This window comes from Labeo rohita, chromosome 23 (genome assembly GCF_022985175.1).
Source record: "Labeo rohita strain BAU-BD-2019 chromosome 23, IGBB_LRoh.1.0, whole genome shotgun sequence".
Lineage (NCBI taxonomy): Eukaryota > Metazoa > Chordata > Actinopteri > Cypriniformes > Cyprinidae > Labeo > Labeo rohita.
Window position 1 is genome coordinate 19,587,030 of NC_066891.1, and position 284,037 is coordinate 19,871,066.

General features: G+C 36.7%; 14 protein-coding genes across 27 annotated transcripts in view; 10 read left to right on the top strand and 4 right to left on the bottom strand.

The window, feature by feature from the left end:
- nsfl1c (NSFL1 (p97) cofactor (p47)) overlaps positions 1-3,852 on the top strand; it is a 7,314-nt gene extending 3,462 nt beyond the window's left edge. For both annotated transcript variants that reach the window (XM_051096961.1, XM_051096962.1), the window contains exons 8-9: positions 3,148-3,315; positions 3,396-3,852. In XM_051096961.1, coding sequence (XP_050952918.1) covers positions 3,148-3,315; positions 3,396-3,558 — 331 coding nt within the window. In that variant the 3' untranslated portion in view covers positions 3,559-3,852. The remainder of the gene's footprint in view (positions 1-3,147; positions 3,316-3,395) is intronic.
- A 2,716-nt stretch (positions 3,853-6,568) lies between these two features.
- On the bottom strand, positions 6,569-12,068 carry emp3b (epithelial membrane protein 3b). The gene is made up of 5 exons (XM_051096966.1): positions 11,886-12,068; positions 11,118-11,210; positions 10,895-10,997; positions 9,783-9,923; positions 6,569-9,658 (listed from the first exon to the last, which is right to left on the bottom strand). The coding sequence occupies exons 2-5, from the start codon at positions 11,193-11,195 to the stop codon at positions 9,483-9,485; spliced, it is 498 nt and encodes a 165-aa protein (XP_050952923.1). The 5' UTR covers positions 11,196-11,210; positions 11,886-12,068; the 3' UTR covers positions 6,569-9,482.
- Positions 12,069-14,158: 2,090 nt separating this feature from the next.
- trpc4apb (transient receptor potential cation channel, subfamily C, member 4 associated protein b) lies at positions 14,159-25,543 on the top strand. The gene is made up of 19 exons (XM_051097092.1): positions 14,159-14,312; positions 14,569-14,697; positions 14,800-14,916; positions 16,090-16,147; positions 16,266-16,321; positions 16,417-16,545; positions 16,923-17,124; positions 17,227-17,412; positions 17,498-17,640; positions 19,639-19,767; positions 19,856-19,914; positions 20,002-20,103; positions 20,194-20,277; positions 20,399-20,489; positions 21,072-21,212; positions 21,303-21,414; positions 21,500-21,612; positions 24,485-24,691; positions 24,782-25,543. Exons 1-19 carry the CDS (start codon positions 14,190-14,192, stop codon positions 24,917-24,919), a joined length of 2,319 nt encoding a protein of 772 aa, XP_050953049.1. The 5' UTR covers positions 14,159-14,189; the 3' UTR covers positions 24,920-25,543.
- A 2,354-nt stretch (positions 25,544-27,897) lies between these two features.
- myh7bb (myosin, heavy chain 7B, cardiac muscle, beta b) lies at positions 27,898-49,505 on the bottom strand. 3 transcript variants are annotated; one of them, XM_051096361.1, is made up of 43 exons: positions 49,481-49,505; positions 49,120-49,256; positions 48,650-48,753; positions 47,704-47,847; positions 47,412-47,568; positions 47,235-47,262; positions 46,923-47,019; positions 46,324-46,416; positions 46,184-46,247; positions 45,995-46,093; positions 45,779-45,882; positions 45,534-45,672; positions 45,335-45,453; positions 45,097-45,246; positions 43,404-43,574; positions 43,122-43,301; positions 42,750-42,882; positions 42,594-42,664; positions 42,202-42,289; positions 41,990-42,107; positions 40,050-40,173; positions 39,812-39,948; positions 37,796-38,051; positions 37,442-37,684; positions 37,182-37,358; positions 36,894-37,039; positions 36,723-36,813; positions 36,037-36,426; positions 35,809-35,935; positions 34,327-34,445; positions 33,582-33,778; positions 33,289-33,472; positions 32,133-32,298; positions 31,877-32,001; positions 31,667-31,782; positions 31,396-31,588; positions 30,597-30,800; positions 30,391-30,516; positions 29,944-30,114; positions 29,746-29,850; positions 29,562-29,657; positions 28,362-28,499; positions 27,898-28,251 (listed from the first exon to the last, which is right to left on the bottom strand). In XM_051096361.1, exons 2-43 carry the CDS (start codon positions 49,217-49,219, stop codon positions 28,240-28,242), a joined length of 5,802 nt encoding a protein of 1,933 aa, XP_050952318.1. In that variant the 5' UTR covers positions 49,220-49,256; positions 49,481-49,505; the 3' UTR covers positions 27,898-28,239. The 3 variants fall into 3 exon arrangements, with proteins under 3 accessions (XP_050952318.1, XP_050952317.1, XP_050952319.1); XM_051096360.1 differs by having other exon boundaries at positions 42,594-42,670; XM_051096362.1 differs by lacking the exons at positions 46,923-47,019; positions 47,704-47,847; positions 48,650-48,753; positions 49,120-49,256; positions 49,481-49,505 and having other exon boundaries at positions 42,594-42,670; positions 47,412-47,520.
- Positions 49,506-59,035: 9,530 nt separating this feature from the next.
- Positions 59,036-60,292, top strand: zgc:103759 (U8 snoRNA-decapping enzyme). Of its 2 annotated transcripts, none has more exons than XM_051095681.1 (4): positions 59,036-59,298; positions 59,445-59,500; positions 59,600-59,825; positions 59,912-60,292. In XM_051095681.1, exons 1-4 carry the CDS (start codon positions 59,170-59,172, stop codon positions 60,116-60,118), a joined length of 618 nt encoding a protein of 205 aa, XP_050951638.1. In that variant the 5' UTR covers positions 59,036-59,169; the 3' UTR covers positions 60,119-60,292. The 2 variants fall into 2 exon arrangements, with proteins under 2 accessions (XP_050951638.1, XP_050951639.1); XM_051095682.1 differs by having other exon boundaries at positions 59,460-59,500.
- A 6,032-nt stretch (positions 60,293-66,324) lies between these two features.
- Positions 66,325-106,712, top strand: arhgap4b (Rho GTPase activating protein 4b). 3 transcript variants are annotated; one of them, XM_051096111.1, is made up of 24 exons: positions 66,325-66,592; positions 76,191-76,723; positions 76,961-77,132; positions 80,426-80,588; positions 80,742-80,804; positions 82,687-82,860; positions 82,996-83,124; positions 83,865-84,086; positions 86,430-86,531; positions 86,692-86,877; positions 87,601-87,685; positions 89,517-89,544; positions 89,947-90,043; positions 96,167-96,227; positions 96,853-96,930; positions 97,323-97,451; positions 98,590-98,695; positions 98,775-99,005; positions 101,186-101,241; positions 101,477-101,648; positions 101,841-101,936; positions 102,033-102,212; positions 103,029-103,110; positions 105,287-106,712. In XM_051096111.1, exons 2-24 carry the CDS (start codon positions 76,657-76,659, stop codon positions 105,482-105,484), a joined length of 2,877 nt encoding a protein of 958 aa, XP_050952068.1. In that variant the 5' UTR covers positions 66,325-66,592; positions 76,191-76,656; the 3' UTR covers positions 105,485-106,712. The 3 variants fall into 3 exon arrangements, with proteins under 3 accessions (XP_050952068.1, XP_050952069.1, XP_050952070.1); XM_051096112.1 differs by having other exon boundaries at positions 101,522-101,648; XM_051096113.1 differs by lacking the exon at positions 89,947-90,043 and adding an exon at positions 95,960-95,987.
- A 687-nt stretch (positions 106,713-107,399) lies between these two features.
- Positions 107,400-111,197, top strand: cav4b (caveolin 4b). Its single transcript, XM_051096871.1, has 4 exons — positions 107,400-107,689; positions 109,761-109,963; positions 110,074-110,261; positions 110,370-111,197. The coding sequence occupies exons 2-4, from the start codon at positions 109,766-109,768 to the stop codon at positions 110,518-110,520; spliced, it is 537 nt and encodes a 178-aa protein (XP_050952828.1). The 5' UTR covers positions 107,400-107,689; positions 109,761-109,765; the 3' UTR covers positions 110,521-111,197.
- A 1,020-nt stretch (positions 111,198-112,217) lies between these two features.
- Positions 112,218-122,383, top strand: ikbkg (inhibitor of nuclear factor kappa B kinase regulatory subunit gamma). 4 transcript variants are annotated; one of them, XM_051097086.1, is made up of 15 exons: positions 112,218-112,480; positions 113,441-113,628; positions 113,715-114,007; positions 114,086-114,157; positions 114,367-114,546; positions 115,309-115,370; positions 115,560-115,607; positions 117,128-117,230; positions 117,338-117,453; positions 117,537-117,689; positions 117,793-117,883; positions 118,849-118,992; positions 119,124-119,260; positions 121,442-121,515; positions 121,705-122,383. In XM_051097086.1, exons 2-15 carry the CDS (start codon positions 113,445-113,447, stop codon positions 121,866-121,868), a joined length of 1,821 nt encoding a protein of 606 aa, XP_050953043.1. In that variant the 5' UTR covers positions 112,218-112,480; positions 113,441-113,444; the 3' UTR covers positions 121,869-122,383. The 4 variants fall into 4 exon arrangements, with proteins under 4 accessions (XP_050953043.1, XP_050953044.1, XP_050953045.1 ...); XM_051097087.1 differs by having other exon boundaries at positions 117,341-117,453; XM_051097088.1 differs by lacking the exon at positions 115,560-115,607.
- Positions 122,384-123,769: 1,386 nt separating this feature from the next.
- ssr4 (signal sequence receptor, delta) lies at positions 123,770-125,875 on the top strand. The gene is made up of 6 exons (XM_051095701.1): positions 123,770-123,935; positions 124,191-124,309; positions 124,392-124,466; positions 124,770-124,859; positions 125,182-125,247; positions 125,398-125,875. The coding sequence occupies exons 1-6, from the start codon at positions 123,884-123,886 to the stop codon at positions 125,500-125,502; spliced, it is 507 nt and encodes a 168-aa protein (XP_050951658.1). The 5' UTR covers positions 123,770-123,883; the 3' UTR covers positions 125,503-125,875.
- A 1,268-nt stretch (positions 125,876-127,143) lies between these two features.
- On the top strand, positions 127,144-134,289 carry sephs3 (selenophosphate synthetase 3). Its single transcript, XM_051096711.1, has 8 exons — positions 127,144-127,605; positions 128,644-128,747; positions 128,828-128,935; positions 129,050-129,204; positions 129,344-129,434; positions 129,611-129,710; positions 130,681-130,893; positions 131,947-134,289. Exons 1-8 carry the CDS (start codon positions 127,302-127,304, stop codon positions 132,219-132,221), a joined length of 1,350 nt encoding a protein of 449 aa, XP_050952668.1. The 5' UTR covers positions 127,144-127,301; the 3' UTR covers positions 132,222-134,289.
- Positions 134,290-142,324: 8,035 nt separating this feature from the next.
- On the bottom strand, positions 142,325-169,415 carry avpr2ab (arginine vasopressin receptor 2a, duplicate b). Of its 2 annotated transcripts, none has more exons than XM_051096969.1 (6): positions 169,070-169,415; positions 153,457-153,843; positions 152,502-152,747; positions 150,086-150,223; positions 147,170-147,773; positions 142,325-144,546 (listed from the first exon to the last, which is right to left on the bottom strand). In XM_051096969.1, exons 2-6 carry the CDS (start codon positions 153,838-153,840, stop codon positions 144,344-144,346), a joined length of 1,575 nt encoding a protein of 524 aa, XP_050952926.1. In that variant the 5' UTR covers positions 153,841-153,843; positions 169,070-169,415; the 3' UTR covers positions 142,325-144,343. The 2 variants fall into 2 exon arrangements, with proteins under 2 accessions (XP_050952926.1, XP_050952925.1); XM_051096968.1 differs by having other exon boundaries at positions 150,077-150,223.
- A 9,107-nt stretch (positions 169,416-178,522) lies between these two features.
- On the bottom strand, positions 178,523-209,271 carry LOC127155329 (isocitrate dehydrogenase [NAD] subunit gamma, mitochondrial). Of its 4 annotated transcripts, XR_007825579.1 has the most exons (14): positions 209,041-209,270; positions 208,676-208,723; positions 207,924-208,021; positions 207,719-207,834; positions 205,212-205,272; positions 204,982-205,114; positions 204,770-204,903; positions 204,500-204,602; positions 203,053-203,199; positions 202,864-202,958; positions 200,701-200,761; positions 200,461-200,580; positions 180,071-180,140; positions 178,526-179,973 (listed from the first exon to the last, which is right to left on the bottom strand). XR_007825579.1 is itself a non-coding variant. In XM_051097488.1 (13 exons), the coding sequence occupies exons 1-12, from the start codon at positions 209,125-209,127 to the stop codon at positions 200,476-200,478; spliced, it is 1,188 nt and encodes a 395-aa protein (XP_050953445.1). In that variant the 5' UTR covers positions 209,128-209,270; the 3' UTR covers positions 178,523-180,140; positions 200,461-200,475. The 4 variants fall into 4 exon arrangements, 2 of the variants coding, with proteins under 2 accessions (XP_050953445.1, XP_050953444.1); XM_051097488.1 differs by having other exon boundaries at positions 178,523-180,140; XR_007825580.1 differs by lacking the exons at positions 178,526-179,973; positions 180,071-180,140 and adding an exon at positions 200,949-201,157 and having other exon boundaries at positions 200,504-200,580; positions 209,041-209,271.
- A 1,534-nt stretch (positions 209,272-210,805) lies between these two features.
- On the top strand, positions 210,806-230,018 carry fam120c (family with sequence similarity 120C). The gene is made up of 16 exons (XM_051095997.1): positions 210,806-212,117; positions 213,763-214,009; positions 214,100-214,182; positions 214,339-214,467; positions 214,574-214,676; positions 215,138-215,211; positions 215,322-215,608; positions 215,701-215,947; positions 216,239-216,410; positions 217,722-217,971; positions 218,648-218,762; positions 220,187-220,396; positions 220,491-220,716; positions 220,805-220,931; positions 224,892-224,955; positions 225,050-230,018. The coding sequence occupies exons 1-16, from the start codon at positions 211,596-211,598 to the stop codon at positions 225,329-225,331; spliced, it is 3,138 nt and encodes a 1,045-aa protein (XP_050951954.1). The 5' UTR covers positions 210,806-211,595; the 3' UTR covers positions 225,332-230,018.
- Positions 230,019-231,851: 1,833 nt separating this feature from the next.
- hsd17b10 (hydroxysteroid (17-beta) dehydrogenase 10) lies at positions 231,852-239,353 on the top strand. Its single transcript, XM_051097387.1, has 7 exons — positions 231,852-231,938; positions 235,751-235,841; positions 236,336-236,500; positions 236,641-236,805; positions 237,002-237,130; positions 238,090-238,198; positions 238,351-239,353. The coding sequence occupies exons 1-7, from the start codon at positions 231,886-231,888 to the stop codon at positions 238,539-238,541; spliced, it is 903 nt and encodes a 300-aa protein (XP_050953344.1). The 5' UTR covers positions 231,852-231,885; the 3' UTR covers positions 238,542-239,353.
- The last annotated feature ends 44,684 nt before the right edge of the window (positions 239,354-284,037 follow it).

The window sequence follows — 284,037 nt, forward strand, 5'->3', positions numbered from 1 at the left end:
GTTAATTTGTTTTTGGTTAACAGTGATAAGAGATGTCTGTTTACACCATCAGTAGTGTAACTGTTCTATAATATTTTTCTTTATTCCTGACAAAGACATTATTATATGTCAACTCAACCAATGTTCCTCAGCTTAAATGTGATGATTTTGTCAATATTTTTTTCTGAAGAATGATAAACGTATAAATTAAGAAAAGCCAAAAAATTAAATGCCATGGTTATGTATTAACTGAGTAATCCATGTTTTTTTAGAGGAGGGTCAAGGTGACAATTTCCCCCTGAGATTCTGAGCCAAATTACAGGGAATTAAAATGTCTTTAGAAAAATGGCAGCACACAGATTGGTAGCTCTATTAGTAAAATCTGTTGACTTCGTTGCAAATATATGCCAGTGGCACCAGTTCAAAAATGGGAAAAAGCCCTTTTCAAGTTTTTTTTTTTTTTTTTTGTTCTCCAAATTTTGCATGCCTTCAACTCAGGAAGTATTGAAGATATCCTAATGCTCTTTTAGATTTTACATCTTAACAAACTTTCCTTTTGCCGTTTTCTTTTTTTTAAGGCCCTATATGATTCCGTTCAAGAGATATTGGAATATCAGTATGGCTCCAGAAGTTCATGTACTTTTACATTTTTAGTGGTCACAAACCAAATGTGAGTCACTTTGCAATATAGATGATAGTTTCTTTATTTTGAAGTGGAATGTCTAAAGAACAATTAATGTTAAAACTAGAAATGTTACTTGCTTCTCTCTATCAAATCAATTGCATAGAATATACATGTTCTTACCATAATTGCAATAATCGAAATAAATAAATGAAAATGTTAAACCTAAAAGCAAAATAATCAAAACACTGACTTGTTGGCTTTTATTTGACTTTAACTGGTTGTTAATTAGTTGATCAGGGTCCATCTCAAGTTTGAACATGATATGCACTTTTTAAGCCATGTTTTCTAGATACAGTGTATCTCATTCACCACAAGGGGGCGATAGCCTATTGCGTATAATCCATACACCCTTTTAGTCACTTGTTTTTGGTTCTGGGTATTTGCTGTTGGGAAACACGGGCAGGGAGGAAAAATAGTCGGGATTCACATTTTTGTGAAAGAATTGTGATTGCAATTTAATATACATTTTTTAAAAAAGCTCCAGGTTTGATGTGCTTGTTTGTAGGGCTGCAGAATATGACCCAAATTTTATTTACTTTAAATTTTATTTCCATAACTATAGTAATAGTAAGTAATATTATTACTTTAGTTTTAAAGTAGAAATATTACTATTGTAATTCACTGTAAAACAAAAATATGGTGTAAAAAAAGTTACATTTATTTTTAAATTATTACAAAAAAAGATATATTACTAATATTATGTCTTAATTTTTTAAAAGTTAAACTAATCCAGCTTTATTTTAACAGAAAACCGCAGGGTTTATAAAGGCTTCTCGTTACAGGTTTTAGAGGATGCATCTATTTTTTAAAATAAGAGCCTCTGTAATTTAGTAATCTCAATAAACCATATTGCGGTTTTGTTATCTTTCTTTTAAATCAAGTAGCACTAGGTAAATAGCAGATTTTTTAGATTGATTGGCTACTTTGCATTTCCAGCAATTCATTATACATTGTTATCTTCATATTGCTTTATCATTATAAATGAAATATTTGCATGTGGCCAAACTTATTTCACACTAGGGTTGTGGCTGTGAGAAAATTTTCCTACCAGTTTATCGACGTGTTAACACCGGTAATACCAGTATCACCATGGGTCGTTTGAGTTTTTAGCAGCAATTCAGCATCTAGCAACTGTTTGTTTTAGGTTCTTTTGAGTTTTCCATCTTTTCTTTGCCTTCGTTCGGTAAAAGAGCCGTGCGTATTTTACTTTCACTTTCAAATTAGTGTCAATTTGGTGTCAAGCAGTGGTTTGTTTTTAGTTCTTCTGAGTTGTCTGTCTTTTCCTCACTGTCCTTTGCTTTTAAATAGTTTGTAAAAGTGCCATGCACATTTTTTTTTTACAAGGGCAGTCATGGCCTAATGGTTAGAGAGTCGGACTTGTAACGCAAAGGTCGCTGGTTTGATTCCCGCACCAGCAGGAATTGAAGGTGAGGATTGTGAATAAATGGTGCTTTTTCCACCTTCAATACCATGACTGAAGTGCCTTTGAGCAAGGCACTGAACCCCCAATTGATCCCCGGGCGCTGGAGCAATGGCTGCCCACTGCTCCGGGTGTGTGTGTGCGTTTGTGTTCACTTCTCACTGCTGTGTGTGCACTCGTGATGGGTTAAATTTCGAGTATGGGTCACGATACTTGACAATACGTTGTCACTTTCACTTTCATTTTGCTTTCACTTTCAGGCAATTAGTTTTAGATTAGTTTTCTCTTTCTCTTTTCCTCACTTTCTTCGGTTTTATATAGCTTGTAAAGCATCGTGCGCATTTCACTTTCACTTCTAAATTAGCAGCATGCTGTAACGTAACAAACTTTTATTAACGAACTGAATAAAAGTACATCATGTTATATGCCTAATATAAAATGACAAATAACTTACACAAAGTTTAAATAGGTATACAAAACTGAAAATCAGTAAACACTGAGGAACCAAATAAATAAGAAACGTAGAACGTTTATTAGCAAACGAATAAGAAAGCTTGGAGGCACGGCATACACCTTGATGTAATATAAAAATTATAAAAAAGATATAAATATAAATAAATAAAAAATCAGCGAACACTGTGGAACCAAATAAATAGGAAACTTCCACTATCACCTTAGATACATGGCAGAAGTCAACAGGCTTTTCAAAATCCGAAATATTTTTAAAACGGGCACTTTTGCATTTCCTTTTCGAAACTCTCCAGCCATCGTCTTGTCTTTCTCACCTCTCTCTTCTTGTCAGTCAGCTCGACTCACTCTCTTCACATGATAAATGAAATCTGATCTGTGATGTGACTGTCCTTTGGCACACTGCACTGAGCATCAGTTTTAAATGTGTTGTCTGATCTCTAACTGAGCTAAATGACTTTTACTACTATAAAAAATCCAAACAACGGTGGGGGTGGGGCCGCAGTGGTTTTGCGAACTCACACCAGTATCACCGTCAACACTATCGCAGCAAGCATATTTCACACTTACCTTATTTCACACTAATCTCCTTTAGCGCCACTCCAGAGTTGGTGTCGCTCCAGAGAAGCCCGCAGGACCAGGCTGCCAGCGAAGCTGAGGCTAGTGCTTCCATCAGTGTGGACAGCTCTCAACCTGTCACTAGCATCCAGATCAGACTGGCCGACGGAGGCCGGCTGGTGCAGAAGTTCAACCACACCCATAGGTAAAAACATTAGGAAAATGCTTTGAAAAAATCCCTACAGCATAAAAGTCTTTCTCATAACTGACTTGTCTCCATCACAGGGTGTCTGACGTGCGTCAGTTTGTGGCGAGCGCTCGCCCCGCTTTAGCTGCCACCGAATTCGTTCTCATGACCACCTTCCCCAACAAGGAGCTGACGGACGAGAGCCAGACACTGAAGGAAGCCAACCTGCTGAACGCAGTCATCGTCCAGCGGCTAAAGTGATAGCGTCACCCGGTGACTGGCTTTAATAAAGCACTCTGGAGTTGGAGATACCGGGACTGAAAGGACTTCTAATTACTTAATTTTGTTTTCTTTAGTGATATGTTATTCCTCTGTGACAGTTTTGGGGTGGTGGGTGAGTTTCAGATAAAGCAAAATGGAGATGAAGGGGAAGCAATCACACTGTGATACAGTTAAAGGGACGGAGGGAGGAACCGACGAGAAGAGCTAACAAGTTTTACGGTTTTAGAATAACTGCTGAACATATTCAGACTGAAATAAAGAGCTTTCTGAAGAGTTTTGACATCCTTTTACCTCAGTGTCTATCTTGCAGCTGAAACGCTGCTTTGCTTTACCTCCTCCGTTTATTCCTCGTTCTGTGATTCATCTCTTTAACATTTCTCAGAACTGTCATTAAACTAAAGTAGCCTTATATTCTAGCCCCATACAGACCAAGTTCAACCTCAACTGTCAATGATCAAAACTTTTTTTCTTTTTTTTTTTTTACAAAACAATCTTTCTTTTATGATATTCGAAGCTTTATTTTGTTATTTAGGTTGTCACACTATATAATTTTTTTAAATTAATATTATTATATTTTGCCTGGTTATAAAATAAAGAAATTAAGAATTGGTTGATTAAGAGCCAACTTCAATTTTGGACATTGCTGCTGGTGAACATATCAGTGGCCTTCTTGTATTCTATGCAGAAACTGACTATAATTCTGGAGATATTGTGTGATTGTGAGCTGTGGTGAACCTAATATTAAACCCCTTTGTCTGGCATTAAAGAGCACTTTATTTTTTGGAGTGTTTGAGAGCATGACACCACCAGGTGCTGATATCCTAGTCATTTTTTCTTTTCGGCTCATAAAAGAGACCTTTGCATGTCATGAAGCAGCTTGTTTTTGAAAGCTTTGTTTGTAGTAGGATCATCTAGACGGCGTGATGGAAGCTATTAGTTCAGAAACTGGAGTCATGAGATTGTCATGCACTTCCAAGGTCTGTGGAGTACACCGTCTTGCAGTGTATTTGTAAAGAATATTTTCACACAGTAATGAAATTGAAATCAGACATTAATTGAATTTATTTATAAAAAATACATCTTAAAAAGTGAGTTCAGCCAAAATCGAAAATTCTCTCATTAATTACTCGCCCTGATGTCGTTCCAAACCCGTAAGACCTTCGTTCATCTGCAGAACACAAATTAAGATATTTTTGATTAAATCCAAGAGCTTTCTGACCCAGCACAGACAGCAACACAACTGACACGTTCATGGCTCAGAAAGGTAGTAAGGACATCAATAAAATAGTCCATGTGACATCAGTGGTTCAACCGTAACATGAAGCTATGAGAATACTTTCTGAAACTTATTTCACCACCCTATGTAGACCTGAGAGGAGGAAATATATTGAGAAACTAAATTTTATTGGTCTATGTCAGTGCTTTTTTTTCCTTACCTTCCTTTTAAGCCCTTTTACTGAATGGCTCATGGTGAAATACCCTGACATTCACAGTGATCTGTGTTCTTAAACGCTCTTTTTTTTGGTCGACAGCTTATTAAAAAGTAGTTCTGGATTTTTTTTTAAACTTGTTTATTGTACACATTGTCACATAGCAGCTTTTAGACATTGTTCTGTTCTTTTTGTTATGAGTCAGGAATGACAAAGAGGCAGCTTCCCACAATACAAAGTCAATGGAGAGCGTTGGACTGTTTCGCCGGTGTGGGCGTGGCCTGAATGCACTCTGTTTCTATGCTGCGCCTTGTTTACAAGCAGAAAACAACTCACACCCTACAAAAAACTTGTAAACATGTCTGAGGATGACTTGCATTTTTTTTTTTTTGCCCAGCCCATTTATTTGAATCAGAATAGTTCACAGATGATGAACTATGAGGAATAGATGTTCTCTGTCAGAACGCTGACTCTTAAGGTCTGCCTGCAGACATGCTCTTGCACTTTTTATTTTATTTTATTTATTTATTTTTTAACTGAATCTCTCAACATTTTACAGCAGTAGCCAGGTGGTGAAGACAAGAAAAAGAAATTAAATTACAATGTCACTCGCAATGGCCATTTCCACACAAATCATGCATGTTGCCAGTGGAGACTCTGGTTAAGCGTTTTCCTCCCGTAGAAAACCATTAACAATATGGCTTAATGTATTAAGATAGTGCTATTAAAAGATCACATTCAATATACAGCTTATTAATATAATGTATATGCAGGCTATAGTGTTTTCCTCCCCAAAACATGGCATAATGTGGCATAACGGATTAAGATGATAAAGACTAAACTCAATATGCTTCTATTCATTATTAAAACAACTACAGACAAGCCTATGAGCCCAGAATAAACACAACACCACGTATATTCGCGTTTTCACATATAGAATAATCTCTACATACTTTTTATATCATTGCGTTTTATTTTTTACTGGAGGAAAACGTCTATTTAATGCATTGTGTTCTGGGCTCGTCCGCTTGACTGTACGGAGTTAGTCCTTTTAATATCACTTAATGGAGTCATCTGATGCCCATTTTCCACAAGTTGATATGATTCTTTAGGGTCTTAATGAAAAGTCTATAATATACTTTGGTTAAAAATTCTCAATGGTTGTGTAAAACAACATCCTTTTTACCTTGTCAAAATCAGCTCTGCAAAAATCACCCCATTCTAAGGGATTGGTCCTTTAAATGCAAATGAGCTCTGCTGGCGCCGCCCCTCTCTTCTCACTGTGAGGAGCTGCTCTGAGAGATTGTTTACTTTAGCCGCATTTAGGGCATTTAGCCGCGAAACTTGCCAATTAGCACGTTATTAGGGAAGGTGATTGCAGAGATTCACAAACAACCTTATACTAACTTCTGCTGTATAGGTGAAGCTGGATCACAAATGACTTGTGCGAATATAGACTCATTTATGTAGATCGGGAGGCGGTTTCCTTTCACAAACGAAATCCACTGCATCTTCAGCAGCTCAGATGTCGGGAGCAAGCGGCAACCTCCCGGTCTCCCTCTTGAAGCCAACACGGAAGTGACTAAAACTGCAGTTCATTGACTGGCCGCTAGAGACGCTGCAAAAGGGAGTCAATCCCATAGACTCCCCATGTTAAAATGCCCAACTTCACAGCAGAAAAAAAATATGTTTACAGCCTGGTTCAAAAAGTGGTTTTGGTCTATATCGCTAATTTTGCCCTTCGACTGTGAGGGGGGTGAATTTTTTTTTATAACTCATCCATTTAATTTATATGAGGCCTTAAAGTTCTGCATAATTTAGGGCGTGGCCACTCGAATGACAGGTGGATTACCACCGTCGCGCTAGGTGGGCGTGGTTTCAGCAACCAGCTCAACCCACGTCCCACCTATTTGCCCATTTTCAATTATCCAGGAGTGACATGCAATGACGCGATTCCAAGATGGCGACAGCTGACTCCCGCCCACTAAGAGCTTTAAAAATGCTCTTCAGAAACCTACGGGTGACGTCACAGACACTACGTCCATGTTCTTTACAGTCTATGTTCATTATTACATCCAGCAACACAACACACCAATCGCTCAATCTGAGATATTCTTGTCTAACTTACATCCCTGCTCTGGTATCAAAACAATGGAGGTTGGACTGTTGATCTGCAGCTGAGGTAAGATGTCAATCAACTATCGTGCTAGTGGCCACTGTCGGTGTGACACACCGAGCTGGATATTATTTTTACAGATTAATTAAAAACCACTGCATGGATTTTTGTCATAGGGTAGATGTGTACATAGACTGCCAACACACATTAATGTTTAAACAACATGTAAAAGTGAAGTTTGCATCCGATGACCCCTTGAATGCATTTCTTATTGCATGTTCATATCTGCTGGTATCCACAAGTTTCCCACGCCCCATGAGGCCTTGCCTCAAAAGTGGGAGCGTCTTCCGGTTCAAAGTAAACAAGCGCGACATGACACTTATTCATTCAACAGTTGACAGTAGTGATGGGCAAATAAAGCCTAGTGAAGAACTGACATTTTCCTCTGACCGTTTTGGGAAAAGATTCAAAGCTTCAAGTGTCTAAAACAGCGAGATCTGGTGGTTAGTAAAAAATAAAGCAGCCAAAAGCCTGTAAAAGAAATTCCATCGGACATAACATTCACAGATCGTTTCATGTTACCTGCACAAATAAAAATCTAACAGTGTGTGTGTGTTTGTTTGTTGAATTTCTGCCTCTGATAAATTCATTTACCCATAAAAACTGTGGCATTAAATGCTAGTACGAATATCTATATGATGTAATAGAATAACAATGTACACATATGAACTGCAATGGCAAATATTACAGTTTTCCTGAAATAATCTGTATTTTTCATATTACTTGTATGACAGGGTATTTAAAAATATAAATAAATAAGTAATATGTCAAGGTTCAAACCGACACATAAAATGAGTCGCGCACGGGACTGGAGAGAAAGTGAGGCCCACACCCGGTTAAGACTAGAAGGGATACAGCTCTAGCTACTGGGCATGGGCAACACAAGCTCCGAAGCCTCGGTTCAAATGTCTCATCACCAGTTAACGGTCATTCATGATTTAGCGATCCAAACTTGCTAACGATGTGGGAGCACAGCTTCAAACAGCACATGTTGTCCCTGAGCACCGTAACGACATCTCTCATAAAGGTTTGCAACTTTACAAAGTAACGTTAAACAATGATCCGAAAAACACTTAATTAGCACACAAAATACTATTGTTATACTACTACCACCACCTCACCGGAAGTTGTACCCACGTTCTTTTTTACAGTAGTGCCCCTCGGAAACAGGTGGATATAGTTTGTCAACAATAAGGTTTATACTAAATTTGATCTTTATCAGTACTTTTGCCACATTAAGCATTTACTGGGCAAGTATAAAAGTTTTTGCATTGTGTTCATTGCCATATGCTTTCCTTGAAGTACATTAAATTAATAAACTATATAACAATTTTGATCTTTTAATGGCACTTAATGTATCTTAATATATTAAGCCAAGTGTTAATGGTTTTCTATGGAAGGAAAACGCTTAATAGAGACAGATTCTGCTGTTCTGTGGCCACGGATTTGCGGGTCTTGTCCTACAGATGACTTGCAGGACCCTGTACGTTATGCTGTTAAATTAGTTTTAATCGTTTAACCATCACAGTGTCTTGTCTTCATTGGCAACACGCACAATTTGTGTAATTGCAGGTAGCAGAGTGCAAGTGGCGATTGCGAGTGGCGATTGACATTGTACTCAGTTTTTTTTTCTTGTTTTCACCACCTGACTACTGAAATTCAATTAAAAAAAATAATAATAAAATAAAAATAAAATAGCCTGCAAGTGACGTCATTTGCGGAAGTGCAGTTGTCTGTGAGCGCATGTCTGAAAATTCAAGTGCATGTCTGCAGCTAGACATGCATATGTTGTGGTATTCTTGTAAACGCGCGGGGGAGACTGAGACAGAAGAAAGCACTCGGATTTCATCAAAAATATCTTAATTCGTGTTCTGAAGATGAACGGTCTTACAGGTTTGGAACAACATGAGGGTGAATCATTAATGACAGAATTTTCATTGTTTGTTGAACTTCAAAATTTTAGCATATGGATACCGCTATAATGTTTACAACAAGTATCCCTTTCAGTATGAAATAAGATTAAGTTACATGGCCCCTTTTATTATTAAATTAGATACAATTCAGCTAATCAGATAGATTAGTCGTGGTTGCCCTTTAAGAGTTAACTAAGCTGTGGTCATCTTGGGCTGCGTTGTGACCATATTTCATTTGTGTATATGTATATATGGCTAAATACAGTCTAAATAAGCAAAAAATAAATGTCTCGTAAGCTATCATAAAGTATATAATCAATCAGTGGAGTATGTCAACAGCTCACATTCTTCGCATGGCTTGCCTTTTTTTAAAGAGACCTGTTTCTATTCCCTTTTGCGCAGATGGATGTACATGATTCCGCTACACAGAAGCAAAGGTACGCAAACCCACGCCAAGTAAAAGCAGTAACCGAAGCGTCCCGAGCTCAGCTCCCGCGGGTCCTGAAGGATTTCTCTATTGTGCAGAGTGTAAATGAGCACGGCGGTGAAGGTGTTGAGGCCTGAGAAGACAGAACATTTCAGAACATTATTTTTCTGAGCATCTGAAATGTGTGTTTATGTATTTTGGCTTTGGGTGAAGACGGTGACCTCGAGTAGTCAAGGAAGTTAGGTTGAAGCACTTACCGGCAAAGGCCTGGCAGACGCCAGTGAGGTAAAAGAGTCCTCCTTTAGACATGGTAAAAAGTTGCCCAAGGAATATCAGGAATGAAATGGCGGAGAAAACCACAGACAGGACCATCAGAACCTGGACAGCCTGAAGCCACTCTGGTGGAAACCAAACATAGAGACTATCCTGCTTGACTTTGAACAGTGGGGATGTACACTACCAGTCAAAAGTTTTTGAACAGTAAGATTTTTAATGTTTTTTAAAGAAGTCTCTTCTGCTCACCAAGCCTGCATTTATTGATCCAAAATACAGCAAAATCAGTAATATTGTGAAATGTTTTTACTATCTAAAAAACTAAAAATATGTTTGAAATTGTAATTTATTTCTGTGATCAAAGCTAAATTTTCAGCATCATTACTTCAGTCTTCAGTGACACATGATTCTTCGGAAATCATTCTAATATGCTGATTTGCTATTCAAGAAATGTTTATTATTATTAATATTTAAAACAGTTGAGTACTTTCTTTGATGAACACAAAGATCAGCATTTATCTGAAATAAAAAGCTTTTGTAACATTATACACTATACCATTCAAAAGCTTGGAGTCAGTATAATTTTTATATTTTATTTTATTTTTTGGAAAAGAAATTATAGAAAATAATACTTTTATTTATGCTTTAAATTAAAGTGATGATAAAGATATCAGTTATAATGTTACAAAAGATTTCTATTTCAGATGAATGCTGTTCATCTGAACTTTCTATTCATCAAAGAAACCTAAAAAATAATCTTCTCAGCCGTTTTCAACATATTAATAATGTTTTTGAGCAGCAAATCAAAGTAATATTGATTTCTGAAATATGATGTGACTGGAGTAATGATGCCAAAAATTCAGCTTTGAAATCACAGGAATAAATTACATTTTAAAAATACATTAAAATAGAAAGCGGTTTTTTAAATAGTAAAAACATTTGAAACATTGAATCAAATAAATGCAGGCTTTGTGAGCAGAAGTGACTTCTTTAAAAAGCATTTAAAATCTTACTGTTCAAAAACTTTTGACTGGTATGTGTTAGAGTAAATTCACATATTTCAAAACCATTGGAGTGCTCAAATGTGTTATTTTACCTGTCTCTTCTGATGATGCACAGAACCATGCCTCTGTTTCATTGTCAAATCGACAGTTGTACCAAAGGTCTGAGTGTTCAGTGCCGTCCCAAACCCACCAGGACTGAATTAAATCACAGAAGATCAAATATGCATCAGTGATTTCAGAGATATGCACACTATTCTAATGATCTGTCAAATAGATTTGAAAGGTGATCTGCTGTAAAGAGTCTCAAATACTTACCTTCTCCATGGTGGCGATAAACAGAACCGCCAGCGTGATGAGATGAAGCAGTGTGACAAACACCAGAAGGGAGGCCATGGTAAAAAACAGCACCTGTCAACATCTGAAACGTTCTCATCTGAATTTTTGGACACATATTTTACTTTGTGAAAATACGTAAAATATTTTGTGTATGATTTTTTTAATATAAACATGTCACATAACATGTTTTAAATAATTGTTCAAATGTTATTTAATTTGTATTATGTATTATTTTGTTTGATGTTCAATGGAGGGTTCAAGATACAACTGCATTATTGTACAATTGCCCTCGGGTTTTTTGTGAACACAAGAGGTTTAACAAATCGGCTTTTTCCAAAACTTAAAGATGGAAAAGGGCAGGAAGTAAAAATACTGAGTAAATGACTATGGCTGAAGTCCAGAGCTGAGAAATGAAGGCACACATTCACACAAGTCTTGAGACACATGCTTTCCCTCAGGGCAAAACTAGAGAACAAAAGTCTTGGAAAAAGTCATGTTCCCATAACCGGTCTTGTAATATTCCGTGAGATTGTTACAGTACCACATTTCTAAAATGATTTTTTACACTTCTGACTGTGATAAAATTATATGATGTTGTTAAAATCATGTTATATTCACAGCAGAGTTTGATGTGGTAAAGTGTTATGCTGTTGTATTTTATGGTTCAGGTTTTGTTTTTATGATTTATTCTACCATTTGAAACTATAAACTATAGTAAAAGCAGAGCAGAATAAAAGGTAAACTCACCAAATGTGATCCAAGTCCAGCAAAGGCAAGTATACTATGTATTAAAGCACCGTGCCGTGTTTATTCTGGTCTGCTGCTACTCTCCGCCCTTTTCGGCTCACCAGTAAATTGGACGATTTTTTGGGGTCAACTTCAGCAAACGCCCATTTCCTCGTCGCTGAGTTAGTGCTGTTGTCCTGCACACAGTCCCATCAGATCCTCCTTGTGTGTTCAGGAAACGCATGAGCATGGGCACACGTCTCTCATTCCTTACTGGACGTTTATCATCTCAGAGGGTGTGCGCTGGGTTCCTATGGGTTTCTATCAAAACTTCAATCTCCTTTGATGATGTTGATTATATGTGTGTGGGTTTCATTCATCATCGCCCAAGAGATGGAGTTATGGTCATTTAACAGGGAAGGGAAAGCCACCTAAATTGGGAAAAGTACAGGAACCTCAAATGTTTATTTGTCATGCTGTGTACAGTAAATGTAGGTGGAACTAGGGAAAATCATCATTTCTATATGTTATGTTATCTATACATCTGTATTATTTATACAGATGTTACAGATACATTCACTACAATACAATCTTTACATAACTGAAAATACATATGTCCGTTGTATCGGATACCATTAGTTAAAAACTATGTTTTCACTGGGGATTAAAATAAAGTATACAAAGTAATTTATTAAATAATCTAAAGAGTTATTTTATGTTATTTTTAAGTTCATATAACAAGTTCATAACAACTGCAGTAGGGTGATGATATAAAAATAAATAGCCTAAGCATATTTTGCTTTAAAAATACTCATTGGCTTACATCACTGTACAATAAAACCCTAAATGCTTGCTGTTCACTAGTTTAAAAACATTTAAAATCTATAATAATAATAATAATAATTTAAAAAAATAATAAAAAAAAAATATTTAAAATTATTAAAAAAAATAATTTTAAAATTTAAGTTTTCTATTTGAATATATTTGGAAATTTATTCCTGTGATTTCAAAGCTGAATTTTTAGCATCATTACTCCAGTCACATGATCCTTTTAATATTCTGATTTGCTGCTCAAAAAAACCATTTTTATTATTATTATGTTGAAAACAGCTGAGTAGACTTTTTTCAGGTTTCTTTGATGAGTAGAAGGAAATAGAAATAGAAATCCTTTGTAACATTATAAATGTCTTTATCATCACTTTTGATCAATTTAAAGCATCCTTGCTAAATTAAAATTAAATATATTTTAAAATATATTCTAATATAAAACAGTTATTTTAAATAGTAAAAATATTTCACAGTATTACTGCTTTTGTTGTATTTTGAATCAAATAAATCCATTAAAAATCTTACTGTGCAAAAACTTTTCTGGAAGTATATATAGTTAATAATTATTATTTGAAGTAAAAAATAAACAACTTTGATTTAATAGTATATGCTGTAAAAGATGATAATAAGACAACATTTACAACAAGTTTTAAATAAGTTAAGCAGTTTTCAACTTTATGAGTAGTACAAACTTATTATTATTAAAAATCATTGAATGTAATTTGTTGAAATGACTTAGTTGATTGCACTTAAAAATTATTATTACAATGTCATTGTTTTTGTTTCTAAGTAAGAATGTACTTTTTAAAATTTTCTGATTAAATGGTACGCATCAGGTTTAAAAACCATAAGGAAGGGATGTTTATGAAAATGTGGTTTACCCCATAATAAGCATGATTTTTTGTCTTTATGACTTTTCAAGAGACCAAATAATATTAATCAACACGGAAGTTGAACTGGAGACTTCAACGAGAATAACAACATGCAGTAAACATCCCTGCTGAAAAAAAACAGCTAAAACCAGCCTAGATGACCAGATAAAACCAGCCAACCAGCAGTAAACCCGTTTGCACTACAAACTAGTGTGCTCATAATAAAGATAATACATTAACACCAATTTGCAATATCAAGCAGCAAAACAAACTGTTTTGTACAACTAAAAATAGCTGGATGCAATGAGACCGGATGCCACACCCATAAAATTTACAAATGGCCATGCCCGCTCTTACGGAAAAATAAGGTAGATATTTATTTTTTTTATCATTTGAACGTATAAATATAAAATCACATGTGTTTTGACAATAACGTCTCAGAAATAGGCACCAAACGGACAGCATCAGAGGGTCGTCTATGAGTTGTACAGCTGTAATTCAGTCAGTAACACGTTATTCCGCTGCTTGTAGTTTCCACGCCAGTCCAGTAGGGAGCAGAATTAACTCTGTCTTCCCCGCTGGGTTCGTGGAAACTTCTCAACGTCACAACGTCAGAGGAACAGCAATGGCGACAAGGAGCTCTGGGTTTTCACGAACCCAAACAAGCAGAGGAAATACATGCAAAAACGTTTTTAATAAAATCCGACAAGGGCAAATCACGGGTGTTGGGTTGACTAGAGGGTCTCAGGTGAGATCGTAAATCATATGAAGCTCTAAACTACCTCCAAAGCGTTTCTGAGACACTGTTTACATACGAGGCCCCGAAGAGCCATAAATATAAAATAGCTCTCAAACAAAAATATATAGCGTTTAATCGAGACACTCTTACTTAGTGCTAAAATAATCAATTATGACAATGTGCAGAATAATATAGTGTCTGTTTGTCTTATTTGAAGTTTGTTTGTTGTATTTGACAAGTGTTGTGATTGTGTTGTCAAATGCAGTTACCTGTAGCTCTTCTGGAGGAAAGAGATAAAAGAGCTCAATGGCAGGGGATACCAGTGTTATTGAGGCGACTTCACGAAAGCAGCCATCCTAACAGCGATCTCTCCAAGATTCACAGCATGGTTATGGTATTCAAGATTTCCTTGTTTGTTCACACACAATGCATGGCCTGAAACCCATTTGTAATATCTGCGATTAGATGTTAACTGAGTTGTTTTGTGATTGTACAGGAGCTGTCATCATTGCTGTCTATGGAGGCTATGTCATTTGTCACAGAGGAGCGCAAAACACCACAGGAGTCAGTTTCACCCAATACATATACATTTGACCTGTTTGGAGGAGTTGATGTGAGTTTTTCATAATTAAATATTGCGCCTGACTTGATAAATAATAATAGGGCAAATCTAGCATTGTGGATGTGACGTATAAATGCTTAGAGAAGGTATGTTTTACCAATATACCATCTGTTTATATTTTAATAAACCCTTGTTGATAGAGTCTAAACATCAGAACAATATCAGTCCTTGCCTGAGTTTTCTATGTTAAAAAAGGGAAATCACAATAATAAGGACGTTTTTGAGAGAATACGTACTTTGTAGGATTTCTGCTAATTAAAATGCACAAACCAGACTCAATAATACCCAACAAATAGAGAAGCAGTGGCTCTTCACAGAACATATAATTGTTACTTTATTTTAATTTTGATGTCTATTTATGAGGAATATGAATTGTTATAGATGTCACAAGCCTGAAAATAGCACTTACCAGACAATGGAAAATCAGGCATTAAAAAAATGCTTTAAAAAGTTTAAGAGAGACTTCACATGGATATTTGAATCACCAAATGTTGACATCTGTGCTATCAGTATAGTAAAAGCTATTTATGGTAAGGTTGACATTTGCATGGAATTATCTTATAATAACAATAATAATTCATTAAAGAATCCTGAAAAAATATATATTACAGTTCCTATGAAAATATTAAACAGCTCAGCTGTTTTCAGCATTGATAATAATAAGAAAATGCCTCTTGAGTACCAAATCAGCATATTAGAATGATTTTGAATGTAAATGCATTCATTTTCTGATAATAAACAGCTCAGTATGTATATTTATAAATGAATGCTCTGAAAATCGCAACCAGATTTGTGCTACAAATAATTAACTTTAATATACTCAGATTCCCATTGTTCCATCATGGTGTATTTTTATCTGTCAATAAAATATTGTAACACTTGATATTTTATTATAACATTGATACTCACAAGAACTTAAGTGGCAAGAGCTTCTCACCGAGTACTGTGTTACATGTTCTCAGCTTTGTCCTCTTATTCCACTCTTGCAGTGTAGAAAAGACAGCAGAAAGTGAACTCATACAAAATAATACATCCAGTGCTGTACCTGCTTGGAATCATAATGTTTTAATTTACTAGAAACCAGTTTGGCTGATACCATAATTATCATAATTGCAGAATGCAGATTTGTTAGTTACTCAGTATGCTTTTGTCATTGGTCCGCAGTTATTTGTAGAGATTCTGATGCGGCCGACGCTCACAGTACAGGGAGACCTACCCATACGTAAGCTTATTTAAATAATAAATCCAAGCTCCTTTAATTCTATAATTTAGTAGCAGAAATATAATTCGTTTATAGTGATTCTACCCCAGTCATTAAAGGTTTGCTTTATGATTTTTAGTGAGTGATGATCTCATCAAGGATTGTCTAAGTGTCCTGTACAACTGCTGTATATGTGTAAGTGTAAAAAAATGTGCATGACGCTGAATTAATAATTCTGAGTTACTTAGCTTGTTTCCTTATGAGTAACAGCCTTTGATTTTGTGTGACAGACAGAGGGCGTTACAAAAAGCCTTGCAGCGAGGGAGGATTTCGTCATGTTTCTGTTTACTCTCATGTCCAATAAAAAGGTTTTCCTACAAACTGCCACTCTTATCGAGGACATTTTGAGCGTTCGGAAGGTAAAAGCCAATGAATGTGCACTGTTATTCAAATGTTTGCATTTTTTATAATTATCTTTTGAAAGAAATTAATGCTTTTATTCAGCAAGGATGCATTAAATTGATCAAAAGTGATAGAACTTTTATTTTACATACGATTTTTATTTGAAATATCAATATCATGTATATGTGTTACAAAAACAGAGCATAAAATCAGCATATTAGAATGATTTTTGAAGAATCATGTGACACTGAAACCAGAGTAATGATGCTGAAGATTCAGATTTGCATTATAGAACTAAATTGCATTTAAAAAAGTGTATTTTGTATGATTTTTACAACTGTAATCTCCACCTTAGCTATGTAGCAAATCTCTTTTTTTGCTGTTTAAACTTTAGGAAATTATCCAGCTTGAAGAAATTCCCAACTTGGCCAGTCTGGTCCAGAGCTTCAACCAGCAGCAGCTGGCCAACTTCTGTCGTATCCTCTCAGTCACGATATCGGAGCCAGATGTGGGTGTAGATGACAAACACACCCTTCTAGCCCGAAGTACCCAGCAAAAGACCAGCACATGTCCATCACGTGCTGAGAGCAACCAGGGTTAGAAAACTTTGCAGTTAATCCACACAAAATGTTGACACAGATGATGACAGGGTTATAAATGTGTCATGCAATCACACACACATTTTGATCTTTCTGCAGTGGCTCTGTTGAATATCCCAGGCTTCATTGAGCGTCTTTGTAAACTCGCCACACGGAAAGTTACAGAGGCGACAGGTGCCTCTGCCCGGCTGGAGCTGGAGGACTGGCACAGTTGGCTTGACAATGCACTGGTGCTGGACGCTCTCATGCAGTTAGCAATTGAAGAGGCAGAGCAGAGCAGTACAGGTGAGATCTTCCTCTCTTTCACGCTCTGTTTATTTCCATTAGCTGCATTATTTGGTCTCACCCACTCTTACTGACTATCTTTCAGAGTCATCTGATGAGAGCTCCCTGTCCTCTAGCCCGCTCAGACACAGGCTGCCCCAGTCTATGAAGATTGTGCACGAGATCATGTATAAAGTCGAAGTTCTCTACGTGCTGTGTGTGATGCTTATGGGCCGACAGCGAAATCAGGTAACGTGATGTGTGCGGATTAATAATATTATTAATTTCATTTATTAGTACTAACAAATGGAATGAGTCAGGATGATCTACTAGTCACTTAATAAGGTTGACTAGTAGGTGTAGTAACCATTAAAGGATAAGTTCACATCCAGAATAAAAATTTCCTGATAATTTACTCACCCCTATGTCATCCAAGAGGTTCATGTCTTTCTTTCTTCAGCTGAAAAGAAGTTAAGGGTTTTGAAGAAAACATTCAAGGATTTTTCTCCATATGGTGAACTTTAATGATGGCCAATGGGTTGAAGGTCCAAACTGCAGTTTCAATGCAGCTTCAAAAGGCTCTACACAATTCCAGCCGAGGAATAAAGGTCTTATCTAGCAAAATGATCTGTCATTTTCTAAAAAAAAAAATAAAAATGTATATACTTTTTTAACCACAAATGCTCATCTTGCACTAGCACGTAATCATGCACACGTGACATAGGAAAACTACCGACCCAGTGTTTACAAAGCGAACGTGCAAAGAAAATCAAACACACTTTACAAAAAAAAGTGTGTCAGATGATTTTGAAGTTGGAGGAGAAAATGAGATGGAGGTTTTTTTTTCTCTACTTTACCTTTTTAAACTGAAGTGCACAGACGAACTAACCGGGCATGATTATGCAATGCTTGAAGATGAGCATGCACATCGCAGAGTTAGTGCAAGGTAAGCATTTGTGGTTAAAAAGTATATATTTAATTCATTTTTTTTTTTAGAAAATGACCTGTTGTTTTGCTAAATAAGATGCTTATTGTCATTATGTAGACCTGTCACTTTTTTAGTGCTGCGTTTGCTGTCTTCTGTCTTTCGGATGTATTTCCACAGTAATCTGACAGATTTAAGAATGAACCGCTCATTTTAAAATCTTCCTGGTCTACTAGCACTGGGTGATATGGCAAAAAATTAAAAATCTCGATTTTTTTTTTTTTTTTTTCATAACTGACCCATTCTCTTTTTTTTTTTTTTTTTTTTTTTTTTTTTAATGATTTTTAACTAGTCAGTATGAAAATGTAACTACAACATGATTCAAGTAACTTTTTCATGATGCAAACATGAAACATAAGACTTACATTAGTAGTTCTTCACAGGTTTGTGCTGCTTTTCCATTGTTTTTATGGACGCGTTTCACTCTTTCAGCGTCTCAAGCATGAAATGGCATAAAAACACAGTCACACACTCCCACCTTTTTGCATATTTTTCTTATTCCACTGCCCACATCACACCTTTGTCAACACAAAAGCACATTGTGTATGAATGTCACCTAGCAATATGAGCGTGTCACACGAGCAGTTAATCACGTGAGCCGACATCCAATTGAATTGTACTTTTTTTTTCACTGTTATCATTGGCATATTGTCAAAGTGACTAATTCTAACATTTGGTAATATTTCTATTCAAAATCGTGATTCCTCAATTTCCAAAAAATAAAATCCTGGCAAAACATTAAAATACAAATTAATCGATAAAATCTGAAAAATTGCCCAGCCCTATGGTGTACTGACATTTGTTAAGACATTTGCTTATAATGCCCACAATACCTTTTGTTAATTCTACAATACATAAATCCATTTTTTCAGCTAAGTTACTTATAGACAGTGATGCCATAGAAAAATACAGAGCTACCGCACAAACGGAAGTTCAGAGACAATATTCTAAAGATGGTGGTGTGCTTGTTTACTCTGGAGAATAACTGCAATAACTGCAGTTTGGACCTTCAACCAGTTTGCCACCATTGAAGTCCAATATATGGAGAAAAATCCTGGAATGTTTTCCTCAAAAACCTTAATTTTCTTTTCGACTGAAGAAAGAAAGACATGAACATCTTGGATGCACTGGGGGTGAGTAAATTATTAGGAAATTTTTAATCTGAAAGTGAACTAATCCTTTATTTTTTTCCACACTTTAGAATGGTAGTGTATTTTAAAGCTTTATTTTTTCTCCTTTGTGTTTTTCCACTCTTGTGACAGGTTCACAGAATGTTGGCGGAGTTCAAGTTAATTCCGGGACTCAATAACCTGTTTGATAAGCTGATCTGGAGAAGGCAGCCTTCTGGTCACGTCCTACATCGGCAGAACCAGAACTGTGATTGCAGTCCAGTAAGAAGCAGCCCTTTTATTATTTCATTGACTCTTACATATGGATGGTTACAGTGTGAGAATACACCTCTTTTCCTCTCTTCTTTAGGAGATCTCTTTCAAGATCCAGTTCCTCAGACTGCTGCAGAGCTTCAGTGACCACCATGAGTGAGTATCACAAAGAGATGCAAAGAAATGCTAAAACAGAAAAAAAAATCCACTGGTCTGATAGTAAACATACTGTGTTGTTCACAGGAATAAATACCTTCTTCTAAGTGGACAGGAGCTGAATGAACTGAGTGACATCTACCTGAATGCGAACATCTTTGAAATGGAGGCACTGAATAACACGGACAGGCATGTCTCATTACTAAAGTTCTTCCTTATTTTCAAGTTTTGAATTTCTCGTTAATCGGTTTATGTTAACTTTGGTTTATTGGTTTACAGGAATCTTGTCTGTGATGGTAAAAAGGGTCTTCTTACACGGTTAATCTCAGTCATGAAGAAAGAGCCAATTGATTCTTCATTCAGGTGAGATCTTTAGTTACATTTTGTGATGTTTTCTTCCATTTACTGACCTCTTCATTTCATGATAGACATCTTGTGTCTTGAATTTGACATTTCTCCATATTATTTACACAACTCGCTTCAGGTTCTGGCAGGCAAGAGCAGTGGAGAGTTTTTTAAGAGGAACGCCATCATATGCAGATCAAGTGTTCCTTCTCAGAAGAGGCTTGTTAGAGGTGAGCAAAGTTTGTGTGTAATGCATTTCATTGTCTGTGTGAACATACACTACCTGGGTTCAATAAATTTTTTTGTTTTCTTCAAAGTAACTACTATTTTTTATTTAACAAGGATACATTAAATTGTTCAAGAGTGACATCGAAGACATCTATAATGTTACAAAATATTGCTATTTCTAATAAATTGATATTTTTAAATTTCTATTGACCAGAGAATTCTGAAATAAAAAGTGTATCACTGTTTCCACAAAAGTATTAAGCAGGATAACTGTTTTCTACATTGATAATAAGAAGTGTTTCTTGAGCAGCAAATCAGCATATGAGGATGATTTCTGAAGGACCATGTGACTCTGTAGACTGGAGTAATGGCTGCTGAAAATAAATTACATTTTAAAATATATTAAAATAGAAAACAGCCATATCAAATTGTACTAATATTTCAGATATTGCTGTATTTTTGATCAAATAAATGCAGCAGAACATTTTTCAATACTTCTTAAAAACCTTAACCGACCCCAAACTTTTGAAATGTAGTGTACAATCATAGGACTATTAAGTAATCTCATAATTTTCTTCTTTCAGCATATTTTATATTGCATCATTGACAGTGGCTGCAAGTCACATGACGTCCTTCAGAGCTACTTTGACCTACTTGGTGAGCTTATGAAGTTCAACATCGATGCCTTCAAAAGATTTAATAAATATGTCAACACTGAGGAGAAGGTGGGTTTACTGTCAGACCTTTTGTGGTTTATCATATGGCTGACACACTGAAATAATCCAGTAGATCTCAAATGTGTCTTTCTCCCTCAGTTTCAGATGTTCCTGACTCAGATCAACAGCTCTCTGGTGGACTCTAACATGCTGGTGAGATGTATCGTCCTGTCTCTGGACCGCTTTGAGAGCCAGACGAAAGATATGAAAGGTTTGACTCAAGTGATTGAACGATTAATTGAAAGACTGATGAAAGATGAGTTTTAAAAATGTGTTTCTTTGTCTCTTTTACTTAGTGGTTGAAGTGTTTTCAGAGTGTCGCCTCTTGTCCTACATGGCTCAAGTGGAAAACAGGTTGTCCTTCCTTTTCAGACTGACCAGCATCATCAATGTCCAAACCCTCACTCAGGTAAGTTTTAAAATTTTATGTTTCGTGTCAGAGGTCGGTAACCTATGGCATGAGGAGGGATAATAACATGCACATGAGCAATAGCAAGAGAGATGCGTTTCATTTAGCTGAAGTTCTTCACACCTGCATGATGATCTGCATTTCGAAGTAATCGTTCCTGTGCGATTTAGTGGCTGACAGTTCACAGTTCTGCTGTATTTCAGAGCAGATGAAGTTACTGGCAGCAATATAGGAGTTTTTCAACTCCACACACAATTTAATGATGGTGGTGTGCTACTTTATTAATATTACAGTTTGGAGAAACGATCACACGCATATACAGTAAGGTTTAGTAGGTTCACACTGTAAATTTGTTATATAAATTTTTTTGATTTTAAGATGTAAAGCTCTGAAATTTAATTTTTCAATTGTTTTATGAATTTATACTTTTAAAAATGGCCAGTATAATAAATTACAAATACAACACATGAATTAGGAATATCATAAATGGCTGTTCATGATAAAAAGGTTGCTGACCAAAATAATACACCGAATCATCTCATTTAAAGGAATAGCTCACACAAAAATGAAAATTCTGTCATTAATTACTCTCATGTCGTTCCAAACCCCTGAGACCTTCGTTCATCTTCTGAATGTAAATTAAGACATTTTTGATGAAATCCAAGAGCTTTCTAAACCTGCATAGACGGCAATGCAACTACCACATTTAAGGCCCAGAAAGGTTGTAAAAACATTGTTAAAATAGTCCATGTGACATCAGTGGTTCATCCATAATGTTATGAATAAGAATACTTTTCGTGTGCAAAGAAACCAAAAATAACAACTTTATTCAACAATTTCTTCATTTCTGTGTTAGTCTTGGGCCTTGAACGTGGTAGTTGTGTTGCTGTCCATGTAAGGTCAGAAAGCTCTCAGATTTCATTAAAAAATATCTTAATTTGCGTTCTGAAGATGAATGAAGGTCTTACGAGTTTGAAACAACATACTGAATTTTTTCCCTATTTTTAATAGTATGAAAACCTACTTTTTCAAATTTGTCCTAGACGGTTTGTCTGATTTTCACCAAAATTGGCTCAGATCATCTTTAGACCATGCTGACAAAAATTTATAGAATTCAAGTTGATTAGTCAAACAGTTCCTGAATAATGTGCAAACAAATTTGACGAAGAATATGCAAAAATAGATGTGAGGCTATATCTCTGAAACGGTTTGGCATATTGAGACCAAACTTGGTGTGTGTTATAACAACCATGACCTGAGGCTACTTGCACAGTTTCGGTGCTGCGCCACTTGGTGGTCAGGACATAAGAAAAATGGCTATTTTTGCTTATAACTTCTAAATGATTTGGCCAAAATCACAAAACTGGTCTCTATAGATTCGGAATTGGGCTATTGTAATCAAACTCGTCTCGGTATATGCTGCCCTCCAAAAGTTTGGAAACACCCCTGGCAAAGTGTGGTTTTGGATGATATCAGCATAAATCCTTATCACTTTTGGGTGCAAATACATTGAAGTAAATTGACATTATTATTGAAGACCAGCAATAATAATTTTCATTTTGATTACATAATAATGGCAATATATACATGTCAAAGTCAGACATGGCCCTTTGCCAGCTGGGATGCCTGGTTACAGGTTTAAACTTGCCCCAGGTTTTTAAAAGATTTTTGGGTCAACACACCTTAATAGCTTCAACAATTGATTGCCAATTAAGTTTAGAATACAATGAATTTAGGCCCAGATTATGCAGAGCTGTAATAGCTGCTAACGGTGGATATTTTGATGAATCGAAAATGTAAGTTTTTTCTATGTATAAACTGTTCATGTAATAAAATATGTTTTCGTAGTTTGTGTTGTCCCTTATCAGTGCAAAATGAAAAAAAAAAGGATTCATGCCAATATTGTCCAAAACCCCACTTTTCTAGGGCGTTTCCAAACTTTTGGAGGGCAGTGTATTCTTTTGGGTCATGTCGAGAACATAGATACAAATTTTGCCATAGTCCGCCGCTTTCATTTATGTTGAAAACCTACTTTGTCAAACTCCTCCTAGAGCGTTGGTCCGATTTTCACCAGATTTGATTTAGATCATCTTCAGACCATGCTGGCAAAAAGTTATGGATTCCATTTTGATATGGAATGGCTATCGCTTAACACATCAACAAATGCGTTGCTGGAATAATGCCAAACTGCATCTGAGGCTGTGTCTCAGCAAAACATTGACATATTGACACCAAACATTGTATGTGCCATTGTCACCTCACACTGACCTAGCCACATTTTTTGGTAACAGTGCCACCTATTGGTCAAAATTGCTAAACCATTCAGTAACCATTAAGAATGAAATTTTCAAAAATGCTTGTAAATTTTTGTTACAAAATTACCAATTTCGCCACAGTCGGCCAAACTTCCTGTCCACCATTTTGATTTTTGTTGAAAACCTACTTTTTCGAACTCCTCCTCGACCAATGGCCTGAGGCTGTATATCTCTGCAAAGCTTTTGACATATTGACACCAAACTTTGTGTGTCACGTTGTCAGCTCACACACAACACACTGATAACAGCACCACCTATTGGTCAACAGTGATAATATATTAAATCATATTACTAGTGGCTGTATTTATGATTTTTCAACCATTTTGACTAAAATTATCCTAAAATTACTCATTGTTTCAGTTTTTCTGATTCTCCATGCCATGCTTAGCTCCTCATTAGTTAGATGCATGTAATTATGCAAAATGTATTTGTTATTACTATAGTAAGTACATGTAACATGTAACAAAGACACCGTAAAATAAAGTGTTACTGATTTTCTTTTTTATTATATGTTATTGACCGTTAAAACCGATTGCCATGATTTTGATCAATCACAGGAGAACGTGAGCTGTCTGAACACCAGTCTGGTGATTCTGATGCTGGCACGGAGACGGGGCAAGTTGCCTTTCTACCTGAGCGCTCTGCGAGAGAAGGAATATGCAGAGAAATACCCCGGCTGCCTGCTCAACAACTTCCACAACCTGCTGCGCTTCTGGCAGCACCACTACCTCAACAAGGACAAGGACAGCACCTGCCTGGAAAACGTGAGCTCGGCTCAATTGATCAAACACACAAATTCTGTCATGGCTTTGAGCTGTTAAGGCATAAAAAATTCTATCTCTTTCCAAAAACAGAGTTCTTGTATTCCCTTCACATACTGGAAGGAGACGGTCTCGGTGCTGCTGGGCTCTGGAAGAAGCTCACACTGTGCTATTGCCACCTACATTGATGAAGCCTACAGGGACCTGGACAGAGACTTCCTGGAGCTGTGACTATAGACACTGAGAGGACTCTCTTTACATCAGAATTACATCATGCCTAAGTTTATAAGACCTAGTCTGTTCAGATGCATTACAGAATAGGTGTGTGTGTGTGTGAGTGAGTGGTTGCAAGTGTGTCTGGGTATTCATGGCGCTGAGGGTATTGATTTGCTCTTGTTCAATAGCATGAATGTGTGTTGGCTCAAAGTATTAAATGTGAAATGATTGTGCTTGGGAATACATAATGCCACTGTAGGTGTGTTTGTGTTTGCAGTGGCACTAGAGTCTGGATGTTTTTCAGTTGGTCTGTAGAATTACAGCTGCCTTGTTCTCTAGTGCTGAGTTCTCTCGCCTCCTGTAGGTTGGCTTGTCATTTACACAACCAGACATGACAAACTCCTGGAAGTAGTCAGGAAGAGCCTCACTGCCCACTGTCCCTTACTGCAAAAAAGCCTGTTTAATTCAGTGACATTCTAATGTCTAATATTGGTGATCGGCTTAGTTTACATACTGCTTGTATATTTATGTTATTATGTATGTAGTTCTCACTTTATCTAAAAATTTAACTTTTCAGCCCCAAACTCACAGAGTGACAACACAAAAGCAACAGAAGAAAATAAAGACGTTTTATCACAAGCACGGTTCAACTACATTTGTTAGATTATAAAGTGATATTAAGTAAGAGATAATGCGCGTTTAGCAGTAAGAGCACATTTATTTGAATGAATGAGAGAGAGATGACAGTCGCATATGTGAATTACTGTACCTGTCTCTGTGCGTCTCTCTCTACAAACAATGAAGCTGAGTTTGGTAACTTAAAAAACAGCGTTTTTATTCCTCGTTGTTGAGTAATATAGTGTAGCGATCCAATATCTAATCTATTTTATTAGTAAAAGTTCATTCAGTTAAATGCTTGAATCTGATTGGCTGGGAAAGCACAGTTAAAGTAGTCCCAGGCAGGTATTGACCGCATTACATGTCCATATCACTTCGCCAAATGATTTCAGTTGTTTCAAAGGTTCTTACAGCCTACAACAGCAAAAGAACCAAAACCCACAACACTGACCAAGCAAATAAATATAGTGAACAATAGGATAAAAACGGCAAATAACTTCTCTGGTTTTGCCACAAAATTATTAAGTTTTTAATTAAGTTTTATTATGTACGGAAATTATACTCGATTTCTCCCGCTCCCTCTCCATTACAAACGCACACTCTACACAGGAATACATACACGTGCACAGAAACGTCTTGTCGGCACTGCTCTGACGATTTTAAAAGCTACATGAGATTTCTTAGTAGTGAGGTAATAACGACGAAGTTTTGGGAGCAGATGAACTTGACTAAGTAATTCACACACACTTAATGTCTTTTGGCCGTAGCATCACCTCTGGTGTGCGTTATTTTTTAATAATTCAACGGCTCGTCGTCAATTATTCCTTAAAGGAGAAGTCCACTTCCAGAACAAAAATTTACAGATAATGTACTCACCCCCTTGTCATCCAAGAGCTTCATGTCTGTCTTTCTTCAGTCGTAAAGAAATTGTGTTTTTGAGGAAAACATTTTAGGATTTTTCTCCATATAATGGACTTCTATGGTGCCCCGAGTTTGAACTTCCAAAATGCAGTTTAAATGTTGCTTCAAACGATCCCAAATGCGGTTGTAAATGATCCCAGGTGAGAAAGAAGGGTCTTATCTAGCAAAACGATCGGTTATTTTAATTTAAAAAATACAATTTAAATACTTTTTAATCTCAAACGGTCGTCTTGTCTTTCTCTCCCTGAACTCTGTGTGTTCTGGCTCAAGACAGTTAGGGTATGTTGCAAAACTCTGATCGTATTTTCTCCCTCAACTTAAAAAATCATTTCAAAATCATCCTACATCGCTGCAGAAGTTTCGACCCAGTCTTTGCAAAGTGAACACGCAAAGAAGATCAAACACCCTTAACAAAAAAAGGTAAAAGCGATATAGGACGATTTTGAAGATGAGAGTTGGAGTTTTTCGACAGACCCTAACTGTTATGAACCGGATAAAAACAGAGTTCGGGAAGAGCAAGACAAGACGAGTGTTTGATGTTAAAAAGTATATAAATTGTATTATTTTTATGAAAATAACCGATCGTTTCGCTAAATAAGACCCTTCTACCTCGGCTGGGATCGTTTACAACCGCATTTGGGATCATTTGAAGCCGCATTCAAACTGCATTTTGGAAGTTCAAACTCTGGGCACCATAGCAGTCCATTTTATGGAGAAAAATCCTGAAATGTTTTTCTCAAAAAACATAATTTCTTTATGACTGAAGAAAGAAAGACATGAACATCTTGTATGACAAAGGGGTAAGTACATTATCTGTAAATAGTTGTTCTGGAAGTGAACTTCTCTTTTAATGCATACCAGCACCAGCCAGTCAGCATCGAGTCTTATACCATGGTCTGTCTGAATACTCAATATACATTGGCACCAACAAAACCTAGGCCTATTAAATATCACATTCAGTATGTATGCAAGTTTATACTGTATGTAACTAACTGGCAGATAGATTCATATCATTTATAAAAAATATTGTTTTCTTATATAATCTCTATGCATCAAGTTCATATTATTTACCTTTTTTAGGTAAAATTATAGTTACAATTTATAAGATTCCTGCTGACGACAACATGAAAGCTGGTGAAATAAAAACCGGCTAAACTCTCAACTTTGACCTTCTTTGGTTTTCATCCTTGGAAGGAGCATAAAGTGATCAATTAACCCACTTTGTTGAAATTGGAAGCACGGGTTTGGTTTATTATTTGCTGACGCAGGTTGTGCTGGACCAGAAAATCAAGGGCAACACATTCTTAGCATTTTTATTCCAAATGAATTTCTGTGCAACTTGACATGATCATGCAAACATTTCCATTTAGGCGCTGTTTATTTATCATGTTCAAATAGCTTTTCAAATACCCTGTGGGTCCTTAAATTTTGTCCAGTTTTAAATCAGCTGTTTTCTTGTGCTGTTCTTCAGCTGTACTGTAATGACAGTGATTTTCCAAAACACTGCAAATTATGAGCTCTGCAGCCTGAGAGCTTTCCAAGAAAGACACATGAACAAACACTTAAAAAAAACTTTTCAGGACTACTGTTTTGACATCTCAAAATCAGCATTTTATCTTTGAAGGCTTCAATCACAACAAAAAAAAATCAGTTTGCGTTGACCTTCAGTAAGCATTAAACATTAAACATTTCCAAAACCTTTGTGCCTTGCAGCATTTTACAAAGACCAAAAAGAAAGGAAAGGTACTTGTCACACAATACATGACTCTTAAAAGTCATCTAGCTTAAGTCAGTCTTCACTCCACGATCTGTGAAAAAAAAAAGTTTGTTATGACTCAGAAAGAGGGTGAGTAAACGATGACACAAATCTTATTTTTGGGTGATCTACTTATGTGAAGATGAGTTTATTGTATGCTACCTTTACGACGTGAGTCTCTCGGGTGCGCACACGCAGCTTGTTGACCTGAGATTCGGCTATATCTGCCCTCTCCTCGGCTTCATCCAGCTCATGCTGGATCTTCTTGAACCGAGACATATTGCAGTTGGCCTGCTCCTCCTGCCATACAACAGTTAAATACAGAGCTCTGAAATCTGTGCGCCTTAAAGGAGAAGCTCACTTCCAGAATAAAAATTTCCTCATAATTTACTCACCCCTATGTCATCCAAGATGTTCATGTCTTTCTTTCTTCAGTCGCAAAGAAATTGAGTTTTTTGAGGAAAACATTCCAGGATTTTTCTCCATATAGTGGACATTAATGAGGATCAACACGTTGAAGGTCCAAATTGCAGTTTAAATGCAGCTTCAACAGACTCTACATGATCCCAGAAGGGGAATAAGGGTCTTGTCTAGTGAAAGACTGGTCATTTTCTTAAAAAAAATTAAAATGTATATACTTTTTAACCTAAAATGCTTGTCTTGCAGTAGGTCCACTTCACACATTACATAATCAAATTGAAAAGGTCACACGTGATGTAGTTGGAAGTACCGACCCAGTGTTTACAAAGCGAACGTGCAAAGAAAGTCAAACGCCCTTTAAAAAAAAATGTAGAACAAAATTGTGACAATTTTAAAGTTGCAAGAGAAAATGAAATGGAGTTTTTTGCCTACACTACCTTTTTGAAATGAAGTACACAGACGATGAATTAACCGCGTGACCTTTCCAACATGATTACATAATGGGTGAAGACACAGAGCATTGCAGAGCTAGTGCAAGATGAGCATTTGTGGTTAAAAAGTATATAAGTTTAATTTTTTGTAGAAAAAGACAAATCGTTTTGCTAGATAAGACCCATATTTCTCGGCTGGGATTGTGTGGATCCCTTTGAAACTGCAATTTGGATCTTCAAAACGTTGACTCCTATTGAAGTCCACTATATGGAGAAAAATCCTGGAATGTTTTCCTCAAAAATTTTTTTTAATTCTTTGTGACGTGAACATTTTGGATGACATAGGGGTGAGTATATGTGAACTTATCTATTAAAATGGGTCTTAGAATGGACAACGCCATATTGTTTACCAGGTCATGTGATGTGTTTTATTTTCAAACACCATTTTGGCCCAATTATAAACTGAACGAATTTACTGAGTTGATATCGCAAATGATCAGGAGATACGTACCGCATCCTCAGCTTGTCTCTTAAAGCTCTTTACTTTTGCCTGTAGTTTGTCAATCAGGTCTTGCATCCTTAGGAGAGTTTTCCTGTCCTCCTCTGTCTACAGACAGAACAGTTTTTTATTAAACGCACTGGAGATTTCACATGTAGCATTTCATGTAGTGACACATGTGTCCTGTGAGAAATACCTGGTAAGTGAGCTCTTTAATCCTCCTCTCATATTTTCGTATTCCTTTCTGAAATTCTCCGCACTTCTTCTGCTCACACTCCAGCTCTCCCTCTAGCTCTCGCACCTGAGGATTGAAATGTCCCCACAGATGCAGGTTAATCCATAAAGTATGTTATATCCATGTTTCGACCTAAGCTGAAGTAGATTTTTTGCTTACCCGAACTTCCAGTTTCTGAATCTGTTTCTTTCCTCCCTTGAGCGCAGTCTGCTCAGCCTCATCCAGACGTATCTGCAGGTCTTTGATGGTCTGCTCCATGTTTCTCTTCATCCTCTCCAGGTGGCTGCTGGTGTCCTGCTCCTTCTTCAGTTCTTCCGCCATCATGGATGCCTAATGAGGGGTAAATTCGGTTAAAAGATGTACTTACTACCTTTCTGAACCTTAAACATTGTAGTTGCTTTACTGTCTATATGCAGGGTCAGAAAGCTCTTGGATTTCATCAAAAATATCTTAATTTGTTTTTTCGAAGATGAACAAAGGTCTTACAGGTTTGGAACGACATGAAGGTGAGTAATTACCTATAGAATTTTCATTTTTGGGTGAACTAACCCTTTAAACAAAGACTTTTTAAAAATCTCTATGGGGAAAGTGAATGGAAAAACGCACATCAGTTATTGCCTTCTTCGCCTTCTCTTCAGCATTGCGACACTCCTGCAGAGCATCATCCACCTCGCCGGACAGTGAGGAGAGATCACTCTCTAACTTCTTCTTGTGGTTCAACACTACCGTGTTCTGTACAGATCAATGGATTGTGAGGTTAGATCATGACTTTTAATTATCGCTCAGCTGCTACATTAATGACTGAGTTTTACCTGAGCGTGCAGCAGGTTCACTCTCTCAGTGGACTCCATAAGCTCCTGCTCAGCGACTTTACGCATACGGTCCGTTTGCTCCACCACTCCACGCAGCTCCTCCAACTCTGCAGCTAGCAGGGTGTTTCTTCTTTCTGTGACCGTCACTTGCTCCTTTAGGTCCTCACATTGATGTATAGACTCGTCTAACTCTAATTGCAGGTCCTGAGAAGACAAACCAATTGCAGTTGATAAAATTTGCACTTTTCTACAAGCTTTTTACTGTATATAATACAAACCGATTGGCATGCATTGATATTAAAATTCGAAAGCTTTCCGAGAAAGCTTTGTGACCCTGCATAGACAGCAATGCAACTACTAAGTTCAAAGCCTAAAAAGGTAAGGACATTGAATTGACAAATAGTCCATGTGACATCTGTGGTTGCAATTTTTTGGGCAGCCTTACTTATTTGAATCAGAAGATACAAATTATGAACTAAGAGAGATGGATGTTCTATGGCGGAATGAAGAAATAAATATTTTAACAATGTCTTTACTACCTTTCTGGGCCTTGAATGTGGTAGTTGTGTTGCTGTCTATGCAGGGTCAGAAAGCACTCAGATTTCATCAAAAATATCTTAATTTGTCTTCTGAAGATGAATGAAGATCTTACAGGTTTGGAACGACATGTGGGTGAGTAACTATTGACAGAATTTTCATTTTTGGGTCAACTATCCCTTTAATTCCAGTTCAGGTTGTTAAAGATTATTCAGTTTTTCCATATAGTTGATTACTGATGCAATCAGTCGTTTTGTCTCACCTTGATTTGAAGCTGTAGGTTGCGCACCATTTTCTGAGACTCCACAGCTTGTCTGTTTGCGTGGTTCAGATGAATCTCCATCTCATTCATATCTCCCTCCATCTTTTTCTTAACCCTGACTGCCTCATTGCGTGCCCTGATCTCTGCATCCAGTGTGGTCTGCATTGTGTCCAGAGTCCGCTGATTGTTTCGACTGCATTGGTAAATAGTTTAATGTGGTTTAGTTATATGCTGGAATTTTAATGTATGTTTTCTTGTCTTTCTCCCTTACCGGAGATTGTCAATCTCTTCATCTTTCTCTGCAATTTTCTTTTCAACTTCAGTTCTGATCTGGCTCAGCTCCAGCTGGATGCGTAAGGTCTTACTCTCCTCGTGCTCCAGAGTGCCCTAAATCAGAGCCTGCATTAGCATTTTACCCAAGTACATAATTATAAATATCTGCGGATGAGCATTGGCTGGTATCTCAGGTAATAGTCATCACCTCAACCTCCTCCAGTGCTGCTTGAATGTCACACTTCTCATGGTCCAGCACCTTCTTCATCTGTTCAAGCTCATGGATGGTCTTGTTGCCATTACTGATCTGATCAGTCAAGTCAGAAATTTCCTCTGCAAAAGGAACATATTGGTTGGGCTCATTTTGAAAATCATAGACCAAAATAAAATTTCCTTTGCTTATTATAAATGTATGCAATTTCACAGATATGCCCTGTCCTGAAGTCTAAGTACAGTCTTTGTACCCTGCAGGTTCTTGTTCTCCCTTTTGATTGTCTCCAGCTGGTCAAGGGCTTCTTCATAGGAGTTTTTGAGCTTGAAGAGCTCTGTGCTGAGACTACGGGACTCTTTCTGAGAGCTTTCCAGCTCGGCCTGTGTCTCCTCAAACTTCTGCCTCCATTCACACAGCACCTGGACATAATAATAGATGTTAGTAGAAAATACAGTTGAAGTCAAAAGTTTACATACACCTTGCAGAATCTGCAAAATCGTAATTATTTAACCAAAATAAGAGGGATCATACAAAATGAATGTTATTTTTATTTAGTACTGACCTGAATAAGATATTTCACATAAAAGATGTTTACATGTAGTTTACAAGAGAAAATAATAGTTTTATTTATAAAAAATGACCCTGTTCAAAGTTTACATACACTTGATTCTTAATACTGTGTTGTTACCTGAATGATCCACAGCTGTGTGTTTTTTGTTTAGTGATAGTTGTTCATGAGTCCCTTGTTTGACCTGAACAGTTAAAGTGCCCGCTGTTCTTCAGAAAAATCTTTCAGGTCCCACAAATTCTTTGGTTTTTCAGCATTTTTGTGTATTTGAAGCTTTTCCAACAATGACTGTATGATTTTGAGATCCATCTTTTCACACTGAGGACAACTGAGGGACTCATATGCAACTAATACAGTAGGTTTAAAAGCGTTTGAAGCTTCTGTAATAGTTGCATATGAGTCCCTCAGTTGTCCTCGGTGTGAAAAGATGGATCTCGAAATCGTCAGGGTTCAAATACACAAAAATGCTGAAAAACCAAAGAATTTGTGGACCTGAGGGATTTTTCTGAAAAACAGTGGTTTTTGAACAACTATCGCTAAACAAAAAAACAGCTGTGGATCATTCAGGTAACAACACAGTAAGAATGGACATCATTTTTATAAATTCAACTATTATTTTCTCTTGTGGACTATATGTAAATGTTTTTTTTTTTAAGTGAAATATCTTATTCAGGTCAGTACTAAATAAAAAAATAACATGCATTTTGTATGATCCTTCTTATTTTGGTAAAATAATTAACATTTTGCAGATATGTAATGTAAAGTTTTGACCTCAACTCATGAACAATGATCTATGCTACTTCTGGTCAAATTAAATATTTAAATATACTTTTATTCTGACCTTATCAAAATTGCGCTGCTTTTTGTCCAATGCAACAGCCACAGCATTAGAGCGTTCCAAATCAACCATCAGGTCCTCAATCTCAGTCTGCAGACGGTGCTTGGTCTTCTCCAGCGAGGCACATTTGGCATTGGAGGCTTCCACTGCCTCCTCAGAACTTTGGAGCCGTGCAACCAGCTTCTTCCTAAAGGAAGATAAATCAGTTTTATAAAATAAAGCAGCAATTCTGTTTGACTAGTCACAATGTTTGAAGACACAATGTTACACCAACTGACAACAGAGTGATCTCTTACTTAGCGTCCTCAAGTTCATCAGTCCTCTGAATCGCGTCAGTCTCATACTTTGTTCTCCACTGTGCAATCTCGGCGTTGGCTTTAGACAGAGCACGCTGCAACTCGGATTTGGCCTCTTGCTCCTCCTCAAACTGCTCTCTCAAAAGCTCACAATCATGCCTGGATGACTGTACCGCATGAGCTAAACTGTTCTTTGCCTGGCACGTAAACACAAACCCAGTATAATATTAAATACGATGAGATGAATATACTGAATATTTAAACATTATTGTTTGGAGTAATAAACATTATTATTATTAAGTTTGGAATCAGTAGAATTTTTTATATTCCTGAACGAAGTCTCTTACGTTCACTAAAGCTGCATTTATTTAATCAAATTCACGGTTAAACAGTAATATTGTGAAATAATATTAATATTTTCATATGATCCTTCAGAAATCATTCTAATATGCTGATTTGGTTGTCAAGAAACATTGTAAAAATCTTTGTAAAAGTCTTTACTGTTCTGGCTGAATCAAAATATTAATTTCTTACCCCAAACCAAAAAAATCTTGTGGATCCCAAACATTTGAATGGTAATGTACAATACATCAATTCTTTTTTTTGTCTGCCACAGTATTGTTATATTTCATGTCTTTCTTCAGCAAACACTGATATGTGAATAATTGTGGTTAGAAATTTTAATCAGTTGATGGCCCTAAGTGATATGGCACAAATGCATTTCATTTATCTAAAATCTGCTCACTTTGCATTCCTCTTCTAGCTGTTTCTTCAGCTCTTCCGTTGTCTGGGTGAGAGCACTTTTTGTCCGTTGCAGCTGCATAACCAGAACCTCTCTCTCTTCCAGTCTGCGACTGACTTCGGCTGTTGTTAGTAAGACAAGAAAAGAGAAAACAAAGCTTTTACCAAGTGCCAGTGACCTTTTCTTACATTATTTCAGCTGTGTTTTGCCACTTGTTTCTAAGACAAATGTAAATCTAAATTTCTATTGGAGACCTCCAAAAATAATGTGCAATATAGCTGCAAGCAGCCATTACCTGGGTTCAAACGCTGTAAGACATTTAAGCACATATGTAAAAAGACACTACATGTTATTTAGCAAGCCTGTAACCACCTAAATCAAAGATTTTTGGCAAATCCTAGTAATTTACCATAGAAATATGACTGTTATAGTGCCAGCTGTGGTCTGCCTAAACTTTGCACGCTTGTTTAGAATCACTTGTGGCATGTGCTCACCAGGTTTTGAGTTTCTGTTTAGGCTTTATAGGCTTTTGGGCATGTTTGGACAGGCCCCTTTTCTAAACGACCCTGTCACAGATTCTCAAAGGGTAAATTTCAATGTTTTTTTTGATAATTATTTATCTAGAGAGTCCAGAGAATTGTACTTTTCTTTCAAATTTCTCACAGACCTTTAGGGTTGTGAGTGAAACAGGCACACTGAGTTTTGATCAGCCTCTGTTAACTTTGTCTAATAGGTGCTCAAATTTCATCGGTCTGTGTTTTTTGAGATACACAAATGTCCTTATAGACGCTTGTGGCACTTTGGATCAAGACGTCACGTCGATAGGACCAACAGTTGCATAGTTATGGCCGTTTTTAGTGGCCAAGCTCCACAACGTTTTTCATGTTACCTCAGATTGAGCTCTTACATACGCAATGTGAGTTTGGCAAAGATATCTCATTCCGTTCAAAAGTTATAGCCTGTTCAGTAAAGGAGGCTATCCCCCTTTCAAATGTTTTGGCATCCCTTTTCGACAAAGAGTCAAAAGTTCAAAAATGTTTTGATGATTATTGATATTCACTCTCCAGAGAATCTTCCTGCACTGGTTTGGTTCCGATTGGGTGAAAAACCTCGGACTAGTTCGAAAAAAACGTTTTTTCAAAATACTCAAAAATTTTGTCCGGTGTGAGGATTCCAACAACATAAGGCACTTTAGCCTGCGACAAATGGTGTTACAAGTGTGTTACAAAGGAATTACAAACGATTTCGTACTTTTGATTGCTGTAGTGCCCCAGGCAGGCCAGTTGGGGCGAGTCTTGGTGATGTTGTAGACGGTGTGAGTACTACCATCCCTCCAAGTTTCAAGTCTCTACAACTTACGGTTTGGTCTACATGATTAGTTTTACATGAAGAATGCTGACCCTTGGCCTCAAGCCATGCGCTTGTACCCATAAATATATTTCAAGCACCTGATCTTTATTCTGTTTCAAAGTGCAGGACACTGACCACTCTCTGTCTGAGCCCGTGCTTTTTGAGAGGTGACATCCATTAGCTGCCTCTGGAGTTCCTCCACCTTGGTTTTAGACTCATTCAGCTGGTCTTCATACATCCTGCACATTTTCTCTGTTGTCGTCTGCAAAAAACAGTCTCTTGTTTTACCATAAGCTCCATGGATAATAATACAATGGCATTATGAGTGTCAGAAACCATGTTAAGCACATTGTGATAACTTACTTTGGCTCTGGAGAGATGTTCAATGTTAGAAGCCAGATCTTCAGACTCCATTCTGATTTCTGCTTTTTCCTTCTCCAGCTTCTGTTTGACCCTCTGCAGGTTGTCCAACTGCTCCCCCAACTCAGTGACAGTGTCGGCATGCTTTCTCCTTAACATGGCCATAGTAGTTTCATGATGCAGTGAGGCTTCTTCGAGATCTCTCCGGAGCTTTAAGAAGTCAGCTTCCCGCTTCTTGTTCATCTCAATCTGGGCAGCGGTAGCACCTCCTGCTTCCTCCAGACGTTCGCTTAGCTCTTCCAGTTCCCTTGACACATCAGCGCGTTGCTTGTCAGATTTTGACCGAGCTGCTCTTTCAGCCTCGAGTTCCTCCTCAAGCTCTTCTATACGTGTCTGTCAAGACCCATACCATAATAACATTATAGTAGTAACTCATTATGCAAATGTGTAATTTTCGATCATTAATAGGGCTGTGCAAATTGGAGTTCACTGACAAGACTTCACTGACAAGCTTCGCAATATTGCATAGCTTGTCAGTGAACTACGGCTCTGTGTAGTAAATGCTGCTCCATCTGACAGCAAGTGATGGAGATTTACGTCTAATCACAGAACCGGCATTACTGACGAGATGCGCATGATAATCGGATCCGATTTTTTTGCACAGCCCTAATCGTTAGCCAGATAACTACCTGTAATTCTTTTATTTTCTTCTGCAGTTGCATAACCAGAGCTTGCTCCTCTTCAATCTTTGCACCAATGTGAACCATTTCAAGGTCTTTCCTACAGAAAGACAGTGTACAGATTTCATTAGAGCTCATTTGATAATACATCATAAAAAATCGGTGTCTGCAAAAGCTCACTTCTTCAGTCTTTCCTCTAGCTGCTGTTTGTTGTTCTCCAAATCCATGGATGATTCCATGGAAATCTTTAGATCTCCTTCAAGCTTCCGCTTCACTCGCTCCAGATCCATACGCACTTTCTTCTCTTGCTCCAAAGACCCCTCTAACTGTTGCAGTTAGGAAATAAGAATAAATAATCACATCTAAGCATTTTATTTCCAATTTAACCTACCATGCAGTAAATCTGTGTTGCGAATAAGGAGTTATGGATAGTTATAGACTATTTAACTGAATCCACTTCATACTCACATCATCCACCTGCTGCTCAAGTTTGATCTTGGCCTTGGACAGCATGTTCACTTTGTTTTCCTCATTCTGCAGGTCTTCCAGAGCCTGCTGATGAGCATCCTGGAGGGCTTTCTTCTCTTTTGTCAGCCTGAGGATGGATTCATCCAATGTAGCCATTTCCTCCAACAAGTTTTTCACCTGAGATTCAAGTAAAAAGGGAGTTCTTGCTAAACTCTAGTTCTAATGCAGACCACATTGTCCCACCCATGAACGTATGTTACCTTGTTCTCAGTGGCATGTTTTTCCTTTTCCACCTTGGCCAAAGTGATCTCTAGGTCATCCAGGTCTTTCTTCAGCTCAATACACTCATCCTCAAGTTTGCGTTTCTTGGCCAGGATGGTGGCATTAACCTCCTCTTCGTCTTCAAGCCTCTCCATCAGCTCTTTAATTTTCCCCTCCATCTGGATCTTAGCCCTGATCAGCAGGTTACAGCGCTCCTCAGCATCGGCCAGGTTATCCTGCTCCTGGGGTCAGAAAGTAAAAAAAATTCTTTCCGTCTTGTCTTTGACTCACTGTATGATGCATGTTAGAAACTATGTGATTCTGATTAGTAATGAATCCACTCGGACACTAACCGCTTGAAGCTGTAGTGAGAGGTCATTTTTCTCTTGCACCAAAGAGATCTGTCTTTCCTCAAACTCCTTCCTCTTTACTTCAGACCTCTCGAGAGCTTCTTTTAGCTTCTGGAACTCCTCCTTCAGTGTAGCCAGCTCCTTCTCTGTAGCTGCGCTCCTCAGCAAAGGTTTAATCTTGAAGAACAGACACATCCATGGCCAGTTCTTGACGGCGTAGAAGGCACGGATGTTCCACTGAATGACCATCAGAGCTTCCCTGAGTGAAGATAATCAGATGGTGGATTAATGACATAATGTATATGACTTTAAAACATATGCCTAGTTTTCAGAAATGTACACTAGCAGTCAAAAGTTTTTGAACAGTAAGATTTTTAATGTTTTTTAAAGAAGTCTCTTCTGCTCACCAACCCTGTATTAATTTGATCCAAAGTACAGCAAAACCAATCAAATTTAAAATATTTTTACGATTTAAAATAACTGTTTTCTATTTTATTATATTTTAAAATGTAACTTATTCCTGTGATTTCAAAGTTTTTAGCACCATTACTCCAGTCACATGATCCTTCAGAAATCATTCTAATATTCTGATTTACTATCAAAAAACATTTACTGTTATGATTTTAAAAACAGCTGAGCAGAATTTCTTCAGGTTTCTTTGATTAATAGAAAGTCCAGAAGAACAGCATTTATCTAAAATAGAAATCTTTTGTAACATTATAAATGTCTTTATCTTCACTTTTAATCAATATAAAGCATCCTTGCTAAATAAAAGTATCAATTTCTATAATAAAAAAATATATATACTGACTCCAAGCTTTTGAACGGTATAGTGTATAATGTTACAAAAGCTTTTTATTTCTTTGGATCTTTCTGTTTATTAAAGAATCCTGAAAATTTCTTGAACAGCAAATCAGCATATTAGACTGATTTCTGAAGGATCGTGTGAGACTGGAGTAATGATGCAAAAAATGTAGCTTTGATCACAGAATAAATTACATTTTAAAATATATTTAAATAGAAAGCAGTTATTTTAAATAGTAAAAATATTTCACAGTATTACTGCTTTTGCTGTATTTTGGATCAAATAAATGCAGGCTTGGTGAGCAGAAGACAATTCTTTAAAAAAAAAAAAACATCAAAAATCTTACTGTTCAAAAACTTTTGACTCGTAGTGTACTCTTTATATTCATTTTGGATTCTAATTGTTTTGAAAATCTTTAACTTTTAAATTACTCTAAAAATGTCATGTGGTGTAACCATCAAGTAAACCCCATCCATTTTGTGTCCTGCACCTTACACTCCCTGCCCCTGTTGTTCTAAATTAGCTCAGTATGTCTAGCACCAAATAGGGCCAGGCTGCCACAAGCCATTGTTTCGTGTGTTCTATATCAGTAATCCCTCAGTGATACTGAACATGCCTAAAGAGTAAATCAATTCCGCATTGCTGAAGCGGCGACACAATCAGGGACAGTCAAAGGTCAGGCAGAGGTTGTTGATTATCTAAAGCTGAACCATTTGAAGAAACAAGAGGACTTAATCCCCTGTCACCTGGGATGGCATTTCAGCAATTTTCTGCCTGCTCCCAGCCATGTCTATTCTGGACAAAAGAGGGTTATTTATAATAAAGACAGGAGGGGGGACTCTGGTAAGGAACCATCAACAGCTGGTATGCGCTCTGTTTGCGGGATATATGACCCACCTCCACACCTGCTTTTGGAAATGCCATTTGGGGCGGAGGGGGTTTAACCGGCTTTTTCTGTAGCGACTGCACACACACGTACAAAACATACAGACGCACGCCGGACACACGCCACAACATAGTCCGCATGCACTTCGGACATTCCTCTCATAGATTTGCAGGCTCACAGGCCTGTGCACACCCTCAACAGTTTATCGCAGTGCTTACAACAGGCTCAGGTTAGCGAGATCTGCAATCTGACGCTTTCTTTAGTTAGTGAGTAATAGTAACTATTTGCATTTATTTAGTCATGGTTTGGACATCCAAACAACACATACTTCTCTATCATCATCCTCCTGCGCTCCATCCGCATGAGCTTGCCCCTGCAGAAGGCCTGCAGCATGGTGAGGATCTCAGAGAGACGTTCATCCCTCATGTCCTCCAGCTGGCCAAGAAGTCCAGCCTTAAAGAAAACCTGAAGGCGTATAGATTCATAGGTCAGCGTAGCCTAGGGTGAGTTTTGAGGGACTGAAAATGGTAAGTATGAAAAGAGTAAGAGAAGATAAATTCATTCACCTTGCTATGGCCAAACTTGTACTGCGTATGGTCGATATCTAGAGACCCAAGCAACTTTTCTACAGCTTTCCTGCTGTCCACATATGTGTCCTCTGGGATGGCCAATGGGTTCAGGATACGGTAGCTGGTAAATCATTAAAGTAGAAGTTCACTTCCAGAACAAAATTTACAGATAATTTTCTCACCCCCTTGTCATCCAAGATGTTCATGTCTTTCTTCAGTTGATAAGAAATTTTGTTTCTTGAGGAAAACATTTCAGGAATGTTCTCCATATAGTGGACTTCTATGGTGCCCCTAAGTTTGAACTTCCAGGATGTAGTTTAAATGCAGCTTCAAAGGGCTCTAAACGATCCCAGCCGAGGAAGAAGAGTCGTATCTAGCTAAACTATCTGTAATTTTTTAAACAAATTGACAATTTATACACTTTTTAACCTCAAATGCTCATCTTGTCTCGTCTCTGCGATGCACATGTATAGTCTGTGTAATCCGGGTCAATACAGTTAGGATATGTTGAAAAACTCTTGTCTCGTTTTCTTTTTCAACATCAAAATCGCCCTACATCGCTGTTTTACGCTTTTTTTTGGAAAGGGCATATGATTTCTTTGCATGGTCACTTTGTAAACACTGGATCGGTACTTCTGCAGTGATGTAGGACGGTTTGGAAGAAAACCAGACATAGACAAGACGAGCGTATGAGGTTAAAAAGTATATAAACTGTCAATTTGTTTAAAAAATGAGCAATTGTTTTGCTAAGACCCTTCTTCCTCGGCTGGAATCATATAGATCCCTTTGAAGCTGTGGTTAAACTGTTGTGGAAAAGTGGTTAAACTGTGGAAGTTCAAACTTGGGGGCACCACAGAAGTCCAGTACATGGAAATAATTCCTGAATTTGTTTACTCAAGAAAAATAATTTCTTTACAACTGGAAGTGAACTTGTCCTTTAAGGTTTAGTTATTCATCTTTCTATCATCGTTGTGTGCCATTCAGAATTAACTTGGGGCTTTTAAATTTGAACTGAGCTAGTGAAGTAGTTCACTTCCAGAATAAAAATTTCCTGATAATTTTCTCACCCCCATGTCATCCAAGATGTTTATGTCTGTCTTCAGTCTAAAAGAAATGGTTTTTGAGGAAAACATTCTAGGATTTTTCTCCATATAGTGTACTTCAATGGGGTCCAAATTACAGTTTCATTGCAGCTTCAAAGGATTCTACAAGATCCCAGCCTAAGAATAAGGGTCTTGTCTAGCAAAACAATCAGCCATTTAAAAAAAAAAAAAATGTAACCACAAATGCGATATTGCACTAGCTCTTCACACATTACGTAATCGCATTGGAAAGGTCACGAGTAGTTAGTTCATCATCAGCATGCTTCGGTTCAAAAAAGTATTTTCTCATTTTCTCCTCCAACTTTAAAATCATCCGGCTTTTAACCTTTTTTGTAGAGGGCGTTTGACTTTCTTTGCATGTTTGCTTTGTAAACACTGGGTCGGTACTTCCAACTACGTCACGCTTGACCTTTCCAACGTGACTACGTGATGTGTGAGGTCAAGTTAGTGCAAAACAAGCATTTGTGGTTAAAAATTATATACCTTTTTATTTTTTTTTACAAAATGGCCGATCGTTTCGCTAGATAAGAGCCTTATTCCTTGGCTGGGATTGTGTAGAGCCCTTTGAAGCCGCATTGAAACTGCAATTTGGATATTGAACATGTTGATCCCCATTGGAGAAAAATCCTGGAATGTTTTCCTCAAAAACCTAAAAAATTTAAATTCTGACTGAAGAATGAAAGACATGAACATCTAGGGTGACACGGAGGTGAGTAAATTATCAAGAAATTTTTATTCTGGAAGTGAACTAATCTTTTAAGTGAAAATAAAAGATTCATCCAGTTTAATGTGTGCTAATTAAATTACAAATGTAAACCATGAAGAAAAACTCACCGCTGTTTGAACTCTGCATAGAGAATCCGGTTGGGAAATCCCTTCCTGCAAATGCGGATCCCTTCCAGAACTCCATTGCAGCGAAGCTGGTGCAGAACCAGAAATGGCTCCATTACCCCTATCAGAAACAAGAAGGAAAACTGAAGCCTGATGGTGTTTTTATGGTAGGTTTATGGAGATCTTGTTGTACAACACTGTGAATTAGTTTGTACCTGGGTTCTTAGTCTCATTGGGGATAATGCATCGCACAAAATGAGGCTGAGTGCTTCTCAAATTAGTCATCAACTTGTTTAGATTCTCCTAGAGTGATAGAGAAGGAAAGATCATCCAACATCCAGTCCATTTTACAACATCTTCAGTCTTTACACTGGTTCTTCTAACTACTGAGTCAGATCTTACCTGCATCTTTCAATCTGTAGCTGGTGAAAGCTGAGCCAGCACAGACTTAAAGTGATGTTCATGGGTCAGATTACCTAAACATCACTGCAAGTCTTAACTGGCTCACTCTCCAACACAATTTTCAATATCTATTTAGTTTGCAGATATTTAAAGAAGTGAAAAGTGGCTCTTGTGGTGCATTTAGATATAACATAATTTGACCCACCTTATGCAGCTGGGATACGGTTTGAAATGATGCACCTTTCTTCCTCTTCTCTTTGCTCCCTGGCTTCGCTTCTGTAACTTAAGCATACGTTAAACACCTTAGTAAAATCCTGTCAGTTGGAATCAACTCTTGAATATCAATTATAATAATACGCACCTGAATCTAAGCTGATGAAGTTCTCGAAGAGGGTTGCCATTAACTTGTTAGACGACCTCTGGAAGATTGCCACCACTGTTTCATTCAGAGGATCTCTGTTTTTGTCAAGCCATCCGCTGATGTTATATGGCACCTGACAACATACATGTATGTGAATTGATATTTTAAGTGAATTGAGCTATCACTTCACCTCAGCTTGCTCCAGACTATCCCTGTTACTTAAATGGTGCCATTCTATGGCGGCAATGCATACTGTAAATTGCTTAACAAATTCCACTGGCTCTAGTTATGTAGCTTATAAAGACTCTATTGTATGCTATGGTAAAAATAGCCTTGAAATATGTGTGTAAATATTAAGTTATTTCCACTCACCACTCCGGCGTAGTGCACCAGCTCAAAGTGAGTCTCATATTTGCGTTTTTTGTCCAGCCTCGGTTTTAGGAAGTTGGGAGACTTGCCCAGGTGATTATCATATAGTTTAGCTTTGAAGCTGCTCTCCGTGGCTTTAGGGAACATGCACTCCTCCTCCAGAATAGAGAGTATACCCAATGGCTGCAAACAACGCAAGATGGATGTAACAGCTAGTGTACTTATACAGTATCTTATACAGACATACACATGCTTTTATAGAATTATATGTAATTCTATATCAACCTTCTCAATGAGATCAATGCAGGCCTGCAGGTCTAATCCGAAGTCTATGAAAGTCCATTCTATGCCCTCTGTTTTGTACTCCTCCTGCTCTAGGATGAACATGTGATGGTTGAAAAACTGTTGCAGTTTCTCATTTGTGAAGTTGATGCACATTTGCTCAAAGTTGTTGAACTGTTCAGGAAAAAAGAAGAGAAATAGTACATTAAATACTGAATAATGTATAGGGTTGGGTACATATTTCCTGATTCAAATTCGATCAACAAGTTCAATTTGATCTGACTTTGATTCAGTTTGATGTCAGTTCATTTAAGTATGTATTAGTTTGCAATGTCCATTTTGCTTATATAAATATGTTTTTCTTTTAGCTGTTGCTATAAATCATATAAGAATTTATTGCAAAAATATTTTGGTAAATTAACCAAAGGACCCGAACTATGTACTTCAGTAATAATAATTACTTGTTGATCAGTAACCACAAATTCAAAGAGCACATTTAGTGAATAATTTGTCAGACTGAGTTTATGAGTGTTTTTAAATGATTCATAAAAAGTTCATGAGTGTTTTTAAATGATTAATTAAAAGTTCATGAGTGTTTTTAAATTATTCATTAAAAGGACTGACTCAAACAAGTCATTTGTTGTGTAATTAGACTACACTGTTTGCAATGCAAATTTTTGGTTCACTAGCAATAACCAGTTTAAAAGAGTCATTTTTAGTGAATCACTGAAAAGTGGTGCAGATAACATTGTTATAGGATAAAAAAAATGACTTCACCCAAAAATAAAAATTCCCCCGTGATTTTACTCTCCCTCAAGCTATCCTTCAGTAGGTGTGTATGACTTTCTTCCTTCAGACGAAGATGAAGATTTTTCTTATTTTGCCTAGATGTCATATTTTTGTTAATTTAGTACTGCCCTACAAAAGCTACAAAAAATACTTACATGTTTCCAAGAAGACAAATTAAGTTAAATTTATCCTGATCTTCAAATTCAAAAAGTTTTCACCCCCCAGCTCTTAATGCATCGTTTGCCTTCTGAATAATCAGTGAGTGTAATAGTTGCATATGAGTCCCTCAGTTAGTGTGAAAAGACAGATCTCAAAATCATACAGTCATTGTTGGAAAGGGTTCAAATACACAAAAATGCTGAAAAACCAAAGAATTTGTGGGACCTAAAAGATTTTTCTGAAGAACAGTGGGCAGTTTAACTGTTCAGGACAAACAAGGGACTCATGAACAACTATCACTAAAAAACACAGCTGTGGATCATTCAGATAACAACACAGTATTTAGAATCAAGCCTATGTAAACTTTTGAACGGGGTCATTTTTATAAATTCAACAATTATTTTGTCTTGTGGACTATATGTAAACATATTTTATGGGAAATATCTTATTCAGGTCAGTACTAAATAAAAAATTATTCTGCAAGGTGTATGTAAACTTTTGACCTCAACTGTAACTCTGATTGTATTCATCTGAAAGAAGAAAGTCATAAACACCTAGGATGTCTTGATGGTGAGTAAATCATTTGGTAATTTTCATTTTTGGGTTAACTATTCCTTTAAGAATCCAAACCGTGACAATCAGTTTGCAATTAATGAATAAGTTAATGGTATCTTTAAGATCCACATGTTATGTGCAGAGACTGGTAATAAGTGATGCTTAGCAATTTGATCAACACTAATCAACTTACCTCAAAGATCTCGAAGCCTGCTATGTCCAGCACTCCTATGAAGAACTGACGGGGCAGGGCCGTGTACAGAGTTTTATTGATTCTGCTCACCATCCATTTAAACATACGATCATATGTGGCTTTGGCCAAAGCACCAACTGCGTAGGTCACCTGCCATGACAAAAAAGCCCAAATACTCTCACTACAAAACGAATTTATACAGCAGTGACACAAATTCATCATTACGGTCCAAACTGACCTGTTCAACTGTCTGTCCTCTGACAATATACTCATTGCCCACTTTCACTCTAGGGTGAAGCAGTCCCTTTATGAGGTCAGCTGAACTGATCCCCATGAGATAGGAGGCTTTGTCCGCACCTGGGAAACAAAATCACAGCGGTTAGCCAAACCAAAACACTAACTGAAAACACTGACCTTGCTAACAGAATCTCTCGTACTTTCAGTGCCGTCCGCCTCTGCTTGCTCCTCTCTCTGCCTCACTTTGAACTTCATGTTGCCGAAGTGCATGATGGCACCAACTATCTTATAACAGCCATACTTCTCCTCAGGGGTGAAGCCAAGGGTGTCCATTGCATGCTAGAGAGCACGGTAAGCAAGTTTCCTTATAGGTAAGTGGTTATTCAGTTTAATGTGGAATAATTAGTGTCTTTACAGGGATCTCCATCATACAAGCAGTACTTACATCAGTTGCAAGCAGCTCATCTCCATCATCCAGGTGGTCCACAGTTGTAACGCCCTGCGAGCAGAAGTGGTAGTCATAGGGATTTGATGACACCAGCAGCATGTCTGTGATGGAAGATAGAAGAGGTTTGGTTTTTAAGTCACACAGCACACTGTGGACTGTGGATGGAATATCGTAGGCATGTTAACGTATATACTAGGTGTTTCCTCCGAATACCTTGGAGTTCTGGTTTTCTTTGCGAGAGGATCTGGTAGTAGATGTGGTAGCTTCTCTCTCCAGGTTGCTGAAAAATCACTCTGGATTTTTCCAGAAGATCTAAACAGAGAATGTGAAAAGGAACAGGGTTTGAAGGAAAAACAATACGTTTAATCTATCAACACAGTAATATTTTTCAGATCAGCTTACAGATGTCAATGTCAGCAGATGCTAGTTTCCCTGTTGGACCAAAATGGATTCGAATGAACTTCCCCTGTTAAAGAAAAGAAAGAAAGTGAAACGGAGAACAATACTGGAAGAAAATTAGATGCTGTGAAATGATCACTCACAAAGCGAGATGAGTTGTCGTTCCTTAGGGTTTTTGCATTGCCGAAAGCTTCCATAGCTGGGTTGGCCTCAATGATCTGATCCTCTAATGTACCCTATTTACATTGAAACCAGAAAAATGTGTTAGTTTTTAATCCAACACCAATATTATATCTATGAGTAGGATGGAACAAACTAATGGAAATGAAAATGAAATATTATCCGTCATGATTGAGGGGAAAATAGATGAAGTCAGGGTTTTTTTTTTTTTTTCAAAAAGACAAAGAATGAAAAAGGAGCATAAAATGTTAAAAACAAGAGACAATAATGAGAGACATTGCAAGAAGGGAAAAGGGCAATGTAAAGAGTGGTATAAAAAAGGGTTTGTAAAAACATACTGGAACGGGAATACAAAACTTAGGGTATCGTAACTCTGAGGGTCACTCCTTATCGGTTAAAAGGATGTCTGTGAATCCAAAAGGAATAGATAAACATTCAGACATGATTAAAAATCCCCAAAAACAAGATGTAGAGGAACAAAAAAAGACTTGTAGGGAAACAAAAAACAAGGGATAAGGATGGGTGATGACAAAAAAGACAGAAGTGAAGTTTCTGCCCTTACTCCTTTTTTGCCCCCAGCATCGCCAAGAGCAGCTATAATGGCAAAATACTGAATTACACGTTTCGTGTTGACAGTTTTGCCAGCACCGGATTCTCCGCTAGGCATGGACAAAATTTATGTGAAATATACATGAAACAATATTAAATCCAAGAAGTGAAGATTGAAGAAGAAAAAAAGAAAACTTTTCAAAATGGTAAAAACCCATTTTTTTATACCGCTTCATGATTAAATAATGAGCAAAAAGGATTTCAGATCATTTTGACTGAATAGTTGTAGAATAGAGATGTGATGGGATAGTGGAGGGTCACTTACGTGATAAGCATTGACTGGTTTTCACGATCTACAGGGAAAAAAACAGCTTGCATCACTTTAAAAGTATATGCTATGAAAAAAAGTCAATTAAATTTACCAGTTATGTTTTGACCTACGGCAAGTGCTATTCAGAATCAAATCCAGCATATCAGAAGTTAAATGTGTTTCATAACGTACTTTTTAGCATGTCATTGTAGGCATTGTCTGCTATGGCATAGATGTGAGGTGGAACATCTGTGCGACGCTTTCCCTTATATGCTGCAACCACTTCAGGAGAATAGACGGGAAGCCATTTATACGGGTTAACTGTCACACAAAACAGTCCTGAATATGTCTGCGGATAGACAAAAGAACATGCATGAAGACTTGAGACAGCCCTGAAATTATCCAGAAGTCATAAATAACATTAAAGAATCAGATAACTTGACTCGACAGCCATTTAGTAGTAAATGATAATTTGGTGTCTCACGTAGATCATCCAGAAACTGTAGCGACGGCTGAGGTTGAAAAGAACAGAGGCCTCGTTGAGGTGCGTAAGCATGGCCATGTCTTCAATCATGTCAAACTTCGGGGGATTCATCTGCTGAATGTCTTCCTCTTTCACCGTTAACATCTGTCAGTATTAGATTAAAGAATTTAATCACCACCTTGTGATATGTTCTCTTTTTCTGTTGCAGATCAAATGTAACAAAAATATGCAAAACTGAGAAAATGCATTTTTTCCTCACTGAAGACTGTTGAACTTAAATAGTCACTTAATACAATATAATACAGCACTGTTTTGATGTACACTGCAATAAAATATAATTTCTTGGTAAGACTTACTAAGTTCATTAGTTAACATTAGCTACATGAACTAAGAATAAACAATACTTTTACAGTATTTATTAATAGTTAATGTTAACTTCAACTAATGCATTACAGTGACAAGTTGTGCTTGTTAACATTAGTTAATGCACTGTAAACTAATATAAACTAACAATTAACAACTGTATTTTCATGAACTAACATTAACAAAGATGAATAAATAAATGTAGTGTTCATTGTTCGTTCATGTTAGCTAATAAATTAACTAATTTTAACCAATGACAAACTTTATTGCAAAGTGTTACCAGTTTCTTTATATTTTTTCTATAGTAAAAAAAATTTAATTCTTTTTTATTTGTTTTTGCATGAACAAATAGATTTTGTTTGTTTTTGTTTATATTAGTAAATCAAATAATTATTAAATATTTGCCAATGAGATAAAAAAAAGATAAATTCAAGACTTTTAAAGCAAGTCTTACGCAGTTTCTTCTTCTAAAATAAATGTATCTTATGTTATAACAATTATATAATTAATGAAAAATAAGACCGTAAGATTTTTTTCCATTGTTGTCACAGAAAAAAACAAAGGCAATGGAAGCTTCACTGACCATTCCATCTTTGGTCTCCACCATGACTTTATCTCCATCTGTATCTTTGATTTCCACCTCAATGTAGGCTTCTTTTTCATCTGGAATCCAAACACGCTTCTTCCCTGCACACAGAAGTAGACGGTACTTCTGAAATGAATTTCCAGGTAACTAATAACATTACATACCATGGTAGATTTCCTCTTATGCATATGCTACATAATTAAAAATCTTATAATTATTGTTGTTGTTACGTTATGTAGGATATGATATAAATGCATTGATTTGCATGTAAAAATAGCTAGAAGGAATATGAAAATGCCAGTATTCTAGGAGTGTTTACATGCACAATACATGCTCATTTCAATGTGTAACCCATACATGTATAATCAGATATGATTTAAAATCAATTATTTACATTTTTTGATAGGCTTGTGCACCAATAAAAATGTCGTTTTCACACAGGACACAAACAGGATGTGTGACAGTACCATCAAACGCATGGGACTGCGCAGCGAGTTGTTCCAGGTTGGTTTTACGCAGAAACGTGGCCGCATCTCCGAATTCCCTCAATTCCACAAAGCGGGACATGATTAACGCTTCTGGTCCCGGACCTGCGCTCAAACACCTGTAACGTCGTAGAAACTTCGTTAGAAGAGCGTTTTCTCCACTTTGTTGTGTTTGTCATAGGCATTTGTTGGGAAAAATCTCTAATCCACAATCTTGGTAAGTATTTGTGTAAAAAAAAACAACCAAACAAACATTAAATTCTTCAAATTACACGTTTCGTCACATGCAAGTCACGGCGTCCTATCCAAACTGCTGTGGAAACACATGCATTTGAATACTAACCTCAGTAATGTCTAAACGGGTTGGCCTCGAACGAAGTGGCCTGGTCCTCTTTTATTGTTTCCCTCAAGGTCAGAGTTGGGGAGATATGTCACATATCCCCATGTGTCCGTGTGTGTTCCGTTGCTCATTGGCTGCGTGGCCGTGCGGTCCGTCCCTTAGCGTTCACAAAAGGCAAACAGGTTTGACAGAACCGTACTGTAAGCGGTTATTTTTAAAACGACATTGTTGTTGGTTGTGATTTATACACTGCTGTCCAGAGGTTAAATACCTGACCTCTTTATTTCTTTAAAGACTTAAGTGATGTTATAATTGGTAAAAAGTGATTATTACAACATAACTGCGAATCTAGAGTGCGAATTGTGATGGGCTTTGGAGGGGTTTGGCCCTAATTAAGACTTGAACCGCCATGAGGGAATAAAAACAAAAGATTTGGGGCGGGGAAGGGGGTTACTTTGTGCATACAACGGCGTTTTTAGATAATATTTCTGTCACCACAGAAGTTTGATTATCTAAATTGACCCTGGAAAAGAGATGCAATAGCAACAGTATCTAACCAAGCACGTATTAAGTATTTATATTTTATTAGATATAAAATACACGTTTTATATGCAAATCTAATGTTTAGATATTTTATATAGTTTATTTACAATTATACTACGATTACTAAATGTAAACACTAACTGCATACCATGAGTATGAGTCAATTAGCTCAGGCAATTCAAAGAACTATCAGGGGATTTTTAAGAGTAGGCTTAAACTGTTATGACTGGATGAAATGTGGTATTTGAAAGGGATGAAATCAGTGCTTATGAAATATGGTTATTGAAAACTGAGGGCTGAGAAAGTAGTTTCTGAGATGAGGATCTTAGGATTTTTATTTATCAACTCATTGCATGTCCGTGTGTGTATTAGAAGGGAATCTGTGTTTGCTTCATGTGACGGACTAGTTGAAAGACAGTGGTATGTTCAATATAACACACAAGAGCTGCATAACGTTCATACTTGGTTACTGATACAATCAGATCCTCCTCAGCAAATAGGCGCCTCAGAAGCTGTCGACCTTGAGGGCTAAAGCTAAGATAAGTGTCCTCTAGCAGAGCCCACTATGTAGTCCGAAAATAGATGAGAATACAACTCCTGTTCGCAATAGCCGGCATTCCGTGCAGAGATAGCCGTGCTGTCTGGCATGGGTTTGTGGTTAAAGAGGCGGTGCTCTGTTTTGTTTCCCTTAGAAATTACTGAGAGTGATCCGCCAGTGATCAAACACTGAAAGAGCGCCCACACTATAAATACTGTCAGAGGTACACAGATGACACCATCTCTGATCCCTAAGTGACTTTTTATAAGTACACATTGTTTTTTATATTTTGTTTTTGTTTTTTGTTTGTAGTGACATCAGGGATGATGCAATTAATTAGGCTACTATTATTAGAGTTGAGGAAAATTCTTTTTGAAAACATAATTAGCTTCACTACGAACAAAGAATATCTAGGGTAACTATACTGGAGTTACTTAAGGGTGCAAAATGTTTTTAGAGAAGAATGAGACTATTCAGTGATTTAATTTAGAATTTAGCCTAGAAGCTTACACCAAAACAATGAGGTCTTTTAAATGGATGAACAGTTACAGAGGCAGTATTATATTGAACGGACCGATTTATATCTATCCTACTACAATCGTATCCTAATTGAAGTATAGATAGAATACATGGTGCAAGGATATAAATCTGTAAATCGTTTTGTAATCTGTTTGTTTGGAATATATATCATTGGACCTTCCAATGATATGTAGGACAGAGAGAACTGTTAAAGTTGAACCGATTCATTAAAAAGAATCAAACTTTCCAATGGTACATAGGACAGAGAAAAGATGAAACAATTCATTAGAATGAATTAGACTTTCCAACACAACAAAGTACAAAGAAAACCAGTTAAGATGAACCAATTCACTAGAATTAACCAAATGATAAAGTGATTCATTAGAAAGAATCAAACTTTCCAGTGGTGAATAGCACAGGGAGAACAGTTTAAGATTAAATGATTCATAAGAATGAATCAGACTTTCTAGCACTACATAAGATGAGAACCGTTTAAAATAAACTGATTCATTAGAATGAATCAGACTTATCAACGCTACATAGGACAGAGAGAACCATTAAGATGAACTGATTCACTAGAATGAATCAGACTTTCCAGTGCCACATAAAACAGTTTAACAGAAAACAGTTTAAGATGAAGCAGTTCATTAAAATGAATCAGAATTTGCAATGCTGCATAGGACAGAGAGAACCGTTAATGGTGAACTGATTCATTAGAATGAAAATGACTTCCAGTGCCACATATGACAGAGAAATTTTTAAGATGAAGCGATTCATTAAAATGAGCCAGACTTTCCAATGCTGCATAGGATAGAGAGAACTGTTAAATATGAACTGATTCACTAGAATGAATCAGATTTTCCAGTGCCACATAGGACAAAGAACATAAAGCGATTCATTAAAATGAATCAGACTTCCAATAGGACTGAGAACTGTTTAAGATGAAGTGATTCATTAAAATGAATTGGACTTTCTGATGCTACATTAAAATGAATCAGACTTTCCAACATTACATAAGATGAGAACCTTTAAAGATGAACTGAGTCATTACAATGAATCAGGCTTCCAATTAGAATGAATCAGACTTTCCACTGCCACATAGGACAGAGCACTGTTTAAGATAAAGTGATTAATTAAAATGAATCTGGAAACCATTAAGGAAGAACTGACTCATTAGAAAGACTTGATCAGACTTGCCAATGTTGCATAGTAGAGAGAAAATCACTTAAGACTAACAGATTCATTAAAATGAATCAGACTTTTCAACGATACATAGGATGTACAGAATCGTTCAAGATGAACAGAGTCAGTAGAATGAATCAGACTTACCATAGCCACATAGGACAAAGAACTTTTTAAGATAAAGTGATTCATTAAAATGAATCAGAGTTTCCCACGGTACACAGGAAAGTGAAAAGAGTTTAAAATGAAAAGATTCATTAGAATGAATCAGATTTCCAGTGCCACATAGGAAAGAAAATGGTTTAGGATGAACTTATTTATTAAAATGAATCAGACCTGCAGTGGCACATAGGACAAAGAACTGTTTAAGATAAAGCGATTCATTAAAATGAATCAGAGTTTCCAATGTTACGTAAGATGTAGAGAACCGTGTAAGATGAACAGAGTCACTAGAATGAATCAGACTTTCCAATGCCACATAGGGCAAAGACCTTTTTAAGATAAAGTGATTTATTAAAATGAATCAGAGTTTCAAGCGGTACATAGGACAGCAAGAAGAGTTTAAGATAAAAAGATTCATTAGAATGAATCAGACTTCCAATGCCACATAGAAAAGAAAATGGTTTAAGAGGAAGCGATTGAAAGACAAAGAACTGTTAAAGATAAAGCGATTCATTAAAATGAATCAGAGTTTCCAATGTTACATAGGACTGTGAGAAGAGTTTAAGATAAAAAGATTCATTAGAATGAATCAGACTTGCAGTGCCACATAGAACAAAGAACTGTTTAAGATTAAGCGATTCATTAAAATGAATCAGACTTTTCAACACTACATGGGACAGAGAGAAGAGTTTGAGATAAAAAGATTTGTTAGAGTGAATCAGACTGTCCAAAACCAGATAAAAAAAGAGAACCTTTTAGGATGAACTGATTTATTACAATGAAATACACTTTTTCAAAACTTATTATCAGAGAGAGAGGACCATTTAGGTGAACACATTTGATTATTTCTTCAGTTCAGTGTTAGTAGCTTATAGTTAGTTTCTCTCCAACATTATACAATTCATTACAATGTCATTTGCCATAAAAGAGTGGCTGACATGGCACACCTGAACACAGCTTCCAGGAACCAGCATTTGAAGTTCTACACATGGTGAGCAGTTGTTACAGATTATCAGCTCTCATCCAATGGCACAAGCCTCTAACACAGAGGCTAAAAGGTCATTGGTGGAGGAGGGTGGTCGCATTCTGTATACCCACACCTAATGGGGGCAAGAAAAATACCCATAAACTGCTCTTAATAAATGTTTTCCTCTTGCCAATCATAATACAGTATCTCCTGGTCTTCTAAATCCTATGTGTGATCTACCCACCAGGCGCAGAATTGTGAAGCAGATCCCACCTGACTCGCCCACGATTCAGGATTCTACATTAATTTTTCCCACTGATCTGCCGCTGACAGTGGCGTAAGACCCTGGCACACAGCAAGCCCCCTGCACCTGTGTGCGATTGAGAGCGAGAATGAAGAGAAGGAGAGTTTGGGAAACCCTAGATGTCCTAATCTCAGGATAACCAGCCAGTGCGTCCCCGCAAATCGGCATTAATGTAAGCTAATCAGTCTTTTAGCAAGTGACTCATTGGATGGAGACAACCAGTGCCATTCTCCCCCATCTGGCTCCGTCTGCATTGTGTTAGGTCTCCATTGCAACCCCGTCAGCCTCACACACACTCAAACACATAACCTAGATATGAGCACCCACAGCTGTCTGCCTATTTTAGTCTGGATTTTGACAGCACTATATCTCTCCCCCCAAGATCCCCCATAACAATCCCTGACGCCTTCACCAGAACAATAGCCAGCAGCTCACATAAACCTTTTAAACTTAGAAAGCGCTCAGGCTCTAGAATAGCGCAGCCATTCTGGCGCAATCCCCTGCCACACGGTAAGCCCAGAGAGGACGGACAGAGTTAACAAGGCCTTGAGTCACCACTGACTTCAACAATCCTAGATGCCTGATTCAAGTCTGTGTGCGTGGATGCTTAAAGTTTCACTTACATATTATAAAACGGATAGATTCAGCTTTGAAATTTGATTGGATGAACTGTTTAAAGCCATTTTAAAGCTTGCTTATACACACACACACACCTGTGGCTGCAAATCAGTTGAATTCTATATTGAAGCACAAAGTTGCTTTGTTGCTTGAGCAACATCCTACAGTGAGGCTAATGACCCTCACCCTTATAACCTTATTTTATCTCTTCATCTGTTTCATCGTCTCTTAACATTCCCAGTATAGGCTTACACTATCACCATTACTATTTAAATATTACATATAACCTCCAATTAAAATTCTCAGCCCCACTTACGTACACCTGCACATCTCCACATTCACTTACTATCTTCTACCATGGGACAATGGGAACCTTGACAGATTGGATTGGGAAGTGAATATAGGTTAATTCAGTCAGTCTCCCATAGATATTGCTATGTCAAATGTCTCTTAACAATTCAAAGGCTCAGGGATTTATGGAAACATTCACACGGCTGACTCAGAAAACCCACATTAGCCGTATCCAACATTGTAACAACTGCTGGAGAACACACACACACACACACAAGAGTACCATTTATACCCACAGTTCTCATCCTTCACCTTGTAGTTAGTGAATCTGTAACTGTTAACTACTTTATTTACGTTTACTACACCATTTCTCACTAATGCTGAATGAATGTAGCTATTTTGATGTTTTAGTGGTTTAAAAATGTTTACATGTATATGGGCCATTTTACAGGATTGGTTCAAAGTCAGAGTTGGAAACGTCTTGAAAAAAGGTCTCTTTTTTCACAAATTTTGTATGTATACAAATTGTATAAAATCCAAGGTACACATTTCTAGTAAGTTAATTCTCATATTGTATTTTCAGAAAGTTTTGGAATATTTGTTCTCTCCTCAAATTTGTCACTACTGAAACACAGTAATATATAATTTAATTAGAAGGGTTATATTGACCTGTTAAGATTTTGTTTTTTATTTTTCTATTTTATTAAAACGTTTTCAGAGGTAAATCAATAATAATTACAATTTTAACAATATTTCAAGTGTGATTTATGAGATTTGTTGTATTTTGAATCCAGTTTTTATTAGTAAAATTGATCATACTGATTTAACCTTAAGGATTCATTAGTTTGAATACACATTGAACCAAACACTATCATAACATCTTAACTGATAATTTAGTATACTTTATATTTGACAAAACATCCCATGTTTCGGTTGTGACAGTAATGTTTTGGTGATTACATTACATTACAGCATTTTAATCCACAAACTAAAACATTACTAAAACATACTAAAATACTAAAAATGTGTATAACTGTACTAAAATTTTAATTATGTGTTCCCTTTTGTCACTACGGTCGTGACTGTTACGGTACTAACAATTTTATAGTATAACACCCAAAAATGTCATTACCGAAACTTTACCAAATGTTTCAGTAGTGACAATTTTAGATACTTTTAAAGCTAGCTCAAATATGTTAATCAGCCCATGGTTAGCTAGCACAGTTCTGAACAGTTGTACACATAGAAAAACTAAATGTTATGGAGTAACTCCCCAAAAAGTATTTAATTATAGAAAAATGGTGTTCGGCAGTGACATTCTTTGTAGTTACACACAGATTTTTCATACTTTTGAACACATTTACCTCAAAATGATGAGGCCTGTCTACTCATCATGTAGCTATGAGAGAGAGAGACACATAAATATTTTCTGATCGTAAATGTAGGGGTGTAGTTGAAATCAGTCTCAGCCAAAGGATTAAAACATACATTGTTTCAGTAGTGACATGAAAATGCAGGTGATAAAGAAAACATAAAACACACACACACACATTTGTGGTTTACACTCTCCATATAATGGTTTTTATATATATAAATATTTTCTACACCTACCCTACACCTAAACCTAGCCCTCCAGGAGACTTAAAAAACAATATTTTAAAAACAACAATGGAATAAAATGCAAAAATTGTTGCAGTATCATTTTCACAAGTTGAAATTTAGGGGTTAGGGTTCGGGACAGCCACCTCCCAATTGCAAGTACCCACTAAATGATGATTTTATATACATTAAGCTTGCTGATATTTTAAATATTATTGTGGGTTTCAATAGATAATAATAGAATCTTAGTAAACATCTAAGATTTGGATACTCAACTGCATTTTAAATGTGTTCTTTGGTTGTGGGACAACAGTTTGCACCAATTCTGTAGAATGGCCCATATATGTAATTATATCGTCCTGTATCATTTGCTAAGGCATCGTGCTTGAATGTTCTGTGTCCAGCTGGCACCGGAGTTGAGAAGACAAATGATATTTGTTGAAAAAGAAGAAGGGAGTGGTTATGAAACACAATATTTCCTCCAGTCATCGCCTTGCAATGCACAAGGTCAGAGAGACGGTAGTAGCATCATGGTTTAACTTGTAAAGCTCCTGTAAGGCTGCTGAAGAATCCTGTCAAGTGTTGTTTGGCATGGAAGCAGTGTAGTCTTACACCCTTGAAATGTCCAAGGCACGTTCCCTCTGGGCTGCTACAACACTCAGATATTTAGTAGTTTGTTTATGAAATAAATTACTAAAGGTTTCTTGCGGTAAGAACTTTCATACTGGTATGCATACACTGATAACATTTTATGAGCAGGAATGTTAACACTATTATTCTACAGTAATCATATTCAGTTTAACCATGTGAATGTACACTGTAAGATCTGTAAAAAAAATTTCAATGTAGGTACAATGAGGATAACTTAGATTAGTTTTATTTGTCTGATATCTACAATGTTACGTGAGGCCCACAGCAGTTCACTGGCTCGTTGCAAACTAATTGGGCAGTATGAAACTAGAGTCGTTGCATGCGTGTGGAATTAACAGTTATGACTGTGGAATCGGCTTTGCTTTTGAAGCCACACTGCATTTAGATATAAGAGGTTATTTCTAGTGCTATGCACAGGTGGCATAGATTCGGAGTGACATAAAAGAGAAGGGGGAAGCACTGTATCCACTTTGTATTTCTCCTCTGGCTTCTTCTTTCAACAGGAAGACTTCTTCCATGTCCTTTCTTTTGTTTTTTCTTTATCTTCTTTGCTTTCTTTCTTTCTTTCTTCCTTTACTGAGTGAATGTTAACATCTTCAGGAGCACAGTTTAGTTGCTACTGCCATCTATAGGACAACAGACGTACGTACGTTGTCCAGGAATGCCAGGTCTGTGTAACAAAACTAGCCCAATGACCATATTCCAAATATCAAAAATCAAAATATGCAATTCTTATACTTAAAATACTTCATTGGTAAAATATAAAATATTTCAATATATGCATTTTAGTCAAATATGTGACCACAAAACCAGTCATAGGTAGCAAGGGTATATTATTAGCAATAGCCAACAATACATTGTATAGGTCAAAATGGTCAATTTTTCTTTTATGCCAAAAATCATTAAGATATAAAGTAAAGATCATGTTCCATGAAGATCTTTTGTAAATCTCCTACCGTAAATTGATCAAAACTTAGTTTCTGATTAGTAATATGCATTGCTAAGAACTTCATTTGGACAACTTTAAAGGTGATTTTCTCAATATTTTGATTTTTTTGCACCCTCAGATTCCGATTTTAGGTGTATTTTGGCCAAATATTGTCCTAACCATTAACCCGTGAGGGCGAAAATTAACTCCCAGCAACAGTTTAAAAAAAGTAGCCCCATTTCGTGGGAAAAGCGTGGACTTGGCAACTGCCTACCAGTGGCCCTCCTTAAAAAAACTAAAAATCTAGAAGTTTTATCATTGGTAGAATATAAAATATTTCAATATATGCATTTCAGTCAAATATGTGACCCTGGGCCACAAAACCAATCATAAGTAGCATGGGTATATTTGTAGCAATACATTGTATGTGTCAAAATGATTGATTTTTCTTTTGGGCCAAGAATTATTAGGATATTAAGTAAAGATCATGTTCCATGAAGATATTTTGTAAATTTCCTACCGTAATTGATCAAAAAATAATTTTTGATTAGTAATATGAACTTCATTTGGACAACTTTAAAGGAGATTTTCTCAATTTTTTTTTTTTTTTTGCACCCTCAGATTCAATTTTCAAAATCTCGACCAATATTGTACTATCCTAACCATACATCAGTAGAAAGCATATTTATTCAGCTTTTAGATGATGTATACATCTCAATTTTAAAAAATGGACCTTTATGACTGGTTTCGTGGTCCTGGCAACAGTTTAAAAGTATCCTTATTCCGCGGGAAAAGCGTGGACTTGACAACTCTGAGAAGTTAATAAAAACTACGTAATGGATTCTTAACGTGCACAACTTTTAACTATTAGGCAATATTGTTATAAATTATAGAACTATAAATATTACCAATAAACATTTGTTTAAGCCTATCGTTCTCATTAGTTATGTAGGACTATATAAAATAAATAACTGTGTCCAACCTTACAAAAATTGTTAGTTTTGGCCAAGACACTATCCTTAAAACAATTACGTTATTGTTGCTTCTTCAAAATAATTATAGATCAATTTAGGGGCTCTTTCGAATATTTTGAATAGGTTTCAGGATTTTTATTTATTTTAATTGTAATATTTTTTATTTGACAGATGTGGTAAATACAACGTTTGCGCAGTTTTGTTGTGTTAACTATCGGGTTTTTATAAATTAGAGTAAAAAAAGCTGCGTTCTCAATGGACTATTATTTTGAAATAGTGAACGTCAGGTGATTATAGTGGCTTGCAGTAGCAACAAACACCCACATTTGTGTTATTCCTTACTTATCAACACGCGTTGTAAAATTTACAATTGACTGATTTATTTATTTAGTTATTTGTTTATCGCTCGTCCTGTAATGGAGCAACAGATCACAAGAGAAGATGCGTTAACACGGAAAGGCTACAAACATGCGTGTCATATTATGCTGTACGGAGACTCCAGTGCCAAACTCTTCGGGAAAATCCCAATCAAACACATAGTACTGGTAAGGAAGAGTGCACTCACTGTGACCTGACCTGCACTTCACAACTTTTTAACTTTATTTGAAGAGTGCGACTACGACAGGTGCACTACACTAAAGCAGGAATCTCAAAATAATATGTAAATGAACGCCCTTGAACCTGAATTCAGATTACTGTCATTCAGATGCAGATGCGTTTTGATGGCTTGCTGGGTTTCCCAGGGGGGTGAGTTCATCTTTCTGCACGAATAAATAAACTTAAAATGAAGTTTACAAATGAGTAGGCATTTTTCATAGAGGCTGTATTTTATTTTGTCATCTGTAGATTGGTGAACCCGTCTAATGAGACGCTGGAGGCGGGGCTTAGCAGAGAACTACACGAGGAGGTGGGCGTGGCTGTGCCTGTGGGCGTGGACAATCATGTGTCCACCTGCCTTTCTTCATCCTGCCCTGGGCTCATCACGCACTTCTACATCAAAAAGATGGCAGAGTCAGAGCTGAAAGAGCTTGAGACAGCAGCTGTAGCTAAAGCCACAGACCATGGTTTAGAGGTTAAAGCTCTATTTTTTTCACGTGTGTGTGTGTGTGTGTGTGTAATTACAAAATCTTATTATGCAACTTTCTTTTCTGTCTCCAGGTGTTAGGTATGGTCAGAGTGCCGCTTTACTTTCTGAGGAATGGAGGTGGTCTCCCCTATTTCCTGTCCCACTCGTTCATCAGTAACTCTCGGGCCCAGCTGCTCTCTGCCCTGCAGCGCTGTAGGCTGCTGTCCCAGGGGGAGATAGAGAAGGCTGTGAGTCAGGCTGAGCAGATGAGACGCACACGCAGTGGTGATCCGCACTGACATCAGTTTACACAGCGGTGCCTTTTCACCCCTGGGCCACAGCTACATCACAGAAGCCCAACCCCCCTAGTGCCAGTAGAAACTCCCTCTTGTCCTCACCCTACCCTCAGTTCCTGATTGAACCATGTACAGCATGTACTCTCTGTAGATACCCTGTGTCTCATTATACCTGTTTAACAGGGCCTTAATTGGTAACAATATTTTACCTTCATGTCAGTATTTTCTGTAGTAGTGCATCATTAGAGCAAATAAATACAACTCCAGGATGTTGCAATAATTATTCCTCATAACAATTTAATTTATTATTAATATGAACACATATAATTTACATATGCAAATGAATAATATATTATTTATGTACAAGTGCATAAGAGCTCTTATCAGATTTGTTTATAAGAGAAATTGTGCATGCTAGTTTGACTAATAAACAGCAGTCTACATATAATGCATTTTTTATTTTAACAAATTTGCATCAGCTGAGATTTTCATCACATCACACTTGCAGTACTTAAGAATGGCCACAGAGTTGCGCTACCATGCTGCACCATTTACAAGCAAGTCCTTATCTTTGGCTGTAGTTTAAAGCTGCAGTGTATCATTTCTGGGCCACTTGCTTCTCTGAATAGAATTGTAAAAATAATGTTTTTTTTAAACATTCCTCCATTTGCCATTGATTAGCAAACAGACAGTCCCACCTCAAACTCACGACATTGGTTGCACAAGTGCAACAAACATTTAGTACATTGTTTACACTTTTTGGATATATTTATGAATGGCTTACTTATAGTCTTGTCACCTTTAAATTAGTGTTACATGAGAGAAAACTTTGCACAACACTCAACAATAATTAAATGAGAGTGCAGTTTCTTTTTCAACTTCCCCTTTCTTGTAGGAAACAGTTCCAGAGAATTCATTACTTACAGAAATTCCATTACTCAGAGGTCTGCGACATGTCTAGCTCATATTAAGGAAGAGGCATTTTCGGTAATTCACTATTGTACTAAATAATTCTGTGAAGATGTAGCAGTTTCTGCTCCCTGTTTTGTTTGAAATAATACCTTAACGCTGACGAGATGTGGTTTTAGTAAAAGCTGACTGTCTATTCTGTAGAAATGCAATTTAAAAATGTATATATAAATGGACATCTAATGTGTATATATAAAAAAATATATACTACTGACACTGTAAAATATAAAGCTGGTTGAAAATTGGTAAATGTTTCCTTTAAGCATTTTTATTCATTTTTAATTGATAATGTACCACCTTAATTTTCCCATAATACTGGGCACTGCCATTTGTAAGTTTTATGGGTCTGTCTTCTGGACTCATCCGTGTCCAGCTATTTTTATCTGTACAAAACAGCTCATTTTGCTGCTTAATATTGCAAATTAGTGTGTTTACCGTATTATTTTAATGTATTATCTTAATTATAAACTCACCGGTTTGTAGTGCAAACGTACTATTTACTGCACGTTGTTATTCTTTTCATCCCTATAGCGGCTAATGAACTGGAAGTCTTGCCCATAGGCTTACTCGTGCGTTTAAGAATAAGGTGGATACCAGGGTCTGCCTGAATACTTGATTCTGATTGGCTGGCAGGTATGCATTAAAACGGTTTAATACACAGGTAGTTCTAAGTCAGTTTAATAACCATTCTATATTAATACATTGCCAAAAAGGGGATAAAACAGCTGTTTTTGAAGTAACTAAACTTATAGCTTCAATGTTGATAGAGAGATAATTCACACACAAAACTGTCATCTCTATCTCTCTCTAATAATTAATTCAAATAAATGCTATAATTCGTTCAATTAATTGTGATTTACCACACTATTTCATCTCTGCCTGATTGAAAGGGGCAGAATGTCAGAACTAATGAGCTGTAACTGATGAAAATAACCGTTATTTTTACCCTTCCAGCCAAATATTGTGCTGCAAACATGAACAGGTTAAACTTGTCAGTGCTGGCCAATGGCCATGGTACAAGCGGCATAATGCACGGCTAGCTGGAACCACTTTACATAAGATTGTTCAATATGTATTTAAAAAGCCACTAGAGGGCGAATATTCCAAACAAACAAAGAACCAAAGGCGTAGTTTGATGGCACTGTGACTGAGTGTGGAATCAATGGAGTTTTAGACTTATTAAAGACTTATTAAGCTCACTATAGTATGAAGCACGGTGGGGCTGAAAGTCGTGGAAGCGAAAAAAGGAGGCTGGAGCGATAAACGGCTGGAACAGTTGACAGCTTCGGCTCCTTCCCGTCATGCGTATGTGAGGTAAAACAGCGCTGTTTTTAATCATACTTATCAAGTATGAAATGTACTGAAAGTTCTGTTATAATGTTATAGTGTGCTCGTCACTTGTCTAATAAAATGCATAATATATTAAAGTGTCTTTGGAGTTTTGTTTCCTACAAAGTACAGAAGTCAGCAAAATATATAACACTGTTCTAGTGTTTTTTTAATATTTTAATAAGAAAATCTTACACATTCTGCCTTAAATACACATCTAGCTGATGTTCTGCATTTTTCCCATTTAATTGTAGTGAACTAAAAGATAATCCTAGTATTCAATTTGTTCCTCTTTTGCTTTGATGGCAGCAGCACTCAAATTTCATGAGCTCTACAGGTTAGTGTGAAACATGATCATCCTGTTCTCTAGCATGATTTGAAAATAATTCAAAGAGCATTGTGAGCTTCAGTGGAAGCAAAAACATTTGTACAAAGAGTCACATGCTGCAATTTGCTTAAACATTAATTTAAATATTTCTTATTCATTCACTTTTGTGGTTTTACAGTTTTTTAACAAACATCTTCTGGATTTTCAGGCTAAACAATTGATTTGGAATCTCAGCTTTTACTGTGTGGTTTCAGACTTTGAACCCCATGATCGATGCACACGTGTCTATGTGGTCTGTTTATGTCACTGCTGCATTCTGCAGTCCATCAGCATCTCTGAACAGCAGCTTTGTTGATGTGTTCATCAGACCACAGCAGGTAAAATCAGCTTTGTAATCACCACTCAGTGTTCATTTGCATCGCTGCATGTGCAGTTTTGAGTGTGTGAGCTTATGAGTACGCGTATGAAGCCAGAGACATGAAGTAGGTCAAAGCTGTGAGGACTGACTGACCAAGTGGAAACTGAACTGTCCCTAGGGAGGACAGGCCGGGGTAGTAAGGGTTGATGCGGGAAGAGGGGCAAGTGTAGAACCAATGGTATCAGCGGCAGCGCAGACAATGTTAAACTGCTTATATGTTTGCTACCTGCCGGGCCCTGTAAATCATTTCTCAAGTCGTACAAATCTGACAACCTGCTATATTGTTGACGTCACATTGATGTCCAAGTAACATCATGGTTCCCCCCAGCCACCCCCACAGTGGAGTCGCCTTTCCAAGCACTCATGGGTGGGGTGATGATTCCCGTAGACCATTCGTTTGCCACAAGGGAACTGGAGCATGTGCAACAATCCTAGTCACAGCTATTATATCCATGATGTTGTAAGTCCTTACTGAGCAACTACACACACATATATATTGTTTATGCTCACTGGACGCATATACGGTTTCATTATATGTGCACTCTGTTTAATAGTGCTGCCGCTGCAGTGAATTTCTCTTCAGGGATCAATAATCATCAATCTTTTTATATCTGGTGGTATTGGGCGGCACTGCAGCTGGACGTGTTTTGTTCAGCTGTGTGTGTTTCTGTCTGGTTTTATGTGTAAATATATATTGTGTGTGTGTTTGTTTCACATTATAGGATTTAAGGGGCTTAATTTCACTTTATTTGTCACATCCTGAGGATTTTACAGTGAGAGAAAGAGAGCGAACACAAGGCTTAACGTGAGAGAGGAAGGAAACAAGCACAGGAAAGATGGGGGAGGTGAAGGGCTTGAACTTCTGTTTGCACCTTACAAAACTCAGGACAGGAATCTTACTGTACGGTCGGCTAGAAATATTATACTATTTAGTAAATATTCAAGGACAAAATGTGAACTATTACACTGCTACATTCATGTTTCATTACACTGTTTATTTTAGATGTTAAAGGGATAGTTTACCTAAAAATAGAAATTCTGTCATAGTTTATTCACCCTCATGTCATTCCAAAACTATGACTTTCTATCTGTGTCTTTCTTTTTCATCTGTTGAACACAAAAGAAGATATTCTAAGAAATACCTCAGCGTTTTTTGTCCATATGGTCAAAGTCAATCCCCAGAGAGCACATGTATGTCTGCAAAATGTCTGTTAATGATCTCTTGATCTGGAAATCATCTGCTGTGTACAAACGTCTGACAGACATTGTTTAGATGTCAGTTTTACATTCATTCTAAATCATAATCATCTTAAAGACATCTAATAGATGTCTATTTGACATCTGACAGGAATCGTCCAAGACGTATTGCAGATGAGCAAACACTAAAAAATATGTCTTGCAGATGTAAATGCAGACGTCAAATAGACGTCTCCATGATGTATGTGTGCTATCAAGGAACTATCTGATTACCAAGACTCTTTCAATTGTGTTCTTTGTGTTCAAAGCCATACCCAGATAGAACACATACATCTGTAAGATGTCTGTTAAAGATCACTTGTTCTGGAAAGCATCTGCTGTGACGTCTATTTGATGTCTGCGTTTACATCTGCAAGACCTGTTTTTTAGAGTGTTTGCTCATCTGCAATACGTCTATAGGAAGTTTCCAATTAGATGTCTTTAAGATGTTAATGATTTACAATGTATGCAAAACTGACATCTTAGAGACGTCTGTCAGATGTTTGTACAGATGCTTTCCAGATCAAGTGAAATTTAACAGACATCTTGCAGACGAATGTTGCAGATGCTTTCCAGATCAAGTGATCTTTAACAGACATCTTGCAGATGTACGTGTGCTATCTAGGCTAATAGACATCTGTAAGATGTCAGTTTTACATACATTCTAAATCATACAAATCTTAAAGACTTCTAATAGACATCTACTTGATATCTGATAGTAAATGTCCTGAATGTCCTATTGCAGATGAGCAAACAATCCATCTTCCATCAAAAAATACATCTAGATGTAAATGCAGACATCAAATACACATCTCTGTGATGTGCATGTGCCATCAGGGATATTAGTTTGCAACAACAGGAGGGTGAGTAAATGATGACAGATTTTTTATTTTTTTTTTTTTTTTTGGGTGAACTATCCCATTAAGGTCTTCTCATTTAGCTAATCAAATTTGTTCTCACGCATATGCAAATAACGCCTGTATTTTTACTGAGCGATTCAAAATTAAAACTGCCTCTTCTATATTCATTAGCCAATCATATTTATGTTTCAAGAACAAATGTAATAATTCTGGCACATGCATAAGTCACGACCCACACACAAACACTTCTCAGTGTCATTTTAGCATCATAAGCTGTTGAGCTCAGCCAGTATGAGACTGAGTAAATTGGCGGTTTTGTGGGCACCATTTCCTGTGAGGCGAGAACTCTTCTGAAAACTTGTTATGCCCTGCTCTTATTGTATGCATAACAATAATCAATCTAATGAGCTACACAAATATTTGCACATGCAACGCATACTAGATGTGACAGATAAGTGGTGTAAGTAGCAACAGTCCCTTAAAACAGAACGTGTTGCCTTTGATGTGCAGTACAGTGGAACTGAAAACGTTTGTAGAAGTAGAACTTCGACGTGGCGTAACGTTCAACGGTCCGTCTGTGTAAACGGTCCCTGCTTGCACAGAAAAAAACAAAACGCGTTCTGTGTAAACCGGCCATTACAGTGCCAGCAGGTGCGTGTGTGTGTGTGCAGAAGCGTCGGCCATTGTTTGTTTATCACCCAGCTATTGCTATTACCCATTCAGTTTCTTTTGGATTGGCATCAGTATCAGTTTTATAGCTCATCTGCAAGAACATTAAATAGATTCATGACTGTACATTAATCCTGAACGCGTGTGTGCAGAGAAAGGGGGGCTGGTAGTCCGAGAGCACAATGCAAGGTCATAAGAGAAGCATTTCATGGCCACAGAGAGGGAGAGCGAGGGAATATTAGGAATGAGAGATGGAGCAAAACGGGAGGGGGGGAAAGTCTAAGAGAACAAGACAGCATATTCATATCCATCCTTGTATTTATAGTAAGCCTGCGGGGAGGGGGGCGAAGGGGGCGTGGTTTCGGTTATGACATTCTCTCTGATTGCCTGAGAGCTGAGGAGACAGAGAGAGGAGGCTGTGTTTCAGCATGCGAGAGTGGTGTGTGTGAACCAAAGAAGGGGAGCTGTTTTCTAGCATGCATGCTTGTGTGTATGTGTGTGTGTTTCCACCTTATTTTGAATGCGCTCCCTGAGAGAGAGAGAGTCATGTGTGTAGAATGTGTCAGAGGGGGTGAAATCAAACTGGCTGCATGAAATCTGTGTGACTCAAGCACAGTGTTCTCTGTGTCCAGCGAGAGGGAAAGAGAGACAGAACCTAGGAGAATGAGGTAAGACTTGTTTTTTTATTATTTATGACTATAAATCCACTGTGCAGTCCTCTCAGCATGACCGGTTGTATGTTTATGTGTTCTCACTCCACCTCCTCACACACGCACTGACATGTTTGTGCGCGTATGACAGCGAGCGTTTCTTAGATGCATGCATTATCCTTTTAATAGGGTGAGTGTGTGTGCTTGTTTTTGGCAGATGCGTCCATCGCGTCCAAGCATAGGCTGCGTGCTTTTGCATACATGACTGATTGTGCGCATGAATGCCACACAAGCCGCTTCCTCTTTCTGTGTGTCTCAGCATTGATTGTTATCAGGGTGTCCGTCCCACCTCTTCTTTCTTCCACCTCACCACCTCCCCTCTCACCTCCTCTACCACTGTGGTGTTGTCATTTGGCGGAGGGTTTCCCTCTATCTCTCTCTTCCTCTTACACAATCTCTTGCCTTTCATTTTCACACTTCTGATCACCCTTAAAGAAATAGTACACGTTGAAATGCATTTTTTGTCTTTGTTTACTCTTCCTCATGACCTGTATGAGTTCTATGTAACATAAACAGAGGTTTGGTAGAGTGTTCATGCTGCTCTTTTCCATACAGTGAAAATGAATGGTTGTCATGCTTTAAGTATAAGAAAAAGCCTCATAGAAGTAGTCAATTCGCATAATATTCCTAGTCGTGTAACTCGGATGTAAACAACAGCAAATTGTTCTGCTAATTTATGCTGTTGAAAATGCATGGAAGCAGCTAAATCATATAGAAAAGGACTTAGTATGCATGAAAAGGCACAGTATTTTGACAAACTGAAGTTAATATGTGGTAAGATCTTAGCCTAATATTTCACCTACCTGACTGGAAATGATAATAACAAACACGAATGTTGTCAAGATTCTTGCCCTGGAAATCCTGGTTCAGTTTGGCCAACCACGAACACATTTTGTTTCTCAGACAGATTTTCTCCATGATTTGTTATAAATTTTGGCAGTCGTTAGTACTCTAAATGTTTTTCCCAGTCTGAGTGATTAGTACAGCCCAAAAGATGACAATAATTGACCATTTTTAGCAGCAATAATCAGCAAAACGTGCAAGTTTTGTTCGGTTCAGTGGCATTGTTTGCGTTCAGTGCTGCCAATATGACCGACTGATGTGAAAACACTCTATGATAGGAATAAACTTGTGTTTATTTTGATCTTTGAAAAAAATCTTCCCTTCTATCTCTAAAATCTCTGTATTGGGATTTAAATATTTAAATGAAATATATATTCAGATAATAAACGCTCAAGTAAGATTTTCAGTTTTACATATTCAAGTTTATTATGTCACAAGTGGTTATAAGACAAGCTAGATCCAAATACATTTATATCACTGGCTTCAAACCTACATGAACATGAATGAGATTTAGTAGGAAAAATTAACCCAAAAATGAAAATTTGATCATCGTTTAATCACTATCAACTCATTTCAGACCTGTATGTCTTTCACAAAAGAAGATATTTTTATCATTGTCAGTTGTCAATGCAATGAAAGTCAATGGGGTCCAAACCAAGACTGGACCTCACTGATTTTAATTATATGGGCAAAATAAGACAATTTTCGAAATATTTCATTTTGTGTTCCACATAATACAGTCATCATACAGGTTTGGAATGACATGAGGGTTGAGTAAATGGGAGAAGTTAATTTTTTTTTTTTTTCAGTTTGAGCGCTAAATAATTACTTACATTTCAGTCTGTGGCTCACAAAAAAGGGAATGTGTGGCTTAGAGCACTAGAAATGATAGTTGGACTGCTTGTGGCATCATTTTTGCAGATTGGCTGTCTCTGGTCATTATTAACTTTCATTTTATGGAAAAGAGAAGTATCATCATTCTGCAAAACTTCCCATTTGTGTTCCAGAAAAAAAAAAAAATAAATCAGAGCAATGTGTCTATGGGTAAACAATGATGGGGTGAACTAACGCTTGAAAAGGCGGATAGCTGGCAGCTGGGATAGATGCTCCCTTGAAAGCAGTATTGAAGAATAGATGTGTGAGTCTTCAGAGACAAAACTTGGCAGATAAGCAGAGATGAAACGCAGGAGAGGAGAGATGTGCTCCCTGTGCCCACAAAGCACGTCACGATGTCAGACTTCACGGGAAGTGCAGGAAAGACTACAGTGACTCAAGCTGCTTAATATGGGATTAGAGAGTGTGTGTGTGAGAGAGAGTGTGTCCGTGTGTATCTTCATGCAGAAAAAGAGCGACAAGTGCAGGAAAGAGAATCGTGATTGTCAGATAAGCAGTCTCATCTCAGCATGACCTCTACTTAGCTCCTATTTATTGCTCTGAACTGTCCCTCAAAGCTCTCGCTATCTCTTAAAAAATGTTATTGCTCAGAAGTTGCTCTTTCATAGCTTACGTGAGTTAAGGAAAATCTAAGTAATGTTAGTAAAGACATTTTAGAATGATTTCTGAAGGATCGTGTGACACTGAAGACTGGATTAATGATGCTGAAAATTCAGCTTAAAATATAAAATGTTAAAGGGTCATGAAACCCCCCTGTTTCAGCACTGGTTAGTTCTCACCATAGTTTTGAAAAATGCTTCAAAAGTGGGCGTGGTGCGCTGCGGAGTGGAGAGAGTCAACTTCGGGTTCAGTCAACTGACAGTTTCATTTCGCTCCCATTGAGTTAACAACACAAATAAATGCACAGCCATTTGCACTCTGCATCGAAAACATATATGTGACCCTGGACCACAAAACCAGTCTTAAGTCACTGGGGTATATTTGTAGCAATAGCCAAAAATACATTGCATGGGTCAAAATTATTGATTTTTCTTTTATGCCAAAAATCATTAGGAAATTATGTAAAGATCATGTTTCATGAAGATATTTAGTAAAATTTCTACTGTAAATATATTAAAACTTAATTTTTGATTAGTAATATGCATTAGTTAGAGCTTCATTTGGACAATTTTAAAGGTGATTTTCTCAATATTTAGATTTTTTTGCACCCTCAGATTCCAGATATTCAAATATTGCAAATATTACACTCGGTCCTATCAGTGGAAAACTTGTTTATTCAGCTTTCAGATGATATATAAAGCTCAATTTCGAAAAATTGACCGTTATGACTGGTTTTGTGGTCCAGGGTCACATATATGAACGTGCTGTTGCACCTCTATTAACGTTTAAGGCTTATTTTGCGCCATTTATAATCCTTTTGATACGTTGCGTTAATGAGTTGTTAATGAGAACGCTATAATTATAAGACACCGATGCGTCATCGATGTACTATGGTCCATTGCTGCGTCACAAACTGTGACGTCAGCATAATGTAGATTTTACACCCGGAAGATGAACATAGAGCAAAAAAGCTCAAAATTAACCAGTTTTCTCCAACAATTAAAATTAATGGATCCTAACATTGTCATATATGATGTGCAACACAAACACCTCTGCTTAAATCTCAGAAAAAGTAGTCTGGGGTTTCATGAACCTTTAAAATATAATCAAATAGAAAACAGCTATTTTGAATTGTAATAATATTTAAAAATATTGGTGTTCTTACCCTGGTGAAAAAAAGCATATGCTGATGCTGGTTTAAGCTGGTCCTTAGCTGGTTTATGCTGGTCATGTTGCTGGTCAAGGACCAGCATAAACCAGCAAAGGACCAGCTTAAACCAGCATCAAAACCTACCTAACCAGCATCCCAGCATCAAAACATACCTACCAGCATATGCTGTTTTTTTCACCAGGGTAGTGTATCTTTAATTACATAAATGCAGCCTTCATGAGCGTAAGAGACTTACGGTTCCCCAGCATTTGAATGGTAGTATATGAGTTTCGTTGGGATCTCTTCTGTATCTCTTAGTGACATTACTGTATCCATACCTCAAGAGCAAAATCTGAGACGCAGGAGACTTAATCACATTGCTGACTAGGAAAAACCATTGAGATGCATCAAAGATCTCATTTGCGATATTTCGTTTCTATTGGCAGCCATCAGAGCAAGGCATATTTTAATTAACAACTTAGTCTCAGGCAGTATTTGCTAATTGCTTTTGCAGAAATTCATTTTTTCATAGTCCATAACATGCATGTTCAGAATTATGCTCACTTTAATGGCCTTTGGTGCAATTGTGGTGTCACGTCATTGTGTTTTGTAGATAATGAAAGTTAGCAGCAAATATTGTGGACAGACACACGTCTGAAGATTTCTTTAAAAATTAGATCAGGGTTGAGGAGTAACTGTGTCACGGATGTGGTATGCAGTATCAATGGTCACATCACATGAGTTTCTGTACTGTTGTGTAGGTAGCGATGTTGTGGTTTACTGTTGTGTAATTAGACAAGTTGGTTTGTTTCCATTCTGAAAGGCATTAAATGTTTGGGTATGCTGCATTTCATAGTGTGACTTCAGTATTGTATTGACATTGGCAGGAAAGAGTGTGTGGGTGCTGGTGGGAAATATATGTTGTGCGTTTTAGCTGTGATTTGCATCTCCATTTAAAAGTTCATGGTGAATAAGTTTTTTCAAAGATGTTAATACTTTTATTCAGCAAAGATGCATTAAATTGAACAAAAGTGACTGTAAAGACTTACAATTGGTATTTAAAGAGAGAATTCACCTCAAAAATGAACATTTGTGAACCTGAACCACAAAACCAGTCAAAAGTAGCATGAGTATATTTGTAGCAATAGCCAACAATACATTGCATGGGTCAAAATGATCGATTTTTCTTTTATGCCAAAAATCATTAGAATATTAAATAAAGATCATGTTCCATGAAGATATTTTGTAAATTTCCTACCGTTAATACCATAAACCCTTATGACTGGTTTTGTGGTCTAGGGTCATATTTGGTTGTCATTCTGTCTCATTGACATGTTGTTTCAAACCCATATGACTTTCTTTTTTCCTTGAAATATAAAAAAAGTATTAGATAGAATGTTCAAGCTGCAATTTTCCAAGCAGTCAAAGTTACTACTATAACTTTGTGTGAGGATCAGACTGAAATTTCAAGGGATAGTTCACCCAAAAATGAAAATTCAGTCATTAATTACTCACCCTCTATCATTCCAAACCAGTAAGACCTTTGTTCATCTTCGAACACAAATGATGATATTTTTAATGAAATTTGAGAGCTTTCTGACACTGCATAGACAGGAACAAAACAGACACATTCAAGGCCTAGTAAGGTTGTAAGGACATCATTAAAATAGTCTGTGAAAGCTCAGAAAGCTCTCGGATTTCATCAGAAATATCTTAATTTGAGTTCTGAAGATGAACAAAGATCTTACAGGTTTGGAACGACATGAGGGTTAGTGGGTCACATGACAGAATGACAGAATTTTCATTTTTGGGTGAACTGTCCCTTTAAGTGATTATTAACTGAAAATGGTGCCTTGAAAATCATATTTGACAGCCATGGTTACATTTATTTTAAAAAAGTGCAGCTTAGCCATTCAGCCTATTATTGTCTGTTTTGTTCCACTGAAGAAAGAAGACCATATGGGTTTGGAATGACATGAGTGTGAATATGTGAACTTGAACTTTCATGGTGGGGTTAGCTATACCCTTAAATAAGCATTTTGTGATGCGTCATGTTCAGCCTTTAATATTTGTGCCTTTGTCTGTGCGGCGGGAGCATCAATCCATGGCAATGAGAGAACACAGCAGAGGTCTCAGCGGTGGTGGCTATAAGTGTGTGTGTGTGTGAGGGTCCCTGTGGTCCTCTGCTCTGAGAGATAAGACCAGAGCTCAGCTTCTTTCCAGCCTCCACTGGGAGCGTAAAACAGGATTGATCCCATGGATCTCCAATTCCCCTCAGTTTCTTTAACTCAATACAGCAGACAGATCAAGTTTAAACAGGCACATTCACTCAGTCAGGACACCGGAGTGGTTTCACGCAGGCATTCCAGTGGTGGATCAATATATGTGCTTTGCTTGCTTATGTGTACCCGACAGTATATGTATATTTAACATTAGAATTCACCACCAGCATTATGCTGATTTGTGAATTGCTAAATGGATTATGCAATTAGATGAGTGGACACCATGTAAGGATTTATTTATAGAAATGCAGTGTTGCATTTTTTTTTTCGTCTGAAGTAGATTAGAGTTCAAATGGTTCAATCTTTTCTATAAAATAGAGAAACTACTGCCAAGAGTATCAAAAACGCACTGACGTTCAGGCATACACTAATGCAATAGAATTCAACCCCATTGTGCACAAATCCGATTCAACTCTTGTGAATCAATAATAGCATTATCATAATGAAGTCTCTGCTGAGTTCTGATTGGCTGGCTGAGGCTTTTGACCTCTAAACCGTGAGATGGAGGAAGTGAAGAGCAGACTGTCATGAGTGCTCAATGACTGAGAGTGCATGATGTGCCTTTTACATGGAATCAGGTGACAGGAAAATGTGTTGCTTAAAAAAAAGTCTATACTATTAGTATTATGGGTAAACTGCAATAATTAGGCCTGTTTATTTATTTGATGCCATGGTTACATGAAAAGCTTTGTGCTCATGTGATAGGGTTAAAAAAAACCTACCTTCAAACAGTTTCACTCAGAAATTGTTAGTAAATTTCAAAAATAATTACAAAGAAACAGCAAGTAAATTACATTTTGAAGTAGAAAGACAGGAAATGTATTTTCTTGTAAAATGTACCACAATAGTCTTAAAAAAAAGTGAAGTATTTTATTTGTTTACTTTTATTTAGGGCTGGGCGATTTTTCCGATTATATCGGTTAATTCGATTTAAAGGAGAAGTCCACTTCCAAAACAACAATTTACAAATAATGTACTCACCCCCTTGTCATCCAAGATGTTCATGTCTTTCTTTCTTCAGTCGTAAAGAAATTGTTTTTTGAGGAAAACATTTCAGCATTTTTCTTTGTATAATGGACTATGGTTTTGAACTTCCAAAAGGCAATTTAAACTTCAAACAGTCCCAAATGTGATTGTAAACGATCCCAGCCAAGGAAAAAGGGTCTTATCTAGCGAAACAATCTGTTATTTTCATTTTAAAAAATACAGTTTATGTACTTTTAATGCCAAACGCTCGTCTTGTCTTACTCTGCTTGGACTGTTTTTGTTCCTGTTCATGACAGTTAGGATATGTCGAAAAACTCCCATCTCATGTTCTCCCTCAACTTCAAAATCGTCCTATATCGCTGTTTTACTTTTTTTGTTAAGGGTGTTTGGTTATCTTTGCATGTTCACGTTGCAAAGACTGGGTCAGTACTTCTGCAGTGATGTAGGATGATTTTGAAATGATTTTTGAAGTTGAGGGAGAAAATACGGTCTGAGTTTTTCGACATACCCTAACTGTCTTGAGCCAGAGTACACAGAGTTCAAGAACTGCAAGGCAAGACAAGCATTTGAGAATAAAAAGTATTTAAATTGTATTTTTTTTGTAAATAACCGATCGTTTCACTAGATAAGACCCTTCTTTCTCGGCTGGGATTGTTTACAACCGCATTTGGAATCGTTTGAAGCTGCATTTAAACTGTCTTTTGGAAATTCAAACTTGGGCACCATATCAGTCCATTATATGGAGAAAAATGCTGAAATGTTTTGCTCAAAAAACATAGTTTCTTTACGACTGAAGAAAGAAAGACATGAACATCGTGGAAGACAAGGGGGTGAGTACATTATTCGTAAATTGTTGTTCTGGAAGAGGACTTCTCCTTTAACTACTACTGTATGTCTGATATTTCATGTTTGCATCATGGTGACAGGCTAAAAGCCCCTGTTCATTGTTTCTACACAACATTTATAGTTAATAGTCTACTGGTGTTATTCCTTCAGTCGTTTTGAATTTGAATTACCTTGATTTTTGAGAATTTTGAAAAGCATTTTCCTTGTATTATTTCTGAACATATAATATATATAAGACAAGTTTGTACAAGATGTGTTGTACTTTATGCATCTTTTCTGCAAAGATATTTAGTGATTTGTTTAACATTTACATCATGTTGACAACTTCATGTGTGCTGCACTTGGAATAGACTATTCTTTAACTAGAGTGTTAATAAAGAACAAGTTACTTGATCATGTTGTAGGTACGTTTTCAAGTTGACTAGTTAAAAATCATAAAAAATCAAAAATCGAAGTTTAGATTTTTTGCCAGATCGCTCAGCCCTACTTTCATTTCATGTAAGCATGCACACTGTACATAAAAACACGTCTGAAGATTTCGACAGAGACGATGACTTGCAATTTTTATGCCTAACCTTACTTATTTGAACCAGTACATACAAACATTGAAATAAGAGAGATGGACGTTCTACGTCAGAATGCCAGCTCCTGCGTCAGCAGCACTACATGCATTTCTTTTCGTGAAAGCACATCTGATACGGAAGAGAAGAAATTGTTTGAAAAAGTCATTATTTTTGTTTCTTTGCACATAAAAAGTAGCTTCATAAAATTAAGGTTGAACAACTAATATCACGTGGGCTATTTTAACGATGACCTTACTACCTTTCTGGGCCTTGAATGTGAGTTGCGTTGCTGTCTATGCAGGGTTAAAAAGCTTGGATTTCATCAAAAATATCTTAATTTGTGTTCTGAAGATGAACAAAGGTATTACGTGTTTGGAACAACATGAGGGTGAGTAATTAAGGACAAGATTTTTATTTTTAGTTGAACTATCACTTTAACTCGGATTTATTGCTCTCTATACATGTGTGGTACCCTAAATTCTTCATGCACAGTGCTAGAGCAGCACTCTGTGATCTGACTATGAGTGTGTGTGTTTGTGCCGAAAGCCGTGATGACTCAGGTCCCTCCACCCTCTCATAAGACCAACGGCCATCACTGGCGCAACTCACAGGAACTCAAGCACAGTTCAGTCTAACGTCCTACAACAAACAATCAGTCACGTAGACATAGTCAGAGCTTCTAAAAATTCCTCCCTTCCCTGTCTGTCGTGTTTAAGGCCTTTAATTTGAGTTATTAGCTCATGCTTTAGAGCAGTGGTTTTCATCTGGTGGGTTGCGAGTAAAAATTGGGTCACAGCTTTGTCTGATTGGATTGTAGGCAGAATTGAAGATGTTAAATGCAAATAATAAAATGTTAGGATAGCAAAAGAAGACAAAAACAGTTCCTATATCGTTTGGTGTTGATATCAAAGACTGTGTGTCCAATTAGACTCTATTTTTGCAGATTGGTGGAAGCAGCCAAACTTGGCAGATGCCAACATGGACAGGTTGCATTGTGCAAAAATAAATACAGTTTTGGTATTGTGTTGGGTTGCCTCGTGACGTTCAATCTTCTTGAGAACTAGAGAGGTTTGTTTTTAGAAGTTGTAAAAAATGTGTGGATACTTAATTTAGGATTGACAGGATGTCTTGATGTGAGACTCTTTCTGAATCACACACATAGAAGACAAACAGGATGTGGGCAGGTGCGCTCTGTTCGCTTAACCGTTTTCGTCTTCTGGAAGTGCCAGAGACACGTCATACTAAAGTAATTTTTTTGCATCTCTCTTCCTCTCCTGTCTCTCTGAACTCGTATTACTTCCATATGCCATTTATGGTTTGCTTCTGTCTTGTACTTGGTCTTCGTCACAACTCTTACCAAAATTCTCTTCTTGTGTCTGTGTCTTTTCCAGGCAAGGACAATCACATTTAACCACAGTCTCAGGAAACAGAAGTAGAAAACTTATCAGGCCCCTGCAACCTTCTCTTCTCTGAAAACGAACCTTTAAATGCACAGACTTAGTGCTGAGAGAGAATTGCTTGGATTGGAACTCCCTCTGTGTTCACAAACACACACACACACACACACACACACACAAACATACACGTGCATACAGAGACTTCCCTGTTCCGTTTCTGCTGAGGGCACAGATTGAACGACTGAAAAGAGTGAAAAGGTTTTTATTTACGAGCTCCAGACCTAAAGTGGAATGCCTTTCTGCACTGTAATGGAAATATAACTCACTTTGCAAAATAAAAACACCAATACATTGAAACTGGAATTAGAATAGTTTATTTGTGAAGAGGAACAACCCTTTGCGTGATCATCTCAGTCACTGTGAACAAGTCAACAGGAGTGCTACACCAACGAAGGAGAAAATGACATCACATGGAAAACTTAGAAAGGAAAAGGGGAGTCTGGCGGAGTATGAGACGCAAATCAAAGGTAAAAAAGCCTAATGTACTGCTCTATATGTAACGTTTGTTCTATGTGTGAGATGTAGGCCTACACTGTGATGTATTTATAGGCAGTATTAGGGATGCTGTCTTCCCTCATCCAATCAGCTCCCAGCCCCAGGCCAGGGACACTAGTGCAGGGGGATACACAGTCATTAGTTCATGTCGCTTTTTGTACTGAAAGCCATCTATATGTGATCTCTTTCCCTTGTATTTCTTTGCTCAGAGGTGCGGGGTCAGCTCTCAGAGCAGCTAAAAATCCTAGATGCACAGCTGGAGGTCAAGACACAGCAGCTGCAGGATCTAAGCGAGTACCTGCGCAGACGCGGGGAGATCGAGGCAGAGTATGCCCGCTCTCTGGAGAAACTCAGCGAGAGGTTCACTGTGAAGACCAAGAGGTACTCATCCTGCTTTTAGCACTCAAGTTAAACTGAGATGTGGCCTTGTGATGTATGCCTACATATCAATCAGTAGATTGATAGCTCTATACAGTAGATTGACAGATCTATCGATTTATGCATAGATTGTTTGTATGAGTGAGCCAATGAATCATTCACTCAACCGATTCATTTGAACACACTGGCTCTTTCAGTAAAAAAGTGCAGTAAATGACTGTCTGTGTCCGAAATTGCATATTAGTATGAATGTAATCCGGACATACTACAGTTGGCATGTTTTCATCATGAGCGTCAGTTCCATTTCTAGGCTCAGTTGTTTCCAGACCTGGATGCAGTTTTCAGAATTTCCCCAAAAATGTTAATTAATTTTAGGACATTTTGGGTCAGATTTACGAAACGGGGCAAACTGGCGTTAGAGTGCATTTCCATAAAAGAATGGGAGGGGAAAATTCCGCATGTGATTTACTGACAATGCGCACATTAACGAACACAGAGGCAGCCAGATCGTTTCCATAATGAAAAGCGCAATCTACCAAGAGCAGTGCAAATTACCACCTGCTTTAAGACATGCTTTTTTGGGCATTAAATAATGGCGCAAATACCAGTAATTTGACGAGCACAGAGTTAAATCGCTTTGCGTGATTCATTTTAATACTCTCCCCCCCATATATTTTGGATCTGAAAGGGAAACTCCTACAAATGCAAATTCAGTAAGGTCAGGTGCAAAAATAACTGTGTCCATGGCTTTTCAACACTATTTCTTACTTGTGCGATTTTAGTAAATCCTGACAGTACTGTTTTAATGCGAAAAGATGGTTTGCGCTGACGCAAGCTGTTAGCAATTCATACCCTTCATTTTTTTCACGTTTTGTTATGTTGCTACCTTGTGGTAAATTGTTTTAAATTACTTTTTTCTACATCAGTTTACACTCCATTCGCCATAATGACAAAGCAAAAACAGAATTGTCAACTTCATAAATTTATATATAAAAAAAACTGAAATAAATACGTTGCATAAGTATTCATACTCTTAACTCAGTACTTAAGTTAAGGAATCTTTTTCAGCCTCAAGTCTTTTTGGGTATGATGCAACAAGCTTTGCACATCTGCATTTGGCAATTATCTGCCATTCTTCGCTTCACCTTTTCGCCTCTCAAGCTCTGTCATCTTGGATGGCGGCTGGCAGACATTTTCAGGTTTCTTCAGAAATGTTTGATTGGGTTCAAGCTCTGGCTGGGCCACTCAAGGACATTCACAGAGTTGTCTATAACCCACTCTTGATGTGTGATTGAGATCATCAGCTCATTAGTTCAGTTCATGGATCTCTCTCCTAATGAGTTGATGATCTCAATCAGGTGTGTGAAATAAGGGAGACATGCAAAATGTGCAGAGCAGGGGGCCCCCAGGACCAGGATTGAGAACCACTGCCCTATAATGATAAAAATCCATGCAGTGGTTTTTAATTAATCTGTAAAAATAATATCCCCTTTTTCAAATCGAGCCATTCTCAGATGTGGCGTCACACCGACAGAGGCCGCTCCCATGATAGTTGATTGACATGAGCGTCTTACCTCAGATCAGCTGTCACAGTCCACCCTCTTTGTTTCGATGTCGGAGCAGGGATGTAAGTTAGAAAAGAATATCTCCGATTGAGCGATTGAGGTGTTGTGTTGCTGGATGTAATAATGAACGTAGTGGTTGTCATTTACTCCCGGCATCTGAGCCGCTGAAGATGCAGTGGATTACGTTTGTTTCTGAAGGGAATGCACCTCCTGATCTACATATATCCGTCTGTGTTCGCGCGAATCATTCATGATCCAGCTTCACTTAGTAGTAGTATAAGTATAAGGGTTTTTTAATGAATCTTTGCGATCGCCTTTCCTAATAATGTGCTAGTTAGCAAGTGTAGTGGCTATATGTGGCTAAAGTAAACAGGCTCGTCTTTCCACAGAGAGAAGAGAGGGGTGAGCAGAGCTCATTTGCATTTAAAGCAGCCTCGACCAGAATGAGATGATTTTTGCAGAGCTTATTTTGGCAAGGTAAAAAGGGTGTTGTTTTACACAACCATTGAGAATTTTTAACCAAAGTATATTATAGACTTTTCATTAAGACCCTGAAGAATCATATCAACTTGTGGAAAATGGGCATCCGATGACCCCTTTAAGGCTATCTTAATATTTTGGTGCATTGAGCTTTCTTTCTACTCTGACAAGTCCCTCAGTCCCTGCCACTGAAAAACAGCCCCACAACGTGAGGCTTCTACCAGCACACTTTACGTTTGGGGTAGTACTCTGCGGGTGATGAGCAGTGATTGGTTTCCTTCAAACATTATACTTGAAATTGAGTTTAATCAGACCAGAGAATCTTGTTTCTCAAAGTCTGAAGGTGCTTTTTTTGCAAATTCCAAGTGTGTTTTCATGTGTCTTCACTGAGGAGAGGATTGAGTCTTGCCACTCCACCATAAAGCCCAGATCGGTAAAGTGTTGCAGTGATGTTTGTCATTCTGTAAGTTTCTCCCATCTGCATTTATGATCATAGAGCTCAACTACAGTGACCATCACGTTCTTGGTCACCACTCTAACCAAAGCCCTTCTCCATCTATTGCTCAGTTTGACCAGGAGGCCAGCTCTAGGAAGAGTCATGGTTGTTTTAAACTTCTTCCATTAAGGGTAATGGAGGCTACATGCTTCTGTGGACTTTCAGTGCAGAATTTTTTTCTGAACTCTTCCCCAGATGTGTGGCTTGATGCAGCCCTGTCTCTGAGCTCTACATGGAGTTTTTATTTTTACCTCAGGGCTTGGTTTTTGCTCTAATGTGCATTTTCAGCTGTTAGATTTTTTATAAAGATGTGTGTGCCTTTCCAAATCATACCCATTCAATTAAATTTGCCACAGGTTAACTCCACTAGAAGTGTAGTAACATCTACAAGTGATATGAATGCTGCTGAGCTAAATTTCACCTTTCTCAGAAAAGTGTATGAATACTTATGCAATGGGATCATTTAAGGTTTTTATTTTTAATAAATTTGCAAAAAACAGTTTTTGCTTTGCTGTTATGGTTTATTGAGTGTAAATTAATGTAAAAACATAAGACAGCAACATTACAAAATGTGAAAAAAAATGAAGGGGTATGTACACTTTCGCAAGGCACTGTAATAGCAAGCTCACATTCAGATTTTTTCACTTGAAGTTGTCACAATGCAGAAGAAAAGGTGTCACTACACTGTCACTATTTCTTTAAAATTCTATTTCACAATTTTAACCTTCTTTTTTATTCTCTGTGCTCCTCTTTAGGAAGGAGCAGTTGGACCTGTCGGTGGCTCAGTGCTGGTCTGTTCTGCTGACCCAGACCAGGCAGGAGAGCCGAGATCACAGTTCACTGAGTGAGCTTTGCTGCAACACACTCACGCAGCGGCTCTCGCACTGCATAGAGGACACACACCGCCTGGCAAAACGGGTACAGAAATCTCTCTCTTCCACTCTATTACCAGATCCGACATCTAAATCCCCCTCCTTCTCTTCCTCTCTTATTTACAGAAATAACACTCCCACACAAAACACAGGCAAACCGTCTTCCTTATTTCATACTGACTCTTATTCTCTGTTTCAGAGCAAGGAGGTGGGACTCCAGATGCAGGATGAACTCTTGAAAGTCACCACAGAGCTGCAGACGGTAGGTTGGAGGCTGTTTTGCTGTGAAAATGCTAAATTTACATGGAGGAACACGCTCTAGTGAACTGAAATACAGTCCAAATGGCATCAGCTTTGAATTACATCATCTCGCTGCGGCCAGAGACTGCGTGATTAAACTTGACTAAACACCACATGATGCACATATCTGCTCATGCATTTATGATTGACTGTGTATGCATGTCTTTCTGTAGACCCTTGAGTTTCAGTGCATTTTGGTACATCCTGTAGCACAAAAAGCCCACGTGCCCCCCTGCTTTCCAGAGCTCATTTCTAGCTGTGCTCGGGTCAGAGCTGCAAGATCAAGCCCGCTGACCCCAGCTGACAGCAGCTGTGTGCTCTGTATACCCTCCAGTAGACAGACAGCTTGCCTACCACAAGTGTCTTGGCTCAAGGCTCAGTGATTTTTTTTTTGTGTTTGCGTATATGTTCTTTTTGCAGTCATACAAGGTATTTAATGTCACTGAAAATAAATGTTTCAAGCTTGATCATAAAAAAATTAAAATAGAACTTGTAGTTGAGTGTGTCACAATGTAAATGTTGTTTTATTTATACATCAAACAATAAGATTATCTCAATAATTGTAAAAAAAAAAATGCCCATGAAAAAAATGATTAAAAATATAATAATAATAATAATAATAATAATAATAATAATTATTATTATTATTATTATTATTATTGTTTTATTTGTAAATAGGCTTAAAATATCTGGCTTATTATGTTAAAAAACAATTTAAAAAAATATATGCATATGTAGTAAAAAGAAAACGTATTTGTAATATCTTGTTTTATTTTTAAAAAGGCTTAAAATTACCTGGCTTATTACGTTAAAACAATAAAAAAAAAGATATGCCTATGGAGTAAAAATACTTGTAAAAAACTTGTTTATAATAATAATTACATATATAATAATGATAATTTTAAATAATATAAACAATTATTATTATTAATATTATTATTATTATTGCTAGTAGTAGTATAGTTTTTTGTTTAGTTTTATTTGTAAATCTTAACAACAAGCTTAAAGTATCTGGCGTAGTATGTTAAAAACAATGGAAAGAAATGTGCCTATGAAGTAAAACTAAACATATTTATAATAATAATAATAATAAATGTATTATTATTTTTTTATTTTATTTCATTTTTTAATCTTTTCTTGTTTTTTAAATAGGCTTAAAATTACCTGGCTCTTATGTTAAAAACAATTTAAAAAAATGTCTATGGAATAAAAATAAGCGTAAAATATATATTATAATTCTAAATATAATAATACTTAAATGTGCTTAATAATAATTTTAAATAACTTTAAATAATATAAACAATTAGTAGTAGTAGTTGTAGTAGTAGTAGTAGAAGTAGAAGTATAGTTTTTTTTATTTGTTTTTAGTTTATTTTGTAGTTTTGTCATTTTTTTCTTAATCGTTTTTATCTTTTTATTTATAGGTTTCTTTTATTTGTAAATCAAACAATAAGCTTAAAGTATCTGGCATATTAAGTTATAAAACTATTTTTTTAAAAAAGATATGCCCAGGGGAATAAAAAATAAACACATTTATAAGATAAATAATACTTATATAAAACAATAATAAGAAGAATTATTATTATTATTATTATTATTATTATAGTTTTTTAATACGGTTTATTTATGAATCTATTAATAAGCCTAACATTATCTGTCCCATTATGTTACAATAAAAATTAGTAAAAAATTATTTGCCCATGGAGTAAAAAAAATAAAGTTTACCGTGTTTTAAGGATGTTTAGATTTTACTGGAAAACCATTAATGAATATGAATTAAGTTTTTTTTGTGTTGTTTTTTTTTTTTTGCTGTGCATGTTGTAATAGTGTTTGATTTCTTACAGGCTTTGAAAACTTACCATCAGTATCACATCGACTCTCTGGCTGCTGAAGGTAAGCTCAAAGAGGCCACACGTCTGGAGGAGAAACAGACGGGCAAGTCAGCTGATCTCGGGCTCAGCCAATCAGGAGGGCAAAGGCGCAGCTCTGTGAAAAAAATGGAGAGACTGATGGAGAAGGTAACAGCCGGTGGTTTGTAAGAATGAAAGATTGTGACATCCGGAGCATAGCTCTGTGAATATGGCACAGGAAGAGCAAGATCTCACTTTATCTGTAACCCCCCAGTTTCAACTGCACTTGTGTTTTCTCTACAGAGACAAGGCAAAGTACAGGAAACTCAGCTGAAGTGCACTAAAGCTCGTAACGACTACTTGCTCAACTTGGCAGCAGCTAATGCCTCTATGAATAAGTACTATCTGCAGGACATTTGCACTCTGATTGATGTGAGTCTAAAACACTGCTGTCCCGTTACCATCTGTCTAGACACTCTTTAGGATGTCATTAGGTTTTAGTTCCCTTTTCATTTTGAATTGACCCCTGACCAAAACACAGCACAGAGCATTTTATCTAATGTATTTACTATATGTAGAGTCCATTGAGGGTGCTCCAGAGAAAACCTTTACACTACCATTGAAAATACAAACACATTTGACTGATTTATGTTTCTCATGGTCTTTAGAACTTTTGATCTCAAGATTTATTCTTAAATGCTTGAAATTATATTTACAGACAAATATGAATGGTGCATATGTTCACAAAACCATTTTCAATGAATGAGTTGGAGAAGAAATGTGCGGGAAAAGAGCTGACACATGTCTAGCATACATATAAACCCCCTTAGTACAGTTTAAAAGAATCCCAGGATGCATCTCACAAAGTCACTAGATCATTTCCATACTCGTGTCATTTCATAGTTTCAATGACTCCACTATTGTTCTACTTTTTGACTGGTACTGTACGTCTTCTGTGGCATTGATATCTAAAGCTCTCGAGTGAGCTTTCAAAAGTGTCTGCTGGTTTGTTATTCCCACTGCCTGAGGCACATTGTAAAACATGTCAAGTCAAGAACATCACAGCAGGTTTAGTCAGTGAGCGTGAATCAGAACAGTCATGTTCGCTCAAACAATGACTGTATTTTTCTGTTTTTGTCTTTGTCTTGCCATCTGGCTAATGTTGAATGCAGTGCACGGATCTGGGGTACCACCTGTCTGTGTCTCGGGTTATACGCGGTTACCTCTCCAACAGAAACCGAACCGTCCAGAATATGAAAAATGGCCTTCAGCAGCTGGACACAGCGGTGACTGGACTCAACCAGGGCCAGGATAGAGATGCTCTGCTCCAGGCCCACAACACTGCTTTCTGCCTGCCCTTCCGCTTTCAGTACCAGCCCCATGAAGGAGACCAGGTAACGCATGAGAATGGCCACGTGCATTTAGTAGGCCTTTTAGCTTTTGAGGGATAGATAACGTTAGTTCACCCAAAAATTTAAATTCTGTCATTACTCACCCTCATGTCATTTCAAACCCTTCAAGGGGTCATGTGATGAGATTTCATGTTTTCCTTTGTCTTTAGTGTTACAAGCTGTTTGTGCATATATAAGATTCGTAAAGTTACAAAGATTACAGTCTCAAACCCAAAGAGACATTCTTTATAAAAGTTAAGACTCTGCCACGCCTTCCTGAAACAGCTCATTCAAACATCCCGCAAATGTACGTCACAGTGTGGGAAGATTTGCATAACAACGCCCAAATGTATACGCAAAGAAAGAAGGTGTAACTTTTATTCTCGTTGTAGTATTGTTGTCGCCGCCGCCATGTTGTGGAGACGTTGTGTGTTTCGTTGCGAAAGCGAAACTACTTTGCTTGACTTTCCAAATGATTACACAACTAGAAATCAGTGGTTAAGTTATATTTACAACACTTCCAGAACAGTACAATGCAAATATTCAATTGTGTGCAACATTTTATGGATGATTGTTTCCTGAACCTGGGAGAGTAGCCTATAACGCCTGCTGTGCCCAAAGGCTGTTTCTGTAAGGAGAGGAAATTACAACTTTGCAAGGATAATCTGGCGCTTCTGACTCACAGCCTGTAAGTACGTTTTCTTATTTAAAGAATTTGCTACTGGCTATTCAAACGTGTGTTTTGAACAGTGTGGAGTAGTGGTTGTTGTTTGTCATTTCCACGATCACAAATGCAGACATTGTTTACATAGTTTAATGTTTACGCAGCGCGATGTGACGCAACGCAAGGTGTAAGAAGAGTCATTATAATCAGTAATTATGTCCCCACTGGATGCAACAAATGCCTCATTTATAACAGGTTTTATTGATTTTGTCTTGTCGCACCGGGACACAGCATCACGACATGGTAAGGGCGTAACATTTCCATCACACGCTTGAGGTATTTGGCCAATCACAACGCACTGGATAGCTGGCTAATCAGAGGACACGCGCTCAGAACGATGAACTTTGTAAAAAGTGTTTCAGAAAGGCATGGCAGAGAGGAAAATAATGTGTTTTTTCAACCTTAAACCACGTAAACACATTGCATTACACCAAATACACAAAATAATGTTCTTTTTAGCAACATTGTGTGACCCCTTTAAAACCCCTTCGTTCATCAACACAAATTTTGATATTTTTGAAGAAATTTGAGAGCTTTCTGATCCTGCATATACAGCAATGCAGCTGACATATTCAAGGCCCAGAAATGTAGTAAGGACCTCGATAAAATAGTCCATGTGACATCAGTGGTTCAACTGTAATTTTATGAAGCTACAAGAATACTTTTTGTGCACAAAGAAAACAAAAACAATGACTTTATTTTAATTTCAGCAATTGCTGTCTCTGCAGGGTCAGAAAGCTTCTGGATTTAATGAAAAATATCCTGTTAAAATATCCACAATAAATCATTTTTTCCCCACTTGTCTTGGAATTTATTTACCAATTGTCACCTATGATCATTTTTTGCCAACTTAGGATTAGTTCATTTCCAGAATGAAAATTTCCATTTCCATGTCCATGTCTTTCTTTCTTTAGTCGAAAACAAGTGAAGGTTTTTGAGGAAAACATTCCAGGATTTTTCTCCATATAGCGGACTTCAATGGGGATCAATGGGTTGAAGGTTCAAATTGCAGTTTCAGTGCACCTTCAAACGGCTCTACATGATCCCAGCCAAGGAATTAGGGTCAAACCTAGCAAAATAATTATATTTTCTAAAAAAAAAAAAATGTATGTACTTTTAACCACAAATGCTCATCTTGCACTAACTCAATTTCACGCATTACGTAATTACATCGGATGATTTTGAAGTTGGAGGGGAAAATTAGATGGAGTTTTTTGCCTTTCCCTACCTTTTTGAACTTATCTTTTGCTAGATAAGACCTAGACCCAGCTGTTCCTCAGCTGGGATAGTGTATAGCCTTTTGCATTTTGCATTTTGATACTTCAGTTGGCTGATCCCCCTTGAAGTCTACTTTATGGAGAAAAATCCCAGAATGTTTTCCTCAAAAACCTTAATTTCATTTTGACTGTAGAAAGAAAGAAATGAACATCTTGGATGACCTGGGGATGAGTAAATTATCAAGATTTTTTTATCCTGGAAATGAACTCATCCTTAAAGGGTTTGATATTAAGGTGTTACCAAGTGAAAAAGTGTAGTATTCAGCTGGTCATGTCGTCTTAACACAGTGGCCATCATGAGGGACCATTATTATGCATAATAAAAACATCTGTTGTATGTGACAGGTGTGCGAGGTGAGCGCAGAGGGTCAGGTGAGGTATGAGCTCGAGACCAGATTCCAGCAGCTTCAGTCCAGACTGGCATCTGTTACCTTGGAAACTGAGGAGGTAAAATCTGTGCCACACTCTTTATTTTTGAGCTCTCCTTCAGAGATGCTCATAGCAGCACTATGCGTCTCTCTGACACTCTTATTACGGTTTTTCAAGCGGATTTGTGAACAAACCCTTTTTGCTACTTATATATCTCAAACCTGTGAAATTCCTTCAGATCTGTAAGACACTTAAGACAACACTCTCAAACCTTCTGGAGAGCGTTTGTGATGATGACTGCAACCCCGCCCCTGATGCCTCCGCCACCCCGTCAGCGGAGAGCACAGGTGACAGTGCAGGAACCAAACCCAGCCTCGCCAAACGCAGAGCCAATCAACAGGACACTGAGACCTTCTACTTCACAGTAAGATCTAATTCAAATATGTAACCCTTGACCACAAAACCAGTCTTAAGTAGCATAGGTATATATGTAGCAATAGTCAAAAATACATTGTAGGGGTCAAAACTATTGTTTACTTTAAAGGCGTTATTTTGTACCCTCAGATTCCAGATTTTCAAATAGTTGTATCTCGGCCAAATATTGTCCTATTCTAACAAACCATACATCAGTGGAAAGCTTATTTATTCAACTTTACATGTTGTCACTTTCAAAATCCAGTGTGGTTCAGTGTCACATATATTGCTATTGGGAATTTTCTATTCAACAAATTTATTATGGTTCCCACAGAAGTATTAAGCAGCAAAACTGTTTTCAACATTAATAATAAGAAAAAATATTTCTGAGCAGCAAATCAGCATATTATAATGATTTCTGAAAGATCATGTGACACTGAAGACTGGAGTGATGATGCTGAAAATTCAGCTTTGCATCACAGGAATAAATTATATTTTAAAATATATTCTAATAGACAACAGGTATTTTAAACTGTAATAATATTTCACTATTTTACTGTATTTTTAATCAAATAAATGCAGCCTTGGTAAGCATAGAAGACTTCTTTCAAAAACATTAAAAATCTTAACAACCTCAAACATAATGTTCTTGCAAATCTTATGGAAGAAAAGTAAATACCTTGATGACTAACAAAAACAATCATTCATGTATTCAATGCATTTTTCTTTTTAGAAAGTGAAGGAGCATGTAAGTGGCAGCTCTCTGATCTCAAAACTCCAAGCCAAGCATGACCTAGTTAAAGAGGCCATACAGAAAGGTAACTAACCACAACTAACCAACTCTTCAACTTAGAATAAAAACAAAGAAGGTAACTATGAAATGGAAAAAAATGCATGTGTGAAAGAAGTTTGTCGCAAAATAAAGGGTATGATTTAGCAGACTTGGCAGGTTTAAGACTGCTGCTTTTTATATTCTTCATATTATGTGAAAGTTTAAATTGATTTTTAACTTTTTATTGGCATTTTATTGGTCTGTATATAATTAAATGTATGCATCATCTTCTGGGTCAAATTCTTGAATTTAATCAGTAAATTCAAACAGTAAGACACAATAGGGCTGTTGCCAGTCAAAATGAATCAGTATCAACACAATTTGCGTTTGCAATGCAGAGGTGGCACAGAATCTGCAACTGAAGTGGCATTTAGATGCATTTACACAGACTGTTTAATGCAGGACATAAATGCATTTAACCTGCAGTTGAGCAAATTGATTAATAATGTTTAAAAAGTTCAATAGTGATATTTGAAATGATTTGGGAGGAAAAAATAAAAAAATATACTTTTAAATACAAGCTGAAAGTCGCCAGTAGGTGGTCAAATAATTGAGTCATTGAGTGATTCATTCAACTGATTCCTTTAAACAGCTGATTGATTTAGTAACGAAACACATAAGAGATGTAAAACAATTTTGATGTGGCTTTGTTTGAAACTATTTTCGTTGTCAAAATACAGCAAAAGCAAGAACTGTTGTGTGTAAAATGTAAGTCACTCAATATAACCATTGTTTATTGAACTATTCATCAAATCAATATCACATTTGCAGTCATTCTGGAAGTTCACTTCCAGAACAAAAATTTACAGATCACGTACTCACCCTCTTGTCATCCAAAATGTAAGATGAAAACATTTCAGCATTTTTCTTCATATAATGGACTTCTATGGTGCTCCAGGTTTGAACGATCTCAGCCGAGGAAGAAGAATCTTATCTAGTGAAACGATTGGTTATTTTCATTTTTTTTAAAAAATACAATTTAAACACTTTTTAACCTCAAACGCTCGTCTTGTCTTGCTCTCCCTGAACTCTGTGTATTCTGACTCAAGACAGTTAGGGTATGTCGAAAAACTCCAATCGTATTTTCTCCCTCAAATTCAAAAATCATTTCAAAATCATCCTACATTGCTGTAGAAGTACCGACCCAGTCTTTGCAAAGTGAACATGCAAACAAGAACAAATACCCTTAACAAAAAAGGTAAAACAGCGATATGGGATGATTTTGAAGTTGAGGGAGAACATAAGATGGGAGTTTTTCGACATACCCTAACTGTCATGAACCGGAAAAAAACAGAGTTCAGGCACAGCAAGAAAAATTTCATTATGACTGAAGAAAGAAAGACATGAATATCTTGGATGACAAGGGGGTGAGTACATTATCTGTAATTTTTGGTTCTGGAAGTGGACTTCTCCTTTAACTATATCAGATGATGTGAATTTAAAGGACATATAAATGTCAGTTTTGGCCCCTTATCTTGAATTTTTAGGGAATTCTAAATGTATTTTAATAGATTAAATCACACAGTGAAAGTGTGAACTCTAAATGTGTTACATCTCATAGTTTGTTTTTGCGATATACTTGATAATGTCAGGTCTCATATCGTTTACAAAACAATTATGATATCTCCATAGATGATGTATATATCTCACACCCCTAGTACGAAGGTGTTAGATGCCTTATCACAATAAAAGTTGCAACTGCTTTATTGTTGGGACAGTGACTTTAGTAACTACAGTATTTTGGTGGAAACTATGCAATGGAAAAACTGTCAACTGTATTTTTTTGTCCTTATTTTCCCTCTCTGTCTCTTTTGCAGCTGAGGCCATAGATAGTGATCCCTCCAGGTACGTCTTCTATCCCATCTGTCTCTCTCTGGCTATGTGCTGTTCACACAGTCATGTGCTGAAAACATTGGCCGCAATCCAGCAAACATCTGCTCGTGTTTCCTGGCTGACGGTCTTTGCGTGTTCAGCGGAAATTAAGATGGCTCCATTTAGAAATTTAACAATCAGTTTAAACGACTCGAGTGATCGAGCAAATCACAATCAATTTCATAATGAGGCTAAAACATCTCATTGTGGGATAAATAGAGTATGTATTGACCCAAAACTGTGTGCATGCTCTAGAGTACGTTTCCGTTGTGCTGTTGTGTCTGTTCTGTGTGAATTACTGTTATGTTAGCATGTTTGCATGAGTACACTGATGCCATAGTGTCACAGTGGAGTGCCGGTGTATATATTTCCCAGAATGCAGCCTGGTAGGGCAGTGCGTGTGCGGAAAGCCAGGCCCTGCTCCCAGTACAACCACAAACTCTTCTCTGGAGATATGCTCTCCTTCATCCAGGTATAGCCATGTGGCTGACAGCCCTCTGATCTGTTACAGATAGAGCTCTGTAATGTTCTTGCTGTGTTCCCTTTAACCTCATTCCCTCCATGGCTTCCTTAACACTGATTAATTGTTCTCATTGTGCTTCTTGTCATGCGTGTGTTGCATTTGTACACTTCTGGTATGGCTTTAAGCATGGCCCACCCTTTGTCTGATTATGGCTTGTGACACAATAACGCATCTGGTTTCTTAATGTGGCCTGTTATTGATTATTTGCGAATCATGACCTTTTGGTTTAACCGTTCAGGTTGTAAATCTACAAGGTGAATGTTAGATAATAGGAACATATTTTGGAGATAATGTGATCACTTCATGCTCTCCTAGTAAGATTAGCGACACGGTTTGCATGATTGTGTTACCGAATCTTATTTGAAATGACATGCTATGTTATTTCCATAAAGTGACATGGCTGCTTATTAAATCGGGTGAGACAGACGCGCTCACAGTTTCCTCTCCAGGCATCTGCGCAGCCTAATAATCCATGTGCTAGCCAACGAAAATGTGTGTTCACCTGTGTGTGTGAGTGGAGGCATGCATATTTTTGTGCATGTTTGTGCTCATAAGAAGCACTGTGCTGTTCTCTGAATACTGCGCCAGCGTTTGTGTCCTTTTCCAAGCCTCTTCCTCTGAAATGCTTTGTGATGCTCATATTTATCGCATTTTCCATAATATAGTCTGTGAATACAATGCATCTTGCTTCTCATTGAAGCTACAGCCAAAAGAGCCCAACAGTGACTGTCCAGATTTTCAAAAGCCGTGGTTGTGGAATTTTCTCTATTGGGATTGAAAAAACAGTTAATGGAATGAACTACATTCCAGTTTAACTGTGATTGGTTCATGTGATAAATCCCGCCTCTTGTGTTTATGTACGTTCACAAATCAGTCTGAATAAACAATACAGTGGCATTAATGGAAGGACTAATTTTTAAAAGTAAGTTAATAACTCAAACCACTTTGTTATGTCAAAATAAGACTTAAAATGGCATGAAAACATGATCTGTGGGCGTTTTAGTGAATAATCAGCTTGGTGAAATTAAAAGAAAGTCTCTGTGTTTGTGATTAATATTTACAGAGCTTTGACTGATGATCCGAAACATTCAAAAATAGTTAAAAGTTAACTATTTAAAAGAATAGCTGAACATTAGTCACAGTTGAGGTCAAAAGTTTACATCCCCCTTTCAGAATCCACAAAATTATTTAACCAAAATAAGAGGGATCATACAAAATGTGTGTTATTTTTGATTTTGTACTGACCTGAATAAGATGAGATGTTTACTTTTAGTCTACGAGAGAAAATAGTTGTTGCATTTATAAAAATGACCCCATTCAAAAGTTTACATCCCTTTGATTCTTAACACTGTGTTGTTGCATGAATGATCCACAGCTGTGTTTTTTGTTTAGTGATAGTTGTTCATGAATCCCTTGTTTGTCCTGAACAGCTAAACTGCCTGCTGCTCTTCAGAGAAATCTATCAGGTCCCACAAATTATTTGGTTTTCCAGCATTTTTGTGTATTTGAACCCTTTCCAACAATGGCTGTAAGCTTTTGAGATCCATCTTTTACACTGAGGACAACTGAGGGACTCATGCAACTATTACAGAAGGTTCAAACGCTCACTGATGCTCCTAAAGGAAAAACCATGCATTAAGAGCCGGGGGGTGAAAACTTTTGAATTTGAAGGTCAGGGTAAATTGAACTTATTTTGTCTTCTGGGAAACATATAACTACGTTCTGTAGAGACTGAAGGGCAGTACTAAATGGAAACAAAAAATGATATTTAGGCAAAATAAGAAAAATGTACTCATCCCCATTTTGTTCAAAAGTTTTCACCCCCGGCAGGTCAGTACTAAATAACAATAACATGCATTTTGTATGATTCCTCTTATTTCCATAAATAATTAACATTTTGAAGAATCTGAAAGGGGGATGTAAACTTTTGACTTCAACTGTAAGTGTTTAAATTGTTGCTGCCTTGAGTTATTTTGGAATAAATGTAAAATGCTTAAAAACACTAGCTTGATGAGACTCATACTTGGCTTTAATAAATAGAATATTGATTACACTAATGAAAAATGTAAAACAGAATTTTTTTTTTTTTGTCTTTTTCTGATAGTTTAAGTAATATTTAACCAAGCTAATATGTTAGTCTATTAGAAATTAAGATATGAATTTTATACTATAAATGGGATGATGGGAGTTTATTGTTGCTTTTGTGCTCTTTTGCCACAATTTCTGTTTCTGTGTGACTGGTGGAGCTCCCTGTATTTACAAGTAATATAGTTCTTCCCTGGGAGGTTTCCCTGCTAAACACATTTTCTCTTAAAAATGAATTTAAAATTAAACTTGTGGCTCCTAGAGAGGCATATGATATTTTATTAGCATCATATGATGTATCCTTTGGTTAACTCTCATTTGCTCTGCTGGCGAAGCGTTTTACAAACTTATTAAGACTCAGAGCGGTTTCAAGATGAGGCCCTCTGATAGTGCTGGGGAACTCCAGACTTCACACTTTCAATTTTTTTGACTGTATACCATAGCTGTTGAAGCATAGAGGTCATAACAGCTTGTGCATAATACCTGCTAAATTCTGCACCATCTAAGAGATGTAGCTCTTGCTGTCTTGCTTATCTGCACATCATGTCCTTGTCTAATTAGCAGTGTCCTTAAAAGACAACCAACACCAGTCCACCCTGCTGAAAAGACCAGCTGTAGATCAGCATGCATTCGGGTAGTTGACAAATAATGTGCATAAACTAGTTTTAACAAGAAACTTACAAAATGCACTACTGGACAAGTTTGGACTAATTAAGATTTTTTTCATGCTCAACAATGCTGCATTTATTTGGTCAAAGATAAAGTAAAAACAGTAATATTGTTTTAAAATAACTGTCCAAATAACTGTTTTCTATTTTCATATAGTGTAATATGTAATTTTTTAATCCGATGGCAAAGCTGAATTTTCAGCATCATTACTCCAGTCTTCAGTATCACGTGATCCTTCAGAAATCATTCTAAAATGCTGATTTGCTGATCAATTAATATTAATAATAATTATTTTTTAATGTTGAAAACAGTTTTTCTTGCTTAATATTTTTGTGAAAATCATGTTTTTTTTTTCAGGATTCTTTGATTAATAGAGCAGCTTCATTTGAAATAGACTGCAACATTATAATGTCTTTACTGTCTCTGTTTATCAATTTAATGTGTCTAATAATAATGTGAATAATAATAATAATAACAATAATAATAATACATTACTCAGTAATAATAATAATAATAATAATACACCACTCAACCACAGGAATGAACTGTATCTTAAAATATATTAAAAGAGAAAATGGTCATTTTAATTTTAATTAGAATACTGTTTTCACTGGAATTTTGATCAAATAAATGCAGCCTTGGTGAGCATAAGATACCTCTTTTAAAACCATTTTAAGATAGAGTTATTTTTGACCAAAAGTTTACATTTTAGACATTTTTATGTACATTTTTCACCATTTAAATCAACATTTCATCTTTTTGTCATTTGCTTAAATAGTCCTGCAATGTGACAAGTGAATTTATAAACACAACAATTCTATCTAGTCTCTCAGTTAATATGAGGCCATAAAAACTGCATAATATAAAAAAGCATTTACAAATCAATTTAACATGCCACACTCAAGACACTATTATCACTGTTTGAACTCTTATGTCAACTTTCCATTTAATGTCAAGGGTGATTAATGATGGTTTAAGTATAGCAAACATCTAAGGTCAAACTGGTCAACCAGCATGGTCTCTCTTGTGAAGCTGATCAATGATGGTAATCTCACTGGTTAAGCTATTTAAGACTCCTTTTGGGGAAGCCAGCGTCCACCAGACAGCATATGCTGGTGAGCCGTCATGCTAGTGGTTTCAGCAGGGTGCTCTCTATTCTTTGAGATTCCCACCGTGTCTCTCTCTGTCCCGCTCTATTCCTGGGAGCTCAGGCCTGTAGAGCACTGCTCTGCCATCTGGCTCTCTGCACCATGAGAAACGACTTCCTTCTCCTCTCGTCCTCTCACTTCCAACCTCATTCTCTCACACTTTTCTTCTATTGTGGTGGAGTGTCTAACAGTGTCTGCTACATCCTGCATTAGCAATGCCTGGTGTATCTCTTCATCTTAAGTGGACAGTAAATCTATGAGATGTGCACTCTCGTTACACCACTAATAATCGGATAATGCAGTCAGAGCCACAGACCTGCTTTGCCAACAACACTTTTTTTGTCTCGATTAGTTGATCAATGGGTGCAGCTCAGTAAAATGGACATTTTTCTGGCTAAGTGGATTGAAATCTGATTTAAGAACATGCATGGCATCGATCTATGCTAACATGTTGTTTCTGACACTAAAAGATGTTACATTTCGTAATGAGTGTAGTTTTGTGTCCTATATTGACATATTTCCTATTGAAGCAGGATGTTTGTGTGAGATAAGTTCAAGTAATTGTTCCTTTAAAAAAAAATTAACATAGGCTTCAGTTCCAAAACAGGAATGAAACATGATTTGCTAATCAGTGACATGTGCTTTTGGGGGAGGGGCATTCTCATTCTAGAGAGCATTTGATTGGACAAAAATCTGTGTAGTGCAGGATCATGTAGTGAGTCATCAATCTGTTTCCTGTAAGAAAAAGCCCTCAAAATTTTGGGGTTGGATTTTGGATTTTTTTTTACAAATTTCTCTTATGCTTACCAAGGATGCCTTTATTTGACCAAAATACAGTAAAACAGTAATGTTGTGAAATATTATTAATGTTATAATAATGTTATTAATGTAATGTTATAAAATTATTATTACTCTACTAATATTATTACTCTGGACTTCATTGCTACTTGACCTTTCAGAAATTATTCTAATATGCTGATTTGCTCACAAACATTTTTATTATTGTAAATGTTGAAAACAGTTTATAAACAACTGCTTGATTTCTGTCACTTTTAATCAATTTAATGCATCCATGCTTAAAAAATTTCTCAAAAAAAAAAAACTTTCTGACTCCAAAATTTTGAACAGTAGCTTATTTATCTACTAAAAGTGTATTTTGTCAACGTTCAAGAGTACGTTAGCATATAAATAAGAATACATGGACTAAAAGCCACATCTAATTTTGATTTAATGCAGTCTGTAAGCACATTATACCTATCTAGCCAGATCTAAATTAAAGGAGAAGTCCACTTCCAGAACAAAAATTGACAGATAATGTACTCACCCCCTTGTCATCCAAGATGTTCATGTCTTTCTTTTTTCAGTCGTAAAGAAATTATGTTTTTTGAGGGAAACATTTCAGGTTTTTTCTCCATATAATGTTTAATGGTTTAAAATTAAAAAGTATTTAAATTGTATTTTTTTTTATGAAAATAACCGATCGTTTCACTAGATAAGACCCTTCTTCCTCGGCTGGCATCGTTTACATCCGCGTTTGGGATCGTTTGAAGCCGCATTTAAACTGCATTTTGGAAGTTCAAAATCGGGGCACCATATCAGTCCATTATATGGAGAAAAATCCTGAAATGTTTCCGTCAAAAAACATAATTTCTTTACGACTGAAGAAAGACAGAAATGAACATTACAGTACATTATCTGTAAATTTTTGTTCTGGAAGTGGACTTCTCCTTTAAAACAGAGCACCCCTGACATATTGCTTTTCATCTAAACTCCTTGTTCTCTGCTTTTGTCTTTTTCCCTCACCCTGATTTTTCTCCCCCTTTTCTAACTGCTTTTGCTTTTGTTTGCTATTCTCTCCCCATTTATCATGTTACACTCCTTCTGATCATGCCACACAATCTACTCCTCCTTTATACATCCCTCCTGTCTCTTTCTTTCCTTGCTTGGCTGCCTGTGACTGTAGAAGGAGGAGGCGGATGTCGAGGACTCAGGTACAGCTGTTTCCCCTGTCATGCATGCATCTGTGTGCATCTGTTTATGTGGCTAAATGTATTTCTGCGCTCTCTGCACTATATGTCTCTCTATATATTTTCTTAATTTCTATACAAATTTAGATGTGTATTCAGATATGTATAATTTTTTCCCAATTTCCCTGTTCTTTTTCTGTCAGAGCTCTGGGCAACAGATCCCCCTGGTGGTGGAGAGCTGCATTCGTTTCATCAACCTGCACGGTAAAACTGTTAATTGCAAGACAATCCCTTATTATAGTTGAACTCAGTCTTTTTTCACTCATTTGTAAGGTTTTACACATAATGAAACATAATACTTAAAAAAGTACTCATATCAGTAGCCTAATAAAAGTGCAAATTAATCAGTTAGAACTTGCTGCTTAAACAGTTCACCCAAAAAAATGAAAAATTATGTCAGTAATTATTCACCTTCATGTTGTTCCAAACCCTTAAAACCTTCATTCATCTTCAGAAGACAAATTAAGATATTTTTGATCAAATCCAAAAGTTTTCTGACCCTGCATAGGCAGTGATCGTTCAAGACCCATAAAGATAGTAAGGACATTGTTAAAATTGTCCATATGACTTGTGCACAAAAAGTATTCTTGTAGCTTAAAATTATGGCTGAACCACTGATGTCACATGGACTACTTTACCACCTTTCTGGGTCTTGAACGTGGTAGTTGCATTGCTGTCTTTGGAGGGTCAGAAAGCTAATTTGTGTTCCGAAGATGAACAAGGTTTAAGGGTTTGGAACGACATGAGGATGACATGAGGGTAACCCTTTAATATAAAGAACTGAGTTTTTATGTGTGTGAATATAAATGTGATGCTCTTTTTTAAACAGGTCTGCATCATGAAGGTGTTTTTAGAGTTCCTGGATCACAGACTGAAGTCAATCATATCAGGGATGCCTTTGAACGAGGTATGCTCATGTTCAAATGAATAAATACACGTGTATTGACATAAGATTTTATCAAGAAGTATAATTTACATTTGCAAATCAGCACATTTGAATGATTTCTGAAGGATCATGTGACATTAAAGAATGGAGTAATGATCAAAAATTTTAAATGTTTATTTTAAATTGTAATAATATTTCACATAAACCATATCACTGGTTTACTGCATTTATAAATGCAAATAAATACAGCCTTGGTGAGCATAAGAGACTTTAAAATATTGTATATTATTATGTATTATGTGTATATTATCATACAGTAAAATATATTAATATTATTTGTATTTATATCCAAATATGCATTTTCTTTTTGTTTTCTCTTCTCTCTGACTGTTCTTTGTTTTTTGGTTTTGCAGGAGAGGACCCGCTCACTGACAGTGAGAGTGACATTGATTCAGTGGCAGGGGTTCTGAAGCTCTATTTCAGAGGTCTGGAGAAACCTCTGTTCCCTGAGGAGAGCTTTAGCCAGCTCATGGAGTGTGTCCGTAAGATGCCTTTCATGTGTTCTCTCTGATTCTGTCTGATTGTGTGCACATTCAGTCACCAAAAAAGGATTTGGACATTTAATTTGCATTAGATGACAACATATCAAATAGTGTTGTCAAAAGTACCGACTGTGGTACCAGTCGATTTGGTACCATTTCCCGCTCACATTTGAGCGCTGTTGAGCTGATTCTTAAACATGCTGACTGGCCATAGTGTTCACACGCTCAACAGATATGACTGTGATTGGACATTTAACATTAACATTTTGCAGATTATGCAAGGTGTATGTAATCTTTTGACTTCAACATTATATGATCAATATAGAAAAAATAGTAAAATTGGGAAATGATTGGTGCTACAATGACCAGGGCTTCACACTCCTCACCAAACACTCACACAGAAGCACGTCTGTGTGAGCGTTTGGTGAGGAGCGTGAAGCACTGATCACTACAGAACACTCACTGATGCTTCAGAAGGTAACACAATGAATTAAGCCTGGGGGTGAAAACTTTTAAAATTTGAAAATCATGGTAAATTTAACTTGTTTTGTCTTCTGGGAAACATGCAGGTATCTTCTGTAGCTTCTAAAGGGCAGCACTAAATGAAAATGATATGATATTTTGGCAAAATAAGAAAAATGTACACACTTTCATTCTGTTCAAAAGTTTTCACCCCCGGCTCTTAACACATCGTTTTTCTTTCTGAAGCATCAGTGAGCGTTTGAACCTTAATAGTTGTAATAGTTTGCTTATGAGTCCCTCAGTTGTCCTCAATGTGAAAAGATGGATCTCAAAATCATACAGTCATTGTTGGAAAGGGTTCAAATACACAAAAATGCTGAAAAACCAAAGAAATTGTGGGACCTGAAGGATTTTACTGAAGAACAGCAGGCAGTATAACTGTTCAGGACTAACAAGGGACTCATGAACAACTATCACTAAACAAAAAAAAAAAAACACAGCTGTGAATCTTTCAGGTAACAACAGTATTAAGAATCAAGTTTATGTAAACTTACCTCAAACTTTTGAATGGTATAGTGTAGATTTTTTTAACATAGTTCATTTAATGAGTTACTGTTTTGGAAAGTCTTGCTTCCAGTGTGTTGAGCAAATTCTGTTTACTCTGTGTCTTTCTCAGAAATGGAAAACATGACAGAAAAAGTAGCGCAGATAAAGACTGTAGTGTCATCCTTCGCCAGACCCATTGCCATAGTGATGCGATATCTCTTTGCCTTCCTTCATCAGTGAGTCCTGCTCTCTTTGTTTAAAAAGCCCTCTTAATCATGATGCAGTCCATAACCTGTTTTGTTGGCGTCTGTTCAGTGTCTCTCAGTACAGTGATGAGAACATGATGCAGCCGTATAACCTGGCCGTGTGCTTCGGCCCCAGTCTGCTCAGAGGGGTAGAGATGGGTGGAGATGAAGTGACACTGGCACCTCAGATCAATGACCTTGTTAAGACTATGATCATCCATCATGAGAACATTTTCCCTGGGCCGTCCGAACTCCCAGGCCCGGTCTATGAGAAATGCATGACCCTAGAGCAGGAGTACTGGTGAGTCTTAAAGGAATTGTTCAGCTAAAATGACAATTCTGTCATCAGAATGTGCTCATTTGCTCAAAATTGACTCCATTCAAGAGTTTGTTTCTTTATCAGAACAGATTTGTAGAAATTTAGCATTACAGTGCCTTGCGAAAGTATTCATACCCCTTCATTTTTTCCATGTTTTGTTATGTTAAACTGCTCTTTAAATTACTTTTTTCCACTTCAGTCTACACTCTATACATCGTGATCTCGAAGCCAAAAAAAAGAAACAGAACTGTACTTTAAAAAAGTACATTGCATAAGTATTCATACCCTTAACACAGTACTTATCTAAAGCACCTTTAGACCTCAAGTCTTTTTGGGTGTTGTGACTAGCTTTGCGCATCTGCATTTGGCAATTATCTGCCATTCTTCTTCTCACCTCTTCACCTCTCAAGCTCTGTCAGCTTGGATGAAGGCTAGCAGACATTTTCAGGTTTCTCCAGAAATATTTGATTGGATTCATGCCTAGGATGTGGCTGGGCCACTCAAGGACATTCACAGAGTTGTCTGTAAACCACTCTTGCTGTGTGCTTAGGGTCATTGTCCTGTTGGAAGGTCAATATTTTGCTGTGTTGAACTTTCCTTCTACTTTGAGGAGTCCCTAAATCCCTGCCGCTGAAAAACAGCCCCACCGCATGAGGCTGCTACCAGCACACTTTACTGATGGGATACTACTGTGCAGGTGATGAGCAGTGCCTGGTTTCCTCCAAACATGATGCTTGGATTTGAGGTTCATCAGACCAGAGAATCTTGTTTCTCACAGTCTGGGAGTTCTTTAGGTGCTTTGTTGCAAATTCCAAGTGTATTTTCATATGTCTTCACTGAGGAGGGGATTGAGTTTGGCCCAATAGCATAAAGACCGGATTGGTGGAGTGTTGCAGTGATATTTGGCCTTCTGTAAGTTTCTCCCATCTACATATTTGATCACTGAGTTCAACTAGAGTGACCATCAGCTTCTTGTTCACCAGTCTATCTAAAGCCCTTCTTCATCAATTCAGCTCTAGATAGAGTCCTGGTTGTTCCAAACTTCTTCCATCATGCATAATGAAGACTACATGCTTCTGTGAAGATGTGTGACTTTTTGTGAGCTCTACAGGCAGTTTTTTCACCTCAGGACTTGGTTTTTGCTCTGATATGCATTTTCACCTGTAGACCTTTTATTGGGAGGTGTGTGCCTTTCCAAATCACACCCATACAATTGAATTTGCCACAGTTTAATGTGTAGTAACATCTACAAGTGATATGAGTGCTCCTAAGCTAAATTTCAAGTGTCCCAGAAAAGGGTATGAATACTTATGCAATGAAATCATTTCAGTTTTTATTTCTAATAAATTTGCAGTTGTTACAGCCCTGTTTTTTGCTTTGCTTTGTCATTATGGTGAATGGAGTGTAGATTGATGTGGGAAAAAAACATTTAAAGCAGTTTAACGTAAGGATGCAACATAACAAAACGTGAAAAAAATGAAAACATTCGCAAGGTACTCTACATCATTAGCCAATGAGTCCTCTGCAGTGAATGGGTGCCATCAGAATGAGAGAGTTCAAACAACTGATAAAAACATTACAATAATCCACAAGTAATCCACACAAATCCAGTCCATCAATTAACATCTTTTGAAGTGAAAGATGTTTTTAAAAGACGAATCCATCAATGCGTTAAAATTTTAATCCATAATTTCTCGCCGAAACACAAGTGCATAATTCACAATTACCCTTCCTCCAGTGAAAAAGTCCATGCTCTGTTGTCCTCACTGGAAACAACATTATGGAGAAATGACTCAAGCAGCAGTTTAAAGTTAAAATGTGTTAATAATGGATGTTTCTTACAAACATGCCGCTTTTCAGTTCACAAGACGGTAATTGATGGACTGGAGTCATGTGGATTGCTTGTGGATTATTGTGATGTTTTTATCAGCTGTTTGGACTTTCTGATGGCACCCATTCACTGCAGAGGATCCACTGGTGAGCAAGTTACGTAATGCTAAATTTATCCAAATCTGTTCTGATTAAGAAAGAAAATCTTCTACATCTTGGATGGCATGAATGTGAGTCAATTTTTCAGCATTTGCTTTCCAGCAAACTATTCCTATAAACAGTTCTTACCAGAATTTTTTCACTTTTATGTAACACCAACCTCTTGTTTCCAGTGAACCCATCACAGAGGAGGGCGAAGGAGACACTGAACATCTTCCCAGTGAAGATGGTAAGAAAACACAACACATACATAACGCCAATTTATTTTTTAAACCTTCGAAGTTCTAATTAATTGCTTATCTAAATGTGTCCATGTCTGTTCCATGTTGGGTTTTGGTGTCCTGTTGTTACACTGTGGCCATTCCATGTTGGATTTTGGGACATATGGCATTTTTGTTGCCATGCTTTGTGTTGTGTGTGTATTTTGTGCCGTGTGTTTGTGTGTGTGCGCATCATATGTGCAGAGTGGGAGGCTGTGGCTATGTTTGATTATGTTGCACGCTCTGCAGCCGAGCTGTCATTCAAGCAGGGTGACCACCTCCTACTACACAGCAAGGCCTCTGCTGATTGGTGGAGAGGGGAAATAGGAGGAGTTAAAGGCCTGATCCCCCATAAATACATCAGTGTGGTAGAGGGGTGAGACCAAAAGATTTCTATTTTAAATAAATGCTGTTCTTTTGAACTTTCTGTTTATTAATGAATCCTGAAAAGAAATGTATCACCAACACTGATAAACATATTGCTTTACTTCTTAAAGAGTATATTGATAGTCATAACCTGACCACTAGCTTTGGTGACCTCATCTTGTTGTCTTCTCTTCATCCTCAGGGCAGAGCGTAAAGAACGAGGGAAGAAGGAGGACAGCAGAGGAGGCAGCACAGGAAACCTATCAGATGAGCAGCAGCTGCCTGAACACAGCACTCGGTACATTCTCTCAGACCGCTGATAGCAATGCACCTTGCATGTTCGTCACAGGCCCAGTGAGATCTTAACTGTACCGTGTTTGCTGTCATTCCCCAGTATGAGAGTGAACAGTGACAGCGCATCTTTGCCCGGCCGGCAGAGGACTGGCAGCGGAGGTAGCGGTATAGTTGGAGGCAACAGTGGGAGTGGAAGCCCCATACGGAAGATCCTGCAGGTGCCCGAGGGACGACTCGTCCTTCCTCCTCAGACAACTGCAGTTGCACGCCAATTCTCAGGGTAGGAGAACAGAAGATGTTGTTTTGATGGTACCAGCTGCTGAAAGACGTGTATGAGAAGTTAACTGAGTGTATGACCAGCTGTAAACCTCTTTACAGAATTATTCTGTATAAGCTGCATTTGTACATAATCAAAAGTTTGGGGTCAGTAAGATATTTTGTTGAAAGAAACTATTTTTTTATTCAGCAGGAATGCATTAAATTGATCAAAAGAGACATTTACAAGATTACAAAATGTCCATTTTTTTAAAAAATGCTGTGCTTTTGAAGTTTCGATTAATCAAAGGATCCTAAAAAAAAATTATACCATGGTTGCCACTATTAGTATCATTTTTAACATTGACAATAAAAATGTATGTTTTATAAGTATCAAATGAGCATATTATACTGATTTCTGAAGGATCATGTGACACTGAAGACTGGATTAATGATGCTGAAAATTCAGCTTTGCATCACATGAATGAATTACACTGTAACATTTATTCAAATATTGTTTTTGCTGTATTTTTAATCAAAAGGTACTAAAAATCTGCACTCTAAAATATATTACGTTTAAAGCAGGGGATAAACAAACATTTCAGCTATCTGCTTTCTTCAGTGTTCACTGTTTCTCAGGAATTTGAAATGAAATGTTAAGCTGAAGGCAGGAAAAATATATAATAATGAAGTGCAGCCTTGGTAAGCATAAACATCTTTAAACAACGTCTTACCAAGCACAAACTTTTGAACTGTAGTGTATGTTGTTATAAGCAATTGAACATCTTTATTTGTTTACATCATCTTTCCCTTCTTTGTCTATGTCTTCTTTTCTCTTCAGTCATCAGGAGCGCAGACACACTTTAGACACCCTGAGGCCAGTAGGAGGACCAGCAGACAGACAGACAGTACATATTGACAAGGTCTGATTCTTTTACTGATATTTCCACTAAAGGAAAATTTTCTGAGATTGAGGAGTCTTGAACTCTTTCTTGTACAGTGAAAGCATACAAATGAACAAGGTCCATCAAGCTTGACAAATAACTAAAAGAACCATAGAATAACCATTAAGCCCTAGAAAAATAGGCAATATGACTCGTGGTCTAGCTACCTTATTTTTGCTGTAAGAACGGGTGAAGCCATTTGTACATTTTATGGGTCTGCCTTCCGGTCTCATCCGTGTCCAGCTATTTTTAACTGTACAAAACAGCTTGTTTTGCTGCTTCATATTGCAAATTGGTGTGTCATACCAAATTATTTTAATGTATCTTAATTACGAGCACACTGGTTTGTAGTGCAAACAGTTTTACCGTTTACTGCACATTGTTATTCTTCTACGTTATTTCCCCATACCGACTAGTGAACCGGAAGTCTCGCCCATAGGCTTACTTCCATGTTGAAGAATAAGGTTGATATTCTTGTGTTATTTCGTCATATGGTAGCTTTATGAGATGAACAGAACCGATCAACTGAATTTAAATCATTATTCACTGACAGTCTTGCCCTCTTGTTGTAGCTCTCAATGTTCATTTGTATATGTTTAAGCAAATTAGGCACATCAGTCAAATACAAGATGCATAATAAATGGCATTTTGTATCATTGACATCAAAGCTGACCTGGCCATTCCATATTTGAATACATACCAGGGTTTCCACGCTTTTGGAAAATCTGGATGTACTAGGAAATTGCAAAATGATTTTTTTTTCAGGCCTTGGAAGGTCATTGAAATGTTAACAGTCACGGCAATTTATATAATTAATCTTAATTGTTCTGTATGAATGCTTAGAAAGCTAAATTGTCCACTGAACCATATTCAAATGTCAGGACATGTCTCTTTTGCCACATTTCTACACTAATAGGTATATTCGTTTAAATAAGTCATTCTCAACCAGGAGACCACAACCTACTAGGGGGGCTCAGCACAATTCCATGGGGGCAGCAAGATGGTTTTAAAAGATTTAAATTAAGACAAAATATGCATTAAAGGGGAACCTTGGGTATTATTAAGACTTGTATGGCTTAATATAATGTAAATTATGTCTCTTACTGAAATATGTAGTAGAAAACGCATGAATATGCATGACAATACATGACATATGCATGACAATGCACGACAGATGGAGGTGCCGATGCGGTCACTTGCTCTTAAAATAACTCATTTTTGGTCATACAAATAAAAGTAATACATCTTTCGAATCTGTAAAGAGACTACGTTTATTTGTGGGCACTCACAATAACAGCGAAACATTGCGCTTTTGTAAAATAATTAAAGCAAACAGGATGCGCTTTCTGCCGTCTTGGTTCTGTGAACTTGAGTGCAAAAATTCAAAGCTCACTGTAGACATGAAAAATATATCTATAGACAGTGAAATGTCTACTTTCAAATGAACCAATTAAAATAGAAAGCAAATATATGTAGTCTGTATTAAACATGCATACAGGTGCATCACTACTGCGGAGACGATGAGTCAGTGTTGCAGACTTCATCTCTTAAGCCGAAAACAAAACGCTACTTTATCAATAAATTATTAAAACTTTAATGCAGTCTCCTTGCTGTTTTTTCCTCAGACACATTCATAATTATTATAACTTGCCACAGCACACTGGCAGATTTTTTTTTTTGCATGCGCTTGAGCCCTAATTAGGCTATGAAGCCAAATAAAAGGCTCATTATTATGATTTATACTAAAACTAATTATTATAATTTATACTTATTACCAATCGACTAATGCTTAAAATAAACAACTACAAGTTGACCAGAAAAATCTCTGGTCGAGGGCAGCCCTATTATTTTCCGTGTTGTGTTGCGTTAAAAATAGCAACAGGTAGCACCAGTAGCTCACCGAGTGCAACTATTCGAGATAATCGAAATAATGGCACCGCCATAACCCAAAATATGTATAAAACAAAGTGGATTTTTTAAATAACGTAAGTCTTTCATGGATTTTCTACTACATATTTCAGTAAGAGACATCATTTATGTTATATTAGGCCTTACAAGTTAACACCCTTGATTCCCTTTAAATCCATGAATTTGAAGAGCTAGCACCCAAATGGCTATCATTATGTATTAATGAATGATTCTCTCTTTCTCACAGGAGGTCAGTCGCCAGATGAATTCAGTGTTTAAGGAGCTGTTGTCCCGTAATCCTCCTATGGAAGCCTTGGGTTCGAACGCTCCTCCCTCTTCTCCTCCCGCATCTGTTCCTACGGTACCCACTGCTGCTGCTCGACCTCCAGTGAAGAAAGGAGGCTTCGGCCTGCGTCTCTTCAAACCCCAAGACCAACAGGACTGAGGGAGACAAAGCGATGATAGTTAAGTGAATCTGAGTCTGAGTGTTGAGGGAACGGCAAACTCATCACAGATATGAATATATTTTTCCAAACATACAATATATGGTACTCTTTACGCCTTATTAACAAGTGTATTCAAAAGATTTCAATATGGTTTTGTTTCACGTGAGACCAAGTCATTGATCCTGTTATTGGTTGTATTTGTGTTTTAGCTTTGACAACAGGTCCTCACTCAACAGAATCTCCCACTTTCTATCTAATCATTCATTGCAGTGATGTCCAATGTGTCTGATGTTTTTGACTGTAGTGTAGACTGTGTTCATTTGGAGAAACATAAGTATCTGCTGATTGAGTACCAGAAAACAAGTGTTGAGTCCCTCAAAGCACATAGATTCAGATGGACAAAAGTGAATTGTGGGAATGACGTCCATGGCAGACAGACTCCACATTGTTACTTTAGATATAGATGTGTCACCCTGAATGTAGCAAGAGATTTATGAAGGCTGTTACCCTCAGATGTTTGCCAACCAAGATTCTACTTAATTATATTTAGTTTATCTTTTTCAGTTTTAAATGCTTTTTTCTTGCTTTTTTATATTAGGTATTGCTTAAATAGTTCAAGGTACGATGAGATAAATATGAAAATGCTACAGTTGTTTTTTGTTTGTTTGTTTGTTTTAGATGACTCATTGAGGTTTTTTTGTATCATTTGCTATTTAATTTTTCTTTTTCTTTTCTTTTTTTTTTTTTTTTTTTTTACATCTAATTGCATTATTTTTACTATTGTTTGCATTCTTTGAAAACCATCCTAATGGAACCAGCACACATGCATGCAAACACACTGACGCGGATGGTCTATGGCGTGGGAACAGGTGGAGCGGCCAAAATAAGCACAGCTCTGTAGCCACTATTCTATTTTCTCTCTGTCATATACGAAAACTGGAAAGACAACTGTGAAGACAAGTGCCACTCAGAGCAGCTCAGGAACTGTCCAACAGAGAAGCCAGAGAACTGACTGAAGAAAAGATCAAACTGTGAAACCGCACAGGAAGTACAATGGCACTCACTTCCTTTTTGCTGCACATTAACGCCCCTGGTCACTGATCTCCCTCGAAGTCCACCCCGTCACCCATGCATTCCCTTTAGCAGTGTGTGTCTCTGGTAGATGATGTCATCATTGATGTGTGGATTACAATATTATCAAAATAAATTATATAGATTCTAAAATTCTGTCGGCTTGCTGCGTATTTTATCATGCATAATAATAACTCTTGAAATGCTAGTTGGTTTGATTTTGTGTGTGTGTGTGTGTGTGTATAACCAGTGGTATTTGTTTATACACTTTTACAGTATTTATGAAAATTTAGAATTGAATTATACTATATGTATTTTCAGTTTTCTTATTTTCCGCTAAAAAACCGGAAGTCTCGCCGATAGGATTACTTCCGCGTTGAAAATTAAGGTGGATATATATTTTCTTTTTAGCTGTAATCGTCATTTCAGATTTAGTTATTGTAGTACTTAAATATATTTATATCTAATTAATTTGTATAGTTTTTCATCTAATACTTATTTTATTTCAGCTTTATTTCTTTTTCTTTCAGTTTTTTTTTTGTGCATTATTAGTTTTTAACACTGATTTATGAAATGCTGAATATGATTTATCAAATTTAACTCATCACTTCTCAGTCAGACGTGCAAGTAGTATTACAGTATGATTAAAGTAAAATATAATAAACAATATCAACACTGTAACACAATGACAGACGTTTTACGTGTCTGAATATTTTTTAATTAGTAATTATTTTAAATATCAGATGATATGAGGAAAATGGCTGTGTGTGAAGAGGGTTAGCCTGTCCAGTAACCTGATCAGTGGTGCTCTCTCCATTCCTCGCCCCCAAAATAACTCTACGCTCAGCCTGCTAATTCTTCACTGGGTACAGACATTTCCACACGCTAGACTATGGCAAAGAACACAGGGCTGAGAGAGTGAGGTCACACCTACATACTGAAAGACGGTCCCCTCCTGTTTCCCAGTAATAGTCTGATACAGGCCACAAATTCATCTGTTGCATGTGGACAACGAGACAGTTTATGGAGATTGGCAGTGTTTGTCAGATAGATCAAAACTTGCTTTTTCTGAGGCTGCTTTTTTGACCTATAAAGGATTACAGTTTATTTTTGGACCTGGACTATTGAATAGGGTGAGTAATAAATAATTGCATAAATTGTTTTGCATTGCAATTACAGGTATTTCTAAATTGAATAATATATACTTGTAACATATATTTGACACTAATAATCATATTTTAATTACTGTTAAAATTTAATTAGTGTTTCTGCTTTTTCCTGCACATTGTTTGAAAATACTAAATACATTTTTTTTTAACAAACTGATTTATGAAATGTCAGATGTTGACATTTACATCCATACAGTATTGATGTGTTCATCTCATCACTTCTCAGTCAAGCATGTAGTATTACAGTTGTATAATGTGTAAATATAGTAAGCAGGAGTTGCCAGGGCGTGTCTTGTCTGATTTGAGTTAGTTCAATGGGGCTTGGACCCACTAGGGGCCTCATCACACTTCTAAAGGGGATGCAAATGCTCAAAATGATTAAAAAATAAGACAAAATATGGTTAAAAATAAGCAAAATGTACGCTGAAATCATTTTTCTTATTTAAAATTGTTCACTTAACAACTGCCATTTCACTTAAAGAGGTCATCGGATGCAAATTTTCCACAGGTTGATATGATTCTTTAGGGTCTTCATGAAAAGTCTATAATATACTTTGGTTAAAAATTCTCAATGGTTGTGTAAAACAACACCCTTTTTACCTTGCCAAAATCAGCTCTGCAAAAATCATCCTGTTCTGGTCGAGGTTGCTTTAAATGTTAATGAGTTCTACTCGCCCCGCCCCTCTCTTCTCTCTGTGAAGTGACGAGCCTGTTTACTTTAGCCGCATTTAGCCGCTAAACTTTCTAACTAGCATGTTATTGGGAAAGGCGATCGCAAAGATTTATATAAAAAAAAAAACCTTATACTCACTTCTGCTGTAAGTGAAGCTGAATCACGAATGATTAGTGCGAACATAGACGGATATATGTAGATCGGGAGGCACATTCCCTTCACAAACAAATGTAATTTACTGCATCTTCAGCGGCTCAGATGTCGGGAGTAAATGACGACCACTACGTTCATTATTACATCTGGCAACACAACACCTCAATCCCTCAATCTGAGATATTCTTGTCTAATTTACATCCCTGCTCCGGCATTGAAACAACAGAGGTCGGACTGTTACAGCTGATTTAAGGCGGGTCTGAGGTAAGACGCTCATGTCAATCAACCATCATGGGAGCGGCCTCTGTGGGTGTGACGCCACACCCACAGGCATCTGAGAATGGCTCAATTTGAAAAAGGGGATATTATTTTTACAGATTAATTTAAAAACCACTGCATGGATTTGTATCATTATAGGGTAGATTTGTACATACACTGCCAACACACATTAATGTTCAAACAACATGTAAAAGTGAACTTTGCATCCAATGACCCCTTTAAGAAACAGGTTCTCACAATCTCAGACAATCTGACATATTTCAAAGTGTTATTTCTAAACCTGGAAAAGTCATAGAATTCAAATATTCTTAAGTCATTTAATTGATTTATTATGAATTTATATCATGCACTTTCATATCATATTTTATTGCCAGTGTATTTACAAACTAGAAAAGTCATGTAAATTCATTGGTAATAAATGTAAACCATGAAGAACTCAGTTATTGGGAATATAGATTGAATTATTTGAATCAGCAATTTATAATTATTTTGTTTTATTTTGGCAATCCAGGTTTCTGTAAATAAAAAAGTTTTAAAATTAGCGTTAATTTGACATTTGTTATTATTACATAAGTCCCTGCTGAAAAAAATCAGCTAAAACCAGCCTGGTTGGCTGGTTTAGCTGGTCATAATTGGTCAGCAGGCTGGTTTTAGAAGGGTTTTGTCCACTTCCTTAGCTGGTCAGGCTGGGAGACCAGCTGGAACAACCAGTTAAAACCAGCCTGACCAGCCTAGCCAGCTTAGTTTTTTTCAGCAGGGGTATCAGAAATACATTGGGGTGTCTTGCAAATATCTTGTAGTCAAAAATGTTGAGAACCACTGCTGTAGTGTCTTTATTGATAACTAAATAATTGAACCAACATTTATGCTAAAAACCTCATTAAAATTTATGAGGATGCTTATGAGCTGACATTGTGATCTGCTTTGCAGTCAATATGATGTCAGACGAGTATTTGGTGGAGTGTAATATTGATGATGATGATGATGATGATGATAAAGACGACGATGATGATGATGATTATTATGTGAGGAAGATCCACCCGACTCCACCTCCACCCCCACAGTTCTCCTCCACGCCGTCCCTCACTCAGGCTGATATCAGGGATCCCTGTGGCGTTAACAAACACTTGAAGGTGAGCACAACCGTCACTTCTACCCCGAGGACTAACATGTTTAGGTTATAAGTAATATAAACATGACCAGCACTAACATGTCACTAACTTTCCACTCACTGTGACACCAGATAGAGTTTAGCGACGTTTTGGCAGAGCCCGCGTCCACACACAGCTACGACCGCGTGTGGGTGTACAGCGGCATCGCCTTCGAGTCCATGCGGCTGTGGGGTTACCGCTGCCTGACAGCGCTGTGTGCGGTTCCCCTCTCTTGTATCTGTGGTTGTCTCTTTGCCCTACTGGCCTGTATGCACATCTGGTACGCTAATTTTGGCAGTTATATATCAAATCTGTTTCATATATAAAATTAAAGGGTTTTAAATCAAAAGTCAAAAATTTAATCAAAATGTCACTGTCTCTTCCCTAGGTGTGTGATGCCCTGTGTTCAGGTGTTTCATACCTGCCTGCCCTGTGTGAGGTCGCTGTGGATGAGTGTGGTTAATATCTTCATCACCCCATTCTGCACATCTGTGGCTCGCTGTTGCAGTGGCATATATGTGGTGTTCTCCAAAGAGTGATGAAACACAAGGAGGAATTTGAAGAAGCTCGTCACACTTCTTTTTTTATTTACAAAACAAAACATGAATCCTTGGAATACTGAATGGATTATTTGCAGCTTAAAGCTGTGTTGAAATAACCATGAGACATTCAAAGAAGAGGATAACATGTTATTAAATTGATTTTTATTTAATAACCTATTATAATTCTTGACGTAACAATTTCTGCATAGATTTGTCATATACGAAATTACAATATAAGCTTTTTTTTCATAGAATCTGTTGATATGGTTTTTTTTTTTCTGATATTTGATATAAGGAACAACTGTCATGTTGTCTGTTTTGACAGTTGCCGTGTCATACATGTATTTGATTAAAGAAAACACGTAGTCTGCATCTTTATACATCCAAGCTGTAAGTTCTCATAATTACAGTCTTCAGTGTCACATGATCCTTCAGAAATCATTCTAATATGCTGATTTGGTGCTCAAGAAACATTTCTTAAACATCAGTTGTGCTGCTTAATATTTTTCTGGAATTTATAACATTTTCTTTTCAGGAATTGATTTTTTTTTTTAATATATGTAAAAGTCTTTACTGTCATTCTGAATTAATTTAACGAGTCCTTGCTGAATAAAAGTATTTAAAAAATAAATAAATAACTGACCCCAAACCTGCATATTTAACAAATAAATTATTGTTATGGAACACTCAATTTTCCCATCCACTGCAATAAATATATTTATTTTAAAAGGATGCATAGCAGGATGAAATCTTAATGATGAGAGGGTATAATCAGTTTAATATATATATATATATATATTTTTTTTTTTTTTTCTGACCACAAAACCTGTCGCAAGTAGCATGGTAGCAATACAGTGTATGGGTCAAAATGATAGATTTTTCTTTTATGCCAAAAATCATTAGGATATTAAGTACAGATCATGTTCCATGAAGATATTTTGTAAATTTACTACTGTAAATATATCAAAACTTTTTAAATTTTTGATTAGTAATATGCATTGCTAAAAACTTCATTTGGATAACTTTAAAGGTGATTTTATCAATATTTCTTTATTTCTTCTTCTTTTTTTTTTTTTTTTTTTTTTGCACTGTCAGATTCCAGATTTTCAAATAGTTGTGTCTCGGCCAAATATTGTCCTATCCTAACAAACCATACATCAATGGAAAGCTTATTTATTCAACTTTAATGATGATGTATAAATCTCGATTACAAAAAAAATATGACTTATGACTGGTTTTGTGGTCCAGGGTGACATATCAGGACTATCAATAAATAGCCCCGTTTAGTGGATCTCTAGAGAACAACACCAAATGGACAAAGGACAACTGTTAGTATAACAGACAACAGCAGTGTTCACAGGTAAAGTAAACCCAATAATCTAATCTAGAGGTTGAATAATAATATTAGTATTAATAATACTAGTAATAATAGTCGTAATGCATATAAGCCCCTATTTTTTAATTGTTATAGTCTACATAGTTATTATTGTGTCAAAACAGAAATAATCTGCACTAGTATTGGTCGTAAATTTTTTTAAAAAACAACAACATTGGTGGGATCTCTAATGTATTCTTAAAATGTCAACAATGACTTTAAGACATTAAGAGTTTTGTACTGGTAATAACGAAACCACCGAAGTTCCTTGTGACTTTTTATTCTAATTTGCCTTCCCATAATTCCACTACCCGGAAACTGCGCAGACTGTGATGAAGGGCGGAAGTATCGCGGGGGAATTCCTCGACAGTGTGTACCTGTCCGAGCTTTTCTGGACGTTTTTATCTGATTCACTTTATCAAACTCGATTCTGACTTTCCAGTTCGGTGAAGCGGAAGATGTTTGCCGACCTTAGCGTCTATGGTTGACTATAAACCGGACCGTGTTTCCTTGGCGGAAGACCGACAGACAGTGGATCTGTGTTAGCGCAGTTAGTTAAACACTGTGAACGGCTTAATAAAGGTAGTAATTACCTTCCTATTACATCATACGATATATTTATTACACACTTTATGTATGTCTTATGAATTTGACTTGTGTTAGTGTGTGGGTTTGAATGTTTTAAGGGTTTAAATGCTAGTCTGATGCTAGTCGTGTCGTTAGCTGAGTTACGTCTGTCAGAAACCTGTAAACAAAACATTGAATCTTGCTTTTCGAAAGATGTGAGTTGTTGTTTAACATAAACGTGTCGTTAAGAACTAAATATTAGCACAATATTAGATTTAACAGTGTTTTTGAAGTGTGTGTTTGTCTTTGGAATCAACACCGCATTGAGAAACGGTTAACTATTTTTATTTAAGGGAAAATAATCATGAAACTGCATAGACTATGTTTTTGTCAACAATAATATGATTGAAGTGATTATTTTATTTTCATATAGCGTTGTTAAGGGCAGAAATGCCAGTGAATCGCTTCATTTATACCTTGTTGTGAAGTGAAACCGGAATTCATCGGTGACATTTTAAAATAATATAACTAATGATAAAATATAATCCAGCCCTGAAAAAGCCATAGAAATTAGTATTGTTAAAAATAATTATGGAAAAAAATAAGCAAGTAATTGTTATTGGTAACGCTTTACAATAGGGTTCATTAGTTAACATTAGTTAGCTACATTGGTTAACATAATGAACAATTCTTATATGGTTGTGTTTATTAACATTGGTTAATACACTGTGAAATAACATGAACAAACAATGAACGAGTGTATGTTTATTACCTAACATTATTAAAGATTAACAATGAGTGTATGTTTATTACCTAACATTATTAAAGATTAATAAATAGTGTAATAAATGTTCATTGTTCATTCATGTTAGTTAATACATTAACTAATGTTAACAAACAACACCTTATTGTAAAGTGTTACCAGAGTTTGTTAACATTAGTAAACTAATTATTGGCTGGTCTTCTCTCTCTCAGAATCATGGTTCAGCCACAGCCGTCAGGTGGTTGCACTCTGCAGTGGGAGCTGACTGGAGAGGAGACTGTGGGTGCTGGGGGTCAAGGGTCATTGATGGCCAGTTCACAGGGTTCTATGAGGGTCCCTCCTGAATTAGCTGGAAATGAAGTGGTCCATAGACTCATAACAGATAATCACCAGCTACGAGGTGAGGCTTAAGAGATTCTCTATCCCTGACTTGTTGCGTATTGATAACAAAAACGATGCATAAGCAACTTTCTAAATGTTTCACAGAGGCTCTGAAGCGAAGCAATGATGCCCTCAAAGAGAGATGTGAAGAGATGGAGGGGTGGCAGAGGAGGTCGAGAGAGGAGCGCGAGTTCCTGAGCTGTAGATTTCGTGAGGCCAGAGCTTTAGTGCAACGACTGGCACAGGAAAACCAGAGCTTGTTGGGACAGCTCAACCACAGCATCAGTCAAACAGGGAGTCCAAGTGTCGGCATCTCTAAAGAGACTGGAAATCAGGGCCAGGAGCAAGAGCTAAAGTGCACTAATGTAGAGAAGAATGTCCTTATGGACTCACCAGAAGTAGGTTCTTTTGTAAAGCATTTGAAACTTGTCATTTTGTTGAATTAAAATTAACATTTTTATTGTTTCATTATGCAGGTATTAAATGAAGCTGTACTGACAGACCGAGCTGAAGGAGATGCTGACAGACACACAATGCCTCAAAGTTTGGTAATTTACCATAAATGTCAGTCTTTGAAATTTAACAGTGCATTATTCTGTACAACAAAGCTTTACCAGCATTGCTAATCTGCTTTGACTTTTGGGTGTGGTGTGTTTTATCCTCTTCATTCACTGTGTTAAAGTACAATCCAAACATGGCTAAAGATCAAGTTGTTTCTTTTTAATGCTTTCATCTTTACAAATCTTCTTCACTTTAGCCTGCTGAGGGCTCTAATGAATTTCTAAAACTGCTGAAAAGCCACAAAGAGAAGCTGGAAGAAGGGATGAGGGCACTGAGGAGGAAGAATGAGGAGCTGGAGAAGGAAAAGGCAGAGAATGAGAAAGAGAGAGAAAATCTCCTCGCCACTGTGGAGCAGTTACGCTCCAAACTCAATCAGGTAGAGCATCTATTTTATTTGTTTATTTATTTATGTTTGTTTACTGATACAATTAGACATGTCATATTGGTCGTTCACAAATAAAATTTCCAACATCTTTTCACTTTGAGCATGTTTTACATTTTTAAAATTCATCTGAAAGGTTTTTTTTTTTAAATCCTACAGTATACAAGGTCATAACTGCATTTATTATAATTACACAAAATTATTATTAAGATCAATTCTAAATGATATACACTACTGTTTGGGTTTAGTAAGATTTGTTTAACGTTTTGAAAGACATCTCATGTTCGCCAAGGCTGTGTTTACTTACTCACAGATACAGTAAAAACAGTAATATTATTATAATTCAAAATAAGACTTGTATGGCCTAATATAAATGATTTGTTTCAGTATTTTATTTTTGTTGTGTTGTGGTAAAAATAGCAACAGGTAGCGCCAGTAGCTGATCGAGTGCAACCGTTTTACATAATTGAAATAATAGCACCCCATTGTCCAAAATATGTACAAAACAATGTGAATTTTTTAAATGTAAATCTTTCATGGGTTTTCCAATACATGGTTTAGTGAGAGACATAATTTACCTTACATTAAGCCGTACAAGTCTTAATACCCTTTTAATATTATTAACAGTTGTGCTGTTGATAATATTTTACTGGAAACCATGATACATTTGTTTCAGGATTCTTTAAATGGAAATGTCAAAAGAGTATTTATATATCTATCTAACTTCTGCTAATTAATGAATCCTCTCTTTATTAGAATGGTGGTGTTACTGAAGAGTCAGTCCAGCAGGCATGCGGTTTCACCGTTCCTGCAGAAAGGTACTCTCAGATGTTTAGTTTACACTGCTCTCTCTCCCTGCAGGCTCTGAAGACCTGATAGTGATCCTTTCCTTAACTCTGCATGCTTGGATTGTATTGTTATAAATCTGCTTTGCTTCCTTTCTTTGAAAGTGAATGGTCTGCAATCTCTCTTTTCTGTCTACTCTTTTGATCCATGTGTCTGCTTAGCTCTCACTTGGCTAAACTAACTGAGCAGCTTCAGGCTACGCAAGGCAGGTGAGGGGAACTAAATCTCACTGTGTGTGTGTGTGTGCTCAAATGTCCATCCCCTCATTGGTGTTGCAAGAACATGGTGTCTGTGACTGGAATGAGACCGACGCACTGGCAGTCAAATGTTTTGACATTTGCCATTTCTCATTTAGACTACTGTTCAGAAGTTTGAATTTGTTTAACATGAGTTTTGTTTTGTTTTTGGTCATTACGTATTCCCCACACTTTTGTTTTTTGTGACTTTGACTTTTTTCCCCCCGATGATTTGCTTAAAGGAGAAGTCCACTTTTAGAACAACAATTTAATAACAATAATTTACTCACCCCCTTGTCATCCAAGATGTTCATGTCTTTCTGTCTTCAGTCGTAAAGAAATTATGGTTTTTGAAAAAAGTGTTTCAGGATTTTTCTTCATATAATGGACTTCAGTTGTGCCCCTGATTTTGAACTTTCAAAATGTAGTTTAAATGCAGCTTCAAAGGGCTCTAAATGATCCCAGTCAAGGAAGAAGGGTCTTTTTTTTTCAGAAAAAAATGTGTATACTTTCTAAGCACAAAAGCTCGTGTAGCACAGACTTTGGCATGCGCGTTCACGACACTACGTACTGTTGAATCAGGTTGAAAGGTCAGGCCGAACGTAGGCAGAACCTCAGACCAAGTGTTTACAAAGCGAACGCGCAAAGACTAAGAAAGTGCAAGTAAGTCAAACGCTGTTTACAATCAAAAGGTACAACGTGTCGGATGATTCTGAAGTTGTAGGAGAAAATTAAATGGAGTTTTTCGCCATACTCTACCTTTTTTAGCTGGAGTACACAGACAATGAACTTAGACATAATTCATAGTAGTGATGGGAAGTTCAGATCATTTTACTGACTTTGACCTTTGAGTCTCGTTCAGCAAAATGAATGAATCTTTTTTTTAGTAATTTCGTTCATTTTAGCAAAATCAGCATCACGTGACAGCCCCGTAAGATGAACGAACGACTCGAAAAACCTGAAGACTCAAAACAGGTGAACTAATTCCAGTACAGAACCTAATAGGATGTTGCGTATGCGTGACTGAACAAATCACTCCGCGAGACAACTCGTTCTTCGCGAGTCACATTAAAGAAAATGAACGAATCGCTCAAGAACGACCCGTGGATGCACATCCAAGAGCCTGTGTTACATGAGCTTTTGTGCTTAAAAAATATAACAAATTTTCGAAAAAAATTACCAGTTGTTTCGCTAGATAACATCCTTCTTCCTCGGCTGGGGTCCTTTGAAGCTGCATTTAAACTATTTTTGGAAGCTCAAAATCGGGGGCACAATTGAAGTCCATTATATGCAGAAAAATCCTGAAATGCTTTCCTCAAAAGCCATAATGTCTTTACGACTGAAGACAGAAAACATCTTGGATGTCAAGGGGGTGAGTAAATTATTTGTAAATTGTTGTTCTGGAAGTGGACTTTAAATGTAGAAAACACTGATAATGGTGAATTTCAGAAGGATGGACAGTTAATCCTGTTTGTGTCTCTGCTGTGATTTAGGTACAGGGAGCTCCAGGAGAAGCTGGACTGTCTTCAGAAGAGCTCTGTTCAGAGAGACCGAACTGAGGCTCTACTCAAACAAAAGGAGAAGGACTTTGTTCAGGTACATAAATGCAGATACAACCTGGCAAATACCACTACTTTCTGTGCCGAGCTGTGGCAGCATTTGCAGTAGTGGCAGATGAGTGATCATCATCTTTGTGTTTGTAGCAGACAAAGGATAGTGAAGCTCTGAAAGCTCAGGTCACGTCCCTTCTGGGTGAGTTGAATGAACGACAAAACTGGCTGGAGAAAAGCGAAGCAGAGAGACGAATTTTAGAGGATAAGTGAGTGAATCTCTTGGTCTTTGTGCATGTGTTTATGTATGAGAATCGGCAGCTGTGTGTTCAAGACCTGTTTGATCTCCCAGGTTGGGCAAAAAGAGCGAACGCCTGCAGACTTTAGAGAGAGACATGGAGCAGCAGAAGAAGCATCACAGTGTGACAGTGGACAATCTTTTACTACAGACACAGAACCTAGAGACTGCACTGAAGAATGAGAGGCTCATCATAGTGGAGGAGAGGTGAGTGTAGCTGGATGGAGAGGCGTGTTTAAGCGTAGCTTCCTTTTTTCATTGTTATGGTTGCAACAGTAACCCACAATTCCTGTTGCTCTTTCTCATGTAGGAGGAAGCTGGCCCAGCTCCAGCATGCGTACACATGTTTGTTTCAGGATTACGACAAAAAACTCAAAAGTGAAAAGCAAGCCAATCACAGGGTACGTAGCTGCTGTTTGAGATTGATTGATTGATTTATTGATTGATTTATTTATTGGGTTATTTAAACAGAATTTTTAACATTACCATGTGTGGGTCAGTAATAATCACACAACTGTCCTAATATCATGTTAACGAAAAATAAGACTCTTTAAAATCTTAAATAGTTCTTTAATAGTTAATAGTAAAAGTAAATGTACATATAACACAGTTGTTTATTAATATTTAATAAGCTTATGCTAAACCAAAGTCGTGTCGTGAGATATTAATTTTGTATTATCTGTTTAATACAAGTTTAGTGCTTTTTTTGTAATTTTGTTATGTGCTATCATAGTTTTTTAAAACTTTTTTTGGGTGATTTTTTTTTTTTTTTTTTTTTTTTTTTTGAATATTTTGCTTTATTTTTAATATTGTTTTTTTATAACTAAATAAACACTAACTGTAACTTAATTTCAGTTAGACGACAGGGCAACATTTAAAATTTTTAATGTACGTTTTTCATATAATTATTTTTATTTACTTATTTATCAGATTTGTAATAGTTTTAGTTTCAGTTAACGATACATAAAATAATAAATTTATGTAAATAAAACTCATGCAGACCCTTGTGATTGTGTGTGAAGACCAAAAAGCCTAAAAAACAATTATTAATAATACATTATATTTGTAAGCAATACTTTAAACAAAAAATCTAAAACATTTTTTTTGATTATTTATTTATTTATTTTTTTTAGATATAACATTTTTAAACTAGATTTTTAAACTAGATTTTAAAAGATTTTTTCTTTTCTTTATGGTTGACACATGGTTCTTTAGTCATTGACCCACAACTTTAATTTAAATGCTACAAAACTAAAAAAACTGTCTGTTTGATGTTTGTGGTAAGCACTTTTGAAAATAGGTCAGTGCATGATTCGCACTATAAATTTGTTAACGGAAAGGGTACATGTGGTAATTTCCATTTCAGAGTGGAGAGGCGGATACTCTAGCTAACAGATTAGGAGAGGCTGAGAAAGCGCTGGCCCTGAAACAGGATCTCATCGATAAACTCAAGGAGGAAACGGAGAAGCTGAGAGCTGCGTTAGAGACTATACCAGTGCTGAATGCTCAGGTGAAGATAACACTTGCACACTCATCTTACAGAGATCTGCTCACTTACTTTGTATTAGGCTGTTATAAATACTTATTCAACATGCATGTTGCATATAATAACAAACACAATCATGCATGTTATTTTTACAGGCAGAGATCTATAAGATGGACTTTCTGGCTGAGAGGGAAGCCAGAGAGAAACTTAATCAAAAGAAGGAAGAGTTGCAGGAGGAGCTGAATAAGGCAATAGCCGAGATAGACAGACTCAAGCAAGAAGGAACCTCACGGTATGAACAGAGATGGACACAGTGACTTCTACAGGATATACAGTGGTGGCCAAAATTATTAGAGCACTAGTATTTTCACCAGCTAAAAAATGGCTTGAAGTCAGTTATTTCTATCTTTTGCTGTAGTGTGTCAGAAAATATCAGTTTACATTCTAAAACATTCATTTTACCATTAATTGTAATAATCCAATGATTTTTGTTTACACAAGGAGTCTGACAACAGCCAGTGCTCCACACAGAGATCTGATCTCATCATCATCCGGTCTGTCTGGAATGACATGAAGAAACAGAACAAACTGAGACAGACTAAATCCAGAAGAACAGTGGCGATGTCTCCAAAATGCTTCAAGAAACATACCTGCAAAGCTGCAGCACTGTTAAAAGTTTTAGGTACTTGTGTAAACATGCTTTAAAATAAGGATACTGTCAAAAATAATGTCATAAATAGATTTTCTTTATCAATTAACTTCTATTAACTAAATTAAAGCAACATTTGCTGTGACCATCCTTTAGCTTTTGCCCTAGGTGCACTTGTGCATAGTTTTTCGTGTTGCTTTGCAGCTAGGTTTCTTGAAGCATCACAGTTCTTCTGGATTTAGTCGGTCTCAGTTTGTTCTGTTTTTCATGTCATTCCAGACAGACTGGATGATGATTAGATCAGATCTCTGTGTGGAGCACTGGCTCCTTGTGCAAACAAAAATCTCACAGGATTACAACTAATGGCAAAATGAATGTTTGGAAATGTAAACTGATATTTCCTACTGACACACCTCATTAAAAGATAAAATTATTGACTTAAAACCGTTGAGTTGCCAGATGACTCAAAATCAGAGCCCTGCACAGGGCTGTTTTCTTAAACCCCCACACGCCCTCTCCCGCTGAATTTCTGACCAGGACCGCCTGCTCCCGCAACCTGCGTGTTCCACTCCCGCCCGCTCCTGCGGACATTCTCTCAGAGCTTAAAATGCATTAAAAATTAAAAAAAACATTAAAAATGCACGCAAATACTCAGACTAAATATTAGTTCAAGTTAATGTCTAGAATAAGACAAGTCGAGCTTTTTTGTCATTCTGCTACATGTGTGGACATATAGTGGAACAAGATGTCGTATCTCACAGGACCACGATGCTACATACTAGTTAAGCATAATATAAACATACAACAGTACACGAATAAGAAAAGCAATTATAGACTTACACAACGGTTAACCATCTGACTGTACATATACTATAAATACTATAACTATAATAAATAGTTGACTACACATACAAAACTGAAACAACAAAAACATTACATAAGTACTGTACATGACGTTTTACAAAAGAGACATTTGTACATGAAATTGTGCAAAAGAGATATTTTGTGCATTAAATTGTGCAGAAGAGAGATTTTGAGGGAAGCAGCACATAGTGCAATGCACAAATAAACATATATAATCCTATTGAGTCTTTGTAGCAGCAAGTGTTTATAGAAAGTGTCTAGGACATAAGTGTGTTACTACAAGTGGTTTGTATAGCCCACTCACCTGTGTGTAACACACTCAGAATTGCACTTTCAAAGATTGTCAGCAAGTTTTAATGAGTTGGAGGGAGGAGGCTGAGGTTTTCATGGTTTCAGAGGGGGACAGGGAGATTGGAGTTAAGGGCTCTCGCAGCCTGGGGGGAAAAAGCTGTTGAGAAATCTGACAGAGCGAGCTTTGATACCTGATGAATAGCAGGCTTTAAACATGATTGAGTTTAAATAAGATTAAGTAATGCTAAACCAAAGCACCAATTGTGACTGAAACACTGGATATTTTAGTGTTATAAAACATTAACTGCTTGGCGTTTCCCGGCCTAAAAAGATAACAGTTTGTGTGGAGCAGCTGTGAACGGAGTGAACGGAGATGCATGTGAATAATTAAAGCACATATATTAAACCTCCGTCGCACATTTATTTAAATGAATCGTAGCGTTTGTGAATTCACAATAGCATTATGCTTTATTATGATTTTTAAACGGGTTTAATACATCATGCAGCCTAATGCAATTCATGGATTCTTGTCCGTGGAGTATTTCGGTATTTTGGCGGTTACTCGACACTGGCAAATTGTAGTCAAGGATTTTTTAAATCAAGTACTCAAAATGAATTGAGGAATCTCCAGATATCCAAGATTTACATGTAAATTTTGTTTCCTCACAGAGCTCGCATTGAGGAGATGCAACAGAGACATTTGGAGGACTACAGGCCTCGTCCACACCCGCCTCCTCCAGCCGGTAAAACACTTTGTTCAGAGTCTGCATCAACTAAAACATGCACTTTCCTTCTTTTACTTTCTTTCTTGTTGTTAGTTTCACTGACTACATGAAAAATGCAACAGTTATGTCTTATTATGGCTTATAATTATTATAATTATCTTTACTGAACATGTTTGGGGTCTCAATGTGAAATTTCTGCTTTTGAAGCACCTTTTGCAGGAGCAGCCATGTTTAACCCAGCCCAACCTCCATCTGCACGCAGAAGAGATGATGAGCAGGATGGGCTTCCGGATTACTGTTGTCCCAAATGTATGTATAAGGCACCAGACATGGACACCCTGCAGATACACGTCATGGACTGTATCCAATGAGAGGAAGAGATCTCTTGGCACCTGAGTGAACTATAACAACAAAACAAAAACAAAACAAAACAAAAAACAAGAAGTGAAAGTCAATAACATATTAGAGATAAGAACTAAGGACTTTGAACATTTAATCCTGCTGGAGATTTGACTTGAAGTAGACAGATAGCAAATGTTTAGCAGATGTTTTTATCGTGTGGCTATAGAGCAGCCACTGTTTCTGTACACTTGGTGTGTGTATCTCTTTACAAAAACGCTTATCTGTATTGCCTTTCTGTGACAGCATAGTGTAATGTACTGCACGTGTGAATGTTTGTGTCTGCTTTACGTCTGCACACATCTGACAGTGACAATGTTTCCTTTATACCTGTGGTATTTGTTTCTCTGGATGTACGGACTCTTGAGGATTCATGCCCGCCTGTATTAATATTGTGTATTATCAGCCAAAGTGAATATGGAAAAAACACAACTTTGTACAGACTATTGTTATGGAGAGATTTAATGAAATAAAATTATGAATATGATGAGGATCTACTCTAACTTTTTTGCCAAATACATACTGTGTGTACCCCAGAAGACTTTCAGATTACTTAAATTTATGAGAAACTCCTTTTAGAGAAGAAAGAGTTATAGGAGGTGCTGTACGGGGTCTCAATAAATAAATAAATAAATAAATATTTATGTATATGTATGTGTATATATAAGCATTGTATAGGCATTTTTAAATGTATACATTAATGCTGTCAAATCAATTAATCACAATTAATTGCATCCAAAACAAAGGTTTGTGTTTACACGTGTGTACTGTGTATATTTATATATACATAAACACACACACACACACACACTATATATATATATATATGTGTGTGTGTGTGTGTGTTTATATTTATAAATATGAATATATACATGTAAATATTTCTTACTTGTATGTGTGTGTATTTATATATACATATAAATATACACAGTACACACATATATTATGTAAACACTTTTTGGCTGCAATTGTGATTTGACAGCACTATTATACATGTGTGTATTCATTTATACATATAAATATACACAGTACACACATGTAAACAAACTTTTTTTTTTTGGATGCAATTAATTGATAGCACTAAACAATCACTAAACACGTGAGTTAATCTAAACAGTAACTTTACTAATTGTGGTCTTTAGCAAATCTCAAAATATTAATTTTAATACAGCATGTTATAATGTGATGCCTAAATTCACTGCCTAGTATCACTTGTAGCATTTAAAATTACTGATTTTTTTTTTTTTATTCAGACCAAATAGTATATAATTTAATAGTCTTATGTTCAAATATTAATATTAGCACTGTTAGTTAAAAAATGTAGTTTAATCATATGCCAATTTATTGCTAAAATAAAATCTAATTTAATCACATATACTAATATTTAATATATTATTATAGCTAAATCAATATTTAATTAATCTATCCACCTTATTCTTCAACGCGGAACTAAACGTATGGGCAAGACTTCTTCTTCTCAAAGGAAAATAACAAGAAGAATAACAACGGTAAACAGTAAAACTGCACTACAAACCAGTGAGTTCATAATTAAGATAATACATTAAAATAATATGGTAAGACGCACCAATTTGCAATATCAAGCAGCAAATGGAGCTGTTTTGTACAGCTAAAAATAGCTGGATTGCGGATGAGACCGGAAGCCACGCCCATAAAATGTAAAAATGGTCGCGCCAGGTCAGATACTAATATTTATTAATCACTCTTGGAACTTAGAAGCTTGCTAAGGCCCCCTAGTGGTTTCTGTCGTCCTGGTTGTCAACCTCATAGACATAATGGTCAGCCTCTCAAAGTAGACAACAATGCTGCAATACCGGCGGCTTTCACAAGAGGCCGCACTCGTTATCATACACGTCATTCTTCCGTTGAGGTGACGTGTCTGTCTGTGTTTCATTGGGTGAACGCTAGTGCTGGTCTTTTTCCTCAGGTTTGAGTGAGTAGAGGTGATTTCGACTGCCCAGGGATCAACATGATGCGAATTGTAACAGCTATTTTGGCTCTTTCTCTGAGCCTTTGTGCAGGTAACTTGCCATTTTCTTTAAAATAATGTTCGACATATAGCTGCATTCATTTACGGCTTTTAATCTTTTCGCCGAACGTCAGACAGGCTAACGACGAGATGTCTCAAGCTACATTGAACTGGTTCCGTTTTTATCAAAGTTATCTATTACAGTCCTTTATAGTTTAGTTTAATTAAATAAACGACCAACGTTTAGGTGTAGCGTGTTATTCGTACGGATTGTAACGTTAGTGTGACCGGACTTTTTTCTCCTCAGCTGAGACTTGCACAGACCCAGTCATTTCTCCGTCTTCATACACGACGACAGACGCGCTGATCTCCTCCGAGACCGTGTTCATCGTTGAGTTGAGTTTGGCGTGTGCAAACGGAGCTCAGGTGAGCGGACTAACGGTTACATATATGCACGTTTTATTGGACTTCATTTAGTGGACTGACCAGACTTGTGTGTTGTGTTTAGAGTGTTGCCCTGTACGCAGACGTCAATGGGAAACAGTTTCCTGTGACCAGAGGCCAAGATGTTGGCAAATACCAGGTAAGGTTACTGAGAATTTAAAGGGATAGTCATCATTTACCACCTGTTTTAAACCTTGTAAGAGTTTACTTCGTCTGCTGAACACATTAAATGATATTTTGAAGAATGTTGGTAATCAAACAGTTGATGGTAGCCACTGACTTCCATAGTTTTTTTTTTTTTTTTCCATACTACCATGCCATACATGGCTACCAGCATTCTTCAGAATATTTAATGAAATGTATACAGTTTTGAAACAGCTTGAGGGATAATTCATGTAAAATTCATGTACACAAATTTATTCATTTATTTATTTTTGTCCAGGTCTCATGGAGTGTTCCTCATAAGCAGGCCAGCTCAGGCACATACCAGGTCAAATTCTTTGATGAGGAGTCTTACAGTACTCTAAGAAAGGTTGGTAAAATTAAGGAATGAGTTAAATTAAAGTTGGCAAATTTCCTCACCCTAATGTCAAACCAAACCTGTGTGGCTTACTTGCTTCTGTGGAGCATAAAAGAAGATATTATGAAGAATGTCTTTTAACTCGGTGAGCACCAGTTCCAGCGTCTCAAAAAAATATATTTTTTGTGTTCTACATAAAGAAATGAGTAAATGTTTGGAATGACTTGAGGGTGAGTAAATAATGCCAGTTTTGTTTTTTGAGTTAATTGTCCCTTTAACATAGTTGATAAGACTGTATATTCAGTTGTGCTGATGAAAATGTTAATGCTTTTAGGCTCAGAGGAACAATGAAGATGTTGATTCCATCAAGCCTTTGTTCTCTGTCAACGTGGATCACAGGGTAAATCTTCTTTGTCAACAATCACCTTGTCTGTGTAATGATTAGGGAAAAAAAAAACAAAAAACAAACAAAATATACATCCACACAGGATTGTGTTGCTACTGCTTGTTTACTTTCTATGATTTGTCTAAATGTATTTCTGAATTGCAGGGTGCATGGAGTGGTCCGTGGGTGTCCACGGAGGTCTTGGCTGCTCTGATTGGCATTGTGGTCTACTACCTGGCCTACAGCACCAAAAGTGCAATCCAGGCTTGAGAGGAGAAGAACAGTTCATTGTCCACCATACTGTTCAAACTGGTCTTTAGGCATTCCCTTTTCTGACATTTAATATGCAGATTTTAGTGCCATGGACATCTTGGCTAAAACTGGCTTAGACTGGTTTGTTGTAGAGCTTGAGTAAAATATCAGTACGGACGTTATGACAGCCAAAGTTGGTGTTGTGTTTGTTTTTTAACAGAAACTCAAATTTAAGAATTGCAATTTTTCATTTGTGCTATTAATATTAAACCTCAACAAAGAGTGAGGTGATTTATCTGTGACTTATCATCATAGTCCAGTTCTGTATTGTGAAATGTCCCAAATATCGATGAAATTCATTGAATGTGGGAATAAACAACTTTTCAAAGTTTTCCTGACTCTTTTTATTATTATTATTATTATTATTCCTGCCATTCAAAAGTTTGAGATCAATAAGATTTTTTTATGTTTTTTTTTTTTTTTTAAGAAGTACTTTCTGCTGATCAAGGCTGTGATATAGAAATATAGAAAAACATACAGAAAAAAATATAGGAAAAAAACTAACACATTTTTTTAAACATTAAAAATATCGTTTTTTTGTTTTACTATACTTTAAAATATAATTTATTCCAGTGATGCAAAGCTGAATTTCCAGCATCACTACTCCAGTTGCAGTGTCACATGGTCCTTCAGAAATCATTATAATATGCTAAATTATCAATGTTGGAAACTGCTTGGTATATATTCGTGTATACATATATATATATATACATATACATATATACATATACATGTGTATGTATATATATATATATATAATTTTTTTTTTTTTGGAATCTGTGAAAATAAACACTACCGATCAAAGTTTGGGGTCAGTAATTTTTTTTCTTTGTTTAAAAGAAATTGATACTTTTTTCAGCAAGGATGTGTTAAATGTTAAATTGTTAAAAAGTGATAGTAAAGACTTACATTGTTAAAAGAATTGTTAAAAAAGTATCACAGTTTCTAAAAAAAAACAAAAAAACATCTGTGTTCAACATTTATAATAAATTAGCACATTAAAATGATATCTGAAGGATCATGTGACACTGAAGACGAGTAATGGCTGATGAAAATTCAGTCAGGTTTGCATCACAGAAACAAATATTATTTTAAAGCATATGAAAATAGAAAACTCTTATTTTAAATGGAACTTTAATGAGCATAAGAGACATCTTTAAAAAAAACACATTCATATATACATAAAATTGTGGCAATATATATATCACATTTCACTCACTATTTGCATTAATATATATATATATATATGTTTGAGGAAGTAAACGTAAAAAAAAGGAATTTGCTTCAAGTATATCTGGGATTTTCAGTATATTTGCATGAACACGAACATCTGATACACCTTTATGGCAGAACCACAATAGGCGGAGCTCAGGATAGCAGACTATGCGATGTTTATTTTTGAGGGGTTTTTTGTGTGACCAGTCAAATGCAAAACATGCTACACGTAGTTCAGTTTGGTGCGAGATTGTTTTTTTTACACGCTCTCAAACAGTTTGTTTGTATTCTGGCAGTAATCTGTCTGTTAGCGATAAAGTCTCTATCTTGTGTTATATGGTGACTCGCAGCTCCCCTCTGCAAGGTGAGATGGTTCAGTCCGCGAGCGCGCCGCGTCCATACTCGCTTCTATGACCAGGCGTGTAGATAAAACACGCTCTCTGGTTCTGTCAGCCATTTATCCTGTGAAACGACTCACCTTTCTCCTTCACTTTCCCGTGTTTCACTATTTGAATGAGGAGTAAATAAAATTCAGTGTAGCCATGTCAGTTTCCGAGCCACCGTCGGTGGACTCTAGCGGAGCGGGAGGGTATGGAGTCTTTTACCCAGCTGGATACCAGGCATTGAACCCGGAGGAGCACGGCCTAGACCGCGGCTTCCGACTCACGGCCTTTTCCGATCTGAAAGGATGAGGGTGTAAAGTCCCGCAGGAGACTCTGCTCAAACTCCTGCAGGGACTAGAGCCTGACCGTCCGCCCGGAGAGGACGGCGGTTCGGGAACGGGTGTTGGAGACGAGACCAATGAATTCGGGCAACTTGTTTCAGTTGCTCATGGTCCTCGACTAGGTAAAGTATGAGCCGCGCGCTGACCTGTCACACCATGGCTGTCAAACAGCGAGCACTGATTCGCGAACCTATCGTTCTTTTGAGTCGAATCTTTTCAGTGAATCGGTTAAAAAAATCAGCAATTGAACTCAGAAACTGTGAGCGGATAATGGTAATAGTAGGTGCGTTTGGAGTGAAGCAAGAATTTGGATGATAGGATGAAGAGTAAGTTATATTTCTGACTTGACTATAGTATAACATTAGCAAACAAATAATTAAAGTAATTACAACAAACACCATTAAAATGAGCAGTAGTATGTTGACTAACGGATTTATTGTGATCTAAAAAAGCTTAAAAAACCGAATCGTTTTTGTGAACCAGTTCTTGGAAACGAGGTGTTCAAAAGAACCGAGTCGCGAAAATAAGCCAGGCTTCACATTATTGCCGTCAAACTGAAATAACGACAGCGCTGTGTTATATGTATATATTCAGGTCTGACAGCAGTTTGATAGTTAACCAATCGGTTTTGCAAAGAAATGCTTGTTTATTGCAACGTTTTTGCTATAAAGTTGCAAAAATAGACACTAACCGTTTCGTTTCCTTTATCCTTTAAGATAGTATGATTAGCCTGGCTGTATAATATTAATACGTTAATATTATATAAACGTTATTTAGAGTGGTATCTTTTGTCATATATTTATATGTCACACAGAACTGCAAAGTGCTGTTGTTTTTATGTTATTCATACGTCTTGATCTCGAAGTATCACATAACGTGTTAGTGAAACCCTTTGTTTAACCTTTGGCATATCCTGTTAATTAAAAACTACTAGGAAGTATAATGCAAGAGATGTGAACTGTGGACTCAGGCTATAAATTAATGCTTTCCACTGAAAAATAGATCATCTAATTCTGCAGAATGCTTCTTATTGTTGCCAACTGAATTGTTAAAACTTCAACAAGTCCTTAGGATTAGTCAAAGCTTCTTTAAATATGCATGCACATTGTGCATGAAGTTACAGAGGGTGAATAATAATATCTGTTTATTCCTGGCTTAAGGTATTGGAATGGACTCGTGTGTGATCCCTCTGAGACATGGAGGTCTTTCCCTAGTCCAAACCACAGACTTCTTCTATCCTTTAGTGGAGGATCCTTACATGATGGTGAGTGATCTCTACTAATATTTCAGAAATGTTAGGATAGAATTTACAGATAAATGGGACTCACATCAATTTGTTTATAGGGACGAATTGCCTGTGCAAATGTTCTGAGTGATCTGTACGCCATGGGCATCACAGAGTGTGACAACATGCTCATGCTTCTCAGTGTCAGTCAGAAGATGAATGAGAAGGTGAGCTGAGCGTTTCATTCAGATGTTTACTATATATGCATGGGGTTTTTGCAGATTCAGAGTGCTGGGTGTGAAGTGGTTCATTTTGTTTGTTCTGTGCTGTTGTTCTCTCAGGAGAGAGATCAGGTGATACCTTTGATGATGAAGGGCTTTCGTGATGCGGCAGAGGAGGCCGGGACTTCGGTAACTGGGGGACAAACAGTCGTCAATCCCTGGATCATCATTGGGGGTGTGGCCTCTGTGGTGTGCCAGCCCAATGATTTCATCATGTGAGTGTCTCTGTCTGCTCTCATGAATCAAAGCACTGTGTGTATGTACTCTTGGTTCTGAATGATCCAGTTTTATCTAAGTGAATATTCATTGTGTGACACTTTTTGTAAATGCTCACTTATGTGTGTATGTGTGCAGGCCTGACAGTGCTGTACCTGGAGATGTGTTAGTTCTCACTAAACCCCTGGGAACTCAAGTAGCAGTGAATGCACATCAGTGGCTGGATATAGTGAGTACCGCTGTGTGCCTCAAATGCGACTGACACGTTTGGACTGATTGTTTGTGTGGTACTTTGCTCTCTTTTTGTGTAGACTTTATGAACGGATAAGTTAGCATGTTTGTATCACATCTCTGTAATCTCATTTCTTTCTGTATCTTTTTTACCTTTATGTTTAATTTCTTTAGCCTGAGAAATGGAACAAGATAAAGTTGGTGATATCCAGGGAGGAAGTGGAGCAAGCTTATCAGGAGGCTATGCTCAATATGGCCACCCTCAATCGCACTGGTATGTCATTGCGTAAGCATTCTTGCCGTGGATTAATTTGAACAATAGGGCCAATATTCAGTACACACACAAACTAGTTTGCAACTTTGTAGTAGTTCAAATGGCTCAAAGTATTTACTTTTCAAATGGTGAGAAAAGGAAATGGGGAATAAGGATTAGTTCACTTCCAGAATAAAATTTTCCTGATAATTTACTTGCATGTCATCTAAGATGTTCATGTCTGTCTGTCTTTAAGTCGAAAAGAAACGAAGGTTTTCGAGGAAAACATTCCAGGATTTTTCTCCATATAGTGGACTTCAGCGGTGCCCAATGGGTTGAAGGTCCAAATTGCAGTTTCAGTGCAGCTTCAAAGGGTTCTACATGATCTGAGCTGAAGAATAAGGGTCTTATTTAGCGAAACAATTGTATTATTTACTGCATATATATGTATATACTTTTCAACCACAAATGCTTATCTCTCACTAGCTCTTGATGCGTGTCTACGACTTCACGCATTGTGTAACCATGTGGGAAAGGTCACATGTGATTAGTTCTTTGTCTGTGTACTCCTGTTCAAAAAGGTAGGGTAGGGCAAAAAACATCTCATTTTCTCCTCCAAATTCGAAATAGTCCAACATCGTTTTACCTTTTTTTAAGAAAATGACTGATCGTTTTGCTAGATAAGACTTTATTCCTTGGCTGGGATCGTGTAGAGTCCTTTGAAGCAGCATTGAAACTGCATTGCAATTTTGACCTTCAACCCTTGGGCACTCATTAAAGTCCACTATATGGAGAAAAATATGGGAATATTTCCCTCAAAAACTCACACACAGAAAAAAAGACATGAACATGATTTTGGGGTGAGGAAATTATCAGGAATTTTTTATTCTGGAAGTGAACTAGTCCGTTTTAGCTAAATAAAATGATTTAAAAACAAAAAAACAGGTTTTATATTGTTTTTTTTTTTTTTTTTTTTTTTTTTTCTCTCCAGCTGCTGCCTTAATGCACAAATTTAATGCCCACGCTGCCACGGACATCACAGGCTTTGGGATCATAGGTCATGCGCGGAATCTCGCCCAGCAGCAGAAAAATGACGTGGCCTTTGTTATTCACAACCTTCCCATAATCTCCAAAATGGCTGCAATCAGCAAAGCCGGTGGCAACCTGTTTGGGCTTTTGCACGGCACCTCTTCTGAAACATCAGGTGAGAGTCACTCAATGCACAATTGTGAAACAATAATAATTGTTACAACTTTGAAATTACACTTGAAACTTGAAGTACGGTAATAAAATCAGTTTTGGATCATTTCTTTATAAACATTATTACTTCAGATATTTTAACAAAAGGCACTGTTCATTCGTCGGCCTCCCTGCATCATTCCAACTGACAATCTTAATGCAAAGTGAAAAATGTTTGAAATTGAATTTTAAAAAGATGTGCATGTTGTTTTTTTTTTTTTTTTTTTTAAAACACTGAACAGCGTGAATATATTAAAATACAGTGGGCTAACAACAGTCAGTGCTCACATATGTTTGGTAAAATTTGAGTAAAAGTAAATACACATTATATTCAAGGTTTTGTAGTATTAGGGGTTAGGGGTTAGTTCACCCAAAAATGAAAATTGTCACTGATTACTCAGCCTCAGTGAAACCCATAAGACCTTTTGATTATCTTTGGAACACAAATAAAAATATGTTTATTAAATCCGAGAGCTTTCTGACCCTGCATAGACAGCAACGCAACTGACACGTTCAAGTCTCAGAAAGGTAGTAAGGACATTGTTAAAATAGACCATGTGACATCAGTGGTTCAACCGTAATGTTATGAAGCTACGAGAATACTTTTTGTATGCAAAGAAAACAAAAATAAAGACTGTATTCAACAATTTCTTCTTTTCCATGTCAGTCTTCGAGGCACTTTCACAAACAGTTATTTTTGTTTTCTTTGCATACAAAAAGTATTCTCTTAGTCTCATAAAATTAAGGATCAACCGCTGATGAACGTGGTAGTTGCATTGCTGTTTATGCAGGGTCAGAAAGCTCTCGGATTTTATCAAAAATATCTTAGTTTGTGTTCCGAAGATAATTGAAGGACTCACGACATGAGGGTGAGTAATAATGACAGAATTTTCTTTTTTGGGTGAACCAAGCCTTTAACATTAATGATTAATCAGTCAAGGGTTTCTAAAAATGGACATTCATGGTCAGTACAGATTTGCTCTTAGGTAGATAAAAATCTTTTTCCTGCCTCTCTCAGGTGGTCTGTTGATCTGCTTGCCACGGGAACAAGCAGCCCGGTTTTGTGCCGAGATGAAATCCAGTCGAGTGGGTTTGTCGGGAGCAGTGGGTCAGGACGGAGGGGCGGGCGATGGGCAACAGGCTTGGATCATTGGCATCGTGGAGAAGGGCAATCGTTGCGCCCGCATCATTGACAAACCTCGGATCATCGAGGTCCCTTACCGTGGCTCTGTGGTCAGCGCACAGGAGGGGAGCAACAATAATGCCAGTCCTCCTGAGGTGCAGCTGACATAACAACTCCACAGCGCCACGGAGGGTATCTCAGTGATCATCATTCTTTACCCCCGTCTCTAACTATGTCCTCAGTGGGCTTGATAGAATGAAGTGTGTGTGGCCATAACAGACATGGTGTTTGTGTGAAGGACGTATGTGCGGTTACTCCTGCTGTCCATTTCTTCCCCCTGTTCAACCAAAAGGTTGAGAGCAACAGACCAAAAATGTTTTGATTTTCCTGGTGGGAGATGGAATGGACAACAAGCAAACATATTTTCATCTCTCATCCTCCATCTCATTCTTTCAAACACACACCTCCACTTTGTTTTTCAGTGTTTACCAGCTTTTCTTTAAAAGAATAGTTCACCCAAACCTGAATTTACCCTCATGTTACTGAAGACTTGTATGCTGCTATATATATTAACTTTTACAATTTACATGGAACACAGCCTACAGTTTTATATACAACTGATCAGTGAACATGTCTATAAAAAAAAAACATCACAAAAGTGGTCCTTCTGCACTATATTCTAGGTATTTGAGGCCAGACACTTTAAAAAGTGTTTTTTTTTTTTTTTTAAAACTCCATATACGTATTTTCCAGCACGCATATTTAGACTTTCTTGTATCAAAAAACATTTACCTGAGAAGCAAAATGACATTGTTTCTGAAAAAAATGATCAAAATGAGGTGAGTTCATGCTTAAATCAAAGGGAAAACAAGTGTATTCATGCTTCTTTTTTTTTTCTTCTTGTTTTAAGTCTTTTTCTTATGATTTTTCTTGCCACAGAAATTTTTCTTGTTTTTAGGTTTAAACTCACTTTTTTTCAGAGAACAGATGTAAAAACTTATCTTCATGCTTCTCAAGTAAATGTTGAATGTGTAAACATTTGTACTGGAATGAAAAAATGAGTAAGAAAGACATGTTTTGCAGGCAAAATTGGTTAAAATTTTAAGTGGGTAATTATGTTTATATGGAAAAGTACTCAATTCTCATTTCATGTTCCTCTGGGAAAAAAAACAACAACATCATACAGGGTTTCAAATAACATGAGGTTGAATAAATGAAATTAAATTTACATTTTTGGGTAAACTATTCCTTTTTCTTTGACCAAAAACCTTTTTTTTCCATAAATGAGTTTAAACCTTTTGTCCAGAGCTTAATTCTCTCTTCTTTTTTAGTTTGTGACTTTGAGACCCTAAAATGAAGCCAGGCTTACTAAGAAAACATTCCAACGAGTTCCTGATCAATCAAATGCTTTGAATAGCAGTGATCCAAAAATGACAATCAAAAGTGTTTTCTTTTAAGCCATCTGACAGATGTGTCAAAGCTAGACACACGGTCACACCAGTGCATCCTGGGGCCTGAATAACCGTAATTGTTGGTTTAATTGAGATATTTAATTGTACAATCAATATTTATTTTGTGTCAAAGATTTAAATGCAGTTCGAGTTTCAAGTGTTTTTGTTTTTTTAGGTGATGCTGATCTTGAATGGTCCACATAAGTCTGAATCTTCCACCTGTTTTAATAGGAAATCCTTGTAACATTGACACACGCCTGGTAAAATTAGGTTAATGTTCTCTCTTGTGGTTTGTTTTCCTGAATAGAGTGACCTTACACTGGTTAGATTAGGTTAGACTGGTTCTTTATTCATTAGAATATGTACGACAAGTGTTATGGTTTTAGGGGCAGCAGTTAATTCTGAATGATTGTGTTGAGACATATGGGTGATGTGCATTGTAAACTCATTTTCTTCTCATTCAATCTGTTGATTTTGAGCAGAAGATAAGGTAGTCTGGTTCTTCTCCGCCTTGTATTTGAGAAAGGGTTGAGCAGCTTTCTCTGGTCCAGCGGGTGAGCCCAGAATACCTTTTGTGCCAACTGAATGGCTGGGACAGAACAGCAGTGTCCACAGTCCTCTTTATGACACCTCTCTCTTTAACCCCAGCTCGTGGGATGGGTGAGGTTGATGTTAGATAGGAAGTGATAGGCTGATCTGCCATGTTCATTCACTTGACACTGGTTTTGTCATTGCAGTTTTCATCCATTTTAACATTGCAACTTAATAAACCTGGAATTTCTCTAAACTGACTCTATTATTTATTGTTTCATGGTCTGTGTTGATGAGAGTTTAGATGTGTTGCGCATGGTTCACCACAATGTGTCAGCAGAGTGCAACGTTGTAAGATGGAAGCGGCTGATGGACTCTTTGCTCTGTTCTCTTAATGTACTGGCTCGTCTCAGCGTAACATGCTGCTTTAGTTTACCCCTATTTAACCTCTGATGCAGTAATTGACAGCTAAATTGAGTGTTTGATAAACAATGCATTTTTTGAGCATATGGCAGTTGTTTTTTGAGCAAAAGGAATATTAACAAAGAACATAGTAGTCATAAATGTGCATGATCAGAAACAGATGTTTATATTTTCTGCCAGTGAACAGATCTAGGCTTAAGCATTTATGAATTTTGATCAGATTTGGGATAAAATGAAAAGAATTTTTTGTTTGTTTGTTTTCCTGGAAAGATTTTTTTAGTTTTCATTAGTGGAAAGTTAGCTTTTTGTGCATATTCACGCAGAGAAAAGTTTAGTATTGAAGAATGCATTTGTATTTGTCACTTCATGCACTCCAGCTCAGAAAACCTTCTAGATCTCGACGTCTCCAAATATTTGGCCAGCTTATGTATCCATGAAGAGTAGAACAACTCTGTCATCACTCCCTCAGAATAATAAGTGACCATGCTCAACTATGTGTCAGCGCAATATGAGAATATATAGGAATTTGTGCAGGCGGAATTCTTCCATCCTTACGCCGTCGTTGTTTTCACCTTTAAGTTTTGTCCTTTCTTCTTCTCCTTTACCAGTCTCCTTGCTCGAGTTTGCAATTAGAGCATTATAGATCACCATCTGTCTTTTTATTTACTTAAAACATTTCTCCCGCTATCATCTGGTTTGTTTTTGATTAGGAGAGAAAGATATTCATAATTACTTACGGTGTGCATATTTAGTTTTTCCGTTGCACATTCCGCAACCCCCTTTTTCTCTTTCATAATGTCCTTTTTAGTGCAGAGTCTGATCTCAGTGAGAAAATAGTTTAACAGCTTGTGATTCCACTCATTTTCTGTTTGCGGACCCTCAAACTATGCCCAGTCTAAACCTGTTCTGCAGAACCCTTGCTGGACCAGTTATTGCGCTGCGCACTCTTTTAAACATCTAAATAAACTTTTTAGACTATAAAGAACCTTTTTTTGCGTTTGAAAGGTTCCATGGATGTTCAAGGTTTTTTATGGCCGAAAAGGTTTCTTTAGATGTTTAAAATGTTCTTCAAAATGGTTATTTTTGGAACTGTTCACTGAAAAGTGATTGTCCATGTCAAAATACAGGAAATCATATGTTGAAAGTAATTTTCACTTCAAATTGGTGCTTCAAATAACGTTTTGTTCAAACAAAGATTTGTTAAAAAAATGCTGATTCATTCAGTAATGAAACGAGTGAAGTATATATGAGTGGGCGGATGACTAGTTCATTCAAGAGATTTGTTAAAAAACGCTGATTTGTTCAGTAATGAAATGAGTGAAGTATTTACGAGTGGGCCGTTAAATCGTTCATTCAAAAGAGTTGTACAAAAACGCTGATTCGTTCAGTAATGAAACGGGCGAAGTATTTACGAGTGGCCCGTTATTTCGCTCATTCGAGAGATTCGTTCAAAAACGCTGATTCATTCAGTAATGAAACAAGCAAAGTATTTACGAGTGAGCCGTTGAATCGCTCATTCGAGAGATTCGTTCAAAAACGTAGATTTATTCAGTAATGAAACAAGCAAAGTTTTCACAAGTGGGCCGTTGAATCATTTATTCAAGAGATTTGTTCAAAAATGCTGATTCATTCAGTAATGATATGAGTGAAGTATTTACGAGTGGGCCGTTGAATCGTTCATTCAAAAGAATTGTTCAAAAACGTTGATTCGTTCAGTAATGAAACGAGTGAAGTATTTACGAAAAGAGTTGTTCAAAAACGCTGATTCGTTCAGTAATGAAACGAGTGAAGTATTTACGAGTGGGCCGTTGAATTGCTCATTCGACAGATTCGTTCAAAAACACTGATTCATTCACTAATGGAAGAAGTGAATGTTTATGAGCGAGTCATTAAATCATTCATTCAGACATTTTTTTAAATAAGTGATTCAAATTAATGAAACCTTTTTGAATAGACTGCAGCAATTAATATTTTGTCACAGCCTCTAATAAAGTTATTTTGCCTAGGTCAGAATCGTCATCTCTATTTGAAACAAAAAAATTGTGATTCTCAATTCATCCAAAATTGTGCAGCTCTAATAATAAATACCGTTTTGTAATTCTTCAATGTGTCGTGACAGATCGCTGTATTGCCTCAGTTCAAGCGGCACATAAAGCAATAATTTCCTCTTTACTACGCACGAAATAACACAAATGAACATCAGAAGGTATCTTGTTTCAACTGCGGAAAGATGTCAATACACACCATTTTTCCTGTCTGGTTTGTTTGTTGGGCAAAATGGTGGATTCTGTGCTATGATTGGTCAGATTGCCTGTCAGTCAATCTCCCTGTGAAGAGTCAGTTCTGACTTTGTCATAATTAAGATTTACTAAATAATTCTAATGAGCTGGTTCTTTTAAATAGTTCAAAAACACAAGTTACCAGTTTAGTCTGAAATGTTGAGCTGTATAATTTAAATCATTAGTAGAAAGATTCATATGTCAGCAAAGTGTACTTTAAAACTGCTATCAAAATCAAATCAAAATGTGTACCCAAGCCACAGAGACCAGTATTTTAGTTTGCAGTGACATTTTGATTTAGCCATTGGTGTGTGACCTGGCAAGGTGTTGCATGAGCGGTCACAATATGTCATATGAGCTTGAGTAAAGTGGGATAACAGATATTGTTTTGTGAGTTCGGTATGGAGAGCATGAGCCCCAAAGGGTCTATATAGATGGAACACAACGACTGCCTCTGATGTAACTGCATTTTTGCAGCCAATCTCCAAAAATACCCTTTGCAGCTGTTCTCTGAGCTCAATTTCTAGACGTGAAGGCTGAGTGGTGTAACAGTCGAAAAGATTCACCTTTTTTGTCTTCGCGAGAAGAGAAAGCGAGATAGCAGGATGTTATTTAGAGTGAAGAAATGAACTGAATTCAGCATGGATGCATTAAATAGATCAAAAGTGACAGTAAAGACATTTACAGAATGTTATAAAAGATTTTTACATTTCACATAAATGCTGTTCCTTTTAACTTTCTATGAATAATGGTTTCCATAAAAATATAGAGCAGCCCAACTGTTTCCAATATTAATAACAATAAGAAATATTTCTTGAACAGCAAATCAGCATATTAGAATGATTTTTGAAGGATCATGTGACAATGAAGACTGGTGTAATGAAGCTGAAAATTCAGCTTTGATCACAGGAATAAATTACATTTTAAAATATATTATAGAAAACAGTTATTTTAAATTTAAATCATATTTTGCTAAGTTTTACTGTATTTTTGTTCAAGCATAAGACACTTATTTTTAAAAAATTGTTGAAAATCTTACTGACACCAAACTTTTGAACGTTTTTGTGGTTATATATAATTGTTACATGGTATGCAGCAGTACACTAGTATTCAGTAAGCGGTAAGCTAGTACTCCATTCCAGACATATCCAGTCTCTATCCATTTCAGTCTGTTCACTCTTAGTATCCCATGTGCCTCTTTAATAACCAGTTAACAGTGTGTAAAACACATGTAAGAATGTGGTGTGCATTACAGTTAACTTTTCTTTCCTCTGATCGTGATGATCAAGTCATCTTTGTAGAGGTGTCTTGCAGTAGAGGAGCCACATTTTGTGCATCTTCTAATACTCTTATGCAGGGAATGTCAGATGGAATTAAACTTAAAACAGGGAAGCATCTTATACAGTCAAGCTGCAGTGTGGTTTTCTTATTTTAGATGCAGAGATGTCATGAAAAAGGCTGTCATGTTTTTGGTTTGATTTAAAGATGATGGGAGGTTTCTTTGCATAAAGGAAAGAGACAAGTACATGCGGCCACCTTTTCTGACCCCAGCCGCGGCACCCGTCTGCCTGTCAGCTCCCGTGAGATAAAGTGCGCCAGTCAGCATGTGTAAAAACTCACTGAGATGATACAGACGGAAGGGACATAAGTTTTCACGCAATTCTTGACAGGATCATTTTATTTATGGAAATATCTCATCATTCACTAACGCGTCCATGTCGCGCGCTCTCATGTTTGATCTAAAAAGCAGCTGCCCTCACGTTTAGCTGCAGGAGTCAGGACAGCAACTGTGAGTACATTTTCTGTCATCTTTTTAGTACTGTAATATGAAGTGTACAAATTTATCTTTAGCAGCAGTGTGAAAGTGAATAGCATATAACAGCCACAATCACTGGTATAAACATAGATATCTATTGGTACAATATGCGTCACATGACTAAACATGCGTCATTGTTTTCAAAAGCCTCCATTTTCACAGTCCACACTGCAAATTTATCCACTTTGGAGTGCATTTTCAAAAAGCTCAGTTTTCCTTGACCAAAAACGCTGTCTCAGTGTGGACAGAAGGCCAAAACGGAGAGGAAAAAGATGCGTTTTCAAACGAAAACCTATTAGTGTGGACATGGCCTCAACATTTTACAACAGTAGCCAGGTGGTGAAGACAAGAAAAAATAAACTCAATTACAATGTCACTCGCAATCGCCACTCGCATTCAGTTAACTTTTCTTTCCTCTGATCGTGATGATCAAGTCATCTTTGTAGAGGTGTCTTGCAGTAGAGGAGCCACATTTTGTGCATCTTCTAATACTCTTATGCAGGGAATGTCAGATGGAATTAAACTTAAAACAGGGAAGCATCTTATACAGTCAAGCTGCAGTGTGGTTTTCTTATTTTAGATGCAGAGATGTCATGAAAAAGGCTGTCATGTTTTTGGTTTGATTTAAAGATGATGGGAGGTTTCTTTGCATAAAGGAAAGAGACAAGTACATGCGGCCACCTTTTCTGACCCCAGCCGCGGCACCCATCTGCCTGTCAGCTCCCGTGAGATAAAGTGCGCCAGTCAGCAGAGGCAGAGTAAACCGAAAGCAAATCCACAAGCAGTTTCTTCTGTTCTCTGGAAATCCATATCTAATGCATTCCGTTTTTGAGCTCTATTGTTTCATAAGCCTTTCCAACAACAACAGAGCCATTCGCATGCCACAAAATTTCCAGGCGGCTGAAACAAGAGACAGAGGAAGTGTCTATAGACAATTCTAATTCTGCATCAAAAACTGGTTCAAAACTTTGTTTACTCTTCATGTAGACAGATTTCTTTTGCTATCTGGTGAGATAAATAACATAATCTCCACTTATGTGAGTGATGTAAAGTAAACCTACTGGCTGAGAATCTAGAGACTTCAACTATACAATTGTGAATTGTGCACATACAGTGCCCTGCGAAAATATTCATACCCCCTTTATGTTGCAGCCTTATGTTAAACTGTTTTAAAATACTTTTTCCCACATCAGTTTACACTCCATACAATGTAATAACAAAGCTCAAAACAGATTTGTGACAACTTTGCAAATTTATTAAAAATAAAACACTGAAATAAGTACATTGCATAAGTATTCATACCCTTAACTCAATACTTAGCTGAAGCACCTTTACAGCCTCAAGTCTGTTTGGGTATGATGTTTGCACATCTGCATTTGGCAGTTTTCTGCCATTCTTCATCCACCTCTTTACTTCTCAAGCTCTGTAAGCTTGGATGGGGGCTGGCAGATATTTTCATGTTTCTCCAGAAATATTTGATTACATTCATGCCTAGGCTGTGGGCCTTCACAGAGTCTTCTATAAACCACTCTTGCTGTGTGCTTAGGATCATTGTTCTGTTGTAAGGTGAACATTCAGCCCAGTCTGAGGTTCTGAGTGTCCTCAATCTAAATATTTTGGTGCATTGAGCTTTCCTTCTACTCTGATGAGTCCCTCAGTCCCTGCAGCTGAAAAACAGCCCCACAGCATGAGGCTGCTACCTCCACACTTAAATGTTGGGATGCTGCTGTGCAGGTGATGTGCAGTGCTTAGTTTCCTTTAAACATGATGTGTGGATTTGAGGTTCATCAGACCAGAGAATCTTGTTTCTCACATTCTGAGGGTCCTTTAGGTGCTTTAGGTGCAAATTCCAAGTGTGTTTTCGTGTGTCTTCACTGAGGAGAGGATTGAGTTTGGCCACACTGTAATAAAGACTGGATTGGTGGAGTGTTGCAGTGATGTTTGTCCTTCTGTAAGTTTCTTCCATCTGCATATATGATCATGAAGCTCAACTAGAGTGACCAGCAGCTTCTTGGTTACCAGTCCAAGCCCCTTCTCCATCAAATTCTCATTTTGGCCAGGAGGCCAGCTCTAGTTGTTCCATTTTGGATAATGGAGGTTACATGCTTCTGTAAACCTTCAATAGAGCAGAATTTTTTTCTGAACATTTCCTAGGATCTGGCTGCAGACATGCACTTGCATTTTCAAACCTGCACTCTCAGACAACTGCACTTCCAGAAGTGATGTCACATCCCATCTATTTTTTTATTTTATTTTTATTATTATTATTTTTTTTTAACTGAATCTCTCAGGCTACGTCTACATTAATCCGGATACATTTGAAAACGGAGTTTTTGTTTTAAAACGCTCTCCGTCCACACTAGCGTTTTCAAGCGTTTTCCAAAAGTTTCTCATCCACATTGAAACGTAGGAAAACGTTAAATTCGCCATACTGCGCATGTGTAAAAACTCACTGAGATGATACAGACGGAAGGGACATAAGTTTTCACGCAATTCTTGACAGGATCATTTTATTTATGGAAATATCTCATCATTCACTAACGCGTCCATGTCGCGCGCTCTCATGTTTGATCTAAAAAGCAGCTGCCCTCACGTTTAGCTGCAGGAGTCAGGACAGCAACTGTGAGTACATTTTCTGTCATCTTTTTAGTACTGTAATATGAAGTGTACAAATTTATCTTTAGCAGCAGTGTGAAAGTGAATAGCATATAACAGCCACAATCACTGGTATAAACATAGATATCTATTGGTACAATATGCGTCACATGACTAAACATGCGTCATTGTTTTCAAAAGCCTCCATTTTCACAGTCCACACTGCAAATTTATCCACTTTGGAGTGCATTTTCAAAAAGCTCAGTTTTCCTTGACCAAAAACGCTGTCTCAGTGTGGACAGAAGGCCAAAACGGAGAGGAAAAAGATGCGTTTTCAAACGAAAACCTATTAGTGTGGACATGGCCTCAACATTTTACAACAGTAGCCAGGTGGTGAAGACAAGAAAAAATAAACTCAATTACAATGTCACTCGCAATCGCCACTTGCACTCTCTGCTACCTGCAAGTAACAATTGCAAGTGACAATGTAATTGAGTTTCTTTTTTCTTGTCTGCACCACCTGGCTACTGTTGTAAAATGTTGAAAGATTCAATTTAAAAATAATAAATAAATAAAATAAAATAAAATAAAAAAGACTGCAAGTGACATCACTTGCGGAAGTGCTGTTGTCTGAGAGTGCAGGTCTGAAAATGCAAATGCAAATGTCTGCAGCCAGACCCTATTGGTTATTTTGACCTCAGGGTGTGGTTTTTGCTCTGATCGACCTTTTCTGAGAGGTGTGTTCCTTTCCAAATCATACTCATTCAAATGAATTTGCCACAGTATAACTCCACTCAAAGTGTAGTAACATCTGCAAGCAATATGAGTGCTGCTGAGCTAAATTTCAAGTGTCCCAGAAAAGGGTATGAATACTTATGCAATGGAATCATTTCAATTTTTATTTTTAATGAAGTTGTTACAAACCTTTTTTGTGCTTTGTCATTATGGTGTGTGGAGTGTAGAATTATGTGGGAAACAGGTCATTTAAAGTAGTTTAACATGAGGCTGCAACATAAAACATGAAAAAAAATACTTTTGCAAGGCACCGTACTGCCTTACACCACCTACAACTGTAGCTATTGATTGTAAAATGGTGTTCTTAAGGTGAAAAACATTGTCTCCAGTTGTCACACCGTAGAAATTAAGTAGGACCAAAATAAAGAACAACAAAGAGTAAATTGATATAAAAAATAATTTATTACAATGTTGATCATATTTTAGGTACTGCACGTCTTGTCAATTAAATATGTGCTAAATGATTTTTTATGATTACCCATTATTATGCATCGAGTATAACAAAAAGGTCACTAGCAATTTGTTTTCTGAATGTTTCCAATATCTGATCACTATTTTTACTAATATCTAATGTTTACTAGTTTACAGTACATCAAGGTAATTGATATACTGTTATACAATAAATGTCATATTGTGAAAATCATATTTGATTTGTCCCAAATCATATTTGTGTATTTGTCCCAATCAAGACTGATGTTCATGGAAATTACATGATTTGTTGCTTTCTGTTAAAAAGGGAAAATGATAATGCACTTCCAATCAGCAAGAATGTCCCTAAAATGGGAGTTCCTCTCTTCTCAAGCTGTGTAGACTAAGAGTATGCGAGTTTTGGACTTTTAGAATGACTTTATGACTGAAATGCGTGTTTATAATAATTCGCAATGGTGGGAATAACAAGCAAAAGTGTGAGATTGAACTAGCCTCCAAAACTACCACAGACACTACTGAATTTCTCAAGAATCTGTGCATTGCAAACATACATGTACATATGTATATAATACTTTTTTTTATAATAAGGTGCTTAAGTTACAGTGTAGTATTTTTTTTCTGAATCCTTCAGCACATCTTTATTATAATGTTTATAATATTTCTGTACAAATAAGTTACTCTGAAGCATGTGAATGGTCCCCTGATTCCAGATGAGCACAAAAATCAAGCAAATACCAGAGGTAGAGCTAAAAGAGTGCTGAATGAGCGACTGAAATCGGTGTGTGATTAGTGTGCACATATATACATAATGGAGCTGTAGCAATTTCTCTTGGAATTTTGCTCCCTGCAATACTTAGACTGGAAATTGACCTGTATATTGCTGTTGGTTTACCATTACCCTGTTTCTTCTGTAAAAAAAGTTATTTCTCACCCAAAGCATATAAAAAGAACAAAATAAAATGCTATATTTTCCTATGATTTTTACAAGGATTTCCCAGGACTGTGAGGATGTGTATATATCGGTCATACTGAAATGCATTACACAATCAACAGCTGCTAAACAATGTGTTGTTTCTTTGCTTTGGTACATTAAACCACTAAAATGGCCAACACAGAAAATTAGATTTCATGCTTGGCTTTTGCGCCCAGTGGTGGTCAAATGTAGATTTCTGCCCACTGTAACACCTTCAACTAATACTGTAGACCAATTCAATTCACAGTGTCTTCTTTACGTTTGATATATAGTTTGAATAAATATGATTTGGAAAGTCACTGTGTCACTAAGCTGCCACTGTGTTTCCCACAAGCGAGCTGATATTTTAAACTTGATATTTTAAACCTTAAACTTCTGAGGCTCTCATCTGCAGCATTTCGCCACCGGTCTTCTGAAGCTGTCCGGAGAACGACCAGATAACCTTTTGTTCATTCTGTATGCACTCTTCACATGGCTTTTTTTTTTTTTTATCTTTCCACTATCACATTTTCCACACTTACTTTGAAAGTCTGATATAATCCTGCAACTCTAATCTATGAAAACACTTGGTTGAGACATGAAAGAAAGATAGAGAAGAATGGAGGACCTTTGCTTCCCGACAGCTGTCTGTAAAATGCACTGGGCATGGCAATGTGATTTTGTCTTTGATGACAGATCAGTGTCTGCTTTTCAGATTGTGTATCTGCCATGTACCTGAATCTAAAGTAGCCAGGACATCACCCCAAACAGCACACTTTTTGCACACTTGTGCACTTGGTACTTGTCCGTGAAGTTCACAAGACCGTATGGCATCCCATTTGTCATTTTAAATTCTAAAAAAGATGTTTATGAGCCCAGCTGCGCCTACCTGACAGTTCCATGCGCTATTATGTCATCAGCGTGGGCAAGGATGACATTCGGGACAGGGTCTAGCCCATCACGTCTGTGGCGTGTTTGCCGTGTGCTGGTGTGTGTGCGTGCAGTACAGTCAGGGCTGAGGTCAGTATATGGAGTCCTTTGTGTTGGTTGATGTGTGAGTTGCGGTTGAATCGTCCGGCAGCGAACCTCTGCGTGAGGATCTGGTATGGCAGCGGAGCAGTGCGAGCAGCTCACGGGACACACTGTTAGAGAATGCTGTGTAGATCCACGGGTTAGTGCAGGAGTTTAGACTGGCTAGTAGCATCAGGATTGTGAAAGCAGCCCCTGCATGAGAGATAAAGGCAAACTCAAAGCCAGGAAATAACAATTGCATTTATTACTTTAAATCATTTGTGCAGGTTTATTAGGTTTTCCCTGTTTTATCATTAGGTGAGAGTCCTAAAAATTGCTTAGAAAAGTGTTAGTATTAAAGGGTTAGTTCACCCAAAAATAAAAATAAGCCCATTGTTCACTCACCTTCCAGGCATCCTAGGTGTAATATAACGAATGCAATTGGAGTCATATTAAAAATTATCCTGGTACTTCCAAGCTCTATCATGGCAATAGGCAGGTGTTTCTCTTCATCAGTCCAAAACAAGTCCAATAAAGTGCATCCATGTGATGAACGTGGATGCACGTCCTGATTTTGCTGAGTTAGATGTGTTCCTGGGTCAGCATATTTTGTTGACCGTGGAACAACATTTTAATCAAAAAATGTTATCTTGACCACATCCCTACACCTAAACCTAACCTTACCCATGAGTAATCCCTAAAATCAGAGGAAATGATAGATGAATGACACTAATGTACAAGCACCAAACACTGACTGTAAGCCTAAACTTCACAAAAACTATAAACTGTTTTTTCAAATCTGATTGGGTAATCATAATGTTGTTTCAGGGTCAACAAAGATATTTATCCAGGAACATAGCGTACTTGGTAAAATCAGGTTCTGCGGAACGCGGACGCACCATAGAGAGGGGTAAATTAGAGAGGTAAATTAAAACAAATTAGATGTTTAAAATGAGGATTTGTACTGCAAAATGTTGGAGGATTTCAGTATAAACCAAGAGGAGACTAGATATGGATATTTAGATATGGATATTTTTCTTTAAAAACTCTTTGATTCGCTACAGGCCTTTTACAGGCACTTTTTATTATGGATGGATGCATTTTATTGGACTTGTTTTAGACTGATTAAGAAAAACACCCACGCATTGCTATGGTAGAGCTTGGAAATGCCTAGATAATTTTTAATATAACTCCGATTGCATTTATCTGAAAGACGGAAGTCATATACACCTAGGATGCCTGGAGGGTGCGTAAACAATGGGGAATTTTCATTTTTGGGTGAACTAACCCTTTAAAGCCTGTAACATAATCAGCATAAATAATGATAGTGACAGAAATGTATTCCTGTGAATAAAACTAAATTTTCAGCATATTGCTCCAGTCTATAGTGTCACATGATCCTTCAGAAATCATTCTAATATGCAGATTTGCTGTTCAAGAAACATTTATTGTTATTATTATTATTATTATTAATATTTAAAACCGTTGGGAACATTTTTTTTTAGGATTCTTTGATGAATAGAAAGATCCAAAGACACTATACCATTCCAAAGCAAAATTACAGAAATTAATACTTTTATTTAGCAAGGATGTTTTAAATTGATCAAAATAAAACTACCCGGAAGACTGGGTTAAACATTTAACCCAACTGCTGGGTCAAAACAACCCAATCCCTGAGTTTGTCCATATTTCACCCAGCGCTGGGTAGTTTTTAACCCAGCATTTTTTTTTTTTTTTTTTAAATGCTGCATTTATCTGTTTAAAAATACAGTAAATCAGAAATCTTCTGAAATATTATTACACATTAAATAACTTTTGAATATATTTAGAAATGTAGTTTATTCCCATGATGGCAAAGCTGAATTTTCAGCATCATTACACCAGTTTTCAGTGTCACATGAACCTTCAGATTTGCTGCTCAAAAAAACAAATAAAAAATTTCTGCTTAAAAAGAAATCTTTTGTAACATTATAAACGTTTTAACTGACATTTTTGGTCAATTTAATGCATCCTTGCTGAAAAAATGTTCTTCCAAGCCTAAGCTTTGGAACAGTAATGTATCATGAAAAACAAGACAGTGAGATGTGAAATATAGTAATATAAGCCATATGGAACAATTTAAGGTACACAAAAAATAGCCTAGCCCTCTAATCTAGACAAAAACAATATTTTTTAACTAAAAGACTACATCGCATCTTTAGGAGTAGGTTTGTGTTTATTTTCATAGTGATTCGGTTGCCAGGTGGCTGGTCAAACTGTGCAGAAAGTCCAGTCTAATACAGAGGTGTAAATACCAATGAGATTACCCGACACTCAGGTGAGTGAGCAGGTGTTTGTCTGTTTATGTGTTAAGGGGAAGCAAGCAGGGAACAGTTAAATAAAGAAGAGGAAGATAAAACAGGGGACACACTAAAGACATGATTGATTATTTCTGCTCCTGGAGATCTCCCCTTCCACAGACTTCAGTTCCATCCATGCTCTAACACACCTGCCTGCAATTTCCAAGCAACCTTGAGGACACTGATGAAGTGATTCATGTGTTTTTGATTGTACTTGGAACAAAACTCTGCGGGAAGGTAGATTTCCAAGAACGGGCATCTCTGTTTTCGAGTTATTCCTGGAGAATGTGTTGCTTGTTTGGTTATGATCACCACCCTGCTGATGGCAAAGCTGAATTTTCAGCATCGTTACTCCAGTCGTCAGCGTAACTTGATCCTTTAGACATCATTCTAATATGCTGATTTGCTGCTTAAGAAACATTTCTAATTGTCAATGTTGAAAACAGTTGTGCTGCTTAATATATATGTGTGAAATGTGCTGCTTGATTGTAACTGACCTTGGTTTGGCGGGTCGGGGTCCCAGGCTGCCCATAACTGAACAATAAAGAAAGGAGACCAGCAAATGGTGTAGACCAGCACAATGACAAGAGTCATCCTCACTGTCTTAGACATGGCCTTAGTCACGCCTGGTAGAGGCGGCGGGTGCGAATAGTCGGTCGGAAGGGGAAAAGCATCTGGAAGCACATCTGGCCACAGTTCAGAAGCTCCAGAGCTATTTGGGTGTCCAGCCAGTGCACACACGCTATTGGCTGATAATGACTGAGAATGGGGAGGGTCTGAGAGGTGGTTGTGGGTGTTTTGCAGGTGTGTTTGGATGGAGGGCTCACATATAGAGCTCCTACAGGGCAGAGAGTAGCCTTCATATAGGTTTGAGGAGGAAGCTTCCTCTCCTGCATGATTCGAGGGGCTGCAGTGAGCTTGACTGAGACTGCTGTCAGCATGGTGACTCTGTCTGCTCTGTCTGCTTCTCTCTCTGTTCCTTCCCTTGCCCCCCTCCCGCTGAGCGAAGTGGAAAAAGACAGAGTTCCTCTTAAATTCTGCCGTCACCACCCGCTCAGACTTCAGGTAGATATTGTCATGGATTTCTCTGAAGATGCGAACCTGTGGTGAAAAACAGATACATCAGCGTAAATATACTCTTATTGTGGGTCCAGAGTTGTGTGCCATTTAGAATTGAATTAAGAATTTATTTTAAAATACAATCATATGGAATGTGTTACAGGAGTTCTGGGAAGGTCCTTTTTACAGTTTTCACAGTAAATTAAATTTTAATTCATAGTTTTTTACCTTTGTACATTACCAAATCATACATTTGACAGTATTCTACAGTAAATATACCTATAATATGATGTTAAACCATTTACCTGTTTTTTTTTTTTTTTTTTTTTTTTACATTACAATGCATTTACAATATTTGTAAGGTACACAGATCCTCCATAGCCTTACACTAGAAAAGAGCAAAAGCTAGTCTGAGAAAAAAAATATACATGGCAACATTTGCTGGTCTGGAAGCCCGTTTCCGACACTGCATGATTGCAACTGCAAGAAATAAAGTCAGAATTGCGAGATAAAAAATTCTCGCAAATGGGAGTTTGTATTTCTGTATTCTGATTTTTTTTTTTCTCTGAATTGTGTGATATAAACTCATAATTGCATGTTATAACGTCAAATTTTGAGGGGAAAAACAGATAATTTATATCTCACAATTCTAACTTAACTCAAATCTTATATCTTATATCTCACAATTCTGACTTTTTTTCTCAGAATTGTGTGGTATAAACTCGCAATTGCAAGAAATAAAGTCAGAATTGCAAGATAATTTTTGCATTTCACAATTCTGATTTTTTTTTCTTGCAATTCCAATTTTTGTCTCTGAATTGTGAGATATAAAGTTATAAAGTAAAATTTTGAGGAGAAAAACAATCACATTTCTCACAATTCTGACTTAACTTGCAACTACGAGTTTGTCATGCAATTGCAATTGCAAATTTGTATCATGCAATTCTGAGAATTACGAGTTTATGTCTCACAATTCAGAGAAAAATCAGAATTGCGGGATGTAAACTCGCAGTTGTGAGTTATAAAGTCAGAATTGTGTGATATAAACTCACAATTGCGATCTATAAAGTCACAATTCTGCCTTTTTCTCAGAATTGCATGATATAAAATCACAATTGCAAGAAATAAAGTCAGAATTGTGAGATAATTTTCTCACAAATGCGAGTTTGTATTTTGCAATTCTGACTTTTTTTCTTGCAATTGTGATTTTATATCATGCAATTCTGTTTTTTTCACGCAATTCAGATTTTTTTTCTCTGATTAATTGCGAGTTATAAAGTCAAATTTTGAGGGGAAAAAGTGATCATTCGTATCTCACAATTCTGACTTAACTCACAATTGAGTCACGCAATTCTAAAAAAAGTCAGAATTGCGAGATATAAACTCTCAGAATTGAGTTTATGTCTCAGAATTACGAATTTGTCTCAATTCTTACTTTATAACTTGCAATTGCATGTTTGTCACTCAGTTATGAGGAAAAAAAGACAGAATTGCAAGTTTATATCATGCAATTATCAGAAAATAAAAGTCAGAATTGTGAGATTCGCAATTTCGTAATTGTGAAAAAGTCTGAAATGTGAGATAAAAGTTGCAATGTGAGATAAAAGTTTACTTCTCAGATTTGCAAATTTGTCTCAATTCTGACTAGAACTTTTAATTGCGAATTTATGTCACGCAATTATGAGAAAAAAGTCTGAATTGCAAGTTTGTATCACAATTTTGAGAAAAAAAGTTGAAGTGTAAACTCGCAATTGCGAGAAAAAAGTCTGAATTGTGAGATAAAAAGTCACCTTTTTGTATTTTTTATTGAGCGGCCGAAACGGGCTTCCATACTGGTCAGTAACATTTTTAAGGAGACGCTGTTTTGTATATGTAATTTACATTTATGGATTTGGCAGGCAATGTATGCAAACTGTCATGCTTTGCATTCAAAGTATACATTTTATTAGTTCATGCATTCAGGGAAACAAACCGATTACTTAGGCATTGTAAATTAAGCAAACAGAAAATCAAAATGATGATGAAACTGTTTTTGGACTACAGAAACTTCTCTGTGGAGTTACAGTGAATTTCTTCTCCTGTCATTTAAATTCAACATCCAACTCATGAATTGAAAAGGAGCCAATTATTAAATTCAGAATTTCACCCAAAACTGGCAGAGTCAACAGACTGTACCCTGCAGTACATCTAATTCCTATTAAACATGCCAAGTCAAGACATTTGCATAATATACACTATGTTCTTATACTATAAAGCATTGTTAGACAAGTGATGTCAAAGCCATATATTTAACTTTAAAAAATGTGTAGCGAGTTAGAGATTGAGAAGAAAAAAGCTGGAGATACCTGACATACAGTGATGATTAAGGCTGGTAATACGAATACAGCCACAGTCATCCAGGTGACGTATGCTTTAAGACCCCACGGCTCAGCAAAGTGGCCCCAGCATTCGAACACCCCGGGGGACACCTCTGACCGTGAGAAGATAAACACCTGTGTGCAATCAAGCAGAAAGTCATGAGCTTGACAAAATAGTTGTGAGCCAAATAGGGCTGCCCCCTAATAGTCGACTAACCACTAGTCGATGAGAAGAGGCTTGGTTGACCAAAAATTTAAATAATCGCTTACTCGATTTAAAAAATCCACAGGAAGTGGCAAAGTCATGCAGTCCGTAACGGACAGATCGTTAACGGCTGGTCTATGTGGTAATATAGAACATTGGGCAGGACATCCAAACGCTCACCTATCATTCATCAACCTCAAATATGGTAGTAGCAACTTTACATGGCCGCTCAATCTAATGTTAACCTAGAAAAATGCACGCAATTGAAGTGTCTGTGTGGAGCGTAGAAGCTGAACAGCGCTTACTGCATGACAGACGGAGATGTCACTTGCTCTTAAAATACTCATTTTTGGTCATACAGACAAGAGTAGTACATCTTGCGAATCTGTAAAGACTCTACATTCAATTGTGTGCAACCAGAATAACAACGAAACGTTGCGCTTTTGTAAAATTTAAAATTTAAAGTTCTCTGTGAACTTGAGCACGAAAATTCGAAACTCTGTGTATACTTGCCTTACAGAAACTAAAAATGTATGCTATAGAGAGTGAAATGTCTACTTTTAAATGAACCAATTCAAATAGAAAACAAATACTTCCAGCTCATGTAATCCGTATGAAACATGCATACAGGTAGGGATGGACAATACCGCTTATTTTATTTTCGATCCGATACCGATATTTTCAAGCCCAGTATCATCGATATCAATACTGATATCGATACCTCTAAACTAAACTGATCTTTTAATTATAGTCACTTAACATTATATTTGAAAGTCTAGAAATGAAATGTACTAAAATTGTATTTTAGCTCTATTCTGGGGCAGTAACCTTAAAAGTGCACCTTCTCTATGCCTAAAAGCCAGGAAGCATACTAGTACCATACAAGTAAACACGCATTAAGGGTAGATAAGGTACAAAGGTGTGCCTTTGAGGGTACCTGATGAAAACCAACCATGGTGTTACATAAGTACTAAAATGTATAATAATTAATGTTCTTGTAGTGTTAACCATGGTAAAATGAAGCAAGCTGAGAGAGAGAGAGTTAACCATGGTAAATTTGTTGTTCCTGCAGTTTTACTACAAATATGTGGAAAATGTGGTTACTGTAGTAAAACCATGGTTATTTTTTGTAAAAGGCTGCCAGGCTGTTGTACCCCTAAAGGTGAAACTTTAGCACAAATAGTTAACTAATTAAATTATTATTTCATGTACACTATACTGTTTAAAAGTTTAAGGTCAGTACGATTTTGTAGTGTGTCTTTAACCATGCTAACCAAGGCTGCACTTATTTTAACAAAAATACAGTAAAAACAGCAATATTGGGAAATATAACAATTAAATTAACTATTTTCTATTTTAATATTTTGACAAATGTCATTTTAAAAGCATATGTGATCAAAGCTGAATTTTCAGCATCATTTCTCCAGTCTTCAGTGTCACATGATCCTTCAGAAATCATTCTAATATCATTTGCTAAGAAACATCATTTCTGTTTATTATCGATGCTGAAAATAGTTGTGCTGCTTCTGTTGCCCTGTTTCAACAAGCACTGTAAGGGAAGTGTCAGCAGCGAACGCTATCAATTGGTTCTGTCTTTCAGCATTTTTGCATGTTTCGATGAGCAGGAGAAATAGTTTTATCCTACACAATAATTCACTAATAGTCTGTTGTTCCTCTTAGAGGCTTATTATATGCACAGAGTTTCTTGCTAAATAAATTAAATTAATGTTTAAAAATGCACTTTAGAATCAATATTTTCATGTGAGGATCAATCCTTTCGGTACAACGTCAGTATCGAAAGTATTAATACTTCAGGATCGATCCGCCCATCGATCCGCCCATCCCTACATACATGACGAGTCAGTGTCGCTGACTTCATCTCTTAAGCCGAAAACAAATAAAGCACTAGTTTATTAATAAATTATTAAAACGTTAATTCAGTCTCCTTGCTGTTTTTCCCTGAAACATTCATAATTATTATATCAGCCGGTGTGCTGTGGCAAACTTTTTTGCGTGCGCTTCAGTGCTTTTTAGGCTATGTAGGCAATTAAAGGCTCATTGTTATGATTTATATGGTTTATTAATAAACGTGCAACTAATAATGACTATTCCTTAAAATGAACGACTACTGGTCGACCAGAAAAATCTTTAGTCGAGGGCAGCCCTAGAGCCAATTAAAAAAATCAGTCAGGAAGGATCTGAGATCACCTGTGGCAAACTGAGCACAAGGGCCAGGACCCACGCTACTATAATGGGGGTGTTCCAGCGAGAGGGCACGCCTCCCCGATATGCTTGCAGGGGGCAGCAGATGGCATAGTGCCGATCCACAGTCATGGCAACGATCATATAGGAGGATGCAAACATTCCGACAATCTGCAAATACTTGACGGAGCGACACAGAGCATCAGGGCCCTGAAAGTGCTCTGTGATATCCCACACCAACTGTGGCAGCACCTGGGGACAAAATAAAGACATATATGTAATTCAGGCACAAAACTCTAGATAGCGCAGCCTGATAGATCCCTTCAGTCGTGTCATTTAATGTATGTCAGAAGCTGATTGGCCTTCGCTGATTCTGCAGCCAATGAGATCGCAACCTTCCACCTCCCTCAGCACCACTTGTCTAGAAAAATTGCAATTGTGATTTTTTTTTTTAAGTTCCAGGTTTTCTGTCCTTGTTTGTTAGGCTGCACAATTTGACCAAAATGTTTGTGATTTTATATATATATATATACACAAAGTAAAAATGTTAAACAATACTATACTACTATTACTACTTCTTTTATTTGATGGTAAAATAACAATTCTAATATCTATGTGTGTAAACGTTTGTTGAATTTGAATGAAGTCACTATTTTTGTTTTCTTTGCACACAAAGAGTATTCTCATAGCTTCATAAGATTACGGTTGAACCACTGACGTCACATGGACTATTTTAACGGTGACCTTACTACCTTTCTGGTCCTTGAATGTGTCAGTTGCGCTGCTGTCTATGCAGGGTCAGAAAGCTCTTGGATTTCATCCAAAATATCTTAATTTATGTCCTTCAACTGCATTTTAATAAATGTAATCACATTATGTTTCCATTCAGGTCAGTGATTACTTAGCCATTAAGCTTATTTCACTGCACTTATCATTTTCAATAGTCTCAAGAGGCTGTTACCTGAAAGAAGGCCACTACCAGGTCAGCCACACATAGATTGACCATGAAGAGGTGCATGGGAGCGTGATGTTTCTTCTTACGCAGCAGCACCCAAAGCACAAATCCATTACCCAGAGTGGTGAGGGCAAGCACCAACCCCAGCACCCCGATCTCCGCCTGGGCCAAGGCTTGGTCCCGTACCCGTGGAGGAGCAACCGGCTGGATTGTGGGCCTCATGGTGGTCCATGTGACGTTCTCTGACGGAAACAGCCAGAGGAAAGCCCCCGTGCCCCCATAACTGCTGCTGAGATTGAAGAGGGAGCTGGACAAGTCCGGTGGCCCCTCCATCTCCAGCACAGAGCGATTGGGCTGACCCAGATTCTCTTCCCAAGAGGCCATCCTCATGACCTACAACGAGAAGGACAAACATGAGAGGCAGAACCAAAACCTCCCAACACTGATCCCTTGCTGGCCTAAATTGTTAAACAAACAGTTGTAAATCATTTTAATAAAATTAGGTCAAATGAATTTCATTTTGTTGGCTATTTCTGTAGCTCTTCCGCAAGAGTGGAAGAGCTACACAAAGAAACGGAGGCGTCTAAATCGAATGAAGTCATTAGGATGTCTCCCATATCATCTTGAATTCAATTCTCCATCTCAGCTTCTACTTTTAAGGATGTTTTTTAGAGAAAGCTTTAAAATCATGTTAAAGGGATAGTTCACCCAAAAATGAAAATTCTGTCATTGACTACTCACCCTCATGTTATTCCAAACCTGAAAGACCTTCGTTCATCTTCAGAACAAAAATTCAGTTATTTTTGATGAAATCCGAGAGCTTTCTGACCCTGCATAGACAGCAATGCAACTATCATGTTAAAGGACCCCCCAAAAATTAGTAAGGACATAATTAAAATAGTCCATGTCAAATCAGTGGTTCAACCTCAATTTTATTTTGTCACATGAAGGTCTTAAACACGACAGCATTTTAGTGCCATGTTAAAAAAAAAAAAAAAATCTAAGATTAAGAGATTAAAGTCAGAATTTCTAGAATAAAGTCGTAATATTACAAGAATAAAGTCGAAATTACGAGAATAAAGTTGAAATATTTTGAGAATAAAGTAAAAATTACGAGAATAAAGTTGAAGTATTTCGAGAATAAAATCGAAATGTTTCGTGAATAAAGTCTAAATAATTTGTAGCAATTACGAGATTAATGTTATAATATATTGAGAGTATATTATAGCCTTTTGCGCATACAGATGGCTCGGATTGGAAGCACCATGAGATATTCCAAAGTCTCAGCTTTCAAAATCTGTTTGTTTTATAGCGAAATACAAACAATATGTCTATTACAATAATGTGTTTTTCACACTCTTTAATGTGGCATGACAGATCGCTGTATTCGCCTCAGTTTAAGCAGCATGTGAATCAGTCATCTTTCCGATTACAGTGAGACATTCACTGTACTTCACAGACGGTTTTGCGAAGTAGGTGGTGGAATTTCCACAAAGAAAATAGTATAATTTAATGAAACGAATGTCTCATTGTAATCAGAAAAACAAGTGATTCTCATGAATGTCTTATAATGTGGCTGTCCGGCCACATTAAAAAGCATGAAAAACACATTACTGCAAGACATATTGTTTGTATTTCACTATAAAACTGACTGATTTTGAAAGCTGAGACTTTGCTTTATATTCCCAAAAGCACAAAGCTTATTGCTATTATTGGGTGGCTGGCGCAATACAAATAGGCCTAATGAATGCAATCGAAGATGTGAAATATTATTTCCAAGCATAATGTCCCTGCGATTGTAACATGTTATGATTTCTGCTAATAATCCCACTTATATTCAGATAAATTCCAGTGGCTTGACAACTTCACCCGGTGCTCCCGATCTGGGCAATTTGCATGCGCAGGCTATACTCTCAAAATATAAAAAAATTTAATTGCTATGATTTAATTCTCGTAATGTCGTACTTTAATTTCGACTTTATTCTCAAAACATTTCGACTTTATTCTCAAAACATTTCGCCTTTATTCTCAAAACATTTAAACTTTATTCTCATAATTTTGACTTTATTCTCGAAACATTTCGACTTTATTCTCAAAACATTTCAACTTTATTTTCATAATTTTGACTTAATTCTTGAAACATTTCGACTTTATTCTCAAAACATTTCAACTTTATTCTAATAAATTTGTCTTTGTTCTCGAAACATTTCGACTTTATTCTCAAAACATTTCAACTTTATTTTCATAATTTTGACTTAATTCTTGAAACATTTCGACTTTATTCTCAAAACATTTAAACTTTATTTTCATAATTTTGACTTAATTCTTGAAACATTTCGACTTTATTCTCAAAACATTTAAACTTTATTCTCATAATTTTGACTTTATTCTCGAAACATTTCGACTTTATTCTCAAAACATTTAAACTTTATTCTCATAATTTTGACTTTATTCTCGAAACATTTCGACTTTATTCTCAAAACATTTCAACTTTATTTTCATAATTTTGATTTAATTCTTGAAACATTTCGACTTTATTCTCAAAACATTTCAACTTTATTCTAATAAATTTGTCTTTGTTCTCGAAACATTTCGACTTTATTCTCAAAACATTTCAACTTTATTTTCATAATTTTGACTTAATTCTTGAAACATTTCGACTTTATTCTCAAAACATTTAAACTTTATTTTCATAATTTTGACTTAATTCTTGAAACATTTCGCCTTTATTCTCAAAACATTTCAACTTTATTTTCATAATTTTGACTTTATTCTCAAAACATTTCAACTTTATTCCCAAAACATTTAGACTTTATTCTCATAATTTTGACTTTATTTTCATATTTTTACTTTATTCTTGTAATATGTCGTCTTTATTTTAGTAATTTCGATTTTTTTCCCATAATATTCCAATTTTATTCTCGTAATATTTCGACTTTATTCTTGAAACATTTTGACTTTATTCTCAAAACATTCAGACTTAATCTTATAATTTCGACTTCATTCTTATAATATTTTGACAATATTCTCAAAATATGTCAACTTTAAAGTCGTAACATTCAGAGAATAAAGTCGAAATATTACAAGAATAAAGTAGAAACATTACGAGAAAAAAAATTACGACAATAATCTTGTAATCTTTTTTTTATTTTTTTTTTTTAACATGGCACTAAAACGCCCTCGTACTTACAGGTTTGGAAAAACGTGAGGGTCGGTAATTAATGACAGAATTTTTGGGTGAACTTTTCCTTTAAATCATCGTGCTTTGAATCATTGTCTTTCTGCAACCTCCACATAAAACATTTAGAAAGCCATCTCTGTATATCCGTCTCATTAAGATGCTGTGTGGATTATTATGACCAGCTGCTAAAAACACATTTAGGCACATTTATTTAGCAAATATCTGAAAGGCAAATTTGAGATTCTCTTGGAATTTACTCATCATCCTTTGTCTCCAAACATATTTGCGGTGAGACTAAGAAAAAAAAAATGACGAAAAGGGATATGGTACCACTTATGGTGTAAATCCATGGATACACAGTGTATGAGTGAGGGGATGGGGGAGGTGGGCAGGAGGATGTGCTTTCAAGAGCTAAGTGGAGAAGAATGCAGACTTTAAAGGTCTGTAATTATGATGTGCTGACATACTGAAATGGCAGGCCCAAGAGTAAGTTTTGTGCAAAAGCTTGCTTTTACTGACATTAAACTTAATTTTTGACTAATTTATTGAATACGCTCATAAATTGCACACTTTCAAAGTGCTTGTAATTTGCCATGCTTGCATACTGGTATTAAGGAAATATGAAATCAAATAGGAGTATAAGAGTGAAAGTGCAAAAGCATTTAAGAAAACAACATCGGATAATAAATGTAGAACATTGTGGAATATTGTAAAGAGCACTGCCACTATGAGGAGAAAATGTGTGGCTGGATTATTAAGTCTCACACAGACAAATTCAAAGGACTAGTCCTATTTTATTTTAATGTGGAAAGTTTTTTTCAGCATTAAATTAAAATACACATTAAACAGAACTGAAAGTAGAGACATTTATAACGCTAAATAAAAAGTCAAATAAATGCTGTTCTGTCAAAGAATCCTGCAATAACAAACTAAATAAATTCTTTAAAAATATTAAGCAGCACAACTGTTTTCAACAGTTTCAATCAGCATATTAGAATGATTTCTAAAAGATCATGTGACACTAAAGACTAAAGTAATGACTGCTGCTAAAAATTCAGCTTTGCGTCACAGGAATAAATTACATTTTTAATTTATTAAAATTGAAAACAGTTATTTGAAATTGTAATAATATTTCACAATGTTGCTGTTTTTACTGTATATTTGACCAAATGCAGCCTTTTAAAAACATTTTTAAAATATCATGAACTGAAGCTTCTGAATGGTAGTGTAAATAATTTTAATAATGTGAATATTTGAACTGATGTCGTTAGTCACCGGAAAACAAGGCATTGATTTTGTGTGGTTGCCCTTTGTGTTTGTTTTCTCTGATATTTCCTTTGATTCTTCTGGTGTTTGCTAGCTCGTACGTGCTGTTTAGCCTTCCATGGGTGTATTCCTGTCAGCGTGTTTATGATTTATGTGAGGATTAGTAAGAATGGAACCAGAAAGCTTTTGAGTGCAGTTTGTTTTAAAATTAGCTCTTGATTCAAGCCCAAGTCTCTGAGACCTGCAATATTTCATTCACTTCATTCATTCTCACTCACTCACTCTTCCTGCTCTGACTCTCTCCGTCCATCTGGAGTGGTGGTTTTCATCTTTCGTTTGCATAATCAATTCACAACAGAAATAGCCACTTCAGAGCTGTGCTGGTTACAGTGTCCTAATGAAATCCTTCCAATTGTAACACAAAGGCTGGCAAGGTCTTCATTCGACGTTGCCCGCGGAAAAGCCCGTCAGTTGCTGTCACTGTCCAGTTTGTCGTCTGTTCGCACTCTTTGCATGTCCCAACTGCTTTCCATTACCTACTTTGATACCTCCTGGGAAATTACAGAAAGAGCCTCCTTGCTTGCTCTGGGTCTTTAAATGTGTCTGATGCACATGTGCTGGCACTGGCTATTTATCAGGAGGCTGAAAGTGGCTCTGTGATGTGCCCCTGCTGGGCATGTGTGCATGAAGCACTCAGATGAGGCTTCCCGCAAGATAAAGCATAAAAATTAGATCTCTTTTTATATGTCTTTCATATCTCATGTTGAGATGACATGAAGAGCAAATGTAATTTCCAGCATCTCAGATTTTTCTACTAAGAAAAGCATAAACACATTGTGGTGAGATTTGTCAAGAAACCAGAGTGTGTGATCAAATGTCAGAGATTTGAATAATTCATAAATCACTGCATTGGTGAAGGTTTAAAAAATGTTAGATATTGCTTATTGCGTACTAATCTTACAAGCAATATTTGAAGACTAAATTATGTGAGCTTTGCATTTTATAGCTCTAAATTCTAACTGTATGTCACAAATCTCATTTGTTACTATAACAATAACGATACAGAGGAACAATATTGTTGGGATCACTTTGGGATCACAGCTGATGAACGATAAAACACTGACAGCTAATTAGACTTCATTCAAATGTAAGTAAATGTGGGGATTGTGAATGAACAGCGCTCTTTCCACCTTCAATACCATGACTGAAGTTCCCTTGAGCATGGCACTGAACCCCCAATAGCTCCCCGGGTGCTGGAGCAATGGCTGCCCACTACTCTGGGTGTGTGTTCACAGTGTGTGTGTGTGTGTGTGTGTGTGTGTGTTCACTTCTCACTGCTGTGTGTGTGCACTTGTGATGGGTCAAATGCAGAGGACCAATTTCGAGTATGGGTCACCATACTTGACAATACGTCGCCACTTTCACTTTTTCGCTTTCTTTCATTGTACAGAAGAAGAGACATTGCACAGCAAACTGAGAAACATAAAACATTAAATTACCTCAGGAATTCAGCGCTATAGTTTGGACAACATTTTATTGCTTCCTTTGAAGTTGCAAAGAGTATGTATTGTTTTTATTCCACTACACTGACTATGTTAGAGACAGGGTTGCCAGATTTTCATAACAAAACTCATCCAATTGCTATTCAAAACTAGCCCAAAAGTAGCCCAATCACGTTCCGGGGGGGGGTAAAATAACACATTTTTTGGCAGGGTTCCCCTGATGAAATTAGCATTCCAGGGGCTTAATATTATGTTATAGGGGTCACTTCAACTCGCAGACATGAAAAACAATGCGTGGCAACAGAGTTAAAGTAGCCCAATTCCACGGGAAAACCGCAGACTTGGCAACAGTTAGAGATCAGGGCCCATGTTTACAAAACATTTTATCTTACCACTAAGAGTTTTCCTAAACAGCAGTAAAAGTTTTTAGGTAAGAGTTTTCTCTTAAAACCTATTTACAAAGCTGCTGAAACAAACTTTTACTAAGGAACAGAGAGAAGTCTTAAGCTGAGAGTAAGGGCGGGGTTGACCTCGTTGTTATGGATGATATCAGCATGCTTACTAACAATGCACACAGTGATTGGCTGATAGGGGAGGGGTCTCTGTCAGAGATTTGTTCATAGAAATATTGTAGAGTATAAAAATGTCGCCACTTTCAAATAAATATTTTAAAATGTTCATGTTCAGCTAATTGTGAAACTCTTACATGTGTGTTTCTCATAAACAATTAGCGGATATGCATATAAAAACCCTTTTAATGAACAGAACAGAATAATCATGACTGAAAGTAAGACATGCAATTGTAAAAAAATGGACACAAGAACAGCTGTTAGTTCTTGCCCAACTTGTTAGCCAAAGGACAATTTCGAGTTGGGATAACCTCCAAAACCTAAAAAAGTTGCGTGGGAAAACGTGTGCAAATAAATGTGTAATGTTTCTAAAATGTTTGCGTTCCGAGGCAGATTGGCAGCAAAAGCCATTTTAGCCCTGCTGAACAAACAATAACAACCATCATAGAATTTTTTTATGTTTTTACTGGTTATAATGGAAATTGGTTTTAATAGTAGCTGTAATGGCACCTGTTGGTCTCTACTGGTAATTGGCATCTTCTATATAATCAAAGGAAAATTGTCCCTGACAAGTTCTACATCAGTCACAATACCCCATAATTAAGGTGATTAAGGTGACCTTTTTAAAAGCTCATCATTGTCAAATGTTTCTAAAATGTTTACGTTCTGAGGCAGATTGCTGGCAACAGCCATTTTAGAATAGTTTGGGATTTGGTCTTAGTGACGTAAGAGTCCCCTTCACTACTCTTAACATTTCACAGCTTCAGGAGCTAGTTTTAGCGTCAAAATGCTTTGTGAAATACTCTTAGAGCAAAAGAATAAGGGTTTGGTCTAAACAGAGCAGAAGGGCTTATTGAAAAATGTAGCAGATGGAACTTTTCGCCAGGAATATAACTGGTAACCGCAGTAGGCTAACGAAGCAGTGCAGCACTGGACCTTGAAACTTACAGCACTCATATTTAATCAATTAAACCATAGCCTTTTGAAATGGAAGCTATATCTCATTTTACATGTAGACTTATATTTTGTTTTTTTTCACCAGAGTACCACCTGAGTTTTCTTCTCCCACTTCTACCAGTGATCCTTCCCGCGGTACTACCTGCGAAGATATCAACAGAATCACTGGGTTGTAGGTTGCTAAGTTAAGGGGACAAATGGGTTGAAATTTGTATATGTCGACTGTGTGAGAAGGATGCATTTCAAACAAGATCTGGCAACTGGACGACCTTGGAATATGTTGACGTGATTATTTATATAATAAGGTTTGGGCCATACAAATTACAGGAGTATTACTATCCCAGTGGGATTTTTATATAGAAAGATTAAAAATACAGGAAAATATTTAAACGGGATGATAGTGGAATAGAATGGTTAAATACGGTGGAATCCCGGAAAAAACATGAGGGTTGACAGGTATAGTACGTGCATTTATTTGGCAACCACAATTGCAAACAATATAGTTGATGTCTCATGACAGAAAACAGACTGGCTAAACTCCAGCTTGTTTGTTGGTGTTTTCAGATCATCGTCACAATGAAGAGCGAGCTTGTGCGCATGGTTGTCAGATTGCAAAAAATAAGCAAAGCACCAGACAGAAAATGTATCCTTGTAACAGAGAAGCTCTGATTCAGGGATTTGAAGTCTTGATATCTGGCAACCACACACATGAAAGCTCGTGTAGTAGAGGCCCCAGATAGCACACGTACATCTGCAAGATGTCTGTTAAAGATCTCTTGATCTGCTGTGTACAAACATCTGGCAGACGTCTGAAAGATGTCAGTTTTACATACATTCTAAATCCTAAACATCTTGAAGACATCTAATAGATGTCTATTTGACATCTAATAGGAAACGTCCAATAGACGTATTGCAGATGAGCAAACTACGTCTTGCAGATGTAAATGTAGACGTCAAAAAGACATCTCTGAGACGTACGTGTGCTATCAGGGGCATGTATAGCACTCCGCAATAGTATTTTGCCTTTTTTTGACGAAAATAACAAGGGATTTTGGTAAAGTTTTTATTTTTTGAATACATTTTAGTCTTTTTTTCATTAACTAAACTGCATGTTGATATTGTCATATTTATCGTTTACTGACCTTATTGTCATCTCGTCTTCATCTCATTTTAGTCATCAGAAAAAAGCTTGTCAACAAACATTTTTCGTCTTAGTTATCCTCGATCATTGTCGTTATCCGGGATGTTTAGACTCTTTGTGGGGAAAAATCAATGATACAGCATTTATTTTAAGCCTATGCTTATATCCATCATCACTTGTAAGTATTTTCAGTAGCTATGGTCATCATGTCAGTATTTTATTTTTGGTGTTGTGTTGCGGTAAAATTTGCAAAAGTTAGCGCCAGTAACAAAATGTCTATAAAACAACGTGGATTTTTTTAAATAACGTAAATCTTATCATAATCATAATTTACGTTACATTAAGCCATACAAGTCTTAATACCTGGAGTTCCCTTTAAAAATGGTTAGCATCTACAGTTCACTAAGAATATAATGTTTCTTCACCGAAAGGTTTTTTGGGGAATCAAAAATTGTTCTTCTAAGGCATTTTGGATCCTATGAAAGAGCAGCCACTGAGCAATCAAAGAATCCGGTCAAAACCACACCAAAGCTAAAAGCGATGTGTTCTCTGCCTCTCAAACCTCCATCTGCTGGTTATCAGACAGACACTAAAATATTTCACATTTCCTGTGGTGCTCTACTTAGAGGTCAATAGGGCAGATGGAGAAAGAGGAGATGAGAGTGGAGGATGTGAAAGCCAACTGTGGAGAGCAGCAGCGCACTCATCCGTCTCTCTTGCTCCTTTGCTCCTTTCTCAGTTTGTATCCTTTCTCTGTTCATCACTGCTGTTCACAGCATCTGACTTTCACGTAAATATCATCCTTTTACCAGATCAGCCTGTCCTTGATATCTCCCTGATCTATTCAGCAACGGCACAGTAACAGTTTTAGAAAAACTCAACCTGGTACTTCACTTCGCAGCTGAGCTCTTAATGTTAATGGTCAGATGTAACTACTACCTTTCAGATTTTATCTGCTGAATGACTCTCACGGGTTTTAAAAATGACGCTTCCCAGATCTGTCCCTTTCACAAAATGCTCGGTGCCAGCGCAGGGTCATATGACAGGAGGAAAGGACGGTCAAGGAACAGCACATGGGGTGCACTGGGACTTGAGCCCATGACCCTTAACGAGTTTCTTTTGCCATCAAGCAAATAAATATGGTGAAAAATGACAGGGAAAACACTATAAAATGTAGACAGTAAACAAAAAAAACAGGAATGCGCTTTGGAAATGGAGTGCTGTTAAAAATCAGAGAGTAAGATGATATAGAACCCCAGGTGTTGAAGTGTTGAATCCAGATATTTTTATGAACATTTTTTTAAGTACAAAGTTTTTTAAAAAAAATAAATACTTCTATATAATACTGTCACTGGTTAATTATTTAAATTTAAATGACCAGAATACTAAATAATAACTAAATAAGAATTTGTATTTGGCAATTGTATATGGCAAAAAATAAAATAAAATAAATGAATTTTAAAATGTACAAAAATGGCTAATACAGATTTTTAAAATATTTATATAAATATATTATATATATTATTTTTTAACAATTTGTATTTTATATTTTTCAAACCATTTTTATGTTTTAAAAATGTATCTGAATACCACAGACATCACTATGAGCTGATAAATGAAATTTAAATTAAATATAATTAATTAATGTAGTTAATTGTGCAGCAAAGACTACATTTCATACTACTCACTGAAAATAGAAAATAAGCTTAAATGGTCAACCATTATAGTTTATTTTATTCTTCTACCACTGAATATGAGTGGCTGGATCTCACAATGAGCAGCCATGAAGTGTTGATAAGGAATTTATCAGTGTACGTCAGCACATCAGTGGAGTGTGTTATGTGGCTACACTGGAATCTGTGTGTGTGCGTGTCTTGTGGACTAGGTGAAAAAGACGTGTACGGAAAGTAATCCCTAATTTATGAACACCTCCCAGGAATGCTTTGCAGCAGGAGAAGCTACTGTGTACTGCAGCATCCCTATCTGGAAAAGGAGGCCAGGTCAGAAAGAGAAGAGTTGATGGAATGAAGAGAAAGTGGAAAGTACTCACTAAAAACTCCCACAGATAATGTTTTCATGCCATTGTAGGTTGTATTTTGACATAACAAAGTGGTTATAGCTAAAAGTTGTTTAATTACGTTTTTAAATTAGTCTTCCCATTAATTCCATTTTGTTCTTCATATTGATTTGCGAACGCGTAATGCGCACAAACACAAGAGGCGGGATTTATCGCATGAACCAATCACAGCCGATCATAATCAGTCATATTCAATCATATCACAATGGAGCTATTAGGTGTGTTTGACTTAATGTAGTGCTGCGCAGCTCGATCAAATTCCTGCTTGAAGCAGTGCATGCCGGTTAGAAATTTTGTCTGTCTTGAGACTGATGGCAAGTGACTGTCACAAGTGGCATCAGTGTACCGCAATAGTGATTCAAGAGCAGCCACTAGAAGGCAAGTCTGCAACCACTGGCCGAAAAAGCATAACAGCTAAAGCTAATGCTTCCAGTCTGGCAGTACGTGGGAAAGGAGACCAGAGGCCATTTTCTTTGAATGGATGTCAATGGAAGAGAGGCCTCACTGCGCTGAATAGACAGCTTTTTGAAGGAAACCGCTTATCATTTAATGAATCGACAGCCTATCTGCTAATCTTCAACATGTTTTACACTAAACAATACTTTTGTTTTGAACTATTTTTAGAGTTTACTACGAAAAATGCAGTTTTATAACAGATGTCACTAACTTATTGCGACAGGTGGGATTCAGCTTATGCCACTTATCATTCCTATGGTATCCGTAAACGGCGATCGAGTGTCGCACAACTCTGACTGAAATTCAATGACGTCAATGCTGTGATGTTATTGGTTATTAAAGAAGAAGTCCACTTCCAAAACAAAGATTCACATATAATGTACTCACCCCCTTGTCATGTTCATGTCCGTCTTTCTTCAGTCGTAAAGAAATTATGTTTTTTGAGGAAAACATTTCTGAATTTTTCTCCATATAATGGACTGATATGGTGCCCCGATTTTGAACTTCCAAAATGCAGTTTAAATGTGGTTCAAACGATCCCAAATGTGGTTGGAAGAAGGGTTTTATCTAGTGAAATGATCGGTTATTTTCATTAAAAAAAACTATTTAAATACTTTTTAATTTTAAACGCTCGTCTTGCTTTCTCTCCCTGAACTCTGTGTATTCTGGCTCAGGACAGTTAGGGTATGCTGAAAAACTCCAATCGTATTTTCTTTCTCAACTTCAAAAATCATTTCAAAATCATCCTACATCATTGCAGAAGTACCGACACAGTCTTTGCAAAGTGAACATGCAAAGAAGATCAAACACCCTTAACAAAAAAGGTAAAATGTAGGATGATTTTGAAGTTGAGGGAGAACATGAGATGGGAATTTTTCGACATTCCCTAACTGTCATGAACCGGCACAAAAACAGTCCAGGCAGAGTAAGACAAGACTAGCGTTTGGCATTAAAATATATAAGTACGCAAACGCCATGTGAGCGTCACTACGGAAAGCAGAATGTCTCCGTCACGACGTGTCCATTTTCAACTCCGCCCCAGACTTCAACCAGCCGTGCTTCAAGTTGAACACACCTATAGAGCGAATGCACTGACGTCACTTTCCCGCCGGGACATGCCCCCTCAGCCAGACTGTGTAGCAAAAGAGCCTTCAGCGTCAATGGATTTATTAGGGAACATGCGAAAACGTGAGTAAAACAAACGATAATCAGTTTAAACTAAAGGTTGCTGAACTTGATATAATGTTCCTAACAACTTAACAAATATCCACTGGTCAGTGCATATTGATGCAGCCAGAAATCATGTTTTCTAACACTTATATGTGTCTGATTTTGACGCTGGGGGAAATAAATAAAGCAAATTTGCCTGTGAACTCATTTTGTAAATACAAAATAGGTTGGTCTAAACCCCGGTGATCACTTATATCAGTGATATATATTTTGTCATATTGTCCAGCTGAAAACGTATATAGTCAGTGTTTTTAAAAACATGTATTTAAAAACATCCAGTTAAACATCCAGTTATGCAGAATTTAATATGGTAAATATTTAGCTGATGACTTGTCAATACGATATACTACAATACAATATATAGGATATGATTTTACTGCACAATTCAACATATTAACGGAGCCGCAGCCACTCCAGCTGACGGTGACGTCACATGCATACCCTCTATTGCCTCCTCTCACATGACTTTCCCCCATTTATTCTCAATTACCCCCCAACCACACATTTTAGGGGGTCTGTTAACTCAACAGGCTCAGGGGAGGCGAGAGAGACGTGGACTCCCGCTGTAACTTTACCTGCTGGTGATGCTGTTGGACAATATTTCTTTGATTTAAAAACGTAATTAAACAACTCACACATTTAGATATAACCACTTTATGCCAAAATAAAACCTAAAATGGCATGAAAACGATCTGTGGGAGAGATTTATACACTTTTTAATGTTATATTTTGTAATTTTGGCGTGTTTTATTTTGTACTATGATTTTCTCATCCAGTATTTTAAAGAGACACTGCCTCCCTTGCCTCCTTGGAAGAAACGCTCTACACACACACACACACACATTACGAAATAATGCAAAACAAGCATTTTCACTTGTTGTCTAAATCATTTGGTTTCAACTGTACACATATCTGACTTTAAAATCAATTATCATTCTACATATTTGTGGCTTTTATTAAGTATTTCTGGCTGTTACTTAAAAAAAAAAGAAAACACTTTCTAGTACATCTTGCTCCTTTATTTTACATCTTTGTCAATCACAGGAAAACAGCCACACCACAGGAAGGATGACTGAGTGATCCATCTATTTTCATGTATTAGCGCTTTTGTTTATCAAACCCATTTCCACTGTCTGTCTTTCCTTTCATGCTTAGCTCTGTTCTGTGTTTGGGTGAGAACCCCAGAGTCCCTCCCAAGAACACACTCCAACACTGAGATATTACAATATATGTTTAGAGAGGTATAATAACAACATACATTTCTTTTTTATTTATTTATTTATTTTTAAATTTAGAGTCTTTTCAGGTAGGTACAAATTGTATATATAATGTATGTATGGGTGTGTGTGAGTATTAACACATTAAGATCTTGGAAACAGGTTCATGCACTACTGACTACTCCACATTTACTCATTAACTCGTCACATATTCCTGTTTAAACAGATCACAGTGTGACAGTCTTTAAATACACGCCGAAACCTTGAAAAAATGAAAATAACACAACCGAAACTACAAAAACAATATGAGCTAAGAGTCCATACCCTATTATCCTGATTTACTCTGGAAAGTCTGAGCTATACACAACAAGGGAAGCATAAGCGAATACACCATCAGGCATCAATGGACTTTGAAACCTCTCAGGTTCACAGAGAAGCTGTGTGTTTGTTTACTTATAAGGGATTCGGTCCGTGATTTCAAAGTTCTTTGGGAGGCACGTTAACTTTTAAGACGTGAACCCAGCCTATGTTAATGCAATTTTCTCAGTCCACAGATTTATAAAGCTTTGTAAGCTTTCAACAAAAGCAGGTCGCCCATGTTTACTTAAGATGACTGTGATTACAGTTTTGCAGCATTAACAGGTTCCATTGCATAGCTACTTTTGTTTTCTAAATCCTGAACAATTAAGCATGCACGTTTTTTTCTCTGGATTAATGCATGTAATGTCAAATGAAAATATAAGTCTACATACATTCATCTAAGTCATGGTTATAAGTCAATCAATCATAAATGTGACCACCCCACATAATCACAATGACCAAACGTCCAGTGACTCAGCGGCTCAGCTTTCCATAGATGACTGTAAAGCTTTTTAGAGTCTTAATTATGAGGAAAATGAAAAGCACAAGGGCAATCAGTGTCGCTCTGAAACACACAGGCTCCTGTGTGTGTACATGAGGATGGATGTACTGCAACCTTTCCAGCTGATCTCAGCCATCAAAATCCACTGGTCTGAATGGGCGTTTACCTCACAATGTGATGAAGTGCAATCATTTGATGAATGTATTGTATATTACATTAGTTAATTATATCAACATTTTATTGTGGATGACTCTGAACTGACAACTGTAGGCTGCTGCTGCCCATATTCTAATATTGTCAACATACATTTTGATGGATTGCCTGGTAGCTACTGTATATGGTTGCCAGAAATTCATAAACAATGATGGGAGCGTTTCAGGCGTTTCAAGATGGCATTGTGGTGGCTGTTAATTACAGGTAATATATCAACTTGCTTGAACTATTAAAACATTAATCAGTGAAACAAAGCTCATGTTGTTTGCCATGAGCATTTACAGTGTGCGAAATATTACCCACATAAACACAAAAAACTATTAGGGTAACACACAACATTCATTGCACTAAACAAAGCACTATCAAATGTTACTTCCACCTAGGAATATTTAAATAAAATATGAATAAATATGACGCATCACACGGAATTCTTTAAGCGTCGTTATACTGTTTATCAGGTCACTTATTTTATGTAGCTACAAAACACATTTTACCAGTATCTTACGTACATAGGTTGCTTTTACAAAACAATATGTTGTTATCTTAGATTATAAGGTAGGCTAACTTATATTTCTTTCAAAGAACATTTTAATAGTAATTTAACGTAACTTATTATTTTAGCAATTAAATTGCATTCTGTTACATGACAATTTAAATCATAAATTCAGAAATCATTAAGTTTTTTTTTTTGCTTTACAGAAACATTAATTAATGAGTCTCTAAGGTAAGAAAATACGGTAATAGATATATTTTAAGGATTAACAAATTAAAAATACATTTGAAATTCAACTTGGTCCTCCGATCATTTTAAAAAGGTAGGCTCAGTATTTCTAGTTTTAACACAGGGTAACAATATTAAAGCTATTTGACATTGTAGTGAGCACGTGAGTGACACAGTTCAGCAGTGCCCGCGAACAGAAAGCGCGCTGATTGATTAGCAGCTCTTACCTTCAGTCACCTCCGTTTCTTCACTGTAAGTATTTCACTTTGCGATATAATCCACAGCTTTCTTCACGAACCAAGCCATGTAATGCTCTGTCCACTCCACGTACACGCCTTCTATGCTGACACTGAATCTGTTTTAAATATCCGCCGTCTACCATTGTAACTTTGTTTAAGAATTATGTGAAATATATGGGACTATTTCCAAAATATGCTGTTCGTTGTCAGTCAAAACTCATTTTGCCTACAGAGTTAAATGTGCTCCTCTCCGTTCAGCTTTCAGATAGAACAGCAAAACTGGGTCTCTATGTCATTCTCATGCTCTCTGTCTGTTATGTCTCAGTATATTCTCTGATCTGGTGCACGTACTGAAAATAATTTGCTCTGATCCTCCTACTGTCTCCCTCCCTCTCAAAAAACTCCTCCCCTCATTATTCTTCATCCATACTCCAAAATCGTCCTTCCGTTGCTTTATTCATGTATATAGTCAAATCAACATTTATTCAGACACCTTCGTCATTTCTCACATTATCAGTTTATTCGCTGTCGTTCAGAAAATTTTAATAAAACTGTTAAGTTAAACTGTATCAGAACAAATTTGTCTTGATAATGTCAGATAATTTTGATAGAAAGGTATGGAACAAAACATGGTCAGGTCAAAGTGTCAAATCAAATTTTTGGTCTCAAATTTGTATAAATATTACTAGTAGTTCACTGTATGAAGATTTTTTTTTTGGTATAATATTTCACACTACATAAATTAACCCACTAGTAAAAAAAAAACATTATACAGTGTTTTATACAGTCAAAAATTATATCTGGTGTCTGAATCATTTTTGGTTTAACAGTCAAAAATTATATCTGGTGTCTGAATAATTTTTGGTTTAACTGTATGTATGTATATATATATATATATATATATATGAAGAGTTCAGATGCAAAACCAGCTAAATTCATCTGACGTCTTTCTTTAAAAAATGCATTTTTATCAGGCTCAGATGTATAGGTTTCTATGTAAGTGCTGGTACTTCTGATTGGGCTGAGGCTGGGATTTTAGCGAGTTTGAAAAAAGTATTTGATGGACGTATAATAAGTGTTGAGAACATTCACTCAGTATCATTATCTCATTTTTGACCGAGATGGCTTTTAGCTGGTTTTGCATCTGAACTCTTCATATATATAAACAGCATGAAGTTGTTTACATTAATTAATGACATTAATTTTAGTTTTTCTGCATCATGTCAATAAACTGATCATTTTCGAGGATCAAACTTATCCTATCTCAATAATTTACAAAAAGTGATAAAATACAACAGCAAAAGTCTACAAAATCATGCAAATAATTTGAGTAATTTTACCCTTAACAAAAAGAATGAATATATTTTTTCCAGACATTTTATGTCATTAACCCAAACTGTCAAAATGTATTTAAACAAAATTATGTTGTACAGAATCACACAATATTATTTACAGTGTTTCAGCTTCTTTATGGAGTCCAAAATAAAAATTCAGTTAATATTCATATATGGATTAATCTAAATTAATATTTGCAAGCTAATCCATATCAAAGAAGAATCAAAGAAGGATTAGTTCACTTCCGGAATGAAAATTTCCTGATAATTTACTCACCCCTATGTCATCCAAGGTAATTTTTTAGGTCATCCATAGGTTTTTTTTTTTTTTTAAATTAACATTTATATACTTTTTTAACCACAAATGCAGTTGCACTAGCTCGACCTCATGCGTTACGTAATTACACGCGTGTGATGTAGGCGGAAGTACCGACCCAGTGCTTACAAAGTGAACATGCAAAGAAAGTCAAATACCCTTTAGAAACAAAGGTAAAACAACACTGACTTTTTTGCTACACCCTACCTTTATGAACTGAAGTACACAGACGAAGAACTACTTGAGCGTGACTTTTCCAGTGTGATTACGCAGTGTATGAAAATGCACATGTGCATCATTAAGCTAGTGCAAAACAAGCATTTGTGGATAAAAAGTATATAAATTTGAATCTTTTTGAAGTTGCCAATTGTTTCACTAGTTAAGATCCTTATTCCTCAGCTGGGATTGTGTAGAGCCCTTTGAAGCTGCACTGAAATTGCAATTTGGACCTTTAACCTATTGGTCACCATTAAAAGTCCACTATATGGAGAAAAATCCTGGAATGTTTTTCTCAAAACATGACTGAAGAAAGAAAGACATGAACATCTTTGATAACATTGGGGTGAGTAAATATCAGGAAATGTTTATTCTGAAAGGGAACTATTCCTTTAAGCATTTATACAGTGTTATATACAAAAATATATATATGAAATGCGAAACGAATATCGCATCTGACTTATTTAGTCCTCAGGATATGTAGCACATATTTAAAGGCCATGTTTGTGTAGTCGAACACTGTTAGATTCTTTCCGTAAGCAGTTTGGAGTTACTGTATGTCACTCAAGTAATCACAAGTGAAACACTTTTGCACATCGGCCTCATTGTATTCACAAGCTCTTTGTGTATTCTGTTTCTTGGAATTGTGAGGTCTATTCCAGACTCACAGGAGAGAATGATGGTGTTGAAACTCAACACTCTTCATCCATCTTTATAATATACATGTGTGCAAACAGCACAGAACAAGAAAGCCATGTTTTTATTTTCCCTGAAGGAGAACGAAATTAGACCTGACAGGCTCATTATACAATGAAATTAATCACATTAAAGGACTGATTAAAACATGGAAGAGATTACACACTTACACTGAATACATAAACATGACCGTGTTCAGCCTCCGAGCGTTTCAAACACCTGCTCCTCTGAAAGGGATTAAATGAAAGTTTGAGCAAATGACCGTCTCTCTTTTCTCTGCAATTCAGATGAGTGCAGAACTCCATCCTCAGCAGTCCCAGTGCTTGAGTCAGCCAAAAAATAAAAAATGACATAAATCCCCCCCCCCTTTTTGAGCTCCCCCTCAGTCCTGCCTAATCATTTTTTTCCTGATGACAGAACAATGGATAGATAGATTAAAATAGATGGATGGATAGAGAAGATGAAAGAGTGGGACTGATTTGAATGTTTAAATGTAATTAATTGGGTTAATAGAATAGATCTACAGAGTTGATTCATGGTTCGGTTAGCAGTGACCCTCTGTGCGAATGTTTTGCTCTTACCGAGAAACCGAGGCGGTGTGAAAGAGTCTGTTCATTCTCACCACACAGACAGCTTGAGTGTCTGCACACACACACTAGCGGCACTGAAAGAGGACAACGCTACATGCCGATTACTTAAGGTGTGTGTCGAGCAAGATAATTTAAGTTTTCCTTCCACAGACCAAATCAGTTATCAAGCGTATTGCAAGCAGGTCTATAATAGCTGGAGAAAGCTATGTTGTGTTAGTGTTCCCATTAATCACAATGGTAGCTGCCTGGTTGGCACAGAACCCCCAAATGTATGTGATTTATAAACTGCCAATGTGGAGCCCCACACTAGCGTCTCTTGCTGTGACGTCAATGGCATCAGAACAGAACAATAAATAACGGAGTGTCTATTTACACTAAGCGCAAATAACCCAGCTTGTTGGCAGAGGCTATTTATTTACACTAACTCTGCCCTCTAACGTGTGGTAGAGTCTTAAATGACATATTTAAATTACATTTTTAAGACATATTTAACAGGGCCCTCCAACGGCCCTCTTAAGAATCTTAAATTACATATTTCTTGAGACAGATTCAGGGAAACCTGTGGCTCTTGTCCTCTAAGACCTAAGTGCTGCATTTGACTTAGTAGACCACAACATTCTTCTGTCACGCCTGGAGTCTTGTGTTGGACTTCGTGGCATGGTTTTACAGTGGTTTCGCTCTAATTTGTCAAATAGGTGTTTTTCTGTTCATTTAGGACATTATTGTTCTTCTGACGTTCCTCTTGAGTGTGGTGTTCTGCAAGGTTCAGTCCTTGGCCCTGTGTTGTTTTCTATGTACTTGCTCCCTCTGGCTTCTATTTTTGAAAAATATGGTGTCTCTTTATATCTATATGCTGACGATACCCAGCTTTATCTTCCTCTACAGCGTAATAATAAGTATTCTCTTCAGCCATTGTTAGATTGCCTAAATGAACTTAAGTTATGGCTTTCAAGCAATTTCTTACATCTGAACGAAAACAAATCAGAAATTATTGTTTGGTCCTGAGGAAAATGTTGTTTTTAATTTTGATCTTGGCTTCCTCACTCTGTGTAATACACAGTGTGCCAGGAACTTGGGTGTTCTATTTGTTTGATAAACAGATTTCAGCTGTAGTCAAGTCATGTTTTTACCAACTTCGTCTCCCAGTACAATTCAACCGTTTCTATCTCGGAAAAAGGGTATTCATTCTTTCATAACATCTTGTCTTGACTTGTATTTTGGTATTTCTCAATCTTCCATTTCTCGCCTTCAGTTAGTCCAGAAAGCAGCCGCTAGACTGCTGGAAGGCAAGTGAAACACTTTACTGGCTCCCTGTCAAGTATATAATTGGTTTTAAAATATTATTATTTGTTTACAAAGCTCTCAATAACCTGGCGCCTCAAAACTTTGGAATAGCCTTCCTCCTTTTATCAGACCTGCCCCCTCTATTAGTATTTTTAAATCCTAGTATTTTTTTTTTTTACCCTGGCTTATAACACTTCTTAGTATGCTTCCTGTGGTATTCTGTTGATTTTATTTGTCTTTTGATTCTCTGGTTTTCCTTTTATTTTATTTGTGTTTTATTCTTTGTGAAGCATTTTGGTCAACTTTATAAATAAACATTGTTGTTGTTGTTGTGATAGAGTTAGACAGCATTGCAAAAGGTGCCTGTCATGCAGGATCTTTAGTGGTGTAGATGGTAAAACGTGTAGCAATTTTTTGACACAGTCGACCTGAGTTCGAATCCGCCTTTTGCCTTGTTCTTCTCCTATTTCACATCACGTATCACATTGTAAAGGTATTTATTTTCAATAAAAATGAAGGAAATAATCGAAAAGTGGAAAAAAGTGCCTCATGGGTGTTTATAGGTTAAAGGGGTGGTTGACTGTTTTTTCTAGGCTTGATTGTTATTATGGGGTGCAGCCTAACATGTGTTAATGCTTCGTTTTGACATAATTTACCTTTATTCTACGCCGCTCTGTCCCTTCTCTGATGAACGCTCTGATGATTTCCTGCTTTTATGAAGCACCTCCCTCAGAAATATGCAACGGGCTCAGATTGGTTAGCTGGCCCAGTGTGTTGTGATTCACTAAACCGTCTATAGTGCACGTGCCGAAACGTCACGCCCCTCATTACATGTGCTCCGGTTGTATTGTAAACAATGGCGTTGCTGTTATTCATAAATGATACTGCTTATGTTAGCTTCTAATATACGGTTTTGTCCTGTTTAAAGCTTTAAAGGAGTAGTTCAGTTCCAGAAAAATATTTACAGATAATGTACTCACCCCCTATTTTCATCCAAGATGTTTATGTCTTTCTTTCTTCAGTCGTAAAGAAATTATGTTTCTTGAGGAAAAAATTTCAGGATTCCTCTCCATATAATGGACTTCTATGGTGCCCCGAGTTTGAACTTCCAAAATGAACTTTTTAACCTCAAACGCTTATCTTGTCTAGATCTGCGTGAACTGTTTTTCCGGTTCAAGACAGTTAGGGTAGGTTGAAAAACTCCCATCTTATTTTCTCCTCCAACTTCAAAATCCTCCTAAATCGCTTAAAAAAGTAAAATTACAATCAACCACCCCTTTAAAGGGGTCATCGGATGCCCATTTTCCACAAGTTGATATGATTCTTTAGGGTCTTAAGGAAGAGTCTATAACATACTTTGGTTTATCATAATAACATACTACCATTATCATAATGTAATGAATACTTCTTGTTTACTGTGACAAGTAACTATGTCTTTGGAAACTTCATTGACTACTGTTCATTTGCATGCAGTGTAATAATCAGTTTGTAATTGGATTGATGGCTAAATTACAGAAGAAGCCTTAATGTATCCACCTTAATCAATCTGAGGAGGATTTGTGTTAAATAGGCTGTTTGACAGGAACATTTTAGCCATGTAAATGCTTAAAGGGATAGTTCACCCAAAAATTAAAATTACCCCATGATTTAATCACCCTCAAGCCATGGTGTATATTACTTTCTTTTTTAGACAAATACAATCAGAGTTATATCTCTAGTGACATTTTTACTGTGGTTTTCTCCATTTACAAACGTGGCAACTGAGCATGGCAAATTTTGTAAACGAATACGTGAATCGGATAAAGTCAAGAGTTCATATGCACAAAACTTTCAGAATCTAAAATCAGTTAACATGGGTGTTAAGGCCAGTTCACACCAAGAATGATAACTAATTTAGTTTGAATATCATTTGATAATAGAGACATCCACACCACAGCTATAACATTAACGACACAGAGGAAATTAGAATCACGTTCAAAACTATTTTTGGTGATGAAATAAAACATTTACAGCTAATCAGAATCCACCGACTTTGAAGAGTTTAAACATTTAAAGCAGCAGGTGACAAAACTGCAGCATGTGTTCATAATAAAAAAAAAAGAGTATCATTATCCATTGATGTGGATGACAGTTTAGTTATTGTTTTCATTCTTACTGTTAACAGGCCATTATACATATTTTTCCTAGTCTGAGTACTTATTTACACTCTCTGTCAATTTTGTTTTATATTGTCCAGCTTCTCGCTGCAGTCTCACCATGTGATCAGAATTATAAGCAAGTGGTCAGAGGTGAAGCTCGGTATAACAGCTCCCTTCACGACTTGCCTCATAAAATGCTGTTCTCTGCGAAGAATAAGACAGCACCTATTATGACATTTTGAGTCGTGTGTTTACTATTAGAGAGCATTTGGTGCACATATGGACAAACTATTAGAGTTGATTCTCCGAATGCGACATATCCTTTAGGAGGAGACCTTGTCTGTCTTTATAATGGACTTGGATCAAAACTTCCTCTCGTATTTATCCCAAACTCCCTTGTGACTACCTTTGGCTCTCTCCTATAGTGTCAGATTCCCATTCTGGTGTCCAAAGATGTGCTAATAATTTATATAAGACACATTTTTCTAGGGGGATTGCTATAAAAATGGGTTTTTACAACAAATTAATCTTATGGGTGTTGTGGTTGAGGGACTTGGTTGGTGTATGAAAGCCTCAGTGTTCATCAAGGACCAGATTTGTTCCAAGTTTTCATGATTTTAGTTTGAGAAGCTTGAGAAAGACTCATGTAACCAAACACACATGAGCTGTGGTGAGAGAAAGGTGTGGAAAACTAGTAAATGTTATACTTCTGTTTTCTATTTCTCTGACTTTCTTTCCTTGCACCTTTATATTTTCCATAAAGCAGTGCCTTTCAGCGGTTATATTTTGACATCCATTTTTCATCACCCCATCTTACATTTTTCACCACTGGCCAAAACAAATAAAAAAAGAAAGAACAAAATAGAAGGACTATTGAGCGTTCCAATAAAAGCAGCTTTAACAGTTAATTTAGTCTTTTCTACTAATTGAATTTGTCCCAAAAAATTATGTCACAGCAAAGAGATCACATAGAAAGAAAACAGTCTCCTTAGATTCTCCTGACAAAAATACCTTGTGTCTCCTCAAGACTTTCAGAACAAATAATAGCAATATATCTTAATGCATTTATTTAAATTGATCAGTACATTAGATATTTACTTGTGCATGCCCAGTTTTACATATAGACTAAATTTGCTGTCTTCAAACCAGGGTTATTATCTTTAACTAAAACCTTTAAACCATTTTCTTTGTTTGGGAAAAAAAATAAAATAAAATAACATTAAATATAAATATTCAGATTACTCATTTTCATTTAGTTTAAGTACTTCAGTAACATAAATTAAAAAAAAAAAAAAAAAAAAAAAAAAAAAAATACATAGACATTAAAAAAACTAGAGCAAAAAAATAGAGCAAAAACTATAATAGTAATAGTATTTTAGTATTTTGGTAACACTTTACAATTCATTAGTTAACATTAGTTAACTACTTTAGTTAACATGAACTAAGAATGAACAGTACTTCTACAGCATTTATTAATCTTCATGTTAATTTTAACATATACAAATGCATTATTAAAATCACAAGTTGTGTTTGTTAACATTATATAATGCACTGTGTGCTATGAACAATGAACGACTATTTTTATTAACCAACATAAAGATTAATGTAATAAATGTATTGTTTCTTCATGTTAGTTAATATATTAACTAATGTTAAAATGACACCTTATTGTAAAGTGTTAACACTATTTTTTATACTGTACATTATGTTGTGATGGCTAAATTCACTTGAAGCGTGTAAAAATGTATTTTTTTAAATTATTTCATTTTTTTGTAATTTAGACAACATTGTCACTTAAAACATCAAAATAATTAGCTGTTTGTCACCTATAACTTTAATATAGGTGCATCAATGCTAAGTTATCTGCAGCATTTGCATAAAAACTCTAGTCACTTCATTTGTGTCTATTTTTCCTCTTATTAGAAACATCTTCGTCCATGCTCATAAAAAGCTGGGAATACCATCAAGTCCTCTGTTGAGCAATAACGTATTCCTCCGGGGTGAGTACAGATCCCAAAGCCTCACTTATATGTATAACCCATTACTGAGCTGTTTTATCATACAATACTTCATATGACTAAGGGCCATTTCATAATCATTTACTTCAACTGACCAAAGAAATGCTCACACACAATATGCTATCATTATGCCTAATCATATGTGACTACGAGGCCCATCGCTGTCTTAATCACGAGGGGCCCTTAAACACACGTGAACAACTATCTAATTATGAGAACAATGGTGGTTGTGAGCAGTGGTCCTGTAATATATACAGAGTACATAGGTTAGGGTGAAAGGTTCAGTTCATGGGGTTGCGTACACCGGTTGATGCAAATTCAGGGTTTAAGGTTATTGTAAGTTGAGGTCACACATGTTTCTACATAAACAAGAAGGTCTGATTGACAGAGAGAAGGGATGACTACATCTGGATCTGGATTACAGCAAGTGCATCTGTTTAAGGTCTGAATCCTTTGAGGAAGGAGTGAGGGGAAAAAAACACTTGGATTGGGAACTATATTTGGGGGCCAAGATAGACGCCTCACAAATCTAGCTGGAAGCTACAGCCTTTTACTGAACATTTCATTTAAAACAAAAAGTATGTTACGCACATTAATGCACTTCTGAACTCCTGTTCTAAAATAGACTTCAAAGCTATTCAATGTAAATTCATGACACTACATACACAGTATGTAAACATGCACTACAACTCAAACATTTCAGGTCAGTTTGATTTTTTAAAAAAAATATTGTAATACTTTTATTCAGCAAGAATGCATTAAATTAATCAAAAGTGACAGTAAAGACATTTATAATGTTACAAAAGTTTTTGCTTTCAAATAAATGCTGTTCTTTAGAAATTTCTATTCGAATCCTGAAAAACATTTATCATGTTTTTTTACAAATATATTAAGCAGTACAACTGTTTTTGACAGTAATGATAAATGGTTTTTGAGCAGCAAATTAGCATATTGAATGATTTTACTTTAAGCGTGCAAAAAGTACATTTTTCCATATTTAAATGTATTTAATTTAGACAAAATTGTGCAGTATTTCATATAGTATCAGTTGTTTATCACTTATAACATTAAAATAATTAATTTGTTTATCAGCCATCATTTAATATTGGTTCATTTTTGAAGGGCCATGTGACACTGAAGACCAGAATAATGATGCTGAAAATTCAGCTTTGCCTTCAAGGGAATATATCAATAAATATATCAGTAAATTTATAATTTAAAAAAAAAAATTTTTTCATTGTGCATTCTAATTAATCTCAATCAAACAGCAGTTAGGTTATTTTGATTATTTTGATTTATTTTGAACACAATAAAAACATGATAACATCATAAAAAACATGATTTTTGAAAATAAAAAAACGTTTAAAGAATTTACAATAAAGAATTTAATTACAATTATATATATATATATAAACGTAAATATTTCACAATATTACTCTTTTATCAAATAAGTACGGCCTTTATTCCAAAATATTTTAGTATTTTTGATCCAACCTTTGACATGTCAGTGATGTGACTAATGCTTGTGTTTGGTTGTGTCAATTTATTTAAATTAACAGAATTTAATACATATAAAATGATTAAATTACTGTTAATTTATTTATATGCAAATTATACATAATGACTTGAATACACTTTTTCTATAAGCATGTTTTTTATAATGTCTCTTAATATGTTTTCCCCAAAACTCTTTATAAACTAATTTTTTATAAATAAATACATTTCTAGAAATGTTTTTTTTTTTTAAAACTACCTTTTTAGATCAAAATGAATACAAATAGTACATTTTTAAGAATTTAGAATGTAAAATGTGCTTTAAGCTAGATTTTAAAAGACATTTCTTTCTTTTATAGTTGACTGTCTTATTTGTCATTGACCCTGCTATCTTTTGCTCTGTCGTATCAGTAATTTTTCCTGCGGTAACAAAATCCACAGGAAACAGCCGGGTCTTTAGCACATGAACTGATGTCCTTTATGTCCTTTCCTCCTATCCTCTCAAACCTCCTACTCTACACACATATTTCACACCCACCACTTTCCTGTTTTTTAATGAAAGACGGATGTAGGTATCCCAGAACAGCTCTCAGTGAGGTGCATTAGTCATGCTTTGATTAATCGTTATTATACGGCTTAATTAAAAGGAGCAGAGTGTAAGTGAGCAATTACATCAGACTGTTCCTCCTCAGACTGTCATTGGTACTATTCTCTCACCACCTCACAATAGGCTCATTACGATGGTTCCACGTTTGGCCATTTTTCTTCTCTGCCCAGATAACTTATTCTGTTTTCCTCGGTCAGTGCTGTGGGAATTGCAGAAACAGATTTTACCCAGGCCACTCTGAGAGTATATGTCAGTGTGCTGTAGGGTTAAAGATGAAGAAGGGCCAGGACATTCACCCAGCTGCCCATGCGGTGAAAGAGGGGCTCCTAATTCTTGGCATCTGGCCTGCTTTGACACTTGACATATCTGCAAACAGAAAGTAATACAAATATAAAATGGTGAAAAACTAAACTACATGAGAAAAATATATTCACTGAAGTATAATCAAATATTTAGGGCTGTCAGGATTTCTCAATTAAATTTGAGTACTTGTTTTTAAAAAGTCAAGTGTCAAGTAACCAAAATCCATGAAACATATTATTACTCCTTTCTTCAAGGCTGTGTGATATATTAAACCATTTAAAAATTGTAATAAAGAATAGTGCTATTATGAATTCAACACTATGATTAAATTAAAGAAATATATGCAATGCAGGTAATATATATACATGCTTTAATTATTTGCATGCATGTAGGTTAAGCATGTGCGTCCATTCACAGTAAATGCTGCTCCACACAAACTTATCATTTACATGTGTGGAGTGTCTCAAACTCCTCTCAATCTCTGCATATCGCTGTGAGTTTGTAAGGTAAATAATTTATAAACCTATGCAAACACAGGAGAATACATCAATATCTTTCTAAACATGCTAACTGTTCATTGCAATTTCAAAATAAAAGGTCAAACTAACAATACGCAAATTAAAAAAACACAGACGCAACATCTACATACCAACCAACGTAATATACCAAGAACAGCGCAAATTAGCATAGTTATTTCAAATAAAGAAATAAAGAAGCCACAGTATGTCAAATGGAAAGGAGGCCAAAAAATAAAGGTTTGCTAGAAGTTTTGATAGACCTGGTATTGTGACTATTCTAGTTGAGGGTTCCAAGTCATCTTTTGCTTCCATGAAGCAAACATGGCTTGGGAAAACTATATGTTTGATTAATGTGTTTTTCTGGCATTCCAAATAGATTAATTCATGTGGAAAAAATCCTCTCCCTTCTACCACATGCTCTCTGTTCTCTGTGGTGCCTCCTCCTAGCAACAATAATTACAGCCATTTCAAGCGCAAAATAGTTTAAGACATGCTTTTTTGGGTGTTAAATAATGGCACAAATGCCAGTAATTCGACAAGTGGAAATGTTAGTAAAACGCATTGCCTGATTCTTTTGAATACTCCCCTCCCATACTCCTACAAATGTATATTCAATAAGGTCAGGCACAAAAATAACGCCTTTTCAGCACTAAATCTTTACGGTGCATCTTTAGTAAATCCTGACAGTACTATTTTAAGGCCAAAAGATGGTTTGCGTTGGTGCAATCTGTTAGTAAATCTGGCCCTATGTGGATATTTGAATTAAATGTTATTTAGTCAACATTAAACAAGCATTAGATTGCGCAGTGAAGAAAAACAATCATCAGGTCATTGGCACCCTCTGCAGTCATTTGTTATAATGCATAGTGTATATTAGTTCTATTGTTTATAATACATTATGTATTTTTAACAGTTTTGTTCATTAAAACCCATTTTTTTGGGGTGAGTAAAAGATGACAGAATTTAATTTTTTTTGGGTGAACTATCCCTTTAATGTTATTATTATTATTATTATATAAATGAAATGATACTATAATAAGAAACTAAATCTGCCAACAGGTGGTGGTAAATGTCTATATGAGTCATTCATTTGATTCATTCAAATGGCAGATTCATTCAGGAATTAAGTAAATGGCTGTCTTTGAATCATTAGTTCATGCGATTCATTCAAAATGCGGATTCACTTAGAAACTAAACACCGCTGGACAGCGCGTTAACTGTGTTAAAATATTTTAATTGCGTTATTTTTTCATATCTAATTAATTAAGTTAACACGTTAAACTGACAGCCCTAATAACAATATAAAAATTATGTTTTGTCAGAGTACATGGCTATTTTTAGATGAATTATTAGACGGCTGTCTTCCAGCAGGGGCTAACAGCGCTATGCTAAACAGCCAAACCTTGACCTCTTGGATCTACCCGCTGATGGTCATTAGCATGTTGTCTTTTTGATACTGCTGTGAAGCTGTTCCCACCAGGCTTTTTAAGGCGTGTGCTTTCTATCGTCATTTACTCACCCTTATGTCATTCCAAATCTGTATGACTCTGTGACCCTCCTTCTGTGGAACGCAAAAAGAGATATTCGGCAGAACACTGGGCTCCAAACAACACTACATACCATTTACTTTCATGGAGAAAAAAAAAATGTCTGCTTTTGTGTTTCATGAAGAAAAGTTTGACCAGCACTAACCAGCCTGGACCAACAAGAATATTAATTAAAAAGAGTGTGTGCATCACAGCGGACATTCATGACAGGTGTTTCATTACAGCAGAAGAGGACAGTATGGATTCTTATGTTGTCATGTTGCATTAGCAGAATTTAACAGCTATGAAAAGTACAGCTAAATATGTGGTTAAAAGCTTAGAAAATACTGTATCTGGTTGAAGTTATTCAGCGCAGTCTCATGTAGTGAAGATGTAATGATGAGGGGAATACAGTTGTCCACAAGGACTTAACGGAAATGAGCGGAATGGTAAAAGAAGCAGATGGCTCACACTGCAGGTGCATGAACCGTGGAAAACATAAAGGTAGCGTGGCGAAAAGCGAACGAGAGGAGAGAGAGAGGTGATCATGATGAATGGAGACGGCAGTAAAGGAGGACACTCCTGAACCCAGGAGAATCCATTCTGATGCATCTCAGGTCTCGCACCGCTTTTCGCTGAATTAAAAAACGCCCAGGAAGAGCGGAACCAACATTTATAAGCGTAGTGCACACCTTCAGGCTTTAGATAAGACTTTTTTGGAGAGGGTGCGATAAAGACCCCTTCGTTTTCTGGATGGGCAGCGTGGAGTTAATTTCAGCTGATAGGGCTAATTAATTGCCATTCAGTTAGCATCATTAGCATACGTGTGGGTGAGGGCCCATGCTAATCATTCAGTTCCTTGCATATCTCGCTGGACTTAACCAAATGACTCTCTCCATGAGGAGTTTTGTTTTTATCGAGTTATTTGCTGCCGGGGCGTCGCAAGCATTAAAAGTGCTTCATTAAGGCAGTGCGTTGTTTCTGTCTCCAATTTCCTTTGCTTTGTCTCCGTCTGTCGCGTCCTATTTACTGTCCGTCTGAACTGCAGATTTTTGTATTTGCACTTGACGGTCTCTACGCGGGCTGACATTATTGTGTGAGTAGGGGAGCAAGGCCATGATGTGTTTCTCTAGCTTCATGAAGGACTCCACTCTGCATTCATCTTGATAATCTCTAATTGTGTTGTCAGGGCAACTGCTGTTGTGAAGTGGGACGTCGAAGGATATGTATGGAGGGAGGTCATTTGAGGTTGCCTGAGGTGAAGTGTCCACACAAAAGACTCGATGGAAATGCAGAAATTAAATTTTTTGAATGACAGCCATATCGTGCAACACGCGGCAGGTTTACTGAGGTCCAAATCTGTTTCCAGCCGTAGGATTACAAAAGCAGCGCACCTGGCGACGATGTCGAAGGTGACAGAGGAACGTGGTAGTGTGGAAGAAATTGACAGATGGTGACTGACATTCTTAGAGAGAGCCAGAAAGACAGGAACCCACAGACAGACAGACAGACAGACAGACAGACATGAATAGATTAAAGTTGTCAAGATGGGAGACCTGCTTAAAGACCAAGCAAGCTTAAACCAGTCACTTTCATCTTAATCCGACTAAGACTACACAACCAGTTTAGACTGGTTTTAGCTGGTTTTTAGGTGTTTTTTCCCTACATTAGCTGGTATTAACTGTTGTTTTTTTTTTTACTGAATCAACTGGTATTAGCTAGGTTTTAACTGTTTTTTTGTTACATCAACTGGTTTTAGCTGGATTTACCTGTTTTTTTTTTCAGCTGTTTTTTCACTAAATCATCTAGTTTTAGCTGGTTTTTAACTGTTTTTCTTACATTAGCTGGTTTTAGATGAATTTAGCAGGTTGGTAACCATTTTTTGCTGGTTTTAGCTGGCTTTCAGCTGTTGATGTAGCAAAAAAACTTAAAATCCAGCTAAAACCAGTTGTAGACGGATTTTAACAGTTTTTTGCTACATCAACTGTTTTTAAGCTGGTATTAACTGGATTTATTTGTTTTTTTTTTTCCTGAATCAGCTAGTTTTAGCTGGTTTTTAACTTTTCTTTTTGCTACATTAGTTGGTTTTAGCTGGATTTACCTGTTTTTTTTTAACGGAATCAACTGGTTTTAGCTGGATTTACCTGTTTTGTTCTGCTACATCAGCTGGTTTTTCACTGAATCATCTAGTTTTAGCAGTTTTTTAAACTGTTTTTTTTTTTACATTAGCTGGTTTTAGATGAATTTAGCAGGTTGGTAACCCTTTTTTGCTACATCATAGATGGTTTTAGCTGGCTTTCAGCTGTTTTTTTTTTAACTGAATCAACTGGTTTTAGCTGGATTTTAACAGTTTTTTGCTACATCAGTTGGTTTTAGCTGATTTTCAGCTGTTTTGTTTTTTTACTGAATCAACTGATTTTAGCTAGGTTTTAACTGTTTTTTGTTACATCAACTGGTTTTAGCTGGATTTACCTGTTTTTGTTTTCGCTACATCAGCTGGTTTTCAGCTGTTTTTTCACTGAATCATCTAGTTTTAGCTGGTTTTTAACTGTTTTTGTTTTACATTAGCTGGTTTTAGATGAATTTAGCAGGTTGGTAACCCTTTTTTGCTACATCTCATTTGGTTCTAGATGGCTTTCAGCTGTTTTTTTTAACTGAATCAACTGGTTTTAGCTGGATTTTAACAGTTTTTTGCTATATCAGTTGATTTTAGCAGTTTTTTTACTACATCAGTTGGTTTTAGCTGGTTTTCAGCAGTTTTTTTTTTGTTTGTTTGTTTGTTTGTTTTTTTTACTGAATCAACTGGTTTTAGCTAGGTTTTAACTGTTTTTTGTTACATCAGCTGGTTTTAGCTGGATTTACCTGTTTTTGTTTTCGCTACATCAGCAGGTTTTCAGCTGTTTTTTCACTGACTCATCTAGTTTTAGCTCTTTTTCTACATTAGCTGGTTTTAGATTAATTTAGAAGGTTGGTAACTGTTTTTTTGCTACATCTCAGTTGGTTTTAGCTGGCTTTCAACTGTTGATGAAGCAAAAAACTGTTAAAATCCAGCTAAAACCAGTTGTAGCTGGATTTTAACAATGTTTTGCTACATCAACTGTTTTTAAGATGGTATTAACTGGATTTATCTGTTTTTTAACTTTTCATTTTGCTATATCAGTTGGTTTTAGCTGGGTTTCAGCTGTTTTTTTTAAATTGATCAACTATTTTTAACTGTTTTTGCTACATCAGCTGGTTTTAGCTGCATTTATCTGTTGTTGTTTTTTTTTTTTTTTTTTGTTTTTTTTTTACACTGAATCAACTGGGTTTTACATGTTTTTTGCTACATCAACTTGTTTTAGCTGGTTTGGCTGTTTTTGTTTTTGTTTTTTGCTATATCAGCTTATTTTATTTTATTTTTTTCTGAATAAGCTAGTTTCAGCTGCTTTTATGAAAAAGCTAAATCAGCTGGTATTAGCAGTTTTTTAATTGAATCAGCTGGCTTTAGCTATTTTTTGCTAAATTAGCTGGGTTTAGCTGATTTCAACTGGTTTTTAACTGTTTTCATTACATTTTATATGTATGCAATATTTTTGTCTTTGTATATGTATTAAATATGTATAGATAAATACAAATCTAACTATCTATCTATCTGATAGACTTTATTGCCTTCAAATATTAAACCGTTTTCAGACTTTCTGGCCTGGCTTTTTTAACCAACTTTACAGTTTGTCATCAAACTTTACTCATCTAGTTTTATACTTAAGATTTAAGTAAATACGAAAAAAATAGTTGAGAGATTTCTTACACATCTCATCTCAAGCTATTTTCAGTGTGTTATTTTAGAGCTAGTAATGGGGGCTTAGGCCATTTATAATACCGTTATTAATGCAGTCTAATGCAGAGAGAGAGAGATTTTTGAATTACCTGAGTGTGTATGTCTCTCAACAGTGTTCAGCAGCAGGATCTCTACTAATAGACTAAACTGCAAGTTTAACCACTTCAAAAACAGTGACGTTATTAAATTGATCACTGAGAAATGTCATGTAGCTTTTCAGCTGTGAAACTACGCTGACAACCAGATTCTGTCATGTATGTTTTTATATGTTTCCAATCCGTACTGTATGCGCGTTTGTATGAGGGAGTGGGAGAGGGAAAGCATATTATTAGTTGATAATAAAACATTATTTCAGCAAGAAAAACATGGAAATAGTTCATCATTTTTATCCTATTATTTGTTCAATTTATTGGCTTGGTCGTTGTTTTTGTGAGTGTTAGTTCTATTGCTGTAAAGACCTTTAAAATAACTGAAATAGTTTGCTAAAGTTGTATTGAACTGTAATGTGGTCAAGACCTGCCTGGAACTACTTTAGTCGTGAGTTTCCAGATGAACAACTGCACGTTACAACGTTCGTCAGCCAAATCAGAGTCAAGCATGGAACATCCCTGTAGTATAAATCTAATTTAAACCATTCGTTTAGATATTATTTTTGCCAGGATTGTAATCTCTCACAATCATTTCAGTATTTCCCAGCTAAACATGCTTAAGCACAACACAAGCCAAAAATACATATCCAATCAAATGCAATCTCCAAAGGTTGTTTTATTATTATTACTTTACCAGAAAGTCAAAAGCAGATAGCATGAAGTGTTAAAACAGAAAGAGATAAAAGATAACAAAGAGCTGGAGGTGAAGAGGAAAGGTGTGGATGGATGGATTTGTTTGTTCCAAGTGTAATTCAATAACATTTAACTCCTTTGAACCAAACTATACCCTGCAGCTTAAAAAAAATACCATTAAGCTATTAAATAAGTGATTATTTTTTAGCAAATAATAAAGGCTTGTTTATTACTCTCCGTCTGGTTTTGTTTAAGCTGTGCTAAATACAGATTCAGACAGGCGACTGGAGCAGTCGATATCCTGTCTGCCAGTACATGAATGAAGAGGCTGCGCGGGGTAAAGCAGGTCCTTTGAGGTTAAGAGATGGTCTGAGAGAAACACTCAGGGAATGTGCAGAATGGAGGAATCAAAGACAGAACGGATGACAGATGAGGACAAATAGGGACAGAGGAAGAATCAATGTAAGGAAATGTCATATGGTGAGGTGGGAGATGAACGGAGCGGAAATTGTAATACTCCAAGGGTGCAAATTAGTACTTTCCTGTTTATCAGCGAGAAACGAAGGAAGCAAACAATGTAAAACTTCAGTGCAATAGACAAGAAGTTAATATTTAGTAACTTACATTTTAGAGACAATGCCAGTTACTTTGTCTATTTCCCTCAGTAAAAAGAGTTCCTAATGAAACCACAGCAGAATGAACTGTTGCGTGTCTCTGAGTAATACACAGTGTTGCTGAACGAATCAGTGTTATTAAGCAAATCGATTGAGGAAATGATAGAATGAACTGCTATGTAAGGCAGTCACTTGTTAAGTTCCTGAACAAATCAATGTTTTTTTAGAAAAACTGATTGAGTAAATGATTAAACGAATCATTCAGAAAGGCAGTCACACAGCAACTGAATAATTCAGTGTTTTGAATGAAATGGTTAAGTGAATAATTGGATTAATTGCTTTGTAGGGCACTCACTCATTTGGTTCCTGAAAGAATCAATGTTTTTGAACAAATCAGTTGCGCAAATTATTAAATGAATCACTCTGTAAGGCAGACACTTATTTAATTTCTGAACAAATCCATTGAGTAAACAATTGAATGGGCTGCTCTTTAAGGCTGTTACTTGTTTTGTTCCTGAATTAATCAATGTTTTTTTTTAGGTGGTTGGGTAACTGATTAACTGATTGGCACCTGCTTATTTGGTACCCAAATTAATCAATGTTTTTAAACAAATCGGTTGCGTAAATTATTTAACGAATCACTCTGTAAGGTAGTCACTTTTTTCACTGGCAGACACTTATTTAATTCCTGAATGATTCAGTGTTCTTGAACAAATCAGTTGAGTAAATAATTGAGTGAATCACCCAAAAAAGCAGTCACTTTTTAACTCCTGAATAATTTAGTGTTTTGAGTGAAATGGTTGTGTGAATAATTGAATGAATTGCTCTGTAGGGCACTCACTTATTTGGTTCCTGAATGAATCAATGTTTTTAAACAAATCAGTTGCGCAATTTATTAAATGAATCACTCTGTAAGGCAGACGCTTATTTAATTCCTGAACAAATCTGTTGTTTTTTTAACAACCAGTTAGTTGAGTAAATGATTAAATGAATTGCTCAAAGAAGGTCAGGGCACTCACTTATTTGGTTCCTGAACAACTGATCTGTTCTTGAATTAATCAGCTGAGTAAATGATTGAATGAATCACTCACTCTGCAAGGTAGTCACTTTTTTCACTGCTGAACAAATCAGCGCTTTTGAATGAATCAGAGTAAATTATTGAATAAATCACTCTAAGGCAGACACTTATTTAATTCCTGAATGATTCTGTGTTTTTGAACAAATCAGTTGAGTAAATAATTGAGTGAATTGCTCCAAAAAGCAGTCACTTTTTTAGCTCCTGAATAATTTAGTGTTTTAAGTGAAATGGTTCCGTGAATAATTGAATTAATTGCTCTGTAGGGCACTCACTTATTTGGTTCCTGAATGAATCAATGTTTTTTAAAAAAAACAGTTGCATATATTACTAATTGAATCACTCTGTAAGGCAGATGCTATTATTTATTAATTATTATTTTAATTCCTGAACGAATCAGTGTTTTTGAACAAATCAGAGTAAATAATTGAACGAATCACTCAAAAAAAAAAAAAAAAAAAAAAAAAGGCAGGGCACTCACTCATTTGGTTCCTGAACAAATCAGCGTTCTTGAATTTATCAGTAAATGATTGAATGAATCACTCACTCTGCAAGGCAGTCACTTGCTTTGTTCGTGAACAAATCAATGTTTTTTAAAAAATTGAGTAAATGATTGAACAAATCGTTCAAAACGACAGTCACTTTTTTTAGATCCTGAATAATTTACTGTTTTGAATGAAAAGGTTGAGTGAATAATTGAATGAGTTCATTGTAAGATCGCAATGAACTAAGATGAGTGACAGCTTTTAATGTTTTTTACGGGAGTTTCTAAATGAGATATTAAGTTAATACAACAGTTAAATAAACGAAGTTAATATTAAGTGACTTACATTGTCTGACTATAACACTATCGCCTGATTTTACTCTATTACTCTATTTTACTCTATTTACTCACTGCGTATCTCCATTCACACACAGTCGTGTTTCGTTTATTAATGAACGTGCATTTGTAAACTAGTCTAGTGAGTCGATTCAATTTCCCATTCATTAAGACAGTCACTTGATTTATCCCTGAATGAATCAGCTGTTTGAACGAATCAAATGAATGAATGATTCAGTAATTAAATCAGTGACTTGCCGCCACCTACTGGCAGTTTTAGTTTCATTTTTAAAGTATCTTTTCAGTTATTCAAATCATTTAATATTTCCATATTCAACATTTTATAGATAAAACATTAAACTAATAAATTTGATAGCACTCATGCCACCTCTGAGCCGCATTAAACAAATAAAAATACACCTACAAGCCACTTTTGTGTTCTTCTGTGCCACCTCTGTAGTACAAATTAATTTTGTTAATATTTATTTCATTTGATTTGTAACATATTTTTTGATTATAGATTAGAAGGTGCTCCTAAAATTTTGACTGTGCTCCTAAAAAGTAAACGTAGAGCCCTGTGTTAGATCAGGTCCCCACACCAGACAATTAGGATCCAGCCCCGGACACCAGATCCCGTCAGAAAATATCAGTCTTTCGGTAACAGGACAACTAGTCAGCAAGCTGTAGTTACCCCAACCCCGCTAACAAGCAGGTTTCTGTCAGTTATGAAGTTGACCGATGAAAGCCAGAAAAGAGCAGAAGCAGGAGACGAAGTGATGATGGTAAAAAAAAAAGGTATAACAGAATTTATTGAACAGTTTTAGTTGTGTATGTCTCAATGTTCAGACTTTGTCTGGGGAGTACAGCTCAAAGAACAATGATATATCAAACGGATTCAACATCCCATAAACCTTGAATTTCCATAAACATCCCCGTTATCTATTTCTTAGACCAAACAATTCATGAAACCCCACAATCATGGAACTGAACAATAATGAAAATGCATAAGCAAGGAAAATAATAAGAAATATAAAATATAAAAACATATAAATGAATAATATATATGAATAAATGATAAATACTTAAATAATCAAATAAATAATTAAATATGAATTATGTGAATGACTAATGATTGTAAAATGATTATGAATAATTACGTAAATAAATGATTATAAATGAAATTAAAAACAAACATAAAATTTAAACACAACTCAATAATTTGCATGGAAGGATCTAAGGATCCTTCACCTGTGTAAGGCAGTTTTGTTCCGGAATGAATCAATGTTTTATTTTAAATTGAATGAATGAATTGAATGAACCACTCAAAAGGCAGTCACTTTATCAGCTCCTGAATAATTCAGTGTTTTAAATGAAATGGTTGAGTGATTAATAACTCATGAAGACAGACACAGGCTGCCACCTATTGGTGACAATGTAACCTGCAGAAAGAGTGACTAAAAAAAATCCCCACCGCAGACAGAGAATCCATCTGGAACACACCAACCGTGACACGCATAGTTACACAAACAGTGAACAGTCCCAGTGCTGTTGTTAGACTGTTATATCACTGCTCCTGGAATGCAGCTCAGGCAATTAAATTAAAGGATCAGTACAAACTATCGAATAATGGTGCGCTTATTAAAAATGAAGGTAAATTGACCTGCTGAGGTCAAAAAGGGCCAATGCACCCTGTTTACCCTGGTAACTCTAAACACATGCATTGCCCACATACAGTACATGCACACAGTAAGCACAGCATTCACAGTGACGTAACTGTGAGATGTCTGCCAAATATACTGTATGTTTACAGATGATCACACATTCCAGGGGTGTCATGTGCCTATTTTTCGCTCAGGTCTGGCTTTTTTAAACGACATTCTCCTTCTGTTTTAATGGCCACTTAGGATACATTCCGTCTGTCCTTCATTGTTTCTCACTTTCTCTGTTATGCCGCCCTGTAGAGATGTGGTTCGACAGGTGTCAGCGCACAGCTGCTAGTATGAAACTACAGCCCCTGATATCTGACCCAACTAATGATCCGCAACATCTTTCATTACACGAAACACTCGCACGCACACTCGAAGTTCCTTCCTTTGAAATAATAGACCGTATCTTGAAAAACGATTAAACTGCATTAAAACATGAACCGTTTCCATGAAACAAATGCTAAACAGAAGCGCGGTCAGGAAGATGCAGGAGAATGAGAGCATGAGTGACTGAGTCACTGAAAAGCTCCTCTGTAGGTTCAGCGAAGTCCAAATCAGTTTCCAGCCGTTGGATTATAAGAGCAGTGCACCTGGTGAGGCTGATGAAGGGGACAGAGGAACGGTGTGGAAAAACAGGCAGATGGTGGCAGACATTCTTAGAGAGAGTGGGAAAGAGAGGAAGCCGTGGAAGGATGGGTGGTGGGGGGATTGGAAAAACAGCAGCTGTTTGGCACCGAGGAACACAAGATGCTATAATGAAAGCGCACAGCCGATGAAATGTTCTTACACCGTAAGGCCTGTTTCACACCGCATACAAAATTAACAAGTTTGTGCTAATATTAACACTTATTCACACTGCCTGGTAACATAGGAATCCTCATGAATGGAAGGCGCTAAATACACTAATGCTGTTTACAGTTAATCACATGGCTTTTATGATTTTTTATGAGGCTTTGCATCACTCCTCACGGCTGCTGTAGGAGTGGAACAGTTGTTCAATTAATGGAGTAAATGCTAATGCATACTATCAGGCAGAAAAAAAAAGTGTGTGTAAATTTAGCTAAGGCTGCGTTTACACTGGCAGAAAAAAAACGAATTTTTGCCCACATCTGACACATTTTTTAGGGTCATCGGATGCGAAGTTCACTTTTTCATGTTGTTTGAACATTAATGTGTATTGGCAGTGTATGTACAAATCTACCCTATAATGATAAAAATCCATGCAGTGATTTTTAATTAATCTGTAACCCTTTTTCAAATTGAGCCGTCCTCAGATGCCTGTCTGTGTGGCGTCACACCCACAGAGGCCGCTCCCACAATAGTTGATTGACATGAGCTCTTACCTTAGACCAGCTGTCACAGTCCAGTAACTTTCCATGTTTTGATGCCAGAGCAGGGATGTAAATTAGACAAGAATATCTCCGATTGAGCGATTGAGGTGTTGTGTTGCTGGATGTAATAATGATCATAGTGGTCGTCATTTACTCCCGACATCTGAGCCGCTGAAGATGCAGTGGATTACATTTGTTTGTGAAGGGAATGCGCCTCCCAATCTACATATATCCGTCTATGTTCGCGCAAATCATTCATGATCCAGCATCACTTACAGCAGAAGCGTTTTTTTTATGAATCTTTGCGATCGCCTTTCCTTATAACGTGGTAGTTAGGAAGTTTAGCGGCTAAACGCGGCTAATGTAAACAAGACCGTCTTTCCACAGAGAGAAGAGAGGGGCGGGGCGAGCAGAGCTCATTTGCATTTAAAGGAACAACCCCTTAGAATGAGATGATTTTTGCAGAGCTGGTTTTGGCAAGGTAAAAAGGGTGTTGTTTTCGACCATTGAGAATTTTTAATCAAAGTATATTAGAGACTTTTCATTAAGACCCCAAAGAATCATATCAACTTGTGGAAAATGGGCATCCGATGACCCCTTTAAATCAGATACATATCCGATATCTGAACATCCGACCTACCTCTAAACAGCATATCCGATTCTCCGTGTCAGTTAAGTCATTTTAAGCAGCAGCCACGGATGGAACGGCAACGGCATTCCGACGTCATATTGCGCGTTCGCGACTTTAACTGCTACTTATTGACGTTCTACTGTAGCCGTCTACTACGGGAGAACAGCTGGTTTGCCGTAGTCTTTACAACGTGAAAGATTAGGTAGATAAATGTTATGTTTTATAGTTTATACCACTGTAATTCCGTCAGTATGCAATTCTAACATTAGTCTTACAAGTGTCGATATGTTTTCAATTTAAGCTAATTTTGAACGATTTTTTTCATTTGTACAAACATTTGTCTACTGTTGGCAACAGCACCTCAGGTAGCACGGAGACTAGAAATGCTGTGAAAAGAACAATGTAAGTATTGCCTTAACATTGTCCTCATAATCCATAATGTGTACTTAAATAAATGACTGCCGCGTTGCACTGTCTTGTTTACCGTTGCTTAGTTTTTACGTTCTTGGCTACGGCGGTATAAAAGCTTACTTCCGGTTGCTGTTGCTTAAAGTCCACTCCTTTGACGAGAAGGAAATGTTACAACATTTTTTTGCGTAAACAATACTAACTTTGAGTTTCTATGCAAGCGCTTTCGCTTTCTTTGTTTCTTTGTTTAATTAATTGCTGTCGTGTATACGCAGATTATGATGTTCAACGCAATCCGTCGTGGAACAAATACTTTATTAATTACTATTATTTCCAACTTTATTTTCAGTTTAGAACGAACACGTTCAGCAAGGAGGGTAGATGATTTTGATAAACATGGCAGTACGCTATAGCATTAACATAACAAAAAAGAGCTTGTAACCCTATTGAAGCACGGGATGAAATACAGTGAGTGAGTCTGGTAAATCGTGAATTAGCTGTCTTCATCAAAGCTCGTGCAGTCAGTCGCGCTGGAGAAACTGATGTAGAAAGCATTAACGCCATCCTTATGATGGCAGCATTAAAAAGCCGCTTTCGCTTTCTTTGTATAATTATTTGCTGTCGGGTATACTTTTGCCGACTTTGGAAAATATGAATAAGCAAAAGTCCATCCAGAATTCGAGGGTCAGTCGTTGTGCTCATGGTCGTGAAAGCCAGTGGAATGATTTTATGCTGGAGATTAGTGTAAACACGGACATCGGATACGAGGTGTGTCTAAAGTGAATGTAAACAGGCAGGCCAAAAAAACAAAAAATTCTGATTTGGTGAAAAGATCGGATCTGTGCATTAAGACTTGCAGTGTAAACGCAGCCTAAAGTTGTCAATATGAGGCCATTTTACCCCATTTTTTCCTAATTTTAAATATATTTTGGAGGTTTCAGTATTTTCACAATGAAGTAGATTAAAGTAGAAGGGACTTAAAAGGCACTGTGTAACAAATAGGGTTTCAGTGCCAAACATACTTTCGCAAGACATTGCACATTAAAAATTTCAAAGAAAAAAGCCCTGTTTCTTTGTAAAGCATTTTGTGTCAATTCAGTTCACGTTTAGCAAACAGAAATTGAAAGTTGCGATCAAACCTATAGGAAAATTTGGTAGTTTCGTATGTTGGTATCATCTGAGGTTCTCTGAGGGGTTAACATTGTCTCAGGTGTTCTGTCATCGCAGATTTTTGTATAGGCTTCGGATCCAGACCGAATCTTGTTAGTTAATTATTAGTTACCTTGGGATTCCCATCTCATGGCAGAAGCAGAGAAGCAAATAAACAACAATTATGTGAATGCTTGGCTAAAGAGATGTGTCTTTCTATCTAAATTTAAACTGAGAGAGTGTTTTTGAACCCTGAATGTTATCAGGAAGGCTAGTACAGAGTTTAGGAGCCAAATGTGAAAAAGCTCTACTTGCTTCAGTAGACTTTGCTAGAGCCCATAGTTATATGACCTTAGGGAGCGTGATGGATTGTAGCGTGATAGAAGACTAGTTAGGTACGCAGGAGCTAAACCATTTAGGGCCTTATAAGTAAGAAGCAATATTTTGTAACTGGTACAGAACTTAATAGGTAGCCAGTGTAGAGACTGTAAAATTGCAGTAATATGATATTTTTCTTGACCTATGGTCAAATAGTCAATAGTCCAGTTTAGAGATCATGAATGCATGAACTAACTGTCCTGGAGGTCCCTCAACCCTGCACATTTTGTATGTCTCCCTCATCTAACACACCTGATTCAACCCATCATCTCATTAGTAGAGACTGTCTTACAAAACATGCAGTGATGGAGGGCCTCCACGACTGGTTTGAAAACCCTGAATTAGAAGTTTTATCTGGTCTTGTTGAAATATATAGTTGAGTATCATTAGCATAACAATGGAATCTATTCCCTTATTTTCTAATAATATTACCGAGGGGCAACATGTATATTGAAAATAGCAGAAGGCCTAAGACAGATCCTTGCGGCACTCCATACTTTACTGGTGATAATTAAGATGTCTCCCTCTTAAACAAACAAAGTGGTAATGGTCGACAGGTAGGATCTAAACCTAAAGCCTAAAATCTTTATTAATTTCTATGACTCTTATGGTCTGGAAATCACACTTTTAAAATTGCTACGCATGTTTTCCACAGATCATTTATTACATAATTTTAAAAATGCCTATTTTGAGTGGATGCAGAAACATGCTGTTTTTGTGTATGTCCCTTTAAATGCAAATGAGCTGCTGTTCCCTGCCCCCCTTTTCCAGAACAGGGTCATACCTCAGATATTCTGCCAAATAAAACATCTGTTTGGTTTTGATTATCATGTCCATCACACTGAAATCATGCGTTTTAAAGCCGTATCAGTTTAAACGTGTGAAAGGGTTTTCTGAGCACACCCATCCGAAGCACGCACACAGAAAGCGTCTGTCACACGGCATGCAAGTATTAAACTAAGTTCTCTTTCATGTCTTATTATGCTTAAACTGTCAAATACACACAAGTTTATGCTAAAAACACACAGGAGTTACAAAAACAGTCAGTTATGTCTGTGAAGGTAAACAGCTGGGAAAGAAATGGCATGTTTATATTAGATCTGTGTGGCAGCAGCGTAATATACCGTTAAATAATCCACTGCTGTCTTGTCTCCTCTGAGGCTGGGACTCTAAATAGTGTTCTGTGCTCATCTGTGTAGCCAAAGACAGAACAGTTAGCATGCTTTGCTTGAACTTTTAAGCCATGGCAATAGAACTGGTACTTGCAAAACAAAACGACGGTGTCATGAGTGGAAAGGTGCAGATTAAGGGATGGTAATATTTTAATAAGTTCCCCTGACCACTTCACAGGAGAAGCGAAATCTGACGCATTCGTTTTTTCACATGTTTGCAGAAAAAGGCTGCTGCCTTCACTTACACACTGCTTGGGTATGTGGTGTAAAACAGGCCTTGCGGTGAGTCTGGAACTCTCGCACTCGCCCCCTAATATTACCATGGAAATAAGCAGTGGCTCTTGTAACTTCCTGCTGGGGAATTAAGCACCTCCTGCTGTTGTTTCCATCGTGGCCGGATCTATTGTGCACTGCTGCTGATGCTGATCTGGGATGACTGCAGGTCTTCAGAAGGCCAGCAGGCATCTACACTAATTACTACAGTCTACGAGAGCTTACGCTGAGCGGCATGGTGGACAGACCGAGAGCGACAGATGTGCATGTGGAGGGAGGGAAAAAGGAAGAAGAAACTGAGTGAACACATATGTGAAAGCATACTTGGAAAAGTTAATAAAAAGAATCAGAGCAGTTACGTGAGCAGCTATAGACAGCGTGATTGCTGGCTCTACTGGGCTTTCAACTGCCCTGCATTTTTGCAACATTTAGGTCAAGACGTCTTCAATTTTTGATGACATTAAGTAGCTGCATTAGTGTAAATGTGAGGGTAAGGAATGGAGTTTTTAAGTGGACAGAAAGTGTAAACAAAGCCGCCATGAATCATCTACATTTAGGTCCACTACAAATTAGTTAAAAGAGAGAGGAGAGATTTTGAATAAGACGAGTTCCTAAAACTGAAAAAACTGGAGAAAAAAAAAAAAAAAAAAAAAAGATACAATCTACAGGTGAAGTTTCTAAGTAGACCTGACGAGTTAAAAACAGAAGTTAACCATAAAAGCTAAACATTGACAAAAACAATATAATACTGCAAGCAGCACTGAAAGGGCCTTCACACCCGGGCTCACCACCACCCGGTGCCTTTAGGAAAACTGTGAACGGTAAGCAATATGCATTTAAAGTAGTACATATAAAAGGAATATGTCAGAGACATTTATATGTGCCAAACTTCCTGCTACCAGGTGGTGGCGCTATTAGCAACTGGATACTGGCATGTAGATGTTTTCAGACCAGCACTTTTATAAAACATATAAAGTTTGTTGCAAATTGAACATGGTATGTTTGAGTTAGTGCAAAGCATGATGTATCCTGTTGCCAATAGGTGGCGCTATGATTATAACTGAATATTGGCCTTTAGGTGTCTTCAGGCCAGGACTGAAGTGAAGTTTTGGGCAAAAAAAAGTGAAGTTTTGGGCAGATTGAACATTGCATGTTTAAGTTAGTGTAAAACAAGTCATCTCCTGTTGCCAGCAGGTGACGCTATGATTATAACTGAATATTGGCCTTTACATGCCGAAACATCGAACTTTGTCAGGCCACCACGGATACGCTCTTTAACAAAAACTCAAAATCTTTGCAATTTAACACTGCAAAGGCCTTTAGAGTAGACTGACCAAATGTAATGCTGATATCATTAAATCTCTATGAGGAGTTTGTTAGAACGTAAAACATGCCGCTTCCTGTTGCCAGCAGGTGGCGCGATGACTATAACTGAATATGGTCATGGGCATGCGTTCAGGACAGGACTCTTATCAAACATGATCGGACATTGTATGCCAGAATTATAACAACTTCCTGTTTCACAGCAAAACATCGAAGTTTGTCAGGCCACCACCGACACGCCCTTCAAGGAAAACTCAAGATCTACGCAATTTCACAAAGGTCTTTAGATTAGACTGACCAAATTTGGTGTTGATCTGTATAAATCTCTCTAGTTTATTTAAATACAATGCCTGAAAATGGCAAAAAACGCACAAAACTTACAGAGAAAGTTCAAAATAACAGACTTCCTGTTGGGTTTCGGACTTTGTACTGGGAGACTTTTTCGTAAGTGTTAATGTGTTACATGTGTGAAACCACTCAAGGGGCACTTGAAATTTTATAGCTGGCCCTATCGAGCCATTTTGCAACACCTACTTCTGAAAGCCATATCAGTTGTAAATTTTCACCACGTTTGGCATGTGTGAAAAGTTTCATGAGTTTTCGAGCATGTTTAGGCTCTCAAAAATGCGATTCATTTTGGACAAGAAGAGAAAGAAGAAAAATCTGAGCAAATCCAATAGAGTGCTTGCACTGTCAGTGCTCAGGCCCTAATTAAATACAGTGACTAACCTGACTAGTTGACAACTTTAACAAAGCATTCCTGATTTTCTCCCCTGTGACAACTTGCTTTTTATGTCCAGGGAACAGATACAAAAAAGGAGGAAAACAGAATCTAAGTGTTTCCTCTGGGAAAAGTGATGAAACTGCCATCCTCAGCACTACAGAACTGAGAGGCGACTGTTTTGGAGAGCCCTCTTCAGTTGGAATATGTCTTGTTTTTGAAAGCACAGTTACGGACGGCAAAATTACTTTGGCCCTTCTCCGTTTGATTCGCGAGCGTTTTTTCTCGGCGTTGCTGGAGCCGAGATGCTGAAGCTGTTTTTCTCATTTTACTTCAGAGGTACTTCAGTACTCCATTGTATATAACTAGCAAATCGATCGTACCAGGACACCCGTGCCCCTCTCTCCCTCCTGCTGTGAGCAAAGATCGGCAAATATATATATATTTTTTGCCAATAATTCAAATCATGTGCGAGCACGTTTCTGTGATCAACAGAAAAATGTAATCAGTATAACCTCGCTAAGATCTGTGTTCTTCATTTTGGCATCGTTTTTCCTTCCTTTTTTGACACGCCATCACTTTCCTTTTCATCACCCTATCGTTTTTCCTCCACTCAATTGCTCCCTCATCAAGAGAGTGTGCTTACATTGATTTAATAACCCCAGGGTGACATTAGTTCCTTTAAACACTTACTCTCCTTTGATAGATCTTTTTCTCATCTGACATTTTTGCTTCTCTTTACAATTATTTGAACTCCTGCAGGTCAAAATCTAGTGTTGTTGATTGTCAAAGCTCACTAGTTTAGCCAAAACAAAATACTTGTACAGTTGGATGAATCAGGTATTAATAATAATCATAATGTGATGACTGTTAAAAGTCTTTGCACAGAGCACTTTCACAGACGTGTTCTAGGCAAGTATCTGAACCCATTTTGTATTTCTAAATACACTGATGACAGATTTACTTACGCTCAACATTCCTACAGGTTTTATGATGCAAAATATACAACACATGACCACCAAAGTCGAAGTCACTCAAATGCCATGTCGAAACAAATTTAATTTACAAACAAAATAAAAGCTTAGTTTATACGTTTATAAATAAATCACTAAGATCGCTAAGAAAATATCTATCGCACACAACTACTTGCACTGAAAGTAAATATTGCAGGTTACATATTTCATTTTTAGCACTTAAAATACTTGTAAATGAATGCATAAAGCATCCAGATTTGATGGAGCTGAAGTATAGCTTTTTACTGCCACCTATTGGAAAATGTTTGTCCATCCAACCATTAATCTAGTCTTTTTCACCCCAAACTTATCTTAGGAGGCATGACTATGAAGTTTGATGAGGTAATAGACATTTATTAATGAAAGTGCATCCTCAGTTAACAACAAGCATACATATAATAAATTAATAAGATGGAAACTTCGATACAGAATCTGTTGGGTATGAAATAATATATACACCAGTCCAGGTCAGTTCAGATAAAGGCCTCAACTCAAAATGATCATAACGGATGAATAACATCAGTAACATTTATATCGTTAAAGGACAGTTCACCCAAAAATGAAAATTCTCTCATTAATTTCTCACCCTCATGTCTTTCCAAACCCGTAAGGCTTTCATTCATCTTCAGGGCACAAATTAAGATATTTTTGATGAAATCTGAGAGCTTTCTGACCCTGCACAGACAGCAACACAACTGACACATTCATAAAAGCTTCATGAAATTAAGGCTGAACCACTGATGTCACATGGACTATTTTAATGATGTCCTTACCGCCTTTCTGGGCCTTGAATGTGTCTGTTGCATTGCTGTCTACGCAGGGTCAGAAAGCTCTTGGATTTCATCAAAAATAATTTAATTTGTGTTCCGAAGATGAACGAAGGTCTTACAAGTTTGGAACGACATGAGAGTGAGTAATTAATGACTGACTTTTCATTTTTGGGTGAACTAGCTCCTTAAATGTATAGTTTACAAAAGCAAAATATACATTGCAACACACTAGCCTACATTTTTACAGACTCAGCATCTTTTCATTGAAGAATTCACCATGCATCCTATGTTTTACAGAAGCATTAGATTGTTTCTGTGTCCTACGTGAGTTTGAGGTGTGTGTGAATGTCTAGAACCTGCTGAAATGATGTTTAGATCTGTTCTGATGTGCGCGGTCCTCCTCTCTGGATCTCCTGCATAATGGTGTGGACCACTTCAGATGTAGTACCCTGACCTCCCAAGTCAGCAGTGTGCAACTGCAAGGATATAGAGACATGAGAAAGCAAATGATTATACAAGCAGTATGAGACAAGAAGAGATAAAGAGATGTAATACTGCAGATGTGTTTGAGTGCATAAAACATAATGAGCATGTACCTGAGTTTCAGACAAAGTTTTTAGAACTGCCTTTCGAATCATTTTGGCATATGCATGAAGCCTAGGAAAGAGGAAAGACACCCCAGACATGAATGTAATACACAATTCCAGTCCTACAGCTGTTTTTTGACTTTATGTATAAGCAGATTTCATGTAAAAGTTTGAAAAAGTTTGGGAACCCCTCGTTATTAAAATAAACCCCTTTAAAAATTTGGGAACCCTTGGTTCTTAATACTGTGTGTGGTTACCTGGATGATCTACGACTGTTTTTTGGTTTTGTGATGGTTGTTCTTGAGTCCTTTGTTTGTTCTGAACAGTTAAACGGAGCACTGTTCTTCAAAAAAAAAATCCTCCAGCTCCTGCAGATTCTTCAGTTTTCCAGCATATTTTGCGTATTTGAAAACTTTCCAGCAGTGACTCTATGGTTTTGAGATCCATCTTTTCACACTGAAGACAACTGAGGGACTCAAACACAACTATTGAAAAAAAAGGTTCAAACATTCACTAATGCTCCAGAAAGAAACATGATGCATTTAGAGCCAGATGAACAGGATGAAGATTTTCCAAATTTTTCGGAAATATTTTTTCCCCATTTAGTATGGCCCTTCGGAAGCAACAGAATATACTTACATGTTTCCCAGAAGACAAATTAAGTACAATTTACCTTGATCTTCAAATTCAAAAAGGTTTCACCCCCCCTGCTCTTAATGCATTGTGTTTCCTTCTTTAGCATCCGTGAACCACACACAGTATTAAGAACCAAGATTTCCCAAACTTTTGAAGAGGGTTATTTTAATAATTTTAGCAATTTTTTAGTATTATGGACTACAGTCATGGCCACAAATATCAGCACCCTTGCAATTCTGTCAGAAAATGCAACACTTCTCTCAGAAAATTGTTGCAGTTGAAAATGTTTTGGTACAAAAAAAAAACACAAAAGAAAAGTCAAATCTTATACAATTCCACACAGAACCCAAAAAATGTACTGGACAAAATTACTGGCACCCTTAACTTAATATTTGTTAGCACCCCCTTTGGAAAAAAATAACTGAAATCAATCGCGTCCTGTAACCATGAATGAGTTTCTTACACCTCTGTACGTTCTCTCAGAAGGATTGTGGTTTTGTCACATAAGTTTTGGCAAACTCCAGTCTTGCTTTTTTATGCCTTTGTGTCAGCAGTGGTGTCCTCCTGGGTCTCCTACCATAGCGTCCCTTTTCATTCAGATGGTGATGGATAGTGTGAGCTGACACTGTTGTACCCTGTGTCTGCAGATCAGCTTGAATTTGTTTGGAAGTTAATCTGGGTTCTTTATCCACCATTCGAACAATCCTTCATTGTAATTTTTCATTAATTTTGCTCTTCCATCCACATCCAGGGAGGTTAGCTACAGTGCCATGGGCTGTAAACCTCTTGATGAAATTGTGCACAGTGGACACAGGAACATTAAGATCTCTGGAGATTAACTTGTAGCCTTGAGATTGTCCATGTTTTTTTCTAATTTTTTTCTCTCAAATCCAGAGACGACTCTTTACACTTCTTTCTTTTCTCCATGCTCAGTGTGACACAACACAAAGGTTGAGTCAAATTTTCTCCATTTTAACTGGCTGCAAGTGTGATTACTATATTGCCCACACCTGTTGCTTGCCACAGGTGTGTCTAAATACAAATTACAGGATAATCACATGCTTGAAAAGCAATTATTTCTTACAATTTTCACAAGGTGCCAATAATTTTGTCCAGTCCATTTTTGAGTTCTGTGTGGAATTTTATCAAGTTTGATTTTTCATCTGTTTTTTTGTGTTGTTGCAGTTCAAACAAAAACAATAAGCACGTGAACACCAAAACATTTGCAACTGGAACAATTTTTTGATAGAAGTGTTGCATTTTCTGAAAGAATTGCAAGGGTGCCGGTATTTTTGGCCATGACTGTATATGTAAACATCTTTCATGTCAAATATCTTACTAAGGTCAGTACTAAATAAAAAAAATGACATGCATTTCGTATGATCTCTCTTCTTTTGTTAAAATTATTCACATTTTCACAGATTCTGCAAGGGGTTCCCAAACTGAAATGAAACTGTATAATGCATAAAGGAAATGAGGATTTAAATCTGGAATATAGGTAAAAATTGAATTAGGTTAATATTCATACACACGCACTTTAAGTGATCCAGCATCAGGCAGCTTGCCAGCAGTGTCGCCGTGGGGTTTGCAATATTCTTGTTAGCAATGCTTTTCCCAGTGTTCCTAGTGGCCTGTGTACAAAAAAAAAAAAAAAAAATTTCTCTCATGTGTTCTCTAGTCACTCTAACAGCTGACATGACCAGTACATGCTCTGTTCTTTCTTACGGTCTCAAAAACAGCATAGTCTTTGCCGTAGTTGACTCCTGGTACTAGACCTGGACCTCCAACAAGTCCAGCGCACACATTGCTCACCACATTTCCATAGAGATTAGGCATCACCATCACATCAAACTGCTGGGGCTTAGAGACCAGCTATACCAACAGAAACGCATATTAAAATACTGGTTACATTTCAAGCCTTCTTCATAATGCATTGTAAAGTTATAATGTACATTGTAAATAATATTAAACAAAGAGTTAATGCATAATCCAAATATTATAAAATGCATTACAATATTTTCAGCTTCCTTGTTACATCTGAAACTGGTTGTGTCAGATCATTATTATAATGCATTAGAGCTGTGATTACAGTTATTCTTGAGATCATATAATGCATTATAAGGTGCAATACAAGGCATAATTAATGCATTAAAAATACTTAATAATGCATTATATATAAAGGCCTCAAGTAAAGTGTAAAATATTCTTAGAATATTTTTATAATGTCTAAAAGTGTAATTATGTGTAGCTTTTTATATTTGTGTTTATGATGCAAATTATGCTTATAATCTATGTAAATACTGTCCCTATTCAAATAAACCTAAAACAAAAAAAAAAAACAAAAAAAAAACAAAAAAAAATACACTACCGGTCAAATCTTTTAGGTCAATTACATTTTCAAATATTTTTAAATGTGTTTTCTATTATAACATATTTTGAATTAGAACTTCCAAAATACAGTTTAAATGCAGCTTCAAAGGGCTCTAAGTTGATCCCAGCAGAGAAAGAAGGGTTGTATCTAGCAAAACAATCGGTTATTTTCTAAACATTTTTTTAACCTCAAATGCTCATCTTGTCTAGCTCTGCGTGAACTCTGTGTATTCCGGTTCATGACAGTTAGGGTATGTCAAAAAACTCCCATCTCATTTTCTTCTCCATCTTCAACATCGTCCTACATCGCTGCAGAAGTACCAATCCAGAGTTTACAAAATTAACATAAAAAAGAAGATCAAACACCCTTCACAAAAAAAGGTAAAACAGCAATGTTGGTCATTTTTAAGATGGGAGAAGAAAATGAGATGGGAGTTTTTTGACATACCCTAACTGTTTTGGACCGGAATACACAGAGTTCACACAGAGCTAGATGAGACAAGCATTTGAGGTTAAAAAGTATCGAAGTTGTAAAAACATTTTTTAGAAAATAACTGATCATTTCACTAGTTAAGACTCTTCTTCCTCAGCTGGAATCATTTAGAGGCATTTGAAGCTGCATTTAAACTACATTTTGGAAGTTCAAAATCACAGGCACCATTGAAATCCACTGTATGGAGAGAAATCCTGAAATGTTTTCCTCAAAAAATGTAATTTCTTTATGACTAAAGAAAGACAGACATCAACATCCATATTTTGGACTATAGTGTATCATCACTTATGTAGTTCACTATTTCTATACCTGCATGGTGGTATTGTCCACGATCATGTTATCAAATGTGATATCAGGATATCCAGCCGCCACCTCTTTACAGCTCTGTAGGAAAAGGCCATCACCAAGCTTCCTATGATGCACAGGAAAAACAATCTTAAATTAATTTTAAATTGTACCAAAGGAAACCAATATCTGAGTAAGATATATGCAGACATGCTATGAGGCAATGGTTTTGCCTTATGATTTGGCAGGAAGTAACACAGGGTTAATCAATTATAAGTAAGAAGGGACTCTCACATGATATTAGCCTTGTGTACTGCCGTGACCTTGCGGCGGCCTTTCTCCCTGGCCAAGTTAAAGGCATACTCAGCGATCCGCAATGAATTCACACGTGTTATGATCTTTAGACTCTCCACCACCCCGGGAACATTCTGGAAGAGAGGAGATTTCAACTTGAGGAATAAGTGTAACTGGTGTCCTTAAACTATGAGAGACCCAAACACACGGACCTCATGCTCCAAGTTGCTGTACTCTCCTTCAGTGTTTTCCCTAATGATGATGACGTCAACGTCTTTGTGGCGGGTCGGGACTCCAGGAAGAGACTGACAGTGCATGACGTTTGCATACAGATCTAAAGATGTACTGTCGGAGAGTTAAAACTATTAATATGAATTAACCCAATGGATTAGCCACAGACAATCAAGTAAAGGGAAAAAAAAACACATCCAAGATATCTTACCGAAGCAAATTGTTCTTGGATTTATGAGATGGAGGAAGGTTGTGATTGGTTTCTATGTTACCTGTAAAAGAATCTTAGTTTATACCATACACATTAGGAATACGCTGCAATTTAAAGGAACATTTCACCCAAAATAATTTAATTTGCTGAAACTTTACTTACCCTAAGGCCGTTTCAGATATATACGATGTATAAGAAACAAATCCATCAAGACATTTTAGATTTAAACCAAAACACAAGTCCATAATCCATAATAATGCTTCCTCTATCCCCTGTTGTCCTCCAGCAATATATTTGTTTAGAACTGTTTTAGATTGTTTTTGCTTGTAAACAGTGCTTGGTCTGTGCATATTTCTCTCCTGATTCAGACAAGATTACATTTTGGCCAGAAGTGACAGTTGGTTAAAACGCCAACCATATAATAGCTTTTCACTTTAAGATGTTAATGGACTGGTTAATTAAGATGTTAATTACTTGTGGGTTATCGTGATGTTTTTTTATCAGCTGTTTGGATCCTCATTCTGACGGCACCCATTCACTGCAGTGGATCCATTGGTGAACAAGTGATATAATGCTAAATTTCCCAAATCTGTTCCAATGAACAAACAAACTCATCTACATCTTCGATGGCCTAAGGGTGCGTAAATATTCACAAATTTTCATTTTGCCTGAACTATTACTTTAAATATGATAATAAATCTACAGCGTCATTCTGTGTCAACTCTTGTGTCAATTTTTGATATTGCTCATATTTCTTTCTGAAGAAAGACAGACTTGTACATTTATGAAAGCCAAAATGTTAAATGTCATGGATGAATATTTACTGAGTAATCCACTATTTTGTAGAGGGGGGTCATAACTGCAATTTTCAACTGAGATTCAGAGCCAAATTACAGGGGTGTAAAAACTTCAGAAAAATGGCATCATCCTAATGTTATTTTTACACAGAGATTGGTAGGTCTGTTAGTAAAACCTGTTGACTTTAGCAATCTTTGTAGCATTATGTGCCAACGGTGACCATTCAAAAATGGGGAAACAGCACTTTTCAATTTTTTGTTTGCATGCCTGTAACTCAAGAAGTACTAATTTATAAGATCTCTTAATGCCCTTTTTACATAATGGGTCTTAACAAACTTTTCTTTTGGCATCTTTATTTCTAATGCCCTATATGATTCGGTTCCAGAGATATTGGGATTTCAATATGGCTCCAGGAGTAAATCGATAAAATTAACATTTTCAGTGGTCAAAAACCAAATGTAAGTCAGACTGCAAAAATATGATACTTCTTTTCTTTTAAAGAGGAATGTCTGAAGAACAAATAATGCTGAAACTAGAAATGGATCTCAGCCTTTCCGGTACAAATACAGTACAAAGTATTATATTTTTGATAACAAACTTTACTTTACTCCTGGAGCCATACTGAAATTCCAATATCTCTAAGACGGAACCATATAGGGCCTTAAAAATGAAGATGCCAAAAGAAAAGTACTTTTTATACTTCATACTTCAATACTGCTTGAGTTACATGCATGCAAACTTTGGAGGGGAAGAAAAAAAAAAAAAAAAAAAACTTAAAGTGCTGTTTCCCCTTTTTTGGAATAGTCACCATTGGCACATAATGCAACAACGACTGCTGAAGTCAACAGATTTTACTAACAGATCTACCAATCTCTGTGTAAAAATAACTATGATGCTGCCATCTTTCTGATGTCATTTTTACGCCCCTGTAATTTGACTCTGAATCTCAGGTAAAAATTGCCATTTTGACCCCCCTCTACAAAATAGTGGATTACTCAGTAAATATTCATCCATGACATTTAATATTTTGGCTTTTATCACTATACATGTCTATCTGTCTTCTGAAAAGAAAAAAAATTAGCAAAATTAAAAATTTGAGCCGGGGAAGTTTTTGAAATTTGGGTGATTTGACACAACCCTATAATTATTTGTATCTTATGGCTGATAATAACAGTTAAGTGTTGATATTAAAACTCTATACCATTTTGTTTAAATACATTCATACACTGAATATGCATTAATACATCAAAACAGTGGATTTTGGGATAATATACATGATTTATATTAATATTGGTTTGAGTTTTGCTTATTAGTGTTTTCCCCCCGGTTTCATAGACAAGGCTTAAGCCTAGTCTCAGACTAAAATGTAAGTACAAGCTGTTTCAACTAAAAGAAACTTGTACTGATTGATCTTAAAATATGTCAGTACCCTTGTTTTGTCTCAAGATTCACACCAGTAATGTTTTTTTTTTTTCCTAAGGCATGTTTATAAAAATTACTTAAATGTACTATGGCCTAATCCTGGCTTAGTTGAAACCCTGTCTGTGAAACCAGGCCTTTAAGGTTAACTTTTTTATTATATGATGACAAAGGTAATCTAAATGTAAAAACAGAGGAAATGACCAATGAAATATCCAATGTCAACCGATAACTGATGGTACCAACATACAAACATTTCTGTGCTTGATGAACCATTTCCTCATGCTCACCTTTAAGTGCTACTCCATTACGTTTGATTGCAGTAACCGCATTATTGATGTCATCCTCAGAGGAAGCAGATGAATCCACCCTGACAATCTCAAAATCCACTGGCACACAGCAGAATCTGCGAATATTATTGAATGATAAAAACATAAGAGCTCTTCCTTAGTGTTTTCTGGTGAAGTCTGTTTATAGAGAGCTTCATCTTCAAACCTGAAAAGCTCTCTCACGTGGTTCAGCAGTTCTGGTCCAATACCATCACCAGGGATCAAAGTCACAGTGTGTCTGCCTCCATATTTAGCAGGAGGAGGCTAATGGGTAAAGATGCAAACCAGATCATTGACAAAAGAAGGGCAAATGTTAAGCTCACAATATGAAGTCAAATCTGAGGTACAAGAAATGTTTTTATTCAGCTGCCATATTAAGATTAATGTATCAAAACACAACACTAGGGTTTTATATTCTAGCAAAACTCTGATGAAAATACCTGGAAGTGGCTTATGAATATGCTTACTGTTGCTATATATTGATGTATTAAAATACCAAGCCCAGATATTGGATATCTATGCATATAGTTTGCAGAACCAGTACTCACAATAGTCTGGATGTGATGGGTTGATGAATCAAAGGGAGTAAACAGGAGTAGTTAGTCAGAGGAGACAGTCAAATCCATTCTGCTTTGGTTATACTTACACAAACGAGCTTACAAGCACAGGAGAGAGGCATAACATTGAAGGATGCATTTAAGTGTTTGATTTAATTAAGATTTAATTAATTACAATTAAGACGTTACCCTAAGTACATAACAGGCCCCAAATTAAAGTCATTTAGAGAGGGAGCGGAGGTGACAGTAAAGGGTTGCAGGAAGAGATTAGTCATGCTGTAATTAGTCTTCATTAAGTAAATCATCAAAAGTAGGGGAATAGGGTCAAGCATTTTTCATTAATGAAGACTTAAAAACTTACAGTATATGAAGACTTCTTCCTCTGGCAACACACTGCAGGGCTTTTCAGCTGTCATTATTAGAAAATAAAAAATACAAGCATTGTTCTTTTCACTCGTTCCTTTATAAAATAACGTATTCCCAACTGATTTATAATTTGAGACATTTTATGAAATGAGCAGGTGAAGTTTAAAATATTTCAGTAAATGCACTGATGGCACCTGTAGCACATGTAAGTAGATTGTGACCTTGTCACAGTCCCAGAGCCAGTTTGAGTAAGGGCACCTTTTCCCGACCTGACTTTACGAATATCTGTTTCTATATTCTGCACACGGCAAACTAAATGCGTTTGACATTTGTTGACTGATATTTGAAGCGGAGGCTTACGTTGTTTGCGGTTCTCTTCTTTACTCGGGTCCACGGCTGCAGACGCCTTGAGACGAGAAAGAGCGCTGATCTCGCAGCTATGAACATTTTGGATTGAGTTAAGCTTGCCGCTCCAGCATCAGCAAACAAACCGAAATAAACGCCGCTGTGACCTCAGTCTGAACCAGCGGCGCTGTTCCACAACCAGCTGACACAAAACTCTGAAATTACTTTTATAAACGTACACTGTTACTTTGGCGCGCTCTAGTGTCGTTTATTTGTACGTTTTTGTTGAGGTGTTCGGTCATGACGTCATTTTGTAGGCCGACCCATTCAGGGTTTTTAGAATAACGTTTTTCGATCTCTGAGTGAATTAGGGTAATTAACATTACTTGAAGAGGCTTTTACGTTTTGTACTGCAACATTAGTTACACACAGTCACAGCTCAAGCGTTTTTAAGTGAATTCGAGGAACATGTTGCTACAAAAGAACTACAAGTACCACAAGGATGTGTGTTTGCGTGACGATTCAGACAAACGTTGTAGTCCTTATCGTCAGAAAATTCTCTCCCGAATTATTTGGAAAGTAGGCCTAATAATATGGTAACATTTTTATTCAAAATTAGATATTAGCTTATATAAACATCTTTATGTAATTTTGTAATGTTTAACAATAGAGAACACTATTTTCAAGCACAGAATGACCCTTTATTTGTAAACAAAACAAACAAAACCAATGCATTTGATTCAGAAGGGAGGTATAGGTCTATTTGAAACCCTGTACCATACATCTCTTTGATGACAAGGTCATATATGAAACAATGTTAAGAAATATTACCTACAAAAGATTTACTACTTATCGTGTTACAGGATGTTATTTCTACATACTACTAGGAAATATGTTAGATGTGTTGTTAAAATGTTTTCAGGTAAATTCCAAACATTTTTACAGACAATGGGAGAATAAGTGAACACAATATTTCAATTAATAAATATTTCCCCCACAAATCTCAACACTTAGCTTTGATTTCTTACTGGCAATCAGGGCTGTGGAAAACATGAAATACTCACTGAAGTCTCTAGAAGAATAAAAAAATAAAACAGTAAATCAATAATAACGATTATTTTAATATTATTAGTGCTGTTATAATTGCAATTAATGGCATCCATAATAAGAGTTTGTGTTTACATAACGTGTATTTTTTAAAAATAAATGTAATGTATGTATATATAATATAAATCATATAAATTTGAATACATATATACATATAAATATTTCTTAAATATATAAATGTACGTTTGCATATTTATACACTTTTATTTTAGATGTGATTAATAGGTTTGATAGCACTATATAATAATAATAATAATAATAATAATAATAATAATATTTAGCTAAATGTATTGAAAATGTTCAAATCTGACTAAAATCTAACAGTCCTTAATTAGGCCTGCACTTGTAACATTATTCATTTTTTTTCTTTTAACTGCAGAGCCCCTGGTATCCTCTTGTGGTCCACGAGCCCTAAATTGTTTATCTCAACCGTAATTGAGAACTTCAGACACAGCGATTTTAATCTAGCTTTTCCAACTGAACCAGTTTTCCCTATCAACTTTTGAATGAACCGTTCCTTTAGGATATGGCATGCCTCGGGTCTCTCGCTTTGCCGTGCTGGTAGTTGTAGTCTTTTACTCAACAATCGCGATACGTTTTCAGACATAAAAAACTACATCCCCCAGGCACCAGGCTCATCGCTCCTCCCACTTTCCTCAGCTCGCCTGCCCTCCCACTTTCTGTCGGTCCGCGGGGAAGTCGCAAGATGGCCGACGTCGCATGAAAGTATGTTCCTCTCCTCAACATGAAGTCGTGAGTGAGACAGAGAGCGAGGGAGCTTACGTCGGGCTTTTGTTTTTGTTTTATTTTAGTTGTTTTACTTTATTTTCCCCTTAATTATTCATCTCATTCCGAATCGCGGCAGCCCCCGATTTGTCTCGACTAGTTGACGCGTCAATCACGCCGGGATCTTGGCTAACTGGCTAAGTGCGCGAGCTAGTTTGTTAGCCACAAACTGTAGCTCTTATAACTGTTAACCAGTACAGGACATACTGTATCACGAGCGGCTAGAGTTAGTTTGAATTATCGAACGGTCATGTTGGATAGCGACGGCGTAGTTGTTGTTTAGTTTGCAGCTAGATGGGTTACAAATAGGATTATATTTTGATGTTACCAACATTGTCGACATCATAACTGTAGCGTGCGCGCCGTTATCCTCCATCGTTACGTTGTAGACCGTGCAACATTGTAACTGATCAAAATAGACAGACTGTAGCGGGATTATAACATTGACACAGTAAGGAATGGACACAGATTGCACGTACACGACCAAATGTAAAAAATAGCCACGCGTATCTGGAATTTTACAGGGGGTCGGTTGACAGTTGCATTTGTGGGATAATTTACCAGACATTTCAGCTCTTTAGTTATCCAACTATAACCGGACAGATCTAGTTCTGAGCTCACAGCCTAGAAATCAACTTCTTAACAAGGTTCATCCATCTCACGCTCTAAGACACAATATGGGAGTTCAAGGGTTTCAGGAGTATTTGGAGAAACGCTGCCCTGGGGCGGCAGTTCCAGTAGATCTTCTCAAGCTCGCCCGAACGGCAGGCCGTCAGCCCCCACATCACCACCACCACCACCACCACCACCATCCCCATCATCCAAGCTCGCTGCCTCCGCCTCCCCCGCCAGCTCGCATTCTGGTTGACGCAGACTCTGGCCTTCAGCGGCTCTACGGGGGCTACCAGACCGACTGGGTTTGTGGAGGCGAGTGGAATGCAATGCTCGGCTATCTGGCGGCGCTCTCCCAGGCCTGTTTGTACCAAGGCGGACTGGAGCTGGTGGTGGTTTTCAACGGCACGCTTGGGAAGGATCGCTGGCCGGAGTGGGCGCGGCGGGCACAGGGGCAGCGACAGACCGCACAGCTCATCGTCAACCACGTCGGAAGCAAGGCCACGCCCCCTCCGCGGGCCTGGTTCCTGCCCCCGGCCTGCCTGAGCCACTGTGTCCGCCTCGCCATGTTCCGATTCCGCGTGCGGGTGAGTGGCCTGATGCCCTCCACGAGAGGAATTTTGGATTGTCATGTCATTTATTTCCATTTAAATGTGAAGATACACAGCCAAGTTGCACTGCAAATGCATTGTTTGTTTCACTATGTTCTTCCGTTGTAAAATGTTGGCAAAGCAATTAAAATAATCTTTAATATCATCTATTTTCATTAAACTGTAATTTTAAAAGTGCACTCTTCCCTCATTAAAGTTTTACCCAAAATGCAATAATTAATACTTATTTATAATATGTTTAAAATGATTTACAGGTGAGACTCCAGTCAAAACAAAGTCATAATAGAACATTTTTGTTGTTGTTTATCATGAAGCCAGTCTCCTCATGAAGGCTGCCATGTTATGATCACATGACTAGCCTAATGTTTCTTGATTTATCTTAGTAACCCTCTGAGACTTTTGCTTGAGGAATAAGTTAATAATTAAAATACTGATTTTCAGCACAGTTTTTGACGCTACAGGGAAAATAGTGTTTTCACAACATGTCATCAGTCGGCCATATTGGTGGCATTGAACATAATCCCACTGAATTGAAGGAAACTTACATGTTTTGCTGATTATTGCTGCTGAAAATGGTCAATTATTGTCATGTTTTGGGCTGTACTAATCAGTCAGATCAGGAAAAACATTTGGAGTACTATAGACCTCCAAAAGTTAAAACAAATCGAGGGGAAGAGTGCAAAGAAGGTAGGTGAAATATTAGGCTAATATCTTAAGTAATACTGCTTGTATGTATCTTTACCACCTATTAACTTTAGTTGTTTCAAAATATACGCCCTTTCCTGCTTACCTAATCTTTCTCTATATGATTTAGCAGCTTCCACTTCTTTAATTGTGTAATCTATGCTGTTGTTTACGTCTGGGCATCACCAATACGGCCACGCATCCAGTGCAAACCCTGTATTGCTGCGACACTCTGCTGTCTGAGATGCCTCAGGGCTGATAGCCTTGAGTAGGACTATATAATAATATTATCATTTTTATTATTTCTAAGACAAGCATATTACTATTACTAATACAACCGCACTGTAAATTAAAAAAAACAACAAAAAAAACAATATAAGTATCTGTGACCGCAGGTCAGTGTTTCTCGTGAGACATTTTTGTGAAATGCTGTGAAATCTGTCAACAAAATTCTTTGAAATTATGCAGATGTGAAAAAAAAAAACAGCATAACTGGCTATGTCCATTGTGTTCCAGAGTGCATGTTACAGTCACAGAGATGGCATTTGCTTTGAACAGAGCCACTTGTGTGTAAGAACCACGTGATGCACATAACTTTGAAACATGCAACAAATTATGTATTTATTTACTTAAAATGTGCACTGCTGTTGGTGTCATCCTGTTGCCAGAGCTGGTACCAGCGTATCAGTTCTGCAAAAAACAAGTATTGCAATGGTTTTAAATATTCAGAATCAGTAAGTATCGAAAAACGTACATTTTGACAACACTAATGTTTTGGTATAAATCCAAGATGACTGCCACATCAGCCAGCACAACAAAAATAATTGAGTGCACCTTTAAGCTTGATGGTGAAAGTGCTGTTTTATCAGAAATTCAGAGCAAAAGGAGCTTGTTTCATAAGAATCCATGATCTCCTTCCATCTGGCTTGTATTGTAGGTGGTGCAGACCCTGGAGGACCACCATCAGGAGGTGCTATCCCTGTACAGAGACTATGGTTTTCAAGGTCTGATTGCACAGGACTCAGAGTTTGCGCTATGCAACGTTCCGGCCTATTTCAGCTCCCACGCTCTCAAGCTCTCCTGGAATGGCAAGAATCTGACCACTCACCAGTACCTGCTATCAGAGGCGGCTCGCCAGCTCGGCCTCAAGACCCAGCACCTGCCCATCTTTGCTGCTCTTCTTGGTAAGCAACGCATTTTTTTTTTAGTCCAGGATGTGAGTTTGCATTTTCAGTACATTGTTTGGTTCTAAATGTGAGTCTTCAAAAAAACAGGTAACCACATTCTGCCAGATGAAGACTTGGCTGCCTTTCATTGGAGTCTGCTAGGTCCAGAACACCCTCTTGCCTCCCTAAAGGTGCTTATACAATTTGCCATTTCACACATTTTCAGATATCTTCATTCTTCCATAATTGCAATTGATGATACAGACTTAAGCATCCTTGAGCGTCAGTTTTGATCAATATAAGCCATTCTTTTAACTTCATTCTTTGTTTTTCCTCTCTCTGTTCAGGTAAGGGCTCATCAGTTAGTGCTCCCACCATGTGAGGTTGTTATTAAGGCTGTATCTGAGTATGTGGCATCCATCAAAGATCTTGGGAATTTAGATTCGGTGGCCAAGGATGTTTTCAAGCAGTCACAGGTGAAGCATGGCTGTGTTCACATATGCATTTTCATGAACTGATTTTATACACTTTACCTTGAAAGCTCATCATAACATGGGGACTCCACATTTTTCTAACCTCCAGTCACGAACTGAAGATAAAATCGAGAGGTTTAAGAAGGCAGTGGAATATTTTTCAGCGGCCAGTAAACCAAGACCTCTCTCCATGGGACCTTCTCCTTACCTCTGTAGGTATAATGTGGTGTTTGAAGACCATTTACAATACATACACTACTGATCAAAAGTTAGGGACCAGCAAGATTGTTTTTTTGTTTGTTTATTTCTTGAGCACCAAATCAGCATATTAGAATGATTTCTGAAGGATCATGTGAGACAGAAGGCTGGAGTAATGATGTTGGAAATTCTGCTTTGCATCACAAGAATAAATTACATTTTATGAAATATAATTTAAAACAGTTTTGCAACAATATTTCATAATACTGTTTTGCTGTGTTTTTGATCAAATGCAGCTTTACGAAGTGTAAGTTTCTTTAGAAACGTTAAAAAAACGTTACAGAACCCAAACCTTTGAATGGTAGTGTATGTTTATTTTCCACTGTTTACTTTTCAGAATCCTTAAAATAAACTCTGACATCATTTAGATTATACTCATACAATATTCATTTGGTTTCCCCATCTCTTCTATCAGTTCCAGGCTTTGGGCCTAGTCAGTTTAGCGGGCCTCCAGGCCATATGGGGGCAATGCAGCCTGTAAAAGCTCAGGTAATTTTTTTTATTTTGTTTTTTTACTAAAGTGTACTGCTGCAAATCATGTTTATTTGATACTGATGTCAACCTCTTTTTTTTTTTTTTTTTTTTTGCTGTTTCCAAAGTTTGGTCCACCCCAGGTGTCAGGTGTTAAGGTGCCTTATCCAGGTGGGCTCTACGGACCCAGCCCTGCCACTGGTCCAGCCCTTTTATGCCAGAACCCAACTCAGCCTCTCCAGGACTGTAACGATTCACTAGTTGGGAAAATGGGCTTTGCTGATTGGTCTGCTCCGTATGATTCCTCTCAAAGTGGCAACCGACAGCCCAATCATCACACTGCTGCTCCTACAGGCCCCTCCCCCTCATCATCGTCGTCTTCGGATGGGGAGGAGCAAAATGACACCAGCACTAAGTGAGTCTGTTGTACAGAATCTGTTCGTTATGTTGTGTACCTGCAAGCAGTCTGTTATTCGGAGCAGATTGAATATTCATTTTCTGTCACAGTCATTTGGCTGACAAGTCTACAAGATGGGAAGATCCCAGCGGACGGGGCGGCAGTGGCTCTGGGGACGGGCACCATGGTAACGGAAGTGGGCCGTCCATTCCATCATTGCTGTCCATGCCAACACGGAGTCACATGGACATCACAACTCCACCCCTTCCACAGGTCAGTGCCGAGGTGCTGAGAGTGGCAGAACACAGACACAGAAGAGGACTTATGTATCCGCAGATCTACCACATCCTGACCAAGGTACAGCAATCACACAGCATGTGCTCACAAATAAATACATTCTGAGAGGGTTCGTCACTAATATTTCATCCCTCAAACAAGTTGTGGAGTTTTTACTTTACTCAATGAACTCTGAATTGACATGCAACATAAACTTTAATGTTTAAATGGAGATTTTATAATAGTATGCGACAAATGCCTTGAAAACCTGTTTAATGTATTAAAAAAGAATCTAATAATACATGTTAGACTTCTAACACTCTTCTCTTTGTTTCTCTTCTTCCTCCTTTTCTTTCTTCTGTCACTCCCCAGGGGGAGATGAAGATGCCAGTGTGTATAGAGGACGAGTGCAACCCCGACCTGCCTCCTGCTTCTCTACTTTTCCGTTCTGCCCGCCAGTATGCCTACGGGGTGCTGTTCAGCTTGGCTGAGACCCAGCGGAGGCTGGAGAGACTGGCCATGCGCAAGCGTAGTCCAGTTGATGGTGAGTGCAGACCTCAGTTATATGAGACTGTAGAATAGCATACATGTTTCAAGAGTTGTCACAATACCAAAAAGCCAATAGCTGATAACAATGCGAGGAGACATTTGAGAGTTTTAATACTGATAGTACTGTTCAGTAACACAGCAAAAATGAATATGCTGTTCAAATTGCATTAAAACAAAGAGTCATTATTTGTTAAATACACTACTAGTCAAACATTTTTGAACGGTACAATTTTTAATGTTTTTAAAGAAGTCTCTTCTGCTCACCAAGCCTGCATTTACTTTATCCAAAGTATAGCAAAAACAAAATTTTAAATTATGTTTTTTTACTATTTAAAATAACTGTTTTATATTTGAAATGTAATTTATTCCTGTGATTTCAAAGCTGGGTTTTTAGAATCATTACTCCAGTCACATGATCCTTCAGAAATCATTCTAATATTCTGATTTGCTGCTAAAATTTAAAATCGATTTTGTTCAGGTTTCTTTGATGAGTAGAAAGTTCAGAAGAACAGCATTTATCTGAAATAGTAAAAATAGCAAAAAATTGTAACATTATAAATGTTTATTATTACTTTTGATCAAGTTAAAGCATCCTAGCTAAATAAGAGTATTAATTTCTAAATAAATAAAATTATACTGACTCCAAGCTTTTGAATGGTATAGTGTATAATGTTACAAAAGCTTTTTATTTCAGATAAATGCTAATCTTTTTATCTTTCTATTCCTCAAAGAATCCTGAAAAAAATGCACTCAACTGTTTTAAATATTGATGATAATAATAATAAAAAATCTTGAACAGCCAGTCAGCATATAAGAAAGATTTCTGAAGGATCATGTGACACTGATGACTGGAGTGGTGATGCTAAAAATTTAGCTTCGATCACATGAATAAATTACATTTTAAAATATATTTCAATAGAAAACAGTTACTTGAAATAAAACAAAATATTTCACAATATTACTGCTTTTGCTGTATTTTGGATCAAATAAATGCAGGCTTGGTGAACAGAAGAGACTTCTTTAAAAACAAAAAAAATGACTGGTAGTGTAAGTAAACATTGCTTGTTTTTATGGTTATAAAAATAATGAGGTGTGATTTAAATATTGGCAGATAAAAAGTACACAGTGTATTTTAACTCTAAATGATGAAAATAGTATCACATGTCTGACTAGAGAATTAGCTCTTGTTTTGTGTTGCTTTTAATAATACAGATATTTTGCCCAGCTGTGTCTCCTCCAGCTGGGAGTAAGGCAGCATCAAAGTAAGATGAATCTAAATGTGTCCCATTTCTGTATGACTCCGCAGTGCCTCCGGTGATTGTAAAGGAGTGGTGTGCCAGTAAAGCTAAATCTGCCCTAACCCCAGAGCTAGTTCCGGCCCTGTGTTTCCGCGAGTGGACGTGTCCCAACCTGAGGCGGTTGTGGCTGGGCAGAGCGTCTGAGGACCGTAGCCGCCGTACACGAGCCTTCCTAGCCTGTATGCGCTCTGACTGCCCTGCCCTGCTCAACCCGACCTGTGTGCCATCTCACCTGCTGCTCATGTGCTGCGTGCTCAGGTACCTTTACGTGATCACTGTAGACCTGCTTCTCATTAGGCATTGACACTGACGTGGTTCTAACTTTACTATGAAAGATTGGATAAGTAGGTCAGCCAAGGCTGGGTGATATGGCAAAAAAAATAAAAAATAAAATAAAATAATATATATATATTTTTTCCTTTTTTTCAGAACATTTGACCGATTCTCAATTTTGTATGATTTTTAACTAGTCAACTTGACAATGTAACTACTACATAATTAAAGTAACTTTTTCTTTATTAACCCTTTAGTTAAAGCAAATTCTACTCCAAGTGCACCACACATGAAGTTGTCAACATGATGTAAATGTTAAATCACTTGTTAAATATCTTAAATAACTACTTTGTGTACAAACTTGTCTTAAGCATATTATATGTTAAGAAATAATACAAGGTTTAAAAAATACAATACAATACATTACAGATGCTTTAAAAAAAATCTCAAAAGTCAAGGTAATTCAAATTCAGAATGACTGAAGGTATAACAACAGTAGACTATTAACTATAAATGATCTGTAAAAAAAAAAAAAAAAAAAAAAAAAAAGAACAGCAGCTTTCAGCCTGTCATCATGATGCAAACATGAAATATCAGACATACAGTAGTAGTTCTTCACACAGTAGCTCTGGGTGTTTTAAATGGCATTGTGTGTTTACAGGTATATGATGCAGTGGCCGGGGGGTCGCATTCTTCAGCGCCATGAGCTTGATGCCTTTTTGGCTCAAGCTGTGTCCAACCAGCTCTATGAGCCTGACCAACTTCAGGAACTCAAGGTAACACATTTCTCATTAACTCTTATCACACAAGGACCACCCCCTCAAGCAGTTAGGGCTTGCTTGTTTTAGGGCTGCACAATTTGGAGAAAAATGTTTCGGTTTATATCTACTATTATTATTATTATTATTATTATTATTATTATTTTTATTATTAACAACAACAATAATAATAATAATAATAACAATAAAATATTAATAGTATTTTTCATATTTCTGAATAAATAATATATTAAATTAAAAATATTATTTGTTTTATTTAAATATTTCTTTTTTTAAATAAAAACATTACCTAATTTTATTTAATAATTAAAAAGAAATCTGAGAATAAGTAATGAAATAAATATAATTTTGCGACACAGTTCTAATATTACAATACTAATATCTGTGGCTGTCTTAATTTTTTTTTAATTTTCATTAAACCATCAAGATTTTATTTTGGTTAAAACTGCAGGAGGCCTTTAAAACTTTTCTTTTATTTACAACAGCTGGTTTCTAATCACTTCTCTTTACAATTTTGGGAAAATGGTGTGTTCCCAAATGAATGAGATAAGTTTGTGTAGAGCAACATTTTGTGTGAATCCAGCCTTTCTGAGATGCAGACTGGATCATGAGCTGTTCATGTGTAACTGAACACAGAACACACTAAGCTAAAATCATGATTTCAGATTTAGATTGATTAATTGTGCATTGCCTTATTACAAATTAAATTGTAACTCTTTTATTCTATGAATGTTAAACGATCCACAAAAACGAAAAATTGCTTTGAATATTATTGACTTAAATGGCATTTTCTTCAGAGAACAGTTCCAAAAATATATTTATTTATTTTTTAATTATCTGCTTTTCCTGATTTTTTTTTTTTTTTTTTTTCCCCAAAGCATTATTTGGTTTAATCATGTTTCTAATTAAATATTTACTTTCTGTCAAGTTAAATTGCTAAAAGCAGATGGATAGAGAGCTGTGGTTTGAGACATGCACATTTGCATGTATTTGCATGTGTTTGCATGTTCTTATATAACTGTACAGACCCAGATTACAGTAAAAGCAGTGAGAGGCGGGATTGAATTGAACACTGCACACAACATACCCCATGCAATCTTTATCTTTGTATCTTCCACGCTTTCTTTATTAAATGTTCGTTCACAACAATTTTAAGGGTTTTTTTTTTTTTTTTGCCTTGAGGCATGTTTTCAGTCAGGACTGAGCTCAGCTCAACTTCAATAGCTGTAGGTCACATAAAGCAAAAGGTTCAAGGCAAAACATTTCTTTAAAATAGATGCAGTCTTTCAACTGTCAGGTTGTCAATAATCTGCTTTGAAAGAGCTCTGTGAAATCTGAAATGACACGCTACTGTGACATTTACCAGGCTCATGCCAAACATGCCGCCGGATCATATTTCTTCTCTTTGACACTGATACCAGGTGGAGAAGGTGGATAACCGTGGGGTGCAGCTGGCCTCTCTGTTCATGAGTGGAGTGGACACTGCCCTGTTTGTGAATGATGTATGTGGACAGCCCTTGCCATGGGACCACTGCTGCCCTTGGGGCTTTTTTGACGGGAAGTTGTTCCAAAGCAAGCTAGCTAAAGCCACCAGAGACAGAGCCTCCTTACTTGATATGTGTGAAGGACAGGTAACAAACGCATAGGTGCAGGCACATCTGTTTAATATTTGGCAATATTTAAAGGTGTTTTTTTATTAATTGTCTTTGATACTTTTTCCTACAGGAGGAGCTGGTTTCGAGAGTGGAGAAGATGCGCCAGGCCATTCTGGAAGGCATCAACCTGTCCCGGCCGCCTCCCCCACCTCCACCACTGCCACCCCCTGCATTCCTCCCCCCTGCCATGGTGCCCCCTTTCTACCCCATGCATCCTCTATACCCTCCTCGCCCACTGGGCTCCATGCCTCCTCCCCCTCACCATCACCACCAGCACCGGCCCAGGGCCTTCCCAGGTTAGACCTTCCTCTCATTTAGCACATTTAGTTCATTTTCTCTCCTGCCTGTTGGGTGTCACTTAGTCATTTTCTGTAACTCTTTTAGGAATCCAGTCTATACCTCCCCAGGGTGGCAAGCTGGAAATAGCTGGCATGGTTGTTGGTCAGTGGGCTGGGAACAAACCAGTTCGTGGCAGACTCAATATGCAGGTGGTGTCAGTAGGAGCAAAAGGGTGAGTCCATTCTGTGTCATAAAATAGTGGTCATTTAGCTGATTATTTATGGAGGTATGACAAGCCTCACAACAAATTACTGCTTGTGAGGGCTTTACTCTGTCTCTTTCTCTCTCTGCTGCTTTTTGATGTTCATCAACTCTCAATTGCACAACCTACTGGTGAGGACTAGTAGCAGCAGGCAGAGATTTTAAAGGGATAGTTCACCCAAAAATTAAAATTGCCATTAATTACTTGCCTTCATGTCATTCCAAACCCATAAGACCTTTGTTCATCTTCAGAACACAGATAAAGATAATTTTGATGAAATCCGGGAGCTTTCTGACCCTGCATAGACAGCGATGCAACTAACATGTTTAAGACCCAGAAAGGTAGTAAGGACATCGTTAAAATAGTTCATGTGACATTAGTGATTCAACCGTAATGTTGTAAAGCTGCGAGAATACCTTTTGTGCGCAAAGAAAACAAAAATAATGACGTTATTTAACAATGTCTTCTATTCAGTGTCAGTCTTCACAAGAGTTGCACGACGCATGTGTGTGGCGCTACTGACGCAGTAGTGTACTGTCCTGAATGTGTGTCAAAGACTGATACAGAAGATAGGGTTGGGTACCATTCACAGTGTAATCAGTACAGTACCTGAAATTCGGTGCCGGTACCCAGTGGTTCCTTTTTTTGGTACTGTTTTGGTACTAAACATTTATTTCAGTAAAAAACTACAAAACTCTGTTTCAACATTTTGAACAATCTTTTTCGTTTTTTTTTTTTTGGTTGTTGTTGTTCTTTCTCTTTACTGTTATCATTGGCATTGTCAAAGTGTCTAATTCTATATTCCTAATGTTTCTATTCAAAATCGCGATTCCTCAATTTATAAAAATAAAGTTGTGGCAAAACATTAAAGGAACACTCCACTTTTTTTGAAAATAGGCTCATTTTCCTACTCTTCTAGAGTTAAACAGCTGAGTTTAACCGTTTTCGAATCCATTCAGCTGATCTCGGGGTCTGGTGGTAGCACGTTTAGCATAGTGTAGCATAGATTATTGAATCCGATTAGACTGTTAGCATCTCGCTCAAAAATGACCAAAGAGTTTAGATATTTTCGTCAACTCTTCCAGCTGCTACTCTGCATCTGCACAAACTTAGTGCCGGTCACTTTCAGGCGCTGCTAATCTCATTGTGCCTGCTGCACCCATGGTACGGCAGCAAAGTTTGTTGATTTATTACGTCGGAATGAGAGTATAGTACCTAGCCATATCAACCTACTAATCGCAACTTTTTTCATTTTCCGTCAGTCTTAGTACACAATGCAACTACAGAAGAGTCAAGTTTTAAATAGAAAAAATATTGTCATTATATATGGTCATTTTTGAGTGAGATGCTATTGGTCTGATCAGATTCAGTGATCTATGCTAAGCTATGCTAAAAGTGCTACCGCCAGACCCGGAGATCGGCTGAAAGGATTCGAAAATGGCTAAACTCAACTGTTTAACTCTGGGGGAGTTGGACAATGAGCCTATTTTCAAAAAAAAAAAGTGCAGTGTTTAATCAAATTAAATTAAACTCTTTTATTTTTGTCAAACAAACAGAAGGTTACTGTTAAAATTAATACATGGAAGAAAAATTGTTTCCTTTAAAAAAAGTTTTAATAATTGTATTTTTTTTTTTTCCTACAGTTTTTTTTTTTTTTTTTTTTTTTTTCTAATCTAGTTGTAATATTTATTTTTATAATTTATTGCTTTAAATTTGACAGAACATGGAATATATAAAGACGTACATTATACTGTACAAAAGTAATACAAGTTACATATTAAGCCATACTTTTATTTTGACTGGTTGCCGTTACATTTCTGTGTGTGACTGCAAGATTTGGGTCCTTGAAATCCTTGAAAGTTTGTGAATCAAAAAAAAAAAATTCATTCAAGGCCCTGGAAAATTTTTGATAATAAACATACATAGATACGGGTCCTTGAAAGTGCTTGGAATTTATTTTGTGAAAGAAGTTTTCTGAAAAAAAAAATTCTATATTATTCCCTCCGGTCCACTAATGTGTTATTTCGCCAGCACTTCATGACATATGTATACTAGCTTGCTTGATTTACATTAGTTAGGGTGATTATATGTCGTCTTTCCCAAGTCATGTCCTCTTTTTGGACCTAAAAAATGTGTCCAGCTGGGATTTATAAATTGCCCAAAATGTCCGGGATTCAGCTTTTGCTCTCTACAGTCACCATTCATTGTGTGCATTTTTGTATTAAAGCTCTATGCGGGATTGTTTTCTTGATCCCGCTCCTGCTGAATTTCAGGCCATTACCGCCTGCTCACGCAATCATTCTAATATTGAATATAATTTTCGCATATCAGGGAACCGCTATCATATGCAGAGTATTTAAATGTCTTTTGAATGAGCGGCTATTTACTTTCACTTTCAATTTCGCAATCATGCGCACTCTGTATTAAGGGAGCACATCTTACAGGATCAGATATGAGCACATTATCTGCTGAGCAGCAAATCCTCCAGCATGATTTGTCAGTGATCTCCTTACTCTTGTCTTGACCCATGATTAATTAAATCTGATTTCTGCAGCTTGTGTTGGATGCAGTGTTGCCAAATCCTCATTTCTTTCACAGATTTGGGATCATTTTAAAATGTTGCGAAGGGTTGATTTTTCTCTTGTGGGTTAAATGTTTGAAATATTGCATAAATTGCATTTGACTGAAATGCTTGTATTGAAACATTGCATTTTACCTGTGATAAAACTGTGCAAGAGATTAAGTGATGGCCACTGGTAGAAAGCCTTTTAGCTGTGTTTATGATCAATCTGCACAAGGGTGACTGTAAAATACACATTTTAGGTATGGTAATAATATGGTAATAAATATAATATAATATTATAAATATAATAAATATAATATAATAAAATATTTTGAGTTTTGATATGGGATATAGTAATTGCGCTATACTTTGGGGGCTTTTTAATTATGATAATTAAGATGACAAAGAATGGCTTGCCAGAGATCCAAAGGACCATCACTTGGCCAGAAGCCGAATATTCTTTGGTTTTATGCAAAACAGAAAAATGACAAATAGTATATCAGATCTCTGTCATATGGCCAAAAATAAATGCAAAAAAAGCTCTTTTGCATAGTTGTGTTTGACTCATGAAAACTGGAACAATGTGTCTTAACAAAGTAAAACAATGTAACCTTGCTCTCACTTGAAATGTGTCCCCACATTAAGTCTTTGAATTTGAGAGTATTGTCCCTGAAAGGTCCTTGAATTTGAAGTTAACCAAGGTCAACCGAGGCCAAAAATCACCATGAATGTCATGCATGCTTCAATATTTGTGTAGTAAACAGAACCGTGTCTCTGCCATTCATGCGTACAGAAGCAAGCGGAACATGCAGGATTTATATTTAAACCATCTTTTTGCATTTTAATATTCACGGACACTAGTCGATATTGCAATTCGAATGATGAATTCCGTGGCATTCCGTGCTATAGAATAAATTCAGTTTTTATGAATGAAAGATATATGGCCCTAGAAATGTAACCACACTTCAGAACATTTCAGTTTGTCCTGTGTGTTGTGTTTAAATGAGTTACATGGTCTCATTCTCTCTCTCTCTGTAACGTATGTGCCCAGATGTGTTCTCGGGTACCAAAATTTGGCACTTAATGTAAGCCTCTGTAGTACCGACGCAATTCGGTCGGTACCCTTAAAAGTACAGAGTTTGGTACCCAAATCTAACGGAAGAGAAGGAATTGCTGAATAAAGTCGTTATTTTTGTTTTCTTTGCGCACAAAAATATTCTTGTACCTTCATAAAATTACGGTTGAACCACTGATGTCACATGGGCTATTATAACGATGTCCTTACCACCTTTCTGAGCATCTAGTATTGTTATATCTCTAACGCACATATGGATATATAACATCTGTTTTTTTCTGTCGTTTCCCAGAAGGGGTAAAGAATTGACAGTGAAAGGAAGGGGAGGGAAAAAAGTGACCACCAACAGAACACAGGTCAGTCCATCTTTGGCGTTAAACGCTCAACGTTTATATTAATGTTGGTCAGCAAGAAGATTGATTTTTCTCTGTCTCCCAATGTTTCTTGTAGACTCTGTCCTCTTCACCTCCCTCCTCAAGCCCCCCAAAGCTCACAGAGGACGCTAAAGCGGTGGGGCGGCCCACGGAGGGAACGGGGACCGCGTCACAGCAGCTGAACGGCAGCTCTTCAGGAAGCGCCACTGGTCAAGCTCTTGACCTGCCACCACTGGCCCAGCCAATCCAGTGTGCCTTAGCCAGCAGAGACAACCAGTCAGGAGATGGGGTGGAAGTAGAGGCCCCTTGTTGCCTTGACGACTGCCCATCAGATGGTGCACTACAGAAAGAGGAGTAATTACATCCCATAATGTAATAAGAATGAGAGAGTGAGAGGGAATGATCTAAGGTCGACTGCCTTTTCCTTGCAAAATTGAATATTTAGGGCACAGTAGCCACTTTGTGTTGTCATGGTATAATTTATGATGCTGCACATGCTGGAAACGACAGATGGACAGTGTCAGGATTGCGGTCTGTGTGTCACCTTAAGAACCGGGTCTGGTTTAAAACTGAACGGGTTTAAATCACAACCCTCGATTGCACATCGCCCCGAATCTCCGGATTCCGGACCTCATCCTTTCCACTGGCCCATCAGTGTTGTAGCATCGTGAAAAGCTCTCGAGTCTTTTTATTTCGACACCGTTTTCTTTTCAGAGCTTAGTGCGTTGACGGTGACTTTATATGTATGATTGCCTAAAATGGCTACGAAAAGCCCCTTATTGCCCAAAGTATATTCGAAAATTGACCTACACGAAATACTTGCACGTGTCAAGTAGCACAGCAGCACCTGCTCTAAAGTTTCCACCACACAGCGAAGAATCACACTATTTGTACTACACATGGCTGTATCTGCAGTGTACCACACGGGAGGATTCAAATTCAACACTGCCCTGAATACAGTAGACGAGTGGAAACTGACGGAGAACGCGGGTTGTATTTGTATGTCACAGTGTGCATTCACACACACATGGTAGTCCCTTGTTTTGTTTTTTTGTTTTGGATATTATCAAAGAGTGATTTACATGTGGAGAAGTTGCTATTTTCTTCAGCACAGGGGCTATGGGCGGCCCAAGAAGTCTAGTTTTAGCAAAAATGAGCAAATGTAACACAAATGTTCGTACAGGTTACACTCAGCGTCGCATAGCTAGCTCTACTCTGTTGCTTTCTCTCACATGTAGACGATCTTCTTTTAGGCCCACGCCCCCTTGAGGATTCAAACTACTCAAGTAGTTCTAAATGACACATTTAAAGCACCTTACGCCCAAAATTTTAGATATGCAAGTTCCCCCCCTCGTCTGAGGAAGAAATACACTTAAAAATGATTGTATTGTAACGTAAAGCACTTACAAATGTTATTTATGATAGTACTGCGCTGTATAGAGACAGTAAATTGGTTAATTGGTTAACGCCCTTTTATTGAGCAGCAGACCGTCATTCCTTTTGACAGTTTAACTGTCTGAATTCACTTTACCTTGCGTGTTGTTTACCAGTATGACGTACAAATCAACACCAACCCATTTGAATGTGAGAACGGAGTGCGTCGTAACCTGCACTTTGTTTTAAAACCGAAAACACACTGGGTTGTCCTCGAACCAGGATAAAGACAAATCGAGGCAGAGTTCAGGAGGAAGCAGTGTGTTCAGAGGGAACCGTGATACTGTTTGACATCCCAGCCGTTTGTATATAGACCCAAATGTACATGATCCTGTTACGCAACGACGTGATTTAGGGGAGTGATTTTATCAGTGGTTGAGAATGCACACAGTCCCTCAGACAGACCTGCCATTTGACATCTCTCTGCTTCACAACATTTTGCTTTTGGGTTTTAACAGCTCTTGTTTTGTTTTTGTTTTTTTTACCCTCCCCTCGTTGTTCACGTCTCCTCTCTGTGCCTTGTGCATGTGTACCATGTGGATGCTTTTTTGTACATGTGCATTCTCCCACCATCGCTAAAATCATTGTAATTTTTTTACACTCGAAAGTAATTAATTGAACGAACCTTAGGATCACCTTTTATTGTGACAAAGTCATTTAGAAAAAAAACAAAAAAAATCAGTTGGAGTCTGTGCTTCTCCAGGCTGTTTCGTGATCAGTCCGTCTCGTCTCGTTTTTGTGACAGTCCTATGAACTCACGCACTTCTGTGTTCAAAACATTACTTCTATTGAGGCGAACAGGCTTTAAAGTTAAAAACGAACGAAACACCCTGATAAAGCCGCACTTGCCGTTATATCGACCATTTCGCATCAGATGGTTAGGAGATTAATTTTACTTACATGTTAATGTTTTAAATGCATTTTAAAAGCAAAATACATGTTTTGTACCAATGATTTGTTGGACATAATGAATGAGAATTTAATTTTAAGAATAACTAATACACTTGAGAGAGGCTATCGCATTTAATCATAGTTTAAGATCTGTACAATTGACAGTGTCAAGATGACATCACAGCTTTCTATTGAAGTTATAAGATGCACCTTATTTTGTTAAGAAGTTAATATTATATTTAGTGCCACTAAAAGTATATCGAAAGCTCAGATTATGGAAACACCCATTATAGTTACATGTCTGTGTATATTCTGCAAATTCTCACTCTTGAGGATCCCAGACAGATCAGCCCGTCAGAAATATCATGATGACCTGAAGCATGCATTGTTAATGCAGTTTGCTACAAAACAAGTAAAATATGACAGTGATATATCGGTGTTGGAATATGACAATACTGGACATACCGGACAGACTTTAAAACAAGAAGAATCTTGACCGTAGCGTGACAGGTAGTATCCGCGCTACACCGTCATGCACGCTAGAGCATTTTAAACCTCAACCTTAGGTTGTCACGTTTTATTACGCGTTAAGTACAGTAGTGCTAGTTTTCACGAGAGGATCTCCAGCATGTTAGTGCATATGAACATGCATACGCACCCGTTAATGGAATTTTGGTTTTCTTCAGAATAACAGTAGATCCTTTTAAAAACATTCAGTCCTGTGATTAACAGCCGTTTCAGTTAGTTGGGCTTTTTTTTTCTCAGTGTGTTTGTCATAGAGTAACTCCTTCACATTTAGTTTTAAGTGTAATCTAAGAAAGGAACAGCATAAACCGAAATATACAGACACCAAATAAAGATATAATCTCTCTCTCTCTCTCACAAACACAAACACACACAGTACCTTTGTTACACCTGTAGAGAGACATCGGTTAGTATGAGGGAGAAAATTAAAAAAAAAAAAAAAATAGTAAATCTTTTGCATATTCAGATATTAATGTATTGTCCAGAGTGTTTGGAGAATTTCTCTTATAATTATTTGGATACTTAATTTGCAGTTTCATACGCTTGGTTCCAAAGTTACCCTCTCCAAAGCTTTTCTGCTTTGCTCTTTTTGCTCTAGATTGCTGCTTAAACTCTCATTCATGCATTTATGGAGATTCATGTCAGAGTAAAATATAGACTAAGAAATATTTAGCGGATAATATTTGGGTTGAATGAGAAGGATTTTCTGGAGATTTACTCCAGTTGTTGGTCTTGATTAAACCGATAAAACATTTGGTCACAAATGCAAATCCCCACCTTTTTTCTTTTTTTCCCCCCCGACCCTCTCGCAGTTTTCATGGACATTCACAGTCACAATTTCAAGTGTTCTCCCTCTTCTTAACTCTTGTCTCTGTTTGTTCTTTTATTCTTGCCTTTGTTTCCCCCTCAGCAGCAGCTCTCATTACGTTTTCATACTAACAGTGAGAGATTTTAACTTTTATGATTAGTCTAATAATCTGTCTGTAAGTAATCTTAGACAAGAGTTGGTAACATTTTCAACAGTGAATCGATAAATTTAACCTTATCATCTTTGGATTCATTCAGTTGTGGAATTGTGTTTTTCTTACTTTTTTTTTTTTAAATGTTATTACAACAGCTACTCCTTTGACCGTTGCTACATTTAGTATTAAAATTTGCTTAGCGGAGATAACTAGATATTTTCAACTGTAATGATTGCAATTTTCCTCACCTCTATTTTGTATGGTATCGTTTCAAACCACTTCACCATTTTGATGTAATTGTCACTTACGGAAAATAACATATTGCATTGTGTTTTGGCATTAAATTGTCAAGTTAAAGGCGGAATTATTTTGAGCAAATTTTGCTTCCTTGCACACAAAGCGGACTAATACACATTCGTGCGACACATTAATTTTCAACCAAAGTCGAAGTTCTGGAAGCTGCTTTTCCAGTATATAGTAAGAGTCTTGATTCTCTTTCTGGATCCTGTATATATGATTATACAGCTACATGTTTTCAGTAATTGAGCTATTAGAATACGTAAGGGGTCCGTAATCAGATACTAAATGAAGAAAATGTGATGTTTACATCTTTTTGGTGAACCGTGGCTAAATCTTGTATCGTCCAGTTTCATTGCTAAAATGAAGATTTCTTTATTTCCTCTCAAGTGGAGCCTTGGACACAGCTCTTCATAGCGATTAACCTTAGGACACTTTTTCAGCTCCCATGCACATGTATCGTCCCTCTGAAAAATGTAGCTTCAATGTAGTCATGGATAGGTTAAGTGTGAACACATACTGTAACCATGCACACACACACACACACACACAACAGCTATTTTGGTAAAAGAGTTTTGCCTGTGCATTCCTGTAGATTTGTGTCTGGACCTCAGATCTGACTCTTGCTTTATAACTGTTACCCCTGTATCCTGGCTCTGTCGCCCTTCACTCCACAGGACCACCGGTGTGGTCAGGTTTCAGTCCTAGTCTGATAACAGCAATGTGTTGTGTACAGTGGCCCGCTGACATCCTACATTTTCTGGAAGTACAGTACGTAGCCTCTGTATCTCGTCCCCGTTGCTTTCTAGCATGTGCTCCCCGAGACAAGTCAAGTTAAGACATCCATTTGTAGGCAACACATTCTGTCGTCTGTTCTTGGAAAACTGATCCCGTTCATCAACAAGCGCATTGATGCATGCATCAAGATCTCCAAAAGCTCCAAAAAACTTGTGAAGTGAAGGGTCAAGTTCATTATTATTATTGCTGTTATGGTTATGATCGTTATTAACAATTTCTCATTTTTAGTATAAAGAAAGCACCTGATTGTTTTGGAAAGAAACTTTTTCTTTTTAATTTGTCTTGCTGTTGTGGTCTGATTTCACAGTGGATTGGGGAGAAAGCCAAAAGGCTCAAAAAGAGAGAGAGTCAAAGTTGGCAGTCATGTTTGTATGGTTGGGAAATGACTTACAGTGCTGAAATAAAATTTATTCTTTTAGTAAACAAGAGTCTGGGTTTTTATTTACCTGTTTCTTTGAAAGACTGCCAGTATGACTGAAACCATGTGAGATTGTAAGGAAATGCGGCTTCTGGATTGCACCTGGAAAAGTAACACCTAACAGATTTTTGAGACATGGGACAAAACATGTCCAGCAATTTTAACTGCTATTAAAAAAAAAGAAAGAAAAATTGAAATATTTTAACATTTCTATATTTTTAAAGGGGTCATCGGATACCCATTTTCCACAATTTGATATGATTCGACAACAAACTTTCTCAAGTATAAGTGTAAATCAACACCCTTTTTACCTTGTCAAAAACAGCTCTGTTTAGTGACCTGTTTTGGTGCATGTCCCTTTAAATGCTAATGAGCTCTGCTCACCCCACCCCTCTCTTCATGAGCCTAAGCTCTTTTCAATAAAATCCATCCAAAAGTTAATATCAAATTGTTTTAGAATACATTATAGGATGTATCATATATTTTTAGTTTTATGCAAAATAGAAATACAACAAATAGACCTGATCTGTCATATTATAAAAAAGCTTTTTTGCGTAGCTGTGTTTGAAACATAAAAACTGTAACAATGTGTCTTATGTAACCTTGTTCTCACTTGAAATGTGTCCCTACATTAAGTCCTTGAATTTAGGGTATTGGACCTGGCAAGTCCATGAAAGGTCCTTGAATCTGAAGTTAACCAAGGTGTGGGAACCCTGTTAGAGACTTTTGGACCCATACAGTACACACCAGGTAGCTGGAACAAAACTACCCCCAGCAGAAAACTAGTTTTTCCCACCAGTGTACGGACCAGACTCAGACCTGCTTCTCTTTAGTAAAGAACCAGACTCTGCTGCATGCAACAGATGCGTTTGATTGCCTTGCTTTAAAAAAGCTGCTCTAATAGAGGGGTAGCGCTCAATATGGCCATCAGAATGTGCTACCACCTTAATAAATGAGGTCAAATTCATAATTAACGTTGGAATTAAATGACCATAGAAAGTCAGGAGGCCAGTTTAATGCCTTATCTGAAGGACAGTCCTTTTTACAGGGGCTGGTTTAATGCTTTATCAAAAAGTTGCTCCTTTTTACAGTCCTGCCTTATACTTGGACTTTTGGACCTATACAACATGTCAGGGAATGGGCACCTACTGCTGGCCAAACTAAAACTACCTCCAGCAGCACACTAGAACGTTTAGAACGTTTTTCTAACATTCCCAGAACATTAGTTTTTGGTTCCCAGAACGTTATTTTGTTAAGGTTTGTTTTTAGCCAGAAGTCTTATTAACGGAAATAGAACATTAGTTTTTTTTTGTATAACATTACTGTACCATTATTTTAATGTTGCCTTAATGTTATTATAACGTTTCCTTAACGTTTCCTTACTCCAATATGATCACTCCGCTGTACATCAATCATCCAGCAAAATCACTATCTTCAGTTAGGCATGTCAAATCCTTCCAAAATCATATTTACTCTCATAACTATCAATTTTAAGTATTCATTCAATAAACAGATAGATAAATGAGCGAGTCAATCAGCCAGTAAAACGCAATGATTAATTGTCACTCATTTTTTAATTAATTTCACATGTCTGTGGAAGACGTGAAATCATGTGCTGGAGAAATGCGTGCAGATCAGAGGTGCGCGGTAAATGAAAATGAAACAAATCCACGAATTTATGATTTCTGCTTTTACTGGATGCTTACCCTGGCTTAATATTATAATTTAAAACGTGTTTTGATCAAATTTCTGCATTGTAGTAAATGCTGCACGAATTTTAGGGCTCTGTCTAATTACACAAAAACATTTGCAACGTTTTCATTGTAAAGATAGTTTTAGAGGACTAAAAATATAACCTGATAGTAACCATTAAGGAACGTTCTGTATGTTATTTTTTAGATTATTTTAAAAACAACCACCATGCAACGTTCAGGGAACGTTATTTTATGGTTGCAAAATAACAACCTAAAAATAACCACCAGAGAATGTTCTCTGTAGGTTATTTTTTTAGGTTATTAGAAAAAAACATGCAACGTTCAGGGAACGTTGTTTTATGCTTACAAAAAATAACCTAAAAAGAATGTTCTGCTAACGGTATTTGGTTCCCAAAAAATAACGTGAGGGGAATGTTCTGTGTTTACTGGGCCAATTGGCCCCCTCCGTGGAGCTGGGCCTACTTTACTATTAAATGTTAATAAAATTAATAAAAAAGCTAGGCTATATTAGGCAATCAAACAGTCACTGCAATCAGAAGGCTATTTTTTTCTTCGTGAAATGCCCGTTTATTCATATTTGTAAGCATGACATTTTCAATAGGTGCTGCAGTTTTCTCTCGTGCACGTTGTGACATTTGACAACCACTGCTAAACTGCACACTTCGTAGTCCACTTAATTATCTAGTCATGAACTGAATGGAAGGCGGATCGGATCACTCAAGGGGCAGGTCACCTCAGGGGTAGATCTGCGCGCCTGCAGCCAGTGTATCTCCGTTCTTGCTGGTGATGTAAGATGGCGGTATCATGTACAGTCGCGGTCTCAGGTGAGCGAAACACCACGTTCTCTCTTTGAAATGTCATTGCCGCAGTCACCGTCAACACTGGCGCTGCATTTGCATTCGGTCTCGCATTTGCCTAGACACATTTCAGTTTAATACAACGGATAGGTTTGTTTCAGCATGCAATTTATTGATTATCAAACCGGGTGCAATAGTCAGGCAACCGCCATTTTTCGTATTTGATAGCATAACTATAATATTACAGTATATGATCATAATGTCATGAGAAAAGAGGAGTAGATCGTGCATGCAGGTCTACAATTTTCTCGGAAATATTAGCCGACAGAATGCTCCATTTCAAGCGCCAAGTCAATCAAGTTAGGGTGTCGATTTGATTTGTAACGCTGGAGTATGTTGATAAAACACTTGATAATCGCATGCGTGTCATGATAAAGTTAATCTGGCAGCCAGACAGTCTACGGTTCAACAGAAACGCCTTGTGATTCAAGCACATCAGACTGACATGCATTATCATGCCTCTGCCAGCTGTTGATTCCCGAGACACAAGTACGAAGCTAGTATGCATGGTTGCAATAATAATAGACCATGTGGACAGTCATCATCAGCTCTAGCATACAGATTATTTTGATGCAGAGATGTTTGAGTCTTGCATTGCTGAAATGTGCACGAGTGGGAATCACATCCCTGCTGGAAAATCCAGTTTAAGATGGTAGATGAGTTTTGAGATTCGAGTCAATAAACCAGTTACCATGTTTTATAAATCAGCTATGATCTTAAAATGGATTTTTCAACTGGGGTGTATTAAAATGTGGAGAAACTCTTCCATATGGGTTCATTGCCTAATTTCACTCGGTCCTAATACATATTGACACAGCTATTTCCTTTCTTGCATCAGCTTTACAAATTCAGTGCACTGTATAATGTATATAACCAGGGATATAGTCTTGCAGTGGAATATAGTTGTGCATATATTGTAATGCATATTATATTAATATTTAATACACAGCATTTATGATCTTTAATGTGCACATACAAGCGGCACATTTATCACATCAAATGCTGCAGAGCGCCAGATACTTGATCCGTTTTGTGCAATCTCTTTGTTCTTCATGGTATATCGTGAGTCATATTTCAAAAGATGAGTTGTATTGCCAGAAATCTGCCCACACTTATGATGTGGATGTTTGAGAAATGTTAATACTGGGTTAAAGTATGATGACGACAGACGGCTTTCAATGAGAGATTTATGAAAATCAAATTAGCAATTGCAAAGGTGCTTCATTAAATTTAAAAGTAAAAATAGCACAAATAAGCATTTGATTTCTGGCACTGACATGTCTTTCTGCCTCCTGTCTCCTCCCGCAGGGTACCAGACAGAGGGGCTGCTGCGTTGGGGGCTGTGGAATGAGGTAGTAGTTTGTATAGTTTGGGATCACACCAGATCTGGGAGATAACTATACAGCCTACTGTCTTTCTCACAGCTGCTCCCTCACATCAGATACACCGATGACGTACCTTCACATGGGATATATGCATTGTTGCTCTGTGTGTACTTTTTGAAGAGTGTAAATAATGGAGAATTGTCTTATTGTACAAACTACTCAAAAAAATACTTATGTCATAACTGAAGATCTTAATCATTCAGTCTTTATAGACCAATTTGGAGTAGACGTCACAGTCATCGGCAGCTGCGTGCGCATTGTGGTGGCAGAAAAACACTGGAAACAAGTGGAAGGAAATGGGTGAAAGCCATGGAATAAAAGGAAAAATGTAATGTTGTGCCTTTGGATGTCAGAATCAGAATACAATTCATTTTTAGACAATACTGTCTTGAAAAATGCCATTTGAAGCTAAATGCAGACCTTTAAATGCCCAGACTATGGATGAAACCTGCTATGATACTTTTAAAGCATAAATTTAATTTAACAATTTGTCTACATAATATTCACATACAGTATGCAGTTACAGCATGAAATACTATTATATATTTACCTATTTATCTTACAATTCTGACATTTTGGCTCCACAAATTCAAGTTTATATCTGCTAGTTTGAACTGTACAACTCGATTTAATTCAACAATAGCAAGTTTGTCAATTCTGAGAATTTAAAAAAACAAATGTGGAATATAGACTGATACTTGAAAACTCATTTTTGGGCACCAGATAAGCTCCGCCCACAAAAAATGTCATCACTGTTTGCAAACACCTAATGGGTCTATAGAATGGTTACAGATAATTGGTGGTTACAATTCAAACCACAGCCACTATTAATTATGTTTTAACTAGGTTGCTACAGAATGTGATAATATGTTCACTGTCGGTTTATACATTTGTGTATCTTTTGTCATTACATGTTATTATTTATTGTTTTATTATTATTGTTTGTATATACCTGCTGTAATTTTAAAGTAAATTGAATAGGCTCATTTGTGTCTCCTCTGTCAATTCACTTTTTGATTTTTAGGCCCTATATTATTTTATTTTTTACTATTCTTAAATAATGAGCCCCAAAAATTCTCTTCTCAAAAGGTGAGTATTCAGTAAGTATTTATCTTCTAACATATGTTTAATTTTCTGTTCTTTTAAAGTAATTTTATTTCACAGTAACTGTGTGTGTGTGTGTGTGTGTGTATGTGTATATATATATATATATATAAATAGTGCACAAATTGAATAATTAAATGTAGAAATGTTTTGAAACCTTAAATATAGGTCATTAAATACGTCTGTCACAAATTGAATAATTAAATGTAGAAATGTTTTGAAACCTTAAATATAGGTCATTAAATGCGTCTGTCACCTTAAAATATTACCGCTGCTAATTCTGAATGATCACCGACTGGCGTGTGACTTCCTGTGAAGTTGTCAATCAAATTAACTGTAGCCAATCGGTTTAAAGGGCGTTGTCGTATCCTTATTTCTGATTGGGCTACAGAGCGCTTACGCGCAGTCACCATCGACGTCACCATTGGTACCCAGGCAAGCAGTTGCAGCGTGTGAATATGGCGAACATCAGAAGTGTCAAGGTGAGAGAGAAATTGAATGAATTAACTGAAATGTAGTGGCTTAGAAAAGTCGTATGTCCTGAAGTTCAGTTTTTCAGGATTCTTTTGCAGCTCGCTTTAGTCTGTACGTCGTTGTGTGGTTGTATTGCACATATTCTCGCAATATTTTGAAGTTTTAGCCGCAGTGCTAACTAGTTCAATGGAACTTCTGTGCAGTTATGAGTCTGACTGGTATACATGTAAACATGACAAACATCAGCGAATAACAAGCTTTACTCTTACTTATTGTATTATCTTTAAATTCCGGTGCTGTAAGCTTAAACCTCATTGTTTTGCAGCATAATATAGTTTAACCATGACTGAATTATGTTTGTTGTATAATGAAACATTACTATTACTAAGCTGTATGCAGGTTGTGTACTGAAACTGAAGCTATATATATATATATATATACATGTGCAAAGCTTCAGTTTCAGTGCTTACTTCATCCAGTGACCTCTTTGACTGTCTGGCAGGGTATGGTAGGTCTGGTGACAGGAGGGGCCTCTGGTTTGGGCAGAGCTACTGTGGAGCGGCTCATCAATCAGGGGGCCAGCGCTGTAATACTGGACCTGCCCAGCTCAGATGGACACAAAGTGGCCGCTGCTCTCGGAGACCGATGTGCATTTGCACCTACTGATGTGAGTGACACTTATTGTTAAAGACCCTTTGCTATTTTTCCTTTTTCTTCTTGCTCTATTAGGCAACAGTGCTTGATTGCTTGATTTGAAAATATGGACTTTTTGTTTTCTTCTGATTGGGTTTTTGTTTTTTAATTCAGGTCACGTCAGAGTCAGATGTGAGATCGGCTGTGGATTTGGCTAGGGAGAAGTATGGCAAAGTGGACTTGGCGGTGAACTGTGCTGGGATAGCTGTGGCTGTGAAGACATACAACTTTAAAAAAGACCTACCTCACAGTCTGGAGGACTTCACTCGTGTTATTACTGTAAGCCTCACTGTATATAAAGTGCTGCCTGAACCTCATAAACTACTGGTTCATATTTACACAACTTTCTGTCACTGTGTAAAGTTTATCGCTGTTATTTCTCTAAAGCAGTCCTTTTGAGATGAGTGAAATCTGAAAACAGGCAATGGATGAATCGGATGAATTATAATTTTCTTTGGAATTTTATCTATTAAAGGTGAACATCGCTGGGACTTTTAATGTGATCAGACTGGCTGTAGGTGAGATGGGAAAGAATGAGCCTGATGCAGATGGACACAGAGGCTGCATCATCAACACAGCCAGTGTTGCTGCTTTTGATGGACAGGTAAATCAGCTATACACTAATGTTCAAAAGATTGGTCTCTGTAAGAAAAACTTGTAGCGAGGCTGTATTAGAGGGATAATTCAGTCAAAAAATTAAAATTCTGTCATTAATTACTCAACCTCATGTTCCAAATTTGTATGACCTTCGATCATCTTCGTAACACAAATTAAGATATTTTTGATGAAATCCAAGAGCTTTAGTATGCGTATGCATTGCACCTTGTTTACAAGGAGAGAAATGCACACTCTTGTGAATGACGGTGGAGAAAAAATATTCTTGTAGCTACATAATATTGCTATTGAACCACTGATGTCACATGAACTATTTTAACAATGTCCTTAATACCTTTTCTGGACCAGTTGCGTTGCTGTCTATGCAGGTTCAGAAAGCTCTGGAATTTCATCAAAAATATCTTAATTTGTGTTCAGAAGATGAATGAAGGTCTTACGGGTTTGGAACGTGGGTGAGTAATTATGACAGAATTTTCATTTTTTGGGTGAAGTATCCCTTTAACTTGATCAAAAGTGACAGTGAAAACGTTAATAATGTTACAGAAGATTCCTATTTCAAATAAATGCTGTTCTTTTAAACTGTCCTTTTGCTGATAATAATAATAAATGTTTCTTGAGCATCAAATCAGCATATTAGAATGATTTCTGAGGGATCATGTGACACTGGAGACTGGAGTAATGATGCTGAAAATTCAGCTTTGATCACAGGAATAAATTGCATTTTAAAATGTATTAAAATAGAAATCAGTTATTTTAAATTGTAATAATCTTTCCCAAAATTACTGTTTATTGTATTTTTATTTTTTTTTATCAAATAAAAACAGCCTTGGTGTGAATAAAACACTTACTTCGGCAAACTTTTGAACAGTAGTGTACCTTCTTTTGCTAACCTTCCAATGTCGTCTAACCTTTAACAGGTTTCATAATGTGTTTTATTGTCTTTTTAAGGTGGGTCAGGCTGCATACTCTGCCTCTAAAGGTGGGATTGTGGGTATGACCCTTCCTATTGCTCGAGACCTTGCCCCAATGGGGATCCGTGTGGTCACCATCGCCCCAGGTCAGTGTCCCCGAGATGTGTATTTTGTTTGTAAACAGAATGATCTTCATTGAGTCCCATAATGGCTCTATCAAAATGCATTGTTTGTTGAACAGTTAATTTAGTATTACTCCTTTTTTGTGATCTTTTTAATGGCTTTTTCTTCTCTACAGGTCTGTTCTCCACTCCACTCCTAGCAGGATTACCTGAGAAAGTGCAAAGCTTCTTGGCCAGACAGGTGCCCTTCCCATCACGTCTGGGAGATCCAGCTGAGTTTGCACACCTTGTGACTTCAATAGCAGAAAACCCCATGATCAACGGTGAGGTGATTCGCTTGGACGGAGCCATCCGCATGCAACCCTGAAGGAAAAACGGGAACAGGGTGGAGAGACTCCAGTTGAAATACCCAAAACTGGTCTGTGGTTGAAGACCTGATACTTAAGCATTTTCAGCATAAAGTCAGGATACTTTGTATGCGAGTGGAAGTGCTACCACTCGCATTTTTAACCACTGGAAATCTTGTAGATTTTTTCAACACTTGAGTCTGTGTGGTATTTATATACTGACTGCACTTCTGTGCCACTGAGGTACTGTCCTCCAATGACTAATGACTGATGTGTGTGTCCATAGTAAATGCATTTATACAATCAACAGGTTGTACAGGAGTCATGCAAACTGATTGTCTCTGTATCCACATATCTTTGTGTAAAATAAAACATGTAAATCATAACAGGATGAGTTTTAATAAATTAATATTTGCTGTTGTAGATAAGCTCCTGGATCACTGCAGTGAAGTAAATACAGCTCCAGAAAAGATGATCAATATTAAATGTTGGCTTTGCCACCACACTCACTTGCAAGACTATTATATCACTATTATATCGATGGTTGTCAACCACTAGGGGGCCTCAGCATGACTTAAAGTTATTCAGATGAAAATCTTATTCATACAGACTAAAGTATTTCATAATGTAATGGTAAACAGTCATTTTATTTCATGATAACAGTCAGCGTTGGGAGTAACTAGTTACATGTAACAGAATTTAATTATGTAGTTTAATTGCAAAATATATGTAACTAATCAGTTACAGTTACTAACAGTTTATTGTTTTATTATTATTGGTTGTATCTGCTGTAATTTTAAAGTAAATTGAATAGACTCATTTGTGTCTCCTCTGTCAGTTCACTTTTTGATTTTTAGGCCCTATATTATTTTATTTTTACTATTCATAAGAGTTACGTTTATATGACACGTTTATTTATTAATGTTTTAATTTCCTCTTTGGGTTTATGTATATGCTTTTTTTTTTAAAGAGTTTTTTTTTCCCCAAGGTATTGTTAAATGCCAGTGTTTCCTGTCATAGCCATGCAAAGATTTGATTTCAAAAACAGTATCATAGCAATTAAAGGTCAATATCACCATAGAGTGCCCTTCAACCCTCATAATACTCACAAATTTTGTTTTTTATTTCCCATTCGCTTTGTCATGTTTACTATTGAAACATATTAGCTGAGCTCCCACACATTTTTTAGATAATTATGGGCCATTATTCGAAGCATAAACCATGAGATATGTCCACCCTGTCTTGGACATATATATATATTACTGTTAAATACATTTTCATTGCAATATTAAGATGCAAATTATATTTTCTTAAAGGTATGATGTCCCTTTATTTGTTTGCTTTCAAATTATAAATACATGAAGAAGTTTATGTAAAATGTGTTTTTAAAGAAACATACAATTTGGAGAAAACCGATATTTGGATGCAGTTTTTTTATTTGCATGTTATTTCCACCACTGAAGAGTCAAGTCAAGTCAAGTCACCTTTATTTATATACCGCCTTTAACAATACAGAATTGTGACAAGGTGGCTGTACAGTATTAAATAGGAAATAGTACATCAACAATGCAAAAGGGCAACAAGAAACACTCAATTTTCAGGTAAAGGTAGTTAATCAAATACAATAAAATAAAATACAATATCGTGTGAAGAGAAAGTTTCCCCAACTAAGCAAGCCAGAGGCGACAGCGGCAAGGAACCAAAACTCCATCGGTGACAAATGGAGAAAAAAAACCTTGGGAGAAACCAGGCTCAGTCGGGGAGCCAGTTCTCCTCTGGCCAGACGCAGAGGACTCACCAGGTTCCCGTGGTCTTGTGCCGACAGCCGTCTAGGTGACGAGGTCTTCACTGGGGATCCTTCACTGGGGATCCGTCTCTGGGGCTCATCGTCGTCTTCTCTCCAAGAAGACACAAAATCTGTTGTCCAGATGTCACTAAAGGGGATGGCCTTTTCTTAAAGGGGTGGATTCCCCAATACGACAGGGTGGACAACCATTTAAGGGACATGGACAAACTCTTTTTTTATTAAATAAAAATATTGTTTTTATTACAAAATACGCTAAAAATGTAGTAATGTCTTATTTAACAAAATATTAACAGGAGAACGACACTTTTAAATGTTATGACTTGACTATATTCTACTCTCATTCAAATTTAATGAGCAGTGCATGGGATATAGCAAAATAACACATCCTCTTACATCCTCTTTATATAAAATCCAAGTAATGCTTTTGTTATGAATATAAAAACTTAGCCTAATATAACACACCCTTTCATAGGCATTTTTATGTTAAGTTATGATGGCAAATGAGTTATGTACAGGACATCAAAAGGCACCCTACAGTGATATTGACCATTTAACATTTAACATCTTATATCAGTATTTAAATCAGTATTTAACCTCATAATGATTTCAGTGACTGTGCTTTAGGCAGCCGTGGCCTAATGGTTAGGGAGATGGGGTTGTAACTGAAAGGTTGCGGGTTTGACTCCCAGGTCCGGCAGGGATTGAAGTGAGTCCCTTGAGCAAAGCACCAATCCCCCGTTTGCTCCCTGGGTGCCGCAACGACAGCAATATGGCTCCCTACTGCTCTGGTTGTGTGGTCATGGTGTGTGTGTGTGTTTGTTCATTACTCACTACTGTGCGTGTGCACTTGGATGGAGCACAAATTCCAAGTATGGGTCACCAAACGTCACAACCTTTTCTTAAAATGAAATTTAATTTCACTTAATTCAAGTGATTTTAAAAGTCTGGCAGTAATCAGTGTTAATTATTACTGTAAGATTAACCCTGCCTGCTTTAAATGTCTGTTTGAAAATGATTAACAATTCAGAAAAAAAAAAAAATAGAAACACAAATTTATAAAAGTAATCAAATGTAATGTTACATTAATAAAGTCATTGAAATAGTTACACTACTACATTTTAAATAGGGTAACTTGTAATCAGACCTATTACATTTTTAAAGTAACCTTCCCAACACTGATAACAATATAATTATTGTTTGTTTTAATAACAAACTGCAGATATAGTTCTGCGGAATAGCAACGCCATACGTGACAGCAGTTACATAAATCCATTTTATCCTCTCCATGATTCTTCTCAATGGCTCCCAACTGGTAGACGGTTAAAAGTATATTTGGTTAAAGAGTTTGGGGTGGGGTGTTGGGTGTTTGTTGTATATTTATTGTACATTTGTATATTCATATTATATAAGCAATTGTCAAACATCCCTCTAAGTCATAACAATATGTCTCAACATTTTAGTTCAATAACTTTGTTATTGAAAATATTAACAAAACAACAAATTACAAACAAATGGAAAAAAAATACAACATAATAATTATTATTTGTATTTTTTTTTCAGGCACAGCCTATTTAGCAGTACCATTCAAGTAAAAGAATACTAGGCCCACACAAACCTAATACTCAAATGTAAAATAAAAAAATAAAAATAACAGTAGCGTGAAGAACTGGACCAACAGAGGGCAGAATTGAGCTTGTTTTGACATTCAAGACAGGAGGCTCTTATGATTTTTGCATATTATCTATATTGTGATTATGACGGATCAAAGATCTTTATTGCAACAGCATTATTAGAAGATCTTTAAATGCTATTTCTGATTGTTGGGAAAAAAAATTAAATATCTGTACATAACATTTTTCAGATAAATCATATCTTTAGATTTGTTAAAGCTTTTTATAAGTATTAACTAATGCCTTAAATATACAACTACTTAAACAGCATATAAGACTCATCACCAGCCCCAAAAAAAGTAAAACACAAAAATATTGGCAGCTGTGCACAAAAGTCCTGGTAAATCCTTTACTGAACAGATTGAGCATAATTAAAGTAAGCCCAGATTGATGTTCGCAAATCTGCTTTACACACACACACACACACACACACAGATTGATTTCTGTCCACAGGGTGGCAGTTCCACTGTAATCTCAGTTTCATTTATTTCAGTCGATCGTAAAAGCTACAGAGGGCATGTTAACATCATAACACTATAGCGAGGTTAACCGTCCTCACAGTAAGGATGATTCATGCAGAATGATTCATGTTTTCTGCCATTTTTTAAATCTCACTTACCCTATTTCAATGTTGTTTGATTATTGTTATTTCTTATGCTTGTCCATGTACTATTTATATATTTAGTGCACAGTCTAAGTAGCTGACCAGGTTCACATTTTACTCCAAGTTGTGATAGCAAAGATTTCTTCATTGATGACATGGGTCATAGTGTTTGTAGACTGTGCAGTGAAACAGATGTTAGATCAAACATCAGATTGAGGGACGCCATACGTGGCGAGTGCTTTGAATCATGGCTGATGGTTATTGAGTGTCACTGCGTTGTCTCACTTCACTCTGATGTGTTGCCCAACGTCTGCTCCATCATGTCTTGCATCTATCAGGGGGCCATGAGTTAGGACAGCTTTGATGGACACTTGCTGTCATCCCATAGATCTTTGCACTGTCAGGAAAATTACTTTCACTAATAACAACCGAGCGAGGACAAACATCGGAGACTGTGCAAAGACAAGGTTAAAGACTGAGGGGTTGCAGGAAAGAGACGTCCTGGTGCTTGTTCCCAAAGCAACTAAAGGTTTTGTCTAGAATCACCAAGAGCACACTAACAGACTGATTCATCAATATGCATTATTAATGTGCTTGGGACAATTCAATCCCCCCGAACTGTGTAAATATGAGAGTTTGGGTGTAATCAGAACACAAGACCGCTTTATGCTGAACCTCTAGAGGGCAGACGGCACAAGCCCGCGACAACCTGATCGGCGTTTAGAAACACGTGCATCGACAGCATGTACATGCATCATTTGGATAACAAGCTGTCTCTGAAAATCCCTCAAGATATAGAAAAGACATTGCTTCATGCTGATTTTATCAGTGTAGATCTCCAAGAAGTCATGTCTAGCCTGCTGTTTGCTCCTTGAAGTGGTCTAAAGAAAAAACAAGGGATATAGGCTGGGACTCTTTTGGAGATGAGGACAGATGCAGAAATAAGGAGGCGAGAATGTGAGCTGGTTGTCATTTTTCTGGGTCAGCCAGACGGACCTCTTTTCTTCAATTAAAGATAAACATGCACATACACGTCTAAAGATATATCAGTGAAATATCAGCAGCATTTATTAGTGATATTGTGTGCAGATGGTTACAGATTTTGTGTAAAATCTCACAAAACAAGAAAAAAGGATCAAATGTTTGATTTAATGAAGCCTCTTTAAAGGTCAGCGGGATTTTATTTCCCAGCGTAGTGACAATACATCTATTTTCTCTTTTATTATCATAATGCTTTCAGAAAAACAGACACACAGTTATAATTGATTATTTACATTTTGGAATTTAAATGATACTTCATTGTTATTTCCACATGACGGTATGAGAATATAATGCTGGGAATGAGTTTTTGCATTATGGTAATGGGAATCTGGAGGGAAGTGATCTCAGAAATCGTAATGATCCTAAAAATAAGATTCATTTTCTTCACGCATTTTCTTCTACCGAGATTTTAATACTTTTATTGAGCAAGCATTAATATATAATTGATCAAAAGTGACAGTAATAACATTTATAATGTTTATGATATCAAAAAATGTTTTTATGCTTTTTTTTTTTAACACTGATAATAAGAAATGTTTTTTGGCCAGTAAATTATTAGAATGATTTCTGAAGGATCATGGGACACACATTGTAAAATAGATTACAACAGAAAACAGGTACAGCTGAGTGCAAAAGTTTACATGCCCCTTTTAGAATCATAAAAATGTATTTTTTACATTTGTTTTTCCAGCATTTTTGTATATTTGAACCCTTTCCAACAATCACTGTATGATTTTGAGATCCATCTTTTCTCATTGCATATTAGCTGTAATATGCAACTATTACAGAAGGTTCTAGTGTTTACTCACTAATGCTCCAGAAAGAAAAACCATGCATTAGGAGCCAGAGGGTAAAAACGTTTGAACAGAATGAAGATGTGTACATTTTTCTTATTTTGCCTAAATATCATATTTCTTCATTTAGTACTGCCCTTCAGAGGCTACAGAAGATTTGTCTACATGTTTCCCAGAAGACAAAAAGTTAAATTTACACTGATCTTCAAGTTCCAAAAGTTTTCACCCCCCGGCTCTTAATGCATTGTTGTTCTTTCAGGAGCATCAGTGAGGATTTGAACCTTCTGTAATAGTTGCATATGAGTCCCTCCGTTGTCCTCAGTGTGAAAAGATGTATTTTAAAATCATACAGTCGTTGGAAAGGGTTCAAATGCACAAAAATGCTGGAACCAAAGAATTTGTGAGAGCTGAAGGATTTTTCTGAAGAACAGCAGGCAGTTTAACTGTTCAGGACAAACACGGGACTCATGAACAACTATCACTAAACAAAAATGCACAGCTGTGGATCATTCAGGCAACAACACAGTATTAAGTATCAAGAGGATGTAAAATTTTGAACCGGGTCATTTTTATAAATTCAACTATTATTTTCGCTTGTGGACTATATGTAAACGTATTTTATGTTAAATATTTTATTCAGGTCAGTACTAAGTAAACAATAACATTAATTTTGGTCAAATAAATAACACTTTTAATGATTCTGAAAGGGGGGTGTAAACTTTTGACTTCATCTGTATCTTCTATTATAATATTTTACAATATTAATGTTTTTATGATATTTTAGAGCAAATAAATGCAGCCTTCATGAGCAGCATTACCCTGCATGAAGAAAATTCAGCTTATTTTAAGAATCCTAAAAAATGTGACAGAAGAATTATATTTGGAGAGTCATTAGAAAACACATGAGCAGAAACAGCTTTCAGAGCTGGGTGTTTGTAATTAAACGGCACAGCGGCGTCCCACTGAGACGTTCAATCCTTAATCTCCAGAGAATACTGCTGCGAGAACACTTAGGACAGCCAGATCCCTCCTCCAAAAGCAAGAAAAACAAACAAACTTTGGGAAACTCAAGAAAAACACCCCAGAAATCTTCAAGGGACGACTGCACCCACTACAGAAACAGTGAAAGGATGATTCCCAGTCATTAAATCTAAAGAGTCCCAACGATCTCAGATGTGTAGGACCATTGGCTGGTTTGAATATGAGCATTATCACTCAATCCCACATTTACAATACCTTTCACAACCGACAATACCGTAACCCAGCCTGACACTGCTCATTTACGTCTTATCCTTCATGAAAACAAATACATTTGTCTGAAACATTGGATATGGTGTCTTTCTGGGACCTATTAGAGGCATTGTGTTGGTTTTATCTGTTGAGCGCAGGCTACAGTAGCAGTCTTTGTGCTGAGGGACGGTAATCCTGTATCTGTATGTGTATTTGTGCCCACTTGAGGGTTCATGCTGCCGATGCTAGAGAAAACAAATAAACACAGCAGGTCTCTGACTAGCCACGGCAGAACAAATATTCCCACGACGTTCAGTCTTTACAAGCGTATGCTCAAATAAAGCTATTATTCACGTCTGTTATGACACACATGTTCTATACGGTCTTTTGTACATTTTGATGTCGAACTGCATGCTCGTAGCTTGCAGGATAACAAACATACACTGGCTACATAAAGAATCACCTCCGGTGACTTTTGTAACGCACTGTTATATATATGTTCTAGGGCTGCAACGATTAATCGAACGATGTGTGAGGCGCGTTTAGTCAATGAAGCCGGTACGTTGATTAGTAGTAAAGCTCCATCACGTGCGTTCAGTACACAGAGCAAGTAATACACAGAGCCGTAAAGCACTGACAAGCCACGCCAAATCGGCCGCAAAATCGAATTCGATTTTGAGCGCGATTTTGGCGTAGCTTGTCAGTGCTTTACGGCTCTGTGTATTACTTGCTGCTCCAGCTGAACGCACGTGATGGAGCTTTACTACTAATCAACGTACCGGCTTCATTGACTAAACGCGCCTTACGACATCGTTCGATTAATCGTTGCAGCCCTAATATGTTCCCAGCAATGGGATTCATTTTTATATTTACTGTGCATTCAGTGCACCATTAAGAGCCAGTTGTGTTCCTGAGAGGCTAGTGAGTATATCGTTTTCTGGATGGCCTTTGAAACAGCCTGTAATCATAGCTTTGAGAGCGTGATGAAGATCCAACACTCCTTTAGCAACACACACTGACTTCTGACCTCATCCAGCGCTTCATTGTAGCATGACCATAAAGCTGATAGAGGTTATCCGATTTAATCAGAACACAGTAACAGCCTCTCATGAGGGGCAGATACTGACATCCTCACAATACCACCGCTGAAAAAGCTTTGCATCTGAAGTATGCATCTTCTGAACACGACGGAATCGTCTCTAAAGGGATCACCGTCACAACGCTGCCGTGGTGGGTGTAATTTCTTTACAACCTACTTTCAGGCACGGCAACGTGTAGGAAATCATAGAAATCGTGTTATCGGGTCACCGCAATTACAAAAGCAGTTCGCGCTGAGTGATAACATGGTAAAAATTCATTTGACTTCTTATTTTCTCATTTGGAGGATCTTATCTGATCTGTGCCAGGCTCAAATCTCTATCAAAGGAATAGTTCACCCAAAAATGAATATTTGCTGAAAATGTACTCGCCCTAAGGCCATCCAAGATGCAGATGAGTTTGTCTCTTCAGATTTGGAGATATTTAGCATTACATCACTTGCTCACAAACGGATCCTCTGTATCATTAAGATGTTTTTAACTGTTAAACCGTTTCTTCCAGGCTAAAATACTTGCTAGTCCTTCATCCGTAACTGTCCCAGTTTAAAACAGTTCTATACAAATATATCAGTGTATTTTGAAGTAAGAGGACAACAGGGAATTGATTTTTTTTTCACTGGAGGAAGCATTATTATGGATTATGGACCCAGAAGCCACAGTTTGAAGTTAAAAACATCTTAATGATGGATTGGTTTCTTACAAATATGATTTTCACTTCACATGACTTTAAAGGGATAATTTGCACCAAAATGAAAATTCTGTCACTAGTTATTCACCCTGCAAGACTTTCATTCATCTTTGGAACACAAATTAAGATATTTTGTATGAAATCCGAGAGCTTTCTGACCCTGCATAGACAGCAATGTAACTACCACATTCAAGGCCCAGAAAGGTAGTAAGGACATCATTAAAATAGTCCATGTGACATCAGCGCTTGAACCTTACATGAGAAGTTCACTTCCAGAACAAAAATTTACAAACAATTTACTCACTCCCTTGTTATCCAAGATGTTCATGTCTTTCTTTATGTAGTTGTAAAAAAATTGTTTTTTGAGGAAAACATTTCAGGATTTTTCTCCATATAGTGGACTTCTATGGTGTCTGCGAGTTTGAACTTCCAAAATACAGTTTAAATGCAGCTTCAAAGGGTTCTAAATAAACCCCGCCGAGAAAGAAGAGTCTTATCTAGGGAAATGATTGGTTATTTTCTAAAAAAAATTACAATTTATATACTTTTTAATCTCAAACGCTCCTCTTGTGTGCTCCTCTGTGTGTACTGTGTATTCTGGTTCAAGACACTTACACTGTAAAAAAAAACAAATCTGTGGCTGCCGGAATTTTAGCGTGAAAAATATGGTAGCAATGTTTTATGTTTTATGGTTTTCACTCAAATTTACAGGTAAATACCGTAATTTCATTAAGTGATATAATGTTAATGTACCAACAGATTGTAGTACTAAAATCTGTTTTGTACCTTTGTAATACACTGATAACCATCAAAAGCAGGTGGTGATGAGAAAGTCACAAGATGAAACAAAGCTCATCACAAACCGCTGTTAAATATTAATATATATAGAAGGTGCATAGTAACAATTACACAAACACTAAACACCATCATGGTAACACACATGAAACTAAAATAATGCAATAAACATTAATTTAACAACATTAGATGTAACATACAACACGAATGTACAAAACTGATAAGAAAAACCTAGGAAGAAAGAGTTATTTAAACAAAAAAAACATCACATGAAAAAAAATACGTAACAGGGAATTCTGGAAATGTCAATTTACAGTTATTCACTGTAAATGTTACGGCCTACAGTTACAGTTTTTTTACCGTTAAATTCACGGCCTTTTTTCACAGTGTAGGGTATGTCAGTAAACTCCCATTTCTTTTTGTCCTACAACTTCAAAATCGTCCTACATGAAAATAAGGAGAAAATGAGATGGGAGTTTTTAGACATACCCTAACTGTCTTGAACCGGAATACACAGAGTACACGCAGAGCTAGACAAGATGAGTGTTTGAGGTTAAAAAGTGTATCTTTTAGAGCCATTTGAAGCTGCATTTAAACTGCATTTTGGAAGTTCAAACTCGTGGGCACCATAGAAGTCCATTATATGGAGAGAAATCCTGAAATGTTTTCCTCAAAAACATTCTTTACGACTGAAAAACAAAGAGATGAACATCTTGGATGACAAGGGGGTGAGTAAACTGTAAATTTTTGTTCTGGAAGTGAACTTCTCCTTTAATGTTATATGAAGCTACGAGAATGCTTTCTGTGTGCAGTGTAAGCAAATATAACAACTTTCTTTCTTTTTCTTCCGTGTCGATTTTTGACACATTCACATAACACAACGTATCAATTTTGTCAATTCATAATCCTCATTAACTTCCCCTCACACAACATCGTATCTCTGATGACGTGTGCAGCGATGAGATGGCGGGACAATAATCTCTCTCCTCCAGCAACCTGTCACTCACAAGAGATTGCAGCAATTAGCAAATGACAATGATCCAACCAATCTATTCCCAATGGAAAAATCAAGTCCCGCCCTACATGTCCCCTCGTTTGAGAAGCCGTTTCACTCGGATATACATGAATGTAGGGAAGAAAAGACGGCTGCAATTTCCGTTTCATGCTGACTTTAACATGGTGGACAGGCAGTCGCACCGGTGACAGGTCCACTGGGAGAGAAATGCCAGCTTCAGATGCAATTCACTGCTGGGTTTGAGAGAAAGTAGAGGAAAAGAGAGAGGCAGAAGGAAAAAAAAACAGACATAGAGAGAAAACAGAAACAATTATTAGACATAGTGAGGCGTGTCTGTCTGCTCTACCCTAAGGAAAGAGATTGAACCATCAACTCAGAAGCATAGATCTGTCATGACACAGAATTGACAGAATTGAAGTTTTTTGTAGATTTTAAAACACTTTTTTTCATATTCCAGCTTAATATACAGATGGCTGTCAAAATATTGCTTTGTTTGAATACACAAACCAGCAGTAGGGCAATACTGGCTCAACCAGTGGTATGAGGTTGGAGGCGGGACTGTTTGAATTTTTTTTAAAGGGACCATTGGATACAAAATTCACTTTGATGTCACTTTGACTTTGAATTTTCATGATCCCATACTGCTCAGTCTTCGCCCACAACCGCTGACAGATTGTCACGTATTAGCTTATATCCGCCCTCAGCCAGTTGTACGCTGTCCAGCATTTTCTCCTTGAGTAGCTGTAGTGACAACGTCTTGTAAGCAATAAACATAAGAGTCTTCATTTTTCCAGACATCAGAACCACTAAGGACGCAGTGAATTATTTTTGTTATTGATGGCAGCGCACCACAGAATACGCAAAACGTGAAGAGAGGGGTGGTGTGACCAGTAGCTCATTATCATTTAAAGAGACATGCACCGAAACGAGTCGCTGTGAACAGAGCTGTTTTTAACAAGGTAAAAAACCTGTTTTACATGTTACATGTTATATGTTACAGACTTTTCATGAAGAGCCTAAAGAATCATATCAACTTGTGGAAAATGGGCTTTAAAGATTCTGTTTGTTGCACTGTAGAATTTTTGCAATTTTTAAAAATCTCAGCAACACCAGACAAAAAAACCCCAGCAAAATGGAAATGAATGCAGGGGCTCGAGGGGCTGTTTTTTACTACTTGACACTGCATCTTGTTACTGAAAGGCAACAAAATGTTGTCATCAGTAATGAGAGATGCAAAGCTTTTTGTAACTCTAAATCAACTTAACCAATTGCTTTGCAAATGGATTCATTTCGAAGCACACTAAACTTGTAGTGTTTGTTTTATGTGTTTTTAGGCTAATTCCAATAAGAAACAATTAACTGTCTGTATTCCACACATGCCAAGTTCTGTTATGAAACTCTAGATGGAGCAGGCTGATGGGTCATTAACGCAAACTAATGATATTCAAACTGCCTATTATGCAAAAATCACTTTTATTTGAACACAGCTGTGTGGCCGCATTGTGTGAAAACAACCAGCATATTATGGTAAAAGTCCACCCACTCATTTTTTTAGAATCCCAATAAATCATAAACTGTCTCTCAGAACAAGCAATTTTAGATTCTGCCCACCTTGATGTCACCGTAGAAAACTGCCCATTAGTGACGATCTGTGCCCTATTAGTTGTGGCCTATTAGCATAAACAGATATACAATGTCAGTGCCAAAGAGGCATTACAAGTGTTGTATTTTCTGATGCACCAACAAACGTGTTTCCATCTGAGGACACTGTGGTTAAATATCATTATCGAAGGAAATGTCCCTGAAAAAATCAGTAAAGTCCCCTATATGTTTAGAGATCAATACCAACCGTTTGGGCGCGAACGTCAGCTCCAGACAAAGTAAATGTTGTGCGTTTGTTTTCCAAACCGCCTTTCTGAAAGCATTTCTTGGCTTTCTGTAAGGCTAATGTTGCTAAAGCTATCATTGTCTCTACCTGTTTTCACTGATGCTGCCTTCATGTGCTACTAGATTGGTCGTGAATAGGAATGTTGTAGTTAAAAACTGCATAGGAAAGCAATGTGAAGTAGACTGCTTCACAAGTGGGGCTTATAAAGTTTGTAATAGCACATGATTACACCATGATTTCCATGCTCTTTGTCTGTGTAATTCATAAACATGCATTTATTATGCACAGAATGATCAGATAACAAAATTTTTAAACCGAGTGCGTTTTCTGCAAAGATAACAAAGATAAACAAATGGTTATTTGCAAAGAACAGCACCGGTATTGCTGGAGCATGAGTTCTTGAAGCTTCGTCCTCTTCTCCGGGAGCACCAGCGCATTTGCATTTAAAGGGAGACACACAAAAACTGCATGTTTTGGCTCATACCCTAAAAGACGCAATTTTAACAATCTATAAAAAATTATCTGTACAGTACTTTGAGCTAAAACACCATTTACACACTCTGAGGACATTAGAGACTTATTTTACATCTTGTAAAAAGGGGCATAAAAGGTCAGTGTTAAATAGCTGGTTAGCATTTAACACATCATTTGGCAGCAACCCTCCACCTCCCCAGCTCCACCTGCATAGATCTGCTACAGGTTATTATATATGCTATTTGTGCAGCAGCAGCATGTCTTAAATGCTCACAGCAACGTATCGGCGTATGCATTGGCAGTACTTGCTGTACTTGCTTTGTAGCAGCAATAGTCGAAAACAACAGCAATAACCAACAGCAGCAGCATAGCAGATCTATTCCGCCAAGACCAAATACAATAACATTGTCATATCCATTACCATACTAAAATCTTCCGAGAGTCGTCATGATGGAAATAGTTTATTAAAAATCCATTAAAAACTGATCAGAAAACTGGTTCATGAATTCACCCGATTAAAGCCTTCTGGCAGCGAAGCATCGGAATTCAAAAAGTTTTAAACATTTATATAATGAAGCCTTTGCTAAAATCACATGATTTGGCTAGTTTGACCACCAATTCAAAACAATAGATTCATAAAGAGTTGAAGCTTAAAGACACAGTGCTTCAAAGTAGCCATCACTCGTTTACATAACAAAGCATCTCCATTAAACATATATGCTCTTTTGATATGACAGCCTTTAGGGTACATTTATGTTATGAAAGACGCTTTTATCTAAAGTGACTTACACTGCATTCACGATATGCAGTTCAAAGCAATGACCTTGACACTGCAGCATCGAGTACTGTTTGAACTACAGGATATGTTGCATGCTTATATGTTGCATTTTAAACACACTTAATAAATAAATATTATGCATGCATGTATAACTTTTCAAATACGACATTTCATTCACCTCCCAAGGCCTTTATGCATGCAAAATCTGTATCAGTCTCCACCTGCAAAATAATTACCTTGTCCATTTAATTAGTGTGTGCATCTGGAAAATGAACACTGAAAATCATAACTTTGTTAATGAGAACGTATCAGCATAAAATGTCTAAATGTGTATTGCTGGCTTGCATGAAATGAAATGCATTTTTAATTTCAGCAACTGCTGAAGATTTCCACCCTTTTGAGCCAAAACAGAGAGCTTACAAATACTCATTCCCAGCTGTGAGTCAGTGCCATGGAGCACGAACTGTCTTTATCCATTCATAGCAGCCTAACTCCAATTGCTTAGTATTTCAAAGACATCATTACCACAGTACGCAAGCATCGTGATAGTCTGAGATGTAGTCAGCGAGACTTCATTAGCGAAGCAGTTTCATGTAGAGAGCCCAAAGGAGAGCCAAACTCAGCCGCTTTCCATTCCTTCAGCAGGGTGCAGTTCTCTCAAACTTCCCCTCGAGAGCAAGAAACTCAGGCTTTAAGAGCAGCTATTAAATGCATTACGGCTGGTCTGTTACACAACGCTCCTCTGGAATACCGAACCCCCCCTTCCCAAAGTTCAGAGTAAATTATGCATAGGCTAATGTCAAAACCGAAGTACAGTTTACATGGGCATTTTTCAAACCTGTCTACATGATTCATATCAAAGACACATCGCTGATGAATTAGTTACTGATCTGGGGATAGAGGGGATGATCCTTAATCACAGTTCAGCATATTTGTTCGCTTTCGTTTTTGCACCTGAATTGCCCTCAGAGATCCATTCAATTATCTATGCATCTATCTGTCTGCCACACCTTTTCTCTCAAACTGCTTTCGCACATCTTTTCCGCACATCTCAACTGAAACAAAACTCATAATAATATCGGATGGCATTGATAATCACCTTAGAGACCGGCACGAAAACCTGCAGCTGAATATAAAACACTTTTGCTCTAGTTTATAACACTTCTGTGTCCAATCAATTTTAATATATTGAAATCTATTCAAACAGAAGCTCAATTATGCAAACGAGTCTGAGTCAGATGAATCTGATACAGGACACGCCAGTAAGCCACAAAACAGCCATCAGAATACTTAGGGCTAACATGACAGACACAAACACGCATGTAGACTTACTCCAACTGCTCTGAAACAACCGCTGGAAGAATACAGTGAGTTACTATTTACAGCAAGTAAATAAATGTCAGATTTACTCATAGTAAAATCTACCAAATTATCTCAAAAAATGCAGATTTTTATTTTTTTTTTCAAATGTTGAGGCATATTTTCATTTTACACAAAAGTAATAGCGTTTATCTAGACACATTTTCATTTGAATTCATCATAAAATGGAAATTCACCCTTTTCATCTTGAGAAGAAATTCATCTTTTTAATTCCTTTCCAAATTAATCTTCTCTCAAAATGTATCTTAATAATCTTAATGTCAGAGATTTGTTTCATGTTTCATTTTTTTCCTCTAACCTTCAAGACATTACATTTTTTAAATTCTATTTATTTATTTATTTTATTTGTTTAGTTAACAGGGACATTGCACATTAATAAAACATTTCTGTACAAGTATCAGAATTAGCCAAAGGCTATTTTTCATCCTTAGTCCCTTGACAGAATGTCACAAGCCAGCCTAAAAAGAAATATGATTAAATTACAAACTAAAAGAATGTAACAACTATAACACAATCCATAAAACAATCTATTAATAAACACAATCAAGAGAAATAGAACAGATAAAAAATAACAAAGCTAGCAGATATAGAATTGTAATGTTGACAAAGTTGAGTACTAATTAACCATTTGTTTAACTTAACATAAAATAATTATTATAGATCTAGATTTCTTATAGTTGCTGGAAGTGTTTAATTCTAATGCATCTTTAACAGAAAAAGCAGATTGACTAAGATTACTCTGTCTAAGTGATGTAATACAATCTCCTCTTTTATGCACCTCTAGAACAATAAGCAGTTGTTCTAATACTAACTGACTAAGGGGGAGAGAAGTTAAACCATAAATGATCTTATACATCAGGCATACATTTGCATACTTAATCATATTTTCCCAACTCAGCAGATCATATTTTTTTAATATTGAACAATGATTAAAGTGTTTTAGAGTCTCTGAACTCGCCAGAGACCAAGTTGTTAAATTCAATTCAATGCAAAGCAACTTAACAGCAAATTAAAGTTTTTACAATATATTTAGTAGTAGCTTACTAGTGGTGACTGTTAAACAGTAGGCTAAGTCATGTGAGAAATAACCATATACATCTTAAAGCTGGAATACACATGACTTTTAAAATCTGAAAAAATATTTTTAAAAAAGGACTTTAAAAATAAAAAAAATGACTTTGTTAACAGTGACAGAGGAAAAATGAGCATCACTGAGAGGACTGAGACTGCATAACTTTGTTACGGTTACACAACAGGTGTAACACAACAGGTGTAACCGTAACAAAAGTTATGCGTTTTAAAACATAAATGCACTAGTGTAAACACAGTCTCAGTCCTGTAGTGATGGTAGTTTACACTACTTTGGCATTTTCAACCCTTGAAAACAGAAACTTCTAAAAAAGGCTGCAGACCCTGTTTTAGTTAAAAAAAAAAAAAAAAAAAAAAAAAAAAAAAAAATCTGGGAGCGGTCAAATTATGCATCTACCTGCACAACTCTATGGGTACAACAATAAGCACGATGTTATTGTTTACACGGTCATCAAGGATACACAGATCAAATGTGGGCAGCCACGCCAACGTTTTCGAAAGTCTCCGTTTTGGTCCATTTACGCTGAAATGCAGCCCCAGTTTTTCCAAACTAAAACGGGGTCCGCATCGTTTTCAAAAGTCTCAGTTTTCGAGGGTTGAAAACGCTGGAGTAGTGTAAACGACAGGCGTAACCGTAACAAAAATTATGCATTTTTAAACAAAATCGCACTAGTGTAAACGGAGCCTTAAGCTCGGAGTCTGTGACCATCATACACTATGCGATTTTCTATGGAATCTGTCAACACGAATTTGCAGACTGGCTCTGACTTTCGGCAACTAGGATCGACTTCTCCAGATTGTAAATCAGCAGAAAATCGAGGCAAAAATTGTGTAGTATATTCCAGGCTTTAGTTGCCTCTAATGACAAAAAAAATCTCTAGTAAACCTATAGAGATTGAACTTAACCTGCTTACAAACCTTTTTAACCTGAGCTTTGAATGTAAGTTTAGAATCATATTTATAGTGAGAAACTACCTGCAGCCTGACACAAAAACATCCAGCTCTTTACTGATACTGTTTGACTTAGAGAAAAACATACATACTCTTTTCAGGCACATTTAGTTGCAAGCAATTCTCTTTCAGCCATGCCAATACATTAGAACTTGTAAGTTTATTTGCAGCTTGTGTGAAAGTATTACCACGTAAATAGATGACAGTATCTTCTGCATACATTTGTATATTAGTGACAGGCAATGCAAATTGAACATCATTTATATATAAAGCAAAATACAATGGACCCAAAATAGATCCCTGAGGAACACCAGTACATGTACCTAGATCAGTTCAATGATGATTTTGTACTCTAACACAATGAAACTAATCTGTCAGATATGATTCTATCCAACTGAGTGTATGTAAGGAGAAATTAAAACTAGACAACTTAGATATAAGGATTCTATGATACTACTACTATATATTTACTTTTGTTAATATATAATCCCTGTTTTATTTACACTGTTTAACTTTCCACATGCTCAAGTTCTCGTTTACTTCAATCTGACTATCACTGAATCCAAATTATCAACAAACCATTTGGTGAACCTGTAGATTATTGTAGCAAGTCTACATCTGACAATTCTGACTTTATTTCTCAGAATTGCATAATACAAACTCGCAATTCTGACTGTTCTTTTCAGAATTGTCAGGTATAAACTCGCCGTTCTGAGAAATAAAGTCAGAATTGCATATATAAACACAACTGTGAGTTATAAATTCAAAACTACAAGATATAAAGGCACAATTATGAATTTTTTTTTATATAACTGCATTATATAAACTCACAATTGCAAGAAATAAAAGTCAGAATTGTAAGTTTTTTCTTGCAACGCTAACCTTTTTCTTCGCAATTGTAAGTTTTATCACGCAATTCTGCCTTTTTTCTCAGAAAAACTCACAATTGCGAGTTATAAAGTCTACTTTGGAGAGAAAAAAGACCGATATGTTCTCAGAACTGCAAGTTTATATCTCACAATTCTGAGAAAAAAGGCAGAATTGTGAGTTTACATCTCACAATTCTGACTTTATAACATGCAATTGCAAGTTTATATCTAAACAAATTTGTATATACACAATTCTGAGGAAAAAAAAGTCAGAACTGCAAAAAATCTGAATTAAGATTTTATTTCTCAGAATGGCGAGAGTATGAAAAAAGTCAGAATTTTGTGAGAAAAAAGTCAGACTTGTGAATTGTCAGAATTGCAAAAAGTCAGAATTAAGATTTCATAATGGCGAGTTTATGTCTCGCGATTCTGACTTTACAATTTTATATCACACAATTCTAAGAAAAAAAGTCAGAACTGGGAGTTTATGTCTCACACTTCTGACTTTATAACTCGCAACTGCGAGTTTATTTCATGCAATTCTGACTTCATTTTTCACAATTTCAAGTTTATATCAGTAGTCAGAATTGTGAGATATAATATCGTAATTACCCTTTTTTTAACAATTTTTATTCAGTGGCGGAAATGGGCTTCCATACATATATAAATTAGCCTACTTGTTTAAATTAGCTAACCCAAACACAAATCTGCTATTTTGTAAGCTAGTAACACACTAGTACATGCCCTACGGTATTATATAGTAAATGGTTTAACTGTATACATTTGTGCAAGTACTTTTTACAATTCTTACAGTACAAGTGCACATTTCTAATTCAAGTATATCAAAATTCTACCTTTACAAATCTTTGTTTTGATTTGAATAACATCATTGTCATCCAAGGTATTGCTTTTGCATTTCCTCTGTAACAATAAAACCAAACCAATAAGATGTAGCATGTTAGAGCAAATAGAAGGCGATAACTTGAGATTGAGATCTTCTGTAATTTTAATATGCATGTGCTCTCAAAACATTATGATTGCAAAAAAAAGGTGTTCTTCTACATGAAACCTATTTCTGAAACTGAACCTATTCAGCCAATTACACAAAACTGTACAGCCAGCTCTGTGGAAACAGGATGATTGTTACACATTTCAAGTGTTCTTCAGTGAATGAATCATTTTGGGGAGAGAGAACAGATTAGCTCTCCTATCTCCTATCTTCTTTGTCAAATTGGCTCTTCTTGATGGAAATCATACATAGTCTGAAATTACCTCATTTATCATTCAATGTTGCATTGCTTCTAATGGGATCACAGGTAGCTGATATAGGGCAAAGTTTATACGTCAAATTCGCAACCAGTACTCCGTGACACGAATGATTTAGTTAGACCGATGACATTTCGGGTCCCTTCTCCTTCATTATGCGATGTATGGACTTCATGGACGCTCTCTTTAAGAGTATAACTCAGCTGACCAACAGCGCATGACATACGGGTTGTGTCAGCTCTGGCTATGAGATGATGAGGCTGCGTGATCCTGTATTCAAGAGTATGAATAGAACATTAGACCATGTTACATGACTGCTCTGAATACATAACACTGAATGAAGACAGACAGAGGCATCCAGAGAGCCATCGCCCCTCACTGAGCACTGAACTATGAAATGAACGCCCGTCCTCTCGCTCTTTGAAAGGCAGGTTCACTAGAAGCTGGACAGAAGTGAATTTAATGACGTCTGAATGATGAAGAACATGCCCTTGGTTTGTAAAACAATGTCGAAAAAGGAACTCGGATGCAGTTATCAGATAATGAACCCAGGTCGCTGGGTGAAGCAGGTCCATATTTGCAGCTAATGTCTTGGCTGAGATCCTAATCGAGTCCTGAACAATCTGGCCGGTGGAATGATCCACTCAACTAAAGGGATAATTAAAGATAAAGGGCTCCCATTTTTCTATTCAACGCTAATGTAATTGTAATGGTCTTAAACAAAGTACAGTTCGGAGAAGTCATTATCTCGCTGTTGTTAATATTCTTTGAAAACTCGTGCTGTGAGGTACCTGCGTTTTAGAGTGTAAAAATTATTTGAAAATGGTGTGGCAATCTAATATTTAAGATGTTTAAGATGTAGCCTGTGGCTTCAAAGGCTGCAGGTTTGTTCAGAGTAGATGACCCAATAACGGTCAAGTTACTGAAATCGCTATTCTGCTCACCGTTGTGCCTTTTAGCAAGATACTTAAAAGAACATTCGGTCTATTATTCAACATAAACGACAGTTCAATGGTTTAAGGTTTGGTAAGATTTTGCATTATATTTGAAAGTCTCTTACACTCACCAAGGCTGCATTATTTAATGAAAAATCTAGCCTGTTTGACTCACGACCCCAAAGGTCTAAGAGAAATTTGAAAGAAATCGGACATTCAATATCGTATTTTTCAAGGGCGTAAACGATCGCACGTCATGCGTTTTTTTGCACATACACATGGTATTCCTATCATACGATAGACCTCCTCGTTCCAGACAACTTTGCCTCTAGAACCACTGCTGTCAATCAAATTATTTGTTAAGTGATTGAGAAGATGTAAAAACCTAGTTTTGTTGCAGTACAATTCTCTGGAATATCTAGACCAATAATTATTAAAAAATATTGAAATTTACCCTTTGGGGAGCTATATCGGGGTCGTTTAGAAAAGGGGCCTGCACAAACGTACCCAAAATCCTGTAAAGCCTAAAGAAAAACAAAACTTCACGAAACCTGGTGAGCACATGCGACAGGTAATTCTAAACAAGCATGCAAAGTTTTAGGGAGATCAGTCCACAGCTGGCGCTATAACAGTTATAACTGTTAAAAAATATACATTTCTATGGTAAATTATCTGAACTTGCCAAAAATTTGCTCTTTTAAATCACTGATTTAGGTGGTTACAAGCTTGCTAAACAATGTATTTTTTCATACGTGTTTTAATGCCTTAAAGCACTTGAACCCCGATAATAGCTTTATAGCTATAGCTATGTTTATTATTATTATTAAAGGAGAACTCCACTTCCAGAACAATAATTTAAAAATAATGTACTGTTTAAATGCAGCTTCAAAGTGCTCTATACGATCCCAGCCGAAAAAGAAGGGTCTTATTTAGCGAAACGATCGGTGAGCACAAAAGCTCGTGTAGCACAGGCTCTAGGATGCACGTCCACGATGCTACGAATTAGTGATGGGTCGTTCTTGAACGATTCGTTCATTTTGAACAAATCTTTAATGTGACTCGGGAAGAACGAGTCGGCTTGGGGAGTGATTCATTTAGTCACACATGTGCAACATCCTGTTAGATTCTGTACTGGAATTAGTTCACCTGCTTCGCGTCTTCGGGTTTTTGGAGTCGTTCGTTCATCTTATGGGGCTGTCACGTGATGAACGAACGACTCAAACCCAAAAACTTGCCAGATAAGAGGCGAGGTGAGCTAAACATAGACTAAAGACCCAGGTAAACAATAAATTAATCTTTTCTGTTTCTTATAGCATTATAGTTTTGTCTTGTTTGTAGTGTGATCAATGTTTGTGTAAGCAGTAGATGTGTTAGTGAAGTAACACGTAACATTTTAATTATATTTTGATAAATGACTGGATCAAAAAAGATAAGTTAATTTTGCTGAACGAGACGCAAAGGTCCGAGTCGGTAAAATGATCCGAACTTCCCATCACTAGTACGAATCATGTGTAAGTTTATCATCTGTGTACTGAGTATGGTGAAAAACTTATTTTCTCGTACAACTTTAGAGGAGGACTCATTGCGTGTTCACTTTGCAAACTCTGTGGTTCCGCCTACATTCCACATGACCGTTTGATATGATTCAATAGTATGTAGCGTCGTGAACGCGCATCCCAGAGCCTGTGCTACATAAGCTTTTGTGCTTAAAAAGTATAAAAAAATTTATTTTCAGAAAAAAATGAAAAATTGTTTCACTAGATAAGACCCTTCTTCCTTGGCTGGGATCATTTAGAGCCCTTTGAATCTGCATTTAAACTGCATTTTGGAAGTTCAAAATCGGGGCACCAATGAAGTCAATGAAAATCCTGAAATGTTTTCCTCAAAAACCATAATATCTTCATGACTGAAGACAGAAAGACATGAACTTCTTGGATGACAAGGGGGTGAGTAAATCATTTGTGAATTGCTGTTCTGGAAGTGGACTTCTCCTTTAATGGTGAAACCATCTTACTGCTTTTTTTTTTTTTTTTTTTTTTTTTGTGTAAACCATGATCATTATTTTCTGGATTATTTGATGAATAGAAAGTTAAAAAGAACACTTATTTGAAATTGTAACAATATAAATGTCTTTATTGTTACTTTCGATTAAAATTAATGCAGCCTTGCTGAATAAAATTATTAATTCCTTTCAAAAACATTTTACTGACCCCAAATTTTGAGCAGTGACTATGTACCACATGCTGTGCTGCTGATTACCCACAGACAGTAATTTCCACTCATCCCTTAGTGTCTATAAATGAACAGGACACTAAAAAGACACTAATGAAACCTTGCAAGCTAGAGTGTTAAAACCAATGTGGCTCTCATAGTTTAGCTTAGGAACTGTTCAGTAAAAAATGTTTGTTACTTGAGGTGTTAAGTTGCTACCAGTGAGAATCCACAGGACCGATGCTGTAGTGCCGGGAGCAACTTAACAGTTCAAGTAACAAATATTTTGCTGAATTCAGCACTGTGTGAACAGAGCTCTACAGATGCTGCTATTACTTCCTGCTATTTCAGAAAAGACACTTAAAGAAACCATGTTTACCTGTGAAACTGGACATGAGTTAAAGGGATAGTTCACCCAAAAATGAAAATTCTTTCATGAATTACTCACCCTCATGTCGTTCCAGACCAGATATTTTTGATGAAATGCGAGAGCTTTCTGTCCCTGCATACACAGCAACGCAACTGAAACGCAACTTTCAAGGCCCAGAAAGTCAGTAAAGACATCTATAAAATAGTCCATGTGACATCAGTGGTTCAATCTTAATTTTACAAAAACAACTTTATTCAACAATTTCTTCACTTCTGTGGCAGTCTACGATGTGTGTTCACTAGAGTACCACGACGCATACGTATGCTGCTGCTGATGCAGGAGCCGGCGTTCTGACGTAGAACAAACATGCATGTTATAAATTCCATTTTAAATAAAAATAAAATTTGTCTTCTGTAGAGCTGCTTTTAGCTGAAATTAATTTAAACTTTTCAGTTATTGAACTAAACTGAATCAACACTGAAGTGACTCAATAATGACAAGTGAGCTCAAAAATGAATTTGAATTTGTCTCATATTTAACAAAGTTTGCATAATCAGTTCTGTTATTTTCCTGTTTATTATTGTTTAATATTTAAAATTAAGCTGCTTTGTATTGGGTACTGTAAAGCACTATATAAATAAAGGTTACTTGACTTGATAAATTAAATAAGAAAATTATTTAATTATACCAACAGTAATGTTTTCAAATTGTTTTTTTCTAAAACCCACAATGTATTAGTCCAAGAACACCTTATACATGACAATATGGAATAAAATTAAGTATTTGAAAACTTAATAACATAAAATGTTTTAAAAGCCATATGGTACAAGTAAAGTCAGGTTTAGAATATTTGCACCCATTTTAATGTGGGAAATATATACACTGAACAAAATTATAAACGCAACACTTTTGTTTTTGAGCGGGCAAATGCTCACATTCAATGGCATATGGGACTTTGGAGAGGTGTTCTCTTCACGGATGAATCCCGGTTTTCACTGTACACAGCAGATGGCAGACAGCGTGTATGGCATTGTGTGGGTGAGCGGTTTGCTGATGTCAGTGTTGTGGATCGAGTGGCCCATGGTGGCTGTGGGGTTATGGGGCAGGCTTATGTTATGGACAGCGAACACAGGTGCATTTTATTTGAATGCACAGAGATACCGTGATGAGATCCCATTGTTGGGCCATTCATCCACGATCATCACCTCATGTTGCAGCATGATAATGCACGGCCTTATGTTGCAAGGATCTGTACACAATTCCTGAAAGCTGAAAACATCCCAGTTCTTGCATGGCCAGCATACTCACCGGACATGTCACCCATTGAGCATGTTTGGGATGCTCTGGATCAGCGTTTACGACAGCGTGTTCCAGTTCCTGCCAATATCCAGCAACTTCGCACAGCCATTGATGAAAAGTGAACCAACATTCCACAGACCACAATCAACAACCTCATCAACTCTATGCGAAGGAGATGTGTTGCACTGCATGAGGCAAATGGTGGTCACACCAGATACTGACTGGTTTTCGGACCCCCTCGGACCCCCCAATACAGTAAAACTGCACATTTTAGAGTGACCTTTTACTGTGGCCAGCCTACGGCACACCTGTGCAATAATCATGCTGTCTAATCAGCATCTTGATATGCCTCACCTGTGAGGTGGATTGATTATCTCACTAACACAGATTTAGACAGATTTGTGAACAATATTTGGCCTTTTTTTACATAGAAAAAGTCTTAGATCTTTGAGTTCAACTTATGAAAAATGGGGGCAAAAACAAAAGTGTTGCGTTTATAATTTTGGTCAGTGTACATAGCAGAATGTAGCAACACACTTGGATAATAAATGATTACCCTAGTAAAAAAAGTAATAGATTTAAAATGCATTTATTTTATACTAAGTATAGTTCAAGTCTATTAACATATTTACTGACATATTGCTCAAGAGTTACTGATATAAAAATTGTAATTAAACTTTATTTGGAGTACTGCTTGTGCACAATGCACATTTCTTAACATTAAGCCTAAAATGTGTTTTAACGAAACTATTGATGAGGACTGTATGATCTTTGAATAATATAGGTCTTTAAATGCAAAATATTTAAAGTTTACCTAAAGTATACTTGCAATAGTTCCACTTTAGCACAATCAAATATATGTAAGTATATCTTTAGTTGGACTTTAGCACTACTTCCGCACAATTAAAATACAAAACTAGTTGTTCCAATTTAGTATAGTTTAAATACAAAACTAGTTGTTCATCAATTTAGTATAGTTTAGTATACTAAAATAAAATTAACTATTTTAAATACATTTTAGTGAATAGATTTTTAATAGATGTAGTTTAATTATTGCAGGCAGAAGCAGGACTGAACATAAAGCCAAATAACAGAGTTTAATAGGTTGTAATAGGAAAAGGGTTTAGTAAATTGGCCCCGGGTAGATAATAATGCATAATAAACAAGAGTATAAAAGTTTGGTGTAAAAAAGAGAAATTTAGTGTTTTTTTAAGAAGCATTTGCAAATAATTTCCTGAACAAACTAAATGAATCAGATCCACGGGGTTTAATGGACCTTTCAGAGTACCTCTAGTATGTAACACAGCGCTCACTTTGAACTTGAAGGCTGAATTGCTCTCACTCATTACTCAAACACACACTCACACTCGCACACCAAGAACAAAAGAGAGAAACGTCTCTCAAAAGACCTCTGCTGTACAGTTCCTCTGAAAAATTGCAGACTTATCAACTGAATGATGATGGCACGTATCTATCAACGGGGCATTACGGGGCAGGGGAACGGCAGCCTCTCGGCGCTCTGCCTTCTGCAGCAATGCGCCGTAAATTTACAGGGCAATAATTATGAGTCTTTTCAGGAAGATAAAGGCAGGACCCTGTTTCCCAAAAGTAATAAACCTGACTCACGCACCCCTAGTTGAGGATGAAAAATGTTCCCCTGGCAACTGCGTTTGTCGTGCATGCTGGTTTTCCTCAACTGGCATGCTAGGCAAGCAATCTCCTTTCATCACAGGGAGAGAATGCAATTTCAGGGCTCATATCCACCAATTTTGTGTAACTCACATAAGGGAAGAAGGAATGTAAGCTGAAAAACATAACACGAGGCGAAAAAAATGCACAGTAGACACGTCTCCTTTTGTAGGACTGTAAATACTCCACTCTTCGGTTAAAACATCAGACACTCCAAATCGAAAATATCTCAAACTGTGAAAACAAGGTATAGGAGAAAATACTCATTAGATACTGAGTCAAGTGATGTCAAACTGTTTTCTTAAAATTTGGTCACATTTTTGGCCGGTGGCCAAAAGTTTTTACATTTTATTTTTTTAAAGAAGTAATACTATAAAATATTATTACAATTTAAAATAACTGTTTTGTGTTTTATAATATTTTTTAAATGTCATTTATTTCTGTGATGGCAAAGAACAATTTTCAGCAGCCATTAATAATAATAATTACACTTCAGTGTAACATGATCCTTCACAAATCATTCGGATGACTTCTGATTTAATATGTTGTTTTGGTGCTCAGCTAACATTTTTAATATTCAATATTCATGGAAACCGTAATACACTACCATTCAAAAGTTTGGGTTAAGCTAAAAAAAAGAGAAAGAGATATTAATACTTTTCTTCAGCAAGAGTCCATTATAAGTGACAGTAAAGACATTTATAATGTTACAAAAAAAAATCTAATTAATGCTGTTCAATAAACATTATATTAATCAAAGAATGCTGAAAAATGTATAATGGTTTCCTTAAAAATATTAAACAGCAAAAACTGTTTTCAACATTGATGGTAATAATAAGAACCATTATTAATAATTGAGCACCAATAATAATTAAGGAAAAAGTCTACATATTAGAAAGGTTGTATTATTAATGGCTGCTAAAAATTTAGATTTGTCATCACAGAAATAAATGACATTTAAATATATTATCTGACATATGAATCTATCAAAAAAAAATTGTTTTCTTTCTGAAACTACTCATGATTAATTGCGATTAATCCCACCCAACATTTAAGTTTTTAAATATACTTTTATATTGCGATAATTTCCCATTCAATTCTATTTTAATGTAGAAATAACTTATATATATTTCACTATGAAAAAAATATTTTGGAGCACCAGTGTGACTGACCCGATCAGCATAATTGTGTGTGCGCTGAGGGGAGCTTCAAAAGGTTTCTATTTTTGCAACGTTGAGTTATGTATCACAGACAAATCTGACGAATCCTTTCATAAACAAAGTGTAGAGAGAGTGTAAATAAAAGATTCATTGTGCAGTGTATTGAGCTTATAATTCTAATGACACTTTGTGAGATGGCGATGAACTAAGATGAGTGACAGCTTTTAATGATTTTTAAGGGAGTTTATAAATCAAATACTGATTTAATACAACAGTTAGATAAAAAGTTGATATTAAGTTACTTACATTGTCTGACTATAACACTATTGCCTGATTTTGCTCTTTTTTGTTGTCAAAAATAGTTTGAAACAAGTCACAACTGAGCCGCTGCGCATCTCCATTCAAACACAGCTCAGTGTTTCATTTATGAATGAAAGTGTGTTTTTAAACGAATCTAGTGAGTCAGTGATTCAATTTCCTATTCATAAAGACAGTCACTTTCTTTATTCCTGAATGAATTAGCCATTCAAACGAATCAAATGAATATGATTCAGTAATTAAATCAGTGACTTGCCGCCACCCACTGGCAGATTTAGTTTAATTTTAAAGTATCTTTTCAGTTATTTAAATCATTTCATATTTCTGTATTCAAAATTTTATATTTAAAACATTAATCTCAACATGAATTTATAAACTTGATTGCACTCAAGCCACCTCTGAGCATCATTAAACATGAAAATACACCTACAAGCCACTTTTGTGTTCTTCTGTGCCAAATTTGTAGTACAAATTAATTTTGTTAATACTGATTTCATTTGATTGGTATCTTATTCTTATTCTACTTGATTTTATTCTGTTGTTTTAAAAAGCTTATTATATATATATATATATATATATATATATATATATATATATATATATATTTAAATTTGACATAAAAGATGACATACTTTTAATGAAGTTAGAAACATTACAAAGGTAAAAACTAAATTCCCCTTTATTTCAATTTAAGGAGTTTTAATTTTTGATCAGACTTTTTGGTTATTGATTAGAAGGTGCTCCTAAAATTTTGACTGTGCTCCTAAAAAGAAAAGTAAGCGTAGAGCCCTAATGGATTTATTGCATTTTGGGGGAAAAATAATCTTTTATTTTTATTTTTTTTAAAAAGCCTTTTTTATAATAAGCCTTTGAAAATCAGAATCTGGATTTAAATTTTTAATGTTATTAAAGCCTAAAGATGCTATTTGAAAATTTGAAACAGAAAATAGTGGTTTTCATCTTGCCACTTTCTTGGTAAAGAAAACACATTTTTACTCAAATTATTCAAAATGGATTTAGCGTTTTGGAATCAAACTCTTCATATATATATATATAGACTATAAAAATTGTGTCTGTTCCTCGAATAGTGAGGTCAAAACATAAATTTAATGCAGGATCTAGAAAAAATCTGATCAGGATTAATGGCTCCTAAACATTAGATCACTCGCACCCAAAGCAGTTATTGTAAATAAAATGATCACAGATAATAGTTTTGATGTACTCTGCTTGAATGAAACCTGGCTAAAACCAAATGACTATTGGTCTAAATGAGTCTGCTCCACCAAGCTACTGTTATAAGCATGAGACCCGTCAGATTGGTTGTGGCGGTGGTGTTGCAACGATATACAGGTGCATCTCAATAAATTAGAATGTTGTGATAAAGTTCATTTATTTCAGTAATGCAACTCAAATTGTGAAATTCTTTTAATTGTGATGATTTTGGCTCACATTTAACAAAAACCCACCAATTCACTCTACAAATTAGAATATGGTGACATGCCAATCAGCTAATCAACTCAAAACACCTGCAAATGTTTCCTGAGCCTTCAAAATGGTCTCTCAGTTTGGTTCACTAGGCTACACAATCATGGGGAAGACTGCTGATCTGACAGTTTTCCAGAAGACAATCATTGACACCCTTCACAAGCCACAAACATTCATTGCAAAAGAAGCTGGCTGTTCACAGAGTGCTGTATCCAAGCATGTTAACAGAAAGTTGAGTGGAAGGAAAAAGTGTGGAAGAAAAAGATGCACAACCAACTGAGAGAACCACAGCCTTGAGAGGCTTGTCAAGCAAAATCGATTCAAGAATTTGGGTGAACTTCACAAGGAATGGACTGAGGCTGGGGTCAAGGCATCAAGAGCCACCACACACAGATGTGTCAAGGAATTTGGCTACAGTTGTCGTATTCCTCTTGTTAAGCCACTCCTGAACCACAGACAACGTCAGAGATGTCTTATCAGGGCTAAGGAGAAGAAGAAATGGACTGTTGCCCAGTGCTCCAAAGTCCTCTTTTCAGATGAGAGCAAGTTTTGTATTTCATTTGGAAACCAAGGTCCTAGAGTCTGGAGGAAGGGTGGAGAAGCTCATAGCCCAAGTTGCTTGAAGTCCAGTGTTAAGTTTTCACAGTCATCTGCTGGTGTTGGTCCACTGTGTTTTTTGAAAACCAAAGTTACTGCACCTGTTTACCAAGAAATTTTAGAGCACTTCATGCTTCCTTCTGCTGTCCAGCTTTTTAAAGATGCTGATTTCATTTTCCAGCAGGATTTGGCACCTGCCCCGCTGCCAAAAGCACCAATAGTAGATTTCCTTTAAAAAAAAAAAAAAAAAGGATAAAGATAAAGCGCTAATTGTCTGAGATTTTAACATTCACGTTAATAATACAATTGATGCTTTAGGACTTGCGTTTACTGACCTATTAAACTCTGTTGGAGTCAAGCAAAATGTCACCGGGCCCATTTATCGTTTTTATCATACAGTAGATTTAATTATATCGCATGGAATTGATCTTACTGATATAGATATCGTACCTCAAAGTGATGATGTTTCTGACCATTTCCTTGTATCGTGCATGCTGTGTATTACTGATATTAACTATATGGCTCCACGTTATCGCCTGGGCAGAACTATTGTTCCAGCCACCAAAGATAGATTCACAAATAACCTGCTTGATTTATCTCAACTGCTCTGTGTACCCATAAACACATACAAACTAGACAAAATGACTATCAACATGGGCACTATCTTCTCTAATACATTAGAAGCTGTTACCCCAATGAAATTGAAAAAGGTTAAAGAAAAACGTACTGCGCCATGGTACAACAGTATTACCCATTCTCTCAAGAAAGAAACTTGTAATCTTGAGTGCAAATGGAGAAAAACTAACTTGGAAGTTTTTAGAAGTGCGTGGAAAAACAGTATATCCAGATATAGACAGGCTCTAAAAGCTTCCAGGGCTGAGCATATCCACAAATTCATAGAAAATAACCAAAACAATCCACAGTGCCCAGATTAACAAATAACCAGGCGTCACTCGATAGTAATGATGACTTTATGAATTTCTTCACTGATAAAATATATAACATCAGAAATACAATAACAAATGTAGATTCTACAGCGTCTAGCACTTCAGCATCATCGCAATCGAAGAAAAACTGCAGTGCTTTACAACTATAGGACAGGAAGAGCTAAATAAACGTATCACTGCGTCTAAACCAACAACATGTTTATTAGATTCTGTACCCATTAAATTACTGTAAGAATTGTTACCTGTAGCAGAAGAACAGCTTCTTAATATTATTAACTCATCATTATCTTTAGGTCAACTCCCAAAACCATTCAAGCTGGCGGTTATTAAGCCTCTTATTAAAGGAGAAGTCCACTTCCAGAACAACAATTTACAAACAATTTACTCACCCCCTTGTCATCCAAGATGTTCATGTCTTTCTGTCTTCATTCGTGAAGAAATTATGGTTTTTGTGGAAAACATTTCAGGATTTTTTTCCATATAATGGACTTCAATGGTGCCCTGATTTTGAACTTGCAAAATGCAGTTTAAATGCAGCTTCAAAGGGCTCTAAATGATCCGATCCACGGAAGATCTAGCGAAACGATCTGTCATTTTTTTTTTTCAAAAATAAAAATTTGTATACTTTTTAAGCACAAAAGCTTGTGTAGCACTAGCTCTGGGATGTGCGTTCATGAAGCTACGTACTATGGAATCATGTCTGAGTTCATCTTCTGTGCACTCCAGCTCATCGTTGTATATTTTTGTTTGTAAACAGCGTTTGACTTTTTATTTCCACTTCCTTAGTCTTTACACATTTGCTTTGTAAACACTGGGTCTGTAGTTCCGCCTACGTCGGGCGTAACCTTTCGACGTGTTCTGCAGTACATAGCGTCAAAGGACGCGCATCCCAGAGCTAGTGCTACACGAGCTTTTGTGCTTAAAAAGTATACAAATTTGTATTTTTAGAAAAAATTAACCAATCGTTTCGCTAGATAAGACCTTTCTTCCACAGATGGGATCATTTAGTGCCCTTGGAAACTGCATTTAAACTGCATTTCGCAAGTTCAAAAATCGGGGCACCATTGAAGTCCATTATGTGGAAAAAAATCCTGAAATGCTTTCCTCAAAAAACATAATTTCGTAAATTGTTGTTCTGGCAGTGGAGTTCTCCTTTAAGAAACCATAACTAGATCCTAGTGAACTGGCAAATTACAGACTTATTTCCAATCTTCTGTTTATGCCTAAAATTTTAGAAAAAGTTGTGCTCCTTCTTGCAAAAAAATGATATCTATGAAGAATTTCAGTCAGGTTTCAGGCCCCATCATAGCACAGAAACTCCACTTGTTAAAATCACTAATGACTTGCTTCTTGCTTCAGACCAAGGTTGCATCTCATTGCTGCGTTCGACACTATAGATCATGACATACTCATAGGTCGATTACAAAACTATGTATGAGTATTCAAGGACAGGCTTTAAGATGGTTAAAATCCTACCTGTCTGATCGCTACCACTTTTTTTTTAAACTTGGAGTCATCTCAATTATCACCAGTAAAGTATGGAGTGCCACAAGGATCTGTCCTAGGTCCTCTGCTGTTTTTATACATGTTGCCCTTTGGTAATATTATTAGAAAATATGGGATTAGTTTCCATTGTTATGCTGATGATACTCAACTATATATCTCAACAAGACCAGATGAAACTTCTAAATTATTAAAGTTAACAGAGTGTGTAAAAAATGTAAGTTTGGATGACCAATATTTTTCTCCTATTAAATTTGGATAAGACAGAGATATTAGTTATTGGGCCAAAAAAACAGTACACAGAATCTCTTTGATTACAATTCACGACTAGACGGATGTACTGTTACTTCCTCTACAGTCAAAAATCTGGGTGTTATATATTAGTCGGCAACTTGTCCTTTGAAAATCATATTTCCCATGTTACAAAAACAGCATTCCTCCATCTTAGAAACACTGCCAAGCTACGAAACATGTTAACTGTTTCTGATGCAGAAAAGCTAGTTCATGCATTCATGACCTCTAGACTGTATTGTAATGCACTGCTAGGTGGTCCCGCATCTTCAATAAACAAGCTACAGATAGTCCAAAATGGACAACCTGTAGATGAAAATATGATCATATTACCCCAATTTTACAATTTCTACACTGGCTACGTATTAAGTTCTGTATCAGTTACAAAATATTACTTCTTACCTATAAGGCCCTTAATGGTTTAGCTCCTGTGTACCTAACTAGTCTCCTACCACGCTATAATCCATCACGCTCCCTAAGGTCGCAAAACTCTGGACTGTTGGTAGTATCTAGGATAGCAAAGTGCACTAAAGGTGGTAGAGTTTTTTTCGCATTCGGCTCCCAAACTCTGGGAATAGCCTTCCTGATAACGTTCGGGGTTCAGACACACTCTCTCTGTTTAAATCTAGATTAAAGACACATCTCTTTAGCCAAGCATTCAAATAATGCAACTCATAATCTTGTGCAGTTATATCTGATCAAATGCACATTATTATTCTTTAGCTTGGGATGAACAAATCATTTTTGCTTGGTTGGAACAGCAGCTACGCTAATTATGTCTCTATTTGTTTCTCTGTTTCTGCCACGGGATGGACGTGGTAACTAGGAATTACACAAGCTTCAGTCTGGATCCAGAACACCTAAGAAGAGATGATGCCAAGCCCTTAGAGGACTTCAGATGATGCCAACCCTGAAACAACATACAGCACTACCAAATTTTGCTATAAGTCTGATTGCAACATATAATAATTATTGTTAATAGTGCTCATCGTCTGTTCGATTACATCATTAACTGATTTTTACCATACATCTCTGCCATATGTACATCAACTCGACAGTGACCACTAGTAAGCTACTACTAATTATATTGTAGAAATACATTCAAGAACGACCTGTGGACGTGCATCCTAGAGCCTGTGCTACACAAGCTTTTGTGCTTAAAATGTATATACATTTTTATTTTTTCAAAAACATTTTCGACTACATTTGGAAGTACAAAATCGGGGCACCATTGAAGTCCATTATTTGGAAAAAAATCTTGAAATGCTTTCCTCAAAAACCATAATTTCTTTATGACTGAAGACAGAAAGACATGAACATCTTGGATGACAAGGGGGTACGTAAATTATTTGTAAATTGTTGTTCTGGAAGTGGACTTCTCCTTTAAAGCTACAAAAGTTCTTGATTTCCTCTTTTTTCACTGCAGCTGGGTTATTAGCTTATTTGGCTGCTATTACTTGAACGTGACGTGGATCTGACACGCATTCTCAGAGTTTCATTCACACTTTAATATGAAAATGATACAGGCTGCAGCGCACGTCACTGTATTTGTGTGCCCATTTGAAGAGCACGAGCTATGAGCACAGTTAAATGGCCAACAGGACAGGTAAATTCGCTTTTACTGACATATGGCCCGACAACATCTTATCTGACCACAGTTCACTGTTGTTCTACTGAAGATCCCTCATCACCTGTACCTTTCCTGTGCTCATCTGACTAGTGCCTGGCGCTGTGAAGTGTGGAGTGCGCATGTGAAAAGTCTCCCATTTGATGTGGTCGTAAAGATGCTCTGTGACTAAATAAACGCTGAGTTAACTATGTTAAATATTTTTAACCCCATTAAACTTCTGAACACGCTAATTTTGAAAGCACTACTTAAAACAGAAAAAAAGACTTTTTTTTACTATAGTTTGTTAAAAAAATGCAGCCTTGGTGAGCATAAGAGACTTCTTTCAAAAACACTTACAAAATCATTTTTTCAAACTTTTTCATACTTTGGCTGCCAAAGTATGTCTCAGGAAGTCGTCAGGCAACTTCTCATTGACGTTCCAGATGCAATAAGCCCTTTGCCACTCTATAGTTTGTGCTAGCAGAATGACAATTCTTCCTCCAAAATGGAGTTTGGTAAATTGGTGTGTGTTAAAAGAGACTGGAGCTTTTCTACATCAGCGTGTCCCTGCAGGCATGTTCCACTGACAGGCCCAGTGCGAGATCTGTCCATCACCGCGTGCCTCTGCTCTTTCCCTGCTGATACACGCAATGTCCTTCGCCCCTCATTCCACAAGACACAATCACACCAATACAGCTGTTTTAGACTAGGAAAACCAGGGATCGTTCAAGTTCGATCAGTGATGAGATGCAAACACCCTGATGTAATTTGTGTCATGTCCACCAAAGTGAACCTTGAACATGAACAAATACCGAGACGGATTCAGGCATTACACGCTCGTGTTATTAGAAAACCTTGCCAATGAGAGAAATAAGTGTCCCCGTCTGCTCTAGCTAGGTGCTTTGTGTCAGGAATGAAAGCCTCAGACACCAAGCAAAGAACTCAGCCATTTCAATAAGTCTGGTGTTAAAAACGGACTGAAGCTTTATTCTGCAGCACAGTCAGTGACCTTGACATTTTCACTTAGAATGTCGTTGTGCCGCTGCCACAGAAAGAGATGTATCTGAATTAATCAGGTATCCGAGAGCTTGCACAGTGTTGAAAAGGTAAAGCTGTTGATACAACACTCACCACTGAATTTAAAGCAATGCAAGTACCTCAGACATAAACTGAATAAATGACAAGTAAAATTCAAGCAAAAAGGTTTTTTACACAATTCGCTTAAGCATATTTCAATGGAAATTTGAAAATATTAAAATGCAATAAAATGATCTAAACTTATAAAATTCTAAAATTATAATAACACAATTATAATCTCATTTTAATGAACCAATATCGATTCTTAAATCTAAATCGATCTTTTGGTCTATGCTGTTTTCAGTTGATGAATGAACATAGAGTACATAGTGCGCCTTCCTTCCTATAAATAGCAATAGAAATTCTGTCCATTTCATTAGGAAATTAAGCAAAAAATACTATTTTGGGCGCTCTTTAATGTGGCATGCTAGGTCGTTGTAGTTTCAGTGTACTCGCTTGTGCGCAATCAAACGCCTAGGAAAACATTCATGACAGTTTTTTTTTGTTCTGGATCCCGTGCTCTGCTGCCAGACTGGAGCGCACTTACCACCAACTGGACAGGGGTAGGAATTACAGCAACAATTTTACAACTGATCACCCTCAGTGTAATCTGTCTGAATGACGTATGGCCTTCAGATTTTTCCGTCACTGATAAAAAAAAAAATTATTAGTCACTTATAATTAATTTCAATGTTAATCAATTTCACCTATAATCAAGTTCAATGTTTGTGTGTGTATATATCAAATGCATAAATGTATTTTGTTTAAACTGTGATACAACATGATCTTAAAATACAGTACTATTTAAAAGGTCAGTATGATTTTTTTATGCACAGATGCATTAAATTGATTATAAATGACATTATTAGTGACAGTGAAAAATCACAATTTCCAATATTTAAAAAAAGCATATCAGAATCATTTCTGAAGGATCAAGTGACACAAGTAGTGACTACCTTAAATACCTTTTAAATATACAGTGGAGATCAAAATTAGAGAACAACCTGCAATTTCCTAAATTGCTTAGTCCTATTTGAAGTTATCCTTATAACAGAAGTAGAAGGGCATATTTAAGCATATTTCATAAATTAATTGTAATCTGAAGCACAGTAATAAAAAAAAAAAAAAAAAAAAAAAAAAAAAAAGAACTCTTTCTCTTAACTCTTTGATTAAAATTAGAGACCACTTACAGATACCTCCAGGTTATTGTTGCTAATTTCCTTAATTATATGACAGACCCTATTTAACCAGCAGTGTTCCTCTAATTTTCTCTGAGACTACAAGATAGCAGGCCGCTCTAAGGTGACTCAAACCCTGCAACAGGAGCTTGTCCACATAAATACCAGTGCAAAAAAAGTTGGTTATTCAAATCTGTGATTTCTTAAATATTGCATATTTACAATGACATTAATTCATACAAGTCCCCCAAAAAGGCTGGTCGTCCATGAAAGACAAATGCAAAAGAACACAGAACAACACAGAGACTCTCAATAGAAAATTGGTTCAGCACTGCCGCTGGAATTGCTTGCCAGGGTAAGGATCTGTCTCGGAACGTTTAAGAGAAGACCGACTGAAAGTGCATTCAGTAGTGACCAAGCCTCTCATCGGCAGAAAGAATCAAAAGGCTAAGCTCATATTTTCTGAGGAGCATGTTGTGCGGAGACAGGAGAACTGGTCCAAAGTTTACTTTAGTGATGGGAGCAAGTTTAATTTGGGTCTGATGGGAAATATGTTGTTCAGCGTCAAACTGAGGAAAGACTGAAGCCCAAGTGCGTAAATAAGTCAGTGAAATTAGAGAAGGAAGTGTCATGGTTTGGGGGATGTTTTCTGCAGCAGGAGTAGGGCCTCTTATACAGATACATGGCATAGTGAATGCAAATGTTTATCAGAACCTCCTTTAGCAAGCATTTTCCTTCCCTGCAGGCATTTCCCAATCAGGCTGCAGTTTTCATGTGAGACAATGCTCATGTCACACTGCAAAACTGCAGTTCCTTGAAGCAAAGAACCCTGAAATAATAAAATGGCTGTTTCAGAGACCTGATCTAAATCTCTGGAAAATTCTCAATTTATAACAAAGTTATGGCTAAGAAACTCACTACAGTTACAAAACTTTTGAAGAGAGTGAAAGAAGAGTGGACCAAGATCACACCAGCGCAGTGTGAGAAACTAGTGATATCCCGTGGCTGATGTGCTGAAGTCATTTAAAGCAAGGGTCTCTCCACTTCCTACTAATTTCTGACAGCTGTAACCCTCCAAAATTTTAGTTGTAATCTTACTTCATGCCACAGTGGTTACTGTTCTCTAACTTTAATCACTGTTCTCCACAGAATAAAGGTTTTCATAACATACTTGCATAAGAGCCTTCTTTAAAAAATTCTTACCAACCCCAAACTTTTAAACGGTAGTGTAGGTTTAAGAAATAAGACACCCACCCAGACACTTTCTGCATGAATGAATCATTTTGAGTAGATGAGCTCAATGCTTCACAAAACAAACCACTAAACTTGACAGAAGCATCAACAATAACAATGCAAATAAAACATAAAAAAGTTAGAGCTTTCTTTTCAACAGACTTGATTTGCGTACAAATGTAGAGTAAGTTAAATATTTTCAAGTTCACACTTGAACAAACATATTCACTGTAGAAAGTACCAAATCTTGTCTGCTGTTTTTACTTCAGCACACAATCATTTTCCCGAGTGCATTCTAATATTATTGAACATCTTAAATGCACTTTCCTGCAGAGGTTTAAAAAATCCCTTAGCATGAATAACAAAGACTCGAGAGACTGCATTTCAATCTCGGCGAAAGCATCACTTCCAATCTTATGAATCAAAACATCTATGCCAAATAGTGTCAGAGTGTCCCTGTCCACTCCATGTGATCTTAAAATGTCACTTAGACCTCTTACACGCTCAAATCACTTTGTGACTTTCACTTTCACAGGCCTCTCAAAACCCATTTAGATGCGAGTCCGAGCAAGAGGGCAAAGCTGTGAGTCAACTTCAAAGGACACCACATGGCGGAACAAACATCGGTCTGAAAGCTCTCCTCAATGTGACATGAGAAAAGTCCTCATCTACTCACTGTTAGTCTGCACCTCAATAACATATACAGAGAATTATTCATAAACATACAGTACGCTTTCTACGAACGGTGATATTCCGCGAGAATTCGCCTGATGGGGCATCAGATTTAAGGTTCATTAGTGTGGAGCGAAGGCCAGAAGCTGGAGCAGATGCTCTCTCTGGAGATGTTCATCAGCATTCTGGACTGAACTTCTACAGTCATATTCTATTCCATCTGCCTGCTTCTGTCTTTCAGCTGGAAATGGAGCACCTAGGTCCATTAATTCCCAAATAAGTGCTCTGCACATTTAAATGCTTTAAAAGAAGGGCATCCATTGTGGACTGTCCATTAAAGCACATTATCTGAGTCAAAAATGACAGCAATCGAGAGACTCGATCGCAAAGATGAAGCAATGTGGTGTGACGTGATATGAGCTGGAAAACTCTTTTTGTAACAGGACAGGATGAGAGATTTTGACTCTAAGGCATGATTGGACAAGAGATGGAGCAGATGTTCGATACTACCGCTTTACCCTGTGATCGACTCAATGACGTAGAGTCTTTTTTTCAGGACCCATTAATTTATTCATAAACTTACTTAAACACACCTCTACTTTAATTAACATGTTCTATACATTACTTTTTTAATGTATATACACTACAGAACAAATGTTTGGAGTCTAGGATTTTTTAAAATTTGTCTTTATTTCATTTTTATGATCAAAAAATAAAAGTTTGATAAAAAGAGTTTGTCTAATACATGTATGTGTACTGTTTGTAATTACGTATATATAAATACAAATACATTCATGTATATATTTAAGAAATATTAACAGGTTTATGTACTTATTATAATTTTTATATAATTTATATTATATATAAATAAAAATATTTTGTACATAACATATTTCTCTTAAATATACACATTAATTTGTGTGTATATATACACATAATAATTACACGCAGTACACACACATATATTAGGCAAACTCAAACTTTTTTTTTTTGTATGTGATTAATTGTTTGACAGCCCTAATCTTATATAATATTAATAATTTATTCCTGTGATGGCGAATCTGAATTTTCAGCAGTTATTACTTCATTCCTCAATCAAAAATACCGTAAAAATAATAATATTGTGAAATACTACTACAATTTTAAATAACTGGTTTCTGTTTGAATATATCTTAAAATGTAATTTATTCCTGTGATGCAAAGTTGAATTTTTAGCAGTCATTACTCCATTCTTCAATGAAAAATAAAGTAAAAATAGTACATTGTGAAATATTATTACAATTTAAAATAACTGGTTTTAGTTGAATATATTGTAAAATGTAATTTATTTCTGTGAGGCAAAGCTGACTTTTCAGCAGCCATTACTCCAATCTTTTGTGTCACATCATTCTCCAGAAATCATTTTAATGCTCAAATTTCTAATGCTCAACATTTCTTAATATTATCAATGTTGAAAACAGTTTGCAACTATTAAACACAGCTTAATGTTTTGTGTAAGTCATAATATATTATTCAGGATTCTTTAATAAATAGAAAGTTTACTGTCACCATTGTTTAATTTAATGCATGCTTGCTTGTTAATTTCTTTAAAGAGCCCAAATTTTTTTTTTTAATTTCTTTGAAACAAAAAAACAAGTCAAAGTCCTACAGAATAATATCATAGAGAGGCCCTTTGCAGTTACGGTCAATAAGTCTCAGTATCAGAAAATTCACTTTTTATGACAAAGTTAGTTCAGGTTAAAAAATGTCATATCATGTACATTACATTAAAAATATTTTTATTATCAAATAAAGTGGAAAAAAACATAATTACTTTTATCTAATGGTTAGACCACATGAGATTTTTCCCTTTCTCAGAAATATTTTTCAAAACCATACAAAACTAAAATGAATACAAAAAGCACATTTCTATGATATTTTCTTTATCACGGCCACTCATATTTGTCATTGACCCGATTGTGTAGGATTCACTGCGCTCTATTTCTTCTGCTCAACCACATTCTTATTCGTTGCCTGTGGGGACACCAGCAAAGGACAAAGTGCAATGCTTATTAACGTACAGCATGTGCTCACACTTGCTATCTCCTCTCGATGGAGCCACAACCAATTAGAGCTGATGGTCTACAGTAGCCGTTCCTCGCATGTATAGGCGGGAGCTGTCCGCTCAGCAGCGGTGCTGAATGGAGGTTGCCACTGTCCGTGGTGCTGAGGATTATTTGCGGCCAGCACCGGCTAAAATGGCCATTGACAATCACTCCAAAAACTCATCCCATCCATCATCCATCACATACTTGCCCTTGGCGCATCACTACTCCTCAAGTCCCCATTCCCCCCCAAGCCTCTTCCATCTTCCTCTCTCTTTACATCAAGTCCCTCTCATCCGTTCTCAGACACCACTTGTCAGTGAGATGTGCAATGTGGTCGGATGAGTGTGTGGAAGTGTGTGTGAGGCCCACAGGGCATCTATCCCTCCATTGAGAGATCAGAGCAGGTGCCAGATGCCTGGAGCTCATAAAAAAGAACATCATGCTTTTCAGCTCACCTTCAGCTCCTCGGTGCCCACACATATCCGGTTAACTCACTTACTGCCGACAACACCTGCACACTGCACCGCGCTTTCGCATAGCTACAGGATTCTTGTCTCTCACGTCACGCGGCGTGAACGCTTCTCAGAACTGCTTTATGTCGTTTATAATGCCGCGTGACAGAGGTCCCGAGTTCATGAACACTGCATTTTTATGCCGCAGAAAGTACAGAATAAACCAGAGCGACTTCAGGATAAATGACTATTTATCTTTTGTCACAGAGTTCAGCAGACGGAGCGAATATGTGGTGCTGAAAAACCACGAGCCACATTTCTCCCAGACGAGATATTAAAAGGTGTTAAATTATTAAACTGCGCCCTCTTGACCCAAACGCGCTCAGTCAGACACGACGTGCAGATATGAGATGTTTAATCAGACTTTTCATCATGTCGTATCAGAGACTCCTACACCGAAACTGTCTATTTAAATTCACCTGTCGTCCACCGCCTTCCCTAATGAATATAAAAAAGCAAATCTATTGAGAAGCCCGGATTCAGATGGATGACGTTGACGGAGCCGACGAGATACAAATGCACATGCGATGCAAATCCCTGGCATGCCATTAAAAATATACTCTCTAATTGAGCATATGCACAGCAAGGACATTTGGAGGAAAGAGAGAAGCTGTGTGTTTTTTTTTTTTTTTTTTGCTGTCATTAGTAATCTCTTCAGGGCAGGTAGGAGAAGTCACTGATGGGAGAACCGGCTGAGAGACAGACTGTATTAGAAGTGAGATAGTGTATCTGGCAGGCTCACTGTGAAATGTAACTGTCAGCCATTAGAAAGAATCAGAGGAGAGAGATTTGTGCTCATGAGATAATGAGTTTCAATCTAATTCCATTCCATACAAAAATATTCTCATAAGACTGACATTCAATTCTCCCACGAGCAGCGGAAGTATTGACATACGCATTTCCTTTGATTTCCCTTCTGTTAAAATCCACATCAATCACACCCCAAAAGGAGTAAATATTTAAAAGTTTCATGGAGCTCATTATGAAAATCCTGCTTTATCAGCACTAAAGCACATTTCTGTTTTGTTTCTTCTTTTTTTTTCTCATTCAAACACCTCTAGTTCTCTAGTTTCCTCAAAACTCTTGCTTCTGGGATTTGTCTTACATGGTCCCCTGGTTTCGCTGAAATGTCTCTATTGCAGTGCTACCCAAAGAATAACATCTCGATCCTGTATTCCCTAGACTATATCCTGGTGCTTTGTCTCTCTAAACACACCTCCCATAGATTGAGTGTAACCAGGGAATCAGGAGAGATGCTGATGCTGTATTATCTCAGCGGGTTTATCTTCCTAAAATCACTCAAGTGCAGCTTTCAGAATAAGGCTTCATAAAGACATCTCAAGCAATTTAAAAGTCCAGAGATTTCCAAACATAGTTCAAATTATTTATATTTTTCTATTTAAAGGGATAGTTCACCCAAAAATGCAAATTACCCCATGATTTACTCACCCTCAAGCCATCCTAAGTGTATATGACTTTCTGCTTTCAGATCAGTACAACTGGAGTTATTTTAAAGGAGAAGTCCACTTCCAGAACAAAAATTCACGGATAATTTACTCCGCCCCTTGTCATCCAAGATGTTCACGTCTTTCAAATTATGTTTCTTTCAAATTATGTTTTAGGAAAGCATTCCAAAATTTTTCTCCATATAGTGGACTTTAATAGTGCAGTTTAAATGCCGTGGAAGAAGGGTCTTATCCAGCAAAACGATCAGTTATTTTCTAAACAAATTGTTCGAAATTTAAATACTTTTTAACCTCAAAAGCTTTTCTTGTCTAAGTTTGTGTGAACTCTGTTTTTTTCGGTTCAATACAGTCAATACTGTTAGGGTAGGTCGAAAAACTGTATTTTGTTCTCTTCCCCAACTTCAAAATCATCCTACATCGCAGCAGAAGTACTGACCCAGTTTTTTTAAGTGAACATGCAGAGAAGATCAAACGCCCATTACAAAACAAGGTAAAACAACGATATAGGATAACTTTGACGTTGACGAAGAAAACAAGATGGGATTTTTTTCTACATACCCTAACTGTATTGACTCAGATTACACAGATTATGCATGCGACTTGCAGAGACAAGACGAGCGTTTGAGGTTTTTGTTCTGGAAGTGGACTTCTCCTTTAAAGGAGAAGCAAAATTAACTTTTACATGTTTGAACATAAATGTGTGTTGGGTAGATTTGTACATACACTGCCAACACACATTAATGTTCAAACAACATGAAAAAGTAAACTTTGCATCTGATGACCCCCTTAAAATTTTCAATCTTTAAAAAGTTGTCAACTCAAATAAGTTTAGTCAACTTGAAATGTTAAGTTCTATGTGACAACTTAGATATTTGAGTTGACTAAACAAAAAAATTTGGTTTGTTAAACTTAAAAGCTGGGCTACCCAGCTGCCTTAAAATTTTAAGTTGAATGAACTCAAATATCTAAGTTGTCACTTAGTACAACTTAACATTTCAAGTTGACTAAACTTTTTTTTTTTTGAGTTGGGTTGAGTTGAGTTAAAATTTTAAGGCAGCCAAGTAAATTATTTTAAGTTGACTCAACAAATAGTTTTTTACAGTGTAAAAAGGGTGTTTTTTATACTACTGTTGAGAACTTTTAACCAAAGTATGTTATAGACTTTTAATTAGGACCCTAAAGAATCATATCAACTTGGAATGACGTGGAAAATGGGCATCTGATGACTCCTTTAAAAATGGTCCTCTTTCAAGGTTTATAATGGCAGTGGTCCAGATTTTGCGTTCACAAAAGCGTAGCGTTCCAGTGGATGATGTAAGGACGTACGGCGTAGGCATAGGGTAAGCTCCGATGCAGAATATGCTAGTCCTGCGAGAACCACGTTTTGTTAACAGCAAAGGAAAACTAGTCTCCTCTTGGTTATATATCGAAATCCTCTGATATTTTTTTGATGTTCTTCTAATTCATGACCGATGTTTTGTTTTGCTCTCTCCTTTGCGCTTCCATGTTCATCATTTCTGCATTCATCACCAAGTTCATCTACGTCCTACATCATCCGCTGGAATGCCGCTCTCTCGTGAAAGTGAATACAACAGTTAGCGAAAGATAGAGATTATGGTTTATAAAGTTGGAAATATGGATATTTTTCTTATACAAATTCATCGATTCCCTTCAGGAGGCCTTTATTAACCCCCTGGAGCCATGTGAAGTACTTTTTACGATGGATGGACATATTTTATTTTGCTTCAAAAACTGTAATTCACTGCCATTATAAATCTTGGAAGAGCCAGGACATTTTTCTTTATATAACTCCAGCTGTATTTGTCTGAAAGAAGCAAGTCATATACACCTAGGATGACTTAAGGGTGAGCAAATCTTGGAGTAATTTTCATTTTTAGGTGAACTATCCTTTTAATGCTAGTTACTTTATTCTAATAATGTTTTTTTTTTTATTAACATGAAGACTTTGAATGTCATTTAATCACACTTCATTTCATCACAAAATTCACAGCCTAAAAAGCTGCATTTTCTTCTAATTAGTGCACGGAAAAGCATATTTCCTCATAAACACCTCATACACAGTGTGTTGATCACAACCCCAAACCAAAAACACGTGCCTTTTGTGTGATATTAAACCCAAGCTATAGCACAAAGCTTGAGTTTCATGTCACAATGAACTAAATAAAAAATGAGTTAGAAACATGATAAGCTAGAAACATGATGTTACTATATATAAGACCCTTAAAAATTCACTGTAAGAAAGTAGTCCCTAAATACTTTTGCTAAAATTATGCTCAGACCTCTTCTAAAAAAAATCTGACAAGGCCTCTGTGAATCATAAATGAACAGTGATAAAATCTTAAAATGTTAAGAAGTATGGAATAATTTGAGTTGTAAAGGTGTGAAAGATAAGTACAAAAATGTTTCCATGAGTTTAGTTTAAACAGTACTGCAGGCTTGAAAGCTACTGGATATGTATAAGAATACTATCATTCTGTATATTTCTGCCAAAATAAAAAAAAAGGAATCTGGTGCAAGTTTTCAATCTCAGGCAAATTCTGACCTCTTCGTTTAAATTTTCATTGTCTGAACTGTTTTAAATAATTAAATATTCCATGGAAGAATGAATGGAACAGGACTAAAGAACATTTTTATTCAGATTCTGACAGGAGTTTAACATTACTTGGTGGTAAGCACTAGAACTATTTCAAAGACAGCTCTAAAACCCACTTCACAATTATGTCTGATTTGGGTGAAGCTGCACATGGACTTAAAAGGGAGTGGGTAGCAATAAGACTTCAGCACAAAATGTGCTTGTACTTTCTAGCTTGCCCAAAATTTTCACTCTAACTCAAACAAGAAAAGCAAAGAAAAATCCAGCTGGCAGAGAGTGGTTCAAGGTCTCAGTTCAGACAGCTTTAGGAGCCCTGGTTTGGCAGATCTACTCTCTCAACTGAGAGGGTATATAGAGCTGTTGCTTGTGAGGAGACAAACTCCACTCAGGGAAGCAGTTTCTGTTTGTAGATACAGTACATGTTATTCAGAAGCAGCTCCCTCATGTGAACAGGACTGCAGTGACTAGCCTTTAGTGGGAAGGATATCGGGTTTGCGGCAGCCAGCAGGTGGAAGTGAGCCGGCCAGGAAGGGAGTCAGTAGGCAGGCTGAGTGGGAGCTCTCCGTGGTACTGATGGTTTCCAGCAATTTCACAACGCATAACCATGGTCTGAAGGTCTGATTTACAAACCTGTAATGGGGCATCGAATCCCATTACAGGCTACCCCAGGTGGAAAAGCTTGAGGTACTGTAAGTAAGTTGTCTTTTAAAGCATCTTAGGACTTATTTGACCTGTAATTGTTTAAGTGGAGAATAGTTTTAGTGGCCAAAGACTCTCCAGTGATCACAGGTGGAAAATTGCAGAAATTAGTTGAGTCTTGGGGTCCG

Excerpts from the sequence above, each read along its gene's own strand:
- emp3b (XM_051096966.1), bottom strand. The coding sequence starts at position 11,195 with ATGGCCTCCCTTCTGGTGTTTGTCACACTGCTTCATCTCATCACGCTG. Across the intron at positions 10,998-11,117 it reads TTATCGCCACCATGGAGAAG|TCCTGGTGGGTTTGGGACGG; the intron begins GTAAGTATTTGA and ends GATTTAATTCAG. Across the intron at positions 9,659-9,782 it reads CGTCTGCCAGGCCTTTGCCG|GCCTCAACACCTTCACCGCC; the intron begins GTAAGTGCTTCA and ends CTGTCTTCTCAG.
- trpc4apb (XM_051097092.1), top strand. The coding sequence starts at position 14,190 with ATGGCGACAAGGAGCTCTGGGTTTTCACGAACCCAAACAAGCAGAGGA. Across the intron at positions 16,322-16,416 it reads TGTACAACTGCTGTATATGT|ACAGAGGGCGTTACAAAAAG; the intron begins GTAAGTGTAAAA and ends TTTGTGTGACAG. Across the intron at positions 17,125-17,226 it reads ACGTGCTGAGAGCAACCAGG|TGGCTCTGTTGAATATCCCA; the intron begins GTTAGAAAACTT and ends ATCTTTCTGCAG.
- myh7bb (XM_051096360.1), bottom strand. The coding sequence starts at position 49,219 with ATGTCCCGCTTTGTGGAATTGAGGGAATTCGGAGATGCGGCCACGTTT. Across the intron at positions 42,290-42,593 it reads CCGTATCCCAGCTGCATAAG|GAGAATCTAAACAAGTTGAT; the intron begins GTGGGTCAAATT and ends CTATCACTCTAG. Across the intron at positions 31,783-31,876 it reads CAGCACTGGAGGAGGTTGAG|GGCACTCTGGAGCACGAGGA; the intron begins GTGATGACTATT and ends GCTCTGATTTAG.
- zgc:103759 (XM_051095681.1), top strand. The coding sequence starts at position 59,170 with ATGGAGCAACAGATCACAAGAGAAGATGCGTTAACACGGAAAGGCTAC. Across the intron at positions 59,299-59,444 it reads CAATCAAACACATAGTACTG|ATTACTGTCATTCAGATGCA; the intron begins GTAAGGAAGAGT and ends ACCTGAATTCAG. Across the intron at positions 59,501-59,599 it reads TTGCTGGGTTTCCCAGGGGG|ATTGGTGAACCCGTCTAATG; the intron begins GTGAGTTCATCT and ends TGTCATCTGTAG.
- arhgap4b (XM_051096111.1), top strand. The coding sequence starts at position 76,657 with ATGACATCACATGGAAAACTTAGAAAGGAAAAGGGGAGTCTGGCGGAG. Across the intron at positions 76,724-76,960 it reads GTATGAGACGCAAATCAAAG|AGGTGCGGGGTCAGCTCTCA; the intron begins GTAAAAAAGCCT and ends TTCTTTGCTCAG. Across the intron at positions 101,937-102,032 it reads CTGCCTGAACACAGCACTCG|TATGAGAGTGAACAGTGACA; the intron begins GTACATTCTCTC and ends GTCATTCCCCAG.
- cav4b (XM_051096871.1), top strand. The coding sequence starts at position 109,766 with ATGATGTCAGACGAGTATTTGGTGGAGTGTAATATTGATGATGATGAT. Across the intron at positions 109,964-110,073 it reads GCGTTAACAAACACTTGAAG|ATAGAGTTTAGCGACGTTTT; the intron begins GTGAGCACAACC and ends CTGTGACACCAG. Across the intron at positions 110,262-110,369 it reads CTGGCCTGTATGCACATCTG|GTGTGTGATGCCCTGTGTTC; the intron begins GTACGCTAATTT and ends TCTCTTCCCTAG.
- ikbkg (XM_051097086.1), top strand. The coding sequence starts at position 113,445 with ATGGTTCAGCCACAGCCGTCAGGTGGTTGCACTCTGCAGTGGGAGCTG. Across the intron at positions 115,371-115,559 it reads TTCACCGTTCCTGCAGAAAG|CTCTCACTTGGCTAAACTAA; the intron begins GTACTCTCAGAT and ends GTGTCTGCTTAG. Across the intron at positions 117,231-117,337 it reads AGGAGAAGGACTTTGTTCAG|CAGACAAAGGATAGTGAAGC; the intron begins GTACATAAATGC and ends TTGTGTTTGTAG.
- ssr4 (XM_051095701.1), top strand. The coding sequence starts at position 123,884 with ATGATGCGAATTGTAACAGCTATTTTGGCTCTTTCTCTGAGCCTTTGT. Across the intron at positions 123,936-124,190 it reads TTCTCTGAGCCTTTGTGCAG|CTGAGACTTGCACAGACCCA; the intron begins GTAACTTGCCAT and ends TTTTCTCCTCAG. Across the intron at positions 124,860-125,181 it reads CTTACAGTACTCTAAGAAAG|GCTCAGAGGAACAATGAAGA; the intron begins GTTGGTAAAATT and ends TAATGCTTTTAG.
- avpr2ab (XM_051096968.1), bottom strand. The coding sequence starts at position 153,840 with ATGAGGATGGCCTCTTGGGAAGAGAATCTGGGTCAGCCCAATCGCTCT. Across the intron at positions 150,224-152,501 it reads TTGTGCTCAGTTTGCCACAG|GTGTTTATCTTCTCACGGTC; the intron begins GTGATCTCAGAT and ends GATTGCACACAG. Across the intron at positions 144,547-147,169 it reads CCCCGACCCGCCAAACCAAG|GGGCTGCTTTCACAATCCTG; the intron begins GTCAGTTACAAT and ends TCTCTCATGCAG.
- LOC127155329 (XM_051097488.1), bottom strand. The coding sequence starts at position 209,127 with ATGTTCATAGCTGCGAGATCAGCGCTCTTTCTCGTCTCAAGGCGTCTG. Across the intron at positions 208,724-209,040 it reads AGAAGAGAACCGCAAACAAC|CTGAAAAGCCCTGCAGTGTG; the intron begins GTAAGCCTCCGC and ends TAATAATGACAG. Across the intron at positions 207,835-207,923 it reads CACGTGAGAGAGCTTTTCAG|ATTCTGCTGTGTGCCAGTGG; the intron begins GTTTGAAGATGA and ends TAATATTCGCAG.
- fam120c (XM_051095997.1), top strand. The coding sequence starts at position 211,596 with ATGGGAGTTCAAGGGTTTCAGGAGTATTTGGAGAAACGCTGCCCTGGG. Across the intron at positions 214,010-214,099 it reads CATCTTTGCTGCTCTTCTTG|GTAACCACATTCTGCCAGAT; the intron begins GTAAGCAACGCA and ends TCAAAAAAACAG. Across the intron at positions 214,468-214,573 it reads ATGTTTTCAAGCAGTCACAG|TCACGAACTGAAGATAAAAT; the intron begins GTGAAGCATGGC and ends TCTAACCTCCAG.
- hsd17b10 (XM_051097387.1), top strand. The coding sequence starts at position 231,886 with ATGTCTGTGGAAGACGTGAAATCATGTGCTGGAGAAATGCGTGCAGAT. Across the intron at positions 236,501-236,640 it reads GTGCATTTGCACCTACTGAT|GTCACGTCAGAGTCAGATGT; the intron begins GTGAGTGACACT and ends TTTTTAATTCAG. Across the intron at positions 238,199-238,350 it reads TGTGGTCACCATCGCCCCAG|GTCTGTTCTCCACTCCACTC; the intron begins GTCAGTGTCCCC and ends TCTTCTCTACAG.